Genomic DNA, 234,515 nt, shown 5'->3' with positions numbered 1-234,515 from the left:
CTCTCCCAACAAATCTCCCTCAAAAAAGCTAAGGAGGGAGGTAAAAAAGTTAGTTTAATTTATGAACATAGAGTGGCAGAAAAATGCGGTATTCTCTTACAATTGTAGGCCTCGGTTTTGTTGTTTCCAGCTGAGGCTCTGTCCGATTTCTCCAGCAGCTGGAGAAACCGTGGGGCCAGAGCATCACTGGTTTGGATTGGCAGCCTGTTTGGGTTGCACTTGTCTTTGCTTTTTTGAAGCTGTCCTTGGTCAGCTTGGTGGTATGAAAAGGTTCTATTTTCACACTCACCTAGAACACGTGGTGTATATGGGCCAGCATGAAAGAAGGTGGGGGGTGGCTTTTGTGGGGAGTGTGCAGCATAAGCAGTACAGAGAAGCTGTAGGATGAAGAAACAAATTCAATGTGCTATTCAGAGTTATTCAAAAACAAGAGTTGTAGCTCTAGAAACTTGAATAGAATAATTTCAAAGCATTTTTTTATGTCCTTCAGCAGCTTGCAAAGTTAAATATTTCCAACAGTGCCTTGCTTTTGCAATTTTCCAAGGAATCTTTGGATAAATAGCCAACTCATCTATAGATCGTCAGGAAAAGGGGTATTGATTTGATGGGCAGTAGGCTGGACACAGCTGTCAGCAATCCAAAGCTGCAACACAATTACTAAAGAACATTTCAGTTGAATTAAAATTACTTTTGTGGGGTAATGTTCATAGGGCTTCAGGCTCATTTAACTGTCTAGCCAGTTTTTTAATATGGTCATGAACAATTAAGTCTGTTCTATCACTGGCTGCTATTGCTAAGCAATTAATTTCTGGTTTTGAGAAACTTCCTGTGATAATAAAGAACTTTGGGCTATGAAGAAATTCTTCAATGTGCACTTTGTGCATCATGTTTCTTTGCTGTCTTATGTCCACATTTTTTGTACCTTGCAGCAAGAAAGAAATGACTGAAACCACAGGATAGTCAGGGAACACGTGGGTTGTTGAATGTGTTCTGCTATAGTCACAGGCACCTGTAGAGCTGATGCTGAATTCAGAGCATTTCACAGAAATGTCTGTTCTTCTTAAATGTCTTGTAAGAAATGGCCAGCAGACCATTAAATGGCTTCCATGTCTATTAAATTACTTAGGATGTTTAGTACAAAGACCAAAAAGTTACCACATGCTCTATGTCAAATACTGCAGTAGGAGAAAACAGGAGAAAGATGTCTCCAATTCCACTGCTACCTTACAGTCCCTGGAAGCCCATGACTTTCATAAAAAATTCAGATTGTTGCCTTCCTCAGTGTCAAAGCTGTAAATATGTCAACTGCCTTTAGACATTCTGTGAGGGAGATGAGCTATTTATGCAATGGTTTTAAAGCACACTCTTCAGCTTAATATTTTGCAGCCCGTTTTATCCTTTTAGCTCTAATGAGATCACTAACGTCAGAAGAGGGATGAGGTTGCTCATTTCTGTTTCACTTCCACAGAAAGTAATTTGATGCATACAGGGCTACCCAGAGATTCCTTTCTGCCCTCGGAAGTCTCCTTTTAGGACTCCTCCGTGCTTCACTCCTCCATAACTTCTCCTCATGATTTTCTTTCTTTTTCTTTTCCAAATTGCTATATTCATCATTGTCAGCTTTCCCTCCTTTTGTAAACTCCTTCCACTTATCTTATGCTTCAGATAAATGGTTTTAATTTATTAAACAGTATTTTTGGTGCTTTCAGGTTTCTTCTCAGTTTTCCTTATGCATCATCTCCAGCTTTTTTTTTAGCTATAAATATTAGATTTGATATTTATGTTGAGGGCCTTGGAGACTATTTTGCACTCTGATATTTCATGTGCCAAACTTTATGCACTCAACAGTGCTTAAAATGAGAAATATCTTAAGGGAAGAAAATCTACAGTGGGTTTTACTTTTCATGCAGTAGAGGAATAAACTTTTAGTTTGGGAAGCTGCAGAGAAAAGCATGGGTGGAATATGGCTTCAAAGCGTCGTTTACCAGAAGCAGACTGGGTTATTTCTGGGTTTGTTTTGACGTACTCAGGCTGACTTGAATCAAATGCACAGATTTGCATTCTCATGAGTCTGTTATTACCAGATTTGCTTTAATGAAGATATTGGATATAGAAAAGATGGAAGGGATCCACAAAAAGCCAAGTCTTACAGAAATATTGCATGTGGGAGCGTGAGCCCAGTACAAATCAGCCACCAGTCCGTCTCAGTTCTGCTCCCGTTCTGGGGCTTTTTCAAAATGGAAATCTGTGGAAACTGGATATCATGGAAAAAAAATAACTGCTATGAACTTTCTCAAAATTTGTTTCTGAGATGTTGGCAAAGCTTTAAGAAGTATAGGGCTGTTATTAGACTGAATAGAGTATTTCAGGCTTTTGAGTTCCTTTTGGAGGAAGAACTGCAAAAGTTTCACACTTCTAAAACTACCCTTTTAGTGTTCTTGGGGAAATTCAATCAGTTTTGATGTTAGAACATCAAGTTTTTCAAACTCCCTGACGGTGCATCTGCTGTAGCAGGATGTGTACCTTTTTATTATCTCTGTGGTGCGGATTTTCTTATTTTTATTTTGAAATATTTTTTTTTAAATAAGTTTACTTTTTTGATGCATGAGATACACATTGACACTGCTTCAGAAGAAACCCTGATAAAGCTAGTGTGGGTAAGGAACTCTTCTCATAAACTGCAGTTGGAGTTTTTGGAGACAGAAGTCTGAGGATTTTTATACTTGAGCATTATGGAGAGAAATAAGTATTATTTTGAAATTTATCACATTGTTTTGCCCTTTCTCCATTCTGGTCTTGTTGCAGTCCTCTCTTTGCCCATCACCTCAGATCTAAGCTTGCTACGACCTTCTGGCTTGTTTGTGATGTGACTTCCTGACATGTTTCCTACACAAACATCTTGCTGTGCTCCTGGGCTTCCTTCCTACAGAGCTGTTCCTTTGTTATCTCTGGGTCAGTCTTCTAGATGTTCTCTCTGAAATACTGACTAAAGCTATTAAACAGACAAATTGAGGGTCTAAATAAAGAGGTTCTGGAGAAACCTGGATGTGGTTTAAAATACCAGGGAGAGGGAAGCTGAAATGCCATCAGAAAGAATGCTTGGAAGTGTTGGGTAGAATACTTTAAAAAGTGAATGGCCTATTGCAGGCAGATTGAAACAATATTATGTTTTTACTGTTTTACCTGAAAGCTAATACAGAATAAATGTCATTGATGTAAATTGGAAAATATCATTGACTTTGTAGCAAAAATGTTGGACCATGGTGTTTAGTATTTTTTATTTCTCCACTAAAGTAATTTTTGTGTACAGCTTTTAATTGTTGCATTTTCTCAAAGGATGCATGCTGGAGCTCTAATTTAGTGTCTTCATAACTGAGTTGGTGTCCCCACTCCTTGTATAGTCCAGGGTGTTGCTGGATAAGTGATGATCCAGAGATGTTATACCTGCTCTCTGTTCCCATTTCCCAGCACAGATTTCCTATGGATTTATCAGCAAGTGCAGCAAAGTTCTGAGTTACTGTATATAGCAGCCAGAGCCTGCTTTTGTCCTGATGAAATAACCTTGCATCTGATAAAACAATAGTGTGTGACTAAGTGGGTGGGAGTTGAAGCCCTGACATGTGGGCTGCAGGATGGAAGGGGTTTCCCACACCCACTCCCTCCCCTCCCCGCCCCGTTCCCCAAACCGCACCCCCCCCCCACCCCCCCACCCCGCCCCCGGCTCCTAATCGGACGCCAGGACAGGAATTCTGAGGGTATTCAGGGACAGATGGTGAGTAATCACTGCTGTTCCAAAGCCAGTCAGCTCATCACCTTGGTGAAAATGTCTCTAGACTTGCTTATTTCCCTTTTGTGTCTGGCCTGGTTTTTCCAGCCTCTCTATTCTTCAGGGTCTGTGGTGACACCAGACCGATGTATCACAGTGGTGACTGATGCTTTCTTCAGGCTGGCCAAGAGCGAAACTTCAAGGCTGGTGTTGCAGGCACAGCCCACTTCTTAGGGCTGATTTTACGACTCAGAAACTAGAGCCCAAGACCCTAAAAAAGACAAACTTGGGTTTGTCTTTTCCTTTTGGACCAAGTATTGGTGCAAAAGTCTAACAGAGCAATTTATAAAATATCACCTAATTCCTCAAGTGTTTCCAAAGCCCATCCTCTGCTCCTTGACTGCCAGATGTGGAGGCTTGAGAGAAGCAGCCCCCATGCCTTCCTTGCCTTTTATAGGTCAGCGTGTTTGGAAAGAGAGCCTGGCTTTAAATAATTTGCTATTACTAAATATCTTCTGTTCCTGCCCTCCCCCCCTGCTCCACGCACCCCCCCCCTCCCCCCCCCCCCCCCCCCCCCCCCCCCGCTTAATTTCAATGAAATGTTGAATGTTGAAAATTTTGGAAAAACAGCCCTTTATATATGAAGCTTTTTTGTGTCTGATAGCTGGTACAGGGAAGTTGTACAGCAGACACAACAGGAAAATTCTTTTTTTTTCCTTGCCTTTCCTTCACCCTGCAGACAATATTTAACAGGCAAAGCAGTTGGCCACGGATATGCTGTTTCTCATTTTATTTTGCTAGCATGTTTTTTTTTTTTTTTTTCACACTAAGCCTTCTAACCTTATGCTTACCTAGTGACTTGGGAGGCAAATATGTGTTTTATTTTTTTCCCGTTCCAGCATATGTTAGAAGTAAGGCTATGAAATTAAAATACTCATATAATACAGTGAATACTACAATAGATACATTAGGCTGCACTAACCAGCAGAAGATTTATAATCTTCTCTGCGTTTTAGATCAGTTAATTTATAAAATGAGAACATCTTGTACAAATACCAAGATAAGCTGAAATTTGAGACCTAGGATCTGTTTCTTCCCACGTTTAATTAGGCACACATAACAAATTACAAATAGTGATTATGGAAGAAAGGAGGGAAAGGAGAGGAAGGCCACACAATGAGAAGAAAGTTTTCTGCAAGCTACTTAGTAGTAAATGAGGCCTTTCTTTAATTATCTGCACTAATCTTTGAAATTGAGGGTATCTGACTACAACTGTTCTCCAAAGCCAAATTAAAACCCAAAGAAAATCTAGTCATTTTCAGAAAGAATTTGCCAGGATTTCTTCATGGTGTAAAATGGCAAAAAATGAACTGAAATTTGGGTGGCAGAAAGACACTGGGCACCTCCCTCTGACCTTTGAGAAGAGAGATGGGAATTTTAGGATGATGATGAACAAACCCCCAAAGTCTCTGATCTGATAAGTCAGTTATTGAGTTCAATGTACTAAAACATGAGCGAGGTTGCCAGACTGAGAGAGTATGTCTGGATTTTCTGGTGTTTGAGGGGTAAAAGCCCTTTTTGAGCTATAAATTTCTGATAATATTTAATATAGTGAAGTGCACAAGGTAATAGGAAGGGGAGAAAAAGGCACTGAGAGAAATGATCCTCAGCTATTTCTGCTTTTAATATAGTGTAAAATAATATGGCTCTGAGGCAGAGTAGCTCTTCTGAAAGTTCACTCTTGCTTGGAAATGTTGGGCTTTTCCGGTTCCTGGTGATAACGGAACTTTAGAAATACAGCACTCTCCTTTGAGGCAGAACTTAGCAGCATTTCTGTGATATACTGGTCAATGGGGTAGTGTGAGGGATGTTTAACTCTCACAGAAATTTATTGCTGGTGCAGAATGAAGATAGGGATCTTGCAGGGAAAAGAGGCTTAGAAGTAATGGCTATTTATCTTATTCTGTGTTTATAGCCGTTTGTTAAAAGCTTAGCCTAACTCTTGGACTGAAGATTGTCAATGATGTGGAATAGAAGTGAAACACTTTTTTTCCTGATGTCCTGTGCTGGATGAGTACAGTTAATGCCTTCAGATGCAGGTAAAAGGATATTAGAAGAGAGCAAGGGGACAGGAGGAGAAAGATTAATGATCCTGAGATTTTAAACGGTACTACTAGTGCCTAACACCAATTAAAAATTAACAATAAAATTTACAAACAGTTGGAAACTCACTGTTGATGAAAGTGAAGTTTCATATATGACTTAATGATTATATGTTGCCACATAAAATGGTTTTCTAGATAATTGCAGATCATGGAGTTACTGCAGGAGGGGAGCCTGAGACCAAACTGCAAGTGAGAGAGGCCTGAGCAAGGAGGTTCCAATACAGTGGATGCAGAAGGAGCAAAAATCAGATGCTCTTCAGAAGAGGGAAGAGCTGTGGAAGTGACTGGGCAGGTATTGCTGAGGAGTATGAGACAGAGAAACATGCATTAGTCCAAATTTACACTGGAAAAAAAACTTGGTTGAGGATTGACTGAGAGCTTTGACAAGTTGTTGGGCTTCAGCTGTGGGCATGGCTTCCTAAAGAAGGATTAAATATCTTCATCCATGCACATAAAAATCTTTCTTGTTACTGTGATGCTCATCTGTTTTTTTCTGTGACACACCAGTCCATAATTAGTAGGATAGAGTGCCAGAACTCTGCAAGAGAAATTAACTGAGCAGAAATGCAGCATTTGAATGTATTGATGGGACTCACGTTTGTTTGTACCGCTTGCTGAATCAGGTATAATTTTCAAAGGCAAAGAGCCATCAGTGTATGAAAAACGCTTTTGCTTCAAATTGAGATAAATTGATAGAAACCACCCCTGAGTGAACTGAAACCTTGAATGTAAGATAAAGAAGATTTAAAGGTTTGCATATTAATCAAACTGTGACACTTTGTTCCTGACTACTTGTGCTGCCTTCACTAGCCTGCACGGAAAGTCAGTCTAAGGCCTTTCTTAACAGAATATGACTTCCTTTCCTAATCCTTGCTGGAATCAAAGGTGCCATCAATCTTCATCTGGGTTTGGATGTTAATATAAACTCCTCTTTTTTCCTGCCCTCTCCACATTGGTATGCAATTTTGTGTGGGGAACGCTTTTCAATATTTAAAGCCTGTAATTTATTTCTGCAAAATGTAAAAAAAAAAATAAAATTCCAGCTTATGTTTTTCTTCTAGGTAACTGGCAACTTATGAAGGTGCTTAGTATTCAGTCTAAGAGTCAGTTTCAGTGGTGATCTTTCTGACATTAGTAAAGACATCATTAAGCTCTCCAGGAAGACAGGCTGTGTGAGGATAGCAAGAATTATCATCCCTGCTTGGAGCTCAGCTGAATATATCCCTAAAATTCTTTTAGATTGATTTCATTTTGCTGTTCTTCCTTTCTTTCTTTGTCCCTGATTCTCCTGCAATAGCTTAGCCTGTTATTTTCTTCTTCCTTTTCTGACAGGAGGTCTAAGTGTTAAAATGCATATTAACATAAGCCAAAGCTAAGAATTCAAGTACACCCACATTCAAACTGGAAGCTTGCCATCTGGGCCCACCTCTACGTGAAACCAATCACTGGTGCTGCTTTCAGACTATTTGGATTGAAAAAGCACTGGGAACATCAAGACATTTTTCTATTTACCGGGACTTCAGATGCATTTTGGAGTGTTCTCCACAAGTTTTTACTTTACCTATCTCTAATTTGTACAGCCACTGCTCTCTTAATCTTTCACATAGATATAACTGCATTAATACTGCCATATAGAGGTTTTAATTTGCTATATGTGACCAAGCATGTATAAAATGGAGGTTCTCTCAGAATTAACTAAGTAATTTTCATTTGATTAAGTAAATAATGATTTATTTGGCAAACTTACTATTTTGCGTCTTTCCTGGCCTGGCAACTCTGCTACTGCTTAATTTGCTGGTGGTTTTGTTTGTTTGTTTGTTTGTTTGTTTGTTTGTTTTGTTTTTTGAAAAGGATGCAATAAAGGAAAATTCTGATTATTGACAGTACTACCGTAAATGAAAACAGAAGGTGAGACAGAAATGTGGTGCTGCTTAAAGATGCTGTGCTGGCACCAGATGAAAAAATTTAAGATTTGTTGTCATCTAACGTGAGTTAGGTTGAAGGCTGGATTCAAGAGCTAAAATGACATTGAGAGCCAGGTTATGCTGTTCCTATGAGCCTTGCATGATGTAGACTCCACTCTATGAATGTTGGGGTTAAGTTTTCCTGTGGAATTTCCCCCCCCCTAAGTTGCTAGGACACTAAATACTGATGCTTAAAGGGTACTTGACCCACACAAAAGGTAGGAGGTCACTTAGTCTGAGGGGGAGGGAAAGGCCCGGGGGCTTCGGGAGCTGAGGGCGGGCTCTTGTGCCCCGGCTCTCGGCGAGGACGGGCGGGCGGCTGCTGGCTGCGTGGGGGCCCGCTGCTAACGGAGGGTCCGGGCCTGGGAATGCCATCATCTGCCGGAGCGCCCAGGAATTCGGAGCCCCTCGCCTGCCCTGCTGGAGCTGGGTCAGCCCCGTCCAGCCGTGGCGACTTCTCCAGCACTGCTCACTTTGCCTACTGGGACACCCCAGCATCGTCCAGCCATCAGCCACGGAGTTTCCACCGCTTCGGTCCCAAGAGATCAGACTGCCCGGGACTTGTGAGACAAAGCCCCTCGGGGTTCTTGGTTCTGCTTATTACTATTATTACAATTATTTATTATTATTATTATTATTATTATTATTATTATTATTATTATTATTATTATTGCTGCTGTTGTTGTTTGTCTGTCCTGTTATATTTACTAGCACTGTTATTCCTTTCCCCATAGCTCTGACTGAAAAGGTTTTTTTAAATTTTCCAAATTATATTCTTGGAAGGAAGGGATTGGAATTCCCCATTCCTGGAGAGGCCCCGCCTCTCCCCAGCAGATACCTGTATTTTCAAACCAAGACAATAAATGACAGCAAAGTTCTTGTAAATGCAAATTCTTTATAGGCAACAGTTAGCCAAGATTTGCATTTAACTGGATGACGGTGAGCGAGGTTTGCAGAAGATCAGCAGCAAGCACTGCAACTTCATTGTTAGGAGGAAACGAAATATTGTTGTGTTACTATCTTATGTGTTCACCGAATTAGTTTATAGGACACTTTTAATAATTCTTCCTCTAATCACTGCAGGGAAAAAAAAAAAAAAAAAAAAAAAAAAAAAAAAAAAAAAAAAAAGTGATAACAAACAGGGTAGAGAAGGAAGAATGCTGAGAATTTATAGGCTGGAAGAGCTGGTGGGTAACCTTGATCCACCCAGAAAATCCAGCCAGATATCAAGAGTTGTGGAACTTCCTGTAATTTGTATCTGCACTTTACATTTAAAACATGGTCTTTAAAAGTGGCAACCAATATAACACTGGGTGTCAGCAGCACATCCATTATGTCAGAGTGCTGTTTAGGAAGATACAAAAGATGAGATTTTTTTAGCAATATTTACCTGTCTCCTCTCTCATACCTCACTTCTGTGAAATCCATTGCTGTATAGGATCTGTGTAGAGCTCTGCTTCCTGCAGGTGGAAATGAATGCTGAGTTCAAATGGCTTTGCAGCACTGAGCACATCAAGGACATTGCCCTTCTATAAAAGGAAACTTTGGAGGTTTTATTTTGACAAGAGTCATGGGGGTTTTGGTTATTAAAAAGTATGAAAGCATTTAAAAGTCCAACAAAAGTCCTTAACATGAATTCCCTTCTGAAATATGTTTTTACTAAATCTTTGACTAGAATTTCATCTTTCTCTGATGTATCTCATCAGTTTATTAAGGGTATCTGTAAATCTCTTTTCTCACCATGTAACCCCTAAGCCCAGAGTAGGATTTCTCCCCTTTACCGTGAGCATGAACTTTTTATTCAGAGCAGCCATCTGATGAGTCATTCTTTCATTCTTCCAGTGGATATAAATTGTCTTTTTCTGGCATATTTCCTTCTCCCAAGATCCATAATAAAATAGATAGTAATGTTCTTTTCCTGTCACAGATCTGTAGTTCATAAAGGGAAGTTCCCTTGGAGAGAGATGAATTACCTGTAATGATTTCGCTTACTAGTCCTGTAATGTAGCAATAGCTGTATTTACTGGTGGTCTTTTAAAAACCTGATGGCTGTGGTTTTCGTCCCATCAAAGACCAAGCCCAGACACCATCAAAGTCAGTGGGAAACTACTGACTTTTTCTGGCTTGCATTAGAGCTATGGGTACTGCAGGACGCTTTGAGGCAGAGCTTATCTCTAAACACCTCTCTTCAGAGCATCTTTAATGTTTTTCCTCTGTTAGCAGAAAAGCAGAATTATGGATAACCTTGGACAAGCCTCTTTCTTTAGATGGGAGCTGCACTCCAGTGTTGAGAGCACAACTCATTCTCACAGAGGAGGCCTTTTCTGGAAGCAAGGAGAGTTGGTAATTATGCAATGCATTCCCAGCAAGCTGGACCTGAATGCTTTTGAGCGAGGAAGAGTTAGTGCTTTTTGCTGCATCTGTCTTCATTGTTCTGGCTTTTCTGTGAACAGAGCAGCCTGCATAGTGTTCTTGCAAGGCTTTACAGGGACCTCCTGGCCCAAGCATCCATCTTCCCCTGCGTAGGTGTTTCCCTTACTGGCGCCAGCCCCTAAATACAATTCCACCTCTCAGATAGTGCCTTTCAGCCCTTGGGTGAATCTGTGAAGCTTACAGAGAGCACTCCTCATCTTTGGGTGCTGAGGACAATTTCTGAGCTGGTTACTGTAAACAGGTTCCTGTACCTTGGTTCAATGGTCCAAGGTGGCCTGAGGTATGCTAACAAATATAGAGGCAATACTTGCAAACCCAAATTCTGGTGGAATAAAGGTTAAAAAAAGTGTTAAAATAGCAATAGGCTGCAAGAGCTGACATCTCCTGTGGCATTCTCCAGAAGAAGATGACTCTGGTAAAGGAGGTTACTGGGACAGCCCTGGCCACCTCTCCCTTTCCTCATCTCTTTATCCCCACTTTGTGCCCATGGCTGGGTGTAACCCGGATCTCCAGTACTGTCTATTCTTTCTCCCCCAGTTTTCAGAAATTCATGATTGAATCAGGATATAAATTAAAAACACTGAAACATTCTTGGCTTCAGTTCAGTAGCTGTTCTGTGTGTCTTCCCAAATATTTAATACAGATCAATTTGGCTTTGCCCATTGCATGCTAAGAGAAATATGATATGAATGTTGGTAAAATGTATAAAGTTTAGTTTGCTATGATGCACACTCTAAAAAACCCCAACAAACTAACCTGATATGAGCATAAGTAAGACACTTGCCAAACCCTTTCGAGATAGGCATCACATTTAATGTCTGTGTGTGTTTTGTTAATGACCAACTTCCACAGAAGAGCAAAAGCATAAACAAGTGCTTACAAGGTTTTCCTTTGGAAAATCTGAAATTCACAGCTATACACAGACTAAATAATGTGGGGAGAAGAAGAGGAGGTCTAACCTCAACCAATATCCCTTAAGGAAATGAAAGCCATTTTTACCATCTGAAGGCAGATGTGTTTTTCCAGATGTGAGGATAAAGACTGACATAAATATCTCACTCTTTTAGAAAGGGAAATTATAACTGTCTTTTCAGCATTCATTTTTTCTTCCTTTTGGTAATAGCACCCATACTGCAGGGAAGGTAACTGGAAACTGTCTGTTCTCCTTTCTTCACTCTGCTGAAGTTTTAAATGATTGAAACTGAAAATTCTTACTGTCACTGCAAAAAGACAAGGTTGGTAGGACAGCAGGCTGTCCCTCAGCAGTTAATGACTGAGTGCCAGGTAACATTAGGGCTAGGGAGTGTTTCATAATCACCTTTGTCGATATCTAATATTTCTTGTCCTTTCTGTATTTCTTATTTTTGCCAAAATACAAGCTATGTGGTAGGTAGCAGAATGACAATATGTATGCATACCTAATCTGATTCTTTTGGAGAAGCTGCCTGATTACCAATGGAAACCGAAGTGCTCTGCAGGTTGGTAACATCGTAAGCACTTAGCTTAGCTTAAAACTCTGGAATTAAGGTCACATATGCATCTATGTCTTTCTTCAGGTATCCTAGCATCCTGATGACCTCTGGGTATATAAAGAACCCTGCCAACTGGGACAAACCTAAAGATCTGAATAGAAAAATATCTCAAAGCCCCCTCTTATCTCTTTTTAAGCGAGGAAAAAAAAAATATCTCCTAAAAAACTCTATGTACTTGACAGAATATGAATGCAGAAATATGTTAAGCTTCCTTAACCAGCCTGTGTGCTGTATAAGTCTGGATTAATCCATGGAAACTATTCCACACAACATCACTTTAAATGGCTTAGGAGTTTTGCATGAGATTTTTGAATTTGTGAGAAAATTAGTTCATGCCATTGGTGTTTTTTCAGCACTGCTAAGCACCCTTTATTAAAAACTGCTCAGAAACAGGTTTTCTTTTCTATAAATTTTTGCTCCTAGAGTATGTGCCTCTTGAGTATTGCTATCTTGAAAGAGTGTGTAAGAACATCTAATTTCTTTGAAAGATATGCTGTTTATTCAGTTTTTTATACAGATAAGTATGCTTCTGATCGTTCCCAGGTTCCACGTGGTTCCTTTCATTTCACATTTCTGCAACACAAAGATGGAACTTCAGCTTTAATTACCTTTCTAATAGCACATGATAATTCTTAGTTTGTTGATATCAGTCTCTTAATCTGTCTGATAACAGCATTTTGTCATTAACATTTTGTTCTTTGAAGATAAATTATCTGATGTGTCTGTACATAACAGGGAAAACTTTTCCCTTTGTTTTTGTTTGGTAGCTGGGATTTGTCCCATTAACGTTTTAGAGTACCTTGTAACTTGCTCTGTATTTTGGTGGATCTGGCCCTTGAGACTATAGGAGTTGGAACCAGAAACCAGGGGATGTGTGGGCAGGTGGATGAATTAAGGGAGAACTTTATGAGTGAGCTTTTAAAGGTAAACTGCTTCCAAGGAGAATTTCATTAAAGCATTTCTTTTCAACATCATGCCTGGAAACCCATTTGTTTTGATCTGTGGTACCTTATTTAGATTAACAGTTACCCTAAACCCATAATAACCATTATAAAAGTATGTAATCATTCCCATCCTCAGAGTTTGGGTGTAATTGGATCTTTTGGGGCTCCTGCTAGTAAAGTGCTCACCTACAAACAGCTGGGACCAGGGCTCTAAACTGGGGCTCAGGTGATGTGGCGGAGCCCTGCTTCCACTACATATTGGTAATCAGTAAGGATTGCTGCTCTCTCCAAGGCCTGGAAGAAATTTTCTCATAATTTACCAAGCTGAATGCATAGTAAGTATTTCTATCACTTACTGAAATGATGCTAGTGATATGTATTTCCCAGTGGGTCGGTGGATGTTGTTGCAAATCGTCTTTTTTTATGAACGACTTAGGCTCCCTGGGGTGCTGGAGGGAGCCAGGAGGCTGGGACTGCTCTCTAGCCCTTGGAGCAAGCTGCACTTGTTACTTTGTTTAGACCACGAGCTGTCCTTAGTAAGTAGGTGGGAACAATCCGTCTCCCGTTAAAGTTTCATCTCAGTTGCTACTCACTGTGAGATGATTTTAACACAGGTAGCTGTGTTAAACTCAAGCATTTACTTGTTGGTTTGAATGCATTTGCCTGGACTTGATAAAAATAACATCAATTAGTATGATCTTTCTGAGAAACAGAAGTGATCTTATCAAATTTCGGGAGGAGGTTAATGCTAATGCAAGTTATTTGTACGGCTTTGCATTGGAGAGTTTCAATTTGCAGCATGAATAGTTCAATTTCTATTTAGGGTGCAATTCCACAGGAAGTTCAATTACAGTTAAGGAGTGTTACAGAACTGGTGAAGCTTTAGGTTAGGAAAAACCAGTACATACTTTGTGAAAACATTTTAGGTGTATGCCTTGCTAAACACAGAGGAGGTATAACTAAATGAAAACAACTTACTGCTCAGTTTGGCACGTCACCTTTAAAAGTATGAATGAATAAATAATGCTACTCCTGACGTTGTTAACTTTATTCTCTTAAATATCCTCTTCTGTTACAGCCAGCATGTATGTGTCCATATGACTTTCTAAACATGTAAAATATAGTTAGTGGTACCTAAAACAGAATTTAAGTCTGTCATGCTTGAGCTATTTTTGTTAATGAGAAGATAATTCAGTACCATCTCAAAGCTTACATACATAAATCTACTGAATGGCAGAACTTATTCATTGGAGTGGGTACAATTGATATTCATTTAATATGGACAGCATTTAGAGATGCTCATTATTCTTCACTTTCTTCCCGTTTGTTTTCTCTTGCACAGTATGAATACTTACTTCATAGAGATTGTGATCGTTCCCTGTACACACCTGTTCAATCATGCTGCTCTTTGAATCCACCCCTTTACACCAACCCCTGCTTTTAGCAAAATATTGAGATGCAATCAAAGCTGTCAGATTGTTCCGTGTCGGAGGCAAGCTGCTGATTACTGTTGCCACTGATGTACACTATTAAAGGCTTTTATGAAGTATTTGCATTGCTTGCTGATACAAATATCAAATCATGGCTACACCACGGTGAAAAAGGACGTAATGATCATTTTGGGACACATTTCTTCCAAGACAAGGCAGCAACAACAGTCTGTGGAAAACATCTATACAAAGCACATTTCAGAGTGTCTTTTGGTTTCTTAATTGCTAAACTGTTCAAATAGTAGCCCTCTCTGTGGCTTCCAGCTCATCACACCACTCTCACAACGAAGGCAGAGTTGATGAGGTTAAACCGTCAGCCATAGTTTCATGAGCTTGTACGTGACTTCAAGCCCTGACTGTCCTGACATGTTTATCCTCTTTTTGAATCGGGGCCAATAAGAAAAATGAAGCAATTAGACTGCATAACTGTAGAGAAAACAGATCAGCCAAGTTATCAGGGAAGTAACTAATGAGAAGCAACACCTCATAGTGTTGTACATGTGCATCTGTTTAGTGTCTGCTGAGTGTCAGATGCTGCTGTTTCTCAGAGGCCAAGTATTCCCCTGTGGAGCCTGAGCACAAGAGGTCTGGGGTGGTCCAGGGTTATTGTAGAAAGATGACTGTGATGAAATACTGTTCTGAAATGCTTTATGGCACTGGATAAAGTTGAGTGGAAGGCAGTGTGTGGAGAGATGTCAGCCTCTGCAGATAATCCTTGTGTTGTAACAATCAGTGCAAATGGTGTTTGTGACAAGAAGGACCAATGAGTGGCTCAATCCTGTATGAGTGCTCAAGTAAAACACTCACACTTCTTGCTCAGCAAAGACAGTCTTTACAGATGTGGCAAGTGAGGGAGTGATTACAAAGAAATCACACAAAGGAAAAAGGGCCTGGGTTCCATTTACAAAGCTCTCCATGCTTTCAGCTGTAGCTGAAAACATCATGTGAATGAAAACAATAAATGGCCAGGCAGCTTGTGTGCTGCTGAGGCACATCTGCTTGCTTCCTCGCTTTGGTGGTGTTGTATTGTTTCTTGCATTCCTTTGTATCAGTTTTGCTATGAATACAAAGGAAAAAATCTCCTTGCTTAACAAGAGCCATTCGCTATAAGCTGATGACAAAGTCAGGCAGGCACTCTGCAAAGCCCAGAAATGCACTGCTGCAGGTTCAGCTACGGCAGCAGGGAATGCCACAGCAGCATGGTCAAAGTGTTCTGCATTTTTGTTTCACTGTTCCAAAGACTCTTAGCCAAGAGATTTCCCCTGTGTTCAGTAAGTTTGATTTGCCTGCGATAAATGAATAGAGGACAATGCTCGGTGCCTCGCAGACATGCCATGTTGAGTGGTTTCCAGAGCACAGGTGCAGGCAAGAAAACTTTAATGGCTGATGCTGCTGATTTTCCTGCCTTGACTGTTACTGCTCCTGGGCTGGTTTTGATGCAGAAGCCTCTTTGCCCCCTCTGCAATCTACTTCCTTCCCCCTTTTGTTTCCTAGCTGGCCTCATTTCTAATGTGGCTCGTACGCCTCTTCTCCTCCATGGGAGGTGCTGGTGGTAGGGTGGGCAGCTGGCTCTGAGGAGGTGGCCTTGGATTGGGATCTGTGAACTGGGCTGCTTCAAAATAGCTTAATGTGGGGAAAGATGCCAGAGCTGGGCTTCCCAGCACAGCTCGCCCAGAGTGTCCCTCCTTATTTGTTGCTTAAGTATCCCCCGGATTTTGTGCTTTCTGGGGGTGTGTAGTGTCTGCCAGTATGTCCAGTCTGCCTCTGGGCATTGGGACAGAGATGGTGGTGCTCATTTTAGCAGTGACAGAAACAATTTGTTTGGTGACCTTTTACTTTATGGCTGTAAATGTGTAATGTTATCTGTGTTTGTGCACTCTGTCACTCTTGTCTGGAGTGACAACGTGTGTGAAGAGTAACCATGTAAAGTGGAGCTGTAAGAAATAGCACAAACCCATAATTCTGGAAGTGACCTGCTATTGCCACTTAGCACCTTTCTAAAAACCATTTCTGTGTTACAGTAATACTCTTGGCAGAAAAATCTTCTGCCTTGTCTTTTGTGCTTTATTGTTTCTGAATGTCGTTCTGAAATACTTACTGGTGCATTTCTATTATTTGATAGCCATTTAATGAAATAGGATAAAGATTTTACATTTTGGTTTTTGCTTTCTATCTAACAGGCACCACTTGGTGTGGTAATGGCTCTGATAATCAATTTCCAGTGTCATGTGACTGAAACTCCAGTGAGTGTACCTGCTTTTAGCCAACAACAATAATTTGAAGTTATGAACACTTGCAGAAGTTGCTTTTGTGTTTCTCACTTTAATTCTTGCCTGTTATAAATGTAGGACTGTCAAGCAAGTCTGTTGTCAGAAAGGACAAACAGACATCTGGTGTAATTAAATATGTGATTCCTTTTGCAAGCTTCTTGGCATAATGATTTATCCTGTATTTTAATACTACATTTTTCATTCTCACTTGTGTGTATTTTTTGCCTGATAAATATTTATAATAGAGTGGAGAAAAATTCAAACTGGAGGCAAGTTGTAATTTTTATGTACTAATAAGAGATGAAAAATACCCCCCCCCCCAAAAAAAAAAAAAAATCAACTGATGTGGAAGCAAATATAATAAGAATATGGAATAAAATAGTGACATTCTCCTCTCCAAGGATAGTCCTTAATGGATTTGTGTTTCCTTGTGAAATGTGTTAGAATGCTGAGCTCACTTGAGGAAGAATCTCTATGTCCCAGCCTAGAGCAAAGGGCCACAGAAGTCATGTTCCATGTTCTGCTTTAGGGTCTGCACTGGTGCTGTGTGTGTAGTTTTACCTCTCCGCCTGTTTCCATCTCACCTCTTTGGGATAATTAAAACTCAATTAAAAGTCCTTACAAAACCATTCTATGAAAATTGCATATACTTGAATTGGTGAAATAGTGAGTAATTTCACTCCAGTCGGTCTGTACCAGCACATCCCTTTCTGCCAGCTTCAATTAATCTGTTCCTGAATTTTTTGACAGCATGTGAATGTCTCTTCTTCTTTCTGTCTCTCTGCTTAGCACATGAGAGGATGATGGACTAAAGACTCTTGTAATCCCCTTCTGATGTGGTCTGGCAACAGGTCTTTGAGGGGAACTGTGTTGTTGCTCCTCCAAGCACCAATATCATGTTTCAGTGCCATCCAGGAGGGATATGTGATATGAATCTGAGCTAGCTTCCAGCCTCAAACATTCTTTTATCAATTAGCAGAGCCAGTGATGGATTTGACATGGCCTTGGGTGTGTGTTTTTGTTTCCTACAGTTATTATCTGCTGTGCATGCTGATGATCTGCTCTATGCAGAAAGTTCAGGCATATGGAAGTCAAATTTACAGTAATTTTTTGTTCCCATTGAGTACACTGGCTTTTGTTTACTCTAGAGAGGCTAGAATACCAACCCTGATGCTTTTAGGAGGCACAATTATGCACAGTATAAAACAAGGTAAACATTACAAATAGAAATCAACAAAGCCAAAACTTCATTCAAGTGACATTTCCCAAGGAATGTCTTCAGTTCAGAGCCATCTAAGCACTGCTTGGAAACCAGCTGATGTGCTGGGAAGCTCTGTTTTAGTTGATGTGATCAGTATTTCATAGTGTGACACACGGCATCTGTGTGCTGCTAGATGGAGAAAGCTGACACTGCGACTGTCCAGGACATGCCAAGCGTATTGGGCGCTCACTTTCCCTGCCACTGAGCTAGCAGTGTTTGCCATTCTTGCTGCAGCATCTATCCTGAGCTTCAAGATGAATAACATATGGGTGATTTTGTGGAAGGAGAGCCTGGAGAGTGCACAAAGCTAGACTGAGGGTTAGCAGCTGGGGTCACATTCCTGTAAGTAGGCAGGAGGGATGAAAGGACAAGGAGCAGTTGCCATGTTAAAATACAAGCCTCAGGGGGTGCTGAAATGAAAGGTGTACTGAAGCTTAGGTAAAAGCAGGTGTCAGAACTGTTATGTCGGTATTTGCTGTGTGCAGTTCCATCTCACCTGGGTCAAATTGGTGCACAAGCCCCAATGCATTGAGAGGTGCCTTCCTGGTTGTGAAGCACAGAAAGCAATCCCATCAGTGCACTGGCTCATGTCTTAACACATATATCAATCCTCAGTTTGGTTTTGGTGTGCCTTTTTTTTTTTTTTTTTTTTTTTTTTTTTAACCTCTCTTTTTTCCTTTTTGTTTGCTGTCTTATAAACAGTACCCCACTGAGAGCAACAGTTTTGATCTTCATCATCCTCATCTTAAAGGAACATTCACCAGTCACATCTGGACCTACTCCTTTACAGCTCTTGGATAGCTCCAGGAGCGCCAATAGGAACTATGCTGTACTATTTTGGCCATCTTTGTTCTCCTGTTCACCATATGCTGGGACAGATTTATGAAGGATTCTATCTGCATAATCACCAACCTGCTTTATGGCATCAGCTGTTCCAGTTGACAGCACCAGGTGCTTCCCCCAGTCTTCCTGCTTTTTTTTTTGTTTTAGCTTTGATGACTGCCCACAAAACAAATGATCCTCCTATGGCCACCTAAATGACTACCACTTTCTTATCACCATATGGCTCATCCCTCAGTGCCTCATCCACAGTTCTGGCACTTCTGAACCCGCAAGCTTTTCTGCCTTTCTATTCTCACAGACACAGCACAGTTTGCCCTGTTTGGGGATATGGCTGGAGCAACATCTGACAAGGCAAAGTGTGATCTCAGCATGGTGTCCTTCCCTCAGACATCTCTGAACTCCTCGTTTTTACATAAATAATTTTATCAGTTCATACATTTTTCTTCTGTGTAGTGAAATAGGCCGGGACATAGCCAGGAGTAGCTGGAAAAAGTTGTCTTACTACTTAAAAATAACATTTTTATCTTTGGAAGACATCCTTGACATCCTATTAGCTGTCCCTTACTACAAAGCTTTTATTCATGTCAGAGTGCTACCTCTATTAGGGTTTGCAATATTAGTCCCAGCTGAATTTGTATCACAGACCTTGTGGTGGTTTCAGGATTATTTTGTGTTTTTTCTTTGTTTAGAACAGCCATTTGGGACCTACTGTGTTATTTACCATAGAGATAATACACAGTGATACATTTTAAAATGCTTTTTAATGTGTTTTCATGCTTTTTAATGTGTTTTCTGGCAACTTGTCTGTTGCTGTGTTAGGTGTGAAATCATCTAAAGGCGGACAAGCGATTTGGCATTTGTGCAAGCTTGTTGATTCTAACCAACATTTGCATTAGATTAGAGCAGTGAATGCTGTCTCCAGCAAAGAAATGCTTTGCATTTTCTCAATGGTATTTTAAAATGGAGCATTTCTAGTCTGAATGAGTCATCTGAAATTACAAAAAATGTTTCCTTTAAAATAACATCTGAATAGAAGCAGCTGTCATATCACACAGAACCTGAAACAAAGCATAGCACAAAACTTGGTCGACAAGTAATAACCCTGCTATTAGATTCTATAATGTTTTAATTTCTTCCCTGGGATATCTTTTGTGCACTAGGAATAGTATATTTGCATGTGAATGGATAAAGTTAAATTATACTCCTAGGTTCGTGCAAAAGAGCTGATTTCTAACACTATGATAGAAAAACTTCTTAATTTTAATTTCTAGAATCATAGTGTCAGACTAAAACTTCGCTCATTGCTAGCACTGTGTGTGTCAGATGAAGTTCTGAGCTCATCTAAATATTGTATGAGGTTCAGTGAAGAGTGAAATTTTTTTTAAGACCTGTCTCACTAGCAGATTAATCAATACAATAGTTCCTCTTATAGGAAGTTATTGGTAGTTAACTTAGTTTATGCTCATCTTTCTATTTACTTTTGGAACTACTCTCTGCAGCTCCATTATTTCTGGTTCATTTTAATTCAGTGAAAATGCCCTGAAAATTTTCTAAGATAGACATGTTTAATTTTGTTTGGGAAACAAATGGGAGAAAACCCTAACCCAGAAATGGTATTCTCCACTGGAATATTTTGATGCTATGACATAATATGAAATACAATTTTTGGAAGGGCAGTCAGAATGAAATCTCGAGTGTGTCTGAAATCAAAATGATCTGGAGGCACAGTGAACACAAGGCATTTTATATATTACAGTAAAGCTTCACAAAGAAGAAAGATAAGGATGACTCGGTAAACAGCTAGCTTTTAGATAGCAGATAAAACTGTAAAATGAAAGCATAGACTGATGGACAGAAAGTGTCATATGTCTGTTCTCTGAGTTATATTATCCATTTCACAAAGTGAAGCAGCGGACTGACTTTTTCACCTATCCTATGGCTATATAAAATGGCAGCCACTCTATTTAGTCAAATTGTCATTTTAGATTAAGTATTTCAAGGAACTCAGCACAGAAGTATAATCAACACACTGAAAACCTTTCCTGAAAGGGGGGAAAAGGATAATGGTAAAAATAAGTGAATAAAAATGAAAGACCAGCCTTTCTTTTATAATATTTAGGGCTGGCACAAAAGGTAGATGAAGAGGGTTATACTCTCCTGCTGCTCTTGCTAAAGGTCTCATTTTGCTTAAAAGGAGGCTATGTCTGGGTCTTAAAAACTTTCTAACAGTGTGCTACACTGAAGGCAATTTGCCACTAATATTTTAAGTGGAACTTTTTGTTTTCCCACAACCCTTCTCTAGTGTGGTGGGGATTTCTAAGCTCAAAACTGAGGGTAAAACACGACTTAAAAGGAAGAGGGTGGAGTGCAGGATAGCTGTTGTGGCCAGCCCATTACTGTGTGCTCCTTGTCATTAAACAAGCTCAGAAAAATCTGCTTTGCAGTCTGTATGGATCTCTTAGCATTAAAGCAATAGGGCTTAGCTGGGGTTTGTTAGGTGGTCAGGGTGAGCTGCCTGCTTTTGAACTTAGTGTGTACATTAGAAGCGCCTGTTTGGGGTTAAAAGAATGAAGCAGGTAAAAAAAATCCAAAAAATAATGTAGAATGTATTGAGACAGTCCCTTGGTTTTGACTTACTCTGTTGTACCTGAATGTTGTAGAAAGTGTGCTCACCAGGAAACCCAATGGAGTGCATGGATTCGGGTAACAATCAATACTAAAAAAACCCATTAATTAAAGATGGAGGGAAAACCTTCCACTATAAAGACTAAAAACTGCTTCATTTGCCCTCTAGGTGTTGTTTTATTTAAATAAATAAAACAAGTAATGTAGCAGGAATTGTATCAAGATTAGTAGAGGCTCCCTGACAATTTTTTGTTTTCATAAATCTCAAAGAATTCAATCTCATATTTTATATGTATATTAACCTCCCATACTCCCCTGTGCCTTTGCAGTAGCTCTAAATGGCCTCTCTGTCACCAGCTGTCTGAAATAGAGGGAGAAAAATGGAGATGTATAACACAAGGACTGGGAGTACATTTGATGCCTAGGTGTGGCTACCTAGAACAGAGGCTAGAAAAGGTTAAGAGAATAAAAGCAGGCATTTATTAAAGGCCTTCAAAAGGTACACTTTGGGCAGTCCGAGCCTCTGAGGCTACACTCAAGATGGATGACTGTCATGAGTTTTTCAGACAATTATAAGTTTGGTCCATTTGCATATCAGGGGTTAAATCCTCCAATTACAGCTTCAGATAATGAAGTCATTACCTGAAATTTTCTCCTCCCAAATCAGTTTTGTTTATACTTTTCAGGGCCTGAGGCTGCAGGGTGTCCTTGAATCTCAGGCCTGAAGGGATTGCTTTGCCTGACCCAAAAGTGAAGACAGTAACTATCACTTTATATGGAGTCTAGGGTAATGCACTAATGCAGTACAGGATTTGAAAAATATAAAGGCTAAAATCTTAAGGCATCATATTCTGTACAGGACACAGTTTAAATCAGTGATGTGTTAACCAGATACAGGGAATCCTCATCCGCCAACAACAAGGCAGAAAGAGATATAAACAAAAGGAAATATAGCATGGGTCAGCTCCAGTGAGCAAAAGGAAATGAATGTTTGAGGACCAGTCCCTTGGGCCTCAGTGTCTGACAGCACAACTGGTTTTAGAGACACAGGAGAATCTCAGTACTGCTACACCTTGTAGTAGGGTACAAAAAGCGGGAGCCTGCTTGTGGCACCTTTGTGTCCCCATCCAATTGTAAGCTTTATATAATGCCTACTGTCATGGCTGTGCTTTGTCTTTACCTGGTGACTTGCTTGCCCTTCAGTGTTTGAGAAACTCTCCAAAAATCAAGTGATGGCTGCCTTGTTTTTTTTAACTCCTTGGCTAAGATTCTCAATAGTTTTCACATGGAGTATTTTGGTAATTCTTAACCAAATAAAACTCCCCTTCTGTGTCTAATAATCTACCTTCCTGCCCTTTCACTTCACCACACAAACATAATAGATCTAGGGGACTTTAAAGCTCTTACATTACTCCCCTTACACTCTTGAACTTGCCTAGAGGATCGATTTTTTAAAATATTCTTCCCAGTCCATGACCTCCCCTGACAGTGTCAGCCCAAGGCACATCGCTTGCAGTTGAGTTACAACACTCCAGCATTTGGGGCATTTTTCTCATGTTTTTCCTGCTGAGGCTGTTAAGGATAGTTTGTGCCTAGTACACTGAAATTGATACATTTCAAAATGAAACTGGGGGCTTGCACTAAACAGAGAAATTTTGCATTTCATTTGGTTTCAATATTCATCTTCTTTAAAAAAATAAAGAATAGTTAGTGTGTTAGTGTTGTAGGGCAAGAGCTGTGTTTGTTCAATAACCGTTTGATCAAAAACATTCATAACAATTGAAAACAAGACAACAGCTTTCATTTTTCACACACCTTCTAGGCAGATGGATCCTCAAGCCCATGGCAAAACTATACAGTGTACAAAAGAATTGTTTTATCTTTGCTGACTTCTTGTTGCCTCGGGGACATGATGTAGCAGTTGTTTCAACTGAGTAAGCGTTAAGCATTGCCATGCTGTGGGGAGGTTTTATCTGGAATTTTCCTGGGATGTGTGCTGATGCTGATTTTTCACTTTTGTGAAGGGCCTCGGTACTTCAAGAAGCAGATTGATCTTGCCTCGACCCTCACTTGGGAGGAGGGGATTCCTGCTCTGCCTTTTGCTCATGGCATTTTCTTAGCTGGCAATATATCCATTGTTGGCAGATATCCAAAATATCCATTGTTCTCCTTCCCTTATTCCCTTTTCAGCCTGGCATGTGGGTGGATATGTGTCGGTGCTAATCTGTACCTGTAAAGACAACATGTTATGGACAGAAGAATAGTCTATTATAAAGTAACAAAATCCTTTCAGTTCACAATGCCATTTATCATTGATGTAACAGTCATCTGCAACTAAGAAAAATAAACTACAGAGAATTTGCAGTTGTGCAATTTGTGAGGATGGTTAGGCTCAGACACAAGCGCAAAATAAGTTTATTTTACAGTTAACCAAATAATTAAAGTAACCAAAAGCAGTATTAAATCACTTGTGCTAAGTTTTTAACAGAAAAAAATCACAAGTGTGTATGAATAAAGGGGAATTTGTGCTCAATGCATTTACTAAAGGGATGCTACTCTTGTCTGCCATATCCTATTTTTATATGAAAGATTACATCCTTCATCAAAATTAGGAAATTTACATGGGTATTGTTAATCAAAATCAGAAATTTATTAAGGAGGAGATAGAAGGAAACAAGAGAATTTCATAGTTTAGAGGGAGATACTTGAACACCTGGTCCATACCCAAGATAGTTGTGAGTATTTGTGCATCTAAAAAGTAATAAAACTTCCATATTGAACAATACTAACCACAGTAATATAATCCTATTTTCAATCAAAACTAGCTGTCTCATCACCTCTGAAAAGTTAAGGACATCGCACTTTGATAATTTTATTTTACATTTGCGTTTTGTTTCCATATATTTCAGATACTTACACTCAGGGGCTTAAAGAAACTGAGGTGGAAATTTTTCGGTGCAAACTAATAACTTGTAGGCACTGTAAGTGTCCCTTCCTGACCTCAATAGTGATCGTGTGGGTACATTTGCTGGTCAAGTAACAAGTGTTGCAATTCATGTACTTTGTGAATTAATTCAGCTTCAATAAGCAGAAATTGCTAAATGGTGTCAAATTGTTTGTAGAAGATTTATGAATCAAGAGCATTTTTCCCTGGAGATGTGACTGGCTAACAAGTTATCTGGTCTTTTTAAAGGGAAGAGAAATGGAAAAACTAGGAGGGCATAGAAGATTTTTGTATTCACAAAATTAACTATCATTGTCTAAATTTTACATTAGAGTCACAATGCGGTAAGCATGTTCAAAAAATATATTATGTCATACATACAGTGAATCTTGCAAAACATATTGTTAGATTTATGCTTGCCACTATACTGAGTTGTTGCTTACACACTAGATAAATCAGTCTTTCTATAATAAGGATTTCCAAAAGCAGCCCTGAGTTTAATATGTTGATACCATAAAAATGGCTGCTTTATGTCTCAAATTTGTAGTACTTACATAGCTGGAGATAACAAGCAATTGTTGTATAGTTTTCAGATACAATGTAATAGATTATGTAGCTGTAGCAGCTTGCAAGTGTTTATGCTGTTTATTTTAGTTAATAATTTCTCATTGCTAGTTTTTTCTATAAAAGACTGTTGGTTACAGCCAGAATGTTATGGTTAGGTGCACGTATTTTTATAATGGATTCCATTTCAGAGAACAATTTGCCAGGCTCCCCTGCAAATCCTGCAGATTTGATCAGTGTTTTCCTGCAGCGTCACTACCAGAACAGTTTGTCAGAAAAGGGAATGGGGAAGTTGCTCATGAGCTTCTCAGCTTTTCAGCTCATTTCTATTTATTTACTTGCTCCAGGACTCTGAAATTTTTTCAGTGTTTCATATATTCACTCCTTCCCTCCTGCTTCTTCTGACCCCTTTATTCTACTTAGACTTTTACAGAGAGATTGACCATCTCAAAGATGTGTTTTTATGAACTAATTGATTTTTATTATCTATCAAAACTGGAGCATGTTTCACAACAAACTCCCCCAAAAGGTACCCTGGGCAATATTTCTTATAGAAAAAAATAGAAGCGAAGGTGAAGGCACTGATGATTCAAACCATTAAACACTTCTGGGCTGGGTGTTGTACTTTAGGAATAGCAACTCTCCAAGTTTCCAGTAAAGTATTGGACAGGAATATGCCTTTCTGTAAGTTCTATAAAACCCCACTGTTACAAACAGTCGTAGAGCTCCTCCTTTAAGTGGGCAGCTGTCTAAGAAGAAACGAGCCCTAGGTAAAACAGTCCATTAATTAAATCAGCTTATCAAAAAATCCTGCCAGTCCCAATAAGGCAGAGGTAAAAGTCAGTGAAACGACTGTCCTTTTGCACAGTGGCTGCTTATGAGCTCCCAAGAGGCTGCCTGCACCTCCTGAGCCACGCTGCACAACCTCCCTGCAATGGTCTTTTCCTTCTGTTCTCTTTGGCATTAAATTTTGAGACTTATTAAAATCAAGTGAGCACATAGCTTATTCAGCTGTCTCACCACCACATGTATTTATTGCTTCTTTTGTTTTCATCCCTTTTTAGCCTTTTCTGAGACTTTTTGAATGATAAATATATGCTCTAATTAGCTATTCAGCAAAGGTAAGAACTTCTTGAGCTCTATTGGCTACTGAAATTCTTTCTTGTAATACATGTACTTTTAGCCTGAACGTGATTTATGTACCATAGAATAATTACTAAAAAATCCTCCAGTTTCATCCCAGAGGAAATGTTCTTTTTACTTCAACAGAAAACATTTTTCCTATGTGTTTCACAAAATGTAACTAATTTCTTTTACTCTTTCATTGATTGGATTTTGCAATTCAAAGCATCTTTTACCAGTACACTTGTATGCATTAAAGCAAAACAATTTGTCTGAAATTAGATGCTTCATACTCAATTATATCTTAATTTCTCATCTACAACTCTTGATTTCAATCTCGGGTGTCTGTGCAGCTATTGAGGCTGAAACAATGTAGAAAGGAAATGCTGTTATTTTCAATTTGTAGCAATTATACTCAGAGTGCGGCAGATGTGGTACGGGCAGGCAGCTTGTGGAAAGGATGGCTGATTTCTCATATACCTGTGGTTGTCTTCCTGAGTATGGACTACTGGACATGATGTCCGAAAACAAACTCCCTCTGAGCACAGCAGTATTCTAATATGCAGTTAAATCCTCCATGCTTAGGACAGCACTTAGGCATTATCAGAAAGTGGACTTCAATCTATGTTTATTATAAAAGATATGGCCCTGATTTGAGGCCACATATGTAGATGCTTAAACTCTGCTCTAATATGAGCATGACGAAGTCTCTGTTATTATGTGTACATGTCCTTTGAGGCAGATTAGCAAGACATTGAGAGCATTAATGCAGCCTGGATGAAACTACTCCCAGTTAAGTCTCACATGCTCAAGAAGAGCAAAACACCATGTCTTGATTTAATTATTAGAGGGAGACTGGAATTGTCTACCACAGTCCTGCCTGAGAATTGAATAGATGCACACTGGAGCTAGAATTCTCAGAACAGTGTTGGGAAGCTGTAAGTGTACACTGCTTGGCTGAACTGGAAGTTGTGAAGTCACTATTGGCATTATTATTATAATTGATACTCTGGTAGGACCTGGAAGGCAATTTTACCCAAATATAATTTAGTGTATGATATTTATAAGTGGCCTTGGAGTAGGGTGTGGAAAGTACAGCCCTCTGCACTTAGTGCTCTAGGCCTGAAGAGCTGTGCCCCATGCAGAGCTGTGCCTCATGCTGTTCTCTCTCTTTCTGAAAACTGGTCTACAGAACCGAACACCTTTGAGAGAAGGAACAGGTACCGAATGTCACCATCAGGTGCTACAGCCATGCAGTGGGAAGGTAGGCTTGGAAAATAAAGGAGATGGGGAGATTATTCAAAGCATAAAATCAAGGTCAAAATGACAAAGCTGACTACACAGTTTAGGATTTCTTTATGTCCCACTTTCCAGTTAAAGGTGTTTCTGGAAGGCAGGCACGCATGTCTGACTTGGCATCAGGAGGTGGAACTGAAACCAGCTCACCATGTCCCAGCTGAGTGCTGTGTTCCTGAGGAGAGGGCACAGGGAGGCTCTGAATTTCCCTGCTTCCTTCTGTGACCTTTCCTACCTCCTTTTGTGAGCCTGTACCCCCTGCTCTGAGAGAGCTGACAAGCTCAGGCTATGGCTTTAGTAGAATGCTAGCCTCTGTTTGAATCCATGCTCTGGGAATATCTCTTGTCTGCTTTGAAGCAGTGCCAGTCAAAAAGAGATTCTACAGCAAATTACTTCCTGCTCTCAGGAACACAGAGAGCAGCAATGCTTGAGACAATACAGGGTATTGAGCAGCCTCGATCTGCTCACTCTGCAGGAGCATCCAGTCTGAGGGCAAAGTCCCCTGAAAAGTCAGGAGTATTCCTTTCTTTTGTGCAGTGTTTCTTAAGGCACCCTGAGTCTTGCCTGAATGATTTTGCTGCAAGTCAGCTTAACTTCGTACCAAGAGACTGCTTGATTTATAATGCATTATTTCTTTGTTCCTATGGCATTCTCTTCTACTCTTGTCCCTTTTCATGAGTTCTTTGGCCAGGTGGTCTTTGTTTCAGTTGCCATCCCACACAGAACTCTAATTTTAAGCAGAAAACAGATTTACCTGTGATGAGAGATGATCCAGGTGTGTTACAAAAGAGACACCCAAACCTGTTCGTTCTGTGTTCATCTTGTCCCATCACCCTTTTGAAGAGTGGTTCAGAACAAGGAATGGAAAGGCTGAGCTGTGCCATCAATATGGAGATTGCAGACTGACTCAGGCTGTACAGATAGTTTATATGTTGTACATCGATTTCAAGGGCACAATCAATTTTTCTTAGTCTTCTGAGTGCTCATTATGTAGGCAACTGTGAGCATCTCTGTATCATTTTGAGATTACATTTCTTTTTGAGTATGAACATAATGTAATATGGGCTGCTAAATTAAGCATTGCAGATTGTAAAGGTAGTTATGGGCCAGATTTAATTCATACATTTAGTGGACAAAAAAAAAAAGCTTCAAAAAAGCAAACTCCTGCTGATAAGGTAATGCTGAGTATAATTAAGATGCATTCTGTTAAAGGAAACTGTCAGCAAAATAAAATGCCAGGTAAGGTGAAGAATACAAAAAGTGCAATGAATATGTAAACTGAAAACCTGCCAGCTTACCTGCAGCTTGTTTGTTCCTCAATCATTCTGAAGTTAGATGAGTAAAGGAATTAAGCTTGGAAAGTAATACAAATAGATTATTACTTTCCATTTTGGGATGCCACGGCTTGTATTTATTTGCAAAGCTGGAGCCTCAACTCCATGGAGTGTGAAAAGAGATTGTGCTATCTAATCCCTGTAAAAGCAGAGAGGGGTCATGTATTAAATTGCATTACAGAAATACTAATCTAGAGTTTTCAGTTTCTTTAGTCACACCATTCAAAGGAAGCTAAGCGCTGAGAATGTGCAAATCAAGTCTTTATGAATAGACTAGTGTTCTGTAGAGTTTCTGATTTGGATGTTGCAGATTCTCCAGTACTTAACATGTCTTCTGGATTAAAGAATAAGATTGGAGAGTTGTATTGACCCTAAGATTTTCCTGATTAGAAAAAGATCCCAGCCAAATGGAATTTTAACTCTGCTATCTAGAGTTTGAAATTATCAGGGGCTTTGCTAAAGTATAAATTTATTTGTTTCATCCCTAAAAATATATTTTGCATCTCGCGAATAGGGAGCTCTTTGATTGTGTGGGGAGTTTGGAACACATTCAGAGCCTTTAATTTTCCTTTAACACTGATATGTTCTCTTCCAATAATATTCATTGTCATAAGTAAATTCATGAATGTGGCCAACCCTACCCTGTAAAAAGCAGAGCTGAGATTTTGTAGAATTAACTTTCAGACCCTCCAAATTTAATTGCTGCCACATGTTATTACCAAGAAACCACACACACCAACCAACAAAACAAATGCCTTCCCCCTCCACCCGCTCTCCCTCCCAAACCCCTGAAATACTGTAAGTAGTTCAGGCTCATAATTTGCTTGCAGCTTTCATGGCGGAGGCTGAAATAGAAAAATAGTTCGCTCGAGAGGTGCAGCTAATTCTTGGGGGTATTTATACGTACCCTCCTGTCCGGGTCTTATTTGAAAGAAAGTTGGTGTGGCAGAAGGCTATGAGAAGATATCATGTGTTGGTGTATCTGATATCTGGCAGCACTCACAAAAATAACAGATGTAAAGGAATAGTTTCACATGTTTACTTCAAGTTCCTATATCTTGGGGACTTCATATTCCTTAGTGAGGAATTGCTTTTTTGTCAAAGATGGAATGCAGGACAAAATACTATTGTATCCATCACAAAATAGCAAGTATGGCACTAGTTTTTAAATCTCGTGAATATCGAGAGACAAATTTTTTCAAGGATTAAAATCCCACTGATTCAGCTATAGCAAAGTGGGGAAAATGCATGAAGAAGATTCTTCCTTATCTGATTAATGAGAAAAAGCTGAGGAGAAGGGGGAGAGGAGTGAAAGGAGGCAGCAGGTCAAAAGAGTGCTAGAAAGAGCTGGCCAAGGCTGAGGAGAGGTTGCAGGGATGTGGGTAAGGAACAGATCTAAATTTTACATTGAAGGGAATACACTGGGAAGGGAGAAGAGTCACTGATTCAGGGGTAAAACAGCTGTGTGAGACATGTGATGACAAGAAGAAAGAAGGAAAGTCTGTGACTTTACGTTTTGTTTGCAAGGCTTTTCCAGAAAGTGCCAGAGCTGGAGGCTATGACATATCTCAGGCCCCAATATCAGTAGCTGCTTATACAGTACACTGAGCATTATACATTTTAATTGCATATTAGGCACAGTCATATGTGCTTAAGTTTCTGTGTGTGAGAAGTACAAATGAATGGATGTGAAGCCTAAGACAGTGAAGCACCATGTCTTCCATGTATGAATTCCATGGGGCTGGGGCACAGCCCTGCCAGTCCTGCTGCCTCTGGTCACAGCAGCCCTGCAGATGTGATCCGGAGTGTTCAATTACCAACATAAAGCTTGTTTGCTGTATAAAACTTGAAAGCTTCTTACCCTAGTGTGAAGGTGTCAGTCTGCTTTAAAAATAATGCACTGCAAACTGGAATTTACTGAGCTAATGAAATGCCTTCAGGGAGGTTATGATGTGCCATTAAAAGAAAGGGCACTGCCATATAATTTAAGCAACTATGAGAAAAAAGTTTCTTTTTTTTTTTTTTTTTTTTTTTTTTTTTTTTTTTTTTTTTTTTTTTTTTTTTTTTAAATGCTGCTAATGTGTCCATTTTTGGCATTTGAGGGTGAAAGAACACTGATGCTTCTTTTCTGTTCCAGAGCCTTTCCTTAATGCCAGGGGTTCTGCTGCTGTGGGCAGGTGCATTCTTAATCCCAACATGAGGTTATCTCCTGCTTTGTTGCAGAGCTTGGGTGTGGGGTGACCTGAGGCTGCAGCTCCTTGTGCTGAGGGCTGCAGGGTCCAGCCATCCTCTGCCCTCCATCCCAATGCCTCCCACAGCCCTGTGGCATGTCTTAGCTATTCTCCCAGCTCTGCAGCTCAGCCCTCCAGCAGATGATCCCTCCTGCCTCTGTATAAATCCTTTTTTGATGTCTGTGCTGGCCGTATGGATATAATGTCAGTCTGTCCTTGCTAGGGCAGCTTTATTTTATTGTGAGTGTGACAACAGAGATTGTGCGTCTTCACAGTGCAGGAGTTTACCTGCAAAGGTAGTGGTGGAAGAGATTTATATTGTACCCATTTGGAACCCAGTCTTACTAAAAATACAGTTGATACTTTGCAATATTTAGTGGTGTTTTTAACAGAGTTATGTGCGAGTTGAAATAAAAGCCACCATTTATATGCCCCTATTTAACAGAAGATATGTACAGTCTGGCTTTTATTTTTGGACATATTCCTTTCACCAGCATCACACCCTATCTAGCAAAGCAGGATTTCTTATGCATCCTAGTTTGTAAGCAAACCAGTGGAAGATTCTAAGTCAGAACTACATTTTAATAGGAAAATTAAAATAAAGGCAATGATACAAAAACACTGTCTTAAACTGACAGGGTAAGAATACAACCTGACATCCTGTTGGTCAGGGTGGTGGTGGCAATCTGATTAAATGGTGGCTACAGTTCTGTTGGAGTGATAGGTGTGGTTCTGTCAAAAGCAGTGGTCCTGTAGAAAGATCTGGTCCTTCTCTGGAGGTCCAATGGTGGTTATTTAGCTCTTGTCCTCTGGGAATCCAGTGGTAGGTGCTGCCCATGGTGTTCCGAACCTCAGATTATATTATATACATATAGGAACATTTGGTTCCCTCCTCAGAGCGGGGCATCTCGGGGATGCTGTAATTCTGTGAGTCACACTGTGAGACGTTGATGGTCCATTAGTGGAGATGGCCTTCTCAGGTTGGTAGCTGTTTCCCCAGCTAGGAAGAGAGTTATAAGGGTTGAGTCATGGAGAAAACAAAGAACACTGCCCCACTTATTTTAAAAGTTTATGTAGATGGTAACAGAATATGTAATTTTGATTACATCATACATTTTTATCCAAGACATTATGTTTTTATGAATGGAAGATCGCTGCTACCAGCAGGAGAAACTGATATCTAAACCAGTGAAGCCATTTTGCTGCCGTGGAAAAAAACGAGTATCTAAAACAAAAGAAATATGCTTGTTATTCTGTCCTTTGGTTACAAATATCTTTTGGGCAGTTTGGGTCAGCTGTCCTGGCCATGCTCTCTCCTGGCCCTCTGTGCACATTCTCCCTGCAGAGCATGAGACACTGAGAAGTCCTTGATGGAGTGATCACTACTGAGCAACAGCTAAAGCATCAGTGTGATATCAACATTATCCTCATACTAAACCCAATAACCAGCATGATATCAGCTACTAAGAAGAAAGTGAACTATGTCTAAGAGAAAACCAGAACATGTACTTTATTTGTTCAGTTCTCTGGCACTTTGAGCAGTTTGGTGGTTTCAAACTACTGCTTTCATATCTCTGTGCATACTAATTATGCTTATGAACTGCATATAGCTGTGTTTAAGAGTTTATTTCCCTGCATTTTATCAATGCAGTATATCTACAAATTCTTAACATTCGACTTTTCTTCTCATAATTTTTTTGTGAAGTACCAATATTTGCAATTAAATAAGGAAGTGTTACTATTTTAATTATTTATTTGTGATTCTCTCTCTGCTGGGCAAGCTGGATAAATTGTCTTATTCATCTTAAAATTTTAAGTATTCTCTTATTCTGCTGCCTTCTGCCCTTTATTATCCTACAACAAGCCTGTAACTAAGTGTGTATGCCATCTAAGGTACAGACTGCCCTCACATAACCCGCTTGACTGCTCAGCATAAATGAGATTTTTAATGGTCTGGTTACTTGTCATTAATTGGCTTAGACAGGCTTGAATTTTGTCACACATTTTGACCTTTATTGAAGCAACAACTTTGACAAATATAAAGGTCAAGAAATTCTGGCCTTTACACTTATATTGGATTACTTGTCTCACATGCCAAAATCCAAATCTCTGGTTCTTAAAAGTGTTTCTATAAATACTCATAATTATTCTAATACCTGAATGGAGCCAGAGCATTAAAATGTGTTGTACCTTAACAGTGGTGTGATTCCTGCTCCTCTGACTGAAGTCTGCTTCAGTCTTTAAGGGAAAAAACTATCTACAAAACTGAAATCCACTCTACTTCAAGGTTTAGTACTGTAAAAAAAAAAAAACCCAAGAACAACAACAACAACAAACCAAAAAACCAAAACCAACAACCCCCCCAAAAAAAAACCACCAAAACCACCAAAAACAAACAAAAAAACAAACAAAACCACCAAAAAAACCCAAAAAACGACACCCCACGTTTCCAATCCTATTGTCCTTAGGAGGCTTTTCAGAGGACCCTTTATGGAGGTGACATCAGGAATACTTCAGAATTGCAGGAGACAGAGGCAATAAGTGGAGTATCTATTTTCAGGTGCCACCCCCCCACTGCCTTGCCCAGACTCACCTCTCCACCCGCCTTCGTGTGTCTTTTTGTTCACATCCCAAGTCTGATGAGTAATGTTTGTTCTTTAAAACGTTAAGTCTTACCCTGTACTACAAAAATGAACATATTTCATGGAGGAGTTGTGTCTGTAAGATTCAAGAAGAAAATGAAAGTTTATATGCTGTCTGTAAATAACTATCTTATTTAAATATTGAGTTTTATACATTTCTATGCTTCTGTGTTACTGATGCAACATTTAGTACTCTGGAGTTCAATAATTGAAAAGAATTGCAGCATTTTTATCACAAAGGAGAGAAAAAAAAAAAAAAAGGCAAAACCCCAAACCCCCTTATTTGTGAGGCAGCTCTTCTATTTGTGAGTGTGATTCATTGCCTGCTGGTGCTCTCTGTAACCTTTTTGTGAATGTAGGGCACTGTTGTCTACCCATGTGTGCTGCTCTTCTAGTGCCATGATTCTGTAGCTATTAACAGTCGTTTCCAGCCTTCCCTGAATGGCACTTTTCTTTCCCTGTAGTTCATTTGTCCCAGGTGTTTATGAGTCTTGTAGCTTTGACTTTTGTGAGCTGGGTTAGACAGTCTCCTGTGTCAATATTCTCTAAAATCTGTGAGGGCAGAAAGAGTGCAATTTACAGTTGTGCTTGTAAATGGCAGAAGCAAATATACTAATGAATTTGACATACGGCTTGACATGAGGAAATTCTTAGTGGCACTGCCCTTACCTGAAGCCCTTTAAAGCCGTCCAAGCTGTATGAATGTATCACGAACGTGGTTCACACCCCTAAATAAGTGAGGCATTTTATATGTGTCATTTGAGGTGTTGGTCTTTAATTTCATGAGTAAAAGTGACCGTAAGTCTGGAGTAAGTCAGTCTTTGAAAGGTTATAAAGTGTTCAAGGAGTAAAACTAGGGAATGGCAGTAATTATGAACTCATGCCTTTGTAATGGGGCTTCTCTCACAGCACTTGGGGTCCAGCACTTGTAGTAAAAGCTGGAGAATAGGAGGTATCAGATAATGGCAAGAACTGTAGAGCACAGGGAGGTTTCATAGAACAGGGACACATAAAAACTACTTGGCTTTTATTATGACTATATGTTCCACGTATCTCAAATTTAAATCATCAAAAGCTGAAACTCCTTATTGCGGGGATGCAAAGTTTTGCAGCCTGATTTGCTTGAGAGTCTTGAAACCTTGTGATACCAAATACAGATGCTGTAGTTGCCATAGGGGGAGACAGAATGAATGAGATTATTTTAAATGTAGAGGCTCAGCTTAACAATTCTATTTCTGTTCCTTCCTCCATGTGAGACATATTGTGCTTTTCTGTGATGGACAAGACCTGGTAAGTGAACAGTCAGAGTTGTGAGTTGATCAGTGTAAAAGGCTTCTCAGCTTCATGTATTTCTAGACATTGAAGGGCACTACTTAAGCATCCCCAGCTGTGAAACAAGCCTGACCTATTTACTGTTCAGTTGACATTGTTGTGTGCCTAACTGCCCTACTTTGCTATTTAGTGCTCTAAACCAGGCATCCAACTTTGTTGTATTCTTGTCATTGACAGAATCCTGCCAAGTCTTTCATTTTAGAGTAAAATCAGCATGTTTAGAGACAGCTGCCTTCAACTGATGCTGTAACTGTTCATGTTTTCTCAGTCATTGATGCTTTCCCCTGTAGTATGCGTTCCAGTCAGTATACATTCTTTGAATATCAGAGGACGCTCAGGAAATTGACATAGCATATTTCTGCTCTGAACTCAGATTTTGGTATACAGATTTATTATCCAACTATGAATTACTCTAATAAATATTAATTTATTCCCCTTCAGGTTATATTTGTTACTGTAGTGAGACATACTATCTTCTCACTATTCTAGCACACATATATAACTGAATTAAGTCCTGACATGAGGTCACAAATTTATTTTGAAGGTCAGCAACCAGACAAGAGGAAAGACAGGAAGAGGGAATATGTTAGACAGAGCAATGACTAATGTAGATATCTGTTACTATATCACAATCATCATCACCTGATCATCTGTTGATAAAGAGCTATCCAAAGGAACATTAAATGAGTTTTCCAGCTGTCCTTATCCTCTTTTCCATGTTCATTCTAGCAGGTTGTGGCCACACGTGGCCTGTTTGATAATGATTCTGAAGTATGTATTATGCATTGTTACTTCTGTACCAGCACAGCAGATGAACACAGCAAAGATGAGTACAGCCCAAATTCTTTGATTGTAAGTTCTCCAGGCCAGGAGCTGTAACTTCTTGTATTTATGATGGTTAACATAACAAGACCTTGATCTTAAGTGAACAGCTAATTGAAAACAAACAGTGCATTATTATTAATCTTGGAAGTTGGAAAATAGCATCTTGTGACTTAGACACCCAGCTCGGTATGATTTAAAATAGGAACTCATTATGAAACAGCGGATAAAAAGTAAAAAATAATCGCTCATGTTAAATCTCAACTTCTAACTGATGCCCACACCCAGGGTGAGCAATATTCTACTTCTCCTAAAGAAATTTTTACTGTGCAGATTAAAAAGGTGCCAAAATGGTCTCACAATTTAGTGCATAGTCAATACAACATCACTTTTATTGTTTTACAATTATGTAAGTGTCTTAAAAGATTTTGATGCAGTAAACACTCTTTTCACTTCTTCTAATCAATTTTGACTTCATTATGACATCTTGTTTCAAAGTTAATGTTCCTGTATTGTGTAAGGCTGTAATTTTAATGAAATATCCAAAATAACCTGTAATTGCTTGTTTTAAGAAATCTCATCATTATTTTGCCCCACAGCAGATAATTTTGTTCCTGCTATATTGAAAAATACATTATTATTTTCTTTTCCCATTACTATTAAGATGGATATTTTTCAACATATTAGAAGATCATTACTAACACAAAATAGGCTTTTGAAACTGGTAATTTGTCTGTCAAAAGCAGGCCACAGACATAGCTGAAAGAGGTCCACTAATGGAATGGCACTAATGCAATTTCACAAATAACTTAATGAAGCATGTAAAATATATTTCTTCCATTAAGCACACATAGTACAGAGTCACATCTAGCTTACTGGGTGTGAAAAATATTTTTAATTAACTTAAACATGAAGAGACCTCTTCAAGGTTATGCTACTGAAAACCATTCAAAAAGTGCAAAAAAACAGAGAAGGCAGCAGAAAAAGCAAAACAACATTATCAGATGAGTAGAGCACTGAATGATAACGGATGAAAGCAAGGCAAAGGAAATGAATAAGCACTACTATAAACCAGGGAGTCTCACCATGAATTCATCTAAAGTCATTGTCTTAACAAGAATGTATTTAGAGGAGTTAAATACCAGACCCAGGACTATTCCCATGAGCCTTACAAGCCTTTCCTTTCCTAAAGGTCAGTGTGATGGAGCATGCAGTCAGCTTCTCACAGTGAGACTGTGTATTGCTGAAAGTCTATACTCCCAATTACAATTTTTTCCAGTGTTCAGCATGAGCTCAGCCCACTCTGGTGGGCAGGTTCTGTTTGTGTCATGATCTGATGCCATCAGTGATAAATGCCCTGAATGCCGATACAATGTTTGGCTGCACCACTCAGAGTGACCCCTGCAACACCTGCTTAGTTAAAAAAAGGTTATCTCTGTTATTTCAGTTAGGATTTTACTTTTAAAGCCTTGAGTTAGCAGAGAATTTAAGAACATATTTTATTTATCCAGGCATTTTAGTATATACTCATGTTCTTAGCTAATGACAACAAGCAGTGAAACTGGATTTCTGTTTTAAGTCACTTGGCTGATGGTCACTTGTGTTGTAGAGACCACCAATTCATCAAAATAATGAAAAAACAATTCTGAGTTGAATAAAAAGAAAAAGCATGTAATATTTTTTTATGTACGTAAAAGTTAAATGTGGGTAATGGGGAGTAGAAATTTCTGTTCTTGATTTTCTCAAATATCAGTATAGATTGATATTTGCTTCTTATTTCCAAGAGAAATTCTTTCAGCTAAGAGTCCAGGGCAGATTTAATAATACCAAGACATGATAAATTTAAATTTTAAGGAACTTAGTAAAAAAATTATTTACAACTGAGAATAAACTTGAACATCTTCCTTCAAGACTTCCTAGTACAACTTGAATAATTTTAACTAAAATCAATTTTTTTCCTGTAACGTTAAAAATTAAAATGCAATGTACTAATGAGCGTTGAAGCACATTTCAAATTAAAGGAACTATTATTAGAATTTCAGGGAGCACAGTGAAGAATTTGCAATTTTTTCTCCATATGAAATGGAGTTTCAGTTACTTTATGGTCTTCCTTCTGACTTTCTCCTTTACTATGATGCTCAGAAATAAATTTGAACATGTACTAGCATATTACAATCATCAATCTAGTTTTAGCAGCTTGACTAAATGACACTGTGGTGTTCCCATTGCCTTATTGGATGCAATGACTGCCCCTCTAAGAGCTTCCCATTTCAAAATGGCGGTTAGGGAAAATTGCTGTATCCCAAATCCTTCAAATCCTTTTTTCTAGCTATGAGCGAAAAGGCCTTTTTATTGATTCTATCATAACAGAAAGTTCCTTCTATGGAAAGTTCCTTTGAAAACCTACCAAAGTCACCTCTAAGTGTGAGAACCAGTACAGGACAATTGCAGTAGTTCCTTTCAGCAAATGACCATAAAACAGCATGAAGGTTTCACTAATCTTAGTGATTTCTTACTTTCTAGTTCTCTTTAGTCGTCCATTCCAACATGATTGATCTCAATTATATTCGATGGTAAGAAGTTTTCAGAGTCAGCAAAAGATTTTACTGAAAAAAAAATTGTACTTTTGTACTGTTTTCAAAATACTGACATTCATATTTTAGCATTATGTGGCATTCCATTGAAAATATTTTGGGATAAATACTCCTAATTAGAGCTTTGTCTGTTCTCATTAAAATAAGCTTAAAGGTAAAAAAGGATAAAATGTCAGTTGTCTAATTAACTATTTTGTTGCATTTCCCTAATAAGCTGAGAGACAAAGGCTTCTCAGCACTTACAATTAAATTTGGCTAATGCAAAGCAAAAAGAGACTTGGAAAAACTTGCTTTATAGGTGTAAAAAATTAAGGAGGAAGGAACAGACATAATGTATATGTGCAGATTTGTTTAAAGAACATTTCAATGTTGTTCAGTTATTGTCTTTGTCTTCCAGTTAAAAGGCATCAAGTTCTGCCAGTTGTCATTACTTGCTCCAAAAAGAGCTTAGGATCTGAATTCAGACTTTGCATAGTTAATGCCATTTTATCCAGGGACACATGAAAGAACTGGATATGAGCTTTACAAATTTACTTTCCTTCTTTGATTAGTTTCTGCATTTCTATATAGGATAGGGTTTTGCTAGTATTATTCAGTGCTCTCAGTTCCACAGATGAGGTGTGCAAAGATGCTAAGATTTCTTTCCCTCAGTTTTCTTGGCTTATCAAGGTCTTGCTTAGCGGTGTGGGCTGACACATCAGTTGATCACTGTATCCATGTGCCCATCGGTATGCAAAGGATGAGATGTCATATAAAGCCATTCTCTTACCATCACCACCCAAATCACCCCCAAGATGTGATTTGAAGAGCATGGAGAGTACACAGTAAATTTGTACAGAGAAATGTGTGAAGGGGGATTGTGGGCACCTTTTCAAGGGATGTGAAGTCAGGAAGATGAAATTTACCAAACTACATGGTAAATTTTTAGGATGTGGTCAGCTCTAGTCTGAGAGGTGTAGCTCTCTCTGCTGTGTTACAGAAATGGTGGCTCTGCCACTCTCCAACAGCAGTGGCTGTCACTGCCTGACCTCCTGCTGTAAGTTTTCATCTGCAATTTAGCTGGATGGCAAAACACAACTTTGTTTGAATGTGCAATCACACTTGCATTCATTTTTGCAGGTGTTTCTTTTAGTGCATGCTCTAAGATCAGTAAAGTGAAAAGGAAAAAGATGACAAGTGTTCTTGTGTTTACCAAATGACTGGAGAGTAGTTATCACAGGATCTATGTAATAGGTCTTCTTTTGCTTTCTTCCTGGCTTGCAAAAATGTGTAATTTTCCCCACCAAAATTACAGCTTGTAGAAGAATTTTCGGTGGAAAATATGATTGCATGTTTTTTCTCTGTTGTTTCTGTGATATTGAAAGGTTACTGCTGGGCAGCAGTCTGTGTTACACAGTGCTTGGATCCAAAGATACTGAATTCTAAAAGGACCTGGTTCTCCAGCCTGCAGGTCAGAGGTTATTTGTGGATGTAGCTAAACTGCTCTCTAACAGTTAAGTCTTATGGCTTCTTGTAAACATGCTTGCTGAGCCTCAAGGCAGATTTCTAAAGGAGATATGGATGTGATTCTCTTCCTTCATCTGGTTAATGTTCCTGCTCCGTGTCATGTGGCAGGCAGAAGGCAGCAGCCAGCACATCTGCATAATTGGTTGTGCGGCTGCCCCTGCTTTGCCTCTCGCAGAAAGGAATTCTACCCCAGTTGGAACAGTGCTGTCATCTTCCATACTTAAGTTTTTTGTAGGGCTTGCATATCATGATCTAGGCTGGGATGGGTTAACAGCTTAAAGGGAAAATTGAGCAAAGGAATTTAAAATGCTCACTGTCTTCTGAGACATTTTTTCTATATTTTTAGAAGTAATGATAGATGTAATCTCTTTTGCCGTTTATTTTTCCTATCACTGATTCGTACCACAGTTCTCACGGATCTCTTTGTAATGTAAACTTAGACCCGATCTACCAATATACTCCAATGTAAATCAGGAATTCTGTATAGACACCTGGAATAGCAGTGTATCAGCTTGTGATTCCTATGAAGCCTTGGGCACTGTATTCTAATGTGGAAAGTATATTGAAAGTGAAAAAAGGCAAAATTATTAATTTAGAGGTATTGGCTAAATCAGTTTTAGGTGACAAAGTTAAACATATGATGACACAAATATTTGTTTATTTGTATTTTGCTAAGCTTGTTGTTTTTATTCAGCAGAAGATTCACCAAATATCCCTTGTATATTCAAAATACTGTCATCTATGTTTTTTTAAAAATAGTTTTGTCTTCTATTTTATTGTGTTACAAGACAGTGTATTCTCCCCCTGGCAGTCCACATTCAAGTATATGTGTGTGTGTGTGTATATATATATTTTTCAAATCAATGTAAATCATCATGTTTCGTTTTTATCAAACTAAAGTTTGATAAAATATAGGTCAGCTATGTTACAGAATTCTATTTTGCACTAAAAGGGGATGTTCAGGTTAAAGAGGAAAAAATGTATGGTTTAAAATTAAAATTAAAGCTGCTGCACTTCTGGTATCAGTAGCCACTATTTTGCCCATGGAAAACCTCTATGATCTGTCAAACCTTCAGTGCATTTTGTAAGCTGGCATGAATTATATGCAATTAAATACTGCATAGAGCCTTAAAACTTATGGCATGCAAATTTTCTGAGATGGATATGAAGACATTATTAAAAATGTTGGCCATCCTATTTCCTGGCTTCTGATTCTTAAAAAAACTACTTGCTGAAGCCTTGTGATCTGTGAATTTGTGTGCACTTCTATTGTTCCTTCGCTGTCAGAATTTTATTTACCCAGAAGATGCTTTCTAACCCTGCCTATCTCTGCTTCCCAGTTTGAAAGAGAAGTGTCCTCTGGAAATACCTGAGAGGGCTTTGAAAGTGTTTCAGAGTTCTTTTAGGACTTCAATTTGTTCTTCCCCATGGATAGCTGGAGGATAGAAAGAAGCATAAAAGGGACAGATCTTCTATTTCCTGTCTTGGCATCAGCTACAGCTCTAATTTTTCTTGTTTAAAAGAACACTTGTAACACTTGGCAATAATCAATTCCAGAAACTACACATTATTAAATTTCTTTGACTAAGTGCTTATCTATCAACATGGGGCAGAGCCTTCCAGCCAGGTAGTAGAAAGAAAAGGCTCAGTAGTGGAAAAAGCTTGTGATCTATCTAATTAACTTAATTTTCTACCTCAGCAAAGAATATAAGATGGCTGCAAGGCCAAAGGCTGTTCCTAAAATGCTATTTAGAATTCATTGGTAATTGTTTTTGTCCCAACTCATTTTCAGCTGCAGTGTTAGGGCAAAATGGAACATAGTTTTCTAAAATAGTCTCTGCTGCTTAAGCAGGGTTTTGTGGAGAGGTTTTTGTTGTAAACCCTCTTCCCCCTAGAGCTGAGACTGTCTTAAAGAAGATTGCTCACACTAGTAAGCCAGATGCTAAATGTATGTAAGAGGGTTTTCTTCTATTGAATCCAACAGTATGAGCTTAATTTAGACCCTCTGGTAATCCAGCATAATGTACAACCTAAATCTAGCTGAGAAACTTTCCTTCTCTCAATTTAATGAAGTATCAATGAGAATTTATACTTATAAACCCCATTCACAGTGAAAGCCTATTTCCCAGAAGTTCTTGTGGGGCTTCTGAAGCCCTCTTTTTGTGTGAATGATCTGTGAAAGGGCCTTAACCATGTCCATTAATTTAAAATTATTTAGTGAATGCCTATGTAATTACAACTGAGACTGTGAGTTGCTTATAAATGATCAGCTTTGCAATCTGTAGCAGAGATGGGCTCTGTGCAGTTTGCTGATCATATGATGCAATCAGTGATATAATGGTTTTGCATCTGTCTCTCTTGAGCTTCCAAATGACTTTCTCAATGTGAGTAGCCATGGGATAATCCTAAATGGGGTGAATCGGAGTGAATTTTAGCTCCCTTCTCCAGGTGGGACCTGGCTGTGGATGCAGAGACCCACCTGCTGTGCACCTGCCTTAGCACTTGAAGGAAGCCTGGGCCTTCTGAAAAAGAGGCAGATGGTGGCCTCTGGTAGCAAGTCTGGGTAGTGAAAGAATTGTTCCTATGGGATGGATGGCAGACTGCAGCTCTTTTCCCGCCTCTTCCTCCCTCAAAAGAAAAAGGAAAAAGAGAGATGAACATGTGTCCAGTCAGCATCTGTATTAACTGGCCTGGTACCATATTTTTCACAAATATTGCGTGACATTGGTTCTCTAAATTATTCAGTGAGTTTTAGTCTATAAATGAAAATGCTTAACTGTCCTATAGATTTGAGTGGGAAAGAAACTGCAAAAGGTTTCCATAAATTACGCAAAGGACTGTCTGCTGCGTTTTGACCTGGCATCAACAGGAGCTTTGGGGCAAAATAATAACCCTTATAAAGTGCATCTGCAGCCCTGTATTTACTTCCTTCTCTGAGATTTGCCTTGCAGTGGAGACTGTGGAAATCTCAGTCCAGCTGGTGCCTCTCCCAGCCTGTATCAGAAGTGTTTGTGGGTGCTGAATTGAAACTACCCAGGTGCTGTGCCCACCAAGATGTTTCTAAGCTCTTTTCTCCAACATTTCCCAATGAAACTCAGTATGTAACACACTCACAGTGTGTAGAACCCTTCTCTGAAGATGTAGACTGCCACTTACATAATGCATCAAATTCATTTTCCCTCTCTCCCTTTCAAGACATTTTCCTATGGTCCCTGTAAAGAACCTAGCTCAGAGCCTATGATTTATACAAGGCACATGCTGTTGCTGAACTGGTGGCACCCACCATGTATCTCCCTTGTTGCAGTAATGCTTTCCTAATCCTTAGTGGTTGCTAGTAAGGTTTTATCAATCATTTTAGATATTAGGAGGCAGAAAGACCAAACTTTAGTTTAATATACAATCCAGGATAACTTTCTTTATTGTTCTGCATTCCCAGAGCATTAATTAATGGCAATGCAGAGATTTTTAGTGGCTCTGTTTGTCTGATATTTAGCAACAACATAAAAATTAATTTACTGTGCCCTCACTAACAGCTGATTTAATATCTTGTTAGTTAATATGATACCTCTTTATGTTTTCTATTACAATTTTTATTTCCTGGTCAGTGAATTTTTAAAGAGTAATGAAAGGCAAACCACTCAGCTTAGAAAGTGGCATTGTGGAATATGGTTTAAGTATAGTGATTAAAACTTAACAAACAAGGTGAGGGAAGATGAAGGAGATAGTAGTTATGATAGGATTATGTGGTCATTTAGAGCACATTACGGTAGTTATGTCAGTATTTTAAAGCTCTGATGTTTGACGGAGCTGCAATATAATTGAAATCATAGTGTGTGCTACATTTATGTTTATGCTCTGTGTTTAGAAGGAGGAGAATGTGTTTAGGTGCCAGAAAATGCAAAATGGCTTTCTTATTTCTTCCTCCTCTCTACATAGTTTTTCATTTGGAATGATACAGTGTTAAGAGGGCAGTGTCTGTGTCTTGACAATTGAACTTTAGCTCTATTTTTGCAAGTAAAAATTCTTTGTTAGTTCTATGTTTCTTTAGTTTGCACTTTATGTATGCCTCCAGAAAATAAACCCATCAAAACCCTGAGGTTTCTTGGTCTGGAAATAGTTGTTAATGTGGGATTTTAAAAAATAATAATATTTCTCACTTTGACTAGCATCTGAGATTCCTTCTTGTAAATATTAAACATTTTCACACTTTATAGGGCTTGCAGATTATTTGCTATTCAAGGTTTCAAAAGAAAAAGGAAGTTGGAAAAAAAATTAAACCTTTGGGGACAGCTTGCTAAAAGAGGTGATAAATGAACTATGACTTCTTAGCAAGGTCTCCTTTGCAACTCTGCTGACACCCACTCGCCTCGGGGTCTCATTCTGCCAGTGCCAGCCTCACCTCTGAGCCCTGTCCTGGAGGGTCATCTGCACGGGCAGCATCTGAGTCGAGGAGTAGTTGTAGGTTAAATTCTTTAGGGACTTGGAAAACCAGAGTGCAAGCACAGGTGTTTCTGAAAGTCCAAGCGCTGCACACTGAGAGCGGCTTTGTGACAAGGTTGCGAGGCTGCACATTGCTCACAAATCATCGCTACAGAGCAATTGAAGCTTTCCCTGCAGTCTTGAGCAGACATTGTTAACACCACACAAAGTATCTGAAACACTGCTTTTCCCAACACAGGCAGTGGGTAGTCCTGCAGGGTCCATTGCCTGTTAAGAGTTAAATGTTCTGTCTCAAAGAATAAAAACTAGATGGTGATAGTACAGATCAGTAAATTTTACAAGAGAGTAAATTTTCTTTGGGAAAATTTAGCTCTTTCTCTTACTGTTTCTATGAACATTTGTAATTACGGGCATCAATATTGCCACACGATTATAAATATTACTTTAAAAAGTGACTACCGATTTATATTGAATCTTTTTGAAAGTTGGAAGCCAACACTGGAATCTTTAAGTGGTGACAATTTTGTAACTTTTTCCTTTTATGCTGTTATTTTTACTGAAATTGATTTTGGGTAGCAAGCAATGCTAGCATAAAGAGAAGTTAAAGGCTTGTTAATATTTGCAGTATCAAGATGAGCATAAAGCACTGATGATTCATAAGTGCTGTTGTAAATAGCCTTTATTGATGTTGCTGTTCTTTCCTTCTTATGAGAAGTTTCAGTTTACTGAGAGCTCTTAGGATTTAGGTTTATAAAGAACAAGAAAAAATTTTGCAATGATTTTGCAAAACATCCTGGGTATTACACAATTTCTTTTGGAAGTGGCTAATTTTAAAACTGTTCCACAAATGCAGAGGGTCTATTCACAGCAATCATGGGCTAATGCTTACACTTGGCCTGTCATGTCAAGAGCTATGGGCTGTGCTCTGTCTCACGGAGAGATGCTCTGCTGCCATCAGTCTACCCTCAAGCATTTTAGACCCAGTTCTATCCTGCTGGATTCATCCTACCCACTGGTTTTCTTAATGAGACTGGAGCAGAGCCCATTGCCTGTGGGAGCAGCCAGGTGCTCCTCTAGCATGGCCAGCATCCTTGAGCTGGGGAGGGAAAGGGCCAGAACTCTTTGTATGTTCCTGGCATGTGTGTGATGATCAGCTGCAGTTTGATGCTGAGATTCACCTGTATTACCTGCCTTGGAGAAATGCCTGGATTCAGCAGCACTCCTCTAGCTAAAAAAGCCCCTTTGAAACTGGCCACAAGTTCATGCCCAAAAGATGTGGAGGGACAAAATAGACTTGGAGATGCCAAGTAACACCAACAATCACAAGGCATTTTCTGCCCTCAGATATGAGAGCTGGCAATCCAAATCTCCAGTCTGTTTTACCCTGCTTTTATCCCCCCCCGTCTCTTACTCATTTTCCTCTTTTACAGTAGAAGTATAAGGGGTAAGAATTTAAATGGCAAAACAAGAATTAGTGAGCCTGAGACTAATTTGGAAAGTTTCCAAATCCTGGGCAATCTGAGTGTTATTGAAAACAATTTAGATGTCAAGGTCTTATAGTCAGAACATTGATTTGTATGAGAGGCAGATATGTCAATATCTTTGAAATACGGATATATGAAATTGTAACTTTTGGAGCTGGGATTTAATATCCCAAGTTGCTTTGAAGGGGGTTTTTTTTGGCAAATGTCACAATCTAACCTGCTACAGAGATTTTCTGTTTGGGACTTGGATTTCAAGATATTGATTCATTATTAAATATTGTAATAAATGATCATAATGATAAAATCATATTTTATGAGATTGGTCCTTGTGACCTCAAAAAAAATGCCTGAACTTATAATTGCAGGGGTTTTTTACAATAATATTCAAATTTTACTTACTAATTATTTATTCTCCTAGACTGTTTCACTTTAACATCTCAGCTGACTGATTGTCAGTTCAACTCTACACATTACACAGGCCTTTTTTTCCCTGGTGAAACTGAAGCTGGAAGTCATGTCACAACTTAGCATTCTCCAAGCAGGTGCTTTAAAAGATGATCTCTGAGCAGGGGCTGCCCATAAACCCCACAATTTATTACATTCATTAGTATTTAGACAAAGGTTATTAGGCAATCAATCAGGGCCATGTCTCATTACCCTTTAGTAGCTGGGATGTTTTTGAGGTTTTCATTAGGGAGTCAAGTTATTTTCTTTCCTTCTGCTGAGCAAAGAACTCCTCCAAGTAGATATTGTCTGAATTGGAGTACTAAAACATTGAGACCAGATCATGTGAAAACTGGTGATGATTCAGGCTGTTTTCAGCCCTCCTCAGAAGAATACCAAGAAGGAGATGGTCTTTCCTGATGCAGAAGTGGATGAGCCATTTAAAGTCATTCAAATACACAAGAACTGTGGGCGAGCACATGATATGGCAGGCAGAGGTAGTGGTGACTGGTGCAGATTTGGCTGTGGAAATAAACTGGAACGTGAAGGTTTCTGGTGTTGTCTTTTATCTCATTCTAGCTCTGATCTCGTAAAAGCAACCACAAGCTACTGTCAGGCCTCTTCTGCAATAGACTGTAGGAGAATGGATTCAGTTTGGATCAGCAGTTGCAGGACTGGAGTCTACCCAGTGAAGCTGCATTCATGCATTTGAGCGTGAAATTACCTCTGGGTATTCCTAATCAGCTTCTCCAGCCCTTTTCCTTCTTCAACCCAGGGCTGGAAACCTTATGTTAGTTGCTTTCCTCTTAGTATTTCAGCATCCAATCCCTGCTTATCTGGACTCTTTAAGAACAGGCGCAAGAGAAATTACCAAGGTATTAAAAAACCCAAGAAGAGTTGAATGTATTTAAATGTCACCAGAGGTTCTACTCCAGCTATAGGAAAAAGTTTGAGAGGTTCTTTTATATATGGAAACCAATTTACTGCGCTATCCCATATTTTTAATGATACTTTTATCAATATTTATGTTCCAGATAGGTGTTCATAGGAGCTCTTTGCTATAAGTCAGCAACCACTTTCATTTTGCCTCTGTATGTATGTATTGTTCACAGAGATGACTGATAACTGCTTGAGCTGTGTGACATTTACAGCCTAAAAATCTAAGTGTGCGTGTGAAACAGGCCCACTAATGGGCTTATGTCCTACCTCAAATTTACTGATGTTTTGCCAAAGATCTCTCTAAAGCTTAGACTGTATTTTGCAGGGGGCTTGGTTTCCCAAACAGTGATTTTAAAGTACATATAACATATAATAAAGCTTCTTTCAATTTTAGGTTTGGATTTGGTGAGTGTAACTCTTGGTGTAAACTGAGCTGTTTTCATCATGATGTCAGTCTCTAAAGTTATTCCCATGATGTCAATTCCCTCTCTAAGAGGGGAGAGCAATTTCAGTAGCTCAAATGATAATGCAAGAGCTCTAGTCAGTTGACAGTGCAACATCTTGTCTACTGAATAGCACAGCATAGTCTCAAAAACTTCCTGTTCATCATGCATGTCAGGAGGCTGCAGTTTTATATTCAGACACTTTGAAATGATCTGTCTAATTGATTGAAAATATAAATCCATGCTTAAAAGTTTTAGAGACCTTGGAAAATGCAGAATTTAAACAAGAAATAGAATTCCCTTTTAAACATTGCAGGCCCTGTCCTTATTCAACAAAATTATTATTTATAAATATCCATACATTTTCTCTTTTCAGCTACCTCACATCCCAGGCATCAAGAAAGTCTTAATGTGTGCAGAATTAAGTCAAACTAGGAAGTTACTGAAAAAAAAAGCATGAAAGAGGGTGCAAAATAATGAGTTGGTACGGGGTTTAATTGGGTCTTAAACTATTCCAAGTCTCTAGAGGAGACAGAGCCCTTGAAAAGGAGCAGAACAAAGCTGAGAAATTAAGAGTGGTTGACTCAGAGCTGAATAAAGGGAGGAAAAGAACAGAGAAGATGCTAGACTTAGAAAAACTGGGATGCTATTCCAGGTTGTGTAGGTGGAGTGAAAGAAGCCCAGTGACAAGGAGCTGAGAAGGATTCACATAACATTTCTGCAGTGAGCACACCTTCTCTGCTCCCTGCTTCATCAATAGATACGCATATATTAAAAAACTCTGTGTGGGAGCACCACATGGTGCTTTCCTATATATTTTGAAAATTCCATATGAAACATTTCATGATTTATCACCTGTCAACTCCTCTAGATGTTTTTTTGCCTTTACTTTTTCAGTTGTGGAAAAGAAATGCTCTCTGTCATTTGCTCCTATCTCCCTCAGCCCACCCCTGGCCTCTCCCAGCAGCCACAGTGAACAGGCATGGCCTGGGGTAACCCTTCCTGACAGAAATCCCCCCCTGCCCACAGAACATATTTGCCTGCTGTGCTGAGTGGTGGGATAGGGACAGGAGTGACAGAACTTGCCTTTTTGGTTCTTGTGAGAACAATGTGTGAAGAAGAACGTGGGCAGGAGAAAAGGGGAGGTAGGAACTGTCTGCTGATTCTCAGGCTTGAGAGACTTGAGGGATGGTTCAGTCTGCCCAGAGAAAACTTTCCATGACACCTAGATGGAAAAGATCTCTCCCGAGCAGAATTCACAACTTGTGCCTGACCTGATCTCTGTTCCCTGATCATACATTAAACAGCATTCTGAAGCTGAGAAACACATATGGTGAGGCATGACAGCAAGGGATGGTCTTCTCTAGAGGTGGTGAGAGAGAGGCTGAGGGGAGGAAAAGGGGATTCCAAGGTGATGGAGAATAACACCTGAATCTGGATAGACTCAGGTGGGTTCTTGCACATAGCTGATGAGTGCTGCTTGCAAATTATTTTCTTTATTTTGTACAGCAGTTCTATCTTTTACAATAAAAAGACAATGGATAAATTCTTCAGGCTGGAGGGTCCCATAACAAATCTAACACATGTGGCGTATTTGCAGCTTTATGTGTGCCAGTGTTGATGAATCTGGACAAACAGCATGCTAATTGCTGCTCTCCAGAGGAGTTAGGAAGAGAAGAATCTTTAAAGAACAGCTCCTTGGCATAATAAAAAGTTTTCCATTGTCTTTTTCAGCCTTCTCCTATGTGTCCATGGAGGACAGAGTGGGTAATCTGATTTAAAAAAAAGCATTTTTGCTAGGCTTCTTTAATATCATTATATGAGAATTATTTTCAAGAATAAAAAGTATTTATAAGGCAGGTATCAGCTCTGACAATGACAAACAACTCTGGAATTCAAATGCAAAATGAGTTATGCTTATTTGGAATTTTCTGTTATTTAGTAGAGGTTCTTTAATTTGTTTATCTCTCCCTAAAATTGCCTATTGAATTTAATTAAGTGCATCATAGATTTATGAGTCAGGGCCATATGAAGATTTTTTTTTTTTTTTTTTTTTTTTAAACAAGCTTATTTGTTTCTCAGATGTGCTATTTCAAAGATGTAATTATATGCCTGGGTTACTGCTGGCACAGCAGAAAGTTCACTCAAATACAGCAATTGCAGATAGGCAAGAGACCTGTCAGGATCTCAGTGAAATCTGTCAGCCCCCATGGCCACCCGTCTACATCCATCCTTGTTGATTGCTCAAGAAATCAGTGTTGATGATGCATCTTTAAATTACTCATTATGGTTATAATACTTTTAGTTACACTCATGGTATATCTTGAGTCACCACATGTTTCCTATAATCCTAGCATATTTACTTTGCATGTTTTCCTAGAATCTTCTGCAATTCTCTTCACTTTTTCTTTCAAGAAATGTATAAGTCTACTTGTCTGAATTTGTACCCCTACAAAAGGATAATCTGAGGACTTTGAAGTTTTGCCCATCGATAGCAACAAAAAAGATTGTGTCATTACATTTAACACAATACTAAAGACTGATTATAAAATCTAATCTCTGGAACTTTAGATTATTTCTGTAAATCAGAAGATGATCAGGGCAGTGAGTAGGTCTATTCCATGTGTCTAGCTCACTTGAGGGAAGAGCTGTCATTCCTATGAGTTAGGGGCTGGTTATTCATGTCTTGTATGCCTGTATGAATATATATTAAATATACTTATAACTGAGTGAACAGAGTCTAACCCAGCTATAGTAAATTCATTAGAAAGCCCCTTCCTGGATCAAATTAAAGGAGAGGAAGAACAGCTTTGCTTTTGGGCCGTCTCTATTCCTCCAATGACTGTAACATACTGAAGTAATTACTAATTGATGGGCTCTGAACTTTGGAGTAATGCAGCTACAAATTATATATAAAAGGATGGTTTACTGTACTCATGATAAAGTGATTCCTTTGAGGTTTTACTTCAAAAATGTTTAATAGGTTGTTTTAAATACATATGCACATAGATTTACCCATATAAATAATAAAATTGCTTTTTTAATTGTAAAAAATATGCAATTTTTGGTGCAGTATCACCAAATGATGAAACTCTAGTCCAAATTGAGCTCATGGCAGCATTCCCATTGACTTCAAATGGGATGAAGTTTCAACGGCAGTAAGTAATTTACCAGCTATAAATACTAGTTTTTCAAACTGGTGCCATGTTGAGGGTTAGGGATCAGTCCAAGGAAGTGCTCTGTTAGTCTGGGCTTCAATTGGCTACTATTTGTTCTAAAGCTGTGTGAACATTTAATGAAATCAGTAAAATTTGAGGCTGATTTATTTCATCTCAGTAAAATAGGGTAGAAATAAAATAAGGAATTTATAAGTTTTGAGTTGTTTGAGATTTATGTTGGAAACCATGAGAAACATAATGACTTTGATCAAAATGGGAGGATCTTGATGGCTTCAGCTGAATTTCTTGTTCCAATCCGAGACTGATTAAAGCTAGAAAGGATAGAAAGGATAGCTGTCAGCTGATACTGAATGAAATTTTGCCTGAATTTTTTCAAGCTGAGACATCTCCATCCAGTAAATCCCATGCTATTGCTACTGTGGCTGTCTGTCATTAGCAGTTCCTAAATTGTTGTTTCGCTTTCTTTATAACAAAATACAGTGCTGAGAATGTCAGAAAGCCATTTTTTTGGAAATGCATGAAATATTGAGGCTATGATACAGGCATATGTGAAAGAAATGAGGCATGGTGAGTAAATAAGGAACCAATGTCTTCTATTCTTTTGATGAAAAATAGGAAATACATATTAATCTTTAATTTCAGTTGAAGGACGGGTAATGAAGTAAATGTATTTCATTAAAGAAAGATGAGAAGATACATAAGTGCAGCATATTAATTGTAAACGTTAATTTTTAAAAGTTATAGCTTTTTCTACCTGTGTGGTCTTTCTTGTTAAGTTACTGATTGCAGTCATGCATTTCATGTATTCGAAAAAAACCAAAAACAATTATGCAAAGACTAAGTATCTAGAGTTATGGTGTATTACCTATGGGAATTTGAGAGAGATCTATATATTTTTAACGAACTGCTTTGAAGTTTGTTAGATGTTTTCTGTGACATTTGCTGTTTCACAGATTATAAAAGCAGAAGAGAGGACTGGGATTGTGCAGCCTGACTCTGGTGTGCCACAGGTTACAGTACTAGTTTTTGTTTGCAGTAGAACATGTCTTCTAGGAAATGGGGATATAAAGATATTAAATATTTCTTGGTGAGATGCTACCAAATGAAAAATGCTTCTGGTCTGATTTTGGAACCTATCTTTACCTGCTGGACTGAAGTAACATTATTACTGTAAACTTTATTGTAGAACAGACTGGTTTTAATTTTCTTTGAGTCTTTGTGACTAAGAGTTTCTTCTGAATCTCCTTAGAGAGACACTTCAAAAATAGAATATGTGTAGCTGGGAAGTTGTCTATCACCACATTAGTTGACTCAGGAAGACTGGCCAACAGTACTGCTGGTGTTTTTTCAAACCTTAAGCCAGATAGAAAAATTACCTACTTTAAACATACTTCTCAGATGGTAGAAAAGATTTGAAGCTGGATATCAATTCCTTTTCTAAATATGTCCATGCTAGCATATATGACCACTTCTACCTTATGACTTTCTCCGTAGCCTTATCTTTCAGACTGTGCAAATTGTTGGAAATAATAATTTTCAAGCTTTAATTCTTTTATGACAATTGTTTGACAAATGAGTGTCCGAGTTTCAAGGAGAGCTCCCATAAGATCTCCTATCCAGGTCCTAGTGTGGGATTTCTGGAAGCCCTAAAACAAGGTGGAGAGCCCTCCAGGACCTTGATTCAAGTATTCAGTGGGAATTTTTAGGCTCAGGCTTCTGCAGCAGAACAGATCACATCCATCCAGGGTAGCCAGGGCTGGGCCAGGCCATGAACGAGGGACTGCAGGAAACATTGCTCTCAGGGACTAAGATCCCCTGAGTAACAGGGCTGCCCTCAGTGTTTGAGCCTTGAAACTTCAGCAGTTTAGCTGTAATTCCAGTAACAGCTGTCAAAGTACCCAGAAGCATACTGTGTTTCAGAATCAACATATGCTGACATTTCAAAAATGAGTTTTTGCTCTACCCTAAGATTTCCATTTTATGGGGATTCTGAAATGTCAGAATTTCCTCTGTTGTTGTCTCCGAGTGCTGAAGAGTTTGGATCACTCTTGCTGCAGTTCTCTGCACCTTCTCTGGTCTTTGGTGCTTTCTAAGATGGGGAAATTTGATTCATGCAGCAACAGTCTCACTTTGGAGCTATAAAATGGCATAATCATGTTTTCTCTCTCATTTTCTCTTCCATTCTAAAAATTACTAATGTTTTATTTGCCTTTTTAAGTACTTCTGAGTATCAAGATGATGTTTTCATGGTGCTATCTGTTATAACTCTGAGATAGCTTTCCTGAAAGGTAATAGCTGCTTAAGGTTAGGTCACTGAATATCTACAGTTAAAGTTACTTTTCCATGTGTGTTATTTTACATTTATTTATACTGGTTTTTTCTGCACGTTTATTGACTAATCTGTCTGAATCATGAAATTCCTATGCAAGTCTTTGCAGTTTGCTTGCCTTTTTACTGGCCTGAATAATTTGTCACCAGTAGCAAATGTTGCTTCCCCTGTCATCGCTTTTCCAGAGCATTTGCAAAAGCACTAAATAGCATAAGTCTCAGGCTAGATGCTTCATTTGAAGTCCTGCTATTTATTCCTATTTCACTTACCTATCCTTTAAATCTGTTATTAATCCATAGGAAGATATTCCCATGGCATTTTATAAACTTTTGGTTAAGAAATCTTCCTGTAAGCCTTTCGAAAATTCAAGCACAGCCAATAAACTGCCTTGTCCTTGCCCTACAGATAATTCTAAAAAGTTGCAGTGCTGTGATTTACCTGTGTGAGAACTGAGTTCACTCATTTTTATTATGACAGGTTTTTCTTTCCTCACTATTTTATGATTTGGTTGTGTGCAGAAACACTTGCCTTTGAAAGCAAATATCCTGAAGTAGGTAACAGACACCTTTTGTGCAAAGTCAAGAGTTAGGATTTTTCTTTTGGTACAGAAAAAAAATTTCCAAAACACAAATATTTATGTTTTGCAAAGACGTTGTCTCAGTATCACCTACACTGACACCTACTCAGCGTGTGTGAGTGCTTTGAAGTCTTCCATTACTGTAAACTTTTTGTCCTTAAAGATGCTCGTAACAGTCATTGTCATCTTTCCGATAAATCACTAATATATACTGCATATAAGTCAATTTTGTTACCCATTATTGGAGTTGCAATCTATAGTGATTGTGTTTCTCCTTGACATTTTATTTATTTATCAAGTTTTATTGTGTAAACAGCCTGTATATATGTTTGGGTTTATTGCTTATTTTTAAGCTCAAATTTACGACTTCGTTGCACCTTTTATTTTATGCGTCGACTTGAATTTTCTTGATTTTTGTCCTATGTTTTTTTGGAGGATACAGAGCTGTTCTAATATTCCTCCAGGGAGAATTGTTATCTTAAACTGTATGTGCTACTCCTGCCAGCTTCCTTTGATATTTTGTTGACTCAGAAACATTCCTGTAGAACCATTTTTAATGCCAGCACTGAAATAAATTTCCTTAAGAATTAATGCCATATTTATCTCTAGACATCCTAAACAACCATCTGTCAGGAGGGATAAGAGACATTTGGCTTCTTTGAGGCAAGGATGGACCTCTAAGCATCCCTTCTAACCCTAACCCTGTAGTTTCTTTTAAATTGATAACTAGGTAAACAGATGCAACTTCTCTGGCCTTCACAAAGTATCAGATCCATATCTAGTTTTTTCCTGCAGATGGAAATTGGAACTCCTCAGAGATAATGGTAGTGGGTATTCTATTGAAGTGCTACAAAGGCAGGGATTCTGTTTTATGCTATTTTTTTATTACTGTTAGGATTGAAGAATGGTCTTTTCTTCTCCCTAAAATCCTAAAAATATTGCCAGGTATAACTCCATCAAAGTACACAGTATTTGCTCTTAAGAAGTATAGTAATTTTTTAAAATTGATGATGAAAATACATTCCCAGTCTACTAAAATATCCTGTCTTTTAGTGAAATTAATTACTATAATATCTTGCAACTTGGCAGAATTCTTTAAAGCACATTAGTATTGTTAGCTCTCTTGCAAAATGCAGAAGCAAAAACTCCAACACGAAGAAAGCGGCAATCCATAACTGAAAAATAGATTTTTTCTTTTTTCCTTACCTTTATTTGTTGGTAAAAATGTGCATCACTGAATGAAGACCTCTGGTTATTGCAGCTGTTAGGTAACTCTTCAGCCTGGGTTAAGTGGAGTACTTATGAATCCTAATGTAATACCCCTCTGCCTAAGCCCATTGTCTGTGAAAACACTTTGGCTTTCACTCTGTATTTGTTTAAAATAGCACAAGGGATAGTCATGCTATACTTTATTCCACTTGTGTTCAACCTTAGCAATGCTTGCTAAGAATAGGTGGATATCATATTGTATAAAAAGTAGCATAATGGCACATGACTGAATTTTCAATGAGGGAGGCAGTGTGTGACTGCACTGCCAATGAGAAGCTGCCTCACACTTTGTTATGCAGTCCTGCTTTCATGAAATCAAACTCTGTGTGACTCATCGAATCCTCTCAAATATTATCATAGTGTATCTTCGTTGCACAAAACAGTATTTAAGACTTCCTAATCACATTGCAAATAATGAGAGCCACTGAGAGTGGCTGAGAGTGAGCCATAGACTTCAGAAAATCTTTTTAAAATATCCATTATATAAAGACATAGATAATATACATATATATAACTATATCTCAGTCTATATCTTTGAGATACAAAAAACCCTCACCAGAAGCTGTAGAGGGACATGGATGAAAGCATTGACAATGGTATTGAATGTTTAAATAGGAAAGTCTACAAAATTAATTTGACTTTAAATATATCTTATTAGAGTTGTTTTAATATTTTCCTTAATGATGTCAAACAAGTTTCACTGTTATGATCTACTTTATATTGCTGGTGAAACATAAAGGTGCAAGTCACAAGGACATAAAGATAAGGTTATATACTTTGGAATTTGAAATAGAAGATTTATAAGATGGAGATGTTAAAAATATGGGAGTGGAAGGAAGAGAGAAAATAATACCAGAAATCATAACAATGACTGGGTGAAAGAAAAATTATATAAAATTTAATGTTTCAAAAATTAATGCGCGAGGGAAAAATAAACAGCTACAGATTTAAAAAATGGACTCTAAATCCTCTATTATTGTTCAGGGAGGAGATCTTAGTCATCATGGACATCTCTAAAGAATTAATCTGTTTCTTAGCAATAAAATAGAATCTGAAGCGGCATTAGTAAAGGAATGAGAACAGATCTGTAGACATTGTTTCACCATCATTTATTACCTGTTTCCCCACATGCTGAATGTGCAGTTCTGACTCTGCCCTCTCAGGGAGGATATGCCCAGCATTGGAAATGCATGGAAAAAGGTAACATGGATGGTCAAGCATGGTCAAAAGCACTAAAAGGTTTCTCAGGGAAGAGATGACAAATTGACTGGGATTAATCCGTCTAGAAAGGGAGATGATTGAGGGAATATATGATGGGAATCTATAAAATCAAAAATAATGTGAAGCTGGAAAGTACATAACAAACATATATTGTTTCCCATTACAAAAAATAAAAAGGGAGTTTCTTAAGATCCTAAGCAGATTTAAAGAAATTAAAAGGTGGGGGCTTTTTTGTATATACTCGAATGCATAATTCGTTATTGCTGGAAGATTTAAAGTACAAAATTGTAAATAGGTATAAAAAAGAGTTTGGTAGAGAATAGACACAGCAATGCTAATTAAATGTGATTGCTTGGAAACAGATGCCATTTGCCTCAGGAAAACCAAATTTGTTGATACTTGGGAGCTGTGGGTATGGACATCAATGGAAATATCACTCCCTTTTGTTTTATACTCCTTCCTTCTTGGTCACAGCTGGAGAAAGTTTAGACCAAACTAATATTTGTTCAGGCTTCGCCTGGAGACACTAGCATGCAATAACTAAAGATGGTGATGAGATTTTTATGTCCCGTTGAATAGTTCATAATCTCCAGTGTTTGTGGAACAAACCCAGAGATTATATGACCCAGATGGAAAATCCTGTACCTGGTTATTCTAGGCCTCTTGTCATCAAAATCCAGGAAGAAAAGAAAAAAACCTCTGAACACTGTATTTGAAGTGGTAGAGGATCAGGCATTACTTTATTCTGGCCAGGATGTGCCACAGAAAATATTCCATACGCACATGAGTTTTACTAGATTTTCCCCAAACTTTACACAATCCAAACCCCATAGAAATTAATGGTTCAATGTTCATTGGTCCCAAGTAGTTCTTAGTATTTGTTTTCCTGTTGGATCCGGATTTCTTCATCTCTGATGTTAATTAGCTCCTCACTCCTTGATTTCCTTATCAGTCTTTTCTGTATTGTATTAAGATTTGCCCGTAGGTGTAGTCTAATATTTTATATATCTGATAGATTTTTAGAATAGTCACCTCTATTATCAAGGAATTTTCAAGGATTCTGCTAAAAATAAACTCACACACCCCTGACAGTCCTAATGGAATAAAAAGTCTTTGCCTCTGCTAGACTCATCTTCAATGACATCCTTCATTCTCAGGATGGAAATGCCAGGATTGAAGATGCCTGGATGAGTCCGCAGTGTTCTGCAGATGCCCCCTTTGCACTGTACTGACCAGGTGTTTGGAGCAAGGCAGATTGCCATCTGACTTGTGTTTTATTTTCTTGTATTTTTAGCTACTGTGGCCTAAAATTTAATACATAAAAGCTAATCCTTATGGGCATCCCATTGGCTTCTCCCTTGTTTTTTGTGCAGAGATACTGTGAATTTAGGTTCTGATGTGAATCTAGTTAGGCTGCTAGTGCTGCCAACCCCATGTAAAGAATAATGAATGATATTCAGAAAAGGTTCATTCTTCTTTAAGGGTATTCTTAATGAGAAATTATTTTTCACCCATGAATCTATTTCTCTTCCCAACACTGAATATGCAAAGTTTGGTGTATAAGTAGATTTTAATTTTGTATCTTGGTGAATTGTTCAAATTCTCTAAGGATCTAATTCCAAGATGTTGGATAAGACATTTTTTTTAATGAATTAGGCAAGGGAATTTATTACATTGCAAAAGCCTTGTAATAAAACATAAATTTCTATTTTCAGAGTGTTTTCAGATGGGATTTGCAAGACATTTGCATATAGGGTGTGGCTTTACCTGCAAGATAAATTCATGCAGTTTGAGATCACTTCTTCTACATCTTCTTTGGATCTATCAAATGATATTACTATTTACAAACGTACTGTGAAGCAAATCAGATGCTTATCATATTAATAGAAATATATTAAAGTGAATAACACAAGGATAGCTAACCCAACGTGTACCAGATCATATATGTTAGAAATGCTCTACTGTGAGACACTGAGAGAATAATAGTAGTTAGAGAGAATCAAAGGTTCTCTATATGGTTTTTTTCCCCTCTTGATGTTTAATAAAAGCAACATTAATATCAAGCTTCATGCTGCTGCTACTTAACTTTTAACTTAATGTGTTCATATTTCTGTATTAATGACATAGTTCATTTCAAGGGGCAACTATTATGTATACTAGTAACTTCGGCACCTACTTCACTTAGAGCTAAACATTAAAAAATCTAATATTGTAGGATTATAGCCTCTGTCTTACAGACCTTTATGATATCATCAGCTTCTGAAAACAAAGGCTAGTCAGCTAAATTGACTCTTTTATTCCTCCCTGGGGGAACTCAACAGAGAATTACTGCTGTTAGCATTTAGACTGTGAAGCCTTTAATAAAATGTTTTGAATTCCTAGATATTTCAGTCTGGAAAATATGCCTCTGACAGAGAGTTAATTGTCTAGAGGTGGAATTAATGTTGTCTTGGCAGGAGATAAGAATGCTCCCATCAGGTGAGGAGTAGCTGTGTGTAATTGGATAGTGCAGCAGGTCTGCAGATGCTGTAACAGATACTGATTTACTAATACTCAGAAGACTAAAATGAAAAATCTGGTAAATTTGTGAGTTCAGGAGTTTAAGGGTGTCTCCGCTTGCATGATGGATGTGCTGATTTCAGCATGTATCCTACACTGGGTGAGCCTCTGCAGTTGACAAAGGTCTTAACAAATGTGGATTGGTGGTTCAACAGCCCAGATGTGACTGAAGATGCCTACAGAATAAAATTACAGAGTAAAAACAGATGTATTTTAGATTAGCAATCAATGCACACAGATAATTCCCACTGCGGTTTTTAGTCTCTGACTGTAGTGCCAACGAAGTATGTCTGTGCAATTAGAAAGTTGAAATATGCTTGACTGTGGAGGCCCAGGGGCCTGCCAGCAGGGTGGCGATGCCTCAGCCCTAGAGGGGCAGAGGCAAATGGGGAGAGGTGCCCCTCTAGAACAGAGTGAGAAAAGGCCTCCCTCCCATGGGTCTTTGCAGTCACATGTTAATGTATTGCAATGTAAGTTCTGTTCCCTCACTGCTTTGTAAGTTCTGCCACCCCTGTTCCGCCACCATTTACCATTTATGTACCCTTTCCAGAGTGTTCTTCCCTCCCTCAGTCCCCTTTGGCTTGTTTTTTGCCACAGTGCTGCACCTCTGTTGCCCATTGGTTCATGCAGCCTTTAGCCACGCCCCACCACCACATTCCTTTGTCTCTATTGGCTGTTGACCCTCAGATCCGCCCCTTTTGCCCCTTATTTAACCCTGAGCCTTCGGAGCAGCTGTCCTTCTTATCCCTGAGCCTCTCTTAACCGTCCCTGAATAAACAGCCTTTAGCTATTCAAATGAGACCCCTGTCCCTGTGCCTTGTTGTCAGCGATTTTACAGCAACGTGCTCCAGGCTCAGAGACGCTGCTTGCTCTCTGGGACCTCGTTATGGCTTGTGCTGTAATATTTGACTTGTCTGTCTTGGGGTTTATTTTGGTATGTCATTACTGATCCTGACAACAAGAGTGTTTGCAAAGGGTTTTGTTAAAATTAAGAGAGTATTACTGCTCTTATACAATGCCTTGTACATTTATAGCTACTCTACAGCCTAGGGCTGAAACTTAAAGGCATTTCACCAGATAACTTGTGGGAGGCATAAACTGATGGGTTATGAATGGGAAAAAAGAAGAAATCTAAACAAGTTGAGGTGGAAATTTTTGGTTTTGACAGGAACCTGATTGTGGCTGAGCTTGTTAAAGATTTGGAGAGGTATTGCATATACGACAAGAATGCCTATCTTTTTGGTACAGGGGAAATAAGGAATAAACATAAAGAGATATATAATTCTGCTTTTGGTTAATGCTAACATGTAATGGAAGCATCTATCTGTGGGTCAGATAAAGTCACCAACATGTCTCTTTCTATTCATGTGTGTCTACCCTGCCCTATTTATTAGGCAGTGCTATATGCCTCCATTGCACAGCTTTTCTGACTGTCATGGAGAATATTTGAAGTGGAGAATGTTTGAAACACCTTCACCATCTTTGCTGCCTTTTGCTTCAGCTGTAAGCATGGGTATTGCAGGTACCAAAAAAAAATGTATTCATAGACAGCTTTCTGTATCAGCAGGCTTGAGGGGAAACAAGCTGCTAGAGGCAGAAAACAAGTCTTTCTTGAGAATATTTTTTAAATAAGAAAGAACAGTACTTGCCTTTCCTACCTATTATGAAAGAGCGGAACAGTTTTGCCAGAAAGATCTCTAGATTAGAACCATGTGCTAATGTTCTGTTTTTACAGAACTCAATACAACCAAGTTTTTCTACTCTTTTTTTTTTTTTTTTTTTTTTTCTTTTTTTTTTTTTCTTTTTTTTTTTTTTCTCCTAGATAGATACTATGTGAAAATGTAACCTTATTCTTAGCGGGAAGAGACTTGCAGAGTTTTAGCTAAACTTAGAGTTCAGCCCTTGTGGGAATGTGGAGAAAGCTAGTCCTTTCCAAATAAATGCCACAAGGGAGTCAAAATGCAAATTTCTGAGAACATGAAGACACACTGAAAATACTGTGAAACTACTAGAATGGAACAAATATAAAAGAGGAGCTGATTATCTTCCCAACAAACTTATTATTATAATACATTATTTAGTCCTGCTGTACTGGATAAATGCAAACTACTAATTTAAGTATAAGAAAGACAGATTTTGCACTGTTTAGTGCACAAAATCATTCATTTGAAACGAGTACTCATACAGATCTGCACATCGCACCCCTTTTTGTTTGTTTGTTTGTTTGTTTTTACCCTTTTTAACAAGAATATCAAATTACTTATCTTTCTAAGTTATGTTTGTATGGACAAAGCTTCTTTCAGTGTCTTCAAAAGCCTCAGGCTCTTCTCCCTGAGCACAGTGGTTCTAACCTACCAATGTGATGCCTGAAATCTGGGCTCCTGAAAGAGTATCCTCAGCTCCCTCCAGAGTCTAAACAACTGCAGAGCAAAGCATGCCCAATATGTAAAATCTTCTGCTCTTTTGCAATCATTTGTCCTTTGGGAAAACAGCATTTGACAAAGACATAATTTCACATTTGACTTTGTTTTTTGTGTTCCAGTTATACTCCTACTGTTAATTACCTGTAATTTAATTTCCTCCTTCAATCCAGGTCTGTTTACCTTCTCTGTATTTAGCAGAGACTAAAAAGGCCATCAGTATAGCAGCAATAAAAGCAACTTTCTTTGATTTTGGTCTCCACAAAATTCTGCTAACATGGTTGATTACTCATAGTTAGTGGCTCTCAGGGAGTTTAAATGTGAGTGACATTCCTAGCCTTAGGGCTTTCCCTTGGTTATAAGTTTGCCAATTTTGCCACATAGCCACTGCAACTGGTTAAATATGTTGATATATTTTTTGTAAGTGTGTGTGTATATCACTCCCAGTGTAGCTTTCTTTTAAGGATTGGTCAGAATTATGGTCTTCTGGGGCAGTTTAGAAAAAAATCTTAGACCTCAAATCCAGTATAAAATTCCCTAATCAAAAGATCTCAACAGCTCACACTTTTGTACAGAGATTACCCTACGCTTCCTTAGCAAAACAAATATTTCATTGCAAAAGAAAATCATAGTTGCTTTGTAAGACATGCACAATTAACTTTTGAAGAAAATATTTTCATTCAAAAAGAAACTTTTAATGTCATTGCTCCAGATATTTTTTTAGATGAATGAATGTAATATAATGACAGTAGATTTGAGAAAGCTTGGTGTTCTGGATAACATCGCAGAACTTTGCAGCGTCGCCTAGTAACCCAACCATGGTACAGAATATCTGATGTCACTGTTTTCAACATAGCACTCAGACTGGGCTTGGTTTACGAGACCAAAAATAGATGAAACTTGCTCAGAAGAGCTTTGATTTGGTAAAGCAGTGATTCTATCTCCAGTGAAAAAAAGAGCTTTGCAATTGCAAATTTTCTCTTCAAAGAGACCTTTAAACTTTTTCACACTGCAAAATTTGTTTTAAAATTATTAAAAAGTAAATGAATCACCATAAAATGACTCATATTAAAAGATTTTTGCGAAGTGGTTGTCACGAGTAACTTATCTGAATCATCTGGAACAGTTTTTGTCAGGAAGGCGAGGTTGTCAGATTTCCCTAAATGAGAGATAGTAGAGCAGCAGGGGAATTGGAGGGCTCTTAAAGTCATCAAGATGATTTGCCTGTGATATTGCTGATTTCAGACTACTGCATGGTCTGATGTTTGTTGCAGCCAAACGACAACATTAAATAAAAAAGACATTTCCAAAGTGAAATGTTGATGTTTTAGGTTATTTCTACATTCAGATGTGATCTTAATTTACCGTTTCTAATTACTCTGCCACATTATATTTATTATTCCACCTGTGTGTACACAGTGAATGGAGAGGAACACATTTCTTCTGGCCTCTTCACTTAGGAAGCAGCAATAGGAATAATTTAATGCCAGTCAGTCAAACTGGATCTGGTCACACGGGGCTTTTTCTGAACATTTCTGTGACTTTCTCAGGAAAAAGTCCAGTTTGAAAAGTGATTTAGAGACTTTTAAAGCCGGTTACTGAGAATTACAGAGTAGGGTTATGCATAAATATGTCAAAGTCAAAAGCCTGTATCCCTGATAAAGGTGAATTGCTCTTACCAGACCCCCCTGATGTTCGGAAGTATCATCACTGGAGGGAAGATGTAGTCAGTCCAGTGGGGAATGGCCAAAGGCTGAAACACTTTAGGCCGCATTCCTCTCAAATTCAGCTCAAAATAATTACACAATGCTGTAGTCAGCCTTCAAGGGGATTAAGAGAAACGCGTGTTCTCTTACTGGCACTGCAGTCCCCAAAACACAGAGAGCACTGCGGAGCTGCTGGCCGTGAGCATTTGTGCTGTGTCTGCTTCTTAAAAAAAACTGAAAGTGACTTTGCTCTTGCAAAATACCTAAAACCCCTCTCTTGAATGTTCCTTTTGGCATATGCCTTTAACCCCATATCTCCCTGAACGCTTAGGTCTACATCTGTTTCAGCATTATGACTTTCAACAGTCTTTTGAAGAAAGTGTGGCTTGTGGCTTTCCACAATACATCAAAGGCTTGTTATGATTTAAATTCTTCTTTGATTCTGACCACTGGTCAGTTTTCATGTTCTTTCTCTGAATGATTCTTTTTTCCATGTATTTCCACTCGGTTTTCTTTTGCTCAAAGAAGAAACCCGCCTTATAGATAGTTACAATTCTTTCATTTTGCTAAATAGAATCTTCTTTAAGATTCTGGTCTATTTTTAGGTGTTGACACATAAAGCTAAGTTTCTTCTTTTCTTCCCATCCCCTCTGTTGTTTTCTTTCCCCCTAAAACTGCCTTTATTTTATTTTTCCCCTTTCCCCCTTGTTGCTGAGATGTCCTCCCCCTGTTCTCCCTAGTGCTCTGGGAGCAGTAGCTGTACAAAAAATTCTGTTTCAGTGGTGCTATTTCTGGATACTGCCATCTGCCAGCTTTTACTTCCATTTCAAACAAACTTTCAGTTCAGTTTCATCTCTCATTTGGAGGCACAGCTGCTCCTAAATGCTTGGTAATCACTGGTGTGCAGCACACACCTGTAGTCAAACATATAAAGGAAATAGGAGAAAAGAGCTATATATTCCCAGCTTGTTAGCCATTAAACAGGTTAGTCAGGAGACAATGACTCTTATCTTTGCCTGTGCAGATCTTTATTTTATAAGCAATATTTTCTCAAAGGGCTAATAAAGAAGAACAAACACAGAAAAAGGATTACCAAGCTCCTCTTAGTGAACCTTTGCTAATAACAAGTTTATCGGGGCAGTGCATGTGCAGGGGGCTTGGCTCAGTGTTGATTTGTCACTACCACCAAATTAACTATGCTCTATTTTGTTTTCTTTCCATATTTACATCCTTGATTACATATTCATAAAGCTGTCCTTCCTTCCAAGCATAAATACAACTGCTTTGAAAATACAATTGTCTGTGTTTATCAAGCACCTAATTTGTTTTACTTGCCAGCTACTAATTACATAGGAAATATAAATGAATTGCAGGTCATACATTCCATTTGAAGCACTAAAAGAAAATCTTTCTGAATCACAAAATAATTTAAGTTGCAGCATGGGATACACAATGTGCAGTGCTGTCTCCAGCAGTACTAGTCAAAGAAAACAAACATTTTGGCCAATTTCACATTCAGATTTGTCAAAATATACTGAATGATGTGGTTGTTCTGTTTAAAGTGAATTGTTTCTGTAGCCTCTGAGAGCTTTCCCTATCTTTGAATTCTATATATTCTAGTCTATCACTGCTAAAACTTGGTTATGGTAGAGCAGAGAAAATCAAATGCAAAGCAGACTGAGAACACGCTAGGATTTAGTTTTATCCACCATGTTGTTGACTTTATGTCTCATCCATTTTCTGAAAGAGATATGCAAATTCTGTCTTGCTTCAGAGCTGGATTATTGTACCATCTCAATCCATTCAAAGCAATAAAATGAGATTTAATAGACTATGTTAGTTAATTGTTTAGGAAACATGGAGTTTTAATGACTGTGACGACCACAAGCCTGGGACTGGAGAGCAAAAACTCTTTTGTGTATGTAGCAACTCTTGCAGAAATTTGGTATTAGCCAGCAAATTCCAGCTTTCACAACACTCTTATAACTACTGTCTAGAATTTATATAGCACTGAAAAAACTACTAACTATTTAAGCTTAGTAAAAAAATTCTATGGCAGGTCACCAAACACAGATACAAATCTGGACATCTGGAATTTTTGCAGTGATAAAGAGCACTGAATTCTAAAAAGGAAGCTGATGCTAATAGAGCATATTATACTATCCATCAGGAATAGATTATAGTTTTTAGGTCCACAGCAGACACAGGGCCGAACTCATTGTGTTATATGCTTGTAAATGAGTTCTGTGGGTTTTCTCAAACCCACATTACAGGGTTACAGCACACTTCTCTAGAGAGGTACTTGGGAGCCATCAAACCATTAGTTCTGGGATTTTTCCTATAGTTTGTTGTAGATGAACATTTATGTTCTTACTAGAAAACCATATTTCCTTTCCCTTTCCTATGAAAATGTAGGGAGTTAAGATTCCTGCCCTATGGTGTCTGCTTGGGTTTCCAGCCCTTGGTTATTTTTATGTATACCAACTGTGCAGAAGCACATCCTGCAGAGATGAGATGGGTGCATGGTGTTGACAGGTGGGTACCCTGTGCGACTTTTCCAGCAATGATAACAGGTGACTCCTGAAACCTCAGCATCCACCAGGTGCTCAGCTATGGCCACAGTGCTGAGAGCTGTTAGCGTTACCAGTTCACAGAGTAATAAACAATGGAAAGGAGGTTTTCCTGCCAGGGTAGCATGTACAGAGTGGTTTTATAATGCCAAAAAAAAACCTTAAAAATCCCCTGGCTTTGACTTTAGGGGAACTTTGTTTAATTTCTAGATTTGTCACAGACACATCCAATTGTAGTTATGCCTAATCTCTGTTCCAAGAAGAAATGCTTTCCAGAAATAATATAATTAGCTAATCTTGTAATAGTATAATACTTTCTGTGGCCTTTAAAGTAGCTATGAATTTAAAATCAGTTTATTCTTTGTTTTGATTTTTTAATGAGCAAGAAGATGCAGTACCTTTGCTAGTCCCTGGGAGTCACAGTTTTAATACTTACTGTAGCTGCAGAAGCATCCTTGACTGGATCGCAGGAAGGCAGCAATGGCAGGGACCCTTCCTTGAAGAAATTCTGCTAAAAAAATGCCACTCCTACTAAAAATATCATTTCTGCCAGAGTAAGCATTTTTTCCTCCATCAAAAGCTTAAATTGTTCAAAATGCTGCAGATTTTCTGATAAGAATTTCAGGTTTTAATTTTGGATTGGTTCTGATCTGAAACTACTCTCTTCAACTCTGCTGTGGAATGGATTCAAAACAAACTACCCAACTACATTTCCTTAAAAGCAGCTTCAGCTGAAGTAGCATCTGAGTGTTGGTACAACTGATATTCAGTAACTTGCTCTTGTGCACCAGATGAGGTTGGAAATTTTTATGACTGTTTCTCCACTTAATCATACATTCTATGGAGCTATGCTAGAGTAACCAGTTCTGATATGAAAATTATAAATGCTTAATTTTTATGTGATATTACGATGCTTAAAAAAAACCAAACCAGCAAACCCAAAACAACAAATCAAAAAAACTGGAACCAAAACAAATAAAAAGCGCAAACAAAAAAACACCAAAACCCCTCAAACAAAAATAAAAATAAAACTAAAGATATTTTTATATTACGACAACATTTTTGTCCCAGAATGAATTTTCAACTTTTCAATTTGTGTCAGCAGATTTTGTACTTAAGGAAGCAAACCACAGAAAGCACCAAAAGCTTGTAACAGAATTGTTGAATTAGCAAAACATGGATCATATGTCCAGTGCAGTTTTAGGTATGTCTGTATACATATAGGATTGTTTATAGTACCTGTGACTGTGAATTTGGAGGAGTTGGCAGAATCCAGCTAACCGTGTGGCCAGCACAGGGATACCAGCCCCGGGACAGACAAGACAGGGCTGTCACCAGGAGCTGTGTCAGAACTGGGAAGGCTTCTAGCTTCGTTTCACTGCTTCATAGTCCCCTGCTCTGCAGAGACTTCTGGCCTGGCCTGCCCTTCACCAGAACTGGGATAAATGTGTATGTCTGAGTTTTAGGATTGCTGCACATTCATCACTTTCATCTGATCTGTTAGTCTGGATTAAAAAACTAAAACCCTCAAAGTTTTACTTTAAGAGTTATTGCAATTAGTTCTGTTAAATATAGAATTGGTTAGACCTAAAGGTGATGCATTTTCTTCACAAAGAAGGCACCTGGAGTTCTCCGTCATTGCTGGAACTTTCCTAAGAGTTTCTGTAGAGAGATTGATTTCCCGTTTCATTTCTAATGATGTTTTTTCAGGGGTTTTGTGCTGGAAGCAATCGCTGAAGCCCTTGATCTCATTTGTGACCACAAGAACTTGTGGCAGAAGGCCCAATAACATCCTTTCCAGCAAACTGCCTTCCTAGTTCCTAGAGCTAGTCTGACTTTTTGGGACTTTCTCAAGAAAGGAGAAATGGATTTGCAGATACACTTACGCAAAAAGCAAAGTGGTTTGTATATGATATGTCTTAGAGAAATCCATGGGCAATCCCCTCTCTCCCTGTACAAAAGTATGGGGTTACAGGTTGAAGAGGACGGTTCTTTCAAAAAAGTTTTGTAACACCATACCTTACACCATGTAGGACTCTTGGCCTCCAGCATGGAAGTCGCTGGGGACAAGAGTGTACTGCAAACTACACATTATGAACTTCACATCTCAAACATTTTGGTTTGAAAAGTGGTGCTGGCAGGGGAGGCTGAGGAATGTGGTTCTGCGCAAAGTGAGTGAAACCTATACACAGATCTGCTTTTGGCTCCAGCTGCCTGTGCTGTGTCCATGAACTGGATGGACTTGGTTTACTTGGTGTGTGGGAGGAAGCCTGTCAGAGTTAGAATGCTCTATGGCCTCAATGAACTTTTACTTTCCAGATAAGCATGTAAGCTATTTCTGACGGAAGATAAGGGGATCTTTAAACTCTTGAAGAAAGATGGTTTTGTTTGTTGGTGGAAATGCCTGTTGGGAGCAGCTACGGTAAAGGAAACATTTTGTGTTTCCCACTATTGCAAATATGCCATCTATTCACTGTGACAGTGTAGTCAGCGTAGACTGCTGTACCCAGTCTTCCCTTGAAAAGCAAAAAAAATAGTTGTCTAATTGACTTTTCTTAGAATAAGATCGGATTTGGCTTCTGTGAATCATCTCTTTGGGTGCCAGTTTCCTGTGACAGAGATCTGTGATTCCTTCATAGATGCTGCCACACCCCTGCAGTACAGATACCTGCTGGCTATGTGGAGAGCTGTCACCTGTGAGTCTTGCTGTCTCTGGAGGCAGTGCTCAGTGCTGTGCCCTTCCCCAGGGAGAGCAGTGGCACGTGCTTTAGAGCAGCATTCTCCTGATGTGCAAAGCCCAGGGAAGGGAGAGTAATACAAGTCAAAGGAGCAGCTGCTATGTCCTGTCCTGTCACAGAATGAAGAGCGGTTAGGGAGCAGGCAGTGTCCAACACCTGCAAAGGCAAATGATTATGTTTTGGCTCTACATTCGCTTGGTTTACAAGGTACTACACAATTCTGATAGAAACAGAATTTAACTGAAAATGCATTTTACTGAAATAACATGAACATGGTGGTGTATCACAGCTGTTACCTCAAGCTTAGCTAGCAGCAATTTAGTGATCAAAATAATGTAGATTAAATAAGGTCCCATTAATAACATTTCATTTAAATAGCTTAAAAAGAAATCAAGTGTCAATATGGTTTTCTGTTTGTCGACTTGGTTTTTTTAAACTGAATTCTCAAGTCACATCTGTATTTTGTTTTGTGGCATGACTTTGCTACCAGACAGCAGCATTTGTCATCACAGCAAATGTCTTGGGAAGGGGATTGGAGTAAATCAGTAGCAAAACTAAGTGCCATATTTGTGTCTACAGTTGGAGGGTGCTATGAGTTTTTCTGAACCATCTCAGGAGTAGCAGCTGCAGCTTCTTTGGGAGGATATTTGCTCTGATATTAAGGGAATGGAAAGTGGAGGAGAAAAATGAGCTTGTATTTGGCTAGGAATTACCAGGCTCTATTACAGTTGGTATGGTGTATATTAAATAGATCCAACTTGCTGACATAAGTGTGTCCCTCTAGTAAAAGAAAGGAGCCCATTTAATGCCTGTGTTTATGGTTGTTGCTTCATCCTTCTACACCATGTGGAAGAATACCTGTATGTATTAAGAATCTAGTTCAAATTCTTCCCCTGCTTGCAGTGGAATAGGATTTTGGTGATGCCAAGGGTTAATTACAGCCAGAGCAGTACCAATTCCTGGTAGGTTTATAAAGCCTGTGAAAGCTCTGGTGAGGATAAAACTGTGGAAAAAGAACTTTTTCTCAGCAGTAGAAACTAAAATTCTGCTTCATCAATTTTTGCCCACTCCCAGCAGTAAAACAAGGCCTTGAGAATTGTAGAGCTTTCTGTTGAGCAATATCTGAAGTTGGGTAGCCTGCTTGTCTGGGAGATTGTGGAGTCCAAGCCTGCTGCCTTGCCTTTTTATGTATTATTCATTCAGTGAATAAATCAAATAGCTGCAGGCATCCATCTGTCATTTTGAGGCCTGTCCCATCAATTCAAATACCCAGCTGCAGAAAGGGACAGCCTCTCAATATACTCACCTCTGTCCCCAGCTTCCTTGCCTTTCTGGAAAGTAAAAATAAATGCTGATGGATGAGTTACCCGCACAACCGGCTATTTTGGTTCTTTCCTCTGGGTTTGGGATGGTCTTTTACCCTCCCATTTCTCTGGGAGAGGTAAGAAACAACTGACAAGTGCCTTCCAGGGTGGTCAGTGAAATGAAGGTCCCAATGAATCCTTATATGCCTCATCACCTTTGAACCCTGTGTGCTTTGATGCCCCAGCTCCTGCGACCCGAGGGTTGCTGGCTTGGGCACAGCTACCCGGACCCCAGGCCGGATGCTGGCTAGGGCAGAATTACACAGCTGTCATCAGATGTTGCTTTCAGTTTCTGAGTTGGAAAAGAAGTGGCCAGACTTTCCAGTATTATTCAAAAGCTGCATCTCTCTTTTTGGTGGTTTTTTTTTGTTTGGTTGGGGTTTTTTGTGGGTTTTTGTTTGTTGGTTGGTTTGGGGTTTTTTTTCTTTCTTTCTTTTTTTTTTTTTTTTTCTCTTTTTTTCTAATTAGTGAAAACTCACTTGACTGGTCTCTGTCTCAGACAATTGTTTAGTTAACCTGGGATATTTCTATCCATTTGCATTTTTTCCCTCAGGTTTTATCATTTCATGCTTTCAACTGAAGCTCTCAAGGTTTTATTTTGCATTGGAAATGAGCAGAGTTCAGGGGAGAAGCCTTTAGTGTCACATTCGTGCTGTTTAAAATATGTTTTTGTTCAGAGCTCAAGATACAAGTTAAAGGCAGAGTTCTTTTAGTCCATCTCTCCCTCCTTCCCTCCCTCTCAAATGTGCAAGTGCACATGAGAACAGCTTCACTGCAAAATGCGCTCTGTTAAAATCTTCTTTTAAGTTTTAAAATAATTCGTCCAGATTTCAGTCTTGTTGAGCTTGTTTGAGGGCACAGGAGAAATTAATGAGCCATGGACAAAGATACAATTTCATGTGCTTTTAAAGTGCATATTCACAGTTAAAACTGACTTTGTGATTCTCCTTGCCTTTCTAATCTTTGCCTAAAGAAATAGGTTTGCAAATACATACAGTCTGACCAATATCTCTGTTTAAATCTGAAAACCTATCCTAGGGAGAATTTTTTCCAGTTGCTTGGTCCTGTTACCCAGAATCATATCTCTTTTGGAGTACCCTATTATTTATGACAACAAGCATGATGATGATCAGCATAAACTATAGAAGCAATACAAATGCCTCCTACCAAATATAGGCTGAACATATCCTCAGGCATTGAAGAAGTCAAGTGGATCAAGGAGTAGTTACTACTTTGCAGTCATGTGGTAAAAGCCCAGATTGTTACTGAATGTCCCCCAGCAATGATGTAGTGCTACAGATAAATAACTAATATTATGAAAACATCTGTTAATTTTTATGTTCACTGGGGAATTCACACCACAGAAAATGCTGCTCCTTTGTTTGCAGTTACCTGGACTGCTTTTTAATTAGGACTAGATGGTGCAAGTTGGATATTAGCAAAATTGTTCTCCGTTGACAGGGTTGTAAAAAATATTCATCTAATTTTTTTGATTGTGAGAACCAGTGTGACATGTCTGACTTGTACTTCCTGATGGCAGCCCACAGCGGTTTGTAACTCATTTGTCCTTTCCTTGTGCAATTCTGCTTTGCTGAGTGAACGGTCTGTTTCTGCAGCATTAGGGATCTCTAGTGTGGCTGGATCAGGCTGCATTTGCAAGAGCAAATTCCCTGGCTCTCCTGCTGTTCTCATCTTCAAAGGAAAATGAGGGGGCAGAGTTATGTAGATAGGTCAGGATTTGGAAATTTTACGAAGAAATGGCTGTGTAATGGTAGGGCCCGGGCCTCAAGGAACAGGGTACCCATGGGGTAATGCTTCCCTGTGCTCTTAACTCCCTTTTCCAAAAGTTATCCTTCTTAGGCAGCTCCTGCAGAACTTGCAGGCTCTGCACTGTGGTCTATCCTGAACTTCACTGAGCAGCAAAAGATGAATTATGCTGCTTCTCTTCGGTATGAAATATAAATTCAGAACAACTCAGTTTGGTGTCGTCACCGGTGACTTGTGCCTCTTGGGGGTCCTTGGCTGTGCACCTGGGGCTGGTGAGGAACCAAACCACCTCAGGTGCTGAGGGGCCACCATTGCTCACTCTGCCAGTTCTGCTTTGTGCTTAGTGCTGAAGGGAGCATGGAGCCCACTGTTCTCCTGTGGTATTACTCAGGGTGAAATATCTCCTGCCTTTTGTTGGAGGCTGGGCTGTGTCTTGCAGAGGGTACAGGAATTGTAAAGCATCTGGAGGGAGCAGAAAAGTGCAGGTTTCTACTGCTGGATAGGGGGGCCTTCTGTGAATAACAATGCGTTTGCAAAAGATTTGAGGTTTTCAGTGGGGAACTGCAGGGTTCTTTTTGTTTCAAGTGGAAGTCAGCTTTCAGGTTATATAGATTTATCCACTTTGGGGTACAAAATCCTGCTTTCTGCTCTGTGCTGTTTTTCCTGAATGCCACAGGAGGCTTGATTTTTCCCTGACAGTTAGCTAAAGGGCACATTTATTTGACAACTCCTTCATCAGTGAAAAAGTAGAAAAGACATTAATTTAAGGCCATGTGCAGCGCAGTAGTACCGAGGAGCTTAATTTTACCTCAAAAAACAATAGAGGAAGCTTCTTACAGTTGTGTAGGGTTAACTGGGAAATGAAATTTCTCCAGGTAAGTTCCAGCATGTGATCTGTGTATGGAAAGAACTGCTTTCCAGAAATAAATCAAGTGACAGAGGGATGAGCGGGCTGGTAGGAGGAGAGTGGGGAAACCCCACATGTGAAAGAAATGTGAGAAGTTGGGGTGTTCTTGGATCACACAATATTGCTGAGACTAAGAGCACTGTACTAATTAGCTTTGCATAGATTTTTAAATTATTTCTATTGTAGCATCATATAAAGGCCTGGCTCAGGGTATTATGCACACACAGTTCAAAGGCACTGAAGAACTTTGCAGGGAAGGGAAACCAGACGTTTTTGTGTGCCATTTCTTACTGGCCCTTGTGAGACTTTCATGATCTCAGTGGGATATTGTGTGAATGTATAGTGAGATGTGGGTTTGAGTACTCAAGTGAGCAAAATACATATGTGCCTGCTGTAGTTAAACAGGTGGATGGCCCCTGGATGCCATAAGATTGTGAGTATGTCTAAGTGTAGGCACGTGGCTTAGGCTTCTGTGAAACAGGAAAGTCAGCAGAGGAGAGAAGGGCAGAGAGCAGAGTATTGTGAACTTCCCATGTACCCTGACTCCGGGCACAGCCCTATGTACCAGGAATGAAGTCATTGCTCCTCTGAGGGTTTTGTAGTCCTGTCACTGGCTTCAGCTCAGACAAGGTTCCCCAAGTTTTTGTTTCCATTTTATAGCCTTCTATTATGATCCTCGGCAACTGAAAAGATTTGGGTTTCTGCAGATGAACCCTTTTCAGACATTGTTTCCTTGACAGTTTTAAAAGTCCGTCTGTTCTTAGTTGATAGATTTATGAAGCTTATTACAGTCTATGTTAATTTAGTCTGTATATGTAGATCTAAATTTTCAAGTAGCATGGGAACATGTTTTAACAGTTTTACTTAAGGACAGGTAAAACACTTGTCTGTTTTCAGCTAGCCATGAGAAGAGTTGAAAACCTGTCCACAAATTCTTTCCTGAGTGGACAGAGCCTCCCTGCTTTGTTAGGTTTAAAAAGAGCTTTCTTTGTGGACACAGGAAGGATAGAAAGGTAAATTGCCAACACATCCAGTGGGCGTTCTGTGTGTAATGTTGACAAGTGCCACCTGGGATGAAACGAGTCTAATTTGATTCCCATTAAAATGCAGTATTTGAGGTTTTATTCATTTCTGTCTGCACTTGTGGCTGACATTTCTATGAGAAACTGCTTTAGTGTTTAAAGAATCTGAACAACCCAGAGACCAACCACCAGACTTTAATTGCACAGAATGCTAGAAATGAACCTAGAGAGAGAGAAATCCATGCCAGCTGTGGGAGGACAAAAGGCAAAGTGATAAATCCTTTAGTGGCATGCATAAGGACATTTCTAAAATCTGGATTCCTTTGTCAGATTTATTTTATACTAGGAAGAAACTGTACCTTTTAGACTAGAGCTGGAACTGGTCTGTGTAAGATGGTATTTCTGTTATTCACAAGAAAGCAGACGAAACAGAAAATGTGAGATAGCAATTTCTGCAAGCTAAAGATGAACAATCTTTTTTAATACTTAATTAGATTAAGTGGAGTCTTTACAATTTGCAATATGCATGAGGTGAAAATCGTGTATTATTAATATTTCTATATTTCTTTATGTAATTGTCTTATAAAAAACTTGGTTTCAAATAAATATATACCAATTTTGGACAATAAAAACTGGCAGGCAGATAAACTGAATGCTGGGCCCCTCTTCTTCGCACATTACTGGAAATAGTAAAGTTCCTCATTGTTAGGTGAGTGCAATAAAGAGCTGATCATGTATTGCTTATGGAAAATCCAGAGAAGGGTCCAGAATTCACTGCTGTGACTTTGAGATAAGGGGAGTGAAATGCAGAAATGTTTGTTTAACTTTGAACACGTGAAGAGACAAATCTGAGTAATGCAGCGCATGTGGAGTGTTTTGGTTTCTTTTTTTTTTTTTTTTTTCCCAAGTCACATTGACAATGACATTCTTCTTTCAGGATGGGAATTAAAGGCAAAATGTTTTTACTAAGTCTGTTTTGTATGGGATAGGCAGCTGAAATCCTTGTCCCACTTTGTGTGTGACAGTGCTAAGGAATGACTCCTTTTGGTGTAACACCCAGCAGCTTCTACCAATAAAGCATATGGTTACATTTTAAAGTCACTTCCTCTGCTCCAGTTGAGATTCCAGGATTGGGGTTTTTTTCTGCTGCTCTAGGAATCTGTGTTAGAGTTTTAAAGAAATAATTCACATAGTGGCTTTAAAGAAGAAATCCAATAATGGTTGTTTTGTTTGTTTAAATGCTGCCCTGTACAATGCAAGTGAAGTTACTGAAGTCAGTATTTTGCTGTCCTTATATAGCCTGTTATAAAATTGTAGTACTTGTGGCTGGGTTAAAGGGGTTGCCTTTAATAAAAAGCTTGGATTATTTCTGTAACTTTGGCTTCACGTTAGGGTGGCATCTCTGTGTTAAACATCTATTGACTTGCCTTTACGAGATAGAAGAGTGTAATGGGGAAAATGGTATGTTTAAAGTGCTAAAGGATCAGGCATTTGTGGCCTCTGTTTGTGACAGGGTGGCAGAGAGTGACCCCAGATCTGCAGGGTTGTATAGGGCTCTGAACTGTGTTTAGTACTTTTTGCAAGGACAGATAGAGCAAGGTAAGAGCACAGGCTGTGCTGAGGCAGAAAAGGAGCCCTGTCCAGCCCCGCTGGAGGGAAGTCCCGTGACTGCCGCACACCCATAGGTGTGGCTATGCATCTCTCAGATCCACTACTGAGATCTGCTCTTTCAGATATGATCATCAGCTCAAAGCAGGGAACAGGTCTGCTGCCTTGCACCCTCTTAAATGAGGTTTCCAGTGTGCCTTGCTTTTGGTGTCGGGGCTGACGACAGAATCTCGTTGTGGGTTGTGTCTGTTGCCTTCACCAATTATGGAACATGACACCCCCCATTCCTACTGAGATTGAACTCTTCTAACTTTATAATGCTTAGTTTATCTGATAGGATGTAGTTTGTTTTGAGTTTCTTTTTACGACAGTCAGTTCCCTTCATAAAGAAGCAGCAGAGTTGCTCTAGTGCTAATGATGCATCGCTGTGTGTACAGGGTAGCATGGAGCAGCACATTAAATGCAATCCTTCAGAAAGCACGTCTTTGTGGCCATCTAAACCTTGTATTCACTACCCAACGGTATTGTGTTATTGTGTATTGGGGGTCGCATAATACAGTACCATGTAGTGCACCACAAAACACAGGTAGTCTGAGTAACCTAGCTGGAAATCTAGCTGCTGAATTCAAGCTGCCAAATTAGTTTAGTGGAGGGAGATGTAAACTATTTTTCACTGATTGAGAGGAATTGCTGTAGGTTGTGATGCCCCTGACCTTTAAATATGTTTGACAGTAGAGCATAACCTGTTCTCATGAGAAGAAAATCCCCATCACAAAAGGCCACCTAGCATTATTCAATTCTTTGGTGCATGTGGATAAGTAATTTTATTTGGAAAAGTTGGTGTGATTTCATCACGAGGATGCCCTCTGCTTTAATTTAATCTCCCTGACCCAAGTTCAAACCCATCACACATTGTATCAACTGCAAATAATTCCTTTGTAAAGATTGTCAGAAGTGAAATAAGGTTAAGTTAAAACCCTCCAGCTTTGCAGAATGCATGAATAGCGCATATGAAGGGGTGATTGGCAATTGCTGGCCCAAGGGTCAGTTTTAAATTGTCCTTGAAAGAGTTGTCATCCTCAATCAAAGCTTCAGCTCAAAGACAAGGAAATTAGAGAAGTGTCTGTGTGAGTTGATCTCAACTTGAAGATTCTCAACATGAATGTAAAAGTTGGAGGTGGGTGATAATTTAAGAAATACTAGAAACTTAACTTTCTCTCCACTTGAATGTTAATGACTAACAGTAGAACACTAACACAAACAAACAAACCCCCACTTACAGAGCTCAGTTTCACTAATGTAATAGTTGTGGAAACTTGACTCTTAAGAAACTAAGGGATAGGAAATAATAAACACTACATTTCTCTCTCACACACTTTGTGTTTTTGAATAATAATACATGAAGTCAAGTGGGAAAAATATTCTTTATCATATTCTTTCTGCATATATGTGAGATCATTAGAAATGTCTTGCGCAGTATATCCAGCTGCTTTTATGAGGTGAACTTCTGTGTCTCTTCCAAAGTTAAATCTAACTTGACAACTTTCTCAGTGACCATAAATTTAGTTTGTAAGAGAGTCTAGAAGCCTTTGATACTGATATTGTATTGCTGCAATTACTGCCCATGGTCCTGAGGCTATTCTAAAATAAGAAGGGCTGCATACTTTGCTTTAAAGTCAATCCCTTAGAGGCTCAATCAGTTTGATTTCTGAAACCTATGCTTGGCAGTGAAGCTGATTAAATTCTGCCTGTATCAAGCCTGTGCAACTGGGTTCAAAACCTAGGTGCAATGTCATGTTCTCATAGTGAAGTTTCAAAAAACCCCAAAAGAGGTCTTGCGAGAGTATTAGAAGTTATGCGTGGAGCTGCACAGTAAGTTAGGTAAAAAAAAAACCAAAAAACAACAGATCCAGACGTATGACGGATAGACCTTTAGGTCATGTCAAGTTACTTCTTTAAGCATGTTTTTGTATAGGAACAGAGGTTGCATCTAGGAAAATGATCCAGGCAACAAGGGGACATCAAGTTGAAGCAGACATAGAGTGCATTAGCAAATTAATGTCCACAGTTTGATGTGCATTTCTGTTTCCTTTTTGTCAATATAAGTAAATGCTGTGAATTGCCCCAGAATTAATTCCTTGTAATTAGAACACAGGGAAAGTATTGCTAACTGTCCTGTAGGTTACTAATAGCCAATTCTTGGGGTATAATGTTGCATCCAGATTTCAAGATGAATGATAGAAAACCCTGCAGACCTTTCTCATCAATTCAGCCTAAGTTTCCAGGGCGCCCATGATCTTCCTTGCTTTGTGATTATCTGCATTAGCTTTTATATAACATTTCCAGGCTTGCCTAATATCCTCCATTTCCAGTACCGCAGACTCACATGCTCCACCCTCCTGTTACATCAGACTCCCTAGAAGTGGCCTAGATTACTGTTATTATTTTAGTTCGGGAAAGAAACATGCTGTTTTCCTCCCAATTGCTCTCATAAATTATACTAGGAAATGTCTGTCAAGTAATAGGAAGCAATGTATCCTTGGAAATGAAAGGGATGGAACTGTTAAAAATAATCCACTCCTCAGTAATTGTGGTGTGTATCTCCAAGCCTTGCCGTCAGGGCCTTGAGCCAAAGAAGAATAAGAGGTGGGTAAATGGAAAGAGGAATTTAACCACTTTGTTAGTTAAGATAGTATCTGTGGAAAATGGTAAACCCACACTAATTTACCCTAAAGGACTCTGTAATAGAGGCCTGCCTTAAGAAAGATTTTAATGATTCTCAGTAATTCTTGAGTCCTGAGAAAATCTTAGTCCAGTGAGTGATCATGGAATTCAGTAAACATCTTCTTGAGGAGTTGCTCAGCAGTGCAGTGATCTTACATGCCCTAAAACATATATACTGAATTACTACCCAAAATTTTTCATGAGTGAATTCTGAGCAGCTCTGAGCATGAAGAACACTGAGCTATCTTTCCTGAGTAAATCATTGCCCTAGTCACTGCATATCTGGTTTCTGTTTTTCATTAATTTTGTAACTTCTTGGCTGAGGTATTTTCAGCCCTAAAGTGATTTTAAACCTATATGAAGGGCTAGTTATAGAAAAAAAGAATGACTTTCTTAAATGTAATGCCATACCTGAAGATAACTAGTAGTAAGCCTTTGTTGCTGTCAGTGGAAAAGACAAAATGCTTTCCAAGAAAAAATGCTTTCCAATCATCAAAAAATGTAACCATTTGGTATTCAGTATGGGTGCGAGCAGAATTAATTGATATATATTTCTTCACTCAGGTAATTGACGAAAACACGGGCAGTACAAGCTGCTAGAAAAGGCAGGGGAATTGCACATTATCGCTATAGATGAACTGTCCTGGGTGACCAAAACCATGGATGTATCTGAGCAATACTGAAGAAGTAACTACATGCCTTGCAATAGTTTTGGTGTCTAGGGCTGCCCTGATAAAGGTTTTTGATTCCATTTTTCTGCAGTGTAATCTGGGTGCCTAGATTTATCCAGAACGTTTGCAATTTTTCAGCTCTGAGCTCTCTTATGCAAATTGTTGGTTCCTTCTAAGCTTACAATTACTTTCTTTGAAATTAGTGAAACAGCCTTACGGACGTCACAGTTGAGAATACCTGAAATAGCTCCTGGAATCCTGAAACTCACTGGAGAAGGAATTTTTTCTCCAGTAGAGGAATTTCTATTTTAGTAACTGTAATTATTTGAATTACTTTCTTCTTAAGATTGTAAACAAACACAACATGATTTTTTCTGGATGAAGTTGATGTAAGTACTAACTAAGCAGGGTAATAGAAAAATGTTAACCAAATGGCTGCATGCAGCTGATGAGAGAGGTGTCCCCGATACATCCTTACAAGGCATTATTCGAAGCATGAGAAAATGCTTGAAATTATTTTATTATGGGAAAACAGATTTGCATTTCATGTTACTGCTTTACAGCAATAAAATTAAAAGGCAGTTCTTGTATAACTGTGTATTTGCTTTCCAAACAAATGGGATCCCATTCAGTCTCAGTTCTCTTCTAATTCTCTCTCTTGCTGATGCAGATGTAGATTGACCTTTTGCTCCAAAATTTAAAATCAAAATGCAGCTCCTCTCTGTGGACACAGATGGATCCAGAATGGATCCAGAATGGATGATAAGGTACTTGGAAATAATAACATAGTTTACATGCAATTGTACATAAGAGATATAAGGTCAAAGCAGCATCTAAATTCAGTTTCTGGTGTGGAGCAAGATTGTACTTTTTCAGACATCTGACAAATACAGCATTGGAAGTTGATTTTTCATGTTTCTTCATTTTTTCATTCCCCAATGTAAAATGATTTTGAAACACAAATAACTAAAAATACAGCAAGCAATTGTTCAGTGAAATACAGTATGTCTGGGTTTCTAAGGGCAGGGAACAAGCAGCCATGTTCACAAAGTGCTTCACGAAGGTCTTTCAGTGGGTGTCTACAATACATCCAACCCCCCTAATTTCTTAATAATTACATTCCAAGTAATGACTCACAGTGATGTCAGGGCTAAACTTACAAAAATGTTTTCAAGCCTGTGGGGTTATGTGAGGGTTTTGGGGTCTCTTCCTCATGTTTTGACAGCTCTGACAATTGCTTATACTGCTTTCATGACCTTGTGTGTTGATTTGCATGACCGTTACTACTACTATATCCCACTCAATTTTATGGATTTGACTGATTTTGTATTCATACAGTCTTGAAATGTGATGTCTTATATTCCACTCTAAACCTGGAACTTCTATTCTTTGAATTCTATGACCTCTGGATGTGTAAATAAAAAGATTTCTGCCCCTAAGCTGATGAATATCTTTCCATCTGTTTTCTTTTTCCTATAAGAATGCACTGAGTATTTTCTGCACCAAACATTTCAGTTTCATTGTTATTAAAGCAGGAAAGAATACTCTTTGCTAACATAAATCTGAACCTTATGCTTCTCCATTTCCTTATATAGGTAATATTTCATACGCCTTGTATCCTTTCTACCACTAGCGCTGGACAGTACGGATGGATGAGCATTGTCGATGGTCATCATTATTTCTCTCTGGCTTTGCTGCCAAGCGTTGGAGGAATGTGTAGGATGTCTCAGCAATGATGTAGCAGATAGTGAGCCAGGGAATATAACAGATCTGCAACCAGCTATGACTGAATGGATGTGGGAGGAACCTTTCATCCTGTGAAAAGTGGCAGAACTTTTTTATTTTGTGGGTTGTTTTTTTCTCCCTCCTACATACTCCTCTCCCCTTCATTCCTGTAACAAATGTTGAAGCTTCATGCATTCTTGAGGAGGTTTTTTTTGCTGGAAACACATTTTCTAGGCTTTAACTAGTTGTACTTAATGGTTTCAGGCTGTAAGATTTCACTGCTGTGTCCTCTATGCAACTTATTTTGGTGCTCTTTTCCTCAGCATTTAATGCTTATTTATGAGCTTATGGACTGACCAGTCCAGCAAGCGACATGTTGTTCAGCCTTGTCCTCAGCTCTTGCCAGGATCCATGTTCTGCTTGTTCTCTCATGCTCTTTCCATGGGTTGAGCAGGCTGATTTGTGCTTTGGATGTGCAGAGGAGTCTGCCAAGGGATGAGATCCAAGCCTTTGGTGATACATCTGCTTCTTCCTCTGTGTCGCTGACACTGGGCAACAGGGAATACCTCCTTGTTCAAACATGTAGACTATAAAGTTGTCAGTGCAACCCTGATTCGGACCCCTTGTGTGTATACATCATGATACTGTCTTTAATTACAGGATCATATACTATTTTTTTCCTCTTCCTCATTCAGTGAGCAGGATGAATAGCACTCACTAAATGAACAGCTATTCAGTATTGTGTTTTCTCCATTGTTCTGTGTGTGGCCCCACACTTTATTTATGGCACACTATTGAAACTCTGTTCTGAAAAGGAGATCTAAATCTCCTCACAGGCTTTTTAACAGCAGTCCCCACTGCAGTGTCTGGGAGCTTCACAAGTGTTAATGATGACTTTATCTTCACAGCAAGCCTGTGAGACGAAGCAGTGACAGCAACTCAGGGAAGCTGGAGCTAAAGAGAAAAGGTCAAAAGTATTTTGCCACCTTGAGGTGTTCAATTCAAGATCTGTAACTTCTGATATTGTAGTGGCAGCATTGCGCTGAAACTGTTTGAGAGTAGTTTCTGTAAACAGAATGTCTGTGTCCCTGCCGAACTCTCAGCCTGGTAGCACCATTCTGTGGCCTTTCTTTTCCTGTTCTCTTGGGTCTAATTTACAAGGGACTTCTCCACTGATCTCTCAGGTGAGGTTCAGTGCTGGCACAAGCATCATAATTGTGTAGAGCTGTGTGTATCATGGTTATGTGTAGCAAAAGATGGAGCACACTTGGTGAGAATGAGATTATGCAGTGTTTTAGACTAAAATTTGGGGCCTCTGTTGAATGTGTTCCAATTATAATTCTTCCATTTATAGTTTCTCCTTCAGGAGGAAAAAATATCCAACTGTCCCTTACCTGCTACTAAGTACCTTTGTAAAAGCTACTCCGTTTCTCACTGAGATGGGGGAATTTTGGTAGCGCTTTGGGTTTTTTAACACCTCTCTCTGAGAGGTTCTCATCTAGCCACAAATGCAAAGCACCTCTTGCACTCAGCTTAATTTTAGGTAGTGCTGCTACAGTCAAGAAATTTGCAGCAGCCAAGGAAGGGTCTTCTTTGATAGAAGTAATCTTCAAAGTTAGGTGGCCAGAAAAGATAACAGAGAAGAGCTGCTGCCCTCAAAATGTCAGTGTCTGCTCTATGAACAATAAAATCAGCAACCTCTTTGAGTTGTGCAAGACTAACAGCACCACTGGCAAAATTAATGGCTGTGCTAGCAGCAGCAGCAGAGAAGGCTGATGTGCTGTCACTCAGCAGGAATTTGTCTCCTGAAGTGCAGTGATGTACCTTTATTGACTGAGAGAGAGCTTTCTCCCATGGTTCTGCAGCAAAACCTCTCTGCACCCTCCCTTAGCACTGGGGCTGGCTGGGGAGGTGCTGGCAGGACTGGAACAGAGCTGAGATGTAGCTTTGCTGAGCAGCCTTCTCAAAACCTTCTCAGCAACTGCTCAATAAATGGGTGCTGATTACCTGGTGAAGATTGATTACAGGGTTTAAATTTGCAGGATTGAAGCTTGTGTTCGTGTCCCCCATCTAATAATCGTTCAATTTACTCAAATCTACTCTAATTTTAGGCCTATACAATACCAGTGTTTCCACTGGCTGGTGACAGTTAAATCCTCATTGATATTGGTTAAGCCATTTGGACAATGTGGTGCAAGAAGAATGATGGATGGCTTTAATTTGATATTGGTAGACTGTCTTTGCTCCTGCACCACTGAAAACTTGCTACAGAATTAAATTAACACTGCATCCGCTTTTGTGTTTGTATTCCAATAGCCAGGGGGCATGTAAGCCTGCATTAAAAAAATAAACAGAAACTTCTTTCTACTGTGGTATAGGGGGACAGGGGTGGGTTTGGAACTCTCGATTAGAATGACAATGTTGATAGCCAAGATCTCACTTTTCCTCTTTTAGCTGCATCAGTTGTATGTTTTGCTAAGAGGTAAGAATATTGTATTTGTGCACATCTATATATTTATATTGCTCGAAAAGAAAATAATCTTTTAAGAGAAATGTTTCCTTTTTGTGCAGAGGGCCCTAAATTTTTCTCATATTACAAGAAAGAGATGAAATAAAATTGTGGGGGAGAATATACAATATAATTACATCTTCCTTACTTCATAGTGGTTTTGTCTTTCATAGCAGCAAACACATAGCAGTGTGAGTTTGTTTTTGTTTGTTTGGGGGTATTTTGGGGTATTTTTTTTGGGGGGGGGGATGTGAACTTTAAAAGCTAAAATCAATGGGCAAGACTACTCATGTCCTTAATGCACACAGAGATCCTTAATTTGTTAATGCCAGAGTTCTCACTATCTTGCATGAATGAACCCATTGTGAGGATCCTTTAGAAGAGAGCTGGAACCTCTGCTATTTTTAATTTAAAACAAGTGACTGTGTATGGGTACACTGACTGGATTAATATGCTATTTCATGCTTTACTTATAGATTTATTTTAAAATGTTTTATGAACCTGAAATAATACACTCATTCCTGGCAACCAGTATTATTTGGCCTACTTAATCTATTTTGCTTCTCTTCCTTTTCCCCATCTATTTTCAGACTGACTTTGTCCATTTTTTTAATAGCTATTTTTAGAGGTGAATGTCCTTTGTGGTGTATTTTTAATCATGCTGAGATGCTATATTATGGTAAAGTCTTATTAACAACTGACATGAACTGAGAATACTTCATTGTACTGGGCAGCAGAGTGCAGTAACTTATGAATTCTGAAAATAACTGGCTTTTTGATTTCTCATTTTCTTCTGAGAGAGTTTGGAATAAAAAAATTAGGACTTTAAATCCCTCCTGTTATAACATCATGAAATCCTTAGCTCATCTGAACTTCATAATTAACATGGCATAATAAAGGAAAGGAAGGGGAAAATTCCTACTACTTGTTCTATCCCTCTTGCACTTGCAGTTGTGAGTCAATTGCACTTGTGGGTTGAATCTTTTGGGATCAGGATGGTTATTTACTGGGTACAAGGTGCTCTGTAGCATCACTGAATCCTGTACTTAGAGAAGTGCACAGGAGACCTTATTGTGTTGTCTCTGCTGCTGGCTGGACAGGAGGGAGGACAGAGATGACCTTTATGGGGAAGCTAAGTACTTCCCATCAGCTGCTGGCTGACTCCAGTCCATGAAGGCTCAGACTGCAGTCAGAAGCCTCACTATTGCATTTTGTCACTCCTGAATGCTTCATGTTTCTAGCACAAATGTCAGTGAGGAAAAAACCAAACTATCATCTGTTTCAGGATTATCTAGAGGTTTATGACTGTGAGAAAGCATCACAATTAATCTTCATTTTCATTCCATACTCTCCTAGTGCTAATGGCAATCATGTTGGCTACTTGAGCTGGGCAATGAAACTTAAAGCACCTCACAAAGCACACTGGAAACTTGTTTTTGCAGCTGTGAATTCAGGGAGCTGATTTTCCTGGGCAAGGAAGAGTTATAGTGAAGCTGCCTAGGCAGAGTGAATCTCCTGTGGGCAGTGGTTCTAAACTGAAATAAAAGCCTCTAGCTCTTTCTGTCAGTGCTGCATGGAGACTTTCCAGTCTGGCCATCGCATGTGAAGTGTCGTGGTATTTGGTCTGGCGTCACAGGCTGTACAGACCAGCATTCCTACAGCTGTTGTCACTACTCCACTTTCATTTCCAAGAGATTTTCAAAATTATGTGTCTGAAGAAAAGTATCATGCAAAAAACATTCTTTATCCCTTTTCCATTCCTGTTTCCATACCAGAGAGGCTGGTTTTATCTTGCTCTTAGTTGTGCTATTAGCTTGGTCTAATCCCTCTCTGTTATCAAGCTGCCCTTTTTTGTACAGACTGACTTGATTAGTTCTCAACTTAGGAGGAATTATAGATACGGGAATGAAGGAAAACTGGGGCCTGTGAGAAGGATTAAGGATCTGAGAAGGCTGTGTCCTCCTCCTCAGTCCCAGAGCGATGGGGAAGATGAATGCTCTGCTCACTGGATCTTTGCAGCAAGCTTCACTGTTATTTTCACTAAGACAAAATGTTAAGATTTTATAATCTTATAAAAGTTTATCTACCACACAGCATGCTTACTCATGGTGTGGTGAGATAAGTGCCATAATGAGGAAGGTGTGTAGATTTTGAATTTGGAAACTGGAGACCTGTGCTGTGATATGAGGTCGGACTGCGTTTATTTGCATAAATCCTTCTTTCTTTTATTGCTTTGGAGTCTGAATGAAGAAGTAAGAAATTGACAGGTTGTGGCCTAGAAGGTAAATATCAGAAGCTAGCTAGTGATTTAATACTCAAAATGTAGGCAAAGCATAATACTTAGATATGATTTGCTGTTCTTATCAAAAAATATCCAGTGTGATTAATTTGCTTTTAACGATGAAAAAAGCTTAAAGTAAACTACCTACCAGTGATATTTTTCTTCATTTTAACATTTTAATCTTTCACCTTCGTGCCTTTGATGGGTGGAGCTTGCTGTGGAATGGCTTGGTGAATGTTCTCTTGCATTGATTCATAGATAGCTCTAGCAACTGAGCTGATTATTCCAGCTCCAGATCACTGAACTCCAGTTCAGTTCAGAATGAGTGCAGATTAAACCAGTCAATCAGATCCATATGTTTAACCCCCTGGTTGCCTTCAGCAGTTTTGTTTGCCTATTTGGTCAGTTTTCAGCTCCGTGGATGCAAAGTAGTTGGAGCCTGCTGGCGAAAGATTTTCTTCAAAAATGTGCTTGTGCTTTTCCAAGACATTTGGTTGAAAACTATCCGAACACCTTTCTTTGCTACTCTGATTTATTATTTCCCAGTAACTCTCCCAAGGAGTATCTCTGTTTTATGGATCTGGAATAAAAACAGCTGAGCTCTCTGCTTTCAGTTCCACTAGAGGAATGTTTGCAAAAATAGCTGGAGTAACTCAGTGCAACAACCGGCAAATCCAAGTCCAGGAATGACCCCGGTAGGGTTCTTTAACTGGCTTCTGCTACATGGTGCAGCATGTGAATTATTCACCAGCTTACACTTATGAATAAAATACGTGCCTCAGGAAACCCAGCTGCTGTGTGCCGTTATGCTGTCTTCTCTTCTCTTCTCCACTCCTCCCCAGCATTAAGTCTACAGTCATGTTCTCTGCATTTCCAGGCTAGGACAAGTTGTTTGATTTAGTCATAAGATTCCAGGGAACATCTGCTATACTCAAGCCTATTTGGAAATACAGCCATGCTTATTCAGCTATTCACTAATAGCTATGATTTTCTGAGTAAGGGTTTTCTGCACTTGCTTTCTGCATGTTACAGAGCACACTTGACATAAGCTGCCTGTGCCCTTTCCAAAATGGCGGGCACTGCCATTTTGGAACCACTATCGCCATCACCCGAACCCATAACCTGTCAAAATGAAATTCAAATTAAAGGTACAATGCCATACCTGCAGCTGTCTCTGCCTTACATCTGTCCTTGATTTAAATGTGTCTCACCTGTCACTAGTTTGACTGATTGACTGAAATCTTTTTGGTTACTTGTTTGTCCTGAGGGGTTAAAATTAGATCACAAAACTATTTTTTCCCTATTTAAAGGATTTAATTTTTACAGATGGGGAAAGACAGTGCATTAACTTCTTAATGAAACCTGTTTATTTCTTTCCTCCCCCGACAAGAGAGTGTGATAGTTGGCAGTGTGTTTCTACACAGCACTGTCCCAAAGATCACGAAGTACAGGGCAAAACCTGGAATGTTGGGAGGAACTAATGATGTGGCAACAGTCTTCTCAAAGGTGTCTTTAATGGAAGTTCTTTTGATAGTAATGCCCATGTAATTGTGCTTCCAGACTACATGAAACATGCTAGGAAGCAGTAGCATCCATAGTTTGTGGATCTGTAGGGTAACTCCTGTTTTCTGTCCCTCCTCTCTTGGGATCTAAATCCCTTTTCAGGGTGGACAATGAAGGACTGCAGCCAGCAGGTTCAATGCAGGGCCTAACTGGTCACCTGCGGTGGACTACTCTGGCATGGGAGAAACAAATGTGGGGAAGGAAGTCCAAAGCAAATTTCTGAGACACTTTCCGTCATTCTATTCCCAGTTTGAATTAGGTTTTGAACTTCTCATGGATCTTTTATAGAAAGGAGTTCATAAAGAATGGAATAGTGGTAAAGAAGCACCCTCTCATTTACAGAGGGGTCCAATATCATTGCAATGTACCCTTCATGTTTTGTCTCACAGTAGAGCACAGTGCAATGGCAGGTTTTCTTGTGGAAAATAGAAACTTGAACTATCAGCAATATATTTTTGTTTGTCTTAAAATGGTTTCCTCTTCTTAGTATCCATAGAGAGCTTTTCCAATCAAATATTATCAACAGCAAAAACATTATCTAGTGTACAGACAGATGGCAGGATGATAATTGTTTCAAGAGACAGATGGTAGTTTCTTGTACCCATTTTCTAGTTTCTGTGTTTTTAAAGCTCAGCAATTGCATTGTGCAGCATTCGTGGTGTCATAAAATACCAGCTACTTTAAATAACTCTGAACCAGGCTTTTCAAGTGATTTGTTTGAAAGGAGCCAGCCCTATTTAAAACATGATCAGCTGAGGATGCCTAGATATTTGATAAAGCAGGTAGTAATTTAGGGAAATTGTGCCTAGCTTGATGCTTAAATTCTCAGCAAATGCACAACCCTTCTGCCTTTCTGTCAGAAATAAGAAGTCTGAAATTATAAAGACGAATACTTCTCTCTCTCTCACTCTTTTTTTTTTTTTTTTTTAATTAAGTTTAACTTGGCACTAAGGAGAGGGCACCATAAGAAAAATGTGTGAGTTGGAGTGAACTGCCAGAGCTATTTATAGAGATGTGCCTGCAATTCCAAGTTAGCTTCTCTCACAGACTACTGTAAAAGTGATTAGATCCACAACATAAAGAATCCTATACAGAAATAGCTTGCAGTGAAAAACAAATATTTAGTTGCCCCATGAATCTCAGGATTACATGAAATGCCTTTGTTCTTTACAAAGACTAAGATCTTTTCAGGAATAGTCTTGTGAAACATACGGGGATGATTCAGGGTGAATCCTGCACGGTTTAACAAATACTTTTTCCTCCATCTCATTCTTTTAACCTGTGTAAAGGGAGAGATACCTGTTCAACAGGTCTGCTTTCCCAGGTTGGGTTGATGGGGCCAGTTTTCAGTATTACTGATGAAGGCCTCATCTCAAAGGGGATCAAGGGTCCACATCATCAGATTGTGATTTCTGGTGGGCTTTTAACCTCCACATGGTTCTACTTTATCTACTGCATTGAAATATTTGCAGGCTTTCTGGGGTGGAGGCTTTCATCTGAGGGTGTATTACAAGGATTGTTGTATTTGCTCTGATACTTACTGTTTGTATAAATATAAATTATTGTATATGAAAGAAATCTATGAAGTTATCAATACAGTAATTTTTACCATAGCAATAGCCATAGGTGGCTGCATTCCCAGCAACAATCCTGTGGCTTCAGGGGTGATGCTCTGCTTGGGTGGGGGAAAAAAATTAAGCACCTGTATATTCAGTAGTCAGCCTTCAGTATGCTATGTGATGAGAAACTGTACAGTCCAAGATAGTAATTTAAAATGTGAAAGCAGTTTAAATCATAGTCTCAGTGTTTAAAAAACCCCAACACTTTGTATATGTGTTCTTTGTCATTTAGTCATTTGTTAAATGATTTTCAGAGCTAGAACCACAGAATAGTTGGAAGGTGTGGGAAATAGTAAAGGTAAGCAGGCTTTTAGAAGTTGTGAAAGCAGGCCTCAGAAACAGAAAGAGCAGAGAACTTTGAGTTAGCTGCAGCTGCAAAGCCTGAAAGTAGAGAATATACAATAATACAGCAAGCAAGGATATGAAACAATAGTTTGAGTTTTTAGGCTTGGCTAAGATAGACCTTAAGACTGCTGAAAAATATGCTTAGCAAAATAGTAGAAGGTTTTAAGCTTAATAATGGAGTATTGTATATTGTTAATAGAAAGCATCCAAGCAAGCATTGTTTGAAGCAGGTGTACGTGTGCCTTTAGTGACTGGCTAGAACAGTTGTCTGTAAGCTTTAGCAATATGCTGTTGGCTGGAAAACCTTTAAAACTCCCTTAACAAAGAGACCTTTGGCTGTTGCCATCTTTCAATTGTCTCACCCTGTGATGAGGCTGATGCTTGCAATAAAGGCTCCAGGAACGTCTCCTGGCAGTCCCATCCTGTTTGTGGAAAACGCCAGCACAGGAAGGGACCCAGAGGGATCATCGAATGAGTGGCACACACAGTGATTAAACCCACAACCTTGCTGCCATTAGCACCATCCTCTAATCAGCTGAGCTAATTTCAGGGTCATTTTATACAAGATATATGGAGGAAAATACAGATTTTAAATCTGCCTTTAGAGAAATGCAAGAACACTGAACTTTCAGCCAGTGGACACAGACCTGCCCAATACTGAGAATAAGTGCCGTCCAATTTGGGAAATGAAAAGTGTGCTGTGTGAGCAACATTAGGCAAACCAGACAGGCATATTTATTTATTTATTTATTTAGTTAGTTAGTTAGTTAGTTAGTTATTTTAATCTTGCATAATCACAGTGAAGTACTTGTGAGCAATCTGGAATATCAGAATTATTTGAAAGAGATGTTTTGCAAATAACTGAATAATAAGCACATGTGAAAACTGCCAAGTGTTGTTGAACAATTCACAAACAAGAGGAGGCTAAACTTACTGAGTAAATGATTCACTACATATTAGCTCAGTCTTCCTTCTGAGCATTGAGGCCTGTTGGAGCTGAGAATCAGTTTTGTTGGTTTTTTTATTAAACATTTTTACTTGTCTTCCATACTGTAATCATGTTGTTTGAGTCATTAGAATGAAGGCAATAACAGACTTACTGTAAAGTTAAACCCCTTAAGGAGCATCACTGTCTGCATGAGCACACATGAAACACCCTGCAACTGCTAAGAGGCTGAATTGTGTGGAATTTTCCCTTTTAAAATTGTGCTATTCAGAACAGCCTGAGTCTTGCCTACCTGTGTGTTTGTATGCATGATCAAACCAACCAAAGCTGTGGGGGGCTAATTTTATTTATTTTAATTTTTTAAGGAGGGTCATTGATATAACTGTCAACAGTTTCTGTGAGGGTCAGGCTTCTCCTTCCTCAGAGTCCGGCGGGCAGATTGGTGCCAGTGTTGGGCACTGCCTCCGAGTGCTGCTTGCCATCAACAGGCTGAGCCCGTCTTGTGTGTGCACCGACGACACTGGCAAATTCACTCTGAGCCTGCTTGGGCTGTCATGTAGCTGAGGACCTCCAGTGGTCTTGTCCTTTTTCCACTGCTCCAGTTAGCTTAATGCTTTTCCTTAACTGCTTCTGAATTCTTTCATGATAGCAGATATATAGCCAGAGTCATCTGACAGATTTTTGGGCATCTTTGTTGTAAACATGTAAGTATTCATTTAATGCTTGAGCTGCTTTACCATCCTTTGTGGCTGTATTTCTCATTCCTTTCTGAAATGATCTTTCTTTATCCTTGGCTGAGTCCCCTTCTATACTTTGAGAAAAAGCTTCTTGATATCTAACACTGCCAGCTATACTTCCAAATTTATTTCAGATTCTTCCCTGACTCCTGTATCTTTTTTGTAAATTTTTCTTCTTGCTCTCCATTGTCTTGATTAGTATTTTTTTTTTTTGTATGGCATGTTATTTTCAAATTGGTTGGTCTTCATAAAGACTTGTGGTTCCTCATAAAAGCTTAAAAAGATTTCCTGAATAATTACAAATGGCTGCTTAGGTTGGGCATTCCCTGGCCCAGAGGGGAGATCTGAGCTAAAATAAATCTCAGCATCCTCCCCATTTCTCCCCTGATTGATGACAAAGCCACCCAGAAAGGCAGCATTTCTATGGCAGCTGTCATTTATTTCTGTGCAGTGAAGGAGGTCAGTTAATTCCCTGCAGCTTACTGGGAAAGCTTCAGGCGTTGGGCTTGAGAGCTGCGAGGGGCTTGGTCAGCGCTGTGTCCTGGCCGTGTCACACTGACCCACCACACCCCATCCCAGTGCCAACGGTGGGATCTGGGACAAGGGGGCCTTTCCCATCGATGGTGTACTCGATGTGCTCTTTTCAGGGGCCAGCAGTACCCCGTCCAGAAACAGGAATATTGCCTGTAGGCAGAACAGGCAGTAGCTTAGAGCAGTAGGGTTGTGGTGACGCTAAATCTTGACAAGTGGATGTCATCAGAAAAAAATAATGTAGTAATAAGGTTCCAAAACTCCTATGAGCAGGAAAGCCTGGTCCTTTGAACTCAGTCATGAAACCTACGTCTGCAGAGACTGAAAAACGCGTGATTATTTCCTTTTAATAGGAATGGTAGAATTTATCTGTTGTGCACACATTACACTCTTATTTCTAAGTAAAAAAAAATTTACTCTTGCCTTACAAATTTCCTAAATCACATCCCTCTGCCTAAACCTGCTGCCTACACGAAAGTGGTGATTTCTGTTAGCTTTCAAATGTTATGCAAAACACACTTCAAAAATAAGGACAGTTAAGTGTCAAATTATCAGAAAATATTTGCTTCTTCATAATCCTTTGACTTCCCCCTTCTCCCCCCCTTCCCATTAATCTATACTACTGTGGAACAAATGTTTGCATTAATTGTGCCAACTTTTGAATTAGCAATAGATGACTCTCTAGTGGCTTTAAAAATTGCTGAAGTAAACAACCAATGAATCACACATCCCTCTAGGGTTTTTTGAAAGTAAACAACTTTTTTCCCAGTGTGAAATAGGACATTTCTGTTTTAAAGACAGGATTTCTGCTTCAGGCTGGGGGTAGACTTAACTTCCTTAATGACAAAAATATTTTTTTAGAATTCTAAAAAGGTAGATTTCTAAGTTTGAAGAAATTATGCTTTTAATGTCTTGGATGAGGGCTCCCCTTTCTGCTTGTACTTTGCTTTACTTTGGACCAGCTTGATTTTGAATGTGGAATCATGCCAACTGTAGCAAAGGAGCTGGCATTGGGTAAATTGTCATGGTCTCCTCAGCACGTCCACTGTTATGCTGTCTTCTTTGTGCTGCAGTAATATGACGGTACAAATGATTAATCTTTTTTCTAGCAGGGCACCCCAAAAACTAAAGCAAATTTTGAATCACTTCAAGAGATTTTTTAGGCCTTGTGTGAACTGAATGTTCTTGGTGTGCCAGGTTGTGGGGTTTTTTTTTTCCTAGCACCGCATTAGTCACATCATTTGACAGCAGAATACTTACTAAACAGACTATTTTCATCAATTATCTCTCTGTTTTTCACATGTGTCATAAAACTTAGTAGCTTTTCTGCTGCATATTGCAATGAAATAAATGGTGTTCAGGTGAGCAGAAACTATCCCTCTTTTGTTCCTGATGAAAGATGTGACTGAGGCTTGTGCTGAAAGCCACAGTAGCGAATGACTGTCTCTTTGCTTCAGTCTGTACAATTTTACTCTTTCCAGTTCAAGTTAAAGATGTACTCTGTTAGTGGTAAGGACAGCCTTTCTTTGAGTAATTATTTTATTGAAGAGAAAGAAACTCTTGCTGTCAAGGTGTTATATGGAGCAAATGGCACATTCAAAGTAAATACACTTCTGCATCTACATTTTTCTTATTTGCATGTATTTATTAATGAAAATGAAATTAAATATTCTGAACAAAGTGTAATCCTGTTCTTGCCCGGAAGAGCTCAGGTTCCTAAGTGAAGACGCGTGTGAGTGAAGCCCTCTTTAAAGGCAGAGATCCTTTTTTAAAGCAATAAATTACTCAAAGCCCTTATTTCTTAAATCTTGTGTTTGACTAACCAACTGACATTTTTAAAGCTTTTACAAAACAGCTTTTTTAGGGTTTGTGGTATTCGAGCCACTTGTGCTTTGCTGCTGCTTAGCCATTATGCCATTATGCTCAACGGGTCATACAACCAGGTAGGAAAGCATGTTAGCTGAGCAGGGGAGCTGCCTTGACACAGACTGGAGAGCTGACACTTGGTCTGATGCAAAAATATTTAACCAGTGGGATAGGCAGACATGAAATGCCTTATTAAGCACAGTCTTGGTACAGAAGAATTCAACCAGCAAGTAGTTTGATTTTTTCTGGTAAACAGAAATTATATGTAACCGGAAAAAGCTTCTCATAAACTGAACACTTCATTAACTTAAAGCCTAAAATTAAATTGTAGGTGAGAGTGAAGAATTATAAGAAAAATTAACAAAATTACAACAATGAAAAAATAGATTGATGGGAGAGACAGGAAGCAGCTACACAAAAGCCTGAGCTGTACATATTATAGCAAGCACTCTAGAGAAGGCATTAACTATAGAAGCGGTGGATAGAACAGCAGTCACTCAGAAGAGCATATTCTGAGCTGACCACAGAAGGTTGTAAAAGAAGATGCTGAGGACAGACAGAGCCATGGTGGGAGAATACATCACAACCAGGAGCCTCGGTGAGGACTGTGGACCCGAGGAGGAGCTCCAGGATCTGTCCCCACATGCAGCTGCTTCTCAGGCGGCTACCCAGTGGGTAGGTCATACCAGCTTGAGACAGGAGAGATTAGAGTGAGTCTAGAAACCAAAAAGGAAAGAGAGTGGATTATCTTGGCAGTGAGGGAAAGGATTTTCTGGATCAGCTACGTACCAGTCGGTGCCTGTTTTAGTAGATCAGTGCAGCAAGGTCTTGCCCAGCTGGAGGTATCTGATAAATGCCTATTTCAGCACAATTTCCTCTGCAAATAGTCATGATTGAGTGGGGAAGGGTCCATTCATTCTCCTTCCCCTGTAGCTGATTCAATGAGCCATGATTTTTGAGTTCTTTCTTTACAGCTGGATGAAATTGCAGAAGACTGAGATAAAACAATTTAGTATGAGCCGGTGTACAACTCTGGTCTCATTAGTTCTCACATTTCTAGATGTTTTCCTTTGCAGCAGCAGGAATGTGACATAAGATATCTGAGCTAGCTTAGCTGCTGGTAAATGGTTTAATTTCTATACTGTTAACATTGGTACAGTCACTTCTAGTTAAAGTGTCAGCTCTTAAAGTTGATGCTACTCCTCTGCTGCTGTTGTGCAGTAAGGTACAGTCCCATGTGTACTTTGAAATGGTGAGGTGACAGGGCTCATTTGTTCATTCCTGTAAACTTCTTCTGCTCTTGGTTAAGACATAAAGACATTCTTTGCTCTTTACAAGAAAAAAATCAAAGACTTTTAGAGATTGATGTTTTGGAAATCATTAAGAGACAACTCCTGGGGCTGAGATCTCAGGCTTTGTTGAATGACACTGAAACTATGAGTATGTCTGTTCTGGTGGGCACTCTCTTTAGATACCCCTGATAATATCCAGCGAGTGGTCTGGCCTCGTTGGTGCCATGAGCTCTGAATGTGAGCTGTGTGTGCAGCTGCTGTGGTGGGAAAGCAGACTCTGCTATCAAAGTGTGAACAGGGTCTGAAGCTCGGGCTGAATTTCTCCTGAGAAATTTATGCTCTTCTCACCAGACCAGAGTTTCACAAGGGCCAGCAGCATCTCTGCTGCCTCTGCCCAGTCTGAAAACCATGATAGTTGTTGTGTCTCTTCAGTGCTTGCTCAGAATGACTGGCTTGTTTAATAGCTGTTTTATTCCTGCTAGCTTTTCCTGGCTAGGCAGGGCAGGCAAGTGACAGTGGGCCACCGAACAATGTCTTCTTCTCCAGAATGATATCCCCTTTACAGTGATTAATCAGTTCTCTGCCTCTTGTTTTACATTGGGATGTAACATCAAATATCTCATGTTTAAGAGGAGGCAAAGTCCTTATACAAACAATACAATACACAGTTCTCTTTGCCTGAGTGTATAATCAGTAAATGAAATACAGCTAAGCTCTGGGATACCATGGGCAGCAGAAAGTTAATCACTATTTCCTCATGCTTTGTGTATCTGTCTCTTCTGGTACTCATTAAATAAGGACATCAGTTTCCCAGTAAGTACCACACCAGATGCTACTTATTCTGAACGACAACTGAAGGAACCATCATGAAGGGAAAATTCACATCATTTAAATGTGAAGTGAAACCAATTTGCAGTCATGTAGGGAAATACTATTTTAGAATTGCTATTAGTGAAGTTTCATAGGGAGGCAGAATATGATGGTGAACTCCAAACATGAATATGTTTGTTTTCACTTGGTAAAGAATTAATATCTCAGAATAGAATAATCTGATTCCAACTGGTGCTAAATGATGAGTCAGTCCTTATTTTTCTTTGCTTGAGAAGGTTAAAGACCTTGAAGCATTGTTAAATCATTTTTACCCAAGTGCTGTATAAGTTTCAGGGAGCTATTAAATTCAAAATCAATACCTTCTTAAAATTGTTTTCTTCTAATGTTATGTGCCTTTACTTTCACCTCTGATCGTAACTAGTTTCTGACTGGTATGCTCTGAGCTTGGGGAAAACCATACTTACAAAATGTTTTATACCTGGAGGTTAGGTTCACGTATAAATTTTAACTGAGGTACAGGTAAGGTGAATTTCCTTCTGAAAATGCCTGTTTCTCCCTCTTGATGATAAAGGTAGCCTAAGGTGACAAGCTTATACATAGACAACAAAATTCCACATGCATGTACTAGATTAGGTGAACCCTAAAGAGAGCACCTAAAGAGACTGACAGTCTGGTTGGAGTGTAGACTAAGGGAAGAGTTTCCACAAAATGATCCAATGTTTGATCCCTTGACATGCAGGATTGAAAAGGAAATTAAGAACTTATGCCTGTTTAAAATATATTTTACTGAAAATGCTGTAAGTCTGTTTCAGTGAGCAGAAATGCATCTTTCTGCCTGTGGAGGTCCCGTTCACTGGGGGATCTGAAGGGCATTCATGGTGAGGAGACTTTTGTGGCTCTGCTCATTTGTCATGGACCTTTGATGAGCCATGAAAAAAAGCTCTGTAGTGACTAAACAACCCATCTTTTTCTTTCTAAAACAAGAAAACCTTTCTTAGCTGGTGTATTATTTTTTTTGTTTGCTTCAGGCATTCTGGTAATTCTATGACTATAAACTCAAGAAAAATCCAAGACCTATTTGTACTCTTGTTCAGAAAATTTGCTGTGGAGTAGTGCTCTAGCACATAATTGACAAGTAATAGCTTTATTATAAACTGGTGGGGGGGTTTTGCTGCTGTTGTTGTTTTGGTGCTTTAGTTTTGTTTTTTTAAACTCATAACATACTTGTCCAACATTAAATTGTCCCTATAAAATCTATTGGGACAGATAATATTGGATTTCTCAAGTTAACTTGAGTGCTGGAAATGCTTCCTTGTATTTAATGGAGCAATGTGGTTTGGGATTATTCTCCTTTTCTGAGCCACTGGGAAAGATGTGACAGAATGTTCGTAGATCTGAATACACCTGCAACTAACAGTGGAGGAATACTGACCATAATGCATTTCTACCAGTCAATATAAATTTACCAGCATGCTATACAGTACATTTAAAGCTAGAACTTCTCTTTCTCCTTCCCCTGTGAGCCTAGGAAATAAATTCAGTTAAAACAAACATTTCCCTCCTGAGAAGTCTGCAGTGGTTGTCAGAAGGGACATTTTAATTTATTGGTTATCAAGAAGCTGGTTGGCCCTAGAACTCCAGCAAAGTGTTCTCTGCTGCAGTTGATCCCTCTAAGTAAAGTCAAATCATCTTCAGTGCTGCTGGTAGCATTTCTATAACTCTGGCTTCTGAGAGCAGGCACTGCTGAGTAGTCTCTGTTTTGCCATTTTTTTCTTTGGGGAATATTGAAAACTTCCCAGGCTGTACATCTGTCTCTCTGATTTATAATTCTGAAGATAAGATTGACCAATGAAGCTACTGCAGAATGATATTCAGTCATGGAATGGGCATACTTTTTCTCATTATTTCTGTAAGATAGGCAATGCTGATTAGATCTAAAATTTTGCCTCTGGATAGCAGAAGATCACAGTGCTGCATGCTAGATGATGGACTCATGCTGTGACCTGTCTGCAGAACACACTCAGAACTGACACAGGGATGCTGGGGGGACCATGATACCCTGCATAGAGGAGGGTCAGCAGCACTCTAAATATTTTCTCTACCATCCTCTTCCCTCTCATCCTTATTTGCTTCACTTTTGTTCTGTTTCTCAGTAAATCCCTTGATATTTGATTGTGATTTCTTTGTCAGGGAAAAACATACTGCGGTATTGGTAGTGCATTGCCATGCACTAGATGAAACTACTAATTTCATGGGTATTTTACTTTATCTCACTTTAGAGCTTAAGCTTGCTTTATGATATTAAAAGGTTAAGAGGTATGCTAACACCAAGTCAGTGCTGGAAAACCTCTGGAGAGGCATCATCCAATTAGTGCAGACTCTCTAGTAACTGTTGCTTTTTATTATAGTACTGCTTTGAAAATCCTGTCCTTTGAAAATGAAGGAGACTAAAGGGCAACCGAGAAGGCCCACATAGATGGCATCTCTCTTTCCCTTTGCTACCTGTCCCTCCATTTAGGATTAATTATTTGTTGCTACATTTATTGTGGAGTTCTGCCTGGAGACCCTAATGGCCTCTATTTGGCTTTTCAGGGTGTGCAGGGGTTGAGGTCTGGCTGCTTGCAGGCAAAAGTGACTCCTGATCTTTCTCAGGAAAGTCTCCAGAATCTATTGCTTTATCTCAAATTCAGAACAAATGGGCTTGGGGTCTTGCAGTGGGTTTTTTTGATTTTATGTTGTGACTTAGTTGCACCCCACCTTCTGGGGGAGGTTCCTGGCCTTCTTGGGATGATCAAACCCTGATCTGTCCATGTGAACCTCGCAAGCTTTAGCCATCACCTTGTATTCTGTATTGCCATAGCACTGGCATCTTGAATATTTGGAACATGGACGTGTGGTGGGTCCCTAGGCTCAGGAGCAGGGGCAGCAGCAAGTGAGGAGCAATGAAGGAGCAAGCAGCTGGTATTTAGTTGGCTTTGTAAATTAACCCTTTCACCTTGGTTCACTATTTACATCATTACCATAAACAGGCAGAGTTTTAGGCACAGGCAGCTGTTTAACACAAAAGCCAAACTTGCTTTTGTTTGTGGGAGCAAGATTTCACCAAACAGGGTTTCTTTAAGGAACACGGTGAAATGTGACCAGCGACAGGCCATGCAATCCACTCTGACCAGCTGCAATGCCACATGGGGTGCAGTCAACGTGGGGTGTCCACTCAGGGCACATGCAGCAGAGTCCCAGAGCACCTGGAGATGCCAGGTCCAGCTAATCTGAGGCTGTTTGCTCCCTCTTGGAGCTCCTGCAGGTCCTGCAGTGCTGTGGTGACGTGGGACCTCAGTGGCAGCTGAGGAGTCTCCTTTGCCTGGGAGCAGAAGATGCCCAGAGTAAAGCTGTGCACAAATATGCTGGTTTTGTAATACAAACTGCAGCCTGGGGGGTTTCTCGCATGGTCTTGTTTCTTGTTTCTTTATGGGGAAGGTGTTGGCTTAAAAGATATCCACCAGAGGGAAAGGAGAGGGTCATGAGGTGGGCTGTGAGGGCATCAGCACTGATAGATGCCTGGGAAGTTGCATGTTTTCATTGCTCTTCTATTTCTTTTGTTCCTCCTATGTGCTGCACCTTTCTGATAAAGCTCTTTCTAATAATGTATTTCCCTCAGACCGTGTTTGCGTGTTGCCACTCCTAAGGTCAGCAGTACCAAGGGGTTGTAGTCTTGCTAGTTGGAAGGCTGTTCAGTGCTATGGGTTTGGTTTTTGTTTTGTTGGTTTGGGGTTTTTTTACAGCTGCATGATTCTGTCCCCTTTTATGCCAAGTAATTACTACTGAGCTCTGCAAAATTCTGTCTTTGCACTGATAACTCAAGGATATGCAGATAGCAGTTGTGGTTGTTCCTCCTACCATTTTTTCTTGATGCCATGATACGATCACCAAGGGGAGTCTGGGCCCTCCCAGCAGTGTTTTCAGTGACATGCAAACTCTGTCATGACTGTCCTTAAGGGAGAACATCTGCTGTTGTCCCTTCACCAGTTAACTCCTCCTTATAGCTTTGCCTTCCTCTTGGGCATGCATTCACATAGCGGCCTTGTTTCCTGTTGTTCTGCGTGATACACCCTCAGGGTTTTGGAAAGATCTGTACCTTCACCAACCTGTTTTTTCTTATGATGCTTCTGTATCCATTTACCATCTCTTCTCATGTTCTATTTTTCTCAAAAGTCCTGCTTTTTCCTCTCTGCTACCTGACCACCCTATTTTGTGCTGTCTCATAGTTCAGACATGAGATCTGATGAGCATTTCCCATCTCTTATCTCCCTGCCCCTTTTTGTTTTCCCTGCAGACTTTTGCAGACTCACTTTGGTTAATTGTGCTTGTGTTTGGCAAGAGCTGCTGGCACAGGCTCTAACACAGCTTCTTGAAGATTCACAGCTTCTTGAAGAACTTACATCTTTCACTTCTCTGGCTGCTTTGTGCTTTTAACTAATTTATCACCTTCACCTCAGAAGAATAGAGCTTGTCATGAAGAGCAAATATCCATGATTTCTTGAGGGATACATCACATCTTGCGTAACAGTATTATAAAAAGATTTGCTTGGTCTTTGCTAATGCTAACCTAAATTTTGAATGGAGTCTGATGTTTATTGATTATCCACATCCTAGTGCTTGCCTGTTGTATGAACTTGGCTCAGCATTCCCCTCTCTCAACATACATAATGTTCTAAATAACATTAATAGTTATTTTTTACAGAATTGTATAAAAAATGCAAAAAAAATATAAGCAGGTATTTTTCATGGTTTTCATCACGTCACATTTTGCCATATTTCTTGCTTTTGTTTCTGAGGTTTTGGTTGTTTGTTTAAAAAAAAAAAAAAAAGCAAAGAGTGAAAACCTGAGAGTTGAGGTCGGTCCTTCCAGGATTAAGTTCTTATATGCAGACTTAGTTATAGAAGGAGAAGTATTGCCATCCATTCTTGCAAGGAGCAGTGTAAGATGTAGAGGGTTTGCTTTTGCCTGGAAGCACATATTTTAAAACAAACAAAATCTGCAATTGATATTTGCTTCCAACATAAGCGGTACAATTTTTGGTACTATACCTGCTCTCAGTGCTGCCAAAAATGCTGTAAATTAATCATCTTAGAGAACAAACTGCTATAAAGAAAAAATAATTAATGTTGACTAATCTTATATGCTGTTTATAACTTTGGTCAAATTCCCAATTAAAAGTATGTTAGTAAATACTTTTTTCTTGCGGAATACCATCAGGTATTAACTTTTTTGTAGAATACTGTAGTACCACTAGAATGATTCTTCTTTCTTCTCCAGTGTCACTGAGAGGCTCAGAAGTTTTCTCTTTAGAAATAGCAAAGCTGAAATCTCTTCCAGGTCCTCTGAATTACATCTATATGGACAACTTCAACAGTTGGCTTGAATTTAAAAAATAAATTGTGAGACTGGTCAGGGACAAAGGCATTTAATGTGCTTTGTTGTGCATTTTATGAGTTTTGTGTGTGTGCTGTAGGACATCCAGCATTAACAGCATTGAGTTCCTGGGGGCAGTAGTAGCATACAAATAATTCTGTGCCAGTATCCTTTGTGTTCATCCGTGCTTATGGTGAATGGGATTAGCCTAAACCTTTCCACTGAGATTTTGAGTTTTGCAATAGATTTAAATGCAGGTAGGTTCAGGCCCTATCACAAGTTGTCTCCTTCCCACTTTGCTGACAACATAACATGTGCTTACTCTTCTGTAAGTCGCTGGCCACATACATATGAAGAAAGTATTCAGAATACAAAACTATTTAGAAAATCTTCTTTAATCAACCGTACTCAGCAAAAGTTTTCTGTGCTTCACTGGAAGAAGAATTGAGCCACATCTAGGTCCAATTTGGAAAAAGGGCTGTTAGATAATATGAAGCCTTTACCTGGCAAATATCCAAGCTGAGCTCAATTTGAGTCACTGTCTAGCAAGTCTTAATGTCTGAAGGTTTGTCAGATGCTAAGGAATATTTTAGAAATTAATCTCTCATGCTTGTCACTTAATACTGCTATCTTCCTAGACCTTCCTTTGCAAACAAGAGGTTTATCTCAGTAATAATAATACAGTGTAATTAACTGGATGAGTTTATTAATTAGCATTATAAAGCTTTTAAATTAAATGTAATGGTGAAATGTCTCCCAAGGTCTAGCCTTGCTGGAGTTTGTTGTATTTTCATACACCAATCTAAACAGATAAGAAGCTGCAAAAAGATTAGTGCAACTGGTGCCTCTCTCTTTCAATCCTGTGATTTGAGTCATCAGCTTTATCTGAATTAACAGGTGGATTTAATCCCGAATTTTACCTTTTGGCATTCCATTTTTGTAGATTTGGGAAGGCAGTCCTATATGGCCCAAATCCCGAGTCTTCATCAGACTGAACATGCATTCCAAACTGTACATAACATTTCAGACCACCCCATGTGTATCTGTGGTGCTGCAAAGAGCCTTCCACTCCTGTAGTTGGTTTCACATTTGTCTTTTTCCCTGGACCCCAACTGCTGTTGGATAATTTCTAACTGACTGTGAGAGGATGGTAAAGCTCTGCTGGCTTGTTCCCTCATCCATTCAAACTAGTTTCTCACCCAAAGGATTACCTGGGCGGAACCCCCTCAGCTCCCCAGCCCTTAGGCTGCTGCTGTGCCCTACTTCTACTCGACCATGCAAGAAGATGGGGCATCAATACATCTACTATTTAAGCTTGGCCTTAGGGCTGCCCTCAGTCTTACCTTTAATCTACCAGCATAGATCCCGTTTGGATATTTTGCTCCATCAGGTGGCCTTAACTTCACTGAGATAATATGATTCCTACACAGAGAAGTGACATCAGGACAGCTAGGACTGTTACTCCACCAGTAGTTATGAACTGGCCAGAATTTATGTGAGGCCTCAGGGGAGAATGTGAAGTTTGAGCTCCTGGTGTGGTGAGCCTGTGTGACGTTGTTCTTCTCTATGTCTCTTGTTTGATGCTTTGACTTAAATTTGATCAACTGTCCTGCAGGTATTTTTAACCTTCTATTCAATTGGAAAATTAGGAAAAAAAGGAGGGTATCTTGGGTTATCTGCCAGCGTAGTACTCTCAGTTCAGAGAAAAGCTTTCTCTTCCTGCTTTACTTGATGAGTCATGTTTCTTGTTAAATGTTGACAACCAATCCTAGAAGTAGTACTTATTAATATCTGTTTATCTGTGATGTTATGTTTATATTGTGTCAAAAAGGTGGTGTTCATATCTGGAAATGGCAGTGGAAAAGGGCAGTACATGGCACTGCTGGAAATGGCTCTGATGGGGAGAATGGTATCAATTACTGCCTGGCAATCACAATACTGGGAATTGTAGAGGACAATATGCTGGCACACCGAGGGTTTAGGCCAGCAGTAGAGGCACGGGTGTGCTTGTACCAGGCACATGGGTGTCCAGGTGTGCGCAAGCCCTGTGCCATCAAAGGTACCTGCACAGCTCTGCTCCATGTTGCTGGCTGCACGCACTTGTTTCCAAGGGGAGAGAGGGGGCTGCTCCCCTGCAAAGCCCATCTCTCCTGCCAGCTTCGTGTTTGGGCCTTGCTACTGCCCCAACAGGAGAGAGTAAGAGGAAACCTCAGGCTGGCGTGGGTGAGGCTGTATGCTGTGCAAGGACGGGGAGTGGAATCCCTGTGTTCCCTGGCCTGAATTGCTTTGCCTGTCGCTGCAGTCACCCTTGGGGCTTGCAGCTTCTCCTGGTCCTGTAAGTTGTGGTTTGGCTGTTGCAGAAGGATGCTGGTGGTGGTCACTGTCCAAACCTCAGCAGGGACTGTTCCTGTTAGCAGCTGCCTACTTCTCCCCAAAGGATACTGCCAATGCAGTGAGAGCAGCTGGCATCCAGAAAAAGGTGTGGATGCAGGCTTTCTTCTAATAAGACTATATAAAAACTCCATTCATAATGCTTGCTAGGAGGTGGGTTTAATATGTTCTTTTTGTCTTGATGGGCTTTCATTTTGTCACTACTTTATGGCTGTTGAGAATATACTGTTTTCCCTGACACTTCAGAGCAATAGCACTATGGAAAAAGGTTTAAAGCCCTAATAATACTGGAAATCTATCCATGAACTTAGTTCTGCAGAAAAGAGAACCAGACAAGCACTCATGGAGGGTGATCTAAACTTGACTACTATTAGTATTTTAAACTGGTGTTTCAGGAATAAATCATTTAGTGAAATTCACATGCCCTGTGTCTTCAGGCATCTTCATTCAAGCAACCCCTGTGAACAATTCTTTTTCTGTGGCTGTATCTGTTTGAGGTTTGCATTCCTACAGGGGATGGGTCTATGCAGCACACCGTAAGAAATAATTTCATGCACCACTGCAGTCTCTTGAAACTATTTTAATGTCCTATTTTGTTGCAACCCTTCTTTGTGGTAACAGGCACAGCTTACAGTCCCTCTTACATGCTGGCCACCTTCTTCCTTTTTTGTTTGCCTTTTTTGTTTGCCTTTTTTGTAGGTTGTTGTTGTTGTTTTGGTTTTAGTGCTTAGCATCTAACTGTTTATATTAGCAGTGCTGCTAATTAATGAGGCCTAGTCTAAATAGGTAATCATTATCTTTTTCCAGGTGGTTAATGGGGGCTCCTATCAGTATCAGCAAGGACTATCCAGGAGTGTTTGTTTACACACATGAAGTTGTCCTCTGGGGTGCTCTAAAAAGAATGCAAAATGACATTTTCCAGTGTCAAAGCCTGTTTTACGTAGGTTAGTCTTCGAATAATGAAAAGTAATTCAAAGGGTCAGTATTTCTGGGGCACACCTAGTTTATTTGTATTCTGTGAATTAACTAAGAATATCACTGCAAGCTCTACTTCTGTGTATCTAATCTTAATTGTTCCTCCTGTATTAATTGAGTTGTTGCTAGTAATGTTTGTTGGTCCAGAATTTCCCCCCCTTATCTCAAATATTTTTATCTTGTCTCTTTTTTTCTGCAGTGAGAGTCTGCTGACTTCTCTTCAAATGTGTGCTGCTCATCACTTTAGGATGCATTAAAAGAATGCTCAAGTGAGACTTCAGCAGTAAGTACTTGACTCCAAAACTGAGTTGCTAAAAAGCCTTCAGCTAAAACTAGTCTTGGAGGCACTTGGCGGGGGTGGGGGGGGCGGCTGGCTGTGAGACAAAGCACCTTTTTCCCAGGCATGGAGCAGCATTTTTCACCAAGGAGCCGTACCTGAAAATTTGTTTTCAAGAAGCAGGTTTTCTAAAGGGAGTATTCATTACCCGGGCTCTCTGCAGTAAAAGAAAATGGATTCTCCTGCCTTTGGAAAAATCATGGCTTCAAGTTGTACATCAGAGTTAAAATATGGTTCTCAGAAGCCTGGTGTGGTGGCTGCCATGAGATATGAAACCACTTAACAAGCATTAGAACATCTTTGTGGGAACTCTTCCACAGGCTTGCAAATGTGACTGGGGTGGGGGTGCTGCAGAGGGGTCTCCGTGGCAGGCGCCGCTTGCTGTGCCTCGCTGGTGGCCAGGCTGGGTGTCCAGCTGTGCCCGCTGGGTTGCTGGGCTCCCAGGGTTGATTTGGGCCCACGGGTGCTGACTGGGCCACCCTGAACCAGCAGAGCCAAATTTGCCGTATGTTTTTATCTGAGGAAATGTATAATGGTGAAGATTGATAGAAGCTTGTGGATGGAGGATTGTCTGCTCAAAACATTCAAAATGCAAACAAACCTGCTTCATTTTGGCTGAGATCAATACTGTAAGGCCAGTTATGTGAGCTGGAAAACGGGGTGAGAAGAAAATATCTGTGTTAACAGTGTTTTTTAGTCTTTGTGGTGAGCTCTCATCTTCAGTGCTGAAACTTTTGTTTGTTTGTGGGAGAAGACATAGAATATCATTGGAAAAGAGCTAACAATTCATAATCAATTAGTGGATTTCATAGTTAGTGTAGCACTAGGGTCATAGCACTTCCCATAAAGGAAAAAAATGTCCAAGATCCGAATAAACTGGGTGAAGAGTACTTAATAAAGTCTGTACTATTCACGTACGGCTCAGCTTTATTGTTACCTTATGTTCCAGTGTAAGGAAAATGCCTGGATGTAACTTGAGTAAGGAGTTGGTGGAGTGTTATCTTTGCTTTAAGTCTAGTGAGAAACGTTTTTCTTACTAGAAAGAGTGGCCAGTTCACTGTTTTTCTCCATCACTAGAGGGCTCAAATCACTTTCAGAATGTTGTGCGTCTGAGCCAACTTTGGTGTTTAAGCAGTCTTTCCTCTTAGTGTGACTCAGGTACAGAGGGAGAGGCATTTCAGTTCTTCATGGGCTGAAGCATTGCTACACTTCTGAATTGCCTTTTCTCCTGCTGTTAGGAAGTCCTAGACACACAGCTGAGGACAGGGCTCTGTTCTGCCCTGTGGCATTTCTGTGTTCATATTTTTTTGAATTTGCTATGATCTCTAAATCTCTTGCATTCTGAAAGGATATTTTGAGGTGTCTTTGAAAATATATTTTAAAGCTAGCAGATGTGTAAGCATATCAGAACCTTTAAATCTCTGGACAGTACCAAGTTTATACAATTCAGTCAAGATTAGGAAGCATTTCTTAGCTGAGAGGGCAATCAAGAACTGAAACAGGTTTGCTAGAGAGGAGGTTGATTCTCCAAGCCTGTCAGTGTTTGAGAGGCATTTGGACCATGCTTTGGCTTTTGGTCAGACTGGAGGATCGCCATAGGTCTCTTGCATCTGCAACAGTCTGTTCTGCTCTAAAATGTGAGATGCCACCCTGGTACACGTCAGAATGAGCCATTAGTGATGAGACAGGTTTTCACAGGTCCACCAGAGCATTGTGTTGAGGGACTGTACTCGGAAAGGCAGCATCCTTGTCCCTTCACCTGCAGCATGTGCTGGGGGCTTCTGAGAGCTTGAGTGAGCTGCCAAATGACCAAGGGGGAGAAGAAAATAAGAGTGGTCTCAATCTAGCTCTGCTTCCACGGAGACAACGCTTACACTTTATTTTTGAAATATGAACAGGAATGAGCCCTCAGGAAAAGTATCATAGATATGGTTCAGGTCCTTTCTCTTGGAGTCCTAGTGCTCGAAAAAGAAAAGAAGGGGTAATTGACACAAATTCCTTTGACAGTTTCTTTATATGAATTCTTAGACTGTGGCTGTGACAGTAATGGAATAATGAATGGAGCATGGGAGCCCGTGTGACTGCTCCAGACTTTATTCAGGCTCTCTTAAACCATGACTTTCAGAGTCTGCACCCAAGCCTGACTTGTGGTAGTTTCTACTGAATGTGTAGGCTTACATAGCCTACTCTCTAGCAAAACAAACTCCTAAAGAAGCCTAAAATCTTGATGGCTGCATCACTGTCAAACCTCTCATGTTCTTAGGCATTGAATCTAAATAAAATTGAATTAATCAGTGACTGTTACAAATGTCTTTAGTACTTTCATATAATGTGAGTAACAGTTGAATGTGTCATAAATGATACCTAGGTATTCTGCCGCGTGGCTGAATTAAATTAGTAGTTTTGTATTTGTCTCATGTAAGTTCCCGGCTTATTTCACATCTGGAGTATTGTTGAACCCAAGTCAAAATTATTTTTATTTTTCATAATAATCCCATTGGCCAGAAAGCATGAAGTATTTTGGGGATATCTTGGAGGAAAATGAAGACGTGCTGTTAACCAAAAAGACCAAAGCGCAAACAGTGCTCTGTCAGTGGTGAAGCTGGTCTAAAATTGCGAGTGAGGAATATTTCCAAGCTTGGAGTGATTGCCAGTTGTAGCACTAGCAAGTGAAAAGAAAATTCAACAAATCATTTATTTCTCATTGCTGTAGCTTTGTTGTGCGGTTTCGAGTAGCTAAGTGCAGCTCATGTTTAGCCACGGGAGGTGTGCCAGTGTGGGAAGGGCTGGTTCTCATGGTGTGCCAGTCCCACAGTACATTCACAGGTAAAATTGCAAAAAGCTGTCTGCCCATGGATCAGAGTTTGAAGGTGTGTATTTTGCAGTCCTGTACAAATGTCACATTCTGCCTCTCAAAGAGATTGTGGTGGCCATTTCATTTTGTTGTACAAAAGATGCAGATGGGTGTTATTTTTGTCCTATACACTAGATTCTGGAAGGCCCTTTGAAGAACAACTTCCCAGTAAGAGCTGGCCAGTACCTTGCCATGAATTAATTTGGAATTACGACCTGATTTTTTGAGAATATTACCCTACAGTTACAGACTTTTTAGTTGTTCTTGGTGCTTTCTAGAACATCTAGAGATGCAATTTCAGTTATTCATTTTCTCTGATAACACCAGTAAATGGATTGCAAGGGTTTTCCACCACTGCAGGTTTTCACAAAACGTATTTCATCTTGGTTTTGACATAGGAGTGCTTAACAAAATACAGGTATCCGTATTTTCTTCTAACTCTAAGGAAGAGAATTTCCTTTATTTTGCAGAGTCAGAGAGGCTGTGTCTTAAAATATTTTTCTATCGTTCTGTCGTTAGGGATGTGTTGTCAATGATTGTAGGAGGCTTCATAGCCTGAGCAGTTTTTAGCTCTGTCATGATGCTTTTTGTTTTGCTTTTGCTCTTTCAATTGAAGCCACTGAAACATGTCTTATCTTGTTTTCTGCACAAATTAAGATGATGGGTTTTTCTGAAGTTGCACTTTTTATTAAAGTGACAGTCAAGTAGGGAATATTTTGTTCAATGATTTTATATTATGATGCACAGGAAATTTTACAGTGAGACATTTGATAATTTTGTCTGCTGCTAAGGCTGGAATTGAGATGTTGAGAATAGTCCTTCCGTGCACCCTCCTACCAGCTGTTATTCCCTTCTACTAGCAGGAAGCAGCGCTCAACATTTTTTGAAAATTTGCTATCACTCAGGTGCTGATTCACACTACTGCTTATTCCAATAATTTTTTTCCTGGTATTTTTAAAAAGTCTTTTAAAGTTACTATCATACCATTCATATGTAGTTAAAAGCCTTGTTTTTTATTTCTGAATATAATCACCCTGTGCTGATTTGAATAAATTATGCCAGAGTGTTCAGACAAGAGCCAAAGCTGGCCAAAGACTTCTGAATGCAGATAAATTTATTTTGTTAAACCAGAGAGTGGAGGGATGGATCTCTGACTCAGATCCTCTCTCTGCTGACAAACTGCGAGCTTGCAGCTGTGAAAGTGCTATGAGAGGGAAAAATTAAGGCCAAAGTCATCATGCCTGTGGACCCTTGCCAGAATTTCTGAGGATAATCTACTAAGATAATGTCAAAGCTTTACCTCAGAAAGTGAGAGGAGAAGGATTGCTGAAAGATGAAACTTCAAGGGTATCAGCATGGTCATGTATGATGCAAGTATACTTATCATTTAATTGCTTTACTCCATTCAACCTCACCCTTTCTTGATCTCCTGTTAATCATTATTTGGAATGAGAATTAGCCCTTAAGCAAAGAGTGCCCCAAATCTGTCTTGCTTCTTTATGTGTAGCAATGACCTTGTGTTGAACAGAAAAAAACTAAAAAAACCCAACAAAACTGAACAAAAAAAAAACCCCAACAGACCACAAAAAAACCTATCTCTCTAGATTTATAATAAAACTTCTCTTAATTTTGTTCGAAAATTGCAGCTGAAAAAGAATCTTAGCATTTATTCATATTCTAAATCAACCGATTCTATATTTGAAGGGACCCAGGATTCTATAAAGTTGTGATCTTCTGAAAGCCTAGTGGCAACCTTTATTTAAAAATAAAGTCCAGATCTCATTTTCTGAAAGAGATCTAGACATCTATTGTCTCCAGTCTTTGAAGGGAATCAAGTTTGTAAGCATCACTTTTCAAACTGGGAGTTGGCATCCAGGGCAGTGATATATCTGGAAAATTTGACTCCCAAAATCTTGTGACAGAACCCAAGTCTCTGCCCTGGAGCTTTTTGAACTGGCCTGTAAAACGGCAACAGGAGTAAAGGACAGCGATCAGGGAGCTGTCTGTGGGACACTTAGCAGGTGAGGTAGCTCTGCAATGTCCCTCTGGCCTGGGTCATTTTGTTTCCAGAGAAGGTGTGGATGTGAGGGTGAGGAGATGTCGGGTGGTCCGGAGTCCTTTGGAGGAGGCCAGCACAGGTGCGTGGGCGCTGGGCTTGCAGCTTGCACTGTCGTGGTAACTCTTCACCATTAAGCCAACGGGTGCTGCTTGGTGCCCGCTTCAGAGAGGCAATCCTGCTCCTCTTAGTAGCATGCCATTTTCTTCCCTGAACTGAACAGGATTTGTAAGCCCTTAATGTTTACATTTTTTTGTCTAAAATTAATGAGGACCCTCCCTTTAAAAATCTCATTAAAGTTTGTTTTTGGCAGGTTGCCTCCCAGAGTCTTGACAGCACTTTGAGTGCTGATGATCTGATCGAAGTGTCTTCTCATTCCCTCCTCCTTCCCCATCTGTTTGTATCCACCTCTTGTGTTACAGAAATAAATTGTTTGGGGTTAGAACTGGTTTTTCTCTTTTTTGCTTGGTGCAGTGCTCTCTGGTGCACAACGTCTCTGCAGTATGACTTAGCCTCTGCTGGTGGCTGCTGCACCCCCCCTCAGCCAAGGCAGTTCCTTGAGCAGCAGGCTGCTGCTGCAGCACACCCCAGTGTGAGTGATGGCCACGCTTCCCTGCCTGCCTGCAGCCCGCATCTCAGAGCATCCGCTCACAGCAGTGGCTCTGGCAACCTGCTCAGAGGCTGAGGCTGAGGCAGAGGGAGGGCTGAGAGGGTGAAAGAAGGTGTGCAAGATCAGAGTCTGTGGAACTTGTAGGGAAAAATGAGGTCTGGTCCCTCCTCTTCAGTACAATCTGCACTGCTGCCAAATCACAAAGTGGGGAGTGTTGAGAAGCTTGTGCACAGTAAATATGAAAATGTAGCTGTATTTAAAGAAATTCCAACATATGTCCTAAAAGGCTGCTGTCTGCTGATTTACCATGATCTGAGATGTTAGAAGGAACAAAGCAAGGAAACTGGAGGCTCAGACGACCGACACAAGCAAATGCTGTAGTTATGTGCTTTTGAATATGTTAAAGTTAAGATTCATTTAAACAGAGCTTTAGGGCTCGCAGCCGCCAAATGAAAATGCTTCTTTTAACAAACAAGGAGTAATAGAGCCAAATGCAAGTAAGATAAAATACGAATCAGTGGTTCTTCTATAGCCCTTTATTAAGCATTTGTCTGTAAGCAACTTTACAGCAGTCTGCATAGTCATGTCTATACAGTAGATTCTTAGAAATTAGGGAGGTTGTTGTTTTTTAGGACTATCAAAGAACTTTTGTAGTCATATAGCTTTGCTGAACAAGTTATTAATCATCTTAAAAATAACTGGGGGAAGATAACATAATGAAGGACATTTTTGTTTTATCAGCCAGCAGTTATAAGTAAAAGGCAAAAATGGTGCTTCTATCTAGTTTTGTTTAAAACAGCAGGAATGAAGAAAGAATTATCAGGATGTGAAATGGATTAACTCATGGCAAGAAAATTCCTTTCATCTTGAGTTTGGCTGCTGACTGTCAATAACTGCAATTAATGCTACAGGAAACAAAGCAGAAATGTTAAATATAATGATATTTAAAGAAAAGTAATGAGCAGTTTATTAAGGGAAAGTGGTTTGAACTCTGTGAGGTTTGCAAATGGAGGTTCAGAAGCATTTTAAGACACTTTTGACTCATCTAAATCACCACAAGACTAAATTGAAACATATCCTGTAAATGAAATCTGGTCTCTGTATTATCTTCTCTAGTGGATTAAAATATTCCTAATTTTTAAAAAGGACTCAAATGTCCTGTTTGCTAAATTCTGTATTTACAGAAGTTGCTACATTAACAACTTTCCTGTGTGAATACAGTGAAATAGATGCTTCTTTGGCAGTGCGTGTTCCATTAAGAATGAAATTGAGCTGTGTGTTGCTTTAGCTTTCTTTTCTGTCCCATAGCTTTGTCCATTTCCAGATTTAATTGTAACTCTGACAGTGCTCAGTGCTGCTTCTGGCTGGAAGTACAGAACCAGGCTGAGAGCAGGGAGTGTGTGACAGCTCAGTTCAGCCCCAGTTTTGGTCAGTGGTGTGCCATTAGCCTGGACCACGTAATAGAGTGTGTTTCTAATACTGTTTGTACTGCCGTGTTCATATTGACTCAAATGCTGCTTCTTACCAATTCGAGTACAGCAGCGTGTGGAGATAGAGGAAGAAATGTTTCACGGAGCAGATTATCAAAACCTGAGAGGAGAAAGTAGTTTTCCTGATGACTTGATCCTGCAGTGTATGTCACAAAGAGTGTCAGAGAGCTCCTAAGCAAATAGATGCAAGGTTCTGGATGACATAGCCTAAATAAAGTCTGTCTGGACTGATGTTCTCTTGAATGTGAAACCATCTGTTATGAAGGGAAGTACAGCAAATGGGCAAATACTCTTAGTAGGGATTGGAGATTGTTTCAGTTGTAACTGGGTATATAAGATGGTAAAAAGCAGTGGCTGATTTTTGTGCTGTCACTAAGTACACTCTCTACAACTGCAGTGAGGTCGGGATTATAGGATAAATGCAGCTGGCTCCAGTCTGTGGAAATGGGATTTCTAATGTTTTCCTGCACTGAGGTATGGAGCTCCGGTGGACTTCCCCAGTCTGGAACATTGCATGTGTGTGTGTGTTGGGTCTGGGCTTGATCCATGTTGAGCAACTAACTCCTGGTGGCTGGGGCTGAGTGTGGAGGTGCAGAGAAACTGAATAAAGTTCAGGAAGAATATGCTAGTTAGACATCCTTCTACTACACCAAATTTGGCCTTATATAACACGATGTTAGATAAAGAATTTAAACTTATTAGTGGAGGAGTAATTTGACAGAGTGTCCCAAACTGTGACTGCCTGCATTTTTTGTCTTATTTTGATAAATCCTGTGTAGTATCTCTGCTTCCTATAACAGCCATAAATTAAGAATTGCAATAATATTTACCTAGTCTTTCAGAGGAATTAATGTTTTCTTAGCAGAAACAGTGAGAGAGTACAGAACTGTTTTTCCATATTGGCTGAAATAACGCATGAATGTGTTTCCCTTCTTCATTTCAAAACAAAATGGACACATCAAAAAGAATTTCCCCATCCTGAATCTCAATGTTTGTTTGCTTTGGTGGGTTTTTTGGGGGTTATTGTTTGTTTGTTTGTTTTGTTTTTATGAAAGCAGAGTAAAGTTCACAAACTGGACTATTGTAGGTTTTGAAGTGTGAGAAAATAGTATATAATATAAAAACTGTTCAAAACTCAGTTAAAATATTATCTTCAAGTTTCATACTTCTCTTTTGTTCTGAAGGAGATTTGTAGGAACTCTGCAGTCTTCTCAGGCTTAAAAGATTGCTTTTCAGTAATCTATATTGGGAGATTAGTCAGTGAACACACAATTTTCCATAATCATCAGAGACAAGAGTTTTATGATAGTGGCCTCAGACTCCCCTGGGTCACTCAAATCTTAAATTAACTTCTGCTGATTTGATAGTTGGGTTTTCTTTAATCTTCAGAATGGTTAAGAACACCATAAGGCTAGCTAGCAGGAATTTTCTCTTGTCTATTGAATCTCACTTACAAGGATTAATGAAGAGGAAATGGAAGCTTTTATTGTAGAAACTGAGTGAATCTTATGGCCTCTATAGCAAACTGTTTGTTGATTTAGCAGAAATTGTGTTTCACTAGCAGGGTAATTCATCAGCATCAGACACCAGTAGTACTGTATGTGCTGAAATCAATTTTGTGTGAGGTTCAGAGCACGCCAGAAATCTTATGCTTTAGGAGATTTTTCTGGGTATGACAGAGAAGGATCAAGTGATTACCCTAAACTGAAGAAAACAAGTGTGCTAAGACATGTCAAACTTCATCAATCAAAGCTATTTAACAAAAACAAAAAATGCATTGACCATTTGAATTCATGTTGGCCAAAGTACTTCCATTTTCTGAAAAACTGCTTGGGGAAATGTTTATAACATTGAACTTCTCAGACAGTAAGGTTGTAGATGAAAAATGCCAGAAGCATCATTAACTGGAAGCAGTTTATATGCTGGTAGATGATGTATGGGTGCAATGGACCATGATGGTCAGCACACAGCCCAGCAGAGGTTCTGCCTGGCTGGTGCTGAGGGATGAGAGGCTGTCAGGGCTGTGCTCCTTTTGTCCCTGGGCCCCTGGAGAGGCTGTGGAAGGGTGTCCCTGCAGCCACCAACAGCTGGGTGACGGGGCGTGCCACAGAGGAACATGAAACATGAATCAAGACACAAATGTTGGGGGATGATGAGGGATGGGAAACAGTGACTATATGCAGTAATGAGGAAAACTACCTGAAGCTTTATCTCCTGATGATGTTTGGGTACGTAAAAGCTCTCACTAATTTGGCAGGACGGTAAATGAAAAGGGACCCATGGACGAGAGCAGCTGTGTCCCACGGGCTCTAATTATCTTAAAAAGAAGTCTGTCTTTTCCTTCAGACCTCGCTGTACATGTATGTTCAGAGGAAAATTAAGACATATTAGTGCAAAGGAAGTTAATTCCATGCTACATTGGGCCTGCATATACACATTTCCCCGGTTTTATAACCGGTCAAGCTGAAGAATTCACTTGAACGACTGCTAAAAGCTGAATGCTTAGGGCATAAAAATTACCCACAGTTGGAAGTTAGTAATATCATGTAATAAGACAAGCTAATGTTTGTGCTAACAAAAAAAGTATTGATTAAACTCTTCAGAACATATTGTTGCATTCCTTGTATTTAGATTCTTGCTAAAGATTCCCGGAGATACATCAGCTTTCCATTAACCACAAAATCATTCTTGTCTTGAGTTTCTGTAGACAGCAATTTTGCAATGTGTGCGCTTCATAGCTTATCAAAAGCCTTACATTAGACACGCTTATGGTAGCACTAGAGAACATTTATTAGCACCGTAATTTCTGGAGCAAAAGCCTGTAACTGGGAGCATCGTGTCCTGGTGATGGTCTGTGACTTACTGAGGCAGTGGGAAAGTACTGCATGAGGCCTGCGCCAGGCTGTCTGGGACCAAGCTTCTGAGGTAACCTGTGAAGCCATACGTGTAAATAGGATTGTTTCATTTTCAAAGAACAAATCATGTGTGAATGTTTTAGAGTATCACACCTTAGGAGCTCTAGTTTGAGGGAGAGATGACTGCAATCTTGTGATATTCCTTGTAGTTAAAATGTGCTGATGGACATAAATGATTGTTCTGGCTTAGTTCTGGGATTTGTCTTCCATGCTTTCTTCTTCCCCCCACTAGAAAAATTAACCCCATTCCATGTCAGACACAAAGTTCATAAATTTGTATTCAGAGAGTATTTCCTGGTTTATAGCTGCTTACAGAAGTCAACCGTTTTGTCGCAAAGCTCTGTAAACTGACTAAAGTGGTTTTGATAGTTTCCATTTTCAGTCACCCTTGTGATACAGAATGCACAGAAAGGGAACTGGGAATACGCAGGGTCCATTTTGGTTGCCACCCAGATGTTGTGAGCTTTGGGACCTGCTGCTTTCCCAGCAGAGACGTCCTGCAGCCAGAAAGTCCCTGTGCTGCCAGGAGCCACCATGGAGAAAACCAGAATGAACCGAGGGGAGGGAGAGGCTTGGCTATAGTATGCCACAGTTTATTCTTATTTACTGTACAAATCTTTAAGATGGGATAACGGAGAAGGGGAACTAATCCCGTGGGTGTTGAATCTCTTCTGATAGCAAGAAATATTAACATAAAATTGCAGCAAGGTGGGACAGCCTGTGAAAATTTTCCTCAGAGTAAGCTGTTTTCCCCCTACTGTGCAAAACAACTAGAAAATTTCTATTATAACCATGCACTTTGCCCAAGCTAATCGCTTTGTATCAGGACTGACTTGTTTGAGTAGCCTTCTTCAGAAGACAGAGGAAGCGAGAGAGAATTCTTCATGCTTTAAACTTTACCTTTGAGTTATGTTTTAGAATTCTTGCTCTTTGTCATGTTCATAAGGAGATAAAGACAGAATTTTCCTATGGAAAAATGGAATAAATAAACACACTGAATGTGGCCATGAAATTGAAATTGCTATTACATATAACATTTTAGTTTATTATTTTCCTTACTGGCAGATGGATCCACTTGTAAATTGCCCCAGAATATCTCAGAATACACTGAAATAATGTGATGCTAATGTTTTTAATGTTGTAATTTTCAAAGGGCTGGAGCACCAGCCTGATGAAGACAGGCTGGGAGAGTTGAGGTTGTTCAGCCTGGGGAAGAGAAGGCTCCAGGGAAACTTTAGAACACCTAAAGGGGTATCTCCAGTACCTAAAGGAGTTACTAGAAATCTGGAAGAATTTCTTACAGGGACATGAAAGGGATAGGACAAGAGATAATGTCTTTAAACTGACAGATTAGATTGGATTAGATTCTTTACTCTGAGGGTGGTGAGGCGCTGGGACAGGTTGCCCAGAGAAGTTCTGGTGTCCCCATTCCTGAAGAAGCTCAAGCCCAGACTGGATGTGGCCCTGAGCAAACTGATGATGGGCTGGAAGGTGTTCCCGCCCATGGCAGGGGTGTTGGGATCAGATTACTTTAAAAGTCCCTTCAACCCAAGCAATTCTGTGATTCTGTGGTTTATTCTTCATTCTTAATATCACGTTTTATGAGTGTTTTTTCAATCCCAATATTTCTTCCTCTGGTTTACAATAAGGATTCCTGAAATCCCTTAATCTGCAGGTGGTAATGTTTCCCAAACACACTGCTTCTGTCTCCTATTAAAGAATCAAACAGTTTTAGTATCCAGGAAGAAGTCCTTGGGGAGTTGGTTTTCTGAGGCTCATCCTTCCAGAATTTCAAAGGATTGGGCACTCATAGTCAAAAGGCTACAACCAGAGGATGGAAAGGAATATAGGAGGAGAAACTGTTGACACTTCTTACTTTTAGAAGTGTTTGTTGTCTACCCATATGCTTGTTACTCACTTCCCACTTTGTTCCCTTTAAATGCGTTCAGTTTGTGAGAGAGCTGCCTTTTGTTGTAGTTGCCAGAGGAGGAAGTGCAGGCTGTGAAGAGAAGGGGAGAGAAAGCTTTGAGCAAAGGCTTTGGGACAGCTGGGCCACTGCAGAGGCCAACTGTCTTGGTCTGGTTCTACTCACTAGGATTTTCTTTTTTTCCTACAAAGCAACTGGCAGTAAATTCAAAAGCTGAGAATGTTCTAGTGCTCCACAAAAATCGTATACTTCTGAGAAGGGATCATACTAGTCTGAATCTATTGTACATTGAATAATAAATCCTGTTCTTTTTTACCTTATGGTGGCACTAGCCACAAATTTGAGCTGCATTTGCAGACTGAATGAGGGTTCTGAAATGGCACCGAGAGCCAATTTGTTTTTCTTCCTGTGTACCAATACCAGTAAAATAACAGATTGTTTGAAAGATGCTTGTGCATATTGAAACTTTCAGTCACTGATCTTCAGAATGTATTGTAAATCTTTTTGTTTCATAAATTCTTCCAAACTTTGTTCTTTTGAATTTATTTAACTTGCTGTCATTGAGCCATGCTTTTCCTAAACTGGAACTAGCTGAAGGCTGAAGTAAGAGCTCTCTTTTTCCTTGAGTATTAAGCCTCCATAAGACTTAAAGTATAAAATTGGTAACCAGAATACAGAGGAACTTGCATTATCATCAACTGTCATTCTGATCTGACAATACTGTATTATATTCTCAATAGATAGTTTTGTGAGCAAACAATGAGTGGCATAAATGACTGTGCTGGTCTAGCACGGGGAATTTGAATTGTCAGTTAGAGAAGAATAAGGCAAAAATTGTATGCGTGGCCAAAATATTTAACATGAAACTACTTATGCGCCTCCTCCTTGCAGGAGGAAGAAGAAAGCTGGGGGAAGAGAGAGGCATACATTTAACAGATAGAAGAAGCTGCCTGGCGATGCTACCTCTGTCAGCACTGCTGTCTTCTGATAAATTAAGTGCCTTGCATTTACTGCACAGCTGTGGGTACTGAAGGAAAAACTGGAAATGCACGTTGCTTAACAGAAAAGCAAAGACTATTTGTGTGAGCTCTTCACTCATCAGGTGACTCCGATATGCGTGGTGGCAGAGGGCTGCTGGGTGAAGGATTTGGGCTGCGTTCTTCTGGAGTACACCCTCTTACAGGCTCTGGCCTTCTTCGCCCCATTGCCTAGAAAGCAGAGCATTTCAGCAGAATGGAGCCTTATGAAAGATACACTGCCAGTCACAAAGGAATTTGGCCTTTTTTTATATAGTCTTAGCAGAATTATAACTAATTTACTTGCAGAGCTCAGTTCTTTTAAAGCGACTTGGTCTGCAATACAGGACATTTTAGTGTACTTAAAAAAAAAAAAAAGGTGTCTTTTAATCAACTTTAAATATGGAAAAATATTTTTAGTACAGTTATCACTAGTAGCATGACTGTAATTCTGTTCAGTAGAAAAATCCCCAGAGATACAGTAATTTACCATCTGTATCACTTTATTATATCTTTCTTCTAACTGAGATTTGTGACCTGATGTTAGGTGGTACTTTAACCTTTCTTGCTGTGCTGGAATGTATTTTCCTAGTGTATAAAGTGATCTTTCAAGGTCTGTGTATCTACTCTAGTATAATGTCATGTGGAGCGAGACAGATCTTTGCCTTTGGAAGCTTGTATTAGGCTTGTGACCTTAAATACAGCAGAATGCAGATAATAGCTGTAAACACGACTGGAACATCGTGGGACTAAAATGCCTGCCTGGTTGTAAAGCTTACAGGTGCTTCAGAGACAGGCTTTAATTACAGCAGAGTAGTTTCAGAATCATCTTGTATGTGATAGAATAGTGTTTGGTGGTGCAGCAGAGATCAGAGCTTTTCTGGTGTAGCTGCAGTGCAGACTCAATAATTTAAAAAGCTAAGAGAAACGTGATGAACAACAGAAAACTGTTTTACAAGTGGGGAAGCTGTGGCAAGTTGGGCAGTCATTGATTGCACGTAAACTGCATTTTTAATTTGGCACTTTCAGAATAACTATAGTTCTCTGGAGAGAGAAGTACTTTCTGAAGAAAAAAAACTTTGAAACACTACCTTTTTTCTTTATCAGAAAAGAATTTTTAAGATGTCTCTGTAATTTATCATAATTGGATAATCAGAAATGAAAAATACAATTCTGTAATAGAAATTGTGTGTTTCTTTCTCTGTAGCACACACTGTCCAGAAATGTTCTTGGAGAGGGAACTGCTCACACATGGATCATTAACTAAGCATTCGAGGCACTCTGATCTAACCCACTTTCATCAGATTAAATCAAATAGAAATCACAAAATAACTAGCTTTACAGATCATCTCATCGCAGTCATTTTGTACTTGTATTGGTGGAATTAGACACTACAGTAGACAAGATGATTTCTTGTAAGGTAAGGGAAATTTTAACATGTCAGCAAAATAACTGCTTTTGGAAATGAAGAGAGCCAGGAAGACTACAGTGAAGGTGAATCAATTCAAGGATAAATTGTGTAATGCATTTAGAATTCAAGATCTATTCTGTGCAAATAAAAGTAACTCAGGTAACATCCATGGAACCTCTGCTGCCTGAAAGCCTAGGTCAAAAACTAGAAATTACAGGGGTGATAGAATTTTAATTTTGTTGGAAACAGACTCTGACTGAAGACCTATGGTCATGGTTACATGAATCTTTGGGCATGCACTATTTTATGTTTAACAGAGAAAACGTGGGGGGAAAAGTTTGATCTACCAATGATGACATGAAAATAGTCCAACAATTTTGAAAACACCCTTTTGTACCATAGCATCTTTTGTAGAATTGCTCATTGTTGCTGTTGTTTGTGCCTTCAGGGCTCTGAACTTTAGCCTCAGCTTTTGAGATACTTTTTTTGAAGACAAGTTGTGAGTTAATCAATGACTTGATAACCCCTGCCTTGCATGGCTGTGCTTAGTCTCTTCTTCACCATAATTATTCTTTTATGTAGCCTTGGCTCTTTAATCTCCTACCCCTTTTGCCAGATAATGTAAATTACTTTTATTAATGAAAGCTTTTGTTTATAAAATTGTTATTCTTGCAAAGAGTGCATTTTTAAGGCCAAGAAAGAAAGTCTTCAGGATAGTTGCTTTTTCTTATAATACTGCAAAGGCTGGGAAGGCATAATCTTCACACAAAAAGACCAAGACAGACAAAAGGTGAGACTGGTAAAAACAGTTGTTACAGAGACCAGTAATTTGCATGAGCTGATTCTACCAAATCAGTGAATAATGTCAGTTAAAGATTTATGTTCCCTGATCTTCTCATCAAGTCATGAATGCCTGATGATGAAAGTGGTATTTGAGTGGGGATCTAAAGAAAAATGAGTTTAACTAGAAAAGCTAGGAATTGCAGCTTGTACTACTTGCATATTTATATCTTTGAACATTCTTGCATTGGATTTTATTTGATTTCATTCACACCACATTCCATGAATATGTTTTTACAGGTGTACCTCTATTTCATATGTTCTATGTATAAAATTCTAAAAAAGCTCTGAATGCAGTATGTGGGTGAAACTGAATCTCAAGACATACCTCCATGGTACAGTGCAGCCTCCTCCTAAAATAAATGGTGCTCCTTGCAGTGGATTACTTCCACAAGCTTGGCAAATTTTGGAGGATTAGAGACAAGTAGAGAAGGTAAGAGTGGTAGGATGAATAAGCAAAGATTCAGAAATGGCATCCTTTGGGGATGTTTGGTTGAGACTTGAAGTTGAGATGTGCTGTCACTATTTTTACGTTCTTCCCAAAAGCTGCATCCTTGAGCAGTGCCTGGAATATGATAGAATCCTGTCCCTCTGTCGTGGTTTGACTCTGGCCGAATGCCAGGTACCCACAAAAGCCATTGTGCCACTCTCTCTTATGACAGTTGGGCAGAGGAGAGGGGAAAAAATTAACAAAGGGCTCATGAGTTGAGATGAAGCCTGGGAGAAAACACTCTAAGGGCAAAACAGGTTCAAATTTAAAGGTGTAAAGTAAATTTATTATTAACAGAGTCGGAGGAGGATAATGAGAAGTAAAAGAAGCCTTTTAAACACTTTTTTTTTCCCCCAGCCCCTCCCTCTTTCCCACCAAGAGCACAGGGAGGCAGGATGTGGGGTTTGGGCAGTTTGTCACATGAGATGATCTTCTGTTCACTCAGGGACAGGAGTCTTTCCCCTGCTATGCTGAGGGGTCCCTCCCACAGGAGATGGTTCTCCGTGAACTTCTCCAGCGTGGCTCCAACCTCTTGAGCAGCAATTTTGCCAAAACAAAAGGGGTATATTCCTCTTGTAAGGGAAAGTTTTGATCTGTACCCAACTCACCCTGTCTGTGTCCTTGCAGGAGCTTGGGAAGGGCTCAGGCTGGGAGTGAGGGTGGTGAAGAGTGAGGTCAAAACTATCTGAAACCTGCCCTTGCTGCTTCTCTCAGGGCTCCTGGACCTGCTGTGAGGAGTCTCACAAGGCAGGCATCTCAGTAATGGTATCCTCTGCTTTTTTCTCCTCTTTGTGCCTGTTTGGAGCTGAGACAGAGTCTCAACATCCGCAGCCCTTGGCAGTGGTGCTGGTGACGGCAGCCACAGCGTGCTCACCTCTCCTCAGGCCCTGTGGCAACGCTCCCTCTCGGTTCCCTTGGAAACAGAATTTTGTTACTGCTTGCTGATGAGACGTGTCACGTAAAATTGTGTACCAAGTTAAAACAGGAGGGAAATAATCCCTCACCAATATAATTTTAAATCAAAGCAATGAAAAGACCATTCAGGCTTGCTGCCCAATTACTTCTTGTAACCACTTGGCTGGGGTGCCGTGTCAGCGCCAATCCAGGCTTTTCTCTCAGCCTTGAAACAGAGCTGGAACAAATAGTCACTACATGGTACTGCATCCTGCCAGTGTGCCATCACCACAGGATACAGAATAACATACACTGTAACCTCAGGCTTGTGATGACACAGGGGTGAAGGACGGACAGAAAAAAAGAAGTTAGTGCCATTTTTCTTAAACTTAAAAGTGTTGATAGGTATTGGGAATTTCTTCTGATACAGGACTGCAGTTCCTGGGCTTGTTCTATTTTTGTGTGTGTGTGTGTGATGTTCTTTTATGAAAGTTACTGCAGAGCTGATTTTTATAACACTCTTTATTGCATTTGTGGAAATTGAGGAGCAAAACTAGTGAAGCCGATTTTCAGCGCTGTTCTGAGTATAACTAAGTACAGAATTCCCAATTTATAGTATTTTGGTGATATAAGTTTAATAACTAGAACAACAGCAAACTTTGAGGAATTAGCATAAGTCTAGAGTACATAAAGAAGCAATCAAAAATGTGTTTTCATGAATTTGACTGAAGAGAAAAAGAAAGTAAAACAAATCTTTTCCCTAAGTGAGACAAAAGTGGCTGTTTTCAATGGCACAGATCTCCAAGCCAGGGTTCTTTCTCTGTGCTGATCAAGGTCCATGCAACTGGAAAAATAACTTCACAAAATCAGCTGCAGAATTTTACATCTGTGCCAGGCTTTAGAAAGGCAATTCCATGGAGTTTCTTCCTGCAGATAAAACGTTTGTACATAATCTGAGAAAACAAAGCCATGGAACCCTGGATAACTTGTGAGGCAGCACAACAAATGTTCTGGTTTGGAAATGGTGGATAACCAGATTCATTTATTCTGCAACAGAAGATTCTCTACAGTCAGTAATTCTGCTTCTTAAAAGCTAATAATTTTTTTGTTAAATATATGAATACATGATATATTTACAGATTTTCAGAATAGGACTTTTCTGTATTCCTGAAAATAGACTTCCTGAGGAAAAGGGCTTCAAAACAGTTCCTGTTAACGTTGTACACTAAAATAAACTGTGCTGTTTGAATAGGAAACCTTTAATCACTAGATGGTATGTATTTATTGAGCCTATTTGCAGAATTAAAAGGATTTATTTGCATTCTGGTGAATTGCTTGTGAGATTAATTTTACAGGATTTGATTCTTAAATGTTGCCTTGGAAGAAAATAAAAGATAGGACTTAGGTTGTCTTAAAATTTTGAAAATAGTTCAAAAATTTTGACAACATTTGGGATTCTCTCCCAAATGGAGGGGAATGCATGGCCAGGATATAGCTTTATGTGTTATGCTTTTTTTTTTTTTTTTTTTTTTTTTTTTTTTTTTCTTAGCACCTTTCAAGAACAGTCCAACATTAGAAATAGAACTGTGTATGGATTGTATATGGAAAGCATTACTGGTGATATTCTAGACATTTATAAGAGTGTTTCATCAGTATTTCTTTATTTCAAAAAAACAGACAAAAAATTCCTGTTCTCCTTTTTCCTGCTGGAGAAAAAGTGTCCTATAAGATTTAAAATTACAATTTCTTTATTTTCATGATATATTAATTCCGTGATATACGAACGTACTGTGTACCATCGTTATTAGTCCTGGCTGATAAATGAGCTCTTTATTTCCATTTCTGACTTTGAGCAGCCCTGGACTATGATTTCTGTGGACTAAGTCTACCAGAGGTACTCTGACATATCCAGTAGCAGATAAATTCCTAAATTCAGTTCTACGGGTGTCACTGTCAGGATAAAACTACCAAAATAAAAACTCTTAAGCACTTGCCTCTATTCTCAGTACCTACGAATCAGTTCTGCTTAACTCTTCTTCCAAATTGCTGTCTCTTCAGGGAAGCAGGAGATAGCAGGAATGAGGTTAAAATAATCAAGGCTGGCTTTGTGAAAGAACGGTAAATAGATTCCAAATGTGGATAGCATGGATACAAAAGTTACTCTGTGGTCAGTGTCTGTTACATCATTAGAAAAACAAATCTGTAGCAGTCTAGGGCGTTGTTTTCCATCTTCAGTCACTGACCTTTTCTTTACCGACCAGAGTGGCTGAGTGAGACTTCCCGAGACATTCAGAAGCCTATTTTATAAATAAAATCTCAATCAGCTTGTGAGGCTTAAGAGGAGCACTACACATTCGTCACAGTCCTCCGCTTCCCCTGCATTCTGGCAGAAGAATTTATATTTGATGGTGTTGTATACAGCTGAGCAGTGCTTCTTCATATTCAGCCATGTCCTTGTCTGAGAAATCCAGTATCAACAAAAAACTTAAAACCAGTGGGAAATGGAAGGAAAATCCTTGAAAATCCATCATATAGTAAAGTGTTAATTCTTCTCTATGTTTTTTTAACTGCCATCATGACTGTTTAGTATTTATACACGCATGCTATCGTCAAGAAGAATGTATAGTCAACCAGTTTGTTTTATCTGTGAAACATGTAGAGCCAGTTCAGTGCAATTCCTGTCAGATATGTAATGTAACATGCAATATAACCATATTTAAATAGCATTCCCTTACATATCTGGAAAGCCTCTTGAAATGAAGGACACTGGTGAAATATTGTGTCTGATAAAAACAGGAAGATGAAATTAGGGCAAGGATATTTGTCAATCTCTCATTCTTAATAAAAGTCTGTTGCTTTTTGTTTTTTCATACTTTTGAAAAAGGAGAGGAAGAGCTTGGAGGTTTTTTGGTGGATTTTGACGTAGTTGGTCTCTAGTCCAGCCTCCTGCAGAAAGCAAGGTCGGGCAAAAGAACAGCCTGGGTTATTCAGGGCTTTATCCAGCTGGGTCTTGAAAACTGGGATAGAGGCAGCACAGCCTCCCTGGGCTCTGTTCCACTTCTTCACTCTCTTCACAGGGAAAAAGTCTTTCCTTAAATCTTTTTGACCTTTTACAGCCTCCCCCCGCCACCCCCACCCCCGTTTTTCTGCTTCCAATTTATTCCACTCCTGTTCTCCCACACATCACCTCTGTGAAGAGCCTGGCTGCACCTCCCTGATGCCCCTCACAGGGGCCAGAGGCTGCTCTTACGTGATTCCAAAGCCACATCTCCCCAGGCTGTAAAAAATAATTACCAGTTTCTCAAGATGTGCATGCACTTGGTGGTGCTTCAGAAAGCCCCAAACTTGAGTCATTGTCAATAAGAAACGTATAATCTTCTGCTGTGGTTCTGTTACATTATTCTTCATGGGAAATCCCTTTTGCTCTTGTTCAAAGACTGGTGTTTTGCTTTCTGGTGCTGTGACGGAACAGAAAGGCTGTGTGCCAAGGGGAGGGACTGCATGTGCATTTAAGGATGTAAACAAATGCCTCCAGCCCTGATTTTTCCCTCTGACTGGCGCTGGCAATTTAGATGCCAATTCCTGGCCTCTTGCTCTTGTTTTCCCCATGCCATATGATAAATGAAGGAAGGCCTGAGAAACATAAGGCTCTTTTGCAGTGGCCCTGTCCTACACGTTGGAGCTGCCTTTGGAGGAAAGGCTGAAGGAAGAGTGGAGTGTGTGTGCTCTTGGCAGAGTCTGAGCAATGATGGTAAAGCTGCTTAGACAGCCAGTCTGGAAGCAGCTTATGATGTAGTTCTGAGCGACTGCTAGAACTGAGCAGTTTCATTTAATGAAGATTGTAAATGCCACAAGGTCACTTCATTTCCATGTTTGATTACAAATCTTAAATGTGTCTCTAAGCCTTTCAGAGGTAGGTAATTGTATGCAGTTCATATTGACATATATAAAAATGTTTTACTGGGCGTTGGACACATTTTAAAGCTATCTCTAAGAAGAAAACCCAGTGACTATTTGCCATAATGGGACAGTGTTTTTTATGTAGAAACTTTGCCAGTCATTTTCTCCCCAGCCCTGAAATGCTTGTTGCAAGCAATGAGATCCACATCCTGTGTTTTGTCAGCCTGCAATAGTTTGCAATGCAGCATGCTGGGGGTGATCATATAATTTAAAGTGTAAATTGTAAAAGAAAAATGCATTAGCTTACCTAAGGTGCCTGCTGATGTTGAAATAAGCAAGAGAGCAGTGCATGTCACAGTTAATTTGCATAATAGAGGAAAAGATAAATATGTCGATTTTATTTCATTCTGCTCACGTTAACTTTAGTGGAACAGCTTTGATTCACTTTAGTGAAAAGAGGCTGGATTCTTCATGGTCCATGATTCCTTAGCTCTCTACTTCTGCGTAACTGTTTACTATCAGAAAGTGCTCATATACCAGGCAAAATTAAATGCTTCAGCTTGAGGTGGTTGCTAGCGATAACGGAACTGTGCAGGTTAAAAAGGACCTAATTCCTCTTCTTTCCCAATTCTTCTATTCTCTCTGACACAAGACTCTTGCAGTTTACAGATTCCCCAGATGGAATTTCTCTATCAGGAGAAAATGTAGTCAGCAATCTGAAGTATGGTTTTATTCACAAAAGCAAGCTGCTCCCTACAGCTGAGCAGGAGAGGGGAAACACAGTGCAGTGTTTTCGAGGGAGCCACTGCTGAAAGTGGTAAACCTGAGAAAGAAGGTGGGGAATTGTAGTGATGCCCCCCTGGTGTCTGCCAGAGGGTAAAAAGGAGTTTTAGCACAGATGTCAGGTGTTTGCAAGACCAGGCCCTTTGTATGTTCCCTTTGCCTCGAGTGTGATTCACTATAGCTTGTAAAGATCTTGGACAGTGGCATCAGTGAAATCACTGACTCTGGACGAAACATTTGTTTCTGGAGCCAGTCAATGTGTACAGTCCTCTCTAGAGACTGAAAAACTCCCAGGTTAGATGTCTGTACATTAAATTATAAAGTGAAAAGAGCTCATTATTTCTTACCTTCAATAAAGCCGTCTGTGTTACCTAAGAATAGTTAAACAGAGAAAAGGAGCGGTAGAAGCTAAGAGTAAACACTAATGTACCTTTAACATTAATAATTTACTGTATCATTCATAATTTAAAGCTTAGTGAGAATTATTTTGCTTTATCTTGTATCACAAGCCAGTTGAAAAGAAAACTAAGCCTGATTGTTCTCCAAAGGCATGTACTTACATTTGTGTTCAGCTCAGTTTATTCAACCCTTCAATTTTAATACTTTAAGTTGCAGTGCTTAAATTCAATATAATAAATTATCACTGTATTGTTAGTAGCTTTTTTTTTTTTTTTTTTTTTTTTTTTTTTTCATTTTGAAGTTAGCAGCAAAAGGTAGCCTAATTAATTCTGTCAGATTGGAAGCAATGCTCAACAGCCATTCCTTATCCCTGTTTATGGTATTTACTCTTGATTTTATAGATCTGTGCCATATCCCCATTCTTTTCACTCTGCAGGATGATTAAATAGTATTCAATATGGAAAGGATAACTTATTTTTGATGAAAATCTCTATCCTTCTCTGCATGTTTCCTATTTCTCCTCCATTAACTCTTAAGTAGGGCAACTGAAGGTGTTTAGAGCAGTCAAGGTATGGTCACATTGTCGATTCATAAAGCTGCATCTTGGTACTGTTTTGCTTATTGACTTCTGTCCTAGTAAGCCCTAACATTTGCTTCCTTCTTTAACCTACCTGTTGTGAACTGAACTGAGGTTTTCATAAAATTTTCTTTTCTAACACTGAGGAGCTATTTCCAAGTAAGCATCATTTTATATGCAAAATTAGGTTGGAGCTCCGTGTTGTTCCCTCCCCCTCCATGTGGGTGGCTTTATATGACTATAAAAGCTGCCTGTGAGGAATATTATAGAGCTTAACACACTCGTCTGGAATCAACATATTCTTTTGATGACTGGACACATATACAACAATATTTACTGCTATCCACATCAGAGAACTGTCCCCTCTCATTCTCAATCTCCCCTTGCTCTGTTTTTTCCACAAGGATTTCATTGAGGAAAATTACAAAGAATCAGGTTAATGACATTTTTATTTTATTACACATAGATTCTGTTGTTTAAGAATGCAGGGTCTAACATTTTGCTCACAACTGTAATTCAGCCATAGACCCTGTTTTCATTATGGGATAAAATTGTCAGTGTAAGTTGCAAAGGCTTTCTACAGGATGTAATGCTGCTTTGTTGAGGAAAAAAATTCTGCTGCTTTTCTACCCTATCTTGTTTGTTTGCTGTTCTCCGCAGAGGACTACATCTTTCAAATGCAGAACAAGTTTTTGAACTATCCTCTCCTCTGTGTTTGGGTAGTCAGATGTAGGTCAGGCACTACAAATAAGCAAGGAGTGGAATCTGTGCAGCTCCCAAGCCCTTCCTCCTTCCCTCTGCATGGCTGCTTGAATTCACTGTGTTTTCTAGATGTGGTTTACCCAGCCTCTGAAAAACAAGTGAAGTATGAATCTCTTAGGACCTTCCCTTTTGGGACAGCAACATTTTTAAAATGGCCATAAAATTGCCGAATAATCTCTTCTTCTAATGTGCCATGACTAATGAACTGCAGTAGGTTTTCCTTGTTATACCACAGCTATTATTGCCTTTGAAATACAAAAACTTCAATCACTATGATTATAGGTAGCAAGACAGCCTGACAAACTGATGAAATGTGTGTTTTTATTATAACTTCTATGAGTGCATTTAGAAATGGTTATTTTTGTTTTCATGACTCTCTGAGGTTGTAAAATTCTATTATATAGAAATGAAGATAACTCTGACCAGAGTACATTCTTTTGTGGACTCTCTGGGCTTCCAATTTGCAACTTTTTCAATATCAGGATTCTATTAGGAATAGAGGCATGAAAACAAAACTAAACTTCTATTTTAGAAATTTTTTTAAGAACGTAAACTTTATTTAAGAACATATGCATGTATGGGGTGATTTTTCATGGCCAGTACTATTTTTTTCAGTCTAGCAATCATCCACTGAACCTCACAGGAACCTTCACTGCTAATGGGGGGAGAAAATAACGCTTGAATGAGCCTTCAGCTCCTGTTCCACAAGCTTGTTTCCAATACTGGAATTAGCTGTGAGAAATCAGCTCAAATCCTACATGAGATAAAATTTAAAGGCTCTTTTGTTATCCCTTAAACACTCTCTCCAACCTCTCTAATGATGCATTTCTTCTGTGAGGGGATGTGGGAATCATGTTGTTTTTGGTAATATAGAAAGAGCATTCCTTACAGTTACCTGAGAATTAATGGCAAGAACTTGATTTTCAGTCAGTGTTGCTGGTTCTGTTGATCACGAGGGAAGATGCATTTGATGGCAGACAAGTGCTTCACCCTCAGTCGGAAATTTAAGGCACATTTTTGTCTAAGAGATCTAACAAGTCCTTTGTTCCATAAAGGAAGGCAACCCTCCATGTCTGCTTAGTACTACTTGATTTTAGGCAGGACAGCTCATGGAAATGTACAGCAGCAAAATGAATAGAAACTAGGTTTATACAAAATTTTAAAATGTTTAAAGGCAGAGTTACTTTTTCAAAGGATAAGCAAGACTTCAGATCTTAATTCTGTTTTCCAGGGTCTTCAATTGACAGAGATGGCAGTTCTCATTAAAAATTTTCAAACCATTGAATATTGTGTCTGAAATTAACAAAATGCAGTATTCATGGGTAGCTTCAACATTTTATGTCAAGCTATAGTTTAAAAATGCCCTTTGGAAATAAAATTATGGTCTTACATAACATTGTTTACTCTTTTAGTATTGAAAATACCTTTTTTTTCACATTTAGTGATAGCAAAGAAGTAATTTTCTTTATTTTAGAGAGACACTATGCTAACTATGATAGTTTTTTTATTAAAACTTGATGATTCTTAACCTAAAAAAAATTTTTTTGGCTTTTTTTAGTGATTACAAATACCTGACATTTATATGTTGAAGGTCAGTCAAAAACTCTGTGCACAGTGGCCACACACACATATTCTATAGCTGGAGACTTTTTCAAAGATCTTTTTGAGTAATCTCTGGATAAAAAATGGACATTTTCTCAGACCTTCCCACATCTTTTGGAAGAGTTTGAAAGCCCACCAATGTACTGTGCTCAGATTTACCCGAAGAGAAGAGATGATTATCCAAACTGCTGCACAAAGATTTTCCTTCCTTATATAACCCAAGAGTAAAGTGGGAATCTTTGAAGGCTTATGGAGAAAGACAGTGATCCTGTCTGTCTATACTCTGGAGTAGCCACTGTTTACACACTTCTTTTCTTTTAGAGGATTGGGTTGCTCTTTAAAGCATCACCTGTTTTGGCTGGAGAAATCCCAAGAGTCCTCTGCAATTTTTTTTGTTAAGCGGGAGTGCATGTGATACAATATTTAGCTCCCACTTTAAAGTGTCCTGGTAATCTTCTCAGTGGTTTACTGTGAGGTTAATGTCCCATGTTGAGTTGGAGAATAGGCAACAGTGGGGTTTATGTGATTCTCAGATTGCTTGTATTTCTTCCACCTTTTTCTTTAGTTTTAGTCATTGGCACTCATCTTTAATCAATGGCCGTCTGCTAGTCAGTGTTCTCTGGAGCAGATAGTGTTTAGGTGTTGTCTGCATGTTCGAAGCACATTTATGATGCTCTCTGGTGGTTAACTTTTGCAGTCCTTATTTTACAAGTGTGCAAGGGACTGGAATGAGAAGACAAGAAGATAAACCACTCATTGCCCCAAATGTTTGTCCTTGCCTATACAAGGTGTCCTGATGTCAGTGGCTTGGTCAGGATGTGCTGAGGGAGGCTGCTCTGCATCTCTGGCCAGCTGAACTGGTGGGCTGGAGAAGCTGCCAGAATTTGAGCACTAACAAATGACAGGAGCAGCTGCACAGCTGGTAAATGAGATGGCTGCCAGTGCCCAGCCTGCTGTAGGTTCTTAAACAGAGCAAATTACTAATTGTGGTGTCTTTTTATTTCATTTTCTTGGTTGAATTGCATTGACACCACAGATACAGTGATAGTCTGGCTGGCTTCACAGAGTGAAGTTAATGGTGACAAAAGGGGGTGAAGAATGGCCTGAAGATTTTCCTGGCTCCCAAGAGGGATTTCCACCCCTTGCTGTAATCCTTGCCACCAGGATCATGCTGCTGGTATCTGAGTTTCCTATTTGAAAGCTCGAATGAGAATCTGTGAATAAACAGCACTTCCTTTTCTGATTGTGCAGACACATGCCAGTCTCTTGAGAGGCTGAACCATTTCCTGCTACATTTCCTTGCTTCTGACCTTATTTTTGTTGCCGAAAAGTACAGGTTGTTGTGTGCTGTAAAATGTGTCTCAAAAGTCCATGTGCAAACAGGCACGAAAGCAGCAGGTGACCTGTTCAATTGGTGGAATTGTTCTCTGTGAAAAGGTTGCGGGAGTGCTCTGAGATATTTGCTGGTAGAAATGTAAGGGTTTGGTAAAAAGATGTGTTTCTTGAAATTGCTGCTTAATTAACCTCTTGCACGGTTACAGTTTCAGTACCAGAAATGCTTGCACCAATTTCTCCCTCCCTGCTCAGAAGTGACTTCATAGTTTGGGATGTCCTTCATCCATCAAATTGAGCTTGGTGAGACTAGCCTTCAAAAAAAAAAAAAAAAAAAAAAAAAAAGACAAGTCCAGCCTTTCGAAAAGAACCCAGAATGTGCAGAGTGAGTTTTTTTCTGGAGCTGTCAGAAGGGATAAGACTGTTTAGTCAGAGTTATTATCTGGTAGTTTTATTTGGCTGTTGTGCTGGGTTTAGGGTAATGGTTTTTTATTGTTATATTAGGGCACCTAGAAGCTGAGATGATCTTCTGTGATATTTAGATGAAAATAAATAACTAAATAAAATATGTTTGGCTATGTTATTTGGAAATTCATATATTGATATTAATTGGAAAGTATAGGAATGGTTGTTTTGTTACTTAGAGTGTTATTTTATTGCTTTTGAAGATGATGAGTTGTGTACCCATCATAAATTTCCTTGGAGAAATGCTAAATTATTATTATTGTTGTTGTTGTGCAGCAGAAGTATTAAAGTTTTCTTTTCTTCTACTATTTTATAAGCATGCAAAAACCTCCCACACTTAGCCCACCATGCTGCTTAGGTAAATTGAAGACTGACAAACATATATAACATCAAAATCTGAAGGAAGACAAAAGAAAATTTAGCAGCAATCTTGCCTTGACATGGCTTACCTGCCAGAAAAGAGACCTTTCTAAGTTTCATCCCACACAATGATTTATTTTTCTAGTTAGGATTCTGTATTCGTTGTAAATAGAGCATTCAGTAACTGTGAACCAGGATTTTAGCTTTATGTAGGTGTCAGACTTGTTTGTCGTGTATTTTGTTTTTAACACTGGATGCATTTTGTTGGGTTTTGCTTCCCATGGAAGCAAATATCTCTTCTGGGCTGACAACCCCTGTTGATTAGTCAGGGGTAGTTCTAGGTGGGACAGAGAGGTTTCTGACAAGAAAGAAGAGTGAACCACAGCCCAAAATAGTCTGGTGCACTCAAATACAGAAGAGACTTGGATTGGATTCCCTGCTCTCATAAATAAATCCTCTTCCAAATGTTTCATTTCCAGTAGGAGAGATTGTGAAAGGCTACCACCAAAATGTCTGCTATCCCTGTGCCTGGGAAGCAGCTGGAGTATGAGAAGCAGAGCAAACTGCAGCCAGAGAGCTGAGTTGGTAACTCAGGAGCAGTTTGTTCCTGCTCTCTCTGTGCCCGAACATTTGAACCACAGAAAGTTTTACAACTGACATTTAACTTGAACAAAAGGAGTCCAGCAAAGCGTTTTAGTTGAATGAGAGATTTCTCATGGCAGCATCATTTAATCCTCACTAACCTCTAACCTCACACATTGCCAAAGTGTTAAACATAGCGTGGTGCTGCACATGTAACACCAAATCACTTCCTGGTGATGTGCAGGGGTTTTCAGACCCCTTTGTTTAATGTTAGGTGCAGGCAAACTCATGTTCAACCTCTCAAAGTGGCCAGGACCGCTTTCTGACATTAATGATCTTGCAGACTTCCTCCTCAGCTTTTTCTGTCCCTTCCTCTCTGACAGCTTTAGCAGCTGCTCCTAACTTTGCCCATTGCTGTCATTCTTTCCTGAGCTACTTCTAGATCTTCTATATAATTTCTGAAATTATATGGGAGTGAGAGGGGACCAGATTTGCACACGTTATATAATTATGTCATGTAATTTTTCATTTTAACCTCCAGACCCAGTTTCTGAGCAGGCATGTTTAACTATGCAGTCCTCATTCTGCACATGAACTTTGGCCCGTTTTCCTGCATACATCTTGCTTTGTTTTTCTGCATTTCTTCCCTTGCCATCTGAGTGTGGCCCTAATGTAGCTCCTCAGTCAGCCTTAATTTTCATTGCAAACTTAAAGACAAGTAAATAAGATGTTTTCATCTTTTTCATTTTTGAGGCTGGCTCAAAGACTGCTATGTACCAGAGTGTAGCACATTTGTAAGACTGAGTTAGAAGTTAATAATCCTGGATTCCGTATTTTTGGTGGTTTGTCAAATGCAGTCTTACATCCATATGAGAGTTAGACTGGATCTACTCTACAGCTTATTTCTCATATGTTTCAGTTAAGCTCTCCCTGAAAATATTTATTTTTATGAACACCTAGAAATGCATTTCTTTGACTGTATCCTAAACATGAGTAACTGTGGAATAAAGCATCACTTTTTTGTTTCTTTCTTTTTTTTTTTTTTTACTCTTGTGTACTTTTGTCTTGGCTAGGTTTGGGGGAGATTCCTGCATTCTGTTAAGCTCTACTCCTCTAGCTTTTATCTTCCTTGAGTTAAGAAAGTAGGAAACTATTGTGTTCTTTATAGGCAATTGGGATTCTTTGACCCACCTCTGCTACAGTGATTTAAAGGCATGTTCTTCAGCTCTGAGTGTGTTCTTTAAAGAAAAATCTAAATGCTAGTGTTTTATTAATTACATCCTCCTACATTTCCTGGGTAGGCTGGTCTTGTAAAGCATTAGATTAGCACTCAGCAGCTTATTTTTTGGAAAATGAACTCATTTCAAGTCTCTCAGAAACAGTCACTTGTCAATGATTTGGATTTAATTTCTGACTATTTGCATATTAGCTTTTCTGACTCAAGTGAAAGTAGGAAGCACTGCTTGTCATACCTAAAAGCCTCATCTCAGCAAAAATCTCCCACTGGAATTCTAGAACAAAGGACTTCTAAAAAAGACAGCTATGCTCTGGGGTGACTGAGTGCTTCTCTGCTGCTAACCCCCCCCCAAATTATAAATCAACAGAGGAGTGTATAATAGACTGCTCTATACTTTACATCTAATTTAACTCTATTCCTGGCATTTCCATTGGTGAATTTCAGGCTTCATTTCCATTGTCTAATCAGGGTGATTGAAGGCTGAACATTTTAGTCTTCACACAGTCCAAGTGCTCATGTGAAAACCTTACTCTGAACATGCTGGTACAGGGAGAGGGCCTGCATTCAAAAGCTTCATGTGGAGTCACCTGCAAACCCCTGGAGAGGGATGTGGAATATGTATATACACCAGAGATTTTCTTTACTTCATTCAGCACTGGAGGCACTGAATTCACAGCTTTGTAACGCTGTGTAATGCTGCAGATTTGGGGTGTGGTTTGAGTAAGGCTGAGGAAGAGCGTTGAAATGAGGATTGCAACCCTTAGAGAGGCAAAACAGAAACAAAATGTCATTGGTGATATTCCTCTTCATGCACTTTGTTCACTAAGGTCTCATTTTTCCTGAAAGCAGGCCGTCTCTTTCAGGAAACATCTTTTGTATTGTGGGGTTAAGAGTTTGTGATTGCTGTTAGAGCCTGCCTAAAATCTGCTATTTCACATGTTCTGTGAAGTAGCCAAATCGTAGCCCTGCCTTGGCACAATGATTACAATCCCAGAAAGGCAGCTTTGCCCTTGAGTTGACGCAGATGGCAAACATCAGCCCAGCCTCTCAGAATCTGGGGATTTTGTGGTTTTGGGTTTTTTGGCCAAGGTAAAAGTCAGACATGCGTCAGTAAGTGTGAAGGAAAAGCCCTCAGGATAGGCACAGCTGACGGACAGGGAACACTGAAAGAAGAGGTTGGTGTGCCTCTCCTTCCAGGGCTGGTTTCAGCATGAATAGGAAATGAGCTCTGGGCAGTCTGTTCAGGCTCCACATCACTGTTTGCTGAGTAGCTGCTCTTCACAGATCCCAAATTCTGCTGCTTTCAGCACAGGCACAAGGAAGGTGTCAGATGGAGCAGCAGGGCTGGATAAAGCCATGACAAGAAACACAGGACTAAATAATTACCTGGGGAAGTGACTCCAACGCTCTATCTGAACCCAGAGGAGTCAAAAGTTTGTGTGTGACACTATCAGGAGAACAGGGCTTAGACCACTAAACTCTTCTATAAAAAGGAAGTAATGGAATACTTCCTTTCCTATTTAAGAAATTTTTGAAAATAAATTATCCCGTTACAAAGTAGAAAATTTTTTAAAAACAAAAATTAGTGTGATAAAATACCTCTTTAAAAAGTTAAAAATTGCTAAGTAAAATATTTGCCTTTGTTTATATTTTATTGTGTTTCCATTCCTTGTCCGGACCATTGGCTTCCTTGTACTGAAAGATGTTAATTTCTGCAGCCTTTTAGAGCTTTTCTAAAGCAAATTAATTAGCTTGCTTCTAAATGTCAAAGTTTTCTTGCACTTTCAGCATCTAGAAAACTTACTGACATTACAGCCCTGAGAGAGAATTAAGCCTATGGGAAGGCAATTGATAAAGGATATTTAAAAGAGCAAACTATGCTTTCTCAAGGGGAAAAAAGGTATTTGAAAAAAGGCCAGTGCATAAATTTAGTCAGTGCTTCCTTGCACTCATGCTACATAATCAATTGTGTAGCTACATAATTTCTATCATAGGTTATGAAAGAAATTTCCTCAGAAGTTTGTGAACCATCTGTTTGTTTTAGGAATCACCTTCATTTTTTTCTCATGAGAATATTTGAATTTTGATTCTAGGGAAAATATTTTATTGGGAATGAGGAAGGCAAGGAAAAATTGCCAAGTTTTCCTTTGAAGCTGCTTTATTTCAGTTGACTGAAGATTTTTTGCCTTATTGTGGAAGCTTCCTGTTTTGGGAAACAGTTTTTTCTTTTTTTTTTCAAATAAAATTTAGAATTTAGTGGTGAATGTGTTATCAGATATCTAGAAAGGAGCTGGCTTTTTCAGTGAATATGGTGCTTTTGGAAGAAAAATAGAACAAATATATCATGAGTAGTGTCAGACCTCCCTGTGTCTTGACTATGTTCCTGATAAAATCTCCTATTCTTTTTTAGGAAGAATGATTTCTTCCAGGCAGTAAAGGTTTTTCAGTCTTTGCCTCTCCAGATCAATCTCCCTAGGGGATGTTAGGTGGGATGCTAAAGTGTATGACATAAACTCTTCTCCATGGAGAGTGAAACTTAAAGTTACAGCTTTGTTTCAGAGAAATGAAGAAGCTGGATAAGGGGGCATTAAAAAATGGAGGGATTGACCAGCCTGTGTCTGTGCTCCTCTAATTGCTGCCTGTGCCAGAAGGATGAGGGGATGAACTTGGCTGTTTGGCAGTAACAAGCTGAAACAAGATTCTCTCACCTGTAGTTTTTGTTGCCACGTTGACATTTAGCTCTCATGTGTTGTAGGTTGTTATCCCAAAGGTTGTGGTATCCTTAGCTGAGTGGTCTTATCTTGGCGCACCTTTAGAAAAGTCCTGGTTAAAATACGAGTGTTGAATATGAGTGTTGTTATCTGACTTTCTGAAATTCTGCACCAGGTAAAAAGCTTCTGGACTCAACTTGTGTTTTTTGGAGTGAGGAGAAAGAAGGATGTTCACTATACCTTTCCCTGTGAGGGCCTACCTGTGGCTCAGGAGAGTAAGGAAGAGCCATGGAACAAATTTGTACAGCAGAACTCACATCTCCAGGTGATTAAATTTACAGTCCTGTTTTAAGGTTTCTTCAGGGGTGTTTCAAGGTCTAAAGTGTGCTAATAATAAGGTAAAGTGCATATAAATTTAGGTTGTCATCTGTCAAATGTCTCTCTTTGAGCTTCTTCATCTTTCAGTATTAATAAGTTAACACAATATCTGGCCAAATATCTTCTGATTTCTGGCTATTTTTGAACAATATTAAGGCACCTGTGAAAGCAGTAGAGGCTAAAAAAGCCTTATTCCCAGAAAAAGCAGATTGGTGGGTTTTTTGGTTTTTTTTTTTTTTTTTTTAAGTGACTTCTCTGTTTGAGGCCTTGAGCCCCAGGAGGGTGACAGGGAGGCCAGCTCTGCTCAGCCTTGCTGCATGAGGAGGAGCTGGTGCAGCAAAATAGGGAGATGATCCCACATCTAGACAACAGAAGTGGTCAGGATACTTGTTTGCCCCAGGCAAAACTGAATCTTTTAAAAACTGTGATGCACCCAGAAATAAGTACCTAATTTTTCACATTTCATTTCTCTGAGCATCACTGCAAACTCTCTAAATGCAGCATATCTGTGGCAAGAGTTTTATTTCAGTGAAGCAGTAAATAAGGTACTTGCTGGGGGTCTGTTCTTTCAGGAATTAATCTGTTCACATTTAAAACCAGCACTATCCTCGTACCTGCATGTGGAATAACCTGCCTGTGGATTTAGAGATGGACCAAAGCTGCAGCAGACATGGTAGGATTTTGCTGATAAGTAAGGCTCCTAGGGAAAAAAGTGCATCCACCTAACGGAACCCAAACACCTTCTTAAGAATTTCATTGCTGCAAAACTACTGAATACTGTCCTGAAAGCCCTAAAAACCTTCCTGTGTGTTGGTGCAGATGCAGGTCTGTTCTAGGCTGGTTGATATGAGTTCTGATGGATTTTTTTATCTTACTGTATTTTGAATGAGCCACCGAAAGCAGGTTAAAGCAGGGTGCAGATATCATTTGATCCAATGGAAAATTCTCTGCTTATTTTAGGAAGAGATGTGGCAGCATGTATTCAACTATTTAGACTTCTAATTTGTAAAGTTAATGCTTTAGAAATCTTGATTACAATTGTCAAAAATAATTTTGCATGAATTTTGACTGTTTAAGCTTCTCTAATCTACGTGTATTGTTTTTAACTATGCTGCAGTTCAGTGAGTGCTGTGAGCACTCTCCCACAGAGCTCTAATTGCCTGGCTTCTGTAGATACCATATCAACATATCCGTGTTAATGCAGCAGAAAGCAAGTACCCTTGTGTATCTACAAAGCCTGTTTAAGATATTTCTAGAATATACTTTCAAATTGCTTTTTCTTCATCTTATTTTAGATAACACTTTGACTTAAATAAAACTGCCTGTGGGGCATTGTAGATTGATCAAAATGGGCTACATCATTCTATTAGTTTTGATTCTTTTGCTGCAATAAATCATTTTCTGACTATTTCATTTACATTTTCCAAGTTCTTAATTTAGTTCCAGCATAGGATTGTCACAAATGGAGGAATCAGAGATGGGAGGTGAAGAGTGGAGGAGCAACATTTATTGAAGTGGTTCATATAGTAGAAAGGATTTTGGCTAAAATATGGAATTAGAAGCTTTTTAAGAAGAAGGCAAAGGATTTCAATTTTCTTCCAGTTTATATGAAACAACAGAAATGTAAAATGAGGGCTGCAGCGTGGGCTGGAAGGAAGATTACAAGACGCATAGTGTGTCAGGTGCGTGTTTATTAGGAAGATTTTGATCTGCAATACTCAGATGAAATGCCTGTATATCTTCACATAAATGCTAATCTTTAGCCTATGCTCTTGGAAGGACTCACAGGGAAGATTTCTTTCAGGGACTCACTGCTCTTCATATAGCTTTTCTTCTGAAATGGGGTATAAATTTTTTCTTTGGTTGTAATTATAGAAAGCAGTTAACTGCTTTCCCTCTGCAAAACAGAACAATGATGCTCTTTAAATAGGTACATTTATCGAATAACTAATACATTAAGCAAGCTGAAGATTTACTTTTATCTTCTTCCCTTTAATACAAACTTATAACTTGCCAATCCTATAATTATGGCTTCTTATTTTTGGCATACGAATTGTTGGCAAATGGCTTTTCATTTGTTCTTTTGTGCTGAAATGTAGAACCTAGAAAATTGTCTTCCTCCTATGTATATACAACATGATGTGATTTCTGGGCATCTTAAATCCTGTCTACCTTGTTATCTCTGCAAAACTATGAAATGCTGGGATTTTTTTTCTCTAAGAAACGGATGAAAGGAAAGATTTCTTAAATTCGGCCTGTTAATTTTTTTCAACTTTTTTTTTTATTATACTTAATAAAGTGTAACCTTTCTGAAATATAAAAAGTATTTAAGCATTTATTTCAAAACTTTTTTATCAATTCTAAGTATCTATTGGATTAAAATAAAAAACTCAATTTGCATGAAAAAATGGCCTGGAAGGTGTTGTCCAGAAATGTACCATTTTCTCCTCTAACAGAAAAAAGCAATTTATCTCTTCTCAGAAAACAGACTCCAATTACAGATTTTGTACATGTTACACTCAATATGCAGAAATCTGATCAGATCAAAAGCCTACTCACAGGGCGCTACCACTTCAGAATTACTTTGGAACAACAGCTTGCAATCTTTATGTAAATTCAATGTGTCTCTCTATCTTGTTCTTCCAGTGTTTGGTGTAGCATGAAAAACTGCATACATCATCTCCTTTGAAGGGAAATGACTGATGCAATTTTAATAAAGGTTACTAACAGAGTGTTGTGAATCAGGTTCTATGAAATAGTAAGAGCTAGGTGGCAAACAATTTTACCTTGCAGCACTGCAAATTATCCTAGCAGAGGAACACCTGCACGTGGAGTGTGACCTCTTCCCCACAGTGGTTCAGAAGGCATTAAAATGCTTCTGATTCAAAATTTGAATAGTTTATTCTAACTGATTTCAAATACCAAGTGGAATAAATTACATTAAAGGCTTCCTACCACATTTTCAAGGCTACCCTTGAAACTGGTACCTTCCTTTTGGATTTGTCCCTCTGGCCTGAATGTCAGATAGGGCGTGTGAGGGCTCAGGGAAAAATGTGCTGGTCTGAAGAGAGGCACTGAGATGAATCTGGACATGGGTAGGGCGACTGGTGAGAGACTTAAGGAAGGTCTCCTATGAAATCACCCAGGGATATGTCCCAGTCCCCCAGTCAGATCAAACAAACTAATTGGTTAGTAAGTGAAAGGTGATGCTTTTTGCCTTTTGACATTATGATTCTTAAATATGTGAATTGTCATCTGAGGTACACAGCAAAACCACTGATTTAGGTGAACTCTCATTTCCAGTTACTAGGAAAAGAGGAAAATAGTCCAACCTGACAATAAAATTCAGAGAAGACATGGAAATGGTGGAAAGAACCCACTAATAATGGAATATAAGTGGATACGGAGAGCAGGATGATGGACTGCAATGTTTCTTTCATTAATCAGATGTGTTTTGGGGGTGCTATAGAACTATTAACTGTACAGTTTCCCTGAAGTTTGTGCTGTGATGATTGGGCTCAGCCACAGGTGTTTGCTGTGGTTGGTTGTGCTGAGGTGCAGTTCAGGGCTCAGCCCGAGCACTGTGTCACTGAAAGTACAGTTGCCAGGGAAGCAGAATGTCACTGTGATACACGGGAGGGTGATCTGTGTGACTCAGGGAACAGTAAGAGGAGGTTCTTCCAATTTGTTTTCACTCCAGAAATTCTGCAGGAAGAAGAAATATTAGTAGGGTTATTCAGCTCCATAAGAGCTAAAGTACTTGCAGGCCGTGTGTTTGAGAGAGTGACTTTATCGATGTCTCATATATATATTCCAAAAAAAGCAAAATTGCATTTCCTGTTTACACAGTGATCACTGTGATTTGTGTGTCCTGAGGGCAGCACTTGTTCAGCAGTGGCACTGGTGGGGCTGCCAGACATTGCCCATTTGTAGGCACAGGCTGAGTGCAGCTGGAAGCCGGGTGGACCTGGCAGTGGGATTTTGGCAAATGCAACTGCACTCACAGCCCGGCCGGTTCGTTTGTAGCTACAGCCTGGTACGTTCATAGCCAACTGCAGTTATTTCTGTGACTATCAAAATGATATCCCCAGCCCTGATTACAAGAGATACTACTCTTGCAGAGTGGCAAGCCTGCGTTCAAACTTGTCAGTTTAGAGAGAGATGTTTGCGTCCCATTGTACAAATACCATAAGTTGTAGGGGTTTAAATTGCAAAATAATTAAAGTCATTACTGATGAGTTTTTATCCAAGTGCATAGATATTTGGGAGAAATGCAGAGATCTCAATTAATGTAAAAATGTTGTATATTCTCAGTAATTTTATTCATAATCTCCTATGCCAGTTTACGTTGTTTTGTTTTGTTTTTCTTTAGGCTTGTTGGGAGGCTTTGCATTTATTTTAGTGGTAGTTGTTATCTCAATCCACTCTAAGCCATTATTGTTTGAAGTGTGCTCCTCTCCAGCTTTCTTTCTGAATCATCAATTTATGTTTTCATTTTCATCTGTTTTTGACCATTTATGCAGTGCTTTGGGAATTCAGAACTGTAGCTGAGGAAAAGTGTAATGTAAAAGCAAAACAAATCAGTGTTGCCACTTCAGGCTTTTTTTGGTTCTTGTTTGAGTCTCTGATACCTCTGCTCTCATGGTACTACTAGGAGCAGAAAGTAGCGTAATCAAAGAGAAATCAGGCCTCTGAAGCATTCAGGTAGAAACATAGCATAAACAAAAGCTATCACTGAAGCAAGTTGCTCTGTTGATCAGATGTACCCAAGAGAGAAAAAGAAAATCTTCTTTGTGGCTGTTGGGAGTTGTTCCTTTTGTTGTTTGCAGATAATTCCAGCCACTGCATTAGTGACCACCCATCCCAACACTTGTGGACTTGGGCATCCTTTGTCAGCCCCTCCATGATCATCTCTGGGGCTATCAAAAGGCCAAACATTTTCCTCTTTGTCCTCCTTTCCTTTTACCTGCTTTTCCCCTACAGTGATTGCAAGTGAAGAAAAAGAAGCAACATGTTTTCTTCTGCAAACATCATTGCAGACAGGAGAGCAAATAGGAACCTTTTTACGGAGCTGGCTGGTAAATTAGAAACCCTCACGAGGAGCTATTTGGTACAAAAATTCTTCATAAATAGGCAATATCATTGTGCTCTTTATGCTACAGAAGCATTCTGCATTTGTCTTTGCTTCCCATGTGAAGCTGTGTAACGTTTGCAGTAATCCCTGCTGCAGTGCTGGGCATGGCTGAGCTGCGAGGGAACGATGCAGCAGCCTCGGTGGCAGCAGGAATCCCCTGCACAACTGAACTGCTTACAGCGTAAATGGCTGCAATCAGCTGCAAAACCTCCTCTTTGGAAAGATAATAAAGATCAATAATAGGCCTGCTAATGTAGAAAGGACAGCAAGAGGCACACATTTAATTTAGTTAAAAAGTAATCGGAAAGGAAAGAGCCAGACTAAATAACCTGTATAATTAAAGAGTTTGAAGGAACTTCCAGCTGGAGTGTGCTGCTTTTATGTGTGTGGGAAGTAGGAAATATATATATGTATATATACTAAACTAAATTTAATTTTTTTTTCTGGCACTACCGTAGCCTTCAGCAAAGGAGGTTCTGCTCTTGCAGAGTGATGCAAATATTAAAGCAATTCAAAGATTACTGTTATATAGAAAAATCAAGGAGTCCCTTAAATGCTCTAAAGACTGAAAGAAACAGGAAAACTCACATAGAAGAAAAGGAAGGCAGAGAATGGGCAACGAATAAGACACTGTGAACTGACAGAGGAAGAGGAAAAACTGGCAGACAGATTGTGACTTTCTCAAATGTAATTTTTCTTAAACATATTTCTCATTCTTCTAAATAGCTCACTGTGCAGCAGTTTTGGACTTGCATGTACCCGTGCTTGCAAATAGAAATGAATAAGAGTCTGGCTCATGTCCCCTCCCACAGTAACCACACTGTGAGTCTGGGTGGTGAGGAATCCATGAGGTGATGTACCAGTTTGCACTGGTCTCTGAAAACACGGGCAGGGCTTGCCCTCCAGTGTCCCTTCTCCGTGTTGGGCATGGGAGCAGCTGCTGGGCACGTACCAGGCACTGGGCTGCAATTTTCCCGTTGGGGTGGATAGGCAGGAGCATTTTGCATTTTGATTAGCTGCCATTCATTCACTTGCAACGTTCTGATTAGATGTGATAAATGAAAGTCTTTCAGAACTCTGCCAGGTTTTCCTGTTGTGGGCTGACCTGTGCTTCCCTTGCCTCTAGCCAGGTCCAGCTACTGAGGGCTCACAACTTTTGCCAGAGAATTCAGAGTTTTGTTGCCTGATGGAGTGAGCATTTTTGCTAGGACATTTCTTAAAGGGATGAAATCTAGCAAAAACCTTTCCCAGGGAAGGTATTTTAATTTTTCTGTTGTTTCATCATTAGTACAAGAAACAGTTTTTAAAAACTGTCAGTCTGATACACAAAGCAGAAAGATGAATAAATCTTGACAAAACCAACAAGATATTAAGTGCAAAAACATCTGAATGCAAAACTCAACTGCTGCTCCACACTAGCAGTGCTTTAGTGACTCGGTTGGGAGTGGGAGATTTTTCAGAAACCTGTCTATTTTAATGAACATTTTGCAAGATTTTTCTAATTCCTCCAGAGTATAGAGCAATGTTTTTGTTAGAGGGAATCTCTCAGCAGTAGCACTTTAATAAAGTACTGGTCTTATATTTAACAAACCGAATTCAAGTCTGAGAGAAAGGTTCCCAGGACCATTCCCATGATCCCTTCTGATCACTGATGGGACGGATGGAATTTAGAAGTCGTGACTGCTGGTTTGTTCCAGCTTGTCATATTTCGTGTCAGTTTCTCAGGTACTTCTTCTGAACCATCTACAGTGTTTTCTCACTCAATCTGTTCTCACTCAATCCTCATGTTCTTCCTGCAATAATTACAAGCTGTTTATGACAAATTGCTGTGTAAAGTAGCAATTTTTTCCTGTTTACCACCACCACTTAGCTTAACTGGAGTGACTGTTTGGAGAGGAAAAAGAAAAGTTGAATGAATGTAGACAATACAAAACCCAGCTTTGCCATGACAGCAGATGCTACTGATGGATTTTAGTTTCCCTTAGAATCATAGAACTGTTCAGGCTGAAAAGGACTTCTAAGATCATCAAGTCCTCCACTTAGTGCTACACCTGCATGCTTTTTGAGCACTTCCAGGGATGGTGATTCCATCATTTCTGTGGGCAGTCTGTTCCAATACCTTCCTGACCCTGGAAGATAACCCTGTGATTTGCAGTCGCCCTCCATGTCGTCGTGCTTTGCCCTCATAGCCAGGACTCGTGTTTCCTCAGGGTGAGGATGCACAGGAGGAGGTGGGCCAGTCACTGGTATCCCCCTCACTGTGCTGATGCCTTTTTGCCTCAAAATTAAGGCTGCTCTTGTGTATGAATCCTGCTGTATATTGCTCCTGAAACTGGGGCATGAACATCTCTGTCTCCCCGTTGCCTTTCTCCTCCAGGAGCAGGCTTGTTACCTGCTTTGAAATGAGACTGCTCAGCAGTGCTCCCGAGCAGAATATTTTTATTAGAAATGCTTAGTTTAAGAGGAACCTAGAAGTCAGAGTGGAAGCTGGATATCTTCATTTTAATGGTAGTAAGGAGATTTTGCTCCCTTTATAGTCACAGTGAGAAATTAATTTCTCAGAGTCAATAGTCCTGGGATAATTCAGTGTGCAAAAAGGGGCAGAAAATAATTCCTCCTATATCTTGGCAAAAGTACTTTTTTTTTTTTTTTTTTTTTTTTTTTTTTTTTTAAATCTGTATTTTTAAAGAAACCATTTTTTAAAAAACAATGGGAAATAATCCATATCGTGGGGGCTGCAGCATATTTATAAATGTAACTGCTTTTGTTACCAGGGAACCTGTCTGACTCAGCTAAGCTTAGCATTTCAGCAGCTTGTTCTTTCCTCTCATTGCTGTTGTTCTCCATATGATTTTAGACACATAATGACCTAATGTACTTTATCAAAGCAGGAAGGGCATGTCAGGGATTTCTTTAAGTTTTGATAAGTGTACCAAATTCTGCATCTTGTCTCTGCCAGGATGGCAGGAGGAGGCGAACGCCCTGTGCTTTGGTGCAGTGAGAATTATTGGTATCTGTACACAGCTGCACCATCGGCTCACACATCAAGGGTGTGGATCAAACACATCAGGAGTGTAGATGAAGCAGGCAGGATCTTTGCAGAGCTTGGGAGATTTGGAGTACCTCTAATTGCAGATAACACCTTCTTTACTGCCCCATCCCCAGTCTAAACAAGAGACTTGTCCCGGAGGGCATTTGGCTCAGTTTGATCTGAGCTGCACTCAATGCTGATTATCTCCACTAATCGTCTTCTCCAAAGCACAAACAGCCAGTACAATCAATGTTAAATTTCTGCCGCTTCCCTTAGCAAAGGGGCTCCACACAGTCTGGTGAGCAGACTGCACAGCAGGGATGGGGGTGCATCCACTTTGCTGCTCTCCATTCTCCTGCATTTGGTCACAGAGCAGTTCCCCCCTCCCCAAGATTAAAGGTACCGGTTTTTCTGTAACTTATTTCATAGCATTAAAGCTTACACCGTGTGATCTTTGTGTTTTCCTTATATTGTTGAAACTTCTGTACTATGGATCTCATAAGCCACAGTGGCTTATGCTCATTTTAAGTAATAGTAGAAAACTTAAAATAAATCTTGATAAGTTTTAGATATTGGTGGTGACCACATAGAAAATATTCCATTTTCCATCAAGTTCTTAAGAGTTTTTGTTTGAAAGAGCAGGTAGTTTACGGTTGGTGTCCATAGAAGACTTTTAATTAAAGTTGTATCACTTCAGGGTAAATCTTGAAATAAAACATTGTTCAATTTTCTTTTACAGTCAGCAGACCTCCATGGGAAACTGTAGATAATTCCCTGATGGTCTCTGGTTGTTTCCATAGCAGTGTTCTTCTAACTGTCCATATTTACATCTTTCTTAGCACTACAATAAGTCTTTTTTAGAGGCACTGTTAGAGCTACTTTCATTCCCCATTTTGGTTTTTGGAAGTTACAGGAAGACAGACAGTTGTTTGTGGAGGCCAGGTATGCAGTGCCTGACCAGAGACAGTAAGAAAGTTTAGAAGCCTAAACAGTCACATGTAAATGTACCTCATTATCCTTTGCTGCTTAGAACTTCATTCCTTATTAAGAATAACTTTTCCTGTTGTCTTTAGCATCCCCCTGCCGATTCTGCATTCTGCAGGCAGTGGCTTCTGTGCTGAATTGCAGAAAACGTGTCTTTGAGGAAGTCTTCCCTGTCGGATCTCTCCTTTATCCAGGCTTTCTCCAAAACTTAAAAAAATCTGTCTCATTTTCCTTTCAATTTTGTCTCTGACATCCTCCTACAGTCACTTCAGCTTAAGCTATGCAATTAACCCCATGCAGTAAATCTCAAAAGAAAATAGAGTTAAATTCCACAACATTGTAAATCTAGAGATTTCCAGAAAATTCTGATAAGGACTTTACCTCAAAACTTTATCAACCTGTCAAAAAAAAACATTTGTCCTGCTACCATGTTTCCAGGCCCTGTGTTTACTTAGAAATCCTGAAATTTATAACATGAGGCCCTTGGCTGACAAGCCCCTGCTGTTGGCATAGCCAGTAAAGCCTTTCCAGGAGCTCTCTTCCTCTCAGGTTATTTCCTTATTGAGCTTGCAAGTACAAAAGCACTGATCTGGGCTAATTTCAGGATTTGGAGATCAAAGTCCCCTTCCTTGATTATTTTGGGTATGCAATTCAATGCAGTCTTTAACAATGCAACAAGAGAGGCTTTTCAGTTGCTTTAAAAGACTGGGTTCCTTCAAGCTGAATTCTACATTGAAAAGAACAAAGTTTATTTAACACTTGTACTGCTTTTTGTTGCTGTGCAAAGGTTTCATTGACTTAACCTATTGAAACAAACTGGAGGATAGGTGTCACCTGTAGGAGCAGTCCAGATGAGTGGGCTGAGTCTTGGGGAGATGCAAGAAGAGCTGGAAAATGTGTGTGAGAACTGCCCTGAGGAGGAGTTGAGAGCTCAGCGCAGGCTCTGATATCCAGCAGGTTCTCTGGGTTGAGATTGGATGCTTCTGAGGCCAGTAAAACAGAGTTTTAATGGAAATTATAATGAAAATACACATGGGATCCTACTAAAGTTTTAAGATATTTTGGAAATTTAGAGCATGGAGAAACAGAAAATATATTCTGTGTACTATCATTATGAATTTAAGCATTGTCAGTCATGAGCAATTATTTAATATAGAAATTTCAGCTTATAAACAGTATAACCTGCAGTAATGGCTTTATTATTGGAAGATCTTTTTCTGAAATTAAAGGTTAGACTTCAAAATTATAGCTCTACAAAATGACATGTTTCCACTGATATATTCACAGTGTTGTGCCCAGTTGGTATTGGTGGCTTATGTTGATCATCCCGGCAATCACCACATTAAGTGCGGCATGATGCACAGGGAGAGATGTTAAAAATTAAATAATAACTGCTCTTGTCTTAAAACTAGAGGACCTTAACAAAGTCTGGTGAGGAATGAGAGTTTCCTGTAGTCCACAAATTCCAGCAGGCATTAGCACTCAGCAGGGTGAGGTCCAAACTAGGGGTAAAAGTGGTTTTAGTTGTAAAAGTTCATACCAAATATGGTAAAAATAATTATGGATTTAACATCTTGGTGGTTTATGTGCAATTTACCCATGAGGCAAAAGGTGTTTGTTTTTTGCCATATGTTATTGTGATCAATGTGCATCTCTGTAAGACGTTACGTGTGGTAATGGAACTAAGAACTTGACTGCCTTTGCCTTGCCTTGTACTGCACTGAAGCTCCTTGTAACCCCTCCTCTTTATGAGAAACCTCTTAGTTACTGGAAATTGATTTAAACCCCAGTGAAAACGCAGGAAGGGAAAAATTATTTTAAAGGATCAAGTACATACACAATTCTTGAATTAAACGGACCAACAGAGGTTGTACTGTATGAAGTTACCAGTTTTGGTTACCCTGTTCCTTTCATTTTCTTACATCCAAGCTTGGCTTGTAAAAGGAATTCATGACAATTTTCTTCCCACATGTTAGCCATTTTAAATTGTCAGCAACATCAGTGCCATTCATCTTCAGTACGTTTCCTCATCTGATTTGTTCTGGTGCTAATAGGTAAAATTAAATTGTATACAAAGTATTTTTAAACTGCTCACTCATTTTCGAACATTTTACATGTAATTAATAGTCACTGTACCATAAGAAACCTTCAAAATTTAGCTTGTGAGTCATGGACCGTGGCCATGCTTGAGAATGCTGAGAAGTAAATAACTCCAATAAATATTTAATTTAGATTTAGTAATTGATACAGAAATGTTTAGGGATGTTAAGCTGTATACTGCAGGAAGGAAAAGCTATTAGCTGAGGTAATGCAGTTAGTTAGGCAGAAATTAAGATCTGAAAATGTGAATATTAATTGAAGTTCTGATTTCCAATTCTAAACTAAACTAATTAGGTCGTTATTTGAACACTTGAAATAATTTCACTCTATTATATAACTTGGGTTTTAAAATTTTTTGGAATAAATGTAGTTTTTAAAAAATAAACTTGCTATAATAAAATGCTGGGTTACTAATATGTAAGAGGGTGCTAGGTGCAGTAAAGTTCCTTTCTGCACATTCCACAGTACATTCTGTTATTTTTTCAAACCCACAAATAGAGATGAATGTATCTCGAGTCATGAACCCCGGCTTCAGTAAGAAAATACCTGAGCCTTGGTTTAATTTTTGAAGAAATCTAAGAGCTTTAGGACTCCATAATTTCTGCTGCTCAGCACTATTTGAGAAGTAAATACAGAGGAGAGAATTTTTCCTGTTATTGATAAAGTGAATTAAAGAGTTACGGGATGGATTTTTCAGATAGCAGAGTCTTAAGGGAAAGCAACAGCAAACATGTGAAACATCTTTGTGGGCTATAGGAACATGGAGAGTCAGAAGGCTCAGTAGATATCATCCGAGTTGTTTCTCATTTTCTATCACCTTCACTGAATGGAGTGTCAAGCCAGAGATCACGGCAGTGGTTGAGGGTGGGAACCTTAAGGTCTTTCAAAGCAAGAAGACAGATTTAGAATGGGTTCCCAACACAGATTTAAAACCTGAAATTTGTTCTTGGCTGCTGAAACTCATTCCCCTACATCTGTCCCTGGCTGCTGCTATTCATTTTAATAGGCTCTTTGTGCTCATGCAGGATGCATTTCATGTACACAGAAATTAACATTTACTTCTTGAGAAGAGAGAAGTATCATATAACTCACCTGTCTGATTAACTGTGAGTTACTCCAGATCTACCCTGTCCTTTATTTAATGGATCCTGGCTTGCAGGTCTGAAAAATCGTGATGCACAACTTAGTTTGGTGATGAGTTGTTCATTCTCAGAAGTCCTGTTGATTCCTTCAAGGGTTTCTCCAGGAGCTGGTGGAGGATCTACACTGCGTCTCCCCATACATATTTGCTTTGAGAGTTATGTCAGGTTTTGGGAGGTCTTACAACTACTAGTATTTAAAACTGGACTTCATAGAGACTTTATTATATTTTACTTCTCAACCATTATAGTAAAAATGCAGTGTTAAGAGCTGCAGGTGAAACAGCAACTGCTATTCCTTGCAATTGTTTTCATTTTGTAGATTTAGTGTCCTACAGAACACTACCAACTACTTTTCATTTCTGGAGATTCACAAAAGCTTTAAAAATGCACTTCCAGAATTTAGGTGGATGGGCAGCACTCCAGACCTACTACTGGTCAAATAATACATACTGACTATTCCTGACATTAATAGACCAGAGCCAGAGGGACTCCATTGATTTCAGAGAAGTCATTTAGCTAAAGATGGCCTGTGTTCATTAAAATAACAGAAAATTGCACAATAGATGTTTTTTTCTTGCCTACAGTCACTTTGTTCCTGCAGGGTGGTTCATTCTACTGAACTGGGATCCCAACCCTCAATACCTCACTGCTCAGTGGTATTGAATCTTGACTTTCAATTCAAGGTGTTTAAAATATACTCCATGAAATCTAGTTCTTAACTGAAGTTTGCATTTCAAACATTTGCAGAGTTGATGTGCATTTCTTAATGTCTTTTAATAAATGAGTGCCAGTGCCTTCATACGTGTTGCACTGGTGCCAGCAAAGAGCAGCTGTTAGTATTCCCTAACTACACTCAGAAAATAAGGGGTTGCATTGCAGTTTGTGTGTGGAGGTTTAAATGAAGAAAGAGCTCTGTGAATATGAAAGAGAACTGGAGGGGAATAAAAGAATTTGGAGCTGGGAACATCTTTTCTCTTGTGTTTTCCTATTTTTATCATCAATACATGCACATTCTGTTCTTGCAGATATATTAAAAACAAGGGTAAAAATGTTATTTTTAGACTATATGAATTTCTGCATTTGCAAATTTGAATGATCCTCTTCACTGCAGTGTATATGTTCCTGGATATGTAAAAAGAGAGAATTTGGTACCGATATAATGTGGAGATGGTTGTGTGTGTCTTCTTAACTGGATTTTTTTATTTGTATGTAGAGTATTCAAAGATATACCTTGAGTTAGTTTTCACAGGAATTGAGGTTTTTCCCCAGTATGGGAGCAGTCCCAGACAAGGCACGTTTCTGTCTCTTATTTGAGGCTGGCAGAAATGGCAAAGTTCCCGACACCCAATCCTTTTGGTCCTGTGTTTCCTGAACAATGCAAATCTTTGATGGCTCAAGTGATAGTATTTTGGTGATACCTAGTGAAAGATTTTTGTTCTAATATTGGGCCATTCTTGCAGATGTTTCACCTTTCACGAGTAAAGCCACAGCTTGGGATGGAGCCCACATTGTTGAAAGCTGGTCCTTAGAGAGCAGCTGCTGTGTAGCAAACAGAGCTGTGTATTCATAGCTCTTCCTTGCTTTTAATATGGATTCCTTTAATTTGTACTAAGGTGTGGAAGCACTGAAAGAACTCTGATGAAAGGAGTCTGCTTAATTAAATTTAGTTTAATTTTATTTGTGCAGAACAGGCACCACAAGAATGTAAACAACTTTTTGAAAAGGCAGGTGAAACGCTGTGGTACTTGATGCAAACAGTAAGCAATGGGAGAACACATTAGGTAAAACACTTCTGGCATGAAAAATTCTTGTTCTCTGGTATGCAGAACTGGAAGCAGGTACCTATGTCTGATCTCATTTCCTAGCTGAACTGGGTGCTGGGCCAAAGGGTTAGGTGAAAGTGCAGATTTCGGCAGTTACAGTATCCTTACCCGAGTGAAAATAGAGCAGGTGTTTCTCTTTCTACCAGAGGGTAGAATGCTGTCCTATCTTGAACCTTTATAAAGTGCAACGAATGTTTCCTGGAAAACATCAAATACCATTTTAAATTGTGTTTTGCACGAAGGAGGCAATTTTATCTCAGGGGAGAAGAAAACTCTATTTCACTGAGCACTTGGAAGTATCAGGAGCAGTAATATGCTGTGTTTAATGGTGCATCTACCTTGACGTAAATAACCTCGATGTGTGCAACTTGTACATGATAAATCCTGTGCTGGTGTGCTGATCAGAACATGCTGTATTTTCTGTGAAGCAGAGGTGGTTTGTGTTCCTCAAGGCCATGGCATGCCATGGAGGTCTAGGAATGTGTCCTGGCTTTGTCTGGGACAGGGTAAATTGTCTTCTCAGTAACTGTGAGTGAGGAGTGGTTGTGTGGTCCTTGGTGCTTAGCTGCCATCTGGGGTTCAGCCCTGTGGGCTGCTGGTGGGAATGTGCTCTTGTGCCACCCAAACACCCTGTTCCCTCAGCTAGGCTTCTTCCTACACACGGAGCAATTCAAAGCAGTTTTAAATCCCCTCTGTGTTAGTGCAGCCTGAAGGGGAGCTAATTAGGCTTTGAACATCTGCTGAAATACAGCTCCTACAGCTGCGTGCTACCAGTGGAGTTCCAGCTTCTTGCAGGTGCCCTGCTGGTTGTGGCAGCTGCTCCAGTGTGGGCTGCAGCTCCCCGCCAGACCCTGGCGCTGCCTGTAGCTGTGTCTTGCTTTAGGAACTCCACAGCTGCCTACTGTCTCACTCTCCCGAGCACGGCGGATTTCCTGCTCTCTGTGGAGATCCCACAGGTACCCCAGGCCTCATAAACTGACTATGGCCATTTGGAATTTCCCCTGGACTCTTTCTGGAGCAGTAATCTTCCCACTTTTAAAGCTGCCACACAGTGGAAAATTTCCCAAGATGTGAGGCTTGTAAGTCTTGTACTGCGAGGCAGAAACATTGAGTTAATCCCCTCCTTTCTTGCTGCTAATTTTTCTCTTGCTGTATAGGGTAGTGGTGAACATAAATCCCATTAGCATTAATAAAACTGAGGTGTGTAAATCCCTGATACGCCATTGGGACCATTGCTTTCCCAGTTTCTCTAACCTTCCTGCTTCACTAAAATCTTGAAGTTGCTCTTTCAGGTTGCCCACCTGCAACCTCCCAAGCTATACCTTGTGTATTTCTGTGATATCCTTTCTTGTGGTATGAAAACCACTGTGAATTATTTTGCCCTCATTTTTGCAGACCTTTGTATTCTCAGGTTTTCATACTGTTCAAGTAAACTCAATTCAACTTTTCATCTCCATCTCTATTTGCACATTTAGGCATCTTTTGTGATTGTAATTTTATTAAACTCTTCTTGTGACATGATTCAATAATACAGTGGAGACACCATTTATCTACTCAGAAGTGGGCAGCCCAGTTCTGACAGGGCCATCATCAGCAGTGCCCTGGTTACATCCTCTTGCTCAGGGCCTGCTCCCCTGGCCCTATTCCAGGTCTCTCACTTGCAGTAGTTCCTGTTTGTAATGTTTTCTGTTGTTTCTGCATGTTTGAGCATCATTTTTTTTCCTCTCAAGTCTGTTCTCCAGCTCCCTTATCAACATACCCCACCTAGGTTATACATTAAATGTAAACAAAGATGCCATACTGTAAAAATTCAATTCTTCTTCTTCTTCTTCTTGAATTAACCACACAATTCCAGTGTATATTTTTGCACAATAATTTAAACAGTCATCAGGAGCTAAAAAGAGAAAAAACATAAAACTATAATGAATTGGGTTTTTTGAGCATCATGAAGTTGAAAATCATCTCATACAATGACCTTTGCTAATGGTGTTATTTTAGGTGCAAAACAAGGATTGCAAACCTCCTTCCAAGCAGCTCAGTATCTCAAATTGCTTGAACTCAAAAGATTTTGCTTCTCATCAGGGCCTGTTTTGCACTTTTGTTTGTTTTAAGTTCTGTGTTTGCAAAAGGAGCTGGCTGCCAATTTTGCTAGTCCTGGAAGTCTTAAAATCATGTTTGCACAGCGTGTTACAGCACTTTGTAAGGTTGAGCTAACTGAAAGTTACAGCTTGTCTTTTTTTCACAAATAGCACCTCAGATATTGGAAAATCTGAGCTATGCTGTCAGCTAAATATGCAGAGCCTAAAAGTACCAATGGAAGAGTTCCACAGATGCACACTGGTCCTGAAAAGAGACATTTCTGAACTGTTTCAGTGAAAGGATGGTGGACATCCTGTATTTAAACTCATAGCTTCTCTCAAAAAGGAAAGTACTGAGAAGAGAAACATAGAGGGAAACCTGCTTCAGCATTCAGATTTTTAGATCAAGTGCATTGCTGTTGATGCCAGTATGATATAAATGGCATAGAAGTGATTTAAGTGGCCATTGCTGTGTTCTCCAAATCTCTTAGAAAATGAGAGAGGAGGGCAGCAAATTACAGTGATACAAAACTATCTCTAGCTTTTCTGATGTTTATATTTTGGAAGAAGATAAACACAACACCTGTTTCATTCGTTCTGCAGTGCGGTCTCATTGTGCATGCAGGAACACCATATATGGCTGTGTGTGATGATGGTACAACCTCACATGCTGTAAAGTGGTAGCTAGCCTGGAAAACCACCAAAGAAATATCAAGCTACCCTACCAATATGATATGTCCAAAAGTAGACTTCAAAAAATCTTCAGAATCACATTTTACATATTTTTATCCTTTGTATCTCTGTTTTTCTGCTTTATTTACATTTTATGCAGTGTCTCATATTTTGCTTTCACCTCATCATAATGTTCTTAAACACAGTTGCTCCATGGTTAGATGGAAGGCTGGAACAAATTTCCCACTGCAGTTTCATGCGAGTGTCTGTAGTTGGAAGTCAGCAAAACCTTCCTCATTCCAGCAGCATCGACTGATTTCATTTCAATGCATCTCTTTTCTATGTATGAACTGTATCACCAATATGCAGAAGGTCAGTTCACTACAGCAAGGAATATTAATGGTGCATTTCAATCCTTTCTTTTTTGCATTTTGCATCTGAATGACAAAATTGCTGTTGATGCATCACTTCATAGTCATATCTAATGTGTTTTCTCTGAGTTACATCCAACCTGAGGGCTGTTTGTCTCTGTTAGCAAGATTTAAACAACAATTGGTAGCTTGCTCTGCCCACCTTTCCCTCCCCAACTGCGAGTTCATACTAAAAGCACCCTTATTAAGCTCAGCACATAAACACAGCACTTCAGTTCTTGCTGATCAGGGATATTCATATCAAGTTTGTGACCAAGTGGCAAAAAATCCAAATGGAAATTCTGTAGTATACGAAACCCACTCATATTTAAAGGAGGAAACTTCTTTGAAGAGAAGCCATGAATTGTCAGAGGGAGTGCTGAATGCTCTCTGTCAGCCCAGCAGCAGCCCTCTTCTTAAAAAAGAATTGAAAGTGGTGGAGACACTGAGCAAGCTGCAAGAGGGAGTTTTCACTGCCATTCTGTAGCTCTTAGTAAATAATTAAAAGTGGAAAGCAGTCTAATCTCTCCCTTCTGAAATATCTTGAGGTATTTTTGCCACATCTTTTCCTGACTGTTCTATAGAAAACTGGATATGACCGTGCCATGCTACAAAAAAACCAAAAAAACCCAACCAACCAACCAAACAAAAAAAGGGTATTTCAAAGAGCTAATCCTAATATCAGACTGAAAAGGCTCTGCTCTAAATTTTGATGTTTTGAAATGTAAATTGAGTTATTGAAATAATTTAATTTTATCTGATTACTAACATAATAATAAGGAATTTGAGAAAATTGACAATTACATTTCTTTACACCTTTCTTTTAGAATAGCTGTTACTCTCAGAATGTGTTCCTTTAAATATCTTTAATTATCAACAGTAAAAAGTGGACTTTCCTGAACATTACAGACTGCCTCAACAGCTGTGAAATAATAGTAGCTGTTGCATTGCTTTGCAATGAAAAAGTGGCTCGTAGTTTTATTGCAAGTAGTTCATTTAAAGAAAAAAATGCTTGTATTACCAACACTCCTGTTATTTTGTCTTGGGTCTCTATAGATTTTTTTTATTTCTTCAATCATCTTCATTTACTTCTTTAGCAAAAATACATGTCCCAATGGCTTAGAACATTTGTTTTTGTTTTTCACTTCCGACATTGTAGCTTCTGTCCTTTTGTTTTATCAGTTTGTTCTTCTTGTATCTCACATATTATTTTTATTGAAAAAGAATACATCTTTGTAATGAGTTACAGCTTCTTTCACTAGCCACTAATATCACCCTGTGCTCACTCCAACCTTCACATTCAAAGACAATTAATCTGCTTCACTTTTGTTCTATAAATAGAGAAGCTAAATCTTAATTATCTGTTCTGTGTCTGTATCTAGCCATGCATATGAATGTTACTGATCACCATATATGTACTATTGAATTTATTTTTAATCCCAAATTGTGTTCTTCACAATAAATACAACATCTGAAATAATTAACTTGTTTTTATGTGGATACATGTCAAATCTGAGACACCTGTCTTAGAGATGTGGGTTTCCTTCAGTCCAGAATTTCTGATTTATGACACTACATTCTGGCTATGCAAGCTTATAGTTTCCTTTTATGCCTTCCTTATTCAGGCTGGATTCCCAGAGATAACATGCAAGTGTCAGGCATGAAATTTTACAATCCTCCTGTATTCCTTTCTTCATGAATTTGTAGCATGCTATAAAAGCCAAGCTGCTTAAAAGGATTTTATATTTTAGCTAAGCTTTCACCTCCTAAGTGTGTAAGCCTTTATAAATGTATCCTTAAATTTGCAGTTGAAAACAGTTCATAATAAGAAAACTATCTACAGTTTTTCCTCCACAGCAATGTTACTATGTTCTTTAAAATGAAATAAATTGCTTTGAGAGGAATATTTGAAAACAAAGTCTAGAAGAAATGGCACTACATCAAGCTAAATATATGTCTAAAAATATTTAAAGCAGTCCAATACTTCATTAAGGATTCTATTTAACTCCAAACAAGAGCATCCATTGTTCCAATGGAAAGTCTTCCAGAATCCTCTGTAGCAAAGAGAGCACAGGCTCGCAAGATCCTTTCCAGTTTTTTATTCATATGAAAAGAGAACTGTTGGGTCAGGCAAGTTTCACCTGAACAGAGTACGGTGTTGTTGTGGGCTGCAGCTGGGGATGCGTGTGGAAGTGCAGCTCACACACCCTGTCAGAAGAGGGTTTGGTGAAACAGGAGTTCATTTGTAGCTTTTTAACCTGAGGAATTTGTAAAACAGCCACAGCTGAAACACTCCAATTGACAAGTCAAGGAAATGCATTACCAATACTTCTCTGGAGAACAAAGGGCGTTGTTGGATTTTCCCCTCAGACATTTCAAGATATGCTCACTGTTTCTGAGATAGGCTCAGCCAGGGTTAAGCCATGCCTGGCTCTATGCCTGTGCTGTGCAGGGCCCTTTGTGCCCTGCAGGGAACAGCGCTGGTGTCCTTGGTATGACAAGGGGATGCACAGGTCATGCACAAAACAGGATTGCACCTCAACCACCTACGAACAGTGGACAGAGGTTTAAAATGTCACACCCTGGTGAATTTGTTTAGTTCTGTAGGCTTTTACTCTAGGAGATTTAATGATATCCCTGTTTATAATAGCTATAGATAAGAACCTTCTGGAGAAATTCTGATTCTCCCCACTTAATCCTTTTCCACCTTCTGCCTTCAGAGCTTTTTTTTTATTATTCCCTTCTCCTTGAAAAGAAATACTTGCTACTTCATACTTCTCATTACCTCCAATAAAACATTCTCTTTTCAGTCTTCCCTGCAGAGTTTCCTTGCCAATGGGCACTGTACCACACCCACCTTTGCCTGAACTGCTGGCACCAGCTTCTGCAGAACTTGAGGACAGATGGTATATTTTATCTGATTTTTGTGTGTTCTCAGAAACATTTGTGGTCCTCTGCCAAGTTAATAAAATGTTTACTATTAATACTGCATTGGTTTTACCCCTTTGCAACCAGAAGAATATTGCAAAAGGTGTTTTTCTTGTTTTGGTGCTGTCGGAATCAGGGGATTATAGAAAAATCAAAATGATTTTATAAGAATTATTCAGGTTTTCACCTTTTTTATAATTTTCTTCATTTCTTGGCTTTTGCTCCTGCTCGGGCGGATTTCTCATTTTAATCGGATTGCTTTACCCATCCCAATTATGTTTTGTGCTTCGCATTGTGTCTCTTAGCAGCACCTCATTCCAGGAGGGGATAACTGGGAACCAGATTTCTGAAAATGGAAAAGCTGAACAATAAGCAGCTAATGTATTGGGTCTTGATGCTTCCTAGGAGCCCCAGGGAAACTGGGCACAGCACAGGTCCAACAGAAGTTGAATGCATCATTTTACGTCCCAGGGTAAGGTCCCCAGGAAGCTTAAGTCATTCTTAGACTATGTATAGGTTTTATCCTATGACAGAGGGTATTATTTTTGCACAGACCTCTTTTGCCTTGCATGGAAGGAGGGAAAACTACTCACTGTGGTCAGAACACTATTCTGCTTTCACATGGAAAGCAAGCTATTTACTTTTTCTGGCATTATTTCCTTTTTCTGTGAGGAACTTGCATTTTACAGAGACAGCAGTCAACAGGGAGGCTATGCTGCTCCCCAGTTTGCTGCCATTGACAAAATCAAAGGCAGCAGTGGTGCAGAGCCTCTGGACAGGCAGCTTTTCACTCTTGCAGTCCAAATGAATTGTAAAAGCAGGGTCTAGCTTAGTCTCCATGGAGAAGGATGGCAAATTGTGTATTCCTGCACAACATGTTTAGGGATTCTTTTTTCCTTTGTCTATTAGGCGTTTTCCTTCCATCCGTGACCTCAAGCGGGCTGCTCCTTTGTCTCAAACCACCATTTGGCTATATCCTCCCTCTCTTTCCGTCAAAGCTCCTGCTTTGATCTCCCTCACCGGAGTGCCAGCAAAGCTAACAAAGGCAGAGGTTTGCCTTTTCATCTGCTTGCTCAATTGTTAGTAAGGAGCAGCAGAGAAACTCTGTGTGACCGGTCAATGCAATTCAAAAACCTGTATTATTCTAAGCTGCCACAGAGGGCTTGTTCAGTGGAGCAGGAGTCCTCCAAGAACCAGTTCTCTGAGGCTCTGCCCCTCTTGTGTCAGAGGAAGATTCTAATGCTTCCCCCACAAATGGTGCGGAGTATAATATTAATCTGCTGATCTTGGGAAAACTGCTCAAAATAAAGCAGTTGTTGCCAGTTTGATGAAGTTCCACTCCATTTAACTTATCACAAAAATACCAGGTTTTGTATTTGACCATTTCTGTAAGGAGAAATTAATTACTGAGGGTCACCTCATGCTCTTGCTCACGGAACACCCCTCTCAGCGTCTTCTGCCAGACTGAAGAAGGTGAGGAGTCAGCCACCTCTTTATATTAATATTTTTTAGTATAACTTCTGCCCCTCTTGGTTTTCACTCTGTGATCAAAATTCCTTCAATTCTGAGTAAAAGCTGAGTAAGGACCTCGGGGTATTGCCTGTGAGTGCTTGGAGACTCTGCTGGCATCAGGCTTGGAATGAGTTGCTCTGAGATGAGCTCGTTCCCTGGTATTTCCTCCTGTCAGAGCCACAGATGTGTTTCATTTCATTAGGTGTAGCTGTGGGCATGCTGCCATCCAGCTCTACTGCTGACTTATCCCACTCCTGCTGAAGGCCAAATAATCATAATCATTTCAAGCTGATAGCACAGGGTATTTCCCCAGGGAATGCTATTCAAATTAAATCAGTCATACCAACAATAATTTTATAATTATATAAAGGGAGCCCTCTACTTCAGTAATTTTTCTGAAAAAATTGTGCATTCCATCAAATGGTTATTGCTTCTTCCAGAGTTTTTTCTCCCCACAAATCTTGATACTCTCTGCCTTCTTTTCTGTAAAAAAAACACCACATTATTCTGATAATTAGCATGCTTAAGTGCAACCAGTGTCAAAATAAAAACAAATGTAAATTTCAGAATTTTTCTCTGATGTAGGCACTGGCTGTCACGAGATAATTTTCTGTTGTTGATGGCAACAAGTCATTGATTAGGCTCAGTTTGAAAGCTCTGAAGACCAGATTAATTATTCCAGTCACACTCAATGGAGAATGAAATTTTCTCATCAAACTATCATGACTGATATTTATTGGTGAGTCTCAGGCTCTGCAGCTCCAAGTTCAGCAAGGAGCTCTCTTTTGAATGTCCAGAGTAATTTCCTGGAGTCACTTAAATGCTTGTAGGAGCAGATGGGCATAAGGCCTGGAGAAAAACTGAGCCTGGGGAATGTGTTGTAGTAAGCTGGGTCACAGACCCAGAGAATCCTGGAATTGTTTGGGTAGGAAGGGACCCTGAGGCCCATCAGTTCCAGGGATTGGGACTGAGGAGTGACAGCTGATCTCTTTGCTAGTGGGTTGTTCACATATAATACCGCTCCTGCCTTTTTGTATTAATTCTCCCATTTTCTACAGCAGAGCAATAGTTAGAGTAGAAAAATAACCTCAATTCTTCTCCTGCAAGCAGACTGCTGAACGTTTATGATGCTCTGAGTTAGATAAGGAAAGCCAGTTTAGGAGCAGGATGAGGCCACTTTTTTAGGCTACATCAAACTGATTGCGAAAGAACTAGAGCTAAAAGTGCTTCACCTTTTTAGAACGGGATGATTTATATCTCCTTTATGGACAGGAGATAAAATGTTCTGCTTCTTATACTTTCCACAGAAATAAAACAGAACTAAAAATAAGTCCTAATGTGGACAAGTTTAAAATAGAGCTCACAGCAGAGAAGTATTCATGAGCAAAGAGTTAACGATTTCTGACTGGTTGGGGCATATACCAAAATATTAAACATAACCTTTCCTAAGTGTGTGGGGATTTATTCCATTACTAGCAATGAATAGCATCAAATGGCAGGAATTGTGAAATCCTTCCCTGGATGAGGCTGAATCAGGGTTTGAGACATAACTTCGGTAGCGTGAAGGCGAACTTTGTATGTCCCTTCATCACTCATTTTCCTGTACTGTAGACTACTTAAATATGTATCTAAGCAATGGCTGGTTGCTGCCCTCCGCGGGGCCCTGCCCTCAGCGCGCACCTGCCCTCAGCGCGCACCTGCCCTCAGCGCGCACCTGCCCTCAGCACAGACCTGCCCTCAGCGCGCACCTGCCCTCAGCACAGACCTGCCCTCAGCGCGGACCTGCCCTCAGCGCGCACCTGCCCTCAGCACAGACCTGCCCTCAGCGCGCACCTGCCCTCAGCACAGACCTGCCCTCAGCGCGGACCTGCCCTCAGCGCGCACCTGCCCTCAGCACAGACCTGCCCTCAGCGCGGACGTGCCCTCAGCACAGACCTGCCCTCAGCGCGCACCTGCCCTCAGCGCGCACCTGCCCTCAGCACAGACCTGCCCTCAGCGCGCACCTGCCCTCAGCACAGACCTGCCCTCAGCACAGACCTGCCCTCAGCGCGCACCTGCCCTCAGCACAGATCTGCACTCAGCGCGCACCTGCCCTCAGCACAGACCTGCACTCAGCGCGCACCTGCCCTCCGCGGGGCCCTGCCCTCAGCGCGCACCTGCCCTCAGCACAGACCTGCCCTCAGCACAGACCTGCCCTCAGCGCGGACCTGCCCTCAGCGCGCACCTGCCCTCAGCACAGACCTGCCCTCAGCGCGCACCTGCCCTCAGCACAGACCTGCCCTCAGCACGCACCTGCCCTCAGCACAGACCTGCCCTCAGCACAGACCTGCCCTCAGCGCGCACCTGCCCTCAGCACAGACCTGCCCTCAGCACGCACCTGCCCTCAGCACAGACCTGCCCTCAGCACAGACCTGCCCTCAGCGCGCACCTGCCCTCAGCACAGATCTGCACTCAGCGCGCACCTGCCCTCAGCACAGACCTGCACTCAGCGCGCACCTGCCCTCAGCACAGACCTGCCCTCAGCGCGCACCTGCCCTCCGCGGGGCCCTGCCCTCAGCGCGCACCTGCCCTCAGCACAGACCTGCCCTCAGCACAGACCTGCCCTCAGCACAGACCTGCCCTCAGCGCGGACGTGCCCTCAGCACAGACCTGCCCTCAGCGCGCACCTGCCCTCAGCGCGCACCTGCCCTCAGCGGGGCCCTGCCCTCAGCACAGACCTGCCCTCAGCGCGCACCTGCCCTCAGCACAGACCTGCCCTCAGCACAGATCTGCCCTCAGCGCGCACCTGCCCTCAGCACAGACCTGCCCTCAGTGCGCACCTGCCCTCAGCGCGCACCTGCCCTCAGCACAGACCTGCCCTCAGCACGCACCTGCCCTCAGCACAGACCTGCCCTCAGCACGCACCTGCCCTCAGCACAGACCTGCCCTCAGCACAGACCTGCCCTCAGCGCGCACCTGCCCTCAGCACAGATCTGCACTCAGCGCGCACCTGCCCTCAGCACAGACCTGCACTCAGCGCGCACCTGCCCTCCGCGGGGCCCTGCCCTCAGCGCGCACCTGCCCTCAGCACAGACCTGCCCTCAGCACAGACCTGCCCTCAGCGCGGACCTGCCCTCAGCGCGCACCTGCCCTCAGCACAGACCTGCCCTCAGCGCGCACCTGCCCTCAGCACAGACCTGCCCTCAGCACGCACCTGCCCTCAGCACAGACCTGCCCTCAGCACAGACCTGCCCTCAGCGCGCACCTGCCCTCAGCACAGACCTGCCCTCAGCGCGCACCTGCCCTCCGCGGGTCCCTGCCCTCCGCGGGGCCCTGCCCTCAGCACAGACCTGCCCTCAGCACAGACCTGCCCTCAGCGGGACCCTGCCCTGCCGAGCGGAGGTCAAAGCACAGGCCTGAGAGTCCGGGCACAGCTTCTGCCCAAAGATCCGCTCTGTTTCCCTGGTCCTTTGAAAACGTGAGGGTGAGAAAAGCTGCTCGTTTGAGCTCCGTGGGCACCACCCAAGGAGCGCGGGAAAGGAAGCTTTAGTTAGGGACTTTTAAAATCAAAGCCATGCGAATTTCAAAGCAGAAAGGTGAGGTAAGGCAAGGGGTGGTGTGTGCGTGATCATTTGTGCTGATTGTAGAAGCAGCGACCAAATTAATCAGGCCCAGACGGCAACATTGCTGCAGTTTTATTTCAAACTATAGCTCTGATTTGCAAGATAATTGCTTTTTTGGTCATTTCTTTAATTCTCCAGTTTTAATTTTGTTCAGATCAAATGCAGTGGATATATTTAGCAGGAATGTTCTTACAGAAATTTAAAAATATGAGGGTTCTTCAAACAAACTTTATGCAAAGTTGTCAGAAACCCACGCTTCTGGCTAAATTGTCAGGTAACTTTATTTCCTGTGAGGAGGAAGTTGGATATAGATTGTAGTCGTAAGATGATTCATATATTTCTTGCTCATCTCCCAACTGCTTCCCACCTACATAAAATACAAGATGCAGTTTCTCCTACAGCTATGTGTGCAAGTCAGTTTCACACACATTTTATTTCTGTACACAGACAGGTGAACAATCCAGATATAAACAGATTGAAATTGTTTGACAAGGAATACAGTTCATAAAATTTTAATTGATCCAGTAAATCTTCTGCAATTCTGCTCACTTAAACCAAAGAACTCAAACAAGATCTTTGAGATTATTTTATTCTAGAGTTTAAAAATGTACAGTTCTGGGCCAAATTCTGAGGATTAATATATGCCAGTCTCTTAAACATAAGCAGAATGTCTTTCTCTTTCAAAGGAGCATAAGCATTTAAAAAACACAAAGTAGTCCTGGATTGATTTACAGTGATTAGAAATGCTGTTGATATAACCGGCTTTTTGGCAATGTGCAAGTGTAGCATCTGATGTGTAAATACTGTATTCTGAGCACAGGGGTCCAGGTCTGCCAGCTCTTCCGTTCAAACATTTCCATTAAGATAAATAAAAATTCTCAGGCAGGATTAAACTTTGCTACACTATACGTAAATATTTTCTCATATTAAGAAGATGATGAGTAGACCTTTTTTTTAAACATATGAAAAAGGAGGGAGATCTCTGTTCTTTTTCCTGTAAAAACACAGGTTTTCAATGCGTATGTCAGTTAGCAACATGTCTGTAAGGATAAGAAGAATAGCAATTTTGTAAAAACAAGCCCCCAAATAATATTTTAGTACTCAAGAATGAAATGCGTGACACTGAGGTACATTTATCCTATAAATTGGCTTGCACTGAAATTGGGAATCATCTAATATAATGACAAAAAGCTCCTCCAAAGGATAAAGTGATTCAGCTGACAAACTGGCAATTACTCACACAGACCTTTCAAGTGTGTCTTTAAATAAAACATTAGTTAAAACATTGCACTCGTGTCATCCACAGCAAGATGAATGCTGCATTACCTTTTATCAGTTACTTTCAATTAAAAATATTTTAAAGCATGTTGATGTAGCTGGAAATGCACAGACTTTAGATCTTTGGAACAGTGAGGTTTACTTTTTGGTGATGACTAGCTAAGACTAATGAAATGAGTATGTTACTGAATTTGAAGGCTACAGGGTTTTATTCATTCATAGGAAATCTACATGAAATTTACACTTCATAACCACCATTGATCACAACTGCTGTAATTGCAGACCCCAATAAAGCCAGGTTGGATTGCCTTCACTTGCCCCATTGTTTTCTGCCCCATGCACTGGTCAGATATTTACAGCAGTTGTTCAATTATTTGGTTGCTCTTTTCAGCATATAGGCATTAGGATAACAAAGCACCCCAGCAAGAAATTCTTTCTGGACTCTTCTGGAAATATTTTTGGGCATAAAACCATGTACTAGTACTCAGCAAAGATAAAATTGTGACTTTATAAACTTTGTCTGTTCTCCCTGTGTTTTATAGAAGTTTTCAAACATTTAAATTACGTGTTCAGAGCTTCAGAATTTCAACTTCCTTCATGGTTATTAATTTATAATAGCTGTAGTTCACCTGCATGGGGTAATTTAGTATTCTTTTAATTTTTAATATCTTTTCAAGATTGATATTTATTATGTGTTCATAACATTCTGTTTGAATGCCACTAAGCAGTTTGGTAACAAAATAATGTAGTGTATCTCCTACAGCATGTTCAATAATGTATATGATTGTTTCTCTGAGAAAGAAAAAAGCTTTGGGTGTTGAGACACTCTAATCAGGAGGCTGTGCTGACAGAAGGGAATTTGGGATAGCAGAGTTCCTTGAAGGTCCTCAAGAACAAGACCAGAATTTATTTGTAACAAGATTATTATAATTGAAGTCAGTAGCTGCCTCAACATAGCATTACTCCCATTAAAAAAAATTCTCAAGAACAGTTCATAGACACTCATGAGCAAAATTAAATTGTGCACTGAGATGGTGAAGTAAACCACCAGAGGTGATATGTATCCAGATTAACTCTTCAGAAAACATCAGAGGCTCTTATTTTTATATATATATAAAATCTGCTCTCCCTCCCGTCCTATTACCATTCTTTCTGTCTCTTTTTGGCTGCTGACTGTAATGTCTGCACATACATCCTAATGTCTATGGGGCTCTGTATGGGTAGTAATAAATAATTGTATCTCCAACTGATGTTCCTAGAAATGACAGCTTCTGAAATATAGTCAGTAATCTGACATATAAATCTTCCTTTGGAAGCTTCGCAAATTCTACCTCTCTTCTAGATTTGTCAGCTGCCTTTCAGATTCATGGTCTCTGTGGTTTGGTTGACGTATCTGTCAAACCACATGGGATAATCAAAGTTGCCCTTGTTGGATCCCATTAGAATCTTTTAAAGAGACCCCAGGGGCCATAGGCGATAGATTGTACATCCCCAGAGCCTGGTGGTCTTGAGTTGCTCATTATTCCTGCATGGGTTTCAATAAAGTGACTATGCAACTCTCTCATCTAGGAACCAGTGCTAATCCAGATGAAAATTAGAGGATTCTTTCTTACAAGCTGGCTAAAGCTTAAAAAAAATTATGCAAACAATACTGAGCCTTCCAACAATTTTTTGTTCTTTTTTTAAGGGGTGGGGTGGTGGTATGTATTTGGGGTTTTTCCTTTGTTTCATTTTATTAAGCCATTGTGGCAGATCTGAGTGGTTGTTCATTTTACACATCTGGTTCTTAACTAAGCACGTTGTTCTAATGGCCCAGCTAGCACCCTATCTTTTCTAGAATGCTAAGGAGGCTGCTACAGCATGTAAAACCAGAGCTGAAGTAGGCAAATCCAATACATGAATATTTTGTCCATTTTTCCTTGTACAGGAGTTCAAAATTGTGCAGTGGTGCTGATGTGGATTCCTGAGGCTCTGGAACAGGACAAACAATCACACAGGAGTCTGGCATACACGTGAGTTTGCTGCTCTCTTGATCCCACAAAAAAATATCCTCCAGGGTTTCCAGACAATTTTTAAGATTAAATAGAACAATCAAACTTAATTAGAATGTTTTATCAGTCAGATGACTCCAACTATTTTTGTAAGAGTTAGAGAGTATATTTGAATGATTTAGATGGTTTTGCTTTTTTAGCAGGAGCTGGACCCTTGTTTATGGTAAGCCAACATACCTTGTTCTATGTCTCAAATGAATTCAGCACTTTGTAATTTGCTGGATAGAGAGAGGTGCACAGAAAAAAAAAATGTCTGGGCTTCTGTGTTCATTTGCAACACGGCAGATGTGCTCCGATGCAAAGCAACCACTGGAAATGCTTCCATTTGATGTTTTTGTTTCATTGAGGGTAAGGATTTGGGAAAAGGGGCTCCTTTGGCACTGTAACAAATGGTTTACCAGATCATGCTGTAAGTTCAAGGATAGGTAACGTAAAGATTATTTTACCTGACTGATCTTATTCAGATACCCTCTTCAATTTTATAAAATATGTCTATGCCAGAGTGATACAAAGAGTGTTGTTCTCCTGTGGTTCCTTACCTTTGCTTCCTTATCTTCGCTTCCTTATCTTCAGTCTGTTATCTGAACACGCATTTGATTTTTCCCCTCTGAAATGCCCAGTAATTTTAGACCTGAAAGCAAATCCTTCCAAATAAAAGGGTTTGGCCCCAGTAAATCCAGAACTGAATAATAAAATACTAAGGAGTGAGAGCAAATAATGCGTGAAGCTTTGGAATATTTGGCCTAGAGCCAAATTGTGTCAAAGCACAAGGTGGAAGAACAGGAAAGCCTTTGTCATCTGCTGCAGCACTTGGGGAAATTTGGAATCATTTTGTGTACTTTTATCGGCCAAGGGGCAAGGGATCCCTGTCTTATTGCAGTACCCTGCATGTACGGTTTCAATTCAGAATTCTACTGATGTGATCTTGAATAATCTGGAAGGAAGAAAAAGGGCAGCCTCTTTACAGGGAAAGGGCTCATGTGCTGATGTTCATAAGGTGGCACCAGCACCAAAGGTGGACAGTGTGGGGACATGTATAACCTGGATATTTTAAGGAAAATATCAGGCCAAGAATAAAATGTGAAGGCAAAAAGAACTCCAAGCAAATAGCGTACTCAAACAATACAGGAGATAGATTAGTAAGTCTTTTTTAGGAAAATCTGCTTCTGATAGAATGGAATAAGGGAAGAAAAGCCAGGATTTAGGCTCCTGAGAGTGAGCTATAAATGTGCTATATAAAATGAGATAGCTGTATGTGATTCTCTACTGTTCTTACTGGGCTCACCATAGATTAAATTAAGAATTCTGTGGATTTCTAATACATCAAGCTGAAAGCTTCTGTATACTGCAATAACCAGGTAAGAATGAAGCACATATAAATACATGCTAATTGCTATCAGCAGTCGTGTTTTGAAGATCATGCATTTTTTATGCATAGCAAGCTGCTAAAATATCCTTGCTAGTTATTTCTGAATCATAGCATCCTTATTGGAAAAGCACTAGCAAACAGATATTCCATTCTAGGATTTCCACCAAGACTTTGAAAGCTCCTGGTAAAGGTGCAAGAGGGATGTGACAGACATTGCATTAGCATAAAGCTCAGAATACTTATTGCCTTCTGCTTCCCAGGGAAGCAGTCACTCAGGTTCCCGTAAAGGCAGAAAGCATGAAGAGACTGGGATCTGTTATCAGCCCTCTCGGGCAGAGCTGCGATAGAGTGCTCTGCTTAATATTGCTTATCACTAATTTTGTGTGATAACTGATGCATGAACAATATCCAAGTGGGAAGCAAACTAGATCTATAGCTGCATAGTCAAGCCTATCAAAATATATTGCTGAACTCCTACAGCCAAACAGTTTTGCAGAATATCAGCTGAAACAGGATGTTCCAGCTCACTGGGCCTCCACTCACTGTATGCTTGTGCAGCCTTACCTGCAGTAGCAAATAGCTGTGCTCAAGGGCAGAATGCATTAAAAATTAGGAAGGGATGTTGGAGCGAACCTGCATGACATTGAAAACTGATGGGCTTTGTTACCTGTATGTCCTACCGAGTTGTGAGGCGATGATGATGAAGTCAGAGTCTCACTGAAATCACTCACACGAGTGAGGGGTGTACATTACTCTCAGAAATCTGTATTTGCAAAGCCAGGCTGTGGAGATTACCCTGGAGAAAATCCACTCTTGTCTGTGTCTTCACTCTATGAGAGAAGAGAGAAAATGAATGGTGTTGCTCTGTGGCTTGTCTGTTTAAACAAGAAATATTCTATCTTCTAAGCTTATCCTACACAGAAGGAATCATCTGTGTATTTTGACTCATTCACGGGCAAACATTTTCTCTGAGAATATGGGATATGGGGTGGGATTTCCTGACAGTCCCTGCATCCTTCATGCACCTGGGTTAGCTGTGGGTTACAAACCTTATTCTGGGGAAGAGCATGAAGATGCTGTATGGTTTCAAAGCAGATCATAAGGATCATTGTCATTTTTTTTTTCTGTTTCTAGTGTGAGGAAACACTAAGCAAAATGCCAAAAGGAAAATAGTATTGTCTTGGTTTATAATAATGTGTCCAATGTGTAATTTTTTTTTTTTTTTAAACGTGGTCACACGTAACTACAAACTATTTTTCTGGGAATTATTGCACAAATGCTACCATTTGACTATTGTGAAGAAACACATGCAGTTTCTATCTCCCTGTTCTTTTAGCAAGAAGTCTATGATTACTCTCAGAAGAAGTAATTAAAAAGTTTAACTAGATGGAGTGTCTATTAATGTAACATTTTTCCTGTACATAATGCTAAGAAATGTTCAAAAAGTTTCAAGGTTTGAGGACTGAGGTACAAACAGGCCCAGCAACACCCAGCAGTTTTAAAATGTCAAGTTAGCTTTTTTTCTTAGGAGCGGGAGGATGTTTAGTTTTAATTCCAGCAAAAAAGTTTATAAGCAAAGAGATATCTCTGTGTGCTTACCTCCCTTTGCTTTTTATCTGGTCCTGCAATTACAATTTTATCTGAGTGGATGGGTCCCAGCACCTTCTGAAAACCTGGGTGAGTGACTGGTGCTGCTTCCAGTAAGGATCTGGGGAGCTGAGCTACCACTGAAGGGTCAGAAATTGAAAGAACAAAATCCCAAAGGACAAAGGGAACAAGGGTGTTGCCTTCCTTTGGTGTTTGCTCCAGCCGGTGCACTGCAACACCCGTATGTGTGTCTGGCTGTGAGTTAAACACCCTTCTGGCAGCGGCAGAAAATCTCCACCAAGATTCCTCCCTGCTGCCCGGGGACTCCAGCGGGGACAGTCTGGGCAGGATTGTCAGGAGCTCCCTCTGAAATCTGTTCAGTGCCGATCTGCTTAAACAAGATCTCAGGCTGTACACATGTAGTGTTAGACAGCACATTTTCCCAAAAAATATTTTTCTCTTTTTTATTCTAAAAATCAGTGTTCTGGTGATTAATCTTGATGCTAATGACATTTTTTTTCCTCTTCGAATGTGCCCTTCTTGAAATACTGAGGGCAATAACAAGCTGGTGCCAAGTGCAAGTCAAATAAATGGGCACTTCCTAAGGGAAAATACTAGCAACTGCTATCAAATAATATGGCATTGACAGCATTTTATTTTGACCATAATTGGCAATAATTATTCTTTTTTTAATATTCCAGATGACCGGGACCGGTTATTGGGACAGGACGAGATAGGAAATTGTTCAATTTAACTCAACTTTCTTCTCATTAGAAACTCTGGCAATGCTATTTTCCTTTGTAAAGCACAATTTGTCATTTCTGTCCAAATAATTAGTTGCAGCAGTATGTAAATACTCTTGTGATACCGCTTGCAACTTCATCATTCTAATAAGTGTATGTATAAACCAGCACACATGCATGGAAATAAACATGTAGAGTAACTGGAAGAGCAAAAAAGCATCCAACGTAAGTTGCTAACAGAGCTCTGTAGGCCATGGCATGTATTTCATGCTTGGTGAAAATCCCGTGTTACTTAAACCATCTTGGTAACCAGAATAAAATTATGAATTAGTAGATATTAATTAAACATATTACCTAAATGTTGTGTTGGATTGTGAATACTCTTATATCTTCACTGTTTTTCATTTTTGTGCTGTGAAAAGGCTCACAGAGCAAGAGATGTGTTGTGACAGGGAAAGAATTAGAAAATACTTTGAAAATTTTAAAGAAAACATTCCATATAGCTCCTTTTTCCCAAGAGCAAAATTACAATGCATTAAGAGAAAGAGAAATGAAATGTCAGTCAAAATAACAAAAACAATGTTAATAATGACCCCTACAAGATTTGCAAGCAGGAAGGTTAAACTTTTTTTTTTAATACACCTATCTGAACTCCAGCACAAAGTAATTAACTGCAAGTTCTGGTACAGAAATGCCTCACATATCATCTTTGGATGTCTGCCTTTTCATAACATACTAATTAGTCCTTTTTACTGTGACTTTGTTCAAACGTGGCGAGTGGTAGAACAACGTTGACATTTGAAAGGGCTGGACTTACATTTCCTGATAATCCACGGGAGTCACACAAACTGCTTTTCTTAATTACCAGACAAAAGCAACACATTTTCCAAGCTGCCTTGCTCTGTAGCTGTATGAATAAGCCTTAGCTTATTTAACTGGTGTGGATTTCATCTCTGAGCAGTTTGGGGTGTTTATTTACCGGGAAAAGCTGTCACATCCCGCTGCTGCTGCTGGCAGGCTGTGCTGACCCTGCCCGCCACAGAGGGTCTGCACAGCTCCTCCCTGACCTCACCCTTCCTTCTCAGGTCCTACTCTCCCAGGGTGGGTAACCGAGTTTCTGTCCAGATCCTCAAGGAACAGAATACTCCAGAATTAACACACTTAGGAGACTTGGCCAGCTTGTCCCCCTCCCTTCTCTGACTCCACCTGCGCATGTGAACTTTTCCACTGACATTTTCACTGTAATAAATAAATTAAAAAAAAAAAAAAAAAAAAAAAAAAAAAAAAAAAAAAGATCAATTTAACATTCGAAGTAGAGATGTTTCTATGAAAAGGGAGGAAAGAGAAAGTGTCATTTCCAACTTTTGAGAGCATCCATTCCTTAATGCTGAAGAATGTATATTACCTGTGGAAACCTGATCTGAGATCACCTCAGTGCATTTTCCTATAGAGAAATTATACAGTTGGGGGTTTATTTTTCATTCTAGTTCCTGAAGGTGATAAGATTTTTGTTTGTTAAGTTCAATTACTTCCTCTCTACCCAGAGTAAAGGGTGTTTTCTAGAAAGGGTGGGTCTGTTGAGAGTCTGGTTAATTACATTTTATTCATCCAAGTTGTAAAAAATAAACCATGTTAGATCTGGTGGTGCAGCTAGGGCTACATACATTAGGCAAACACAAGACAAAGCTAAGAATGTTATCACTTCCAAAATAAAAAAAAGCTGAAAGAGCAATTCATAAAAGATATGAATTCTATGAAGGCATTATGTGTTTATATAATATTAGACTTATTGTTATTTAAGTATAATTGTTACTTTAATTTTCTAACTTTCTTTAGTTTTAATTTATCTGTTAGATATATATACAGCATTGAAAAATCCCTTATAAATTGGGTTTTGTTATGGCCTGAAGATGCAGCTTATCACAGGTAAGTAGAATATTGCATTGATCTCTGCTGTAGATAAGGAGGCTGCCAGGGAGCAGCTGCCTTGCCACATGAAAAAAATGCTGAGCACAATTCAAATGTACTGGGGAGTTTCACATTTGTTTTGAATTGAACTGTAATGAAAAGGGCAAGAGGAGTCTTCTGGGGAACAGGAGAGAGTCTGGAAGTAGTGCTCAGGGTCTGCATGGACCCCACGATCGGGTTTTGGGTGAGGAAGGAGGCACCTGCTGCGCTGACCCCCTCCCCAAGGCACCTCCCGTGCCTCTCACTCCTCAGAGTCTGCCAGGGACAGAGCAGCTTTGCTCCTGCCCCACTCCTGCTGCGGAGCTGGGGCAGGGAGTTGGGCTGGGCACAGCACCCTTGGGAGCCTGGCCTCTAACCAGGGAGGGTGAGCTGGGTGCTCCTGGCAGAGGATGACCCTTGCCAGGAATGTTATTTAAAGAGTATCAAGGGACTGAGCAAGTATACTTGTCTTACTGTGTTAGATGAAGAGCTATTACCAAAAATAAAGTATCTTGGCACTTTGTGAAATGGTAGCACTAAAAGATGAGCAGGATTTGTGTTCTAGAGAGTCATCATCAGGTACAAGTACAGGCATATGGTGTGCCCAAGTGGGTGTTTAGTCATTCAGGAGGAGATGAATTTACCCACAGTGAAGGAAGGCTTTGCTCACCCCTTCTCCCTGCTGGGAGAGGCTGCGTTCTTGGACATCCCCTGATCCTGCCTGGCTGATGTTCGGCGCTGCACATCTCCAGCACTGGGGGTGCTGTATGCAATTGGGAATAAGGTATGGTGGTGACAGTCACCCTGTCCCCAGGAGCAGACCCTGCTGGGGCAGACAGTGAGTGCTACTGGAAATGAGTTGGGCATTCTAGGAGTTCCTTTGTGTTTGATTGTTGCAGTCCACATATTTATAATATAATATAATATAATATAATATAATATAATATAATATAATATAATATAATATAATATATCCCCAATACTTGATTCTTGCTTCTTCTTCCTCTCTTATTTTTCCTCTCAGTAAGCTCTTCCTCATGTGGTGTTCTGCTCCATGCAATGAAGGTGTAAGGCTTATTCTGTGCATGGTACACTTTCAGCAATCTTTTCTTTAAAATATATTTGTACAAATAGACAATGTAAGATTTTTTTCTTTAAAACTTCCCACTCATCCATGTTTCCCACCCTGCTGTTGTTGGTACTTTTATCACCCACTGAGTGTGAGCCAAAACACAGAGACTACTATGCAAATGGTTAATGTTAAAGTGAATTGGACAGCTTGTTGTGCTTATTTATATAACCTCTAAATGCTGTCTGTGCACTGCAGGCTGCAGGGCAAACAGCCAGGCTCTGCTCCCACAGTGTCTGAGGAGTTCATGTTTGCAATAGCAGTGGATCCCAAATTGCAGGTGTACTCTGCACCCAGGCTGTGCTCTAACAAAGGAACCTGGGATACTGCCTCTGGTAAGGAAACAACGGCTGGGGAAGAATGTACAAAAAAAGCTTTGGTTCAATAAATCCCTGTGGGTTTTTGATGGGAATCTGGAGATGTTGGGCAAGAGAGAAATTTAGTCAGACCAAACATGGCCGGTTTTGAATGATAGTGCAGCCTTAGGAATATGCAGTTTTACATTACAGATTTGTGCTTTGAAATTAAAACAAGATGTGTGGAAATACACATTGTCAACATGTCAGCTGAGCTGACACCTTTCAGCTGGCTATGAATACTGATTACCTTTTCCATGGCAGACAATTCTGCTCTTGAATGTCATTTCATTGAAACAGCTGAAATGAAACTCTGTTTGGTTCTAATTTTAAAGAAATTTCTTGGGTAAATCAGGCCAGAAACACACACTTACCTTAAAAAGAGAGAGAGAGAGAGAAAATCGCAGAAGAAAATATTTCACAAGCTAAAGCAAGTTGTGGAAAGGAATTGTTTAATTGTTTCCTGGCTGCTGATGGAACCGTAACGCCAGCTTTTGGGGGGGCCAGTCAACACCCATCCATTGTTACCTCTCCTATATGTGTTTTACATTTATGCTATGTTGCTCTAAATCTGGTGTACTTGATGCCACAGGTATAAGTACTAGTAATAAAGATTTTGTGATAATTAAAATGTTAGAGACCTGAGTTACCCCAGCAGGCTTTGAACAAATCTGTTCAAGTGAGAATTTCCGTATTGCTGGAAGGTTGGGCACATTGAAATGTTTTTTGAATTGGAAACATAACTGTTCTCCTGTTCATAATTGAAGCAGGGTCCCCAGTTGCCCTGACCCTGCCTTGCCCTCTGGGCCTCCTTGCAGAACCCCGTAACCCTGGCTGTGCCCTCCCACAGGCTTGGCTGCTGGAGGCCAAGGACTGGAAGATGTTCAGGGGTTGTGTCCGTGGGCTGTCCCAAGCAGCAGCCTGGGAAGGTCAATTTTGCCAAAAAGGCAGCAAGTGAGCTGCCAGGACATCTGAGGGTTTCTCATGGAAACTCCCAGGACTTTGGTAGAAGTTTGTTAAACCTGAACTATTTCTATAAAACATCTGTACTCATTCAACTCGTGAAAAATTTTTCTTGTCTCCCTGAATTTTGTGCACTGTCTTCCAGAAGTTCTGTATGTTTCTGGTACACAAGGAAGTCTGATGTTTGTAATATCTGTCTTTAAACACTTACTTACAGCACCTCATGAATTAAGGCATTTAAAACCATGTTTTATCTTTGGAGAGGGGAGTCTTTTACCACTGTGTTTAACACATACTTTAAATTGTCCTTATCTATGGGAACTTTGTCTAAGTGAAGAATCAGAGCTTGAGCCTTTGGTCCTTAGTCTGACTTAATAAAACCCAGCCATTGTTTCTTGGCTTCATTTGTCAGAGGTGATGGAAGGGGTGTGTCCCTGATTGTTCCCTCTACTCTGACACCTCGTATATTGTCCATTATAAGAACAAAATGGGAAAGAAATCCTTTACAAATGCCTCTTCAAGAGCTTCAGAAGTAAGATTTCAACAGTGCTGAGATTTTTATGACAACATAATTAGAGTTTCCACCAGATTATAAAAACTCAATTTATTGAAAATGGTCTAAGCTGATTTAGGATCAAATCTCACACTTCTTATTCAGGCTTTTCTCTGAATTTCCATTGATCTCAATGGCATAACTCAAGGTCTCTTTCTAGCAAAGTATCTCCATGCTTCTTTCCTTGCTGTTCCAATGAGCAATCTTCCTTCTTACAAAGTGTATTTCAGAGACATATATTGAAAAGATGTTACTGATGCAGTTAACAGAGCAAATAGGATCTGCTGTGCTTGTGATGATGACTTTGACATTCACTTGATGCTACCAAGATATGAAGGTTAGCTCCCACTTCGATAATCTCTTGTAATGTAGCCTTGTGTCAACAAAGCCACAGGTGTGGACATAGAGATAAGATGATAATTTTGAGTCTATTTTGTGTTCTCTCTTATTTTTCTCACAGTTATGTTTAAAAGTTCAAACCTCTAGTAAATAGGGTAGAGAATCTGTGTGTTCTGTCTCTTTTCCTTTCTAAAATGGTGTCATGGGGTTATTTCTCAGCAAGTCCTGATCAAATTGGCTGAATTTACGAATACAAAGATATGTTTTTCTACCTGCCAGCTTCATCTAACCTCACACTTGCATCTGAAAGCCAGGCTGAATTTGATGTGATGTAGAGGACACCTACAGAGTCCCACCATGACAATAATGCTATGGATTCAGTTCAGTTAACTGAATTGCTCTGGTGGGGAGGATTATTAGTGTGTATACCAGATGGAAGAGCAGGTTCTCACTCTGCAATCTTGTTTCTAGGTCAAAAACCATGGGTAAGCCCCAGCTATGATTCCTGAATTAAGTTCCTTCTCAAATCCTCTGAAGAGGAAGTAGCATGAAAACTTGCTTTTCAAACATCAGATATTGGATTCCAAACTCATGCAAGTAACGTATCATTGAGTAAGAATTTTCTGGGCTTTCTTAGAATCATTTTTTTAGTCCCAGTAGTGTGTGGGGAGACACACGGTTATTACTATATTACAGTAATCCTATACATAATCCACCTGCCCCCGAGTCCCTGTGGGCTGCTGCAAACGTGGGTGAGGCAATATTCCCACATAATGGAGTTTTTAATCCTCCTAGCATAAGGTAATCAATGGGTAGAAGAAAGTGAATACATCTCTTTTTACTCAGGAAAAGAGCTGCAGGACAAAAAAACGGGTTAAGGTCATACTGGTGGACAGAAGAAGATTGAGAAATGACCTGTGATTTTCTTTGTACGGTCATGCTGACCAGCTGGCTTCCTGCTAAAGACTACGAGAGAAGTCTGAGCAGTGGCAGAGCTAATGAACGCAGTGTTACTCCAGACCCTCGGAGAGGACCACCCAGGAAGGTTTCCAGACTGAGAGGTCTAGAATCAGCCCCATCTGACACACAGGCAGCTTTGCTGCAAATTCCCTTTGGTGAACATCTAGGGAGTTTTTCCAAGCTCATTCTGTTTTTTTTCAGGGTGGGCAGCAATCACAATATGCTTCACTGGCAGTTTCCTTCACTGAAAAGGGAAAGGTGACTGACAGGAGTCTCAATATCCCATTTTATTCATATCTCACATAAGAGAGAACTCACAGACATATTTTTGAGAGAGACAGGGAGACCATAATTACCACCTTCTAGAATCAGATGCAAAGGCATAATTCTGCACACAAGATACTTTTCTTAGCACACACTGAGTTGTTTCATTACCTGGGAGTCCACAGCTTTCCAGAACCTGATGTTGTAGGGAACAGGGCACTGGGATGACAAATAGCTTGTAAGATTTTAACAAGACAAGCAATCTTTTATACCAGAATTGCTGTAGTATCTTCTTAGAGTGGACTTTTCCAGTAAATCGCTCTTACCAACCATTTTTAACAGAGCTGAATTCAGCCCTCCTTCTCTAGGAGACTTCAGATCTAAATTCTGCAGCTTATTTAAAGCATTGAGACTTGGCCCTGCAAGATGTGCAAATCTGATTGACCCCTTCAATCTGTGTAAAGTCATTGCTTAAGTCAGTGCTCAGTGTGTTCCACCCCTTGGCCCTTGTCACACTGCAGGAGTCTCAAAACTCTCCCTGCTTCTCTGTGTTTCCTTTAACAAAGTCCCACTGGAAAGGGTGTAACCCTGTAAGATTAGTACGATGTCTGCAGGCCAAAACCTGCTTTACTCATGTTGTGCTCTCTGAGGGGGAAATGACATCTCCTCACCCACACTCAGGTGTTTCCCACCCTTCTGGGACCCTCTGGCTCCCAGAAACTGCCATAAATCGCTGAAATACCAAGTGCCAGGGCACGCACTTCTGTAGGTCAGATCTAGGTGAGATGAACTTTTGGTTGCCATCTCTGCAGAAGCAGGAGGCAGGCTTAGGGGCATTTCTCTATTCTTCAAGAACCATTCTGTTTGAGAGCTGTCAAGAAAAATTTCAAATCCAAGTTTTCTAATTCATTAGTTATTTTTATTTATTTATTTATTTATTAATTTCAGCAGACCGTACTGGCAAGGAGGAAAGAAAGACAGTTTGAGACATTTGGTAAGATTTTTGTTGGGGTTTTTTTGGAGGTGAGGGGCGCAGGGAGAAATTCTCCAGCTCCATGTAAGTGATACAAGGTCACTTAGACTGGCATAACTATACATTCCATTTGGTGCTGTGGGAGGTGTAATCTGTTCATTTTAATGGGCAGTGAGCAGGGGCCGCCAGCGCCGCCTCGGTGTTTCCTTCACTCTACTCTGTTCCGTGCCTGCCCTGGAGCACACAGGAGTCATGCGTCCAAGCAATGACAAAAATTCTAACATCTTAGGTAAGTGATGGAAGCTTTAATAACTAAACCTCAGTAAATATTTGAAGGAAAATAGTCACCAATTTCTCTCTTTGTGTGAACAGAGAGTGACATTGTAAACTGCACAGCCAGGCTGCAGAAATCTTGATGTAATTCCCAACACGGTTGGAAGCTTTTCATCTGATTTTTGGGCCTCTGGCTTCACGTGCCCTGTGCCTCTGCTCCTGCTTTGAAATGGGATAATGATATTCCCTTTTTCTGCCTTTTGACCACTGCAATTACAGGGTTGGAGGCCAGTGGCACATTAAGTCCTTCTACAGCACTTAATAGATCTTTGGTGTTGCATAAAAAATCAAGCTGCTTTAAATCAGCACCTTACTTAGAGAGTGTGTGTAAACCATCACATGTTTTCTGAATAGCTGGTAGAAAATATATTAAATTATTTTGAATTTTTTTAATAAGTGTAGTTTGTAAACTTCATTTGTAATGATAAATGGGGTTTTTATACAACACCATTTCTGTGAAGTGAGCATTTGTTCTGTATGGGAGTTTTTTCAAAGTCTCTTCACGATAATAGATGACGTATTGTAATCCATGTCACAACCTCATAAAAACACCATCTGAGTTTGCTCGATAAACTCAGTTTTTCTTTTTCATTTACATTGCAATCTTTCTCTTTAAGAAAACACTTTACATCATGTTGTCATGACAACAGAATCTGGTCTAAGGTTGAAATGCTGACATTTTTCTCAGTCTTCATAATGCACCCTCTGCTCACTCCTCCCTTCTTGGCCAGTTCTGAGGGTCTCTACAGATAAATGTAAATCTGCAACACAGAGATGGATTTAGGGGCTAGAAAAAGCTGACTGCTGTATATTTCTTTCTCTGTTTGTGAGTCTGTGTAAGCAGGCAATCATTTTAAAGCTTGGGGACACTATTTGTACCAACATCTGTATCATAATTCAAAGACACACAAATACGAGGGCATTTTCTATAACATCAAAACACATCTAAATTGTCTCTCAACCAAAAATGTCTGTGCCAAAACTCATGTTCAAGCAGTCTTGTGTCTGTTCCAAATAATGTTAGGGAAAAAGAAGTAGCCTTTAACAGGCTAGAAATAATAAGTAAATTCTATTTTGTCTTATCCCCTGGAGATGTTCAAAAAATTGAATACATGAATATTGTGAGTCTTGCAGTCCTCAGAGTATTCAGATGCCAACCGGGTATTTCCTCCCTTACCAACGAGAGTAGGCAATGGTGAATTCCAGCTGTACCAATTTCTAGAGAATTATGTCCACAGCAAGTGGAGGCCATAGAAGGGGAAACATGGAATCACTGTAAACAGTAACATTTTTGGAAATGTTTAATTCATGCAGCTTCCCTGATTCACTCAGAAGGGTGAGATGAAGATGATGTTAGTTCAAGTTTGCAGACATTATTCCCTATAATAGTGAAAACAATCATACCAAATTTCCTCCCCTTTGCTTTTCCAAATAACATATTAATTTTCATTCGGGGAAATCCCTTATCTTTTGGGAAAAGTTAAGAAGAACAGTTTAAAGCTTCTTAAATCTTTTTCAATACTTTCAATACTTGCATATTCTTCTGAATATCTGAAAAGATGTTTGTAGGTAAAGTGAGTTCCTGCAATGGACATTGGGAAGAGCTAGGAGAAAAAGCTAGAAATAAAAAGACTCACAGGATATGGCTGGTGAGCCCACATGTGAATAAATGCTGATACTGAAAATATGCCCTTTTTTCAAGCTCTGAGAATATAGATGAACTTATGGATATAGTTCTGCATGTGAGTTAGGCAGAGCAGATTGTTTAATATCTGCTTCCTGTAGGGTCTTTTATCACCTTCTGAAACATCTGGTGCAAGCAACTGTTAGGATATTAGATGATAACATACTGTGAATATAGTCCACCTTGGCCATACCTTGTTCCTTCACACAATATTGTAAATAAGAAAGATAACAGGGACTGCACAAGCATAAAAGAATTGTTGTGGCTTGGGGGAAAAGCTGAAGTAGCAAAGTAGAAGAGTAAACAATGGACTGATGCAATCCATGGACAATATTCTCTGATTCAGCAGCTTGTGAAGTGGTTAATTGGCATTGATCATGCTGGTAGTTAAACAAGAATATTTGTTTTTACAGGCAGGATGCAGACAAGGTTAGAACTTCCTTGCTAAACTTTATGGCTTATTCAGATATTGAAGCACCACTTGAAATCTCTGAGCAAGAGATCTGAGAAAATAAAAACAGTCGTAAAAATAATGTACTTTATGTACTTGTTTAGTCCATAAGAGTATAACTGTAGAAGGAAATGGATGGCTTACTCAGAACAAGACTTTCAGGTACATAATCCAGGGGTCCAGTCACAGGAATTCACATACCAAGTGTAGAGGAGTAAGTTTTCTCCTTGAAATGCTTTCCACAATAAAACTAAAAGAATTCACAGGAGGGCAGCTTGGGAAATATCCCCAGAGTGTTGCACCCTGCTGGAACCCTGCTGTGGGTTATGGATTACTGCCTTGGTGCCTCAGGTTTCTACTTCAGCTAAGACAGCATTCAGACCTCCCACGTGTTTCCAGTTTTATCTGATAATACACCAACAGGATGACAATGAAATAACTTCTTTAAGAGTAAGTTTTCTCTTTCTTTCTCTCCAATTCTGGGCATTAGTCTGGTTGTGACAGGTCATTCCTTCGAAGCATTGTGACTGACAAGTATTTAGCTGAGGTGCTCGTATCAATATTCAAACTGCTAAAAGTTTCTGTCAGTCACCAAAAGAGAGTTTTGCTCTTTCTGTTTATCTCTTTACAACTTCCTCAGGATCATCATTCTATCCCAGCAGTCCTTCCACCACATTTTCCTAAATATGGACATTTGTGCAGATGACTCTGTGAGGCATTTTAAAAGCTTCAGCTAAGGCACTTTAAGAGAGCAGAGCTATTTCACATTCTCTCTGTTCTGGATTTTGGCTCAGAGAATTCTCCTTGAAAATTTGTAAACTAAATCAAAATTCTTCAGGAAGCTGTGGCATGCCAGGCTAAGTGGGCTGTGAGAAGCCCTTGTGTCCTGAATCTTGTGCCCAGCCAGGGAATCTAGGAATTCACTGAAAACTTTTAATATGATCTTCTTTCTCTAAACTTGAAGAAGGTTGGGATTTTTCCCGTCCACTGAAGTTCTTTAACGACAGGGCTGTAGCATTTCCTGAAAGAAAGAGGAATGAAAAGCTTTTAATTCTCTTACATGCATTGCTGATTTGTCCGTCTGGAGGAGATTTACATGGGCTGGTTCAGTGTCTCTCCACTCAGTTAAGAGTAACCTTAATGGTATTTCTAGTGCAAGTTTGTTCTTGTGCTCAGCTTGTCAGTCAACTCATTACTTTAGCTTTCATCTTCTGAACAAAACCAGGTCTGAATTAAGTGAGCCAGTATGTCTAACTGATAATGCGTTATTGGAACACATTATGTGATGGCTACAGATCTTCTTTCTTTGCAGAAAATTATGTTTTACTACAGCATGGAGGATGCCCCTTCCAGAAATCACACCTGGGGACTTGGAACTGGTGGTCTAATAGCCCACCAAAGGTGAATAAGACTAACTCTAAGTAATGGACCAACAACAGCACATTTTAAATGATCACCTCTGATAAAACACCTGAAAAACAGCTATGCCTCACAGAGACATCACAAAAATCATTCATTTTATGCTATGGCCTTCTCATTTTAATTTGATACTTAACTTCATTATCCTGTAGTTTAGATGGGCACTGTATTACATTTTCATTAGTGGTGAGCTGTAGGTAGCTCATTGTCTTCTTGTTTTCATGCACACACCACCAAAAAACTGAATTATTTTTCCATGCTTTTAAGATTTTACAGTGGTATAAATTTCCTGATTTTAACATTTACTACTCCTTGAAAAATAGGAATGATGAAAATCTCCTGCTGTGCTTTAGCATTCTTAACCAGGTAACGTGGGAGTCACTCTGCAGATTAAAAATCTCATATTTTCATGTGTTTCAGTACTATAGCCAAGTGAATCAAATGAGGGGAGGGAAAAGAAAACCCTCAATCACTCCAGCCTGATTTTATAGAAGTGTGTAGCAAAATCTTGAATCTGAAGCACATTTTTCTGTGTGTTCTGCAGTGTCTGGGTATTAGTGAGGCTGGCTGGGCTTTTGGAGCTCAGGAAAACACCTGTGGCTTCTGCAGCCCTTCTACAGATGAGTGTGCAAGGGCAAGGTCACCTTCCTATCTCTGATGTTTTTGCAGTTATCAGCCTTAGAAAAAACCTGTTCTGATGCCATGCAGATGGTTACTTCTGAAGCAGTGTCTAATAAAGGAGTCAACAGCTAAACCAACTCAAACTCCAAAGCCTTTGAAGTTTGCCCACCATAACTTTTAGCGGAGTTCCTCACTACTTTGAAATAAAAAGGAATACTGACTAATACAAAATTGCTGAAATTTAAATTGCTTCAACACCCACAGAAATGCAGTGGGTTTGTAGTTTGATGCACTAAAAGAAAGAATTCACAGCACTTTTACATAAACACTGTAAATGCCTAAGTTAACACATAGTTTGTGATAAGAAATTCATTTAATACTATGTAACGCAGGCAGGACATGATAGGAAATTTTGCATTTGCTAAGAGGCCCATATATCTAAGGGAGACCATAAGTAAGAACCTGGAGAGCATATTAAAAGAACCTCAAGAAAGAAACTTGGCATCTGAATCATGTCAGGGTTTTACAAAAAAAAAAAAGGATACATTTTCTGGATCACAACACATTTCTAAAACTTGCTCTGAGTCTAAGAGAAAATGGAGGCCAGTGCAGAAAGCACAAAAATACTTGTTACTGTTCTGGGCTAATGAACAGTTTAAAGATGTTAAATTTCTGCTCCATTTGCTTTGCTACTGAGTGATCTTTTTTTTAATTGCAAGCAATATTTTGAAACACTAGAATTATTCTGATTTCAGTTCACTGCATGCATTTTAAAAAGCTGAAATACAGTTTTGGTTTCATATTTTTCCACACGCTTTTTAACAAAAAATTATTTAACTAAAAAGGGAATTTTGTATTTCCAGTTAAAACGTAATGAGATTGGAAATTTTGCACCCCCATTCTCCTTCAAGGCCTATTTGAGGTTTCTGTAGACTAAATTCCCTTTGAAATAACAGATATGTATGATAGATAGTGAGAAAACCAGCAAAATAACATGATTGCTATGTAATCAAAGCATAAAGGTGTGAAGCTGCCTTCCCATTGTTTGCAACTGCCACTGTGTGTCTTGGAAAATTGGGAACAGTTGCAGCTATGGGTAGAGCTTTTGTATACCAGATCCAGTAGGATCATTAAACACAATGTGACTCTATATTCCATCTATTGAAATACTTATTTATTTAGAAAAGAACCGAAATTATTTGTAAGGAATTGTCATCATAAGTGAATTTGCTGGAACTGGAACTGGTGCTGGAACTCTCTTTTGCCTTCTAATGTAATGCAGACTGATGCTTAATGGGCTTTTCCCTGTGGTTCAGTAGTTCCAGGAACCGTGGTTTTTCTGCCACCTTTTCTCTTTTAAATGAATTCTTGACTTCTGCTAATGCAATATCTTTCACAGATCCATAAGTGAGTGAAAATGTAGTAATTTTTTCCTAATGCTGTGTTTTTCTAGTTGTGAAGGGCCTGAGGGACTCAGCTCATTTTATGGATCTTGCTTTGTAGCCTATACAGAATTCAGATATGTGGGCTGTCCGACAATCATACTTTCTGTCTCAGTGAAGTTTGGTCTCCCTGTGAAGCCTCTGTGTGCAGTACAGTTGTCAAGAAGTTATTGATCAGCTTGGAGTTGTCACACCGTTCCATATAGACTCTTCTTTCTAACTTTTTGTCATTTTGTTTGAATTGGTTTAAGTCTTCATAATAGTCCTTTGTGGATATAGTACAGAAATTAGTGGTATTGTCACTGAAAATATTCACATCATCATTAGGAGCACCTGGCAGGTCAGACGGGGGAGGATGGTGAGTTCACCTGCTTATTTTCAGCAGTGACTTTTTTGAAGGAGCACATGGGGTCCCTTTCTGTGACTACCACTTGTGCAGAACAGCAATCTGGTGAGGTTACCTCTGGTGTTCTCGCCTCTACCTTTGTGTTATGTGCTCAGTCAATTAATACGTTTTTATGTTGTTCTGTGCATCTTTTTCCTGAAAAGCCTGGCTATATCATGGATGTTTTCAGCTGATTGACTAGCTGGCAAAACACATTGTTGGCAGTCTTCTCCATCTGCTTTATGTTCTCCAGGATCCAGTAGCAGTTGGTAGCGAGGCTACCAAGGCAGCAGTCCAGAGTTGCTTTGTGTCTAGTGGGTAGGACTGAAGGAAAGAAATGGAGGGAGTGTTCCATTTCCTCTCAGTCTCTGTACAGCAAGCAGGACACTTAAATATCTTTAGAAAGAGTTCTGCTTTGTGAAATTCAGGTGTCACTGAAAATATGTTGGAGAGACATTTTTCTAGATAATTGTTCAAGTAGTCCTTTATTGTATGTCTCCAGTCTTAAAAACTAAATAAATCTCCTGCAGTTTAGCTCTTAAACAAAATTATCTGAACAGTGAACAAAAATGCGTTTCCATCACTCCTCCCACAATGCCTCTGCCTTTTATGGACACTCAAATGCATTTATTACCCTATGCTGGATATGAGCCAGGATAGAAGAGGTGGGAACTGTAACTGTAACTTGAACAAGCTAATTTAGATAAATTCCCAAGTTTAGGAATATATTAGTTTTAGCTTCAGATCTTGTTTCTCTTCTGCAATTCATTAGCTTCATCCCCTCTCCTTTTTTCAAACACAGTGTAGGCTTTTCTTTCGTTTTTGGTTTGCTGGTCATGATGCATAAGTGTGGGGCCCAGAGATTGAAATCTGAGTGTCTCAGGCATCATCTTAGCAGCAGCAGCAAAACAAACCTCCCCAAGTCCCAGCCTTGAAGCTGTAAAACTGTGGGAGAAGGCTGCCTTCCCAAGTAGGTTTTAGGCCTTCTGCTGGGTCTTCTAACAAGCATAGTTGCACAATGGAGAAATTTCTTGGACAGATATTAACTCTTGAAAATGAACTGAAACTGTGGAGTCTCATTTCCCATGAACAGTTATTGGGATGATCTTTCAATTGCCTCCAGCTTGGGCAAATTTTGAACTGAAACCTCCTCCAAAGGCAGAAGGCTCCATGTCTTATTGCCACTCCTCTGAATCATCCAGGTATTAAAATAGTAGAATCCAACAGTTTCCATAGTGACTGTTCTTACTTAATATTTTGCTTCTCCTGTCCTCTATCTGCCTTTAGAGTTGCTATTGCTGTACCGTTTGTTTTCTTCCACTGGTTACACTGTATGACTGATGGTTAAAATACCAAACTCCAGAGACCTATTTTCCCTTCTGTATATGTATATGGTTTCTTTAATGTTAGTAGAAATCACATTTGTGGTGAAGCTTCATCAGTTTGTAATTTACCCCCTTCACACTAGAAATCAGAATCTAGTTTATTAGCATTATAAACGTACTATTCTGCCAACCTTGGCCCTGTCCAGTCCTTGCTTGCCTCAAAGCCTCACACTTTTCCTGGGCCTTGACCTTACTAGTACAAAACCGCATCCTAAGACAACATAAAATTAAACCCGTCCTTTCTGTGGCTGTTTGTACAGTTGCTGCCCTGAGAGTGCTCAGCCTATGCACTGTCAGCTTTGCTGCCCTGGGGTCTGGGGAGAAGCTCCTGGTTTAGCAAAACCTAAGAACATTTTGCAGCAGATTTACCCCTGCTTGGAAGGGTGCGCCATCCATTTGATACAACTAATTTCCAAGGCCTATCTTTGATAACAGGTTCAGTACACAATTCAAAGTACTTCCGCTAGGATAGAGAAAAATCTTGACACTGCACTGCTTCAAATTGTTGGAAAGGGCAGTTCCCTTTGTTTGCTTGGAATAAAAGTCTCTTAAAAGGAGATTTAGAACAAGACCCTGGAAAAGAGGTTTGAGAGAACAACAGGGGAGATGTTTTCCTGACTGTATGATATCGACCACCAGTTCAGAGAAGTAGCACCTTTCACACTGGAGATGAATGCGCGCTCAGAACCATTTGCTACCAGAAAGAACTGATTTGCTCCAATTAGGGAATCTGGAGCAGAAGTTAATTATTGAACTGAAACCAAACAAATAAGAAAAACCCAAACACTCTAATATTAAGGCACAGTCCTTGGGGTTTTGGTAAAAAAAAATTCTATTTTTAGGCTGTCCAGGCCTCGAATCCAGCTTGAATTCTGCAGGAGGAATGTGCCACCTTTGAGGTACAGCTCAGTCCCAGTGAAAGAAGAATCAAAAATCCACTCATTTAGGCCCAGCAGAGATACAGGTGATCACAGAAAACAAGTCTGTTGGAATCACATTGATTCCTTTATCAAGAAGATCAGGTGGAACCAGATATTCCTATCAGCATTGTTTACATCATACCCTTAGGACTGTGCCTACTATTCTTTGGCAGTTTTCTGTGACCTTAACACAAAGAAAGAAGGATGGACAAGATTCCCAGTCCAGGTATGAATTTCTAAGTGTAAATAACCCCCCAAAACAAAGTTTTTGACTAAGGCATCCTACCCACAGCACAGAAGTACCAGAAACTGCTGTTCTTTCCTCATGGCCTTTTGCTTGACAGATACATGTGTACTGCCCTTTGTGAATAGACACTTCTCCCCCTCAATCTGTTGCCTCAGCCCTCTCTATCCTGTGCACCCACTTGTATAAGGCAGGAATTGATATATTTTTAACTTTGCATCTGTGTGGGTGTATGTGACTGGCAGGCTGCCAGTGTCTGTTGTTTCTGAACTCTTCTCTTCAATCATTTTGGAAGTAAGCCTTGTAGGGAGACACTAAGCAGGGATGAAAAAGGATTTCAGCCTACCTGCTATGTGTGGCAGCAACTAATCACTTAAAAGGAAAACATAAAGTTCAGCGCAGAATGGAATAGAGCAGAAAAATTCCATTTGTTCTTTTAAATCTCAGTTGTGAAACACTTCAAATAGGTGATTATGTATTCAAAAGCTAAAAACTACAGCCAGATTTTCTACGGGGCCAGATAATATCCTGGCACCCTTCTGCTCTGGCTCCATTTCTATCACATAGAAAGACTGTGGAAAGAGAGCAGCCAACCCGTCCATGTCAAATGACATCTCTGCTAGGAAAGTGACTTACGTTTAAGTCCAATCATACTTTCCAGGTGTGATTATTTAGCCCAGGCAAGGCAAATTATTACTTTATCTCCTAAACTCGCTTCCAAACTAATAAGGTGTCTGTTTATGAAGCAGGATTCTAACATCCAGCGTGGGCATTAATGTTATGTATAGAATATAATGTGAAAACAGTCAATTCACAAGTCACTGAAAAGTGTATCTTCTCTCAGGGCAAGTTTGTTATCTTATGGAGATGTGATATGAAGCAAGTAGAAAATCCAGTGACAGGCATTATGGCATGACGTTTACCATGTAGGTAGAAAGGAAAGTGTTCTGTTGTCTTTAAAGGTATAAATACAGAGAAACATGCTCTAGCGTGAAGGGGATACTCAGCATGAATCATAGAATTATTCAGATTGGAAAATACCTTTAAGATTATCAAGTTCAGCAGTTAACCCAGCTCTGACAAACCCATCACTGAACCATGTCCTTAAGCACCACATCTCCACATCTTTCAAATCCCTGCAGAAATGATGAGTCCACCACTTCCTTGGGTAGCTTTTTCCAATGCTTGATCAACTGTGCAGTGAAGGAATTTTTCTTTAATGTTCAATCTAAACCTCCCCTGGCACAGCTGGAGGCCATTTCCTCTTGCCCACCAATTTCATGGGAGAAGAGACCCACGTCACTATAACCTCCTTTCAGGGAGGTGTGGAGAGCAATAAAGTCCCCTCCCCTTCTCCTCTTCCAGCTCAGGGACGGGGCTAAAATCTCTACCTAGAAAATATTTGTGTCTTTTCACACAAACACTTTTTCATAGCAGTTGAAACCCCTCCTTTCAGCAGACTTGCTGTAGGATCTGTGGCTCATCACAGGGAATATTGGAGCTCCCTCTGTTTATATATGCTCTAATGAGCTTTAGATGTTGCCTCAGAGCATGATGAACATGAATGGTGGAAGATAGCTCAGACCTTACTGTGGCTGTAACTCAGCTCCCTTGGTTATCTCCAGTAACACCTCTTCGTCCCTGTTCTTGTTACTGGAATAACAAGAATATATTGCTGTTTCATGATACACCAACATAATAAAAGCACTTGAGAAACAATAATGAAGTATTTCCGCTGTTTAACCATGCAGGAAGTCCAGTAGACACAGCATGGTCACTTTTGTTTGAGCTGGAATAACAGCACAAAGGTGTTAGAAGGGTTAATAGTGGCTGTGCAACATTCTGGAGCTGTAATATGCTATTTTTTCATACCTGTGTATAATTTCTTTGGATTCTTTCACTTCACGTTCTTAATTGTGACCTATTTTTGTCTCAAATCTGTTCTGGAATATTCTATATGTAGTGAAATTTTACAGTTCTTTTGTCTCTTTTTTTTTGGTACTAGAAAAGAAAAGCCTCCTAGGCTGAGCATATTTCTCTGCTGTGCTCTAATGCTCTCCTTTATCTTCAGGGCATTAGTTGTATTTGTCATAAAATTGAAGAGCATCTGATGGAAGTTTCTCTTCCTTTTAAACCATGGGAAAATGTACTGAATGTAATATGTGGTTTTGCAAGTCTTGTATCTCTCCAGTATGTGTTACCTTCTGCCATCAGGTCTCAGATGTGTTGTGCTGTATTTAAAAAACAGCACATAAAAAAACCAGTATAACTTTGGTTACTTTTAATATTGGAGACATCTTGTTTTATATTGCTTAATCACATTTTTACCATTCAACTCAGTTCTCTTCTCTGTGTGATAAAAGTAACAGATCTATGTGCTTGTCTAAAATAGTAAACACAATCTTAGTAATTAAACTGGGAGAATAATACTTAATTTTGCTAGTTTACTGTAATAGACTGCCAATGCAGAAGCCAAAACTGTTCCTTCTGCTAAACTGTGTGTGGCCAGTAGACTGGCCCAGTAAGTCAGCTGAAATAATTCCACTGACTTAGATTAGGCTCAATGTTATCTGTCTGTCACAAGAGTGCAAGATTTAGTGTAATAGCAGGTTTTGTGCTGGATCATTAGTAGGTAGTGTCCAATTTCTGGCGTTGGGAAGTGAAGCCTTCGAGCACAGAGTATCTGTCCTCTTCCATCACTGCCTGTCTTAGGAGTCAAGCCTTGTCACAGTTTTTCTAAATACACTCCAGGGATGGGAAAGCTTCAGGAATTTGGCGTGGTCAGTAAGGCAGGTAAGAAGGTGGCCTTTTAATAACCTGCTGAAACTGAGGCAAGATGAGTACAGAATTTCACACTCTATATTGTATATCCAAGTATATTATTCCATGCATCCAACCCTTTAATTTAGGTATGTTGAAGGATTCTGGAAGAGATAAAATTGTGGGAACTCTGAGATGAGGGCAGTGATTTGTGCACTCACCACATTCCCTCTTACTGAGTTCTTGTACATCACTGGCCACCATGCTGCCAGAGAAGGTGCTGCTCCCTCTCCTGTCCTGCATCCTGGTGTACTCACACAGAACATTTTTGGCTGTGAGGGCCGCTGGCTGCAAAAACTGCAATGTAGCACAACTGATTTTATGGGAAAAAATTTAAAAGGCCAGTGACCATTAAACTTATGGACCTTGAAAGACAAATAAAATAGTCGTATTGTACAAAATGTGACAAAACTTGAACATTGTTTCAGTTCATTGTGTCTTTATGCATTACTTGTTGAACTGGTTACTGTGACAACAGAAAGTAGATTGAAAAATATAGAGAAAATAAAGGGTGAATGAGAGAGGGACTCATCTTTGTCCTTGAAAACCAGCGAGCCAGTGCTAGCCCATCTGTCACTTTGCTTCTGAAGCCCTTGCCAGTAGAGGTGTATGAGGCACTTTTTCTTACCTTTGATATACTGCATTTCCACTTAAAAGGATGCTAAACTCCTTGTAGAAACAAGGATAGCAAAAGATCATGTTAAATTTCTCAGTGAGTAGTTTTCTTCATTGGCAGAGTCTAGTTTCAGGAAGTATTTAATGAAGAACAGATAAATCTAAGATAGATCATAAAAAGTAATTCCCTATTTTTTTTCTACTTATTCTAATTTAGACTAGCTCAGAGGACCTTCTTTAATCATTTGCTATCGTAACACAGAAATGTGTTTAGACTTACAAAAAAAAAAAATCTCAGACATGAATCACTGAAATAATTGATCTATTGAAGTTCTGCTTCAGACACATTTCAAGGACATAAGTTATTTCTACATGTCATTAAAAAGACTTGGTGCATTGCTACAATTAATTATTTGATTGATGTTAAAGTGGAATGAGATTTTTGGCCTCTCAACTCAATTGTGTGTGGGTTTTCTTAATGTGGTGTTTAATTCTATGAGGACTTTGCAGTTTTATCTGTGAGCTCTTAGTTTGAAACGGAACCCTGAACCCCTGACTAGTAATGTACTTGAATTTGGAGGCATTACATGAAAACTAATTTTTGGAGGTTTTGATGGATAAAAGGGGAAATTGAAAAAGCACACAATAGTGCAAACCTTATGACTTACAAAAGTTAAAACACTTGTTTTTCACAGGTCAGTAGAGATTGCCGTGTTCGGGGGATGAGCAGTTTTCACCATCTATCATTTCTTAAAGTGTCAGCACTGTGTCCTGTCATGGAGACACAGCAACAACACCGATCACACAAATCTCAGGGCACTTCTACTTTGAGATGGGAAAAACAGAGGATGGGGAGCTGAAGTGACATTGGGGACATCACCCAGCAGCCTAGACAGAGAATCCAGACCTTTGGAACTTTTCTGCGCTGGAAGGACACTTTAGAAAGCCTTCTTCCAGTACTCCCTGAAAGGTTTCCTGTAGAAGTTTCTTTCCGGCCTGAAGCAGTTTGTGGCAGAGACAGTGCACTACTGATTTAACTTATCCCTGTTCAGGAATATTTCTAACTTGCTTTGGAACCTGATGTCTCTAAAACAGGGCTCTGCACAGTGTCACCCTCAGTGTGCAAATTCTCCTCTGAGGGAGAAAGGAACTGGGACACATTTGTCTCATCTTTTTGTGAATACTAAGTGCTTGGTCTCAGTGACCTACTGCAGTTCTGACTTGACAGGTTAATTATAAGTTATGTGGAAAAAAGTATTTATTAACTTTAAACTTTAATGCACTTCAACTTATTCTTGTTTTCTACTATCTCATACAATAAAATATGTTGAATTCAGAGGAAGAAAAGATGTTGCTCTCATTAGACAGATGTCATTTGAAAGGGCCAAGACTATGCTTCAGCGTTGTCACTCTGCAGATGTAGAGAGGCTCAAGTTCTCTGTCTTTCCATGATTGCCTCTGAGGCAAAGGCTGAGTAGGAAGCAGTTATGTCTGTAGAGAAAACAAATGATACTTTGTCCTATCATTTCCAGGCTGTGAAATCTCTTTAGTCCAAACTGAGAACAGAATGCTATCCTGAGAGTAAGGAACCCATTCAGACAGCCATTTGAAAATACTTCTAAGACACGTCAACCCTCCCTCGGTTACAGAATACACATTGTGTATATGTTTCCCCTAGCAGGAGCAAGGAAGTTGCCATCCCTTCAGATTTCTTCACCACAAAGATTGCCAAGCTGGAGCTGTGCAGAGCAGTGGCTGGGGACCAGGAGCAGCCCTGTATCCCTAAGCTGAATCCCACCCAGGGTGCATGGGGAAGTGGCCTCGTGTCCTCATTGGGAAGATGGCACAGAGTTCAGCTGTGCTCAGGAAGGCCAGGTGACAACTGCAGGGTTACTGCTCTAAGCTGGATATCAGGGAGGCCCAACCTGTGCTTTCTGAGGGAATTGATGGTCTTCCTCTCCTTTGGCACTGGCATTTCTAATATTTTATTCAGGGAGAAGCCCTGCAGGAGAAGGACTACACTACAACTCTGTCCACATCCTAATGCACTCTCTCACCACTGCAGAACAAATCTCTGCCTCCTTTTTTCTGCTGTCAGTATCTGAGTGGCATTTCTACCCCCACTAACGATGCCTCTAGCTTTGTTGGTCCAGCCCTTACTTCCTCTCAGTATTGTTTAATCCTTACGTTCTCAAACACATTCTGAATTTGGCCTACAATGAGTATTTAAGCTTACGGTGCATGGCATCCTTTGTTCCCCTGTTTGGCAAGGAACACTGAGCCTCTGAAATGCAATACTGCCTGTTCCATGCTGCTGTGGGAGAAGCAGTTTTGGCAGTACCAAAATTCACTGCAGTACCAAAATTCACTGCAGTACCAAAGAGATGTCTTAGATTCTTCTGAGGCAGATAACCTGCTAGAGAATCAGTTGTAGAATTCACAATTGCAGCAGATGCATTATTGCAATTAACAGTGTCTCCTTAAAAAGTAATGTGTTGTCAATATTAATAGAACTCATCCAGTGCTATATGATATTTTCTGTGCCATCCTCCATGAAAATGCTTGGATGTGACATACTCAGGCTTAATAAAATTGCATCCTCTGGCATTAATAAATTAATGCTTTACATTACACCAGAGCTCAGATCAATATCTTTTTTTGCCACAGAATTTATAAACCCAGCAGGCACATATGTAGATGCAGTTGAACATCCCAGCTGTAGTTGTTCTATTTCATCGGCTGGCTTAGCTGTTCTTTAACCTCTGCCAGAAGGCCAAAGCTAGGGGAAATGTTGTGAGGAGGAGAAAGAGAGAGAAGAGGTTGGAAGGGGGAATTATTTAGAATGCAGGGAAAAGTGGGACAGGCATATGCCAACTGAATCTGCTGAGTTCTAGAGTTCATGGAATTGCTATTAGCTGGAAGCGAGGATTGCACAATACTTTGTCTTTCTGGCTACCAGAGAACAGCAGATAATTCTTCCAGAAACTTGCAGGTTTTCTTTCATGTAAATGGCCCTTAATCAGGTACTTCTGAAGAATAGTTTAGAAAATCTGTCTTCCATTTACTCTTATCCTTGTTTCCCCATCTTTTATGATTGTCTGTGTTATAGCAGAAAATGCTGCTTCTCCCTTCTAAAAAATACCAATTTTGACTATAACATTATGATTTTTTAAAATGTAATTATTTTATTTGTTGCTTGTGCTGTATTTAAAAATCTTGGCAAGGCAGGAAATTATAAAGAAGTAAAAGGAGTGCTGCATCTGGGCCATTATGGTTTTGCCTCTATCTGCTTTTGTTCAATAGACAGCTGTTCTCAATGTCTTAATTCACAATTGTTTGCATTTCATGAAATAGCAGACCCCTGAATCTTGTGCTTGTACAAGCAAATACTTTTACTTCCTACATTTCTGTAATTTCTCTAGGTATCTCTGCAGATTCCTGTTCTGCTGCAGGTAGAGAAAACCTTCCTTCCCAGCCTGTAATCAAACTGACCTCAACAGATAGAGTGCAAATCACACATGTTCTTTTCAGTCAGGATGAGTAGGAAAATATTGGCACAAAGCCATTCTTTCTGTTTTTACTTGCAGGTTACCTTTGGGGGTAAAAAGATGTCTGTCTTGGGTGTGTGAAATGACAGTCTTGTCCAACATAAGCCTGGGCAGCTGTGAAGATCAGCCTGAGGGCCTGGAGGAGATGGCCTGCCATATGGGATTCCCAAAGCTCGTCCTGCTCCTATTCACTCCAGCAGCAACAATGCACAAAATGCTCATGGGAAGAGTAGGTTCTAATTGCTTCTGAACTTCACTGTTTTATGGCCAAAAGTTTACTTTCCATTTCCAGCAAAGTCATCGTTCAGTGAACCTTCATGATGCTTTTGAGCTGAACCCAGCCTTTCTTGTGTTCTAACGCAGTGGCGGGGGGGGGGAAAGCTGGAACAGGAGAGGTCCCTTCCGTGTGTGTGTGATGAGATGTCTCAGCAAGGAGACTGGGGACATTTAAGGGCAGCATTAATTGCAGTCAGTCCCATGGGGCTTGATTCCAGCACAGACAGGGAATGTCCTTTCCCCAAGTACTGGGGGTCCTCGGTGATCTCTCCTTACCCCTCTGGAACACGTGGAGTTCCAAGGTTAAAATCCTGACTCCTCCTCCAAGCTGGAGAGAAATAAACTGCCTGTTTCAACCAGGTAGCCTTTCATTCAAATGTCTTATTAATTGAGTACTTTTCAGGTGAGGATGTGGCGGTGCCTGCCGCGTATCTGTGGCAATGGCCGTGTCTTTGGCCAGGACCACACACACTGGTAACTCGTAGGGGGCATCTGAGCACAACAGGAGGGAGATATTCAGCCGTCTTCCCTTACTGGCTCAATGGTACCAACAGCAGTAGTGTGGAGAAGGGCCAGGAAAAACATCTTCTCTGGAATTGCTATTTGCTTGTTTGAGAGGCCCAGCACTGGACTTGCTGCAAAGGAAAGAGAATATTACATTTACTGAAAGAAAAATGCTGCTCCCTCCTTCCCTTCTTTCAGATTCTCTGAGTGGTCTGAGAGGCTGGACAATTTGGGTTGGTTTTTTTTTTTTTCTTTAGAGAAGTAATAACCACTATGGAAGAGCTAAGTAAAACAGAAACAAAGTGATACATTTTATTTTGCATTGAATGAAACAGTTCTGCTTTTGAAGGGGAAAAAAAAAAAAAAAAAGCCTTTTTGTTTTCCTAGGGAAAAAACCCCCCCCGCTATGGTTTGCATAATCCAATTATTTTGAAGCCCTTTCTTTCATGAAGAGGCAAAGATGAAAGTCCACTGAGCTGACCACGGTTTCCCAAAAGCTCAATTTAGCTCGTCTCATCCTTTTTCTCTTTTCCTTCTCTTCTCTCCCCCTCTGGTCTGCTCCTGTGTTGCTCTCAGGCTGCATCCTTCCCAATGCTCTTTTGAAGTAAATTTAGTAGGACAGTGAAGACATCACTAAGGACAAATGCAGAGTGAGGATACTGGCTTATTTTAACAAACAGGATCAGATCTCCATCATATTGAGTGCTTTCTGAAGGACTGCAAAATCTTACACTGCACGTGCACAGATAGCTCAATTTTAATGTGATATAAAAGAAAAATCTGCTTAGCGTTTAAATAGAAATTTACACTCAGTTTGCAAAAAAAAGAAAATCTTAATGAGGAATCTATCTTGATAGCTCAATTTAATTTCTTGCAGCTCGAGAGAAGCAGTTGTGCTTCCCTTGTTTACAGTGCAGTGCAAGGAAAGCAGTCACCCTCAGTGATGTGAGCTGCAATTAACAGATCAATGGCCACTTCCCCTTAGTAAAAGCTACAGCTCTGTGCTGGGCTGGTATTTTATTCCTTTACTGTAATCAGCACAATGGATCTTTCTTCAGTCACTGCAGGTGTGTCCTGCCAGGTACAAAGTGATGTGGCAGAACTGGTGTGAGCAGGGGGCCTGAGCTGAGCTCCCTGCACAGCCCCAGCCCTCAGCAGCCCGGTCCTTCTGCTGCACTGTGCAATTACTCCCCTTGTTCCACTTCAGTGCCTGTGTATTCCTAATGATTCACCAGGTGACTAAATAGAACAAATCTCCGATGACATAAAATGCAAAACGTACATTTTAATCAGTAACATATTTAGATATCTGCTGAGTGTATGTTTATGAGAAAGTTATTTATTTCTAATCACTAAGAGGTGCTCTAGTGGAACTAATTGTGATAGATTATTTTTTTGGCTCTAACAATTTATCTGATGAATTTAGGCTACATTTTTTCTTCGTCAATGGAGTTTGTCTGGACTTCTCTAAGTACAAGTATTATTTGTAATTGTTTGCCAAATTGCTTTACCAATGGTTTTTGGTTTTCAGACCATTTGCAGCCTAGTAGTTGCCTATTAATAGGAGAGCTATGTAATTTAGTTTGCATTAGTCACGTGGTCTTTAACTGGATGAGCAGGACTTCTGATGTGATCTTCAGCCATAATGAATTCAAATTTTGCTTCTTATGGCTACTTATTGATTCACTTGGCTGTTTCCTTTTTGTGCCAATATAATAACTAATAAATTTATTTATGGAAAGCAAGCATAAACTGGACATGAATATACAAAGCATATTCTGAGCTTGGGGATTTTCTAGGGGAAAAAAAAGATCAGGGGAATTAAAAATAAATGATAGGCAAATATTTATGCTTCAAGAATCCTTCACCCACACTGAAACACACACAACATAGATATAGGTGTCTCTTTAAATAAGAGGACAATGTCTCTGGTGGTTTTACACTCAGAATTCCAGGCTTCCACTGTCTGGAAATTGGCTGAATGTTAAGTATAAAGATAAAAGGTCACCAATAGTCACAAAATAAGTCATAACTATTACAGTTTGTCATTTAACAACTTGAGAAACATTAAAGTAATGAATTCTCGATTATCTTTTCCTAGTAAATGCATTCTTAGCATGATAAGAGCATCACGTAATAGTCAAATGTGTGAATATAACCCAGATAAGAAAAATTGCTGACACCTGGGCACTGGAAAATGAAAAGCTAACTTTTTCTGTAATGTAATTAACACTTGAAATAGTTAAGGTTTATTTGAATGGGGAATCATCACAAGATAACTTTATTCTTGTCATTGGGTCATTTTTTACCTTTGTTTAAGAGATGTCATGATCAATAGAAACCAATTAGAACTGAACTTGATTTTGCAAATTACTAATTTAATCTTTAGTTCTCATTTATCAGTCTAGAAAATAAGGTAATTGGAATACATGGTGAACATGAATTAAGTGATGTATATTATAGGAATGTTTGAAATTTGTTTAATGATTTTACAGATTTCAGTCATCAGGAAGTATCCACAAGACTGGTGTATGGATTTATGATGCTGTGTTTTTCCATTCAGGAATACTCTTTAAGAACACCTTGCTATTTCTAGGGAGCCCAAGCAGTGTTCCATTATAGCTCTATTACGTGGCAATGGCACCTGGTGGTTACTGGAAGCAGAGTTTATGCATTCCTTAATGCATCAGGGCACCACCAATATATTACCGGAGTAGCGGGTAATACATCAATAACCAAACTTCCCTTTGAGCCAAGCAACACTGGGATCTATGAGCTTGGTTGATTTTTTTAATGTCAGGCTGGGTACACTTTTAAAGCACAGAGAACAGCTTTGCCTTATGAATAGCTGTGTTGGTCCCAGCAAAGTAGCCCAAGTCCTTCAGCTTCTTCAGATTTTCAAATTAAACATATACTGCATTATATTATATGGGTATGTATTACTCATAGTGCTTTCTTGAATTTTGCTTTTGTATCCTGGAATATCAGTATGCATTTCCTAGTAGTTCAGATGTTGTCTGTAATACAAATCATGGAGTCACATCAACAAAGAAAATTCATCTTTCCTCTTATTTGTATTCAGCTCATGAATGGTAAAAATAGATTTGAGAGATTCACATATAATGTTCATCAAATCTTAATGAATATGTGAAGTGATTCCATCACAAATGTGTACTTATAACTTCTGCACAAGGTCAGACTTTGTCAGTATTGATTGGGAGCAGAATTAAAATGCCAGAAGTTGTCCAGTTTATCATCAAGCTGCTGAAACCATCTCCTCTCTGATATTTCAACAAAGAAGCCTCAGGCAATCACGGTAATTATTCAGAAAATCTAATCTCAACTACTTTTAAATGCAAAATTCTCTGTCCTAGCCAAATGATGGTTAGCAAGGGATTACAGCATTATAAAACATACTTTGCCCTTCCTTATGCATGAATCAATCTTGTTTACATCTGACCGAAAGAGAAAAACAAAGAAAAAAATTCAGTCAAAAAATTCTAGAGACCAGGTTTCAATGCACCGCAGATTATGTCAAAAAATACCAAATAATTCAAGAGTGTTCAATAATACTTAGTTTTTAGCTGAAGCTTCTTCTGAGATAAATCAATACACTTCAATAAGACCAAAGTTTGTTCTATGATAACCTTAAAGTTATTTCAGTTAAAACAAAATAACAAAATATTCCCTTACCTGAAATAATCTTAAACCTGGTAAGAGAAGTTTTTTTCTTTCAAACTCAGAGGCATAGATTTGAAAACACATGAGCAAACGAGAGTTAAATGTGGGACTCTCCCTTCTTTCACTGAAGTCTACTTACACACTATCAGAATAGCTGAGATAAAAACACTCTTTGGGCACAGTGCAGTACCCAAGTCCTCTATGCCAAGGACAGTCTGCTGTGGAGTATCCCCCTTCTAACGAGGGCAGAAAAAGTGAAAAGAGCTTCGGTCAGAAACATGTTAAAACTTCTATTACAGGCTCAGGATAATGTATCCCTGTGAAGATCTCATCCTGGTCTTTGCTAATTGCACCTCAGCTTAATCCCTAAAGCATGAGATTTTTATATTCCTTACAAGGTTTATTTATATTAACTATTCTAATGCCAGATATTCTTGGCACCCTGCATGTTGTGATTCAGCCCTGGATTCTGGTAAATTTCTGAAAATAAATTTACCTTCATCCCTATTCAACCTGCTCTTCTTTTGGCAGTGTCCAAGACTGTAGAGTTTGTGCTGAAAGCTGTCCTGACCTATTGGCATCTCTCACAGAAAGGATTCTGCCTTTAACTGCAGTTTGCTCATGGTTATACAGCCTTCATAGAATTACAGAATCAGAGAATGTGCTGAGTTGGAAGAGACCCACCAGGATCATCGAGTCCAACTCCTGGCCTTGTAATTAACGTGTTTTAGATGAAAATACTTCTACTGTTAGCTCTACCTGATTAACATATTTATTTATATATTTTTAAATACTTTTTCTATTACAGTAAGTTACAAATCAATACTTCTGGCATGCAATTTTGTTTAATAACATAGGTCAGCACTTAATTAGTGCCTCATAATCATGTCAAAATCCTGCTAACACAGTAATATAATATGTGCTGAATGTTTTGTTGTTCTTATCCTGGCCTGCTAAAAAAGAAGTCATAATAAACATCTTTTATAATTAATATTTGAATGTAAGGAATTGAACTTGGACCCTATCATCTGCATACAGCTTTTGTGGAAACAGTAAGTGATGGTTATGTAACTTTTCTAGGCCATCCAAATCCAGTCATCCCTAAGGATGTGTGTACAAGGTCAGGATTACAATGTCCTTACTGAGCCTCTCTTTAGCTCTATCACATGCAGCTGTGTCTTGAAAATACTTTGGACCAGAGACTGTATTTTTCCATTTGTTTTTGGAGAATCTGTAGGAACACTGCAAGCAAATGATAACACCTCCCAGTGAACCTCCTGCTTTTATAGCAGTCTTATGGGATTTTCCGACCATCTCATGGCAGTGATGTTGCCCTATTTATTGACTGACTGGGGGGATGTGTCTTTTGGAAATGGCTGAAAGACCACCCCAGCTGAACTTTGAACACCTACTTTTTTTAGGAATCATTAGGAATTTTTATAGGAATTCCTAAAACTAGCATGTTCTCCCTACACAGATAGTGCAGTGGAGCTGACAGAAACCACTCCAGGTTGGGTTGACTTCGATGTGTGCAACTTAGAGAATGTGTCATGTACAGGCACCAAGTCACTTTTTGCACAGGATCATCCAATTTTTATGTTAGTTGCTGAAGAAATCCTGGAAATAAGCAGAACAAGTCATTAAAGAAACGTATAGTCATATTGCCTTTCTCTTTTCATTTTTTAATTGAATTTCATAGCCACAGATGGTGCAACACCATCAAATTAATGGCCTTAATAGTGTAACAAATAGCTCTGTTGGTGTGCGACTTTTCTGGGGAAAAGATCAAGCAGTGGCTCCATTAGGCCGTATGCATATGCATGCAAGATTTGTTATTTGTATACTCGTTATTTTTTCTGTCATAAGTATTTAAAAATCAACACCTTTTGTATGCAAATTTCTCCTTAATAATGCTTGTCAGCCTTCAAATTAATGAATTGCAAGCATAATTTTGCACATGACTTTGAATCACAGAACAAATTAAAATTCAGTCACAAAGATGCCATTTATCTTCCGTTTTGCAGTAGATGATTCTCAGTGCCCTGTGCATCAGCATGTAAATATCCTGGCTGGTGATACACAGGCTTGTGAAAACAGATTAGTGAAAACTTCATCTACTGATAGTGCTTATTTTATGTTCTTAGATGTTTTCAGTAGCTGCCAAGTATCCTGAGCATTTTCACCAGCTGTGTGTGGATTTATATATACACTGCATTGATGGGGTATCAGTATAATGTATAAAAGGCCTCCTCACAGATCTGTAAGGGTTCTAAAGGGTTATATAAAGATTTGTGTGACTTAGCTGTTCCTACATATGTGTCCAAATCATAGCAAAATCTAAGCTTTACACTTTCTGACATACTAAGTTAAATATGCAAAATTCTCAAACTGTTATTTCTGAAACACCACTTTCTTCAAAGCCCCTAGTAGCAGAACTGGCTGGGCATTTCCACAGCATCCTGTAGAAGCTGTTTCTTTTGTCTAATTGTCAGTTAATGCATCCAGCACATAACCCTGGGGCTCGATGCTAATGTGGCTTGAGTCAGAGGAGCAAGGGAACCTGGGTGTGGAATTCTTGAGGCTGTAAGAGCAAGGCTGGTGTGTACTCCAACCAGGTGTGGCAGCACGGTGTTTTGGTTGAATGAGTGACCCCTCAGCCAGGAGAAATGATGTTTAAAAAATGCAATGAAATAGATGCATATTACTGAGAGTTTCTCCTAAATTAAACAATGCTGGTGTTGAGGGCAGTTCATTTCACACTTGAGGACACTTTGGTTTCTTTGGTTTCATCAGCTTTAGTTACTGCTTGGTTGGTAAAGAGGAAAATAATTAATCAACTGCACTACAATTAATCTGTGATATGATATGGCAGGAGCAGTTATTACTCATAGTGAAAAGCAATTTACCAATTCATCCAAAAATAGCGTAGGAAAAATCTTATCTGTAAAAATGATCATCTTATGCATTATTTCCACTTATGCATTATCTCACTACAGCTACTTCTTATTAACTTTGGAAACTGTTAAGCATTTCTCTAATGTGCATATCTTACTAGGATTTTCCACATCTTGTGTTTCCAGTTAATATAATGGAATTTCTGAAGAAATGGTTCTTACTTGTATCCCATTGCTTTTTCTTGATTTTCCAGTTTTTATCACCTGCTTCAAAAGCCTTTTTCATATAATTCATATTTTCTTATATTTTGGGGTTGGGATATTTTCACAATATTTGTTTTTTCAGGAAAGGTACTCAAATCAAAAACAAGGAGAAAAAATTCAGAATGTTTTTCAGTTAATCTGTGGGAGGTTTAAGAATTTGGTTGAATCCTCATTTCTCAGAGCTAGTTGTAAGGTATAGGCAGTCACTTGGGATATTTTACTATAAACAAGAACTTCTATTGCACCTCTGTTCTTGTCTTCCTGCCACAGTAAACTCCGCTAATTTTTTCACTCCATTGCTATTTAAATAGTCAATAGCAGCACCACTGAGTGTTCCTAGTAACAGACCAATGCCAGCTGTCTGAGTTGCCATCAAACCTGGGAGCAACTTAGCTTTTATTATAGCTGTGAGTCTGATGAAACATTGTGGTGGAGAGTTAATCAGGAAAACAATCTGCTTTTGTCTGTTTGCTGTTTGCTTGGCACACGCCATGGGCATGGGCTGGTTCTCATGCAGTTTGATGGATTTGGTGACAGCTAAATTGTTTTGCTGTTCAGTCTTGCTCCAAGCAGTCTGTAGAGCTCATGAGTTATGGCAAGGTGTTTTTTGAGCCCTCTGTGTTTCCTGGCACAGGCAGGATCTACACATACCTTGTCACTCCAGTTGTTTGCCTTTTTTTCATTCATGCTTAGGTCAGAAAGATCTACTTAAGGTTAATGAGCCAATTGTTGTTGTAAAAAACACCAGTCACAATGACTGTTTTCCTGCTTCTTATTATGTACATAAATTGATGCTGGAGATGGAGAAGTATTGTAGTATTCAGTATTGTTCTGTATAAAGCAGACAAAAAATTGCTTGCTGGAGATAATTACCCACTCATGTACAATTCAGAAGAACAAATGGGTCTTTCATTAAAATCTTGATTTAGTACACACATTTTCTTGCTCTTCATTCTTAAACGTAGCACAGTGAATATATCTTTTTAAGTTTTGAAACAAATTTAGAGTAAATTATACCAAGGTGAAAACTGTTAAGTTCCCCAGGACTTGTTGATCTGTCCATTTAGTCATATGCAGGTAAAAATTTGAGTCTTAATGTAGCATTCATGCTGAGGCACAGGAAGAAAACAAATGTTGTGCTAGGAAATTACCCTTTTAAATGATGTAGTTGTATAGTGAAATACCTGTTTTCCAGACTTTTTCAGTCTTTTATATTGCCTATAACCACTGAATATGCAATTAGTTTTTTACTTAAATTTCCAAATTACAACTTCATTGTTGCTTAGACTACAGGGGTGAAGAATCTTCTGAAAACGTCCTCTCTTGGTTAGTAAGTCTCCCATCTCAGACTTGGTTTGGGAGTCTCCCATCTCCCAAAGAGCATTTTCAGCACGGTCCCCATCCTATCATCTGTGTCCACATTTAACCCCTGCTGAGATGTTTGGCTGCCTACAGAGTCCACAGCAGACTTAAGTCTACCTATCCATGTATATCCAAAATTATTGCTTTTCAGCACACCTTCTCAGCTCCTTCATTTGTTCTCTTTTATGATCACCTGACAAAGTTTTCATAGATTCAAAGCATAGATTCAGCTCTGCTATTTTTTAGTATCCTCAAACCTTTCGTTGTCTGCCTTGCTGTCTGCAATGAAAGTTTACTAAGTACAAAGCAGTTTTCATTTGCTTATAGGAAAATTGTTTAAATGTGATAAAATAAGGAGACTGACGCTAATGAGAGGGATTTTTATAGCATTGAGAAAGCTGGGATTGCCACTTGTGATTATTATGTGTAGAGCTTCACACCACACAGTTCTGCTTTCTTCAATCACCATTATTATACTAAAATGTTAGTGATACAGTCAGCAAGTCATATACAGCTGCTGATCTCTCAAGTTAGCAAAGAAAATGCAGGTAATTCCAAAAGACTACAATTTTGGAAGATTAATTTTTCACTGCTTGTTGAGAAAAAAAAGAGAACCCACTCAGAGATGCAGAAATAGGCCAATTTTGTGATAGCTGCAGATGTTCATTACAATTTATATCATGAGAATTTTGTTCAAACTCTGTTCGTATCACAGCTAAAATACTGTTATGAAAGTGTTATAAGAATGATACTATTTTCTGTTCTCTTTTAATCTTTGTAGCAGTAATGAGTCATCACAGAATTTCAGTCTTCAGTACATTGCCAGTTTCACAATCACATCAAAATGCTTAACAAAAAGAGAAACTATGCAAGTTCAATCCCTTTTCATGAAAAATTTTTAAGAGATTGTTGATCTGTTTATGACAAACTGTGTTTCTAGGGCTCTTCCTGATGCAACATTTTCTAATCATAGCTATGAGGTAGATTGCCGCAGAATCCCAGACAGAAGATGTGTGAAATACCATTAGGAGTTTTTAATGTGTATAATAAGTGATATCATCCATCAGACGTACGCTTGTTAAAGTATCGTGATGGATAAATTACCACCTTATTCATGGTAACTGAAATCACACCTACAGCTTCAACAACAACATTGTTCTGTTTCCAGCCTGTAAGGGGCAAAATCACACAAATAATCAACAGTGCACACCTCTGTTGGGCACAGAGGACCTGGTGATGTGTGAGGAGTCCATATAAATCCCAGATGCTGGAAGCACCAAGCTACTGTTGGAAAAACTTGGCCAGTCTTTTTCCAAGTTTACAAATTAATTCCTGATCTAGCTGATCAGGAAGTGTGTCAGAAAAAGTTGGCCCTAACTGGACAAATCACATCTGCTCACCAGTACAGGGAAGCAGTTGGCAAGACAGGGTGCCCATTTCCCTACCAGAGCAATGAGGATTAATTTTTATTCTAGCTAAATCATGTTGACCTCCCAGTAGTGGTGTTCAATATGTGCAATTGTATTTGTCTCCTGAAGGATGGGCTAATGGAAAACATTTCTATGATAAATATGTTCAGTCCAATTTGTCATTTACAGATGATAAGGTGACTTGTCAACTTTGCAAAAAGAGTGTAAAACGATGCCCCAATCAAAGCAGCAGTGGGTAAACTCATTTTCCACAGGCTTAGGTGGTAACTCAAAATGCAGGGCAAGGTGAGCTACCATCAGTAGCTCCTAGGGATTTGCATATCTTATTTCTATTATTTCTCTAGTTTTATACTTTGCATAACCCAAAATCTGTTATTTAACTTCATAAATCACTTTATAGACTGTATCAAATTTAAAAGATCATGTAAAATTTTCAGCTTTATTATGTACTAATTTTATCCTTCATTTTAATCCTTAATTTAACTGGACAATTGGTTCTTAGACGTGTTTTGACATTAACTTTCTTTTATTTTAAATGTACACAAATGAGGTTTAGTCATTCTCATTTGAGAATCCTCTCTCTCTGAATTTGGGTGTAATGAAAAATCACTTTTCTTGGATGGCTCTTCAAGCCACAGAAGCAAGAGTGAGAAATGGTGTGGAGGTTGCCTTAGGAAGTAGAGTAGCACCTGGATATGAATTTTTCCATCTGAACTTTTCTTGGGGATTGCAATCAGGAGAAAATCTGAATCTTTCCCTGAATTTTTGATTCTCTTGTCTTTGGTATGGAATAACTTCCTATATGTGTAAGAGCACTCAGAATTTCCCACAGCAGTAGGAAGTTAAGGCTGAGGAACTTCAAGAAATTTAGCCCCTACTTCAAAACCTTACCAGTTCATTCTGTTCCATCTACAGATCGGCGTGCTGTATTCCATAAGCGAAGATCCCTGGATACATCACTGAAAGTTGTATTAATGTCAGTATTTTGGAGAGGCTGTTTCAGCCCATGTGGAATGCTCCCTTCCTGTCAGCTCTGGTGTGTCCCTGAGCCTGCTGGTGCGATTTCTCTACTGCTGCTTGGTGCCACTTGCCCACTTTGTATAAGGACATGCTGAGGTAATAAATTTTCAATACTGTTTTATTAGATTATTTTCAGTTACATAAACTAAGTACTTTCTGTGAATTTTTTTTATCTCTATGTTTAAATGGGGAATGCATAACAGGAATTGCAAAACAACAATCCAGTGGTTTGTTCCAGAACTGCATTTACCCTGCTCATCAGTTCCATCACATAATCACTTTCACACTTCCCTGAGGAGCTACTCAGGGAAGGCAAAATTAAAGGCAGAAATCCACGTTTCATCACTGCTAATAATAATTGCCATAATTTTCATTTCAAAAACTCATCTGGAGAATGGAGTGTGATGTAGCCAGGCTTAGTACAGGTACGCAAGCAGACACAGACCTTACTTCATCATGCAGATGATTGTTACTCATGCTGAAAAATCATTAAATTATCTGCAAAGGACAATATTTCACAACATAAATGAAACTGTAAGAGGATTCTCTCATCTGTCCTTTAAAATAAAATTTTAAAAAAGGACAACCCAAGTGATACTGCATCACAGTATCAGGGCTGATTATTTCAGGGTAGTGTAAGTTAATGCATGAAGAGAACTGCAGCTTTCATGTTGTTAGGTTAAGTGTTAATGGACACATTCATTTCGATGATAACAGAAAGAAATCCAGTCCCAGAAAAAATATAGGGCAAAATTTTCTGTCTATATTAAAATGAATTTCAGGCCATTGCTCATAGTTACCGTGGAGTATTTAAAGGAAGAGGAGATGTTTTATTCAGTGCTGGCACAGCTTATCAACAGCATGTGTCTGCAGTAGCAAGGGGAGCCTTCTGTACTCCATCAAAGGCTGGGGCAATCTATAAAAACATTCAGGGAACTGGGAGAAGCAGCAGACTCTGTTCCAGCTAAAAGAGACAGCAGCTGTGCGCCAGGATGTCATACTTCCTGCTGTAACAAGTAACAATAGTGAGCATAAATTAAGGAGGTGGAATGGGAAGTGATGGAGAAAGAGTAACTGAACAATTTAGTGACAGTAATTTGCAAATTGTTTAACTGGTTGGCGTATGCCAGAGCCAGCAGGGCTGGATCCAAACTTGAATATCCCTTCCTGAACATTGCCATAGTTCTGCTGTTCGTTTGGATGGAGAATCTGACAGACAAATAGTCCTGGGAAGCTGAGCCTTTAAGAAAAAGGGACACAGAGATGGCTCATGCAGACAGTGCTATGTTCAGGAACAATGAGTTGTTTCTGGATGGCCCTCCATTCACTTGACCCATGGCTGAGAGCAAAGATTCATTTCACACAGGTCAGCTGAGAGCCAGCAGATAGAGGTGACCTTCAGGTACTCAATTTGGTTTGTCCCTCTGGGTTGGTAGTGAACAGCTTCACATCATGCTGCCAGTTCTCTGACTCTGTTGGCCTTTTTTTTGTTTGTTTTGTGGGGGTTTTTTGTTGTGGTTTTTTTGTTTGTTTTGTGGTGTTTTGGGGTTTTTTTTGGGTTTGGGTTTGTTTTTTTTTTTCCAAACCTTGTGCTTCAGTTCTGTAAAATCTCTGCAGTGACATAGAGAAAAATTAGCTTCAAGCTTAATTTGTGTTTTTAGACATATATACACAGCAAAGTTCAGAAGGGGAATAATTGTTCTCTAAAGTATCTGTACCATCCAACCAGAAGTGAGGCCCCCAAGGAACAATTGAGTCCTAAAAAGCAGGCAGTGATACTGAGAAAGAAACATAGCCATGGGCTGTCACCACACAGATTTACAGATGCCCCAGCAGAATCACCCTCCCAGAGTACTCTGGAGCTTCTATTTAAAGTTACCCTGCCACCTAGAAGAAAACAGGGCAAGCAGCAGCTGTCCACTGTAGAGAGAAATTGCCTCTCCATATGTGTTGGGATTTCTTTCTTCCTGGACTTGCCAAGAATAATGTATAAAATAAATAATTCTCTCATTATATGGAGGAAGCAAGAAGATCTCTCACTCAAGACCCAAGTATGGGTACTCAAGGTAATTTCCACGGCTTCCTGTAAAATGCCATAGAGCTTGGGGTTTCACTCCCAAAGAATCTGTGTTCTCAAGGGTCAGAATTTTTTTGCAGAATCATTTCAGGTTTGTCAGGTAATGTTTCAGCTCCTTTAATTTCCTCTCCTCTTCTTCAGAGCATTTTTATTGCTACCTTTCCAGTTTAACACTCTATCAGCCTCATAGAGAATATTTTGAAGTACTTGGCCTCCCACAGTTGTACAAAATTCCCTGGCAAATCCCCTACTCTTTTAGAAGAAAGTATAATTGCACTATGTCTCTTTTTCTTTTCCAAAGCTGAGTGGGATTTACAATAATACAAGTAGAGCATCAAAGGAAATAAAACCTATTTGTCAGTTTTCAGCTAGCGAAAGAGAAGCACCCACCCACCTCATCCATGTGGGTGTTCTTGGCCTGTACCAACAAGGTACATGCTTTAAAATAAGATTGGAACAATAAAGCTTGGGAATCATTCAGCTGAAATCACCAGCTGCATACGCTTGGCAGATTAAAACTCCGGAAAATTTCAGGCTGACATTTAGAATGAAGCGAAATAGTTTAAACTAAATTCAACAGTAACTTTTCTATAGCCTCATCTCTCCATCTCCCTAGCACGGAGCCGATGGGCAGTGCTTGGCCTCTGCCCTTTCTGGCTGAGATGGTGCCAGGCTGAGTGGACAATATACACTGCACATGCACTGTGTGATGCAGGAGGCTGCAGAGAGACACCTGGCAGAAACTTTGCAGAGGTCAGGTTGATTAATCTTTTAAAACCATAACTGGAAGATATTTTGCTGTATCCTGTGCTGGAAAAGCACCTCTGGTTGCTGGCTGACTGATCTCCATGTTAACCCCTAGCCTGTGTCAACCTTTAAGGTGTGTCAATTCCTAGTTTAACATAATGCTGCTGCACTGAAAACTGCAGAGTTACGCTGTGCTTAGTATAAAGTGTGGGTAAGGTTCAGGAAGCAATTATTTAATCTTTACTAGAACTACAATTAGAACTACTATTGTCTCTTCAGGTTTTTGGTATAGATGTATCAAGCAAATTATTGGTTTTAGCTTGGTGTGGAAAAGCATCCATAACTGCCAAAAACTTGCTTTCCATGATGCCACAGTCCTTTGTGCAGTAGCAGCAAATTTTGCCCAGCTCTAATTAAATTTTCTTTCCCTGTTTTATGCTAATGCCAAAATTTATTGTTTCAGGGACATATCCCCTTTGGAAAGAGTAATAGAGGTTCATTTTCTCATCTAAGCAATTGGTTTCAATCCCCATCTTGAACTGTAGCTTCTGTGGTTGAAAGGTACTTGCCTAATTTCCTGACAGGATATTTATCGGGGGGGGGGGGGGGGGGGGGGGGGGTGTTGGTATCCTATCCTGTGGCTTTGATTAAGGCCCTTAGTTTGCAGAATTATAAAGTTCATTGAAAAATGTCTTCATAGACCATAGAAACCATGAAGACAGTGCTGGAAGAGAGCTCTGGAGATTATTTATTCCAAACTCCTATTCAAAGTAGGGTTAATTTCAAAGTCAGATCAGGTTACTTAGGACTTTGTGCACTCAAGTTTTGATAAGATAGAGAGACAGAGATCCTGTGATACTATGGTCTTCCTTCCTTCCTGTTCCTTTAAAGACAGACAATCAAGGAATAGACTCATTTAGGAAAAGCAAGCTTCAAGAACTGCTGATTCTTGCATACAGCTGGAAGAGGTTATGGAACTCATTTCACTTGTGAATTTTTTCTTCAGATGTTACAGGTTTTTGTTTTTTTTTTTTTTTTTTAAATGGATGGAAACTTTGTGATTCATTTCTATCTCTTAGAGACCTAGCCTCCATTTTCCTGATTTTTACAGAACCATACCACTTTATAGCAAGTGCTATGCTAATCCCTACTCCAGACCAGCTAAGAATCATTCAATTCTTCTTACTTTACCCAAAATCTTACTCAGTTTTTCGGCTGCTACAATTTTTATATTGGGCATTCATAATCTACATTCCTACACCATTTGTATTCTCAGACAAGGAGAGCTTTAAGGATGCTAATTTATTATGTGTTTGTATAACACATAACACCTAGTCATGAGGGCAATGCCTTCCGTATGGATTGGAATCGTGACTAAAAAAAAATGTTAAAAACAGCAATCCAATACACTGAACTATGGCAAAAGGATTATTTCTTAAACTGTCCTTCTCACCTCTTTGTGTTACAGTGATTCTGAAAACGCATGGAGAAAGATTTCTGTGGGAGATGTTTGTCTCTCACTCCCAGTTAGCTATCTAAGGAAGGGATTGCTGTCTGGAGAGTCTCTTCTCTCTGCCTTGATTAGATGTAGAAAGATGCTTAACTTGGGAACAAGTAATGCTAGTTGAGATAGATTGCAATGAGAGCAGGAGCAAATCTGGGGTTCAACTTACAAAGAATAGCCTTACCAATATGTGGAGAATATCAGGATTTAATTTCTTGCCCATTTTGCAGTATCTTACAGGCACTTACTGAAGCTGGAGGTGGCCTGGATGTAACTAGCCCAGCTGCTTTATCCAGCATTAGGTTCCACATAAGGATTCTGTGCCATCGAGCATTTTCCCTTCAGTGGTAGGCAGAAGCGAGAGATGGGGTGGGAGGTGAACACCACCTGGCATTTCAGAGCACAGTCATCACAGGAATGGTAACACCTACTCAGAGGATGCTGTGGCATTAGCATCCTCCTCCCAGACACAAATGGAATTTCCAGGAGCTGAAAGCAGCTCACAGCCTGCGCCTGAATGAGTGTACTGCAGTGACATTTGGGCTGCTCACGTTCTCAGATCCCGGGCAGCTGGAGCCATGGACTAGCCCTGCCCCGGGGCACAGCCTGCCTCACTGCAGAAGGCTTTAGTGATCTCTGTGAGGCAAGCAGGTGGCCTTGCTGTCCTGTTAGATACTCACCACAGGCTCTAGCAGGGCAGCTGACCTTCCAGGCTCCACACCTGAGTTAGCTTGCCTTGAGAAAAAGGAGGCTTTTAGTTATCCAAACGAATCATTCCTGTGTCATATCCAAAGACTCACTTCAGTGGATTTGGGTTGTTTAATAATAAGTCAAATGTAACTTCTGTTCACCTCATGAACAATATTGACTTGATTCCACTAAACAGAATGAAGTGAGCCCTCAGATATTAATTGTAATGTGCTGGAGCTTATTTTTAGAAGCTCAGAGTACTTAATGTAGGAGAGCTCTGTCGTTCTAGCAACTGCATGTGTACCTATCCTCAAGAGCAAATCATTGTAGCCAAACCTCATCAACTATCAATAATTCATCTTATTTTCCATGATGATGATATACATAAAATAGTAATTACCTACTTTTGGAAATAGAACTATATAATCCTTCATTCAGTTCTTGTTCTTAATAGGCAGAATTTTACTGAATACCTGTAACTACAGGCAATTTTGCAGCTCAGAGGAAATGTCAGATAAGTAAGGGCATAGCTCACACTCCACTAAACCTGTGGAAAGGCTCCTATTGACATCAGCAGGAATTTTCTACAAGGGTTTGAATGTTTCATCGCCTTTTACCCCCTTTTTCCTTCTACTCTTATCTGTAATCTCCTCTATTAAGTACTGTTCACCTTGTACGTAATAATAAATCCCTGTATAAGGGTGAGAAGAATCTGTTAATGGATAGAAACAAGTTGATGACAGAAGTCCATTATGGTTTCATAGGATTACGTGGCAAAAAAATCTGTAGACACTCCCTGAAATGAGAATTTTGCAAGGAGATTTCCTTTCACTTTAAGCCAGAATACTAAACTAGGATACTGTGTTCCTTAAAGATACGAGAAACATTAGGAAACCTCCTGGGCATTGCCTCACTGGGGACTCTGTCAGGAACAAGTTAAGTGAATTTGTTTCTTGAAAAGCTAGGCAAGGTTGGGTTTTTTTTGGTTTTTTTGTTTTTTTCCTCTGCTTTCTTTAATATTACACAGGGAAGCATTCAGAAGATCTTTATAACCTTTGTTCAAATGAGATATAAGGAAGCATCAAACTAGGTATGAGCTGGAATGCATGCCTGAAATATATATGACATTCATTTGAAAGCATATTTCAATTTTAAGACATCTGCAAATCTAGAGCTGCCTCTTTCCTAGCAGACTATGAACAGAAAAAGCAGAAACCCTTCAACTTTATAAACAGGAATTTGATGCTCTTCTCCAGTTATCTCTGCTTTCTTTTACTTTACTTTTCTCTCTATCCATCTGCAGCCTCAGTGAGGTCTTTGCCTTCCAAAGCCTGGTAAATTCACCTTTGATACAGAAGTACGTAGGCTGAGAGCCAAAGCTGCAACAGGTCTTTGCTGTGCTTTCCCTGGCAGCAAAACCACACTAAATAATTCTCGTGCTGGCCTGTCCCCTTTTCCATTCTGCTCCTTGCTTTTCCACCTCTTCTAGGTTACTGTCCCATCAGATGTGGTGATTCATCTGTTTGTAGGGCATTGGCTGTAGGATGTGAAAATTAGGATTAAGAAGAAAATATTGCAGGATTTGGGGTTTTTTCCACAGTCTGTGTCAGAGACCTAGTTTATAGCTTATTCCCCAAAAGCTAAAATAGTCTTGCTTAGACATTGTTCCCACAAATAGTTGCATCAGCCTAGCAAAGGGGAGCAGAAAAGGACAGAGGTAAGCAGCGATGGCCAAGTGAGGTCAAACACTTCCAGCACTGGCCTTCACAACCAGCAAAACTGATGTGACACTATGACTAAAGCACGGGGACAAAGACAATTAACAGCTAAGTTATGTACGACCTTGCAGCCTGCAAGCTGTGCCGCAGGACCCACTGAAGGGGTAAAGAGGAGTGAGTTTACCCCATTTTTTAATGTCACCTGCACTGCTTACTGCTTCATCCTGGTTAAGGGCAGATGCTCCTTCCCATGGGTAGCTCACATGCTATAAATCAAAATTTGGGCTGAGCTATTCATCTGCCATATCCTAAGTTCTGTTTAAATCGGTGTAAACCCTGCTAAGGATCCATCAACTCATTTTTTAGCTTAAAATATTTTTGTCTTTTAAATTAAGTTTTTTTGTATCCTATTTAAAATCCTCCCCACGCTTTCTCCAGTTCCCCATACAGTACAGACTTATCTGCTGCACACACTCTCCAGTGATTGAAAATGCTGTGTTTTTCACTCCCACTGCAGCCAAGTCAAGCTGATAAACATGCTTCCCTTCTCCTGTGTGTCAATTCACAGTGTGCTGAACTTACATTTTCATTAACTTGACTTCAACAAAACTTTTCTCAATTCTCCAGGGATAACTACCCCCCAGTGTAACTGCTCAGAGCTCCACTGAGGTCAGACAACTTATGACAATTGCTGCCAGCTGAGGTCTGGCCTGAGAGCACTGGGTTGTGTCTGACACATCAATTCCTCATGAAGCAAGATTCATTCTAGACTGCTATCCTTTCACTGGGCAGTTTTCTGCATAAAGATGGCCTGGTTTCACCAATGTCTTTTCTGCTGAAAAACACTCTCATCCACCAAGTAGATAAGAGTGTTTCTCAGCAGAAGTATCTGCAGCTATTTCTGCAGGAAGTTCTTTGAAAGCAGTTTTTATTGAAAGGGAAAATGGAAAGACAAGCTCATTGTTTTGAAATGTAATTTTGTTGCTGAATTATTTATTGCCCCTTCTGCCGCCTCAGGTGTTCTCTCAAGTGAAATGCCCTTAAAGCTGATCACATCAATGCCACTCTGTCTCTTCCCTCTCACTTTTCCATAGTACTACATTTCCCTTTTTTCTTATATCTGCTCTAAGAGAGCTATGGCATATCAATTGCAGAGCCTACAGCTTTACAAAGTTACCATGCTAGACAGCTTTGAGTTTCAGGAATGTGCTAAAGGTTTTCTCCTTGCCTTATGTCCTTGTGCAGCACAGAATACTGGCAAAGATTCTGTGGTTGTTTCTTCCTTTTACTTACACTACATGATTCTGATTATCAGATAAATTTATAATCTCATTACACCTCCACCCCTATCTCTTTCAGTTTGGTAAATGTCATGTTGCTTGACCCATGACTTACCAGCATGCTTGCATATTACGTTTAAAAGTCAAATTCAGAAATCACCGCTGTACCTTATACTAAGTATTTAACTCATGTCCTTGGCAATAAGACAAATCCTAACCATAAGCTTAAAAACAGCCTTCAAAATCAGAAACCATTACCTACAAATCAGTTTATTCTCAGTTCAGCCATCTATCATAACTGTACAGTATCAAGCATCTATCCTATTTATATTGCCAAGATTAAATTGCAACCATGGTTTTATTCACTTTATTTCTATATTGAGAACTAGCATAATCCACATTATTTGCAAAAGTAATTACTCTCAGCCATTTAATGGTATTAGGTTTTCATTTTCACTGAGGCTTAAAATCTCTTTCCATATTAAATTTATTAACAATTCTCAAATAAAAATATTTTCTAGGTATTACTATCTGATGTTCTTTAAAAATGTAGCAGCAAGAGCAGTACTACTTGATTAACATCAGTAGCATTAGCATAGATTTATACACCGAAAAAGAAGGGAATAAGGCTTCTGATGCAAGTCTCCTCACCATGGTCCTGCTGAACAGTGAGGGTTGCAGTGCTTAGCTCAGCCAGTAACTGGAAACACATTCACTGCATACTGGCTCAGACTGTACACCCAGGCTTATATTCTTCACCTGAATTATTCCATTGTCATCAATGAGATAATTTATATAAACTAAATTCACATACAGCTGCATGTTTTCAGGCTCATGTTATATAAAATCACATAAATGTGTCTGCAAAAATGAGAGGGAGTTCTGGGTTTTGGTCATAGATTAACTCTTTTGCTTTTTCCAAAATCTCCTCTTCCACTCTGGCCATTTTCTTTAGATTGATTTGACATTTGTTCCATGTTTTACATCCATTTCCCAATATTTTTAACTTCTGAGGCTCAGCCTTGTCCCTCTCTGTCCCGTTAGTCTAAAGCAGCAGCAAAATGGAAGTTCTTTACATCATCTTTATTTTTCAATAATGTGAAAAGACAGAAAAGTTGTCTGGACACTCCTGACCTGCCTTTCCCAGAAAAATCCTTTCTTGAGTACTGAGAATCTGGGTGATAGGTATCTCATAGATTTTGCCACTTGTAAGCCACCTTGCTGGGAGTGGGTGGGGTGGCAGTGAGCTGTTTCAGAATGAGGGGTTTTTCCACTCTCTCTGTATGGAATGACACAGCACCAAAACAAAATACCAGTAGCTGAAATATTTCTAATAAGTTGAAGGGGTTAATTTTTCCTTCAGTATTATCAACTGCTTTTGGTGAGATATTAAAATCCAAACCATATCCACAGCTTATAAATTCAACAGCATCAGAGGAACTGGTGGCAGAAGTTTACTGACTACTGGTGTCAGCATCCTCCATGTGTAATCCAACCAAGCCACTGTAACATATTCCTTTCTGAGCACAAGTACTCTCAGTGCATTATCAGCTTGTGCCAAACAGCTCTTTGTAGCAGGATTTCAGATAACACAAAATGTGTAACATACACAAGGAAACTAAACTGCACCAAGACCTACATAGACCTCCTGTGGAACAGATCTTGAAGACTAGGGGTTGTGTCTTTTCCTTCTGGTGATGGGAAATAAGGAATCAACATCCATGATTCAAAACAAAGATAAAAAATTGAAAATTCTACTTTTAGATTTAGAACTAATGTTTGGTTTAATGCCCAGACTTTTAAAATAATTATTTTTTTAAAATAATATAGATGTATTGGTTTTGCTCCTCTGCTGACATTTGTGGGAAGTTTTTCATCACAGAGTAGCTAATCTTAGACTGGAAAAAGTGAAAGTGGATATGCAAAATTCACGCTAACAATCTTAATAAATTGTTGTCAGTGTGGTTATTTAGTCTCCTCAGTTACAACAGTCTCAGTACTGGAGACTAGTAATAGCAGTAGAAATTTACTGGTTTTTTATTAAGTTCCAGTTATTTTAATTGTGCAAGTTCAAGAGTTTCAGTTAAAGAGAATTTTGAAATATAAATTAATTACAGTAATAAACAATGAAGAAGTAAAGAACAAATTCTGTGCTGAAATATACAGGGCTCTAGAATTTGGGAGGGGGAGAAAGGTTATTCAGCAGCTCATTTTCTTAGGGTAATTTTAGGTTGTCATTTTTTCGGGCAGTAGAAGTGAGCAGATGGTACTGATATTTTGCCCACTTTTATCATCACTAACTTTTTCATTTTGAATATTCATGTAGCCTCATTGTCATGGAAATGCAGGAAACTTTAAATCAGCCCAGCCATGTATGTGCTGTTGTAAACCTCTGTTTTCCTTATTTAGTGATGAAATGAGGCTATTTATTCATTAATCTACATAATTTTAACATTTAGTGTTTTAAGAAAACCTGGTGAGCAAGTGTTGGCTATATTGAATTAATTTTGGAGTACAAATACGGGGGAACAGAAGCTTTGTTAATGGATTTAGCAAAGGAAATAGAGTGGTCCCAGAAAATTCCATTAGACCATAAAACATGTACAAAGGTGCTTTGGGCTATTCCTCAGGACCATTAAATATTTTTGTATGGTCAGCATCTTCTTCAGTAAACTGATCAAAGTGAGATCAATGATGACCTTTCCTCTGATCCAAGGATCCCTTGATGAAAGTTCCTCTGATCACTTACCATATCAGAGAATATTCCTGGAGATGCAAAATGGAGACAAGATCTATAAGGAAGATAAAGAAGGCAAACAATAGTAGCACATAACTTTGGAGAATCTCTTATTCAGAGTGCAGCTGTGTCTGGGGAGGAGCTGCTCTCCCTTGCACATGGAGGTGTGGCAGCTCTGCTGGGCAGGGACCAGAGCGGTCCCTTGGCAGGGAAGCTCAGTGCCCAGAAGAGGCCTGAGGAGTGCAGAGGATAGAACTGCACTAACTCAGTGCCCAGAAAAGGTCTGAAATGAGCAGTGCCAGAGCAGAACTGCACTTCTGTCCAAACCTGGGGCACTGCTCTCTGCTCCCAGTGCCCCAGAGCTCTCACCAGCTGAATGGAAATAACCTGTGTGGAGAAATCATTCTCCTGAAAAAGCCAGGGCAGAAGGAGCCCCACAGAGGAAAGCAGAGATGCTGTGAAGGCCAAAGTTTTTCTCATTTTCTCCTCTGTGCACAGCTATTCTTGGTCCTTCTTCTATTAAAAGAAACCAGCAAAACAAAAACACTGAACGGTTGCTCTCAAGTCAGAACATCTTCATCCAGTGCAATTGTTCTCAGCTTGTTGGGAATATGAGGGAATCTGGTTTAATTTTCAATTTTTATGGGTTTTAATTCCTTTACTAATCTTGTCTCTTGAAGGATGTTTTTGAATCATCTACCAACAATTGCTGATTTTTTACCCTCTCTCTCTCTCTCATCACAATGCCAAATCACATTCTGAATAGCCCTAAGTCTCAACTATAGTTGAAATTACATTTCTGGAGATAAAATACTTGAAAAAGCCTGCTTATGTTAACCGTCAAACTTTTCTGCTTCTATAGCAGATGGTAACTGTGACCTTGAAATTAGCAAGATTAGTTTGAAGTACAGATTGAGTGACTTATGGGCTTCCCCTTTTCATTTCAGTGCAGTCTCACTTCATACAGTCTCACTTGAGGTTAACTGCTGAAACCTAGATGAGTGTTACAAAGATATTTGACAAAGCAGAGTACAGACTCTGCAATTGTGTCTTGCCAGTGCCTCTTGAAGAAAGTGTTACCTGGATGAAACTTCAAACCAAAACTATTGTCTGTGAAATTATAAATTAGCTGCTCAGAGCTCACCTGTAAGTGAGCTGAATAGTACAAGGATCTCCTTGTTCTTACATTTCTTGTCTCTTGGTAAAATCTCTGGACAACTATCAGTTAATCTAAGTGAAATTTGGTAATTTGGGGTGTTAAAATACAGAAGAAATGGGTATGTGTACCTATGATCCACAAACCAAGCTTGCTTCAGTCTGTTTCCAAATGCACTATAATTTTATAGTCTGATTATATTAACAATTATAGATTTTTTACATTTCTGGATATTCAGTCTGGCTATCTCATTTTCTTTCATTCATTTTCAAAATGTATACTCTTCTTATTCCAGCCAGAAATACTGCTTTACTTTTTACTCAAGAAAGTAATTTCAGTTTTCTCTTCTATTCATATGTATCTACATCGTACATTTTTAAAATATGTTCATACTGCACTTAAAATCTCCTTCTGGACACTTGGGATAGGATTTAAGCACGAGCTAATAAAATCATTGGAAATCACTTGGGCATGAATTCATGCACATTCCAGTTATTTTCTTAAGATCCTGTCTGGTTTTAGCTGAAATTTCACGCATATTACTGAGTCTGTAGGTTTGGACACATTATCTCTCTTTTTCAGAAATCTCCAATTACTGTGAAGGAGCACCAGCATTGTAACATTGCATAACCTCTGTGCTTTATTACTCGCCTTTCTTAAAAGCTGAATAGCTAAGAAAAGAGAAAATTTCAGCAAAATTATCAAATATCCTCCTCAACTCTAAAATGTACTTTTGAAAAACTACTTTTGAGAAATGATTTTGATCCAATACTTCATTTTAGTATAGTTATAACTTCCAGGTATTTAGTAGCCTAACAATGAGAGAAAGAAAAGACATCAGCAGCTGAACCTAGGCCTTCTTCGTGACAAAGGAAATTTCTCCTCTTTTCTACTGCAACTAGAGGACAGATTCCCAGATCTGTGGTATTTGGTTCTTTCCTTATTGCAGTTTAAGTGCGATTACATGTTTTAAATATCTGTGAAGTCATCTTATTTCTAGTTTTAAAAGTTCTTTTATACCAGCCTGTGAATTGAGAAATCTCTCCTCTACCCTGTGTTCTCTTTCTCTTTTCCAAAGCTAACTACTTGCAGGTATAATTGGAAGACCTCTCCACTTTTCTGTTCCTCTGGAAGAAATTTAGAGTAGGAATAAATCTGTCAAAACTCCCATTGGATGAAATAATAAATTTGCTCATTTACTTTTTGGTACTGTGCTCAGAATATATAGAGCAGAGAGTATAATGCATAATATCTTCTCCTCTGGAGACAGGCCGTTGTAATTATGTTAGCAATACTATTCCATTGTAGTTGAGCTCATGCATACAAATAAAAAATAATTTAAGTAAATTTCACATCTTTTTTCTTTTTTTAAAGAGACATTAGACTACAACCCTCTAAATGAGTTTTTCTCAAACATAAATGTAAAATCTCAAGTCCAAATTGAGCCTTAGTATTCCAAGATGCCATTATCCAATAATCACTTGACACTTGTAGTGCAAGTGCTGTTGTTTTGAAAAGGTTTTGCTGTCATCGTTGGATTACAATTGCAGAGCTTCCACAAAAAGGTAATTTGGAAAGATTTTTGGAAGAAACCAAATACGAAAAGTTAGTGTGATCCCTATGTTTTCCTTCCTGCATCCCTGCACAGTAAGCAGGGAGTAGGATGGCTCTCTGTAGAGCAGGGAGTAACAGACAGGCTTGTGGGAAGGATCACAGATGTCTTTTCCTCAAGAGGAGAGAGGGTGCCAGGCATCAGCTGGCATGTGTGTTGAGACCATCTGGGATGTGAACAGGGCCCCGGGTTGATCCCCACATCCTCGACACAAGGATGAAGAGGGAAGGTCAGTCACTGTGGGTTTAAGGAAGCCTCTGACACAGGAGCCGGGGGGACTAAGCGCTTTCTCCTCCCTTGCTCAAAGGAGGTCCAATATGAGGCAGACCCCTCCTTGTGCCCCACAAAATTAATCAGATTTGAGGGCAAACTCACTAAACATGCGGATTTTCCAACATCTGGAGAAACAGCCTGAAGAAGGAAAGAATTTTCGTCTTTCACTGTAGCGCAGAAAATGCTGTCTTGGTGTGTGTGAGCCATATGTATTGTGCTGATGTAGGAGGGAAATCATTTCCCTCTACAGACTAACAAAAATGGGAACACTCCACCTGACTGGCATATTTGCCATGGGTGGAGATCAAACAACAGCTGCCTAAAGGGCTGGCAAATTTGACCAGTCAAGAGCAGGGATGACTGAGACCCACTCTGGTTGCCCACAAGTGAAAGTGGTTACATGGCTGCTGCTGAACTGCTGTTGGTTCTGCTCAGGTGCTTTTTCCAAAGTTAATGCAAAGTGAGCGGATCAGGTCACGTCTGCTCTGCATCCCAGGAGAACCACGGTGCAGGTGCAGGGCTCTGGGGCTGGCTGCAGCAGCACAGCCCTTCCCCTGGCCCAGGGCTCCAGAGGGAGAGCTGATGAGGCTGGGCATGCACAGGGGGCTCACCAGCTGGTGCAGCTCTGTTTGTTAATATGGCGAAACGTGAACTGAAGCATGTAGGTCACTGCTTTCCAAATCTTTGCATATACTGTTGGGCCAGTGCACAGTAACAATGCAGAGGAAAAAATGACAGAAACAGCAAGCTATTGTCTTTGTCAAGTAGAAAAAGGAGGATTCTCTTTAAAAGTGTCCATTTTGCTGAACTACAGAGTTTGCCTGAAGTGCAAGCAGTGAGGAGAAGCCAGTAATGAACTGGGGCATGGTTTTACTCTGCCTGCTGACTTCAGAAGCCAGGGCCCAAAATCAATGAAATCGATAGCAGCCCTTTCTTGGACTGCAGTGTTCTTCACTGTGGAACTCCAGTGATATTTGAAGTATGTCTGTAGTATTCAGACACATTTCTTTTAATTTGCTGGACACATTTACTGGACATATGACCTCCTTGTTATCCTAAATAAGCTTATATTACTCCTCTGAAAGAAGGAAAGAAATCAAAAAGAGAGAAAGACAGATCAAAAGCCAGGAAACTTGCAACTGCATTCTTATAGGACATGAGCAATAAAGTACACAGTGATATACAAAGAGTTAGATTTTTTCTGATCTCTTGTCATTCTGATTATTCAGTAAATTAGTTTTACATGAGGAGGCCTTCAGCAGTTTTTCTGGTCAGCTTTTCAGGTGTTCTGCCTCAGGCCTGACCCTAACTGCAGTCAACAAAACCTGAACCAAATTGCATTTTAACCTTCTGCCTGGATTTACATCCTCCTGAGGCTCCATTCAAGGTTCACCTTCTCCTTGTTGTTACCAAAAGAGCTCAAAATACAAGCCAGCCTTATAAATTTGGCATATAAAGCCTCAAGAACATCAGTCTTAGACACTTTTCTTCAGCTCAGATGAAAACCAAACACTATTCGCATTTGCTCTCGTAAAATAGGAATAGGTTGTAAGAGGGTCTGTTTTGCATTTCTATTTAAAATTTCTACATGGATATATGGTTCAGAATTTGGTTTCTAGATTTTTTAGTTTCTTTCCTGTAGAATATTACTTTACTATGTTAGGGCAAGTAGTCTCTAGTGGTTTCTTTTTTTTTTTCACAGTGTGGAGTGAATCTTGTCTGATATGTCATTTTTCTTAAATACGCAGAACTCCAGCAGAAGTTTCATAACAGTATATGTGTGACTAGGACACTTTGTGAAACTTCTATACACATTCTTAATTAAATATGCTACCAATGCAAGTTTTATAAGCAACATTTGGCTAGTAAATGTTATATTTTTAGCAGTACAGGAGGAGAACTACATCTGGGTGTCCCTTCCTAAGCCTCTGTTTCTCAGATGTTTAACAAATTAAGCAAAGCTGCTGCTACTTTGATTCTTTTTGTTTGTTTGTTTTAGAAGACAATTTGTTTTCTCTGAGATGTTCACATGCATTTCATTGCTCCTGCTCATGCATGCACACATCCATGGCAGGCACTCTGAAGTGCTGCTGCTCCTGGTTTGTGTTTGGAGAGGCAGAAGGACAAGCAGACAGCTGTGAGCAGCAGACGGGTGCAGACACTGCTCTGTGTTGGTGCGGTGCAGCAGTGCAGGCACAGGTGCACGAGGCAGGACTGCAACGCTGCCCTGCAGAGCCAGCGGGCTCAGCAGCAGCCGTGGATTCTGCAGGATGTTGAGTCACCAAACACAGGCATGTTGAGTGTGATTTCTCTAAGGCTGAACAGAAGTAAATCCATGTCTCCTGTGATAACAGTAACCACAAGACCATCCTTTCTCCTGGTTTTTATCTGCGGGGTGTGCAGATCTCACTGCAGGGACCAAGTGCTCTGAAAGCTTTCAGCGAGAGTGTAGCTGGCAGGGAAATAGAGATACCAACCCTGCAAAACGTATCAGAGGCAAGCAGAAGAAAGGATACCACTCAACACAACACCACTGTAGCCATTAGACTATACTGTTTGAAAAATACATTATTCTTTAGGTTTTTTGTCTATTTATAGGTTTAGCTGCAGAATATGTAAACTCTTGACTTTTATTTTCAAAGATCCATATTCTTCAGTTCTAGTAAATGTCTTTGAAATATTTCCCTTAAATGAAAATGTACATATAAATATTCAATGAGTTCTGCTGTCCAGAATAGATGTGCTCATTTATCCTTCACGAAGACATTTTGGAGAGTCAGGAATAGTTATTCTTACATGGGGTTTGGTGCAGGAAGTAGCTTTTAGTGTCAAGCTTTTCTGTTGCTATGAGCTCAGTATCCACTCCACACATGTGATGTTGTTGCAAAAATATCTTACGAGTCCTCCTGTATACACTTCATTCTTTCTTCATTCCATTCACTATGCTGAAGAGATCATCCTTGTTGATTGCAGGGGGGTGTTGGACCAGATAACCTTTAGAGATCTTTTCCAACCCAAACTATTTTATGATTTCTCCCTCATTTCAGTTCCCTCTCATGTTTCTCAACTTGGTTTCATGTCTTCCACAGCCTCTGGGGTGTTTTGCTTTGCTCACAGGCTGTGTTTTCTAGGCTTGTTTTAACATCTCTTTTCTAAGCAGACTGGCCAAGGCCTGTAAGGAAGTCAGTGCCAAGAATTTAGGAGGACATAATATTATTTGATAAAAGGTTCAGCTGTAGTTAACAAGAAATGGAGATTTGGGAAGCCCATTTATCTTGTTAACTGAACGATAAATGTATGGTAATATGAAAAAGAGCAGTTATTAGCATGTGTAATGCCAGAAAAAAGACTAAAAAGGGACCAAGTCAGATTTATCTCTAACCAAACCTGAAAAACTGCAGTGGATGGTAGATCTTTACAGAATACAGCATAAAATTAAATAAACCAGGTTACAGTCATTTCTGTATTTAGCTCCTATAGCTGCAATCATGGTTTAGTTCCAATTTTTTTAAGTAGTGTTACCCTAGATAAAATTTGTTTTAAAATGTTTAAAAATCCATTGTTTTAAATCATAATTTCAATACTCAGACATGCTACAAAGTAGGATCATTGTAAATTTTAACCCAGTATTCATTTATTTCAGGGTACTGCCACAAAATTTCCAGAAGTTATTAGATGTTTTTACTTGTTTCTTTAATATTGATTTAAAGGCTGTTAGTGAGAAGGATTGGTGACATCGAGCTTTTGTTGTTTTTTTTTGTTGTTGTTGTTGGTTTTTTTGTTTGGGGTTTTTTTTTTGGTTTTTTTTACAGTGAGGAAAGCCTTCACACACTGATAATATGCATAGTATTATGTGCAGTCTTTTAATAACACAGCAAAAGGATATGCAAATATGCCAATTTCATTTACAGAATTGAAATCTGCTTCAACAAATCTTCTGTGGTAACATATAAACTATATATACTCATTTGCATCAAAAGCCTATTGACAGCCAGCTTTTAAGAACAATTCTGGTGCTTCCTTTGTCCTGAAGTACAAGTTGGAATTTCTATTTTCTCATAGAAACAGGATATTCAAGTGAAAATGGGTTATTATATATTGGATACTTCCTATAGGCAGCCTGCGCTGGTGTCTAGCTAGACATCTATCGTGCATCTTCTTCAAGAGCCTAGAGAAATATTTTCCTAGGCTCCATGTAGTCCTTCTCCTACACCTATCAGCCAGTTTGGAAATAGCCATCAATGTTATATACTGGAGATTATAACCTGTATATTTAAAATAAGCAATTCAACTGAGTTTTCTTCGTGACGTTGATCCAGTAATAGCTGAAGTGCAATTGAGGTGAGCTGCCCCAATCTAGTGACAGACTCCTTCAAAAATCTTTGACACCTTCAAGATGATCCCCTCAAAAAGTACATACTTATAAGGCAGAGATTATATGTGAATTTTAAGAAACTGCAACAAGGAGATCTGGCACAAAATGGCCTATAAGCAACTCTCTGATACACAAGTTAAATGGCCTCCACTGTTAGCATTCAAAAGGCTTTTAGCAGTAAAAAGAACAGAGTATTTTTCTGAGTAGCTTGAGGTTGTTCAGGGACACAAGGGGTTTTTTTTGTTGTAAGAAAGCGATTCAGCCTAACTTTGCTGTCTAGAGATAACCAGAAAATGTATAGGACACTTTTAGACAATTTCCTTGAATTGATCTGGTTATTCTCCAGGGTGTAAGTGTACCACCATTCTCATGAAGAGATGTCAGCTTTGCAAGCTGATGCAAGAGTTCCTATATGATTAGTCAGTTTAGGGTGGTTTGGGGATGTCAGCACAGCAGTACTTCAGAGGGCCCACCTGCCATTCCTGTGCTGGGGACCGTGAGTCCTGGGTCTCCACTGGGTTGAAGATCAAAGCACAGACAGTGGTTGCTTATCCTGTCTGATACAGCCAAGGTGCATGTGCTCTCTCAGGCAGACAAATCTCTCTGGGCTATAAGAAGGCTTGATTTAGTTTTGTGGGGTTTTTTTCATTACAAGCAGAGTGTTCTTTATTAACTCTGATCTGTTATTTTTAAAAGCAAAAATATTTCTCATGTGAAAAATCTGCTAGAAACTGCCTGAACATACTCATGATCGAGGACCAGCAGAGGCCAGGCCACCTATCATTAGTTTCTTTAACTGTCGTAGTGGTACAATTTGCTTAGATAGCCAGTCACAGAATTCCTAATGTCATTGATATTTATCATCCAACCACACAGCTGGGCTTTCACTGTATGATACAAATGGCTCTGGCTGGGCTCTTTGTCTGGGGAAGGATCCTGAAAGTGACATTTGCTAGATATTTCCCTGTAAATATAAGAGAAAGAGGTGGGGAGGGAAACCCAGTAGATTGCAATGCCTTTGTAGGTACTGTCATTTTAATTGGTAAAAAAAAAATCAGTGACTGATTTAAGGGAAGGCATGAAGTTTAGCATATTCTGTCTCAGTTTATTGCTGAAGCCACATAAAATATTTAAAAGTACTGTAAGAGGCCTAGAGTAAAGTACCTCTAATGCAGCTGCTCACATCTCAGTTTATGAAGAATTAACACTTGGCAAAACTGTCAAAAGTGGAGGGGTGATTAATAGCAGATAGAAACATAAGATTTTTTTCTTGACCTAGTTCTGACTGAAACCTTCAATTCCCATCCCATTAAAGATAAACAGTAGAACAACAGGAGCATAGAGAACAGTGAGTTATCTGGACTTGATCCTGTAGTTAACGTAACAAGAGGAAGATGTTCTAATTAGTGCCTCAGCTTTCTGTATTCAGCCTGAGACAAAAATGAGCATGAAAGAAAGTATTTGCTGAAGATCCTGACTGGCTGAGAATCGCAGTGAATGATCTGGTGAACTGGCTTCCTTTCTCACAGCAAGGATCCTGACTTCAAAGCCTTTAAAACTCAAGTATGCTCTGAATAATGAGAGAAACCTGACACGTGTTGCTGTAACAGTTAAAATTACTATTCTTTTGTGAGCCATCACTACAAGTTACCACTTCCTTAGAAAAATACAGAGGGAGCGTTGGCCTTGCCAGTGCCTAACTGTCTTAGATCAACCTTAACACAAATGACAATGCATCAAGCTGGCTGGCCCTGAACTGAAGCAATTGAAACACGTGACACTGGTTGACCACTATGTCAGCAAAATACCATGAGTGGGCTGCTGGGAAAAAATACTTTCTCAAACTGACTCAAAGAAATTATCCAGAGCTCCTGTCATTGTTTTTAATACTTAATATCTGTTCCAGGGTTACCTGATGCTAAATGTTGGATTATCACATTGATGTTTCATCCTGCACAAAACAGGAATCTTTCCCAGACTCCATTAAACAAAGCTTCTGGGAAAACTCCATGATGGATCAAAATGTGAGTTTTCTTTTGAGTCTTCTACCTCCCCACATTGGCAGTGATCCTTCAACTGATTTCATAGAGGGATAGTTTCAATTAAATATATTCTCTCTATATAAACATTTTATTATATGCACATTTTAAATGAGTATTTCCTGCAGGTCTTACTTAAGAATTAAAAATGCATGAATTTGGGCTATATTTAAGTAATAATGACAGGTGGAAAAGCTGTTTCTTTTCAGCTAAATGTGCCAATACTTAGCTTATCTGGTAATTAACTCCAGGGAAAGGCCTTCCTGTCAGTCATTGCTGCTTAAATAAGTATTAGATAGGGGGGAGGGGAGGAAGGCTTGTCATTAATCACCAGGAAATTTCAGACAGCTGCTGTTTTGCTTTAATGGAACATGCAAGTATTAAGAAAAATCACCAACAGTTACCTTTCAAGGTATTATAATTATACGTGGGCCTGCAAGTTGTCTTAGATATGGCTCATTTATATAAAGCATTTAGACATCAGCCCAATAACAGGAAAGAAAATAGGACTGTAAAAATTTTTTAATTTGCAGTACACTCTCTGTTGCACTTGATTGCTTTCACTGTGCTTTTGAGTGAAAAAACAACAGCATTTGCTAGGGACAGCCATGCATCCGCTTTCAGAGTTGGAAAGAGCTGAAGTCATCAGCCTCAGGTGCAGGCAATAAAGAGCCTGTTCTGAGTAAGGATGATCACTTGGTATTTCTGGGTGGTATTGCACTTCATTGCAATATATAAGAAGTATAATAAATAAGAAATGCAGTAGTAATTACAAATTACTAAAAATAAGTATACATTTCATATTTTTATATATTTCTTAAATGTAAAAATTAAATTCATATAGATGAATGTCACTTTTACAAATATGATGAACCAAATAAATTTAACCTACCACATAAACAAAACATGGTGAAATATCTTCTATTTCCACAAAATATAAGAAAGCACAATTCATAACTGTCTGGTGGTACTTTAGCTCCAGCTTGCTCAGAAACAGTTGCATGGAATCACTCTCATGTCTACCCCATGCTCTCCTACTGGGCTGTGAAGCTGAAACTCAGCTTTCTCCAGCCCTGAGCTGCTCTGTGAAGATGCTTCTGAAGGCACTGTGCCAAGACTCACAGGTTATCCTGTCCCTGAATTATTTTGGTCCTACAGTGAAACCAATATTAGGCACCGGCAATGGATCCCAAGTGAAGCATCCCTAAGAACTCTTCTACACTCAGTCAAGTGTCTCTTCACCTGAGATTAAAAGGGACATTGGCTCCATCTGTTGCTCTGTGTACATGTGCTTGTCTCAGGACGGGGTAAAACTTATCCCCATCTTTTCACAAGGCAGCGCATACAGGAGGTGTCTGCTCTGCCAGGGGGATTTGAGGCTCTGCCTGGCACATATTGGAGACTTGCATGTAGGTTCAAATACTTTCACATGAGGAAGACAAAGGTTTTTCTCCACCTTAGCAAAAGGGTGGTTCATGTCCCTTCCCCTTTACAACAGAAATACTCAGTACAAAGAACCTTCACTGCAATACATTCCAGGATGAACAGTCAGCTACTATAGTTTCCCATGGATGTTATAAATATTACCAGTTTTAAATGCTATACCCATATGGACTGAAATCCTAACCTCATCAAAATGGGTGGGAGCTTTGCCAGTCACTACACTGTGATCAAAATTTCACACACTGCATCTTAAAATGTAAAATACCACCATATGTGATGCATTCAAACCCCCACCTCTTTGTTCTACCTTTGGCAGGTATTCTAAACAAAAAAATGTTAAGATCATTTCTACACTACTTACTTTTTCTGAAATTTCAGTGGAGTTATATGTATTGATAGCACTCAGATGAGAGTAGCTGCTTCTAGATATACTGCCAAATACATCTAGTTTGAATCCTAAGATTTCAGGACAAGACTTCTAATAAGGTTTATCAGAGACTATAATAGCATAGCAGGCTGCCCTGGGGCAAGTAACAACTAATGAAGCCACAGAATTGGTATTTTAGCCCAGACACAAAGCACAGTTGATAATTTGATGCACACACATTCTCCTTTGCAGCAGAGTTGATGAGCTTGCCAATTTTGCAGCATTTGTACACAGCACGTCACAGAGCTCCCTTCTGAGCAAATCAGCCCAGGTGTGTGCACTCTCTAACAGCCAGATTGTGCCTGGCTGGAAGGAACACCCTAGCACAGAAACAGGAATAGGAGAATGCTTCATGGAAAGCCCATGTCACATAACGAAGAAGATGGGATGAGCGACTCAGAACTTTGTTTTCCAACACTAAAGACTGAACCTAAGTCAGGTAAAACAAGAGTACATTTGCTTCTTCTACACATGAATTGGAAGGATGCATTTTTTTCTGGTAACCACATATTCTAATTTAGGGCTAAGAGGAAAGGAGAGAATGGAACATTTTCACTGAGACATTTCATGTATTACTTAATATTTCATGTGATTTTTAAAAATAACTTTAGACGTTTTCAGATTTATACATATTAACATACATAATGCTTCACCCTAGTTTTAGGCTCTGTGGGTGAAGTGCAGAGCCATGCTGGGCACTGCCAGCAGCTCCAGAGGGAATTTGCTTCACTGGTAGAGCTGCTGTCTCTGCCCCTCTGTTACCTCTATTGCCACTGCTTCTGCACCTGGTGGCCCCAACATGGAAGTGCTGCTTTCTTTGGGAGTTCAACAAGGGAGTCTGTTAGAGAGGCAGCCGTCAGCCCAGCTCTCCTTGCTACGCAGCACCTCTAACAGCTCAAGACTGGGTGAATATATTTGGGCTGTTATTATTTCTGAAGCAGCTTCAATTTGCCTGTGAATGTCACAAAAAGCAAATCAAAGACAAATGAACTCAATTAAAGATAAAGGGGGAAGGAGGAGCTGGATTTTCAAAACTGCTTATATGATTTAGAGCCATAACTCCTGTCATAACTCCTAATTCACTGAAAATTTACTGTCTAAATCTTTCAAGCTCTTTTGAAACCACCACCCAATAATTTTTCCCTGGGCAGATATCACTAGCTATTGCTTTTCCCCAGTGAGATAACTGCATCATAAATAACATTCAGCAAAATAACTCCATAATACACAGTTTTTATACACTTTTAATACACTTTCACAAGGGTAAAATACTGTCTGTATAAAAAGTTAAAATGGTTTCGTTCTGCCATGGATTAAAGCATATTTAAACTATAAAATATTGATTCCTTGCCAAATCTCATCTGGGGTAGTGCTTTCCAAGTCTGTCTTCCATTTCACTTTGGTTTAAAGGATCAAAGAAGTTCCACTGCCCAATAAGCCAGTCTTAGATTAGAAATGAAATGCATCTAAGGGCTAAAAATATTGTGTTATGTTGCAGGTAGGTAAAAGATGTAAAAATGCATTCACTTCACTGAAATGAAACCCATGTCCCACCTTTGTGGCCTATAAGGTTAATTTTTCAATGCACATGAACGAGAGGCTTCTTTAGTTCATGCTGAAGTTTTTTTGGAGCACAAATTAGTCCTTATTTACCAATAGACGCAAGAAAGTTTCTATCCCCTCAGTAACAACTACATTCTGTGATCTGCTAATGGGCCAGTAATCCACCTAAGATGATGGATTTCACATTGCTATTATAAGCATTTTAAGATCAAAATTTGATGTGGTACTAAGATAAATGCCTTGAAGAATTCTGTATCCGACATCAAGAGAGCTGCCACTGTCAACCAGGCACACACTTCTGCCAAAATAACAAGATATGCCTTCTAGGAATGCTGACTGGCATTCCTTATATTTTCAGGTTCAGGTGCTTTGCTGACATAGCACCTGAATGAACTGTTTATTATTTCAGTCAGTAATATCAGACTAACCTATCTGTTATTCTCTACATCATCTTTCTCATATATTGAGATCATATTGGCAATCACCAGCTGTTTGACAATATCTCAGATTGTCAAAGTGTATTAACATTAATATTTTTGGTTTTGAGAGACCTCGGTCAACTTTAAGACTCCTGGTCTGGAGCTATCTGTAGGTTAATCTAAAAACATTTTTGGTTTGAATATTTAAAGATGTTTTGCAACATCTTAGTTTGTTTCATTTAATAAAATTCTCTGAATACTTCCACCTTTCATGCATATTTTGTGAGATATTGCTGTCTTACTCAATACTAGAGCATGTATTTTGAGTCCTTCCTTAAGAAATCCTGTAATCCTGTACGTTGTTTGCCTTTCTCACCGGGATAAATTAATTTCAGTGAAATGGAAGCATTACTATGAGAAGCATTTGATCAAGACTTCATTGCATTTCCAGAACAAATATTACCCAGTTAGAAAAGTTAGAAGAGAACATGGTTTATCCATGAGCTGTCTCCAGATTATAGGTGGATCCACGCAGGCCTTTAATCTGATATCAAACATAGTAGTGAGGCACTGGCACAGGCTGCCCAAAGAAACTGTGAATGCCCCATTCATAGAAGTGTTGAGGGCCAGATTGGATGGGGCTTGGAGCAGCTTGGTCCAGTGGAAGGTGTCCCTGCTGTGGAGTCACTGTAATTAGATGATCTGTAAGATCCCTTCCAACCCAAACCATTCTATGATTCCATTAGCCTTTGCCACAGATGAGTTATATTATCCATTTTAGTATCTGATCTTCCTTATATCTAAATGTATTTTAAGAAGGCCAAATTTTAATTTGTACCAACAACAAAGGCCTTACCAGCTCTCTGTTCTTACTGCTCTGCAGGAAAAATAATACATGAGTGTACATAAATACATGTATGTACAACAAAAACTAAAGCAACAAAGGCGAGAAGGAGACAGATGCATTGGCCAAAGGAAATGGTGGAAACCTGGGGATGATCAGAAATTTTAGAAAGAGAAATTAACCAAAATTCAATCTCACACTGGGACATATTTGCAGAATAGTCCAATTTCTCTGGCCATAAGGCAAAGCAGGTGTTTTGAGGATGTGAGACTGTTCTCATGTTCTTAGAGTGGATGCAAATTTCTCATGTGTCATCCTTACTGCTCCTCAGCCTTAGCACAAGGCTAAGTGAGAAAGCAGCAGGATCAGAAATAAGAATATTCCAGTTTGAATGTAACCATTGCCAAATGATTTGGTAAGATTTACATGTGTACAATAGATTAAATATATTCACTCAGTCATGAGAAAAGAATATGAGAAATGTTGATATATTGTTGTTATTACAAAATACAGAGTGAAAATACATCTGAAAGTAATTTTTTCCCATTTCATAATAGTTTACAATATGCACTCTCAATAGCAGCCATTAGCTCTGTAAACTATGGCGTAATTACTTCCTACCTGATCCTAAATAGTGCCCTTATAAGCAGTTTTAGCATATTTTTATTGGATCAGTGAAAATTTTATTCTCTGAAAGACTGTAAGAGAATGAAATGCTTTGTGAAAAATACAACATAGTGCCATGTGCAGCCTGGGGTACTAATCCACCACCAGGGAGACTCCCTGGCTTTAATCAACACCCCGAATCCAGAAGCCAAGTGCTTCTCATGTGAGTGCAGGTGGCTCACTCATACACAGTAGTCAAGAACACCTCTCTGGTAACACTGCAGACCTGCTGTCAAAGCTCGTGGTCTCCAGGAACCTCCAGACAGAGAGGTTCTTCTGCAGCTGAGTATTTTTCAAGCAGATTACCTTGGTAGCTCCTGCTGAGTAAGCTGCTACTCGCTGGCAAGTATTTCTGTGTCTGGTACCTCTATCATAAGAAGGAAAAAAACAAGTGCTAAGGAGAGCTTTAGTCTTCTCCATTTGAAGAGTGAAGAATTTCATCTTCCTAGGTGTGAATCCTATGTAACAAGGAGAAGGAAGGTGAGGGTATAAATGTCAGCTTGAGGGACTGTAGTGGGAGTGTGCTGTCTAAGACACCTGCAAGGCTTCTCTGAGCATGGGATCTTGTGGTGCGGGAAACCTGGAGGTTCTGCACTTCGCTGGCTCTTCTCTGCTGCTTGTCACAGCCTTGGAGTGGAAAGAGGCTGGGACAAGACTGGTGTGTGAGCCTGTGAAGCAGTAACCAGACATGTCAGATAATGTGTCTCCAGGTGTTATAAATCACAGGCTCGATTGCAGCAACCCATCTACAGTGATTTTCAGGCTTTTTAAATATTTAGAGCCTAAACACTTTCCAAAAGAAAGGTAAGGTAAAGTTAAGGCTTGAGGTTTTTTCTCCCTTAGTTACTTTTCTTGAATCCCTTATAGACCACAACCCTCTGGGAATCACAGACCATAGGGTGAAAACTGCTGCACAATAATCAAGCAGTGGCACTAATATTATTTATAGGTTGTCATTCACTTCATGTTCATTTTGACTGTCTGGACTGCAAGCTTTTCAGGCCAGGAGCTGCCATTTTCCATCTATAGTGCTCAACACATCAAGAACTTGATTTCAGGTGACAATACTGGAACCCAACAATGAATAACAATAATGAATGAACACAATGATTGTCCCCTAGTGTCAGGAAGGATTCCTTCACGGAAACCAGCAAGTCGGAGACCTGATTACTGTGAGGCAGAGGAGATGAAAGATGTTTTACTTCCCACTACTGAATCTATCATTTACTTATTTTTGCAACTATTTTATTGATTTTGGGTGTAATGGGTATTTCTTCCGATAGCTATTGTACTTGCAAAAAAGTGCAGTCAGAGTGTATAAAATGTTGTAACATTCTTGCTCTCTTACAAGGGGTTGTCCAAACACTGACAGAAATATTGTACCCATGCTGTTCATTCCAGAAAACTGTCATCTCTAAAGTTGAGGCCAAATGTGTTTACAGATATGTTTCTGAGTTTATTCAAGCTGAAAGGTACTTCTCATCTTTTGAAATGTCAGACTGCTGCTCCAAGAAAAATGAGTACAAGAGATAGGGCCACTGTTGCACAGCTCCATTTTTAAATGAGCAATATCTGATTGAAGATCCCAAGATTCATACAGTTCAGTGTTTTGCTGTGATATATTGCCTACACTGGTAAAATGTCGAGTGCACTGCTTATTTGCTTCCATTGAGTGCCCACAGCAATCCCCGAATTCTAGTATCCTTTACCACCCTCATATCTGTTTAAACATCTGTGATATCACCTGGGGGGTGTACTTTCTTGATGAGAGATTTAATAAGCTGCAGGGCACAGGTTCACTAAAGAGCTGCTCTGCAGATAGGTAAAGAGAGGCTTAAGGGGAGGACAATATAGTGAAAAGTCTCACTGTGTTATGGGAGCAGATGGGGAATGGCAGGACTGAGAATATCAGAAAAATCATGATCTACATCTCTTGGTTCAACTCCCACTACTTATACCTGTCCTAAAACTTCTCTTGACCTCCTCTCTACTATTTAGAGACCTCTACTAAAATCAATGTGTAATACCAGCCCTCATACCATATTGTTCCCGTATCTTCCATATATATGCTGGCTGGAGATATTTTTGTGTAAAGCATCTCTTAAGGATATGGAATGTGCAATTTTCTCTTTATCATAGATGAACTCAATAGTTAAATTTGAGTACTTACCTCAAAATTGCTTGGATGTGAAGAACGTAGCACAGCAGGAAATCAAAGAAGAGAGCAGAGCATTAAAAATGGTTAATAAATCATTTGACTGTTACAAAACCCTATTTTTGTTCCTCTGGTAGTATTGGAATTGTGTTAAGAGCTTGCTGCAAGATAGTAATGTGTATTTGCGATTGCTGTTGAAACCTCAATTAAACCCCTGTGCCAAATTACCCCGTCTACACTTAGCAGTGGAACCACTTTGACCCAGCTCTCTGCTAGAGCAAGATTACTTGTTTAGTTCAATATTGTTCAGTACAAAATTAAAGGTTAGGTTATCTGTAGCAGCTGCAAGCTTTAAGTGTGGCAAAAGCACACACCAGTGAAGGATCAGCTTCCATTAAAGAAGTAAAAGACGAAGCAGCTTGGAAAATTTGCCTGGAATTTTTTGATGTTTATCTTTTAGGATTCCCTTTCCCATAGTGAAGGTGTCTGTTGTTGGTACTTATTACAAACCTCTCTGACATAAGCTGGTTTATTTTCACTGCCTTTTCATACAATTTCATCACAGTCTCTCTTTTTTTCCCATATGGCACCTTTCTATGAGAACAAATATTGACAGATATTTTCTGCTTGTACAGAGAACAGAGGTATAATAATAACTAAATGGCTTTTAAGTAAAACTAGTACTGTTACTTCAGAGAAGGCAAGGGTGCACATGGAATTTTTCCTAAAGAATCTATTCTATGGGGAATTTTACTAGATAAGATTTGTATAAACAGTATGTAAATAATATCTGGCTTTAATAATAATAATAGTCCCTAAATAGCACTTAGAAAAAAAAGTACAAGATCAGTCCAAATCCAGGACAGTAGGATGCATAAGAAATCCCTGGTCATTTTCAGTAGACATAGGACAAGGAACCTAACTTGCTATTACTCTTCTGTCATGGTGCATCTCAATGAAGACTGAATTTTTTCAGCATCTTCTACATATCTGACTTCAGATGACTTTCTTCTGGTGAAAGTTTGTCTGTGTGTAACATGGCACTTTAAAGGGATGCTAGAGAAAGCAAACCCATTGTTCCCCTCTCTGCCTTGACTTTGGAAAGCCATACAAAGAGGGAGGCAGAAGTCGGTTGCAGAGGCAGGAGGTGCTACCTCTTAGTCCAATAATTTTCTGTCCAAAGCAGCAAACAATATTCTCTTTAATGAACAACTTGAATGACAGTGCAATGCTCAGTACTTCTGAAAAGGCTCCAGACTCTGGTATATGACCTACCACAAACCCAGGCAGGAAAGTTCAAGCCTTCCAGCCTCCTTCCAGGTAATACACCCAGGTGTTTAACTAGTTCAGATGATACTTGTGGTCTCATGTTGAGATAATTGTTAACAATTACAAATATAAAAAATTGATTTTAATTAAGGACAGCATAAAAAGAAGGAGATTAAAGGGCAGAGCTCTCAGTGCAGTATCAATGTCTAGTAAGATTTTTCTAGTACCTTTTTTTTAATAGAAACTCTTATAGTTTTATGTAAGCTGGAATAAATTTGTTAAATGCAAGAAGTCTGATATCAGATACGACTTGGACAAAAATCTCCCCTACATACAACCTCTCAGAGGAACTCAGTGTCACACATTTATGAAGCAGTGTGTGGCAGACTAAATCTGTATTTTCTGCTGCAGCAAACATTTACACCTAATGATGACAAGTGTATCCTCTTTATGCCATAAACAATTGATTTTGAAACAAAGATAAGAGAATTAGATATTATGTATTTAATCTGTAAAATAATTAACTCCTTTGATTTAGCTGAGAAAGGTGATGTTTTCTGAAGTTCAGCTTTACTGAAAATTGACCTTTCCATCTACAAACATACCATTTAATTTACAACAGAAACAAAACCTTCGGAATTGTATTTACTCAGTTACTTTAACAAAGGTCAACCCTTTTCAGAAACAATTGTAAATGTGGCATTTAGCCTTCATATTTTGGAAAGTGTTACTTGAATCTTCACATCCAAATAGAACATTGCCTTTGAATTAAAAACAGCTAGATAAATAAGAAAAAAGAAATTTTACAAAATTGCCTAGATCGCAGCTGTTATAATTAGCCTTTAGCCTTTTGTCCTGGTTTGAAAGACAGGTGTCTGCCAACGAAGGCCGAAACCTCCCTTGGGGTGGAAAATGTGATCCCCTTCCCTCCAGATTATCATGGCTTTGAAAGATATGGGAAAAGGAAGGACCGTTCTTTCCTAGTTGTATATGTCAGCCAAGGCAAACAAGCAGCAGCAGCCCCGGGAGCAGAACATAACCCCGGCGCAGGCCCTGCAGCTGAGGCGCCTGCCTTCCCCTGCGCTGCAGTTCCGGGCGCAGCCACCAGGGGCGCTGCTGGCTCCCGGCCGTGTGAGGCGGGGCTGGGATGCTTCCGCGCCTGCAGGGGGCGCTGTGGCAGCAGCTCGGCCGCGTCTCCCTCACGCGGTAATGGCGGGCACTGTGGCAGCAGCTCAGCCGCGTCTCCCTCACGCGGTAATGGCGGGCGCTGTGGCAGCAGCTCGGCCGCATCTCCTTCATGCAATAATGGCGGGCGCTGTGGCAGCAGCTCGGCCGCGTCTCCCTCACGCGGTAATGGCGGGCACTGTGGCAGCAGCTTGGCCACGTCTCCTTCATGCAATAATGGCGGGCGCTGTGGCAGCAGCTCAGCCGCGTCTCCCTCACGCGGTAATGGCGGGCGCTGTGGCAGCAGCTCGGCCGCATCTCCTTCATGCAATAATGGCGGGCGCTGTGGCAGCAGCTCGGCCGCGTCTCCCTCACGCGGTAATGGCGGGCGCTGTGGCAGCAGCTCGGCCGCGTCTCCTTCATGCAATAATGGCGGGCGCTGTGGCAGCAGCTCGGCCGCGTCTCCTTCATGCAATAATGGCGGGTGCTGTGGCAGCAGCTCGGCCGCGTCTCCCTCATGCAATAATGGCGGGCGGGCCGGCTGAAGGGACAGGAAAGCGGCTCCCTCTACAAACCCCCAGCACGCAGTCGATCTCGGTGCTCCTCCAGATGGCCAGATGGGCTGCAGCAGGGACCTTTGGATTGGAGGTGGGAGAGCAGAGATGGGTACACCCTGGGGTGGCAAATTAACTGTAGCAGAAACTGCGCAGCCATAGCAGGAAAAGCCGGGGGTTGGGCAGACGGGGTATCGGGTTAAAGTGTAGTGAAAAACCCAAAGCAGTGGCAGAAAGCAGTGGGCTGGGCAGTGGCACGCAAGCCAGGAGGTGCCCTCACTGGTCCCAGTTCAACAGCTGCTCGTGTGGGAGGAAGCTCACCCACAGTTAGCAGAGGCCATACAGGATGAGAACTCCGCAGTGGCAGCGAATCCTCTGCACAGCAAAAGTCCTGCACCAAAAGCCGCATCTCTCCGCTCCGATCCCAAGAGCCAGAGGGTGAGGAACCAAGGCCAGCCCCTCGCCCCCAGCCGGAATCTCAGAATCTCGAAGAATCTCTGTCCTTTCTAAAGGGAAACCCCTCTCAGGTAAGACAGTAACCAGTAGCACCATCCCCCCAACCTTGGCCACTTCTTTTGTCTCTTTTAATTACCATCTTCTCTTAGGCAACTAATAGGACAAAATTTCCTGAAAGAAAAAAAAAAAAACAGGAAAAATCCTAACCTCCAACACCTTTATACTTCTACAGGACTATTTTCTTGAATCTTCTGTAACTAAGGTCAAGCAGTGTTCAATACGTACAGTACATATACTAAGAATGAATATAATATGGCTTAAAACGTTCGCCAAGTTGAGGAGGAAATAGAACAGGCTTTTTCTTTGACATTTAAGAAGGAGACTTGAAAATTCATTGAAGAAAAGCCTATACATCTGATATACAGAGGCCCCAGCAAAGCACTTTAGTGTATGGTTGACCTCAAGTGTGAATAGCCCCACTGCAGTCAATGGCTCTGTCCTGTGCTTGAAGGCAGCACTAGTTATTTATTATGTGAATTGCAGTTGAGCCCTGGGGTGTCAAGCTGGAGCACAGCCCTGCTATGTAATGAGCTAAAGAACAAACAGAACACCAACAACAAGCACCAAAACAAACAAAACCCAAAACACACACACAGACACAAAACCTAAAAAAACAAAACAAAACAAAAAAAAACCACCCAACCAAAAAAATTAAACCCCCCAAAACCCCCAATGCAATAAATTACACTAAAAAGCTGAAATTTTCAGGGTGGGTTCATTTTTCATGAAGACCTGTCTGAAATCAAAGAATCTAATTGCCTGGTGTCCAGTTATGGCACCCAGGCATGGAAAATACCATCCAGTGGCATCCAGGTATGGAAAATACCATCCAGATAGAATTTCCTTGTTCTTTCTGTCTCGCCTCCTTAACTGTATAGCTGACACAACCTGATGTTTTAATCTGACAATTCTCAAATACAAACAAGTGGAGGCCAGTTGCATGAGGACAGCTTGGAGTTTGCACAATCTAAAGAGGAAATAGCCAAATGAGAGATAAGCAGGGATTTAAATCTGGGTTGGTTTTTTTTTTTCATTCCTGGTTCCTCTC

At 39.7% G+C, this 234,515-nt stretch overlaps 2 long non-coding RNA genes across 2 annotated transcripts; one reads left to right on the top strand and one right to left on the bottom strand.

Moving 5' to 3' along the window:
• The first annotated feature begins 13,058 nt into the window (after positions 1 to 13,058).
• On the top strand, positions 13,059 to 167,784 carry LOC120762090 (uncharacterized). Its single transcript, XR_005703816.2, has 4 exons — positions 13,059 to 13,139; positions 103,285 to 103,368; positions 163,635 to 163,719; positions 167,416 to 167,784. It is a non-coding gene; the product is annotated as an uncharacterized LOC120762090 (long non-coding RNA).
• Positions 31,367 to 54,993, bottom strand: LOC120762091 (uncharacterized). Its single transcript, XR_005703817.1, has 3 exons — positions 54,722 to 54,993; positions 33,378 to 33,502; positions 31,367 to 31,784 (listed from the first exon to the last, which is right to left on the bottom strand). It is a non-coding gene; the product is annotated as an uncharacterized LOC120762091 (long non-coding RNA).
• Positions 167,785 to 234,515: the final 66,731 nt, after the last annotated feature.

The sequence above is a fragment of the Hirundo rustica genome, chromosome 21 (genome assembly GCF_015227805.2).
Source record: "Hirundo rustica isolate bHirRus1 chromosome 21, bHirRus1.pri.v3, whole genome shotgun sequence".
Classification (NCBI taxonomy): Eukaryota; Metazoa; Chordata; class Aves; order Passeriformes; family Hirundinidae; genus Hirundo; species Hirundo rustica.
The sequence above is the reverse complement of the archived record's forward strand: the minus strand, read 5'-3'. Positions and strand labels throughout refer to the sequence as shown.